The sequence below is a fragment of the Vulpes lagopus genome, chromosome 7 (genome assembly GCF_018345385.1).
Source record: "Vulpes lagopus strain Blue_001 chromosome 7, ASM1834538v1, whole genome shotgun sequence".
Lineage (NCBI taxonomy): Eukaryota > Metazoa > Chordata > Mammalia > Carnivora > Canidae > Vulpes > Vulpes lagopus.
Window position 1 is genome coordinate 130,746,977 of NC_054830.1, and position 288,358 is coordinate 131,035,334.

A 288,358-nucleotide genomic window follows, 5' to 3' on the forward strand; every position below is an offset into this window, starting at 1 on the left:
GCTGTAGCCACCGTGCCGGTCCTCGATGATGGGGTCAAAGAGCTCCTTGAATGCGTCCTAGGACTCTTGGTCGCCTGCTGCCATCTCACGGTCATGATACAGGGGTGGCCCGGGTTGTCCACGCGGGTCTGGATGACGTCCAGCGGGAAGCGCAGCTCCGCTAGAGCTCGGGGTCCGCACCCTGGCCCTGGGGTTGTGGAGGCCGCTGAGGTCGGGCATCCTTGTCGGCGGGACGTGGAGCCTCAGCGCGGTGTGGCTGTGGGAGGGGGGTGCGGCGGCGGCGGCGGCGGCGGCGGGGGTGGCCCGGCAGGGAAGGGGCAGTCGGTCCGGCGGCAGCTCCGGCCCGGCGCAGGCGAACAGCCCATGGAGAATGATCTTAATGTGCTGTTGGATCCTATTGGCGAGTATCTTGTTGAGAATTGTTGCATCTGTGTTCATCAGGGATATTGGTCTATAATTCTCCTTTTTGGTGGAGTCTTTGTCTGGTTTTGGAATAAAGGTGATGCTGGCCTCATAGAACGATTTGGAAGTACTCCATCTCTTTCTATCTTTCCCAACAGCTTAGTAGAATAGGTATGATTTCTTCTTTAAACATTTGATAGGATTCCCCTGGGAAGCCATCTAGCCCTGGACTTTTGTCTTGGGATGTTTCTGATGACTGCTTCAATTTCCTCCCTGGTTATTGGCCTGTTCAGGTTTTCTGTTTCTTCCTGTTCCAGTTTTGGTAATTTGTGGTTTTCCAGAAATGCATCCATTTCTTCTAGATTGCCTAATTCATTGGCATATAGCTGCTCATAATATGTTTTTTTAATTGTTTGTATTTCCTTCATATTGGTTGTGATCTCTCCTTTTTCATTCGTGATTTTATTAATTTGAGTCTTTTTTCTTTTTCATAGGGCTGGCTAATGGTTTATCTATCTTATTAATTCTTTCAAAGAACCAACTCCTGGTGGTGTTGATTTGTTCCACCGTTCGTCTGGTCTCTATTTCATTGATTTCTGCTTGGATCTTTATTATCTTTCTACTTCTGCTTGGTGTATGTTTTATTTGCTGTTATTTCCCCAATTCCTTTAGGTCCAAGGCTAGTTTGTGTATTTGAGTTTTTTCCAGTTTTTTGAAGGATGCTTGTATTGTGATGTATTTCCTTCTTAGGAATGCTTTTGCTTTCGCTGTATCTCAAAGATTTTGAACAGTTGTATCTTCATTTCCTTTTTTAAATTTTTTTTATTTGTGATAGTCACACACAGAGAGAGAGAGAGAGAGAGAGAGAGGCAAAGACATAGCAGAGGGAGAAGCAGGCTCCATGCACCGGGAACCTGACATGGGATTCAATCCCAGGTCTCCAGGATCGCGCCCTGGGCCAAAGGCAGGTGCCAAACCACTGCACCACCCAGGGATCCCTGTATCTTCATTTTCATTAGCTTCCATGAATACTTTTAATTTTTCTGTAATTTCCTGATTGATCCACTCATCTTTTAGTAAGATGCTCTTTAACCTCCACAGGTTTGAGTTTCTTCCAAATTTCTTCCTGTGATTGAGTTCTAGTTTCAAAGCATTGTGGCCTGAAAATACACAGAAGAGAATCCCAATCTTTTGGTATCAGATGAGACCTGATTTGTGACCCAGTATGTCGTTTATTCTGAACAAAGTTCCATGTGCACTTGAGAAGAATGTGTATTCAGTTGTGTTTGGATGCAAAGTTCTGTATTTTTATCTGTGAAATCCATCTGGTCCAGTGTATCATTTAAAGCCCTTGTTTCTTTGTTGATGTTGTGCTTAGAATATCTGTCATTTGCAGAAAGTGTCGTGTTGAAGTCTCCTACTATTAGTGTATTATTATCTAAGTATGTCTTTACTTTGCTTATTAATTGATTGTTATACTTGTCATCCCCCACATAAATATTCATGATTGTTACGTGTTCTTGTTGGATAGTTCCCTTAAGTATGATATAGTTTCCCTCTTCATCTCTTACTACAGTCTTGGGGATAAGCCTTAATTTATATGATATGAGGATTGCTACTCCAACTTTCCCTTGAGGACTGTTTGAAAGGTAAATGATTTTCCAACCTTTCATTTTGAGGCTGTAGGTGTCCTTCCGTCTAAAATGAGTCTCTTTTAGACAGCAAATAGATGGGTCTTGCTTTTTTATCCAGTCTGAAACACTCCGTCTTTTGATGGGATCATTTAGCCCATTCACGTTCAGAGTAATTATTGTAAGATACGAATTTAGTGTCATTGTAATATCTATTCAGTCCCTGTTTTTGTGGATTATTTCTTTGGGATTCCTCTTTCTTTTAAAGGGTCCCCCTCCCCTTTTTAATGTTTGCCCCAGTTTTATTGAGGTAATTGACATAGAACACTGTGTATGTTGAAGATAAACAGCATAATGATTTTACATTCCTACATTGTGACATGATTACCAGAAGAAGTTTGATTAATCACCATCATCTCTTATAGATACAAAAACAAAGTAAACAAAAAAGAAAGCAAATTATTTTCCTTGTGATGAGAACGCTCAAGATTTACTCTTTTGACACCTCTCAGATACACAATAAGGCAGTAGTAACAGTATTCACCATATTGTACTGTAAATCACTATTACTTCTTTCTCTTAAACTGAAAGTTTGTACCTTTACACTATTCCCTCAACCCCCATTCTGGTTACTTCAATCTGATCTCTTTCTTTGAATTAGTTTTATCTTCTTCGGTTCTGTTTTGTTTTGTTTTATTTGTTTTTTTTTTGTTTTTTTTTTAAATTTTTTTTATTTATTTATGATAGTCACAGAGAGAGAGAGAGGCAGAGACACAGGCAGAGGGAGAAGCAGGCTCCATGCACCGGGAGCCCGACGTGGGATTCGATCCCGGGTCTCCAGGATCGGGCCCCGGGCCAAAGGCAGGCGCCAAACCGCTGCACCACCCAGGGATCCCTTTATTTGTTTTTTTAAATTTCTTTTTATTGGAGTTCAATTTGCCAACATATAGTATAATACCCAGTTCATTCCATAAAGCCCTTTTTCATAGTGCCCATCATCCAGTTATCCCATCCCCTGACCCACCTCCCCTTTCACAACTCTGTGTTTGTTTCCAAGAACTAGGAGTCTCTCATGGTTTGTCTCCCTCTCTAATTTTTCCCACTCAGTTCCCCTCCTTTCCTTTATAATATATGGTATGAGAGAATCCATAAAATAGACTTTAAGATAAAGACTGTAAGAAGAAACAAAGAAGAACATTATATAATCATAAACAAAAGAATTCAACAAGGAGATATAACAATTATTAATATTTATGTACTTAACATGGCAGCATCCAAATACATAGAGGAGCTGGAAACAAACATAAAGGAAGTAATCAATAGTAATAAAATAATAGTAGGGACTTTAACACCCCATTTACATCAATAGACATATCATCAAAACATAATATCAACAAGGAAACCATGGCTTTGAATGACACATTGGAATGGATAATTTAACCAATATATTCAAAACATTCCATCTTAAAACATCACAATATACATTGTTTTCAAATGCACATGGAATATTCTCCAGAATAGATTACATGTTAGACCACAAATCAAACCTCCACAAATTTGAAAAGATTGAAATCATACCATGCACCTTTTTGGACCACATTGCTAAGAAACTAGAAATCAACAAGAAAAAATGTGGAGAGAGCACACATACAGAGAGGACAAATAACATGAAGTGGTCAGCTAAGAAATCAAAGATACATGAAGACAAATGAAAGTGAATACATAATGGTTTAAAGTCTTTGGAATGCAGCAAAAACAGTTCTAAGACTTAAATTTATATAAGAACCGGTCTACCTCAAGAAGGAAGAAAAATCTCAAAAAATGACACAAATGGAAAGATATTTCATGCTCATGCATTAGAAGAACAAGCACTAAAAAAAAAAAAAAAGAAGAACAAGCACTATTAAAAATGTTCACACAATGCATAATATTAATAAAATATCTATTAAAATAACAACATTTTTCACAAAGGGAACAAGCAATCAAAACTATGTATGGAGCCACAAAAGACCCCAGATAGACAAGCAATGCTAGAAAAACAAAGCTGGAGGTATCACAATTCCAGATTTCAAGTTATATTACAAAGGGTTAGTAATTAAAACTGTGGTCTTGGGGGCACCTAAATGGCTCAGTTGGTTAAGTGTCCCACTCTTGATTCAGGTACAGGTCATGATCTCATGGTTATTAGATTGAGCCCTGCATTGGACTCTGTGCTTAATGTGGAGCCTGCTTGAGATTCTCTCTCTCCCTCTCCCTCTGCCCCTCCCCTTACTCATGTGTGCACTATAAATAAATAAATAAAACCATATGGTACTGGCACAAAAATCTACAAAAGATCAATGTAACAGAATTGAAAGCCCAGAAATAAACCCATGCTTATATGATCCATTAGTGTACAACAAAGGAAGCAAGAATATGCAAAGGAATAAAAGCAGTTTATTCAACAAGTGTTTCTAGGAAAGCTGGACAGCTACATGTAAAAGAATGAATCTGGATCACTTTTTACAATATATATGAAAATAAACTCAAAATGAGTTTTAAAAACCTAAACATGAGACTTGAAAGCATAAAAATACTAAAAAGAATGCAGTAATCTCTTGGATATCTCCCTCAGCAACATACTTGTGAATATGTCTCTACAAGCAGAACCAACAAAAGCAAAAACTACTGTGACTACAACAAAATTAAAAGGTTTAGCATAAGAAAGGAAACTATAAATAAAATGTAAGGAAACCTAGTAAATGGGAGAATATATTTGCCAATAATATATTTGATAAGGGATTAATATAGACAATATATAAAGAACTTATGCGACTCAACACCAAAGAAAAAAATCTGATTTAAAAATTGGCAGAGGACCTGATTAGACATTACTCCTGTCCAAAAGCAACAACAAAACAAACCAAAAGCATACAAATGATTAGCAGGTATGAAAAGATGATCAACATCACTAATTATCAGGGAAATGCAAATCAAAACCACAGTGAGATATTTCACACCAGTCAGAATGGCTAGCATTAAAAAGATAAAAAAATAACAAGGTTTTGGTGAGGATGTGGAAGGAAGGAAACAATTGTGCAACCATTGTGGAGATTCCTCAAAAGATTAAGAATAGATAAACCATATAATCTAGTAATTCCACTACTCAGCATTTACCCAAAGAAAAAACATTAATTCAAAATGATATCTGTGCTTCTATGTTTATTGCAGCATTATTTACAACAGTCAAGATACGGAAGCAATGCAAGTGTGCATTGATAGATTAATAGATACAGAAGGTATGGTATATAAATATGTACAAAAGAATATTATTCAGCCATAAAAAAGCTTGTCATTTGTGACAATATGGATGGCTTAGGAGATATTATACAAAGTTGAATAAGAAAGAAAAAGCTAAAAAACTACATAATTGTACTTATATGCAGAATCTAAACAAACAACAATAAAACAGACTTAAATACAGAGAACAAACTGGTAGTTGCCAGAAGGGAGGTAAATGGGGGGAAAGACAAAATATATAAAGGAAGATTAAGAGGTACAGACTCCAGTTATAAAATAACTAAGTCATAAAGATGAATAGTACAAAATATGAGATGTAGTCAATAATATTGTAACAATGTTGGATGGTGACAGATGGTGACTGCACTTAACTGTGGAGAACTTTGAGTAATGTATAGAGTTGTTGAATCAATGTGTTGTGCACTCAAAACTAAGATAAAGTTTTATGTTGATTATTCTTCAATCAAAAACCCGTGTATAGGGGGATAAACTCCAGGCTGGAGGAGGGAGTTGCTATTTGCAGGGATCACAAGAATTTACTAGGCTGATGGTAACTCCCATTTCTTTTTTCTCTTTTCTTAAAATGATAGTTTTATTGAGCCATAGTTCACATAGATTTTATTTCTTGATCTACTTGTCAGTAAAATAGATGTTTGTTTGAAAATACGTTAGTAAAAATAATTTTAATGGGAGGAGTTTGGTGACGACTGGGTGGCTCAGCAGTTGAGTTTCTGCCTTCAGGTCAGGGTGTGATCCCGGAGTGCTGGGATCAAGTCCCACATCAGGATCCCTGCATGGAGCCTGCTTTTCCCTCTGCCTCTCTCTGTGTCTCTCACGAATAAATAAATAAAATCTTAAAGAAAATGGGAGGAGTTTTGTGTGTGCTTATCTAGAACAATTACCAAATAGCAAATGAAGAGCCCACGGTGCAGAACACTGTGTAGAAAATGCTGCCATTTTGTAAAAGGTGAAAATAGTTGTGCATCTTTGCTCATAGGTTCATTAAATAGACCTGCTAAGATGACATGATCCCTCTGGTACAGACACTTGAATGGTCATTGCATGTGAAGGGAATTATTATTGTATATGTATATAGCCCTTGAATTATAAACTATATAGAGGATTTCTATTCAACAAATAATAAAAGAAAAATTAAAGCCAAAATATCACTACAAATGATATAGGTCTACTCCTTATTCAGTTTCCACCCTGACTGGGTATACTTTTATTTCCTGCCCTGACCACCCAGAGTTAGCAAGGACTCCACAGGTTTCAGGGCTCAGTCCTTGAGAAGACTACCCTCACTTCAGTCACCAGCTGCACTTGGGGGAATTCCCAGGTCATCTGGACCCCAACTGTCTATGAATTAGAAGGGTCTTATAACCCCCTCAGGCTTGCTAATTGATTAGAATGATTCACATGAGTTGGGAGAATTTTATACTTACACATACAGTTTTATTTAAAAAGAAGACACAAAGGCTGACATATGGGAGGGAATACACAGCTTCCATGCCTCTCTTCATTGAGCCAGTATGTGCACCCTCCCAGAACATCAATGCAAACATCAACCAAGAATCCTGCTGACCCTTGGCGTTCAGAGTTTTAATGGGAGTTCCATTACATAGACATCATTAGCCACTTGATTGAACTCATTCCCCACTCTCCTTTGCCTTCCCAGAGGTCCAACTGGCCCAAAGTCCCACCGTCTGTTCACATGGTTGGTCTTTCTGGTGGCCAGCCACTAACCTGAAGCTACCTAGGATCCTGCCAGCAATCACTTCATTGTTATGTGGATAGATGTCTCTCTGTGATTTGTCCTGCATAACCAACCGGGACTTGCAAGCAAACTAAGAAATGTTGTTTGTGAAACTCATGCTATGTAAATAATCATGGGAACCTTGTTATTTAAAATAGATTATTTGTCCTCCAGGACAGAACTGACCATTCTGTTCTGGACACCAAGAGCTACAAATCTGGTCTTACATGCCCTCCTACTGCAGGCTGGCCAGGCCACGTGGAATGAAATCCAGGAGAGGAGATAAGCACACATACTCCAGGCTCCTTGAAAATATAGAAACATAGTCATCAGAGAGGGAGAAAAAAGCATTAGAGACTATTAACTATAGGAAACAAACTGAAGGTTGCTGGAGGGAAGGTAGGTAGGGGAATGGATTAATTGGGTGATGGGCATTAAGGAGGGCACATGATAGGATGAGCACTGGGTGTTATACACAACTGATAAATTATTGAACACTAAATCTGAAACTAATGATGTATTCCATGTTGGTTAATTCAATTTAAATAATAAAAAAGAAAGAAAATATAGGAACAAAATGACATGGAAATGCAGCTCCCTATAAACTGCACCTAGGCAAACAAATGTTTAATTTCAAACACTGTCATTTGCCCTATAAATATGGCCCTTATGGGGACAGTCAGTTGGAAGGCTCACCTGAGGGAGCACATTCTGCCAAGCCCCTCAATCAGAACTCTAACATGGCTGTTTCCCTGGGGCTTCCCCAGATGTATCCAATTTGATGTAACTTTGCCGCATTCCTATTTATTGCCTACTATTACCTCAATCTATGTGTAGATTCCTTTCCTCTTCTGTTTCTATTAGGTTTCTATAATAAAAGTAAAGTTTTCTTTTTTCTTTTTCAAAACCAAAATATAGTTGCTGTGAATCTTTTGTTCAAGAATAAGCATAACAAAGTAAACTTGGGAAATTCCCATATTTTCTGAAGCTCTGTGCCAGGAACCAGGGGAAAGACGAGATACACTCTTTATTCGACTTCACTCTCCATAGAATTTGGGCTGTTCAAGGTTAACAGGGGGGCCATGAGTGTCGTTTTTCCAAAACTCAGGTCTGTGTTCTCTGATTCTGGATTCAATTTCTGTCTGAAGCCTGGGGCCTGGTTGGAGTGTCCTTTTGGGGTCACTGAGAAGCCTCCTGCTGGGGTCCCTGTGTCCAACTCTTACTCATGATGCCCAAAGCATACAAAATAAATAGCCATGGTGTCTTTCAGTTTCACTTTCTGGCAATGGCTGTGTTTCTCAGAAAATAAGCCTACTGAACTTTTATTTCACTTTCTGTTCCTGGAAATGCAGGGCTCTACAATGTGCTGGCTGCCTCTTTACTATTGGCCAAATTCCTGTGGGGGTGGAGGAAAGGCCAGACATTATTTAAATCCTGCCAGCTCCTCACACACGATTTAGACATTTCAAGTCACAGTTGGCTTTTTAATCTGCAGAGGGACTATCGCACCACACAGGACCTGTTCCAGTGCGAGGCCAGTCTGTGCAGAGGAGTGTTTCTGCCCTGGGCTGCAGGGAGCACTTCATCCAGGCTCTGCATTTCCTGCCCTGCCAGGGGACACATTCAGAGCTCAACTCCTTTTTTTCAGGAGCTGGTAAGCAATAAACCACTTTGGATTGAGTATGGGTCTAAAAATAGAATTACAGATCTGTACGTCTAACGTTGGGAGAGCCTGGATGCTCCATTTTGGATGCTGTGGACTTAAAATCTGAGGCACAGAATGTCTGAGGAAATATTTTTAAAGGAAGAGAAGGTGGATGGTTTCAGCCAAGTAGAGCACTTAACTATTTGGGACATCTTCAGAGGGCAGTTAACAAATTTTATTCCTGTGAGCTGCAGAAGGATCATGTGAATGTCAGGGGTGTCAGTGCATAGGGGCTTTCCCTAAGAGCTTCTGCCATCCGACATCCCCCATCTCACACCAAAATACTTTTCCCTGGGGAGACAATGCATATTATCTGTTAAAAAATAAAATTCAAATCAATAAATTTTAAACAATGATTGGCTTTATTAAATGATTCACAAATTAGTCAGCATCTTATCTACCAAATACAAAGGATTCTACTGAGCTGTAAGAGAGGAAATATTTATAAAGGAAGAGAAGACAGGAAAAAGAAAAATTATTAGCAAAGAATCCATTGTTTTAGTCAGAATTGCTCTCCTAAGTTTAAGGGCAATGGTCTATTAGCAAATTCCCTAGTGTTAACCTGGAAATACCTATGTTCACTGGTTAACATATGCATTGCTGGGGGAGTGAAACTATAGTTAGGTCAAGTATTAGATTTTGGTTTATTAAGTCAAGGCCTTAAGTGGCTCCTATGGCCCTGTCACCCTGTGACCCTATGCTACTTCATTTTCACAGTTCCCCTATTTTGATCTGACTCTGCTTAACTTAGAGATGTGATCAAAATGTAAGGCATTGGTGCCACTTTCAGCTACTGTTTAGTGTTGCAGCTTTTATTGCTCCTTTGTGTGATATTCACATGTCATGATGTTTTTGCTTAATCTCTATAACATTCACAGATGATAACTTCAGGTTCACAATTTTGGTATCTGCTATCCTCTGCCTAATTTTTCTGGTGTTTCAATCTCAGGAAGATTACTTGTTTTGAAGTCTGATATTAGTGAACATGCATTAAAAAATTTTAAGAGCATACAGTATACCAGGCAAATTATTATTATTTTTATAAACAGGATAATTTTCAATGGTTGGAGTGCACATTGAAGCCATGGTACCCAAGACCCAAGCACTCAAAATCAAATAAGTCAAAGAAAGACCCCATTGAAGAAGTCATCTTTTTAAGCCAAGTGGCTTATCTTATGTAGTTGTGTTTCAACTTCCCCAGACGTATTAATCTGGATGCACCTGGAGGTGTTGGTCACAGTATAGACAACTCTTGCTAGGCTAAAAGATAATCAGGGGATATTTTATTGTCAAGAGAGTCTTTGGCCAGAGAGTCTAAGGATCTTTGTGGGGCAGCTCCTGCCTTAACAATGCATTCTGCAGTATCTTTAGGAATTAAGGGAAGTTTCTGGATCAAATTATTGTGTATATTTACTGTTAACTAGAGAAGCCTGGCTCCACCAAAGGAAACAAATCCTATGTCATGAATATCTCCTGATTGGCCTTTTTTAACTCAATGATATAAATCCAGGGGAGTCAACCAATGAGATGTCTTTATTTGCTTGAAAAAAAAAATTATGAACATAATTAAATTTTCTTTTAGCTTAAAGTAAAAGGTTGTTTTAAATTCTGGAGTTTACTCCCCCTTCTGAGCTGGGACATATAGCTAAGGGTATTATTTTTCTAGGACTCTGCCAGAGTAAAGGAGAGAAAAAGATGGAGAAAGAGTTTCACTTTTGTTAGTCTGAAGACTTGATCTATTGTCTTGGATGAAAGCAGTCAACCTCAATCAATGTCAGCTACTTATCTTCCTATTCAATTGATTTAGAGATTTCTAGTATCTGTACAACAGGTGTAAGATAAAGCCTTCCTTAGCAGTGAAATATGTACTCAAGATTCAACACCTTCTAGTATTCTAGGAATGTCAGTGGTTGGGAGCACTTGGTACAATTCCTTTCAATGGAGTTCAAAATGACAATTCCAGAATACCCAGTCACCATGCTCTAGACTATGGCCAACAGGACCCTTTGAATTGGGATCTGGGGAGACATCTTTAAGCTGCTGATAATAGGCTTAATGGTAAAACATGAGAGACTTTGCCATAGTTGGTCATACTAGCATGATACAAGGGATCAGCAGAAAGTTGTATACCAATAGACATTGGTTTGCCAGTGATTATGTTGTGTGAGGTGAGTTTACATATCTGAAGGGGGTACTGCAAACAGCAAGTCCAAAGGCAACACTTTAGGGCAAGGAAGTATAATTTAAAGTTTTTAAGTATAAGGATCCAGTTACTTCTTTTAATCTTGCCTGATAGATTGAGGGTGATAAGGCCAGTGATGATTCTCAGAAGTTTGCAAGGTTGTTAAAGCTGGCATGATTTGTCCAATGAAATGACTGCCTCAATCACTGAAGATTGTAGAAGCTAAATTGCAAGTGGGAAACACATTTTCTAACAGATTCTGTGTCACTGTGAGGTCATCAGCCTTCCAGCAGGAGAAATCTTCAACATATGTGAAAAACATACAGACAACATCAAGAATATATAAAAACAATCTTCAAGTGCTCAAGGTCCAGAGAGAATAGGTGTGAGGCCTCTGATGGCAAAGCATTTTTTTCTGATTCAGAAGCAGAGGGTTGCCATGTTACTTTAGCATCAGAATGGCAAACATCTCACAATGAAGAGACATTTTTGCAGCAGCAGAATGGATTTTGTCCACATGTGCCACAATCTTTATAAATTCTTTTGCTAGCTGCCTTTGCATGAAAGTCACCTGGGGCATTTCCTGATACTCTGGGGTAGTCCTTTTTTGTGGCCTCAGTTTTGATGATAGCAATTTCAGAAGGTAAAAGAATAATTACAAGTGGTAACATTAGACTAGGACATATTAAATTTCCAGTAATTTCACATGTGTTTTGTTTTCTAGGAGTATAACCTAAATAGTAAAGGAACTTTTACAATATTTTTTTAATATTTTATTTATTTATTCACAAGAAACACAGAGAAAGAGGCAGAGACACAGGCAGAGGGAGAAACAAGCTCCATGAAGGGAGTCCAACGTGGGATTCAACCCCAAGGACTCCAGGATCACGCCCTGGGCTGAAGGCAGGCACTAAATCCCTGAGCCACCAAGGGATCCCCGAAACTTTTACAATCTATTACCAAAACTAGATCAAATTTAAAAACAAAGACTTTGTCCTCTCAACAGATAGAAAACCAAATTCTAATTTTGCACCAGCTTACTTTTGTATTATAACATATTCTTTCCACAAATTGAACTCCAATAAAAAGAAATAAAAAAAGAACATATTCTTTCCAATGTGAGTCATTCCTGATTGTAAAAAAAAATCCTTTCCTAAGATTTCTTTTTTACAGTCTTTCTACAACTTGTTCTTCCTCTTTTTTTCTTTCCAAAAGCACATGTTCTATTCTTCTTCATTCAGGGATGTTTCCTTTTTGAATTTTTAGTTGCTTTAACCACAAACATTAACTAGAGTTCTTAACCCTTAGAAACTTTAATTTCTAGGGAAAGTAAGTAGTAAGCACTGGTTAATTGTGTGTTATACCAGTATTCTTTAGATTGCAAATTCATAAATACATTTCATCATTTCTGGTAACATGAGCTTTTTTATACTACAATCTTCTGATACACATGGCAAAAAAGTTATCAGTAGACCTACATTTATCTCTAATTTCCCTGTAATAGAGAACCCAAAATTAGAGAAACGAATGTTTAGTAATTAATGTTTTGTTATTTTATTTCACCTGGAAATGACCTAGATATTTAATGAATTTAACTTAAACTGTTACCTAATCTAACTCAGTGATTATCTTTTTGATAATCAAAAAGATTTGGGGAAAGGGGGGAAAAGGGAGAGAGAAACGAACCATAGAGACTCTTGGCTATAGAGAACAAACTGAGGGTTGAAAGAGGGAAATGAGTGGGGGGTGGGCTAAATGGGTGATGGATATGAAGAAGAGAACTTCAATTTTTTTATGTAGGCTTAATGCCCAGAATGGGGCCCAGTATGGGGCTTGAACTCATGACACTGTTGATCAAGACTTCAGATGGGGATCCCTGGGTGGCGCAGTGGTTTAGCGCCTGCCTTTGGCCCAGGGCTGATCCTGGAGACCCGGGATCGAATCCCACGTCGGGCTCCCGGTGCATGGAGCCTGCTTCTCCCTCTGCCTATGTCTCTGCCTCTCTCTCTCACTGTGTGCCTATCATAAATAAAAAAAAATAAAGTTGTTTTAAAGACCTGAGATGATATTAGGAGTCAGATGCTTAACCTACTGTGCCATCCTAGAGCTCCAAGGAGGGCACTTCTTATCATGATTAATGAGTGTTATATGTAAGAGATGAATCATCAGTTTCTACTCCTGTTTTTTAATTTGTCTCTCTCCTTTTTTTTCTTTTTTCCATTTGCTCATTTGTTTTACTTCTTATATTCCACATATGAATAAAATCATATGTTGTTATTGTTTTTTACTGATTGGCTTATATGACTTAGCATTATACTGTCTTGCCCCATCATGTCTTTGCAAAAGGGAATATCTCATTATGTTCATGGTTGAATAATATTCCATTGAGTAGATAGATATAGATATAAATGATATAGATTTAGATAGATATAGATACAGATATAGATACAGATATAGAATCTTTTTAATCCATCTCTAGATGGACACTTGGGCAGCTTCCATAATTTGGCTTTTGTAAGTAATGCTGCAATAAACACAGGGGTGCATGTATTCCTTTGAAATAGTATTTTTTTTATTTGTTGAGTAAATAGCCACTAGTGTAATAGTTGGATGGTAATACAGTTCTATTTTTAATTTTTTGGGAATCTTCCATACTGTTTTCTACAGTGGCTACACCAGTTTGCATTCCCACCAACAGTATACCAGGAGTCTTTTTCCTATACATCCTCCCCAACACTTTTTTCCTTGTGTTTTTAATTTTAGCCATTCTGAAATATCCATGAGGTGATATCTCATTGTGGTTTTAATTTACATTTCCTGATGATAAGTGATGATGAGGATTTTTTTATGTGTCTGTTGGTCATCTGGATGTTTTTAGAGAAATGACTGTTCATGTCTTCTGCCTATATTTTAGTTGGATTTTTTTGGGGGGGAGGGGTTCTGTTTTTTAAGATTTGTTTATTTATTTTGAGGGAAGGAGGGGCAGACAGAGAGAATCTTTTAAGCAGACTCCCCACTCAGCACAGAGCCTGACATGGGGCTCGATTTTACAACCCATGAAATCATGACCTGAGCAGAAACCAAGAGTTGGATATTTAACTGACTGAGTCACTCAGGTACCCTTGTTTTTAGTTTTAAGCTATATCGGTTACTTATGTATTTTGGATATGAGCTCTTTCTTACATATATCATTTGTATCTGATCTCATTCAGTAGTTTGTCTTTTAATTTTGTCGATAGTTTACTGTGCATAAGCTTTTCATTTTGATGTGCTTCCAAAAGTTTATTTTTGCTTTTGTTTCCCTTGCTTCAGGAGACCTATCTAGAAAAATGTTGTTATGACCAATGTCAGAGATATTACTGCCTGGATTCTCTTCTAGGATTTTTATGGTTTCAGGTTTCACATTTAGGTCTTTCATCCATTTTGAGTATATTTTTTGTGTATGGTGTAAGACAGTGGTCCAGTTTCATTTCTTGGCATGAAGTTGTCCAGTTTTCCCAACACCATTTGTTGAAGAGACTGTCTCTTGCCCATTGTATATTCTTTTCTTCTTTGTTGACTATTACTTGACCATATAATTGTGAGTTTATTTCTGGGTTTTTTTATACTGTTCCATTCATCTCTGTGTCTATTTTTATGCCAATACCATACATTTTTGATTACTACAGGTTTGTAATATAGCTTCAAGTCTGGGATTGTGATACCTCCAGTTGTTTTCCTTTCTCAAGAATGCTTTGGCAATTTTGTCTTTTGTGTTTCCATACAAATTTTATATTATTCATTCCCTTTCTGTGAAAAATGCTTTTCGCATGTTTATAAAGCTTGTATTGAATCTGTAGATTTCTTTGGGTAGTAGAGACATTTTAAACAATATTTGTTCTTCTAACCCATCAATATGCAGTGTCTTTCCATTTCTTTCCATTGCCTTGAATTTCTTTTATCAGTATTTTATGGTTTTCAGAGTACAGCTCTTTCACCTCTTTAGTTAAGTTTATCCCTAGATATTTTATTGTTTTTGCTGCAATTAATGTTTGTTTTCCTAATTTCCCTTTATGCTACTCATTAAAAGTGTAGTGTAATGCAACAGATTTCTGTACATTGGTTTTGTATTCTATAACTTTATTGAATTCATTTATCAGTTCTAAGATAACTGATCTTTTTGGTGGAATCTTTTGGGCTCTCAGTATATATTATCAGTTCATCTGTAAATAGTGTAATTTATACTTCTTTCTTACCAATTTGGATGCCTTTGATTTCTTTATGTTGTCTAATTGCTGTGGCTAGGACTTCCAGCACTATGTTGAATTAAAGTGATGAGAGTGAACATCCTTGTCTTGTTCCTGACCTTAGGGAAAATGCTCTCATTTTTTTTCTTCAAAGAGTATGTTCACCGAGGGCTTTTCATATATGGCTTTTTTTTGGGGGGGGGGGTGTTCCCTCTAGATCTCTTTTGTTGAGGTTTTTAAATCATAAATGGATATCATACTTTGTCAAATACTTTTTATGCATTTATTAAAATGATCACATGATTTTCATCTTTTCTTTATTGATGTGATATGTCACATTGATTGTTTTGTGACTATTGAACCAACTTTGCATCCTGGGAGTAAATCCCACTTGATCATTCTCCTAATCTATTTTTTAAAAACATTTTGTAACAGAGATAACATCAGCATATTTACCTGACTTCAGCTAAACACACGTAGAATAAAAATGTTACTTTTAATGCTTATAATTCTAAACATGTGTTTATTTTATTTAAAGGTTTTATTTATTTATTTGAGAGAGAGAAAGACATAGATGAGTGAGGGGCAGGGTCAGAGGGAGAGGGATAAAGCAGACTCCCCATTGAGCAGGGAGCTTGATATGGGGCTTGATCGCATGATCTGAGCTGAAGGAAGATGCTTAAACTACTGAGCCATGCAGATGCCCAACACATGTTTATTTTAATTAAATCAACAGCCTTAAATTAGTTTTAATACTGAATATTTTTCCAAATCACATGAACTTGAAAAATGTTGAGGTTAATTTCCTTCTTTCTGAGAGCTTTAAAATGCTCAATCGTTAGAAGTTCTTGCTTTCAACGCAACTAATTAGAGATCTTTTACAACAAAATTTTCCAGAGGTAGAAATATCACACACACAAAAAAAAATATATCACATATTTACAACATATATATGGACACACACACTAACACAGAAAGACCTTATGGTTACCAATATTTGTGGAGAAAGTTTTTAATCTTGAAATTAAACATAAGGACTCTGTGCCAGAGTTTAGGCACAACATGCATCATTTGGCAGTTTGTGTCATAAAGCACAGCTTTCTCTTTTTCCTTGCCTATGTTCCACTGATTGTATGTTTATATTTCAAAGACATGATAAGATGTATAGCTTTAGGGGGCAGAGAAAGAATGCAGCCTCCTTTATGAAAGATTTAGGTTTCTTAAGACCAATAATTCATAAACTCTTTGAGATGAACAGGGAAAGTTTTGGGGCTGGAAAAGGAATAGGTGAACTTTGACTTGCCTCTGGAGTTGACTTTTATGTTTTCTGTAAAGGCAGGTCAGACAAAGGATAACTTAGAATGAGTATTCATATAAAGGAGGATAGTGGAAAGCTGTAAAAATTACATCAGTTTTATAGTCTTTTGTATTGGGTACTTTTGTTGTACATTTATATTTCTCTCTCTTTTTTTTACCAGCTTTTTGCAATGACACATCCAATGGAGCTATTTTGGAATTTTGAAGCCTTTGCTTTTAAGTGTACTTCTTTTTAAAAATTTTTATTTTTTAATTTAAATTCAATTAATTAACATATACTGTATTATTGATTTCAGAGGTAGAGGTCAGTGATTCATCAGTCTTATATAATACTCAGTGCTCATTACATTACATGCCCTCCTTAATGCCCATCACCCAGTTACCCCATCCCCTCACCTACCTCCCCTCCAGCAACCCTCAATTGGTTTCCTATGATTAAGAGTCTCTTATGGTTTTCTCCCTCTCTGATTTCATTTTGTTTTATTTTTTCCTCACTTCCTCTATGATCCTATTTTGTTTATTAAACTCCACATATGAGATAATATAATTGTCTCTCTCTATTTGACTTATTTTACTTAGCATAATAGCCTCTAGCTCCATCAACATCATTGCAAATGGCAAGATTTCATTTTTTTGATGACTGAGTAGTATTCCATTGTATATATGTACCACATCTTCTTTATCTATTCATCTGTCAATGGACATCTGGGCTCTTTCCACAGTTTGACTATTGTGGACATTGCTGCTATAAACACTGGGGAGTAGGTGCCCCTTCAGATCACTACATTTGTATCTTTGAGGTAAATGCCCAGTAATCCAATTGCTGAGTCATAGGGTAGCTCTATTTTCAACTCTTTGCAGAATCTGAATACTGTTAAAGATAATTAAATAGCTAATTGGAATGTTCCTCATAATGGCCATTGTAATTCTAGGTTGTAATTCTCCTGAGTGCTGAAACAGTTTGGTAGGACCCTAGCCATAATTGGTATTTACACATATATCTCTGTCCAATCATGTCTAGTTACAAATAGGGGAGAATTCACGCATTTTTGTCTGACCTTATTTTGTGGCTCCCAACCTGAAAGTTATTAAGCCAGGTTATTTGGGAAACAAAATAGACTTGTAGCTTTTTACAGCTTTGAGAATCATATTTTATTTAAGCTTTTATTTAAATTCCAGTTAGTTAAAATACAGTATAATTTTAGTTTCAAGGGATGCCTGGGTGGCTCAGCGGTTTGGCGTCTGCCTTTGGCCCAGGGCATGATCCTGGAGACCCTGGATCGAGTCCCACGTCGGGCTCCCTGCATGGAGCCTGCTTCTCCCTCTGCCTCTCTCTCTCTCTCTCTCTCATGAATAAATAAATAAAATCTTAAAAAAAAATTAGTTTCAAGTATAGAATTTAGTGATTCAACACTTACATACAATGCCTGGTGTTCATCACAAGTGTCTCCCTTAATACCCATCACCTATTTAATTCATCCTCCTACCCACTTCCCCTCTGGTAATCATTAGTTTGTTCTCTATAGTTAAGGGTCTGTTTCTTAGTTTGCCTCTCATTTTTGATCCCTATGGTCATTTGTTTTATTTCTTAAAAAACACATATAAGTGAAATCCTATGGTAATTGTCTTTTTTGGATTGACTTATATTGTTTAGCATAATACTCTCTAGCTCCATCCATGCCATTGCAAATGGCAAGATTTCATTCTCTTCATGGCTAAGTAATATACTATTGTGTGTGTATGTGTATGTGTGTGTGTATCTCAATATCAATCACATATTCTTGGGCTCTTCCCATAACTTGGCTATTGTATATAAGGTTGCTATGAACATCAAGGTGCAGTATTTTTGTATACTTTGAGTAATTACCTATTAGTGCAATTGCTGGATCATAGGATAGTTCTATTTTTACCTTTTTGAGTACCCTTCATACTGGTTTCCAGAATGGCTGCCCCAGTCTGTATTCTCACCAAGAGGGTAAGAGGCATATTTTAGATATAAAATAAGCAATGTGCTAGGGGGTAGAGCACTTTACTCTGGATTTTAAGGATCTCATTTACTTATTTGTCTATTAATGTATCCATTTATTTATTTACTATTTTTCGTTTTCACCTTTACCTCATGTACATATTAACAGAAACCCACAGTAATGAGGTAATGGAACTGTGGACAGCAGCAGTTGCAAAAGAACTAGGGACTGGGGCAAAGATTGAACCAGCAGATCTTGAAGAATGGGGATGGCACCTGATTCCACACACATGGAGAACTGTCGCTGCCACCAACAGTTACCACCTTGGAATCTGAGTTCTGAATCAAGAGCTAGGTTTAGAAGTTACTTTGGACTGTTCAATAGAGTGCCCCCTACACATCACCACCAGTGTCCATCATGGACAAAACCAGCAGGTTTGATTAATGAAGACTGCAGACAGGAAATGGGGAAGAGCCTAAGACAGCAAAGAGCAGTAAATATAGACTGTGGACTGGGAACTGGGGAAAGAATTCCAATGTGGACTTGTGGATTGAGCCAAGGGCTAAGGACTGGTGCTCTGTCACAGCCTCTGTGTCAGTGACAGAGTGATCCATTAACCCTGGGTTGGAAAGACAATTCAATTAGGAACTCTAATACAAAAAAATAGCAGAACTCAAAGCAAGATTGACTTAAAATGGCCTTGGAAATGTTGAGAAAGATAGTGAACTCCATAGGATTCATAGGGCGCTATGTTTGTATTTTTTTGTCCACAAAAAGAGACAGAAGTTAGCATAGAACCTAGACATTGCCATGAAATCTATTAAAAAATAAAAGTCAACCAAGTGAATTCTTAAAGACCTAATTGACTTTATTAAATAATTTTTGAATTGTATAGTATCCCATCTAAGAAATGGGATAAAAAGGAGCTCCAGTGAGCTGTAGAAATGGAAAGGTTTTTAAGTGAAAAGAGAAAGCAAAAAAAACAATTAATAACAAAGAACCCATTGTTTTAGGCAAGGTTGAACTCCTAAGGAGAGAGAAGGGGAACTCGTAGTACAGTTTTAGTGCTGATCAGGAATATGACATGTTGACTGCTGAGAGATTACATAGCTGGGGGTTGAAACTGCTCTTAGATATTAAGTTTTGGTTTATTGACTTGGGGCTTTAACTTAAGTGGCTCCATTATAGCCATGTGGTTTTCTTTGTAACAAATCTTGCCAAAGAAATATAAATCCCATGTGTCTCACACTGACTTTATTTTGAGTCCTAGTTTCACCTCTGCCAACCAAATTCTGTGCCCTCCCTTTGTTTCCTGAGATAGAGCTGTGCCCTTGGATGAGGGCCCTCACCTTGAATCCTAGCTCTGACCTTTGCCAGTGGTAGAACCTCATTATCTGTTTCTCAGTCTCATCATTTATTTTATTCTTAATTCATGGTGGAAATGATTATAGAAGATGAGAATGTATGGAGAGATGCACATCTATGGTTTATTCACATGGATTTCTCACATTCCCTCCCTTTTCTACCCAATTGAAGAGGACACACTGCTAGAGATTAGAATACAAGCTCCCAAGGATAGCATTAAAAGTACTCTGCCACTGCTTCCCCTGCATTGCTGTTTCATTAGAAAATAAAACAGAACTTCACAGGCAACATCAGGTGAGGTATGGAACCTTAAAACTAGGGTATGGCTTTCTGTGTTAGAAATTTACTCAGCACACAGAATTTTGTTCTCCACATCTGCTTGCCATCTAACTTTGTCATTTGGTTCCCTCTTTGTTTGTTCCCTTCTTTAGGACCTATCTCTGGGACACCTGGGTGGCTCAGCGGTTGAGCATCTGCCTTTGGCTCAGGACATGATCCTGGAGTTCCAGGATCGAGTCCCACATCAGGCTCCCTGCATGGAGCCTACTTCTCCCACTGCCTGTGTCTCTGCCTCTCTCTGTGTGTCTCTCATAAATAAATAAAACCTTAAAAAAAAAGGGACCTGACTCAGTCAGAGATTTCCCCAGCCTCTTGTGTATTTTCCCACATCCTCCAAGAATGCACAGGCATGAGCCTACAACTGATAGGGATGAGATCTCCCCTTGTTGGCTCCTCCTTGACACCAGGCTGTATATGCCACTTGCACACTCAGGCTTGCGCATTCTGCTTTGTGTGCTGTCTGCTCCCCAAAGTGGTGGTAGGGTGGTTTGCTCTCCAAACAGCATGATGTTGTCCCTGCACATGCCAGATGCTCAGGATTTCCACTCTTCTGTATGGCAAAATTATTCCTTCTGGGTAGTCAGAAGTGCTGGCACCATGATTCTTAGTTGCTTAATAGTTGCCCTTTGTACATCTGATAAGCTAGATTCCCACACTTCTCTTTTCTAAGGAGAATGTTTGCTTGTCCCATTGATATGTGGGCCAGTCCAGACCTTGTACACTTGTTCTGAATATTTCCTTCCAAAATATTTTTTGCCATCCTCTCCTGAACTGCAGTCTGTGGATACCAGGAAGCCCCTGGAGGATGTGTCTTATCCCTCACTTTTAGTCTAAGGACACTTCTCCAGTCTGCATGCTGTCCAGACATCAGCGCTGACTTGAGGTAACTTGTCTCCTGGTCTGAAAACTCTGCACCCAATCTCTGCAGGGGATAGTGTACAAATATTTCATGTTACATTTAGTTATATGACTTTTTCTGGTGCCCCATCTCAACAAGTCTCCAGTGATCAGATTGGTTCAGGATTCCAGAACCAGCTCAGTCTGACTGACAGCAGAAAAGGTGACAGAGGGACCTCCTTTATCATAGCTGATTTCTTACATCCCTTTCAGGACCTGCTTCAGTCTTTACTAATACCATCTTTTACATCAATGACACTTATACATCAGCAAATCCTCCAGTGGATTATCTCCCTACCTGATTTCTGCTCTCTATTATACACATGAAACAGGTGATGGGTGGGGTCTCAGGACAGGTGGGGTGGCTCATAGTAAGTCCCACATGGATAGTCCAACACAGGTTTTTAGAACATGGGAATCGATGACACCTACTGTTTCTACTCCAGGAAAAAATTTAAAAGGCCTTTCAACACCTTGTTTCATGAGCCAGTACATTTTCTAGATAAAAGAAAGCACATTTGCAATTATTATAATTTTCTATCACCTAATGAAGATATAAGGCATCTTTTCTGAGAAAGAAAGAAGCCACTCATCCTTATTTAACTGCCTCATAAAGGAACCAAGATTTATGATACGATGATGTTAGAGGTTATCAGAAGTGCATATTCTGGAGGTTCTTAAATTACAGGCAGGAAGGGGTATGATGCTATCTTCTTAGATTTGCAAACATGAAGACATTATTTTCATAACGTTACAAATAAAAGAAAAACTAAGGCAAGATTAATAAAGAGTAATGTGGGAAGGAAAGTTTGAATAGAAGATTCAGGCTTTGAAATTAGTCTAGAAAAATGAAAAGGATCTTAAAGAAAAAGGACTTTCCAAGATTGGGGAAGAGCCTGAGCAAGGGCAAACCTTGCATCCATATCAGAAGTCCACACAATGCCTGGACAGAAAGAGAAGGGCTCCTGGATACAATGTTGTGGCCAGGACTGATATTATATCTGTCCCTAATGGCACAGTCAAAGCCATTAATTGTAGTACTAACTCTTTTTCCTTCCTTCCTTCTTCTCTCCTCCCCATAGTGCCTCCTACTGCTCCAGCCATGGGTCAGTCCTCTTCCACACCGTCTCATAAAACAGGTGGTGATTTGGCCTCCAGTTTTGGCAAGTTTTTTAAGGACTTTAAACTGGAAAGCAAAATCCTTTCTCAAGAGACCATCACTTCGATTGAAAAACACTTGAAGGAGGGGAACCTTCAGAAAGCAGTGTCTGATATTAATAAGGCACTGAAAGACATTGACAATGCCCCTCTGAGCATTGCTGTGACTGGGGAGTCTGGGGCAGGGAAGTCCAGTTTCATCAATGCCCTGCGGGGAGTAGGGCATGATGAAGAAGGGGCTGCCCCCACTGGGCCAGTGGAGACAACTTTTGACAGAACCGAATACAAACACAGGAAGTTTCCCAATGTGACATTATGGGACCTGCCAGGTGTAGGGACCACTACATTTCACCCACAAGAGTATTTGGAGAAAATGAAATTTTGTGAGTATGATTTCTTTATAATCATCTCTTCCACACGCTTCACAATCAATGATGCACAACTGGCTACAGCAATTAGAAAAATGAAGAAAAATTTCTACTTTGTCCGATCTAAAGTGGACAGTGATTTATATAATCTAAAAAGAATTAAACGCAGTGATTTCAATAAGGATGAAATCCTGCTAAAGATCCGCAATGACTGTATAACTCAGTTGCAGAATGTCAAAGTGTGTGACCCTCAGGTCTTCTTAGTCTCCAGCCTTGATTTGTCTAGCTATGATTTCCAAAGCCTAGAGACCACCCTTCTGAAGGAGCTCCCAGCCCACAAGCGCCACATCTTCATGCAATATCTACCGAATATTACTGAGTCTGCCATTGACCGGAAGAGGGATTCCCTGAAACAAAAGGTCTGGCTGGAGGCTGTAAAGGCTGGAGCAACGGCCACTATCCCTTTCATGGGCTTGATCAGTGATAACGAGGTGGAGAAGCTGGAGGAGACTTTATACCTCTACAGGTCTTACTTTGGGTTGGATGATGCATCCCTGGAAACCATAGCCAAGGACTTGAATGTGTCAGTGGAGAAACTCAAGGCAAACCTTAAGTGTCCCCATTTGCTATCAGTTGAGAAGGAGGATGAGTCGTTAGGGGAAAAACTACTGAGATATGTGGAAAAAATCTGTTCTGTTAGTGGAGGACTAATTGCCACTGGTGTTTACTTTAGGAAGATTTTCTACTTGCAAAATTATTTTCTTGAGGCTGTGGTGAGTGATGCAAAAGTTCTCCTTAACAAAGAAGAGATTTTTAAAGAACCTGTAGGGTCTGGGCAAACTTATCTGCTTCAGGATGTTGGGGTTGAAAATAGGAAAAGTGATGCAACCAGCTCCTGAATTATTCTCAGTGCTGGCACTGGTGCCTGGAAAGTTGATTTAGGGCTTCCCTGAAGCAATCCTGACCCACTGCCTTCAAGATGTATCACAAATATTTCTGTAATTCACTCTTGAACAAACCATGATCTAAATGACTGTTTTTTTGACAGTGAAAGTAATCAACTCTAATGAATCCTTTCACATGATCCTTCCTGGGAAAATGAAGGACAGGAATCTGGAGTTTTCTGACCAGTGGAGGGAATAACACTTTGTGTAATGGTTACTACACACCCATATTGACATAGAAGTAAAAAATGGCTGTTCATACAGTAGATACTCAAAACAGATTTTTAAATAAATGCATACATACATAGTCTGGTTTGCATTCCTGTCATTCTGTTATGAATGCATAAATTCTGATCATTAATAGATCATCAAGTAATGTTGAATTACCTCCTTGACCTTTCCGGGATTATCATCTACCAAAAAACATAAAAGATAGCTGAACACATGTCGCGGGAAATGAAAAAGAAACATTAGCTAAGGAAAAATTTTATTTGAAGTACACTGTGAGAAGGACAAGTGTATAAGATGGGAATATAATCCAAGGTTTGCACCTCCAGGTCTAGACACTCCTTGGTTGCAAGCAGCATATTTTGTGCCTGAACTTGAGAGGTTAGGGAATGAGAGATAAGAGGATTTTGATAAATCTAAGTGGAAATTTAAAAGGCTGGGAGGAAGAACAAAAATGCCAGAAAAAATTTTAAAAGATACATCCTTAAAATTATTAATTGCAGCACTTTTGAAATGGTAAAACTCAAAATTAAATATTCTTCAATAGGATGTTACAACCACAAAATAGATGACTTGACAACTATACAAAGGAGTGAGTAATATCCTACATATTGCTATGCTCTCAGCTCCAGGAGAGCTGTTTGTTGTTCAATCCAAAAAATAAGATGGAGAATTATGTATGTGCATAGTATGTTACTAATATAAAAAATGAATATATATTTGCATATATTCTTCAATTAAACATGAGACAACTTCTGTAATAAAATTCTATTATCTATAGTGGAAGGAATGGTACCACACAGAGAGGCAGTGTAATGGCTGAATTTTAATCAATGCAATTTATTTTACATTGGAACATGCAAATGTTTTACAAAGCTACATAAGTGTGTAATTAAGCAAAAAGACCCAACATTTATAGAAATACAAAACAAATCAAAACAAATGAATCTAAGCTTTGTTGATATGACAAAACCAGAAGTTATTTCAAGACTTTATTTACTTTTAATTTTTAATTCCAATATGATTAGCATGTAGTGCTATATTAGTTTCAGATGTACAATATAATGTTTTAACACTTCTAACCATTACTTGATGCTCATAATGATAAGTGTATTCTTTGATCCCCATCACTCATCTCCTCACCCACCTTACCCCTGATAACCATCAATTTGTTCTCTATAGTTCAGAGTTTATTCTTTTTTCCCTATGATCTGTTTTTGTTCCTTAAATTCCACTTAGGAGTGAAATCCTGTGGTGTTTCTCTTTCTGTGACTGACTTACGTCACTAAGTATTGTACTCTCTACCCCCATCCATGTCATTGCAAATGGTAAGGTTTTATTCTTTTTGTGGCTGAATAATATTCCATTTCGTCTGTCTACCACATATTCTTTATCCAATCATCTCTGGATGGATACCTGACTTGCTTCCATATCTTGGCTACTGTAAATAATGATGCAATAAATGTTAGTGTGCATTTTTCATTTTTAATCAGTGTTTTCATTTTCTTTGGGTAAATACCCATTAGTGGAGTTATAGGACTATATAGTAATTCTACGTATAATTTTTTGGGGGAACAACCATACTGTTTCTCACAGTGACTACAACAGTTTGCATTCCTACCAACAGTGTGCAAGGGTTCCTTTTCTCTAAATCCTCACCATACTTTTGCTTTTTGTGTTTTTTATTTTAGCTGTTCTGAAAGGTATGAGGTGACAACTCATTGTGGTTTTGATTTACATTTCTTGACAGTTCATGCTATTGAGCATCTTTTCACGTGTCTGTTGGCCATCTGGATGTCTTCCTTGAAGACATGACTGTTCATGTCTTCTGCTCATTTTTTAATCAGATTATTTGGGTTTATTTTCTGCTCAGTTGTATCACCTCATTATACATTTGGATATTAACCCCTCATTGGATATATCATTACCAAATATCTTCTATTTAGTAGACTTTTTGTTTTATTGATGATTTTCTTCACTTTAAAAATATTTTTATTTTGATGTGGTCCCAATAGGTTTTTGTTTTGTTGTTGCTGTTGTTTGTGTGTTTGTTTTTTGCTTTTGTTTCCTTTGCCTTAGGAGACATTTCTAGAAAAATGTTGCAATGGCTGATTTGAGAGACATTACTGTTTATGCTCTCTTTTAAGATTTTTATGATTTCAGGTCTCACATTTAGGTCTTTAAACCAATTTGACTTTACTTTTGTGCATGGTGTAAGAAAGTGGTCCAGTTTCATTCTTTTGCTTGTTGCTGTCCAGTTTTCCCAACACCATTTGTTGAAGATACTTTTTCCCTTTACCTAGATTAATTGAGCATATACTTACGAGGTTATTTCTGGGCTCTCTATTCTGTTCCACTGATCCTGTGTTTATTTTTGTGTCAGAACCAAATTGTTTTGATGACTACACTTTCTTGTATACCTTGAAATCTGGAATTGTGATTTCTCTAGCTTTTTCTTTGTTTTCTAGATTGCTTTTGTTATTCAAGGTCTTTCGTAGTTAGTTCCAATTTAGTTTTTAGGATTACTTTAGGATTCGTGGAGAGGAGGATTACTTATTGGCATTTTAATAGAACTTGTATTGAATCTGTAAATTTCTTTGAGTAGTATGGGTGTTTTAATTACATTAAATTCTCCAGTCCATGAGTGGATTATATCTTTTTTTTTTTAAGACTTTATTTAATCATGGGAGACCGAGAGAGAGAGAGAGAGAGAGAGAGAGAGAGAGAGGCAGAGACACAAGCAGAGGGCGAAGCAGGCTCCACCCAGGGAGCCCAATGAGGAACTCGATCTCAGGTCTTCAGGATCAGGCCCTGGGCCGAAGGCAGCGTTAAACCGCTGAGCCACCCCGGCTGCCCAAGTGGGTTATATCTTTTCATTTGTTTATGTCATCTTCAATTTCCCTCATCAGTGTTTTATAGTTTTTAGAATATAGGTCTTTTGCCTCCTTGGTTAAGTTTATTTCTAGTTATTTATTCTGTGTGGTGTACTTGCAAATGGTATTAGCTTGTTAATTTCACTTTGATGGTTCATTGTTAGTGCATAGAAATGGGACAGATTTCTGTATGTTAATTTTTTTAATTTTTAAAGATTTTATTTATTTATTCATGAGAGAAAAAAAAGAGAGAGAGAGGCAGAGACATAGAGGAAGAAGCAGACTCTCTGCAGGGAGCCTGATGCAGGATTCTATCTCCTGACAAGGATCACACCCTGAGCCAAAGGCAGACACTCAACTGCTGAGCAACCCAGGTGTTCCTGTATACTAATTTTGTATCGTGACTATGGAACTCATGATCAATTTTAGTAGTTTTTGATGGACTCTTCAGGGTTTATTTTAAAGATTTTATCCATTTATTCATGAGAGACACACAGAGAGAGGCAGAGACATAGGCAAAGGGAAAACCAGGCTCCTGGCCGGGAGCCTGATACAGGACTCAATCCCAGGACCCTGGGATCACCACCACAAAGCAAAGGCAGATGCTTAGCCACTGAATCACCCAGGTACCTGGAGGGCCTTTTACATAGAGTATCATGTCATCTGCACATAGAAAAAGTTTTACATATTCCTTACCAATTTGGATACCTTTTATTTCTTTTTTGGTCTTACTACCGTGGCTAGGACTTCCAGGACTATGTTGAATAAAAGTGATGAGAATGAGCATCTCTGTTTTGTTTCTGATCTTAGAGAGAAAGCTTTCCATTTTTCAGCATTCAGTATGATGTTTATTAGGGTTTTTCATAGATATCCTTTGTTATGTTGAGGTCTCTTCCCTCTAAACCTACTACACTGAGGGTTTTTATCCTGAATGGATATATCAATACTTTGTCAAATGCATTTTCTGCATCTATTGAAATGATCCTATGGCTTTTATCTTTTCTCTTGTACATGTGATGTATCATTGTGATTGATTTGCAAGTGTTGAACCATCTCTGCATCTCCAGAATAAATCCCACTTTGTTGTGGTAAATGATTTTTCAGTGTATTTTTGGATTGGGTTTGTTAATATTTTTTGAGGATTTTGCATCTATGTTTACCAGAGATGTTGGTCTGTAGTTTTCTCTTTTTTTAGTATTATTTTCTTTTTTCTTTTCTTTTCTTTTCTCTTTCTTTCTTTCTTTCTTTCTTTCTTTCTATTTTCTTTCTTTCTTTCTTTCTTTCTTTCTTTCTTTCTTTCTTTCTTTCTTTCTTTCTTTCTTTCTTCTTTTTTTTCTTCCAGTTCTGGATGCTTTATTTTTTTTAATTTTAATTTTAATTTTTTAAAAATTTTTTATTGGAGTTCAATTTGCCAACATATAGCATAACACCCAGTGCTCATCCTGCCAAATGCCCCCCTCAGTGCCCATCACCCAGTCACCCCAACCCCCCACCCACCTCCCCTTCCACTACCCCTTGTTCATTTCCCAGAGTTAGGTGTCTCTCATGTTTTGTCACCCTCACTGATATTTTCACTCATTTTCTCTCCTTTCCCTTTATTCCCTTTCACTAATTTTTATATTCCCCAAATAAATGAGACCATATAATGTTTGTCCTTTTCCGATTGACTTATTTCACTCAGCATAATACCCTCCAGATCCCTCCAGTCGAAGCAAATGGCGGGTATTTGTCGTTTCTAATGGCTGAGTAATATTCCATGTTTACATAGACCACATCTTCTGCCCTACGACCCAGCAATTGCACTGCTGGGGATTTACTCCAAAGATACAGAGGCAGTGAAATGCCGGGACACCTGCACCCCGATGTTTATAGCAGCAATGTCCACAATAGCCAAACTGTGGAAGGAGCCTCAGTGTCCATCAAAAGATGAATGGATAAAGAAGATGTAGTTTTTAGAATTATTTTCAACTGATTTTGATCTCAGGGTAATGCTGGCCTCTTAGAATAAATTTGGAAATTTTCTTTCCTCTTCTATTTTTTAATTGTTTCAGAAGAATAGGTTATTAACTCTTCTTTAGCTGTTTAATACAATTCACCTATGAAGCCATCTGGTCCTGCACTTTGTTGGGAATGTTTTGATTACTGATCCCATTTCGTTGTTAGGTATCAGTCTGTTCAAATTTTCTATTTCCTCTTGAATCAGTTTTGGAAGGTTATGGATGTCTAGGAATTTATCCACTTCTTCTAGGTTATCCAATTTGTTGGCCTGTAATTGTTCATAATATTCTCTTTAACCCTTTAAATTTCTGTGGTATCAGTTGTTATTTCTCTGCTCTCATTTCTGACTTTGATTAGTTGAGTCTTCTTGTCTCTCTCTCTGTCTCTGATGAGTCTGGCTAAACATTTGTCAATTTTGTTGAGCTTTTCAAAGAACTAGCTCCTGGTTTCATCTACCTTTCTATTATTTATTCATCTAGGTTTTTAGTTTCTTTTTTAAAAGATTTTATTTATTTATGTTAAGAGAGAGAGAAGACTCCCCATGGAGCAGGGAGCCCAATGTGGGGCTCAATCTCAGGACCCTGGGATCATGACCCAAGCCAAAGACAGATGCTTAACTGACTGAACCAGCCAGACACTCTTTTTTTTTTTTTTTTTTTTTTAGTTTCTATTTTGTTTATTTCCACTCTAACCTCTATCATTTCCTTCCTTGTACTAGTGTTGGGTTTTATTTGTTGTTTTCCTACCTCCTTTATTTGTAAATTTAGGCTGTTTTTTGAGGGTTTTTTGGCTCTTGACATAGTCCTATATTGCTGTATATTCCCTCTTAGAACAGCTCTTGCTTCATCCCAAAGATTTTTGGCCATTGTGTGTTTCTTTTCATTTCTCTCCATACGTTTTTTAATTTCCTCTTTGATTTCTTAGTTGACCCATCCATTGTTTATTAGCTTGTTATTTAACCTCCGTGTATTTATGTTCTTTCTATATTGTCCTCTCATAGTTGATTTCTAGTTTCACAATTTTTTGGTCAGAAGAGATGCATATTATGACCTCAATCTTTTTTAATGTATTGAGATTTATTCATGGCCTAACGTGTGATCTATGCAGGAGAATGCTCCCTATAAACTTGAAAAGAATGTGTATTTTGTTGTTTTAGGAAGCAACCTTCTGAATATATCCATTACATCCAACTGGTCCAATGGGACCAGTAGGTCATTCAAAGCCATGGTTTCCTTGTTGGTTGTCTATTTGGATAATCTACCCATTGATGTCAGCAAGGTGTTCAAGTCTTCTACTATTATTGTATCCCTTTGATTTCCTTTATGTCTGTTAATAGCTGGTTTACATACCTGGGTACTGCCATGTTGGGTGCATACAAATAGTGTGCAATTGTTATATCTTCTTGTTGGATTGTTTTCTTTATATTATGTATGTCCTTCTTTGTCTTTTGCTACAGTCTTATATTTAAAGTCATTTTGTCTGATATAAGTATTGCCACAGGGGTATTCTTCTCATTTCCATTTGCATGATAAATGTTTCTCCATCTCTTTTGCATTCAATCTTCATGAATTGTTAGGTCTGATGAAATGGGTCTCTTGTAGGTAGCATATAGATAGGCCTTGCTTTCTTATCCATTCAGTCACTTACGTCTTTTGTTTGGAGCATTTAGTCCTCTTACATTCAAAGTAGTTATTGGTAGGTATGTACTTATTATCATTTTCTTAATAGTTTTTGCTTGTTTTTCCAGTTTATTTCTCTCCTTTTTTTCTCTTGCTATCTTCCCTTGTAGCTTGATGGCTTTCTTTATTGATATGTGTGGATTTCTTTCCCCTTATTTTTTGCACACCTATTGCAGGTTTTTGATTTGTGGTTACCATTAGGGTTGCATAAAAATGTTCCGCATTTAGCAGCCTGTATTAAGTTGCTGGTCACTTAAGTTTCAACCCATTCATTACTCCTCTTGCCACTATGTTTTACGTATATATGGAGTCATACTTTAAATCCTTATATTGTGATTCCCTTGAATGATATTATAGATATAATTGATTTTACTTCTTCGTCCTTTAAACTCAAGATTGGGGGTAGCCCCGGTGGCGCAGTGGTTTAGCGCCGCCTGCAGCCTGGAGTGTGATCCTGGAGACCTGGGATCGAGTCCCACATCAGGCTCCCTGCATGGAGCCTGCTTCTCCCTCTGCCTGTGTCTATGCATCTCTCTCTCTCTCTCTGTCTGTCTCTCATGAATAAATAAATAAAATCTTAAAAAAAATAAAAATAAATAAACTCAAGATTGGTTTTATAAGGGATTAGTCCACTACATTTATTATGTTTGCATTTACCCGCGAAATTTCTTTTTTTACCAATTTTCTTAACCCTGATTATGGCCTTTTCTTTCCACTCAAAGATTTCCCTTTAGACATTTTTTTATAATGCTGGTTTGGTGCTGATGAACTCGTATAAGTTTATTTTGTCTTCAAAACTATCTCCTCTTCTATTCTGAATAATAGCCTTACTCAATAGAATATTCTTGGCTGCACATTCTTTTTCTTTCAGTACTTTGAAAATATTATGCCACTTTCTTCTGCTCTGCAAAGTTTCTGATTAAAAAATCAACTGATGTTCTATGGGGATTCCCTTGTATGCAACTACTTTCTTGTCTCCTATTGCTTTTAAAATTCACATTTTATCATTATTTTCTGCCATTTTAACTATTTAGGTATCTTGATATGGACCACCTTGGTTTGATTTTGTTGAGAGCTTGCTAGGTCTCCTAGACATAGATGTCTGTTTCCTTCCTCAGATATGAGAAGTTTTCAGCTATCTTAAAATAAATTTTCTACCCTCTTTTGTCTCTCTTCTCCCTCTAGGATTCCTAGGTGTGAATGTCATTACACTTGGTGATATCATTGAATTTCCATGACCTATTTTCATTTCTTCCTCTTCCTTTTATCCATCTTCTTTCCTCCTCTTCCTCTTCCTCCTCCTCTACCTTTTTCTCTTTCTTCTTCTTCTTCTTCTTCTTCTTCTTCTTCTTCTTCTTCTTCTTCTTCTTCTTCCTTTTTCTCCTCCTCTTCCTCCTCCTCTTTTTCCTTCTTTTTCCATTTATCTACTTATTTATTTATGTTTGTTCTTCATTACTCTGTCTTCTGAGTCACTGATCTGTTCTTTTGTTCCTTCTAGTCTACTATTTCTTCCCTCTAGTGAATTTTTAATTTAATACTGAGTTTTCATGTCTGGTTCTTTATGATATTTTCTACCTTTTTATTGAAGGCATCCCTGAGTGAAATCTACATTTTTCTCAAGTTCAGCACCTATATCTATGTCATTACTTTGAATTGTCTATCAGACATATTGCTTAACACTATTTCAGTTAGCTCTTTTGCTGTGATTGTGTCCTGTCTTTCATTTGGTACATATTTCTCCTTCTCCTTATTTCATTAAACTCTCTGTGATTCTTTCTATTGGGAAACTCAGCTAGGTCTCCTGACCTTGAAAGCAATGTCCTCATGAAGAATAGGCCCTGCCCTATAGTGCCTTATAGTGCAATATTCCCTACTCAAACAGAACCAGGTCCATCTGTGGTGTCTCATATGTGTTGTGTGTGCCCTACTTGTGATTAAAATGCATTTGCCTTCCTTCTGGTTAGCTGCAGTGGCCTCCTTTGCGTTTTGTATTATCCCTGTGCTGCTAAGGGGCCATTCTGGGACTTCCTGGCCGTGTATTTGTGTCAGAGCAGAAGTTTACTCACAACCCACTTATCAGGACTCCTGTCATACCAAACATCAGGGTATTCACCCTAGGTCATCCCCTGAGGCTTTAGTTGTTGTGCATAGCCAGCAGTCAGACCAGGTATCTAGTCTGTCTGTCCTAAAGTTGTAGTGTGCCCCCACCCCATACAAGGCTTTCCCTTTGTGCTATCACCACTGAGGTTTTTTGTTAATGGGCTGGAATAGAAGTCATATCAGATGTCTGTCCCAACCTACTGTTGTGTCTGTATTTGAACTTGTATGTATGATTATCCTCCCTTCTCTGCAGAAGAAAAGTCACTCTGGAGTGGAGTAATGCACTGTTGGGCCTGCTTGCAGAATGAGATTCATCAAGAACTGCTTTGGAGGAACTCCTGCTGGGTGGGGTGGATTGATAGAGGCAAGTCCATTGGAATACATGGAGGTGGAGTGCACGGTATTTGTAAGGTAGGTGCTGCTCCATGGTACCTACTGGGGGTAATGTAAAGGATGAGACCTAACTGGGGATACTTTGGAGACACTCCTGCATAAGTGAGGCGTTTTGGATAGGGCAAACACACTACAGAATGTAAGGATGGGTCATGTAGTGTTAGCAAGCTCTGTGGAAAGTGTTCATGCTAGTTCCCTAAAGTGTTCTGGTAACTAGGAGTGGGTGGGGAGAAAGATGGCACTCAGCAGATCATCTGTTCTTGGAGAAGTCTCCTAGAGATGCCTGTCCCTCCAGTGCACATTCTAATATTAGTAACAAATATCCCAGGGACATTTGAGACCCCTGCTTCTCTGCTGTTATCTCCAAAGGGTTGTTTATACTGTTTAAGGTTGGGTCAGTATCCTATTGCCCTCTGGCTCTTCCAAAGCTGAGCCAGTTGATTTCTAAAATATCTGATGTTAAACACCACTGATTGTAAAAACAGAAACAAAAACAAAAACCAACAACTCCTGAAGTTAAGCTCCACTAGTTTCAAAGCCAAATGTTATGGGGACTTGACCTTCCAGTGCAGATTTCCCCATGTCTGGATGGATGAGAAATGTGCTACACTTCAGTTTATCTGGAATATATAAAATGTTAACAGTGACCTGACCCACAATTAGCTTTCAATATACAATGGAATATTACTCAGCCATCAGAAAAGACAAGTACCCATTTGCTTCGACATGGATGGAACTACAGGGTATTATGCTGAGTGAAATACATCAATCGGAGAAGGACAATTATATGGTTTCATTCATATGTGGAATATAAGAAATAGTGAAAGGGATTATAAAGGAAAGGAGGGGAACTGAGTGGGAAAAATTAGAAAGGGAGACAAACCATGAGAGAGTCCTAACTCTGGGAAAAAAACAAAGGGTTGTGGAAGGGGAGGTGGGTGGGGGGAGGGGGTAACTGGGTGAGGCACTAAGGAGGGCACTTGATGGGATGAGCACTGGATGTTATACTATATGTTGGCAAATTGAATTTAAATAAATAAAAATTAAAAAAATAAAAGTAATCTGTCATTATCATTATGCATCCCAATAAAGATGATTAAATTTACTTTCTCCTTTCTTCATGATGACTCCCAGGAAATGAGTTCATTTGTCCCTTGTATGTAAATTTAGGACTGATGTGTTAGGAGAGAGGCCTAAGTGACTTGATAGCTGGAGTTTTCACATGACCATTCTAACAATGCCCTAGTTCTAAGAAGCAATATGTCATCTTGTAGCTCCTAAACAGGAGAGAACTTAGGACAATGGTTGTTTTTTTTTAAATATATATTTTATTTATTTATTCATGAGAGATCAGAAAGAGGGGCAGAGACATAAGCAGAGGGAAAAGCAGGCTCCCCACAGGAAGACTAATGCAGGACGTAATCTCAGGACACCTGGGTTATGCCCTGAGCTGAAAGCAGATGCTCAACCACTGAGCCACCCAGGCATCCCGGACAATGGCTGTTTTACCACTGACTCAGCTGGTAAGAAGACTATATGATGCTTTCAGACAGGAGCATTGAGGATTGGGGGTGAGGAGTTTCCACCTACAGCAACTCTCTGGTGATCCAAGCCACTATCCCCAAATTCAGGTCATTAAAAGGAGTTCTGTGTTCAAGAGGAAGTCTCATGGGAAATAGAATATTTCAGGCACAATGAGATGGTAGTGAAAATGCTGAATGACATGGACTCACTCCAGATGCCAAAAGTTATGGCCAACAATTACAACAGCTCTGAAGGAGCTTCAGAAGCCACCTCAGACAGAAACTGGTTGAGTCTTGGATGACGACCTGATAATGACACAAAATCACCCACAATCATTGGTCAGCTGGCCCTATAGGTCTTGGTCTATAGGTACCTCACAACTCTGTCTCCTCCCCTAGGACCATAACACTTCTCTACCCTTTTAACAAACCCCTCTTTCACATTATGCATGGCCAGGAGAATCTTTTAGATTTTTCATAAATCCCAGCCAGACACATAAATGCTCTTGTTCACTCTAGGATAAGAATGATAAAACCAAAGCATTAAAACTTATTCCCCTACTTTCACCTTCTTCTAAGTTCTTCCTTCTCAAATGGAAGATTCATTTGCCTGTCTCTTCTGGAAACAAGGGAACTTTAAAGAGAACCCCACCACTGTTAAGTATTTGATAACCTTGGTCTTATGATAAATGTTTTCCCAAAGGGACCTATACAAGACTCATTGGATTTTCCTTTTGCTGTTTTAATGAAAACCCATTGGATTGGGAGGGAAAGGCCTAGGGATCTTGAAAAGGTCATAATTTCTAGAGGAAAGGAAGGTTGTATGAGTCCCAGTGATGCCCACATCTGGTTGATGAGGTGAAAAAGGTGGATTTCCTCAGTCCTTACTCTTGTGAAGATAGATGATATCTGGTGGCAAGATGATAAGCAGCCCAGATCATGAGAATGTTAATCCTGCATCAGGATGCTTTGAATATCTAAGGCATGAACATTTTAAATGCAACGTGGCCACACAATAAGGTCAAGATCTCCCTCCCTTTGAATATTTCACACATTTGTTGTGCATGAGGCAGCACAAACAGTCTTTCATGTTCTTTCTGCCTTACTGATTCTCTTCTTTCCTCCTGCAGACCTTTCCTGAGCAGAGGGGCAGCACAGAGTGGTCAGGGAATTGTGGAACACTAGTGCCCTCCAACCTCTGGGGAGAGACTTCAAAGTAATTAGAGGTTTGAAAGACTGCATCCCCATGTACACCTTTTAAATGATAAAACATCCATTTTATACCAGAAATGGGCAAAGAAGAGGGAACAGTTTCAATCATAGTAACAGCAGGAATAAGAATCCTTCAGCTTTGAGACTGCTATTGCTGATGTTTACCAGCTCCTGTTTCACAGTTTTTTTGGAGTATTTGAGTAGAAGTAAAAAACATTATTCTTCCAGCTTACCAAATTCAATTCATCTTTGCTTTCAAATTCCTTCTGAATTTGCCTCCACTTTCATATCTCTTGTCTTTCATTGTGCACAGTTCACTGATCTCTCAGTCCTTTAATGTTGATAAATTTTTAAAAATATAAACTCTGACTTTGCTCCTTCCCTCTGTTCCTCAGTAGTATCAAACTTTGACATCCTGGTACATTTCCCTAATCCTCTTTCAATTTCCTCTTCCCTGCTGTAGTGTCCCGCTACACACTACATTTTTCACTTAGACATGTTCCCTGACTCATGCATTTCCCTTAGATTGGTGAAGAGGGTATTGATATGAGGTCTGAGGAAAATCGTTCATAAAAAAACCAGAGACAACAATCTCTTGGTTGTACCTAACGTTTATTATCTGAGTAAATCAAACAAATGTAAACTACCTCATAACAGAGATTAAGGAAAAATATGGGTGCAAATAGCTAAGGGAATCCACGAAGAGCCTATGGTGAAATCCCCTTTGCATAGCAATGGATTCTCTGTATGGAGCAATGGGTTTTCTCCAATGAAGACATTCTCTCCACTTTAGGGAAGATATGGCCTTGGTGGTAGGTAGATGACCACAGTTCTACTCATAGAACACAAGATCTGAGAAGCTTTTCTTATTTATTTATTTATTTATTTATTTATTTATTTATTTATTTATTTTTAGAGAATCAATTTTTTAAAGATTTTATTTATTTATTCATGAGAGACACACAGAGAGCCAGAGAGAGAGAGAGAGACAGAGAGAGAGAGAGGCAGAGAGACACAGGCAGAGGGAGAAGCAAGCCCCATGCAGGGAGCTCGAGATGGGACTGGATCCTGGGCCTCCAGGATCACGTCCTGGGCTGAATGTGGCACTAAATCGCTGAGCCCCTGGGGCTGCCCAGCTTTTTTGTTATTAGTTAGTCTCTGAACTATGTGTCTGGCATCTTCTGAGACTTATGCTCTCTGAAGTCTTATGCAAGAAAATTCTAGCATCATCAATCACTCTGTCCATGAATTTCAAATGTAGAATATAGATTTTCAAAAGCTGGAAAAGATTGGATGACAGGCTTCCATTCATAAAGCAATGGCCTTGAGTACACTTCATGGCCTTGGCAGCTATGCAGTTATTCTTCAGAAGTAACCAGAAATTTAAGGACTTGATAAAACTCTTAATCTCCTCCACAGACATTACCAGCTTTCTGACAATCCCTTTGACTTATTTCTCATCCAAACCAAAATAGTTCTCATAAACATTCAAACACTTCTCTTGTTGGGACTAATCAAAGTCACTGAAGCAGGCCATAAAGGGGATGGAAGTGAAAGCCAGAGATTTCAAGGAATCCAGCCAAATATTTTCCTTGAATAAAGTTCTCTCCATCTCAATGGAAGCCTCACACAAATTGGGCAACAGAATCACAAAGGTGTAGCACTTATGAACAGGGAGGTCCTTCAGCAGAGTCTCTTCCAGTATTGGGAAATCAAAGTCATCCAGGTCAAACTTGGAGACCAAGAAGTTGCCTGGCTCATGCACTCTGATGTTGCTGAGAGTAGTCAGGCAGCTGTCTCATATCTGCTGAAGCATTCTCTCCCTTTTCAAGGACCTGGCCTTGTTTTTCCCTTCATTATATAAATCATTATCCACCTTGGTTCTATCAAAGTGGAATTTCTTGCCTAGTTCCCTAACATTTTGGTTCAGCAAAACATCATTAAAGTTATACCATGAAGAAGAAACAATGATGAAAAAAAAAAAAAAAGAAACAATGATGAAGAAATCATAGTTAGCAAATCCCACCATTTTGAGATATGTATGCAGAAGGAAATTGGGGGTTCCAGTTCCAGGCAGGTCCCAGAAGGTCATACTGGGATCCTTTGGATGTTGATAGGGGGGTTTCTTCATGGTGGTCTTAAAAATCCCAACAGTTGCAGAATTCTCTTCATGAATATGACCTCAAAGGGCATTGATGAAACTGTACATCCTAGTTCTAGATTCCTCGAATACAGACATATACAGAGGAGTATTCTCTGCTTCCACAAGTAATTCCTGAGTTATATCAGCCACATCTTTTATATTAACCTCTTGATGACTTGCTTGAATTCTAGAAAGGTTTTCTGAAGAGTGGATCCCCCTGTCTTACTGAGTAATGTGATGAGATAGTCACAAGAGAATTTATATGAAGGAGGTAAGGTTAATCACAGAAAAGGAGATGAGATGTTGGAAGCAGAGTTTGGAACGAAAATCCAGAAATACAGAACATGTAAGAAAGGCCACTAACTAGGGAATTCAGGCACCTTCTAATACAAAGAGAAGACATAGAAATGGATTGTATCCTGGAACTTTTTGAAGGAACCAACCATATGGACACCTTGATTTTAGCACCTGTAAGATTCATTTTAGACAACTCACCTCTAGAACTATAAGCTAATAAACCTGTGTTGCTGTCTTAAGTCTTAAGCCAATAAGTGTGTATTAATTTGTTGCACAAAAATGGGAAACTAATGCAGTCTTAATTTTCCTGAAGCCTCAATACAGGAGCCCAATACCTTTCCATTCTATAGGAAAAATCATTCTATAAGAAAAATCAGGCCAGCACATTAGGGAGCACAGAAGAATTGTAGACATAGCTCACTTCCAATCCCCAACAGCAAATAGGGGCATGGATTTTCCTTTGGAGGAGCCTAGAGGCAGAGAAAAGCCCACCAGGATGTATGTTCCACAAGGGGATAGCTCAGCACATAGTCCTTGTGGTAATAATTTCCCTATGGCAGCTTAATATTGATTTACCTCAGCTAATGGGAGAATTTGGGTGGGATTTGGAACATGTGACAGGAAGGACTGAGAAGGTAAATAAGAGCGCTAATTCTCCTGATTCAATTCTGCACTTTGTGAAACATAGGTACCCGATTATATCATGGCAATTCAAGGATGCCATTAGATGTTATTTATGGGGCCTCTTATCAACTATGAGTGAGGAAACAGTGAATTAAAAATATTTGTAATAGGAAGGGGGGCAAAATTGTGGAGGAGTAGGGGTCCTCAACTCACCTGGCCCCACCAACTTACCTACATAACTTTCAAATCATCCTGAACACCTAAAAATTCCACCTGAGATTTAAAGAGAGAACAGCCCAAACACTACAGACAGAGGGTTTTTGTTTCTAGCAAGGTAGAAAGGTAGAAACAACCAATACCCACGATTTGCTTCAATGTGGGTAGAACTGGAGGGTATTATGCTGAGTGAAGTAAGTCAATCAGAGAAGGACAATCATCATATGGTTTCACTTCTATAGTGAATATAAAAAAATAGTGAAAGGGATCATAGGGGAAAGGAGAGAAAATGAGTGGGAAAAATCAGAGAGGGTGACAGAACATGAGAGACTCCTAACTCTGGGAAGTGACAAAGGGGTGGTGGAAGGGGAGGTGGGCGGGGCATGGGGTGACTGGGTGACAGGCAAGGAGGGGGGCACTTGACAGGATGAGCACTGAGTGTTATACTATATGTTAGCAAATAGAACTCCAATTTTAAAAATAGTAAAAAAAAAAAAAATCCAGAATGAAGCCTTGCCATTTGAAATGACATGGATGGAGCTAGAGTTATGTTAAGTGAAATAAGCCAGGTAGAGAAAGACAAATATCATGTAATTTCATTCATATGTGAAATTTAAGAAATAAAACAAATTAGCAGGGGGAAAAAGAGAAAGAGGCAAACCAAGAAACAGACAGGTAACTATAGAGAAATGATGGTCATCAGAAAGGAGGTGGCTAGGGGGATGAGTTAAGTTGGAGATGGCAATAAAGGAGTGCACTTATTGTGATGTTTATGGGATGTTGTATGGACATGCTGAATCACTATATTGTACATCTGAAACTAATATTTACACTGTATCTTCACTAACTCATTTAAATAAAACTTCCAAGAAAAAGAATTTGTGGATTCATAACAGAATGTCAGGAACACCAAAAATGCACTATGTATGCATTTTTTAAAAATTCATTTTTCAGGACCTACTATATGTATTTTCTACTAGTATTTCAGTTATAAAACCAGGGTTTTTTTTAATTTTTATTTATTTATGATAGTCACAGAGAGATAGAGAGAGAGGCAGAGACACAGGCAGAGGGAGAAGCAGGCTCCATGCACCGGGAGCCCGATGTGGGATTCGATCCCGGGTCTCCAGGATCGTGCCCTGGGCCAAAGGTAGGCGCCAAACCGCTGCGCCACCCAGGGATCCCAAAACCAGGGTTTTGTATGAAGTAACCATAACACTGAGTTATTCTCTCTGCTAACTAAAATATTCCAAATTACTGTCTTTCCTTTTCACAAGGAGGAAGGATTTTTTAGAGCTGTTTTTCACACTGTCAAATAAATCACTAAATTGATATTTGGTTCAAGAGTGAGTTATGGAAATGTCCCTGAGGACAGCGGGTCAGAATTGCTTTAAGGAAAGCCAAGTCAACTTTCCAGGCACCAGTGCCATGCCAGCACTGAGAATAATTCAGAAGCTAGCTGTCCCACTTTTCCATTTTCATTCTCAACATTCTGATGTAGCTAGGTTTGCCCAGAGCCCTCAGGGTCTTAAAAATCTCTTATTTTTTAAGAATTACTTTTGCATCACTCATCATGGCCTCAAGGAAATAACTTACCAAAGCAGGATGACAAATCACCACCCTTGTATCAAAGGGTGTGGAAGAGGACATGTATGGAGCAGTAAAAGGCACTAGAAGGAGGAGAGAGGAGGGAAGGAAAAAGAGTTCGTACAACGAAGGGTGACTTGAGGTATGCTATTATGAGCAGGGAGAACCTTAGTCCTGGCCACAATGTTGTATCCAGGAGCCTTCCTCTTTCTGTCCAGCCATTGTGTGGACTTCTGACATGGGTGTAAAGTTTGCCCTTGCTCAGGCTATTCCCTTATCTTGGAAAGCCCTTCTTTAAAATGTTCTTCATTCTTCCAGAGTAATTTCAAACCTTGATTATTCTATCCAAACTTTCCTGCCCAGATTATTATTTATCTTGCTTCAGTTTTCTTTATTTGTAATATTATGAAAATAATACTTCTCCATGGTGGCAAATATATGAAGACAGCACCAGCATTTACCCCCATACCCCTTCCCACCTGTGCTCTGAACCATCCAGAAATCTCACTTCTGATCCCCTTTGCCTATGTCTCTGCTTCTCTATGTGTCTCTAATTAATTAATTAATCAACTAATTAGTTAATTAATTAAAATCCCACTTCTTATAACTTCCAACCTCATGTCATAGACTGGTTCTCATATGGGGCAGCTAAATAAGGATGTGTGGCTCCTTTCCTCTCAGAAAGATACTGTATATCTTCATGAGGAGATAGAAACTTTTAATGGTTGCAAATGTGTTTTCTACTCTCTAGAAAGTATGCTGGCTCATGAAACAAAGTGTTGAAAGGACTCTTTCTGTTTTTGGAGGAGTAGAAACAGCAGGTGGCATGGATTCCCATGTTCTAAAAAGTAATGCTAGATTATCCACCTGGGACTTGCTATGAGCCACCCCAACTGTCCTGACATTACCCATCACCTGCTTCATGCCTGTGTGCAAAAGGGGACAGAAACCAGGTTGGACAAATAAGCCACTTGGAGGACTGACTGGTATATAAGGTGCCATTGATGGAAAAGATGGTGTGAGCTACTGAAGCAGTACCTGAATGGGATGTCATAAGAAGTAAGCCGTGAAAAGGAGGTCCCTCTGTCACCTTCCCTGATGTTAATCAAACTGAGCTTGTTCTGGAGTCATGGTCCTATCTTATCATGAAGAATTACAAAAACTTGAGATAGGACACCAGAAGATATTATTTAACCAAGACTAAAGGCAATGTAAAAGATCTGTATACTGTCCCCTACAAAGATTGGGAGCAGAATTTTTATACCAGGAAGCAAGTCACCTCTAGTCCCCACTGATGTCATGCCAGCATGTAGGCTGGAGAGGTATGCTTTGGCTAAAAGTGAGGGATCAGGGCGGGGCAAGATGGCGGAAGAGCATGGTCCCTAAGTCACCTGTCCCCACCAACTTACTTAGATAACTTTCAAATCATTCTGGAAGCCTATAATTTGGCGTGATATTTAAAGAGAGAACAGCTATAATGCTACAGAGAGAAGAGTTTGCACAAGGTAGGAAGACAGAAAAAAAATAAAAAAGAATCCAGTGGGGGAGGAGGCCCGCGAAGAGCCGGGCTAAGGCCAGTGGCCAGAGCCCCCAGGATAGGAAAGCCCAGTCCCAGAGAAGCAGGAACTTTAAAAATCTTCCCGAACAGACAGGTGCTCGCAGGGAACTCGGGCAGGATCCCAGGAGGGGCAGTGGAGGCCCCAGGTTCCCAGGGTCACCAACAGAGGAAGTGCGCCCTGGGGACAGCGCGCCACACCGTGGGTGGAGCGCAGACACAGCAGAGCTTCGAGGGAAGCTGAGGTAGTGGCTCTGGGTGGAGGGGGCTGTGTGGCCCCAAGAGCGTGATTCCAGCGGTGCAGGCCCCGGATCCCAGGGTGCCGGGGGACAGAGCCCAGGATCCTGCACTCCCCGCTGAGACAGGCAGAGGCAGGGAGGGCCCAGGACAGTGAAGGCTCTCCTGACACCAGGCGCCCCCAAGCTGTGCAGATCAACGCCCCCCACCCACAGTGCATCCAGGCCAGTGCAGACTGGGACACTGCAGTAGTTACTGCCGGAGCTGACTCCAGGGCTGGAGAGCTGGCCGCTGCCACGATTGCTGTTCCTCCTGGTGTCACCCTGTGCCTCAGAGGGTCAGGGGTGCTAGGAAATAGAGGCCCCTTGGGATAAACAGCTCCCAATGAGCTGTGCACCTGGCAGCAGGTGGGGCAGCTCCCCCAGGTGCACACACACAGCACAGCAGGCCCCTCCCCCAGAAGACCAGCTGGAAGACAGGGGAAGAGCAAATTCTTGACCCAGTAGTGCTAGAAAGCTCCAGGGGAACTCGAGGGATTTACAGTATACAGAACCGGAGAATAACCCTCCTTGTTTTTTGTTTGCTTGTTTGCTTGTTTTTCCCTTTCTTTCTTTTTTCTCTTCCTTTTTCCAGTATAACTTGTTTTTAGCCACTCTTCATTAAGCAAAATGACTAGAAAGAAGAATTCACCACAAAAGAAAGAATCAGAAATAGTACTCTGTCCCACAGAGTTACATAATTTGGATTACAATTTGATGTCAGAAAGCCAAACCAGAAGGACAACTATAAAGCTACTGGTGGCTCTGGAAATATGCATGAGGAATTCAGTAGAATTCATGACTGCAGAATTTAGATCTAATCAGGCTGAAATTAAAAATCAATTAACTGAGATGCGATCCAAACTGGAGATCCTAATGACAAGGGTTAATGAGGTAGAAGAACAAGTGAGCAACACAGAAACAAGTTGATGGCAAGGAAGGAAGCTGAGGAAAAAAGAGAAAAACAATGAAAGTATCATGAGGAAAGGTTAAGGGAAATAAATGACAGCCTCAGAAGGAAAAATCTAGTTTAATTGGGGTTCCAGAGGGTGCCGAAAGGGACAGAGGACGGGAAAGTGAATTTGAACAAATCATAGCTGAGAACTTCCCTAACCTGGGGAAGGAAACAGGCATTCAGATCCAAGAGATAGAGAGATCCCCCCCCTAAAATCAATAAAGACCATTCAACACCCTGACATTTCATAGTGAAACTTGCAAATTCCAAAGACAAAGAGAAAATCCTTAAAACAGCAGAAACAAGAGATCCCTAAATTACATGGAGAGAAGAATTAGATTAACAGCAGACCTCTCCACAGACACCTGGCAGACAGAAAGGGCTGGAAGAATATATTCAGGGCCCTAAATGAGAAGAATCTGCAGCCAAGAATACTATATTCAGCAAGGCTCTCATTCAGAATAGAAGGAGAGATAAAGAGCTTCCAAGATAGGCAGAAACTGAAAGACTATGTGACCACCAAACCAGCTCTGCAAGAAATATTAAGGGGAACTCTGTAACAGAAAGAGGAAGCCCAAAGAAATAATCCACAAAAACAGGGACTGAATAGGTATTATGATGACACTAAATTCATAATCTTTCAATAGTAACTCTGAATGTGAATGGGCTTAAGGACCCTATCAAAAGGTGCAGGGTTTCAGACTGGATAAAACAGTATGACCCATCTATTTGCTGTCTACAAGAGACTCCTTTTAGACCTAAGGACACCTACAGCCTGAAAAAAAAAGGTTGGAGAACCATTTACCATTCAAATGGTGCTCAAAAGAAAGGAGGGATAGCAATCCTCATATGAGATAAATTAGAGTTTATCCCAAAGACAGTTGTAAGAGATGAAGAGGGACAGTATATCATACTTAAAGGATCTATCCAAAAAGAAGACCTAAAAATCATGAATATGTATGCACCGAATGTGCAACTGCGGAAGGAGCCTCGGTGTCCATCGAAAGATGAATGGATAAAGAAGATGTGGTCTATGTATACAATGGAATATTACACAGCCCTTAGAAATGACAAACCCACCATTTGCTTCAACGTGGATGGAACTGGAGGGTATTATGCTGAGTGAAATAAATCAATGGGAGAAGGACAAACATTATATGGTCTCATTCATTTGGGGAATATAAATAATAGTGAAAGGAAATAGAAAGGAAGGGAGAAGAAATGGGTAGGAAATATCAGAAAGGGACACAGAACATGAAGACTCCTAACTCTGGGAAATGAACTAGGGGTGGTGGAAGGGGAGGTGGGCAGGGGGTGGGGGTGAATGGGTGATGGGCACTGAGGGGGGCACTTGAAGGGATGAGCACTGGGTGTTATTCTGTATGTTGGCATATTGAACACCAATGAAAAAATAAATTTATTATTTTAAAAAATGGAAAAAATAAAAATAAATAAAAACATATTATGAACAGCTATACACCAATAAACTAGGCAATGTAGAAGAAATGGACGCATTTCTGGAAAGCCAAAAACTACCAAAACTGGAACTGGAAGAAACAGAAAACATGAACAGGCCAATAACCAGGGAGGAAATTGAAGCAGTCATCAAAAACCTCCCAAACACAAAAGTCTAGGGCCATATGGCTTCCCTGGGGAATTCTATCAAACGTTTAAAGAAGAAACCATACCTATCCTATTAAAGCTGTTTGGAAAGATAGAAAGAGATGGAGTACTTCCAAACTCATTCCATGAGGCCAGCATCACCTTAATTCCAAAAGCAGACAAAGACCCCACCAAAAAGGAGAATTACAGACTAATATCCCTGATGAACATGGATGCAAAAATTCTCAACAAGATACTAGCCAATAGGATCCAATAGTACATTAAGAAAATTATTCACCAAGACCAAGTAGGACTTATCCCCGGGACACAAGGCTGGTTCAACACTCGTAAAACAATCAATGTGATTCATCATATCAGCAAGAGAAAAACCAAGAACCATATGATCCTCTCATTAGATGCAGAGAAAGCATTTGACAAAATACAGCATCCATTCCTGATCAAAACTCTTCAGAGCGTAGGGATAGAGGGAACATTCCTTGACAAATTAAAAGCCATCTACGCAAAGCCCACAGCAAATATCATTCTCAATGGGGAAGCACTGGGAGCCTTTCCCCTAAGATCAGGAATAAGACAGGGATGTCCACTCTCACCACTGCTATTCATCATAGTACTGGAAGTCCTAGCCTCAGCAATCAGACAACAAAAAGACATTAAAGGCATTCAAATTGGCAAAGAAGAAGTCAAACTCCCTCTTCGCCGATGACATGATACTACATAGAAAACCCAAAAGCCTCCACCCTAAGATTGCTAGAACTCATACAGCAATTTGGCAGCATGGCAGGATACAAAATCAATGCCCAGAAATCAATGGCATTTCTATACACTAACAATGAGACTGAAGAAAGAGAAAATAAGGAGTCAATCCCATTTACAATTGCACCCAAAAGCATAAGATACCTAGGAATGAACCTAACCAAAGAGGTAAAGGATCTATACCCTAAAAACTACAGAACACTTCTGAAAGAAATTAAGGAAGACACAAAGAGATGGAAAAATATTCCATGGTCATGGATTGGCCAAATTAATATTGTGAAACTCTCAATGTTACCCAGGGCAATTTACACGTTTAATGCAATCCCTATCAAAATACCATGGACTTTCTTCAGAGAGTTGGAACAAATTATTTTAAGATTTGTGTGGTATCAGAAAATATCCTGAATAGCCAGGGAATTTTTAAAAAAGAAAACCATAGCTGGGGCCTCACAATGCCAGATTTCAGGTTGTACTACAAAGCTGTGGTCATCAAGACAGTGTGGTACTGGCACAAAAACAGACACATAGATCAATGGAACAGAATAGAGAACCCAGAAGTGGACCCTCAACTTTATGGGTAACTAATATTCGATAAAAGAGGAAAGAGTATCCACTGGAAGAAAGACAGTCTCTTCAATAAATGGTGCTTGGAAAATTGGACATCCACATGCAGAAGAATGAAACTGGACCACTCTCTTTCACCATACACAAAGATAAACTCAAAATGGATGAAAGATCTAAATGTGAGACAAGAGTCCATCAAAATCTTAGAGGAGAACACAAGCAACACCCTTTTTGAACTCGGCCACAGTAACTTCTTGCAAGATACATCCATAAAGGCAAAAGAAACAAAAGCAAAAATGAACTATTGGGACTTCATCAAGATAAGAAGCTTTTGCACAGCAAAGGATACAGTCAACAAAACTCAAAGACAACCTACAGAATGGGAGAAGATATTTGCAAATGACATATCAGATAAAGGGCTACTTTCCAAAATCTATAAAGAACTTATTAAACTCAACACCAAAGAAACAAACAATCCAATCATGAAATGGGCAAAAGAAATGAAGAGAAATCTCACAGAGGAAGACATAGACACGGCCAACAAGCACATGAGAAAATGCTCTGCATCACTTGCCATCAGGGAAATACAAATCAAAACCACAATGAGATACCACCTCACACCAGTGAGAACGGGGAAAATTAACCAGGCAGGAAACAACAAATGTTGGAGAGGATGCGGAGAAAAGGGAACCCTCTTACACTGTTGGTGGGAATGTGAACTGGTGCAGCCACTCTGGAAAACTGTGTGGAGGTTCCTCAAAGAGTTAAAAATAGACCTGCCCTATGACCCAGCAATTGCACTGTTGGGGATTTACCCCCAGAGATACAGATGCAGTGAAACGCTGGGACACCTGCACCCCGATGTTTCTAGCATCAATGTCCACAATAGCCAAACTGTGGAAGGAGCCTTGGTGTCCACCGAAAGATGAATGGATAAAGAAGATGTGGTTTGTGTATACAATGGAATATTACTCAGCCATTAGAAACGACAAATACCCACCATTTGCTTCAACGTGGATGGAACTGGAGGGTATTATGCTGAGTGAAATGAGTCAATCGGAGAAGGACTAACATTATATGTTCTCATTCATTTGGGGAATATAAATAATAGTGAAAGGGAATATGAGGGAAGGGAGAAGAAATGTGTGGGAAATATCAGAAAGGGAGACAGAACATAAAGACTCCTAACTCTGGGAAACGAACTAGGGGTGGTGGAAGGGGAGGAGGGCGGGGGTGGGGGTGAATGTGTGACGGGCACTGAGGGGGACACTTGACGGGATGAGCACTGGGTGTTATTCTGTATGTTGGTAAATTGAACACCAATAAAAATTAATTTATTAAAACAAAAAAAAAGAAACGACAAATACCCACCATTTGCCTCGACGTGGATGGAACTGGAGGGTATTATGCTCAGTGAAGTAAGTCAATCGGAGAAGGACAAACAGTGTATGTCCTCATTCATTTGGGGAATATAATTAATAGTGAAAGGAAATGTAAGGGAAGGGAGAGGAAATGTGTGGGAAATATCAGAAAGGGAGACAGAACATAAAGACTCCTAACTCTGGGAAAGGAACTAGGGGTGGTGGAGGGGGAGGTGAGCGGGTGGTGGGGGTGAATGTGTGTCGGGCACTGAGGGGGACACTTGACAGGATGAGCACTGGGTGTTATTCTGTATGTTGGTAAATTGAACACCAATAAAAATTAATTTATTAAAAAAATAAAAATAAAAATAAAAATAGAAAACATTGTAAAAAATAAAAATAAAAAAATAAAAAATCACTGTATATTTATTTTTAATAAATATTTAAAATATTAAAATATATTAAAATATAAACTATTTTAAATAAATAATCACTGTATATTTATATTTATTTATTATTGATTGTATAATTAATCACTGTATTGCAGCTTACATCCCCACAACTTATTTATTTTATAAAGGTTGATTGTACCTTTTACTGCCTTAACCAATTTTGCCCCTCAGCCACCAATCTATCTTCTGTATCTAGGAGCTTGGTTTCTTGTTTTGTTTTGTTTTGTTTTGTTGTTTAGATTCCACATATAGTGAGATCGTTCAGTATTCTCTTTCTCTATATGACTCGTTTCACTTAAAGCCCTCAAAGTTCATGCACATTATTGCAAATAGCAAGATTTTATTCCTTTTTTTAAAACTGTATTTATTTCAAAGATGCAGAGAGAGAGAGGGTGTCTCAAGTACACACCCTGCCAAGTGCAGAGGCCAACATGGGGCTCAATCATACAATCCTGAGATCATGACCTGAGCCAAAAACCACGAGTCCAAGCTTCAACCAACTGAGCCACCCAGGTGCCCCTTCCATAAAGGAATAATATTCCAGTGTGTGTGTGTGTGTGTGTGTGTGTGTGTGTGTGTGTTGTACCACTATTACATCTTTACACACATTTATATGCCACAATTTTATATATCTGCATACCATAATATATATAATTTCCTTTAGCCATTTATCCATTCATGAATACTTAGGTTTTCATATCCTGGCTCTTGTAAATAATGATGCAATGTTTATGAGTTGCTTACATCTCATCAAATTAACACTTTTCATTATCTTTGGTTGAATACCCAGAAGGGGACTTCCTGGATCACATGGTAATTCTATTTTTAGTTTTTTGAGGAAACTCCATGTTTTCCACAGCATCTGCATCCTCACATTCCCAGCAACAGTGCACATGGGCTCCTTTTTCTCCACATCTATATCAATTCTTATTATTTTTAGCCTTTTGGATAATAGCCATAATAAGTGTGAGGAGTATTTCACTCTGATTTTGATTTGCATTTCCATAAAAAGTGATGATGCTGAGGATCTGTTTGTGTACCTGTTGGCCATCTGTATAAGCATTTTTCCTTTGGAGAAAATAATACCTATTCAGATCCTCTGCACATTTTTTAATCACATAGTTTAGTTATTGTTATTGTTGTTGTTATTGGTTCAGTTGTATAAGATTTTTAAAAGTAGTCTTGGATGTTAACTCCTTATCATATATGATTTACAAATATTTTATACCATACAGTAAGTTGCTTTTTAAAATTTTTTTATATTTTATTTTTTTATTCATGAAAGACACAGAGTGAGAGGCAGAGATACAGGAAGAGGCAGAAGAAGGCTCCCCACAGGGAGCCCAATGAGGGACTCCATTCCTGGACTCCTGGATCATGACCTGAGCCAAAGGCAGCTGCTCAACTGCTGAGCCACCCAGTCATCCCCAGTAAATTGCTTTTTATTTTGCCGATGATTTCCTTTGTTGTGCAGTTGCTTTTTAATTCTATGTGATCCTGCTTGTTTATTTTTGCTTGCGTTGCCTTGTTTCTAGAGTTAGAAAAAAATCATCGCCAGGATTGATGTCAGGGAGTTTTACTGCATATTTTTTCTTCTAGGAGTTTTATGGTTTCAAGTCATAAACTCGTCTTTGATCCATTTTGAGTTCGTTTTGGTTTGCCGTATAAGACTATAGTCTATGGGGGGATCCCTGGGTGGCGCCAAAAAATCATCGCCAGGATTGATGTCAGGGAGTTTTACTGCATATGTTTTCTTCTAGGAGTTTTATGGTTTCAAGTCATAAACTCGTCTTTGATCCATTTTGAGTTCGTTTTGGTTTGCCGTATAAGACTATAGTCTATGGGGGGATCCCTGGGTGGCGCAGCGGTTTGGCGCCTGCCTTTGGCTCAGGGCGCGATCCTGGAGACCCGGGATCGAATCCCACGTCGGGCTCCCGGTGCATGGGGCCTGCTTCTCCCTCCGCCTGTGTCTTTGCCTCTCTCTCTCTCTCTCTGTGACTTTCATAAATAAATTTAAAAAAAAAAATTAAAAAAAAAAAAAGACTATAGTCTATGGGGTCCCTGGGTGGCGCAGCGGTTTGGCGCCTGCCTTTGGCCCAGGGCGCGATCCTGGAGACCCGGGATCGAATCCCACATCGGGCTCCCGGTGCTTGGAGCCTGCTTCTCCCTCTGCCTGTGTCTCTGCCTCTCTCTCTCTCTGTGACTATCATAAATTAAAATAAATGAAAAAAAAGTTTTAAAAAAAAAAGACTATAGTCTAGTCTCATTCTTTTGCAAGTGGCTACCTATTTACCCAATATCACTTATAAAAGAGATTTTCCTTACACCATTGTACATTTTTCTGTCCTTTGTCATAAATAAATTGACCATATATTCTTGGGTTTATTCCTAATATGTTCCATATAACTATGTGTAAGTTGTTATGTCAATACCATACTATTTTGATTACTGTAACTTTGTGATATAGGTTAAAACCAGGAAACATGGCACCTCCAGTTTGTCCTTTGTTAAGATTGTTTTGACTGCTCAGCTTCTTTTGTAATTCCATACAAATCTTAGGATCATTTGTTCTGCTTCTGTGAAAAATGCAAGGATTGATTGAACCCATAGATTGCTTCATGTGGTATGGACATTTTAACAATATCATTCTTCCATTCATGTGCACAGAATATCATACATTTGTTTGTGTCTTCTTCATTATCTTACATCAGTGTCTTAGAGCTTTCAGTGCACCTGATTTACACATGTTCTTGGTTAAATTTATCCCTTGGTATTTTACTCACTTTCCCCCCTTTTCTGAAATAGAACCAAATATCTTTTGCTATTATAGCAGGAGCATATTTTTATTGAAATGTCATTAACATATTAGTTTCAGATATACAATATAATAAATCCACAGTCCTATACATTTTTCAGTACTCATCACTGTAAGTGTCCTTCTAATCTTCTTTATCTGTTTTACCAATCACTGAACTCACCTTCCTTCAGGCAACCAACAATTTGTGTTCTGGGTTTAAGGGTCTCTTTCTTTTTTAATCTCTTTTTTCTTTGTTTAAGTGTACGTATGAATGAAATCATATGGTATTTGTCTTCCTTGGTCTGACTTATTTCACTTAGCATTTTCCCTTTAGGTCCATCCATGGTGATTCGAATGGCAAGATCCCATTCTTTTTTATGGATAAGATTTCATTATGTATATTTGTAGTGTGTATATGTCTTCTGTATCCATTCATTTATCTAAGGATGGTATTTTACTTATTTTTTATGCAGTTATACCTGGGATTGTTTTCTTAATTTGCCTTCCAATGAATTCATTTTTAGTGTACTTAAATGGAACAGATGTTTGTATACTCCTTTTGTATCTTGAACCTTTACTAAATTTATTAGTTCTAACATTTATTGCTGGAATCCTTAGGGCTTACTTCTTCCTTTGTGATATGAATGCTTTGTATATTTTCTTGCCTGGTTGCCATGGCTAGAACTTCCAGTACTAGTTAGAATAGAATTGTTGGTAGGTATACTTGTCTTGTTCCTGATCTTAAAGCAAAAGATTTCTGTTTTTCTGTTGAGTATAATATTACCTATGGGCTTGTCCTTCATGGCTTTTATCATGTTGAGTTCCATTCCTTATATAGACAATTTATTGAGCATTTTTATCATGAAAAAGCAGTCAATTTTGTCAAATACTTTTTCTGCTTCAACCGAGATGACCATATTATTTTCATTCTTTGTTCTGTTTTGTGATGAATTATGCATGTTGATTTGCTCATGTGAAATTATGCTTGCATCACAGGGATAAATCCCACTTTATCCTGTTGTGTGATCTGTTATATTTGGTTTGCTAGCATATTGGTGGGGGAAAAATGCATCTATATTCCTTAAGGCTACTGGCCTATAATATTTTCTCTTCTAGTGTCTTCTCTGGCTTTAGTTCACAAGTAATTCTGGCCTTGTACAACGGAGTGTCAACATGTTTTTGGTGTCCAGTGTTTTTTGAAAAGTTAGAGAAAAATTAGTACCAGTTTTTATTTTTAGTATCAGTTTTTCTTTAAATATTTGGGAGAATTTCCCTTTTGATTTCCTGTTGGTCCATGGGTTGTTTAGAGCATATTATTTAATATGCACATACTTGTGAATTTTCTTTCAAAAACCTTCCTCCTTGGGATGCCTGGGGGGCTCAGTAGTTGAGCCTCTGCTCAGGGCATGATCCCAGAGTTCTGGGATCAAGTCCCATATCAGGCTCCCCGCAGGGAGCCTGCTTCTCCCTCTGCCTATGTCTCTGCCTCTTTCTCTGTGTCTCTCATGAATAAATAAATAAAATCTAAAAAAAAGTTCCTCCTCATTTCATTAATTACTTTGAGTGTAAATGGACTAATGTTCCAATCAATAGATATAGGTCAGTGGAATGAATAAAAATGAGAGTAATCTACTATACACTGCCTACAAGAGACTCACTTCATACCTAAATACATACGGAGATTCAAAGTGAGGGATGGAGAAGCATTTATCATGAATATGGGTTCAAATAGAAAGCTGGTGTAGCAATGCATTTATAGACAAAATAGATTTAGTAACAAAGACTAGAACAAGAAAAAAAATAAGAACACTACATAATCATAAACAAAATAATTCAACAAGGAAATAAAACAGTTGTAAATATTTACTCACTTAACATAGGAGCACTCAAATACAGAAAGTAGCTAAAAACAAACATAAAGGAAGTAATAGATAATAACAATAATAATGGGGACTTTAACACCCCACTTACATGAATGGACAGATCACCAAATCAGAATACCACCAAGGAAACCATGGCTTTGAATGACACATTGGACCAGATGGATTTCAATGATATATCCAGAGCATTCCATTTTAACATCAGAATACACATTCTTTTCAGGTGCATAGGGAACATATTCCAGAAGAGATCACAGTTTAGGCCACAAAACAAACCTCGACTAATTTTAAAAGATCGAAGTCATACCATGCACCTTTTTGGACCATAATGCTATGAAACTAGAAATTTACCACAAGAAAAAATCTGGAAGGAGTATGAGTACATGGAGGTTACATAATATGCTGCTACACAGTGATAGGATCAACCTAGATATCAAAGAGGAAAACAGAAAATACATGGTGATAAATGAAAATAAGTACACAGTGATCCAAAATCTTTGGGATGCAGCAAAACCAGTTCTAAGAACTTAAGTTTATACCGACACGTCTACATCAGGAAGCAAGAAAAATCTCAAATAAGCAACCTCACTATACATCGACAGGGGTTAGAAAAATAAGAGCAAACAATCCCCCCCCCAAAAAAAAGGAAAAAGAAGGAAATAATATAGATTACAGCAAAAATAAATGAAATAAAACTACAAAACTCAAAGAAAAGATTGATGAAACCAGGAGCAAGTGCTCTGGTCAACAAAATTGATAAGCCTCCAGCCAGACTCATAAAAAGAGGGCGTGAGGGAAAGAGAGGGAGAGATTTTGCCAAAAAGATCATAAATAAAAGAGGAGAAATAGCAGGTGACACCACAGAAATGCAAAGGATTGTAAGAGAATATTATGAAAATTACATACCAAGAAATTGGATAACAGAGAAAAAAAATGGATGAATTACTAGAAACATGTGATCTTCCAAAACTGCATCAAGAAAAAAAAATTAGAAAATCTGAATAGACCAATTCCCAGCAATGAAATTGAATTAGTAATCAAAAAAACTCCCAACAAACACAAAAGTCAGGGCCAGACAGCTTCAAATGTGAATTTTTGTAAGTATCTTGGGATTGATAGCATAGCAATATATAGTGTATTACTCACTCCTTTGTATAGCTGTCAAGTCATATGTTTTGTGGCTGTAATATTTCCTATTGAAGCACATTTGAATACTGTGTTTTACTATTTAAAATAGTGCTGTAATTAATAACTAAATATTTATGTTTTGGAATTTTTCCAGCTTTATAATTCCTCTCCCCCATCTTTAGGTAAAACTGACAAAATCATATATATTTAAAGTGTACAATGTAATGATTGTATATATATGTGATATATATATACATATAAACATACATATACATATAGAGGAATGATCACCGTAATCAAGTTAATTAATACATCTCTGTGTGTGTGTGTGTGTGTGTGCGTGTGGTGAGAATGCTTAGGATCTACCGTCTTAGCAAATTTGAAGTATTGTTGTTGTATATTATTATTACACAGTATTAACTATAGTCACCATGCTATACATTCACCTTATAACGGAAAGATGTGTTCTTTCAACAGCATTGCACATTTCCACCACTTTCCAACCCCTGCCAATACCAATCTACTCTCAATTTTTATTGCCTAGATTCTTCAAAGTGAGATCACCGGGGCAAAAAGTAAATGTGTATGTAATTTTCCTAGAGATGGCCTAATCTGCCACATTATAGGCTAGATCATTTTGTGTGAACAGCAACATTGTATGACAACACCTATTTTTCTACAATTTTACCTACATAATGTCAAACTTTGTAATTTCCCCCAATCTAATAGGAAATAAGTGATATCTTAGTGTACATTTCTAATTTGCCTTTCCCTTCTTAGAAGAGGGATTGGATATGTTTAAATTTAATTTCCACTTAGATTCATCACAAACCTCTTGTCTCTTATTCCCTAACCTCTCGAGTTCAGACACAAAGTACACTGAGAGCAGCCAAGGGCTGTCTAGACCTGCAACAGGCAAGCCCTTGGATTATATTCCGATCTTATATACTTACTTGTCCCTCTCATAGTGCACTCCAGATGAAGTTTCTCTTTTTTTTTTTTTGTATTTTTTATTGGAGTTTGATTTGCCAACATATAACACCCAGTGCTCATCCCATCAAGTAACACCTCAGTCTCCGTCACCCAGTCATTCCATCCCCCTGCCCACCTCCCCTTCCCCTACTTCTTGTTCGTTTCCCAGAGTTAGGAATCTCATGTCCTGTCACCCTCTCTGATATTTCCCACTCATTTTCTTAGCTAATGTTTCTCTTTCATTTCCTGTGACACATGGTCAACTATCTTTTATGTTTTTAAATAAAATGATAACCTTAGAAAGGACAAGGAGAATAATCACTCAACATTAATTGATGATCTATTAATGATCAGAATTTATGCATTCACAACAGTATGCAAGGAATGCAAAATCCAAACTATGTATGTATTTATTTAAAAGTCAGTTTCAAGGTTCTACTGTGTGAACAGCCATTTTTTACTATGTCAGTAGAAAGACCAGTGCTGGGTATGGGTATGTAGTAACCATGACACAAAGTATTAATCTCTCAACTGAGCAGATAATTCCAGATTCCTGTCCTTGTGTTACCAGGAAGGAATGTGTGAAAGAATTCTTCAGAGCCAATTGTTCTCACTATCAAATAATAGTCTACTAAGATTGTGGTTTGTTCAAGAGCGAATTATGGAAATGTCTGTGATACACCTGGAGGGAAATGGATCAGGATGTTTGAAGGAAGGCCTAAATCAACTTTCCAGGCACCAGTGCCATGCCAGCACCGAGAATAATTCAGGAGCTGGACGCCTCACTTTTCCCATTTTTCATTCCCGACATTCAGATGCAGATTGGTTTGCCCAGAGCCCTCAGGGTCCTTAAAAAATCTTTCTTTAAAAGAAGAACTTTCACATCATTTGCCACAATCTCAAGGAAATAATTTTGCAAATAGAAAATCTTCCTAAAGTAAAAACCAGTGGCAATGAGTCCTCCACTAACAGAGCAGAATTTTTCCACATATCTCAACAGTTTTTCCTCTAATGACTCATCCTCCTTCTCAATTGATAGCAAATGGGGAGACATAAGGTTTGCCTTGAGTGTTTCCACTGGCACATGAAAGTCCTTAAAAAAAAAAAAAAAAAAAGAAAGTCCTTGGCCATGTTTCCAGGAATGCATTATCCAACCCCAAGTAAAACCTGTAGAGGTGTAAAGTATCCCCCAGCTTCTCCACCTCGTTATCACTGATCAAGCAACACCCTCAAGGGATGGTGGTTGTTGCTCCAGCCTTCATGGCCTCCAACCAGATCCTCTGTCACAGGGAATCCCTCTTCCGGCCAATGGCAGACTTGGTAATATTGCATGAAGATGTGAGATTTGTGGGCTGGGACCTCCCTCAGAAGGGTGATCTCCAGGCTTTGGAAATCATAGTTAAACAACTCAAAGCTGAAGATGAAGATCTGAGCATCACTCATATTGGCCTCCATCAGATGTTTCACATAGTAATTGCAGATCATTTGCAGAATTTTACCCTTATTGAAGTTTTTGGGTTCGCTAATTTTTATATTATGTAAATCACCGTCCACCTTAGTTCAAGGAAGATATTCTTTTTCACTTTTCTAATTGTTGTAGCTAATTGTATATCACTGATTGTGAAGCATGTAGAAGAGATGGTAATAAAGAAATTATACTCCCAATATTTCATTTTCTTCAGATACTCATGTGGTAGAAAGGTAGTGGTCACCATGCCAGATAGGTTTCACAATATCACATTGGGAAAATATTTGTGTTTATATTTGGCTCTCTTCAAGGTTGTCTCCACCATCTTGGTGGCAGCCACTTCTACCTCTTGTCCCATGCCCCTCAGGCATTGATGAAGCTGGACTTCCCTGCCCCAGACTCTCCAGTAACAGCAAAGTTCAGAGAGGTATTTTCAATGTTTCTCAATGCATCACTAATCATAGAAACCACTTTCTGAAGGTCCCTCTCCTCTAGATGTGATTGAATCAAATTGATGGTTTCCTGAGGGATGATTTGGCTTCCCAGCTTGAATTCCCTAAAAAACTTGCCAACTCTGGAGTCCAAACCACCATACACCATGTGACAGAATGTGGTAGAGGAAGAGTGATCCATGGCAGGAACAGTAGAAGGCACTATGGGGAGGAGAAAGGAGGGAAGGAAAAAGAGTTAGTACAACAAGGGGTGGTTTGTGTTGTTAAGGACAGGTGTAACATCAGTCCTGGCCACAATATTTTATCCAGGAGCCCTTCTCTTCCTATACTGGCATTGTGTGGATGTCAGAATTGGATGTAAAGTTTGCCCTTGCTCAGTCTCTTCCCTTATCTTGTAAAGTCTTTTTTCTTTAGGATACTCTTCATTCTTCCAGACTAATTTCAAAGCCTGATGCTTCTATCCAAACTTTCCTGTCACAATTACTCTTTATTTATCTTGCTTTAGTTTTCCTTATCTATAATGTTATGAAAATAATACTTCCTTGTGATGTAAATCTAATAGGACAGCACCAGCATTTACCCCCAAGCCCCTTCCCACCTGTGATTTAAGAAGCTCCAGAAATTCCACTTATGATAACCTCCAACCTCATGTCATAGACTTTGGGTCTCATATGAGCAGCTAAATATGGATGAGTGGCTCTTTTCCTTCTCAGAAAAGATGTTGTATATCTTCATTAGGATATAAAAACTTTTAATGATTGTAAATGTGTTTTCTTTTATCTAGAAAATATGTTGGCTCATGAAACGAGGTGTTGAAAGGACTCTTTCGGTTTTTCCTGGAGCTAAAACAGCAGGCGGCATGGATGCCCATGTTCTAAGAAGTCATGTTAGTCTATCCATTTGCTATGAGCAACCTCAACTCTCCTGAGACCCCATCCATCCCCTGCTTCATACCTGTGTTTTAAAGGGGACAGAAATTAAGTTAGGGAGATAATTCACCTAGTGGACTGACTGCCATATAAATTGTCATTGATGTAAAAGATGATGTTAGCAAAAACTGAAGCAGGAGCTGAATGGGATGTAAGAAGTCAGCCATGATAAGGAGATCTCTCTGTCACCTTCTCTGATGTCAGTGAAACTGAGGTGGTTTTGGAATCCTGGACCTATTCAATCACTGGAGACTTATACTATGAGATGGGGCACCATAATAAATCATATATCCAGGTTATGTGAAAGACTTGCATACTGTCTTCTGTGGAGATTGAGAGCAGAGATTTATTTTTTCTTTTTTAAGATTTTATTTATTTATTAATGAGAGACACACAGAAAAAGAGAGAGGCAGAGACACAGGCAGAGGGAGAAGCAGACTCCATGCAGGGAGTCTGATGTGGGACTCGATCCCAGAACCCTGGGATCACGCCCTGAGCCAAAGGCAGACGCTCAACCGCTGAGCCACCCAGGCGTCCCAAGAGCAGAGACTTAGACCAGGAAACAAGTCACTTCAAGTCACCACTGATGTCTGTGCAGCATGCAGGTTGGAGAGGTATGCTTTGGCTAAAAGTGAGGGATCAGACATATCCTCCAGGTGTTTCCTGGTAGCAATAAGCTGCAGAGCAGGAGAGGATGGCAAAAGGTTTTTCGGGAAGACAATATTCAGACCAAGGGTACGTTGTCTGGACTGGTACACATATGAATATAGTGTGCAAACATTCTTAGGAAAGAGAAGTGTGGGAATTTAGTTTGTCAGGGGCAAAGAACACTAAAAACTGTCCTGATAAATACCCCACTTTTCCTTTAGAAGGACAACCTTAACCAAAACAATGGATTCTTTGCTAGAATTATCTTTCTGCTTTCTCTCCTCACTTAAACACCTTTCAATCTCTACATCTTAATGGAGATCCTTATTATTTGCTAGGTGGAACACCACTCAATTAAAAAATTATTTAATAAAGTCAATTAGGTTTTTAAAAATTCACTAGGCTGACTATAATTTTTATTTTTTGTATATATTTTTTATTTGAGTTTGATTTGCTAACATATAGCATAACACCCAATGCTCATCCCAACAAGTGATTTTTTATTTTAATTTTTAATTTATGTGCATGTAGGATAAATTATCCTTTTTTTATAGTTAAATCACCAATTTTTATTTTTTATTTTTTTATAATAAATTTATTTTTTATTGGTGTTCAATTTGACAACATACAGAATAACACCCAGTGCTCATCCCGTTAAGTGCCCCCCTCACTGCCCGTCACCCAGTCACCCACACCCCTGCCCCCTCCCCTTCCACCACCCCTAGTTCGTTTCCCAGAGTTAGGAGTCTTTATGTTCTGTCTCCCTTTCTGATATTTCCTACCCATTTATTCTCCCTTCCCTTCTATTCCCTTTCACTATTATTTATATTCCCCAAATGAATGAGAACATATAATGTTTGTCCTTCTCCAATTGACTTACTTCACTCAGCATAATACCCTCCAGTTCCATCCACGTTGAAGCAAATGGTGGGTATTTGTCATTTCTAATGGCTGAGGAATATTCCATTGTATACATAGACCACATCTTCTTTATCCATTCATCTTTCGATGGACACCGAGGCTCCTTCCACAGTTTGGCTATTGTGGATATTTGTGGATATTTGTGGATATATCGTGGATATTGTGGATCTTTGGATTTCTGTTCAGGACAGGAAAGGATGTTATAAAAACTTTGATTTTTTTCTTTTTATATTGGAGTTCAATTTGCCAAAATATAGCATAACACCCAGTACAGATCCCATCAAGTGTCCCCCTTCAGTGCCCATCACCCAGTCACTCCAACCACCCACTCACTTCCCTTTCCACCACCCCTTGTTTCTTTCCCAGAGTTAGGAGTCTCTCGTGTTCCGTCACCCTCTCTGATATTTACCGCTCATTTTCTTACCTTTCCTCTTTATTCCCTTTCTTTTTTTTTTTTAATATTTTTATTTTTTTAATTTTTATTTATTTATGATAGTCACAGAGAGAGAGAGAGAGAGAGAGAGAGAGAGAGAGAGAGAGGCAGAGACACAGGCAGAGGGAGAAGGCAGGCTCCATGCACCGGGAGCCTGATGTGGGATTCGATCCCGGGTCTCCAGGATCGCGCCCTGGGCCAAAGGCAGGCGCCAAACCGCTGTGCCACCCAGGGATCCCTCTTTATTCCCTTTCACTATTTTTTATATTTCACAAATGAATAAGACCATATAATGTTTGTCCTCCGATTGACTTACTTCGCTCAGCATAATACCCTCCAGTTCCATCCACCTTGAAGTAAATGGTGGGTATTTGTCACTTCTAATACTTGAGTAATATTCCATAGACATGGCCAACAAGCACATGAGAAAATGGTCCGCATCACTGGCCATCAGGGAAATACAAATCAAAACCACAATGAGATACCACCTCACACCAGTGAGAATGGGGAAAAGTAACAAGGCAGGAAGCCACAAATGTTGGAGAGGATGAGGAGAAAGGGGAACCCTCTTGCATTGTTGGTGGGAATGTGAACTGGGGCAGCCACTTTGAAAAACGGTGTGGAGGTTCCTCAAAGAGTTAAAAATAGACCTGCCCTATGACCCAGCAATTGCACTGCTGGGGATTTACCCCAAAGATACAGATGCAGTGAAACGCTGGGACACCTGCACCCCGGGTTGTAGGGTAGTTCTATTTTTAACTCTGTGAGGAACCTCCATACAGTTTTCCAGAGTGGCTGTGCAGGTTTACATGCCCAAAAACAGTGCAACAGAGTTCCCCTTTCTCCACATCCCTGCATAGCCCTTTATCTGATAGGTCATTTGCAAATATCTTCTCCCATTCTGTAGGTTGTCTTTTAGTTTTGATGACTGTATCTTTTGCCTTGCAGAGGCTTTTTATCTTGATGAACCCCAATAGTTCATTTTTCCTAGTTTCCCTTGCCTTCATAGATGTCTCTTGCAAGAAATTACTGTGGACAAGTTCAAACAGGGTGTTGCCTGTGTTCTCCTTTAGGATTTTGATGGAATCTTGTCGCACATTTAGATCTTTCATCCATTTTGAGTTGATCATTGTGTATGGTGTAAGAGAATGGTCTAGTTTCATTTTTTCTGCACATGGCTGTCCAATTTTCCCAAAACATTTATTGAAGAGACTGTCTTTTTTCCAGTGGATAGTCTTTCCTGCTTTGTCAAATATTAGTTGACCATAGAGCTGAGGGCCCATTTATAGGTTCTCCATTCTGATCCATTGATCTATGTGTCTGTTTTTATGCCAATACCACACTATCTTGATGATCACAGCTTTGTAGTACAACTTGAATTCCAGCATTGTGATGCTCCCGGCTTTGGTTTTCTTTTTCAATATTCCCTTGGCTATTCGGGGACTTTTCTGATTCCACACAGATCTTAAAATAATTTGTTCCAACTCTCTGAAGAAAGTCCATGGTATTTTGATAGGGATTGCATTAAACATGTAAATTGCCCTGGGTAACATTGACATTTTCACAATATTAATTCTGCCAATCCATGAGCATGGAATATTTTTCCATCTCTTTGTGTCTTCCTCAATTTCTTTCAGAAGTGTTCTATAGTTTTAAGGTTATGGATCATTTACCTCTTTGGTTAGGTTTATTCCTAGGTATCTTATGCTTTTGGGTGCAATTGTAAATGGGATTGACTCCTTCATTTCTCTTTCTTCAGTCTCATTGTTAGTGTATAGAAATGCCACTAACTTCTGGACATTGATTTTGTATCCTGCCACACTGCGGAATTGCTGTATGAGTTCTAGCAATCTTGGGGTGGAGTCTTTAGGGTTTTCTACCTACAGTATCATGTCATCTGCGAAGTGGGAGAGTTTGACTTCTTCTTTGCCAGTTTGAATGCCTTTAATGTCTTTTTGTTGTCTGATTGCTGAGGCTAGGACTTCTAGTACTATGTTGAACAGCAGTGGTGAGAGTGGACATCCCTGTCTTGTTCCTGATCTTAGGGGAAAGGCTCCCAGTGTTTCCCCATTGAGATTGATATTTGCTGTGGGCTCCTCGTAGATGGCTTTACAGACGCTGAGGAAAGTTCCCTCTATCCCTACACTCTGAAGAATTTTGATCAGGAATGGATGCTGTATTTTGTCAAATGCATCTCTGCATCTATTGAGAGGATTATATCGTTGTTTCTTCTCTTGTTGATATGATCTATCACGTTGATTGATTTACAAGTGTTGAATGAGCCTTGCATACCAGGGATAAATCCCACTTGGTCATGGTGAATAATCTTTTTTTTTAATATTAATTAATTAATTAATTTATTTATTTATTTATGAGAGAGAGAGAGAGGCAGAGACACAGGCTCCATGCCAGGAGCCCGACGCGGACTCGATCCCGGGACACCAGGACCACGCCCTGTGCCAAAGGAAGGCAGGCAATAAACTGCTGAGCCACCCAGGGATCCCCGGTGAATAATCTTCTTAATGTACTGTTGGATCCTACTGGCTGTTTTCTTGTTGAGAATTTTTGCATCTGTGTTCATCAGGGATATTGGTCTATAATTCTTTTTGGTAGGGTGTTTGCCTGGTTTTGGAATAAGGTAATGCTGGCCTCATAGATGACATTGGAAGTACTCCATCCCTTCCTATCTTTCGGAACAGCTTTAGTAGAATAGGTATGGTTTCTTATTTAAATGTTTGATAGAATTTCCCTGGGAAGCCATCTGGCCCTGGACTTTTGTGTCTTGGGAAGTTTTTGATGACTGCTTCAATTTCCTCCCTGGTTATCAGCCTGTTCAGGTTTTCTATTTCTTCCTGTTCCAATGTTGGTAGTTTGTGGTTTTCCGGAAATGCGTCCATTTCTTCTAGATTGCCTAATTTATTGGCATATAGCTGCTCATAAAATGTTTTTTAAATTGTAGTATTTCCCTGTTATTGGTGGTGATCTCTCTTTTTTCATTCATGATTTTATTAATTTGAGTCTTTTCTCTTTTGTTTTTAATAAGGCTGGCTAATGGTTTATCTATCTCATTAATTCTTCCAAAGAACAAACTCCTGGTTTTGTTGATCTGTTCTACATTTCTTCTGGTCTCTATTTCATTGAGTTCTGCTCGAACATTTATTTTCTCTGTTCTTCTGCTGGGTGTAGGTTTATTTTCTGTTCTCTTTCCAGTTCCTTTAGGTGCAACATTAGCTTTTGTATTTAAGGTTTTTCCAGTTTTTGGAGGGATGCTTCCATTGAGATGTAATTTCCTCTCAGGACTGCTTTGGGATACTTTGCTGTATCCCAAAGATTTTGAATGGTTTTATCTTCATTTTCATTAGTTTCCATGAATCTTTTTAATTCTTCTCTAATTTCCTGGTTGACCCATTCATCTTTTAGCAGGATGGTCTTTAACCCCCACGTGTTTGAATTTCTTCCAAAATTCTTCTTGTGATTGAGTTCAACTTTCAAAGCATTATGGTCTGAAAATATGCAGGGGATAATCCCAATGTTTTGGTATCAGTTGAGACCTGATTTGTGACCCAGTATGTGATCTATTCTGGAGAAAGTTCCATGTGCACTTGAGAAGAATGTATATTCAGTTGCATTTGGGTGCAAAGTTCTGTAAATATCTGTGAAATCTGTCTGGTCCAGTGTATCATTTACAGCTCTTCTTTCTTTGGAGATGTTGTGCTTAGAAGATCTGTCATTTACAGAAAACGCCATGTTGAAGTCCCCCAGTATAAATGTATTATTATCTAAGTATGTCTTAACTTTGGTTATTAATTGATTGATATACTTGGCAGGTCCCACATTAGGGGCATAAATATTCATGATTGTTAGGTCTTCTTTTTGGATATACTATACCTCTTCATCTCTTACTACTGTCTTTGGGATAAACTTTAAATCATCGGATATGAGGATTGCTACCTCTCCTTTCTTTTGAGGACCATTTGAATGGTAAATGGTCTCCAACCTTTTGTTTTCAGGCTGTAGGTGTCCTTAGGTCTAAAAGGAGTCTCTTGTAGACAGCAAATATATGTCTTGCTTTTTTATCCAGTCTGAAATCCTGTGCCTTTTGATGGGGTCATTAAGCCCATTCACATTCGGAGTTACTATTGAAAAATATGAATTTAGTGTCATCATAATACCTATTCAGTCCCTGTTTTTGTGGATTATTTCTTTGGGCTTCCTCTTTCTGTTACAGAGTCCCCCTTAATATTTCTTGCAGAGCTGGTTTGGTGGTCACATATTCTTTTAGTTCTTCCAAGTGCCTATCTTGGAAGCTCTTTCTCTCTCCTTCTATTCTGAATGAGAGCCTTGCTGGATAGAGCATTCTTAGCTGCATGTTCTTCTCATTTAGGACCCTGAATATATCCTGCCAGCCCTTTCTGCCTGCCAGGTCTCTGTGGAGAGGTCTGCTGTTAATCTAATATTTCTCCCCATATAATTTAGGGATCTCTTGTCTCTGCTGCTTTAAGGATTTTCTCTTTGTCTTTGGAATTTGCAAGTTTCACTATGAAATGTCAGGGTGTTGAATGGTTTTTGTTGATTTTAGGGGAGGATCTCTCTATCTCCTGGATCTGAATGCCTGTTTTCCTCCCCACGTTAGGGTAGTTCTCAGCTATGATTTGTTCAAATAAGTTTTCTGCTCCGCTGTCCCTTTCGGTACTCTCTGGAACCCCTATTAAACATAGATTTTTCCTTCTGAGGCTGTCTTTACTTCCCTTAACCTTTCCTCATGGTCTTTCAAATATTTTTCTCTTTTTTCCTCAGCTTCCTTCATTGCCATCAACTTGTCTTCTATGTCACTCACTCGTTCTTCTACTTCATTAACCCTCATCATTAGGACCTCCAGTTTGGATTGCATCTCAGTTGATTGATTTTTAATTTTGGCCTGATTAGATCTAAATTCTGCAGTCATGAAGTCTCTTGAATTCTTTATGCTTTTTTTCCAGAGCCACCAGTAGCTTTATAATTGTGCTTCTGAATTGACTTTCTGACATTGAATTGCAATCCAAATGTTGTAACTCTGTGGAAGAGAGTACTGTCTCTGATTCTTTCTAGTCATTTTGCTCAGTGCAGAGTGGCTAAAAATGAGTTGTACTCGAAAAAGAAAGGAAAAAAAGAAAAAACAAACAAAAACAAAAACAATGAGGGGTATCCTCTCGTTTTATATACTGTAAATCCCTTGACTTTTCCTGGAGCTTTCCAACACTGCTCAGCCAAGAACTTGCTCTTCCTCTGTCCTTCCAGCTGGTCTTCCAGGGGAGGAGCCTGCTGTGCTGGTTCTCAGGTGTGTGCACCTGGAAGAGCTGCCCCCCCCCCCCCGCTAGGTGCATGGCTCAGTCGGAGCTGTTTATCCTGTAAGGCCCCTGTTCCTTGGTGGCCCCGCTCCGTCCCAGGCTCATGGTGATCCAAGAGGAACAACAACTCTGGCGGCGGCCAGCTCTCCAGCTCTGGAGTCATCTCCCCCAGTAACTACTGCAGTCCTCCAGTCCACACTGGCCTGATGCTCCGGAGGCGGGGGTGGGGAGTGCTGATCTGCATATCTTAGGGGTGCCCAGCCGCAGGAGTGCCCGCACTGTCCTGGGGGGAGCGCGGGATCCTGGACTATGTCCCCCTGCGCCCTGGGATCTGGGGCCTGTGTTGCTGGAATCATGCTCCCGAGATCGCAGCTCCCGAAGGCAGTAGGGCACAGCCCCCTCCATCTGGAGTCGCTGCCTGAGCTTCTCCCAAAGCCCCTCCAGGCGCATGCTCAGCCCTTTACGGAATTCTGCCCACAGTCTGTGGCGTGCTCTTCAGCAGGGCGCACTTCCTCTGTCAGTGAGCCCAGGAACCTGGAAACTCCACTGCCCCTCTTGCAGTTCTTCCCTGTTTCCCTGCTAAGCCTCTTTCTGTCCAGGAAGAATCTGGTGCGGATTTTTAAAGTTCCTGCTTCTCCATGACTGGGCTTTCCTGTCCTGGAGGTTTTCGCCGCCCCCTGGCTTTAGCCTGGCTCTTCGCGGCTCCTACCTCCCCCACTTGATTCTTTTTTATTTTTATTTTTCCACCTTCCTACCTTATTATAAGGGCAAACTCCTCTCGTAGCGTTCCAGCTGTTCTCTCTTTAAATCTCAGGTCTACTTCATAGGTTTTCAGGATGATTTGAAAGTTATCTAGGTGAGTTGGTGGGGACTGGTGACTTGGGGACCCTACTCCTCTGCCATCTTGCCCCGCCCCCCAACTTTTATTTTTTAACAGATTTCGTGACAATGTCTAGATCCTATGGTAATTTCTGCCTCTTTTTGTGGACAAAAAAAATACAAATATACTGCCCTATGAGTCCTATGGAGTTCACTATCTTTCAACATTTCCAAGGCCGTTTTAAATCAATCTTGCTTTGAGTTCTGCTATTTTTTTTTGTTTTTTTTAATAAATTAATTTTTTTAATTTAGTTACCCTATTTATTTCTTATTTTTTTAAATAAATTAATTTTTATTGGTGTTCAATTTATCAACATACAGAATAACACCCAGTGCTCATCCCGTCAAGTGTCCCCCTCAGTGCCCATCACACATTCACCCCCACCCCCCGCCCTCCTCCCCTTCCACCACCCCTAGTTAATTTCCCAGAGGTAGGAGTCTTTATGTTCTGTCTCCCTTTCTGATATTTCCCACACATTTCTTCTCCCTTCCCTTATATTCCCTTTCACTATTATTTATATTCCCCAAATGAATGAGAACATACACTGTTTGTCCTTCTCTGATTGACTTACTTCACTCAGCATAATACCCTCCAGTTCCATCCACGTTGAAGCAAATGTTGAGTATTTGTCGTTTCTAATGGCTGAGGAATATTCCATTGTATACATAAACCACATCTTCTTTATCCATTCATCTTTCCATGGACACTGAGGCTCCTTCCACAGTTTGGCTATTGTGGACATTGCTGCTAGAAACATAGGGGTGCAGGTGTCCCGGCATTTCATTGCATCTGTGTCTTTGGGGTAAATCCCCAACAGTGCAATTGCTGGGTCATAGGGCAGGTCTATTTTTAACTCTTTGAGGAACCTCCACACAGTTTTCCAGAGTGGCTGCACCAGTTCACATTCCCACCAACAGTGTAAGAGGGTTCCCTTTTCTCCGCATCCTCTCCAACATTTTTGTTTCCTGCCTGGTTAATTTTCCCCATTCTCACTGGTGTGAGGTGGTATCTCATTGTGGTTTTGATTTGTATTTCCCTGATGGCAAGTGATGCAGAGCATTTTCTCATGTGAATGTTGGCCATGTCTATGTCTTCCTCTGTGAGATTTCTCTTCATGTCTTTTGCCCATTTCATGATTGGATTGTTTGTTTCTTTGGTGTTGAGTTTAATAAGTTCTTTATAGATTTTGGAAATCTGCTATTTTTTTGAATTAGATTTCCTAATTGAATTGTCTTTCCAACCCAGGGTTAATGGATCACAATGTGACTGACACAGAGGCTATGACAGAGCACCAGTCTTTAGCCCTTGGCTCAATCCACAAGTCCACATTGGTATCCTTTCCCCAGTTCCAGATCACAGTCTGTATTTACTACTCTTTGCTGTCTTAGGCTGTTCCCATTTCCTGTCTGCAGTCTTCATTAATCAAACCTGCTGGTTTTGTCCATGATGGACATTGGTGGTGATGTGTAGAGGGCACTCTATAAAACAGTCCAGAGTAACTTCTAAACCTAGCCCTTGGTTCACAACTCAGATTCCAAGGTGGGAATTATTGGTGGCAGCCACAGTTCTCTATGTGTGTGGAATTGTGCTGCAGTCCCCATTCTTGGAGGTAGGCTGATTCAATCCTTGCTCTAGGCCCTAGTTATTTGGTTACTGTTGGTGTCTGTAGTTCCTCTACCTCAGTAGTTTGGTTTCCCTTAATATGTACATGAGGGAAAGGCTTAGCTTAAAGAAAAATAATAAACAAATGAATAAATAAACAAGCAAAAAATAAATGGTATCCTTAAAAACCCAAATAGATAAGTGTTCTACCCTTTATACATTGTTTATTTTATACCTAAGAACTATGGTTCTGCCCCTTACCCTGTTGGTGGGAATGCAAAGTTGAGCAGCCACTCCAAAACACAGTGTGGAGTTTCCTTAAAAAGTTAAAAATAGAACTACCGCATGTTCCAGCAATTTCAGGACTAGGTATTTACCAAAAATGACATGAAATTACTCATCCAAAGGAGCACCATGGACCCTGAAGTTATAGCACCTTGATCTATAATAGCCAAATTATGGAAAGAGCTCAAATGTCTATCAACTGATAAATGGATAAAGAAAAGTGATATATATATATGTGTATATATATATATATACATATATTACACACACATATATATACACAAACACATATATATAGTCATCCATAAGAAATATTAGCCATTAGAAATAATGAAATTTTGCCATTTGCATAATCATATATGGAAGTAGAGAGTATCATACTAAGTAAAATAAGTCAGTGAGTGAATGAAAAATGCCATATGATTTCACTCATATATGGAATTTCAGAAACAAAATAAATGATCATAGGGGGCAAAAGAGAGAGGTAAACCAAAAAACAGACTCTTAACTATAGAGAGCAAACTGATGGTTACCAGAGGGGAGGCGCGAAAGGGGATGCATGAAATAGGTGATGGGTATTAAGGGGTGCATATTTTGTGATAACCACCAGGTGTTGTATGTAAGTGTTGAATCACTAAATAATACACTTGAAATTAATATTTCACTGTATATTTACTAACTGGAATGTAAACAAACACTTAAAAGGAAAAGAACTATGGTTCTGGAAGACATAAAAACCTACAAGCTTGTTTTATGTCCCAAATAACTTTACTTGGTAACTTTTTGTTTGGGAAGCACAAAATAAGGCCAGATGAAAAATGTGTCAGTTGCCTCCTATTTGCTATTAGATATAGCTGGACAGAAACGTGTGTTAAGGGTGCCTGGGTGGCTCAGTGATTTGGTGCCTGCCTTCCACTCAGGGCATGATCTTGGGGTCCCAGGATCCAGTCCCACATTGGGCAACCTGCATGGAGCCTGCTTCTCCCTCTACCTATGTCTCTGCCTCTCTTTCTGTGTCTCTCATTAAAAAAATAAATAAAATCTTAAAAAAAAAAAAAGAAATGTGTGTGAAACTTCCATTTATGGTTAAGGTTCTACCAAACTGCTGTCAGACCTCAGGGATATTTCAACTGAGAATTACAATGGCCATTATACATAACAGATAAAGGGCTAGTATCCAATATCTATAATGAACTTATGAAACTATGCACCCAAGAAACAAACAATCCAATCATGAAATGGACAAAAGACATGAACAGGAACTTGATGGGATGAGCGCTGAGTGTTATGCTACATGTTGGCAAATTGAACACCAATAAAAAATTAAAAAACTAAAAAAAGACATGAACAGAAATTTCACCAAAGAAGACATATACATGTTTTTTGTATTCCTCAAACGAATGAAAAATAGTGAAAAGGAATAAAGGGGAAAGGAGAAAAAATAAATGGGAAATATCAGAAAGGGAGACAGAACATGAGAGACTCCTAACTCTGGGAAATGAACTAAGGGTGGTGGAAGGGGAGGTGGGCGGGAGGTGGGGGTGACTGGGTGACGGGCACTCAGGGGGGCACTTGATGGGATGAGCACTGGGTGTTATTCTATATGTTGGCAAATTGAACACCAATAAAAATAAATTTATTAAAAAAAAAAGAAGACATACACATGGCCAACAAGCACATGAGAAAATGTTCTGCATCACTTGTCATCAGGGAAATACAAATCAAAACCACAATGAGATACCACCTCACACCAGTGAGAATGGGGAAAAATAACAAGAGAGGAAACAACAAATGGTGGAGAGGATGTGGAAAAAGGGGAACCCTTTTGGACTATTGGTGGGAATGTGAAGTGGTACAGCCACTCTGGAAAACTGTGTGGTGGTTCCTCAAAGAGTTAAAAATAGAACTACCCTATGACCTAGCAATTGTACTGCTGGGGATTTACCCCAAAGACACAGATGCAATGAAATGCCGGGACACCTGCACCCCAATGTTTCTAGCAGCAACGTCCACAACAGCCAAACTGTGGAAGGAGCCTCGGTGTCCATGGAAAGATGAATGGATAAAGAAGATGTGGTTTATGGATACAATGGAATATTACTCAGCCATTAGAAAAGACAAACACCCACCATTTGCTTCAACGTGGATGGAACTGGAGGGTATAATGCTGAGTGAAGTAAGTCAATCGGAGAAGGACAAACAGTGTATGTTCTCATTCATTTGGGGAATATAAATAATAGTGAAAGGGAATATAAGGGAAGGGAGAAGAAGTGGGTGGGAAATATCAGGAAGGGAGACAGAACATAAAGACTCCTAATTCTGGGAAACGAACTAGGGGTGGTGGAAGGGGAGGAGGGCAGGGGGTGGGGGTGAATGGGTGACAGGTACTGAGGGGGGCACTTGACGGGATGAGCACTGGGTGTTATTCTGTATGTTGGCAAATTGAACACCAATAAAAAATAAATGTATTATTAAAAAGAAAAAAGACATCAGGGCAATCCCACACCTCTAGTTTTCTGGGGTTCATGCAGGCCCCACAATGACACCCACTGTGGGGTTCATGCTGGCCCTGAATTCTCCCTGCCATCTACAACAGATGTGTGTCCAGTGCACCCCTTTTTTGAAAACTGGAATCATTTCCAGGAATAGAAACCAAGCCCTCCCTGAGCTCCCTCCTGCTGGGGCTGGGCCTTGCCATTTTCTTTAACCAGAAATGATGGAGCTCTGCCCAAGAGAGATGCTAGAGCAGTAAAACCTTCAAATTCCACTCTCCTTCCCAGCTTCACTTCCCTCCTTCTCTCTAGTCCTTTCCTCGGGCAACCCCAAGCCAACACAACTCCTTTCCTTCTTTCTAGAGCTACCTGGGGCTAGAACCAGTTTTGGACTATCCCAGAGGGCACTGAGGCTCAGCATTCAATGTGAAAAGGTTCACATTGCCTTGGGCAGAGCTTGCCTATAACCTCAGTGGGAAGGGTGAGTCCAGGCCTTAGGGCTGGTTCAGGCAGAGGAGTCTGGGGGTAAAATGAAGCAAGCAGGATCCATCCCAAAAGAAGTAGCTTGGCTGTCCTGAGAAGGAGAGCATGAAGCTTCATGATGAGGCCTACAGATGACTGTTAAATTTTACCACACAGGAAACAGTTGGATATGATGGCAGAACAGTGGCAGGTGGGTGTGAGGATGGGTCTCCAGCAGCATCATTGGGCCCCACAGGTTGGCTGAGCAGACAGCCCTTCATGGAACAGAAGGGCCTCGTGGGGCTCCCAGGGCAACTCCTCAGTCAAGGAGGCAGTCTTGTACTTTAAAAACTTGCATTCATGTATGTAGAAGTGGTAGATTTTTTTTTAAGACCTATTAGCTAGTAGGCACTCATAACTTGCGGGATTGTAAAAGCACACAAGGCAAAAGCATTGTGTGTAGCAAGCAGAAGAAACTATGAGGTAATCCCAGCCAATTCTCTTTTCTATTCCTGTCCTAAAAATGCTTGCAATCTCTCTGCAGAGTTCAGCCTACAAGAGAAACTTATACTCATGGAAGACCTTAAGTACTTATAACAACAGACACAATGACAAACAATCATGTGCAAACATGAGTGTCGCTTAAAATAGATGGGAAACTACTTGGGAATTTTGTTGTGACTTAGATGTTCAAGTTAAAAAGGCACAGGCTAAAAAAAAAAAAAAGGCACAGGCTTTCCTTAGGTATGCACTTTGTATTAAAAGATGTCAGACTGGGATGCCTAGGTAGCTCAATTGTTGAGTATCTGCCTTTGGCTCAGGGTGTGATCCTGGAGTCCCGGGATCCAGTCCCACATTGGACTCCCTGCATGGAGCCTGCTTCTCCCTCTGCCTATGTCTCTGCCTCTCTCTGTGTGTGTCACTGATGAATAAATAAATGAAATCTTTAAAAAAAAAAAGATGCCAGACTTTTATGAAGAAATGTCTCAAGAGGAAAGAAAATGCACTTTTCAATATTAATCAAAATAGTTTATTCTTGACTCTAAAGACAAATGTAATGAGAACATATAGATCCTAAGCACTGAAGGATGTGGACAGCTGGCACAAAATCATCACTGCCCTGCAGGTATCCACCATGTTGTTCTGCTAAATCAGTTTGGGTGGAGGAAGAACCTGCATCTTCTTGAGTCCTGACTGAGTGACCCTCATGATGTTTTGCTGCTTAAATTCTCTCGTCTGTAAACTGCTTTGGCACTGACCCTGGCATCACAGCTACAGAGTATTCCTCAATGGTCTCCTTCCTTACATGTGTGCATATTCCTGAATGAGGGTTTTACTCACTCTGTACTCAAAATATCTTTGTTAGCAGCATAGGTGTGGATCTGATGGCGTGAACTTGATGCTGAGGCTGATATTCTTGTTTCTCTGTTCACCCATGCTTCTAACTCCTCTGTTCTTCTTTCTTCAGGTTACTCCACTGGTCAGCAGTGTAATGTAGCCAGTCCTATCCCTTCACACCACATTACCCACATCCTTCACCTCTGCTCTGCCATGCCAGAGGGTGTTATATGCAGCAGGTGCCATGACCATTGAAAAGGCCTTGGGAGAAGGCACACTGCTGAGGGTGGTTTCTGTGGTCAGGGGAACCCTGTAGACAGCATCCAGTACCCCAGTGAGCATTGCACTGAGTGGGGACTGTGGCAGCTGCCATGTCTCCTTCATCAATCCATTGCAAGGAATTGGGTAGGAGGAGGAGGACTCAGCTCCCACTGGGGTGGTGAGGACCACTGACACACTTGCCACTATTCTCATTTCACCAGTGTGGTACTGTGGGATGTGGCAGTCATGCAAAACCTGTATAACTGTGAAGGAGATGCAGGTTAGCTGATACGACTTCACCATTAGCCTGCATCCAAGAGTTCCGCGTGAATCTCAAGAAGTTTGCCAAAATCATATGTAACCTGGAGAAGTGGTTCCATATCATCAGAGCAAGCTGAACAAGGATCTCAGCACAAGTGCATTCTGGGAGGAATGACTCCTGCAGAATATCTGGGAGATTATCCTTGAAACTCCCCCAGAAGAAGTGGGTGTGTGAACCCATCATATCCTAGGTCTCTAGTCTTGACCCTTGATTGCCTGACTTCTAAGAACTTAGGAACACCTTGAACAAGGGTCTCTCTGACATCAGGAAACATGTTCCACTAAAAAACCTGTCTACATCAGTGAGAAGATCCTCAATGACAAGGCAATCTCTTTGCAGATGGGAATCACCAGACAGTGTTTGCAGGACACCCTTGGTGTTCAAAATGAAGATGATTTGGAGTAGTGTCTGAATACCTGCTGTTGTTTCTTTGGAATGGGTGATGAATCTCTCTAGAGTGTGGCACAGAGTGGGGGATGCCCATGAAGGAGTACAGCACCATCATGAAATCCTTAGATCTGTACCCTCTCTATAAAATGAACTGGGGACTGACTTCATGACTTCTTCACTAGTGAAGTATTCCTTAGCCTTCTTAGGTACATCCACTTCTTGGGTGACCATGGCATTCTCTGCTTTAGCTGACTGAAGAAATGATGCACCCTTGAATTAGATGCCAAGGAAATGAAGAACATCCTGAGGAAATCCTTTCTTCCAGAGCTAACCACCTGGACATAGTCCAATAGGTTCATTCTCAAGTGGAAGTCAGGTTGCCTTCAGATCCTCTTCCAGGAGGATACAGTTTTTTCTCCACTAGAAAGGAATGGATTTAACCTAACACTTTCTTTTATCTCTAAGAGTTTCTTGAAAGCAATTTTTAAAATGATCTGTCTTCCTAAACCCAATCCTAATGCACTGTTCCCTTGAAAAATAACTATTTGTTAAGTCATTAAATAAGTTCTCTGGGTTTAGAATATAGAAATTTTAAGTTGCAAATTGTCATGTATGTCTGGAGCAATCTTTTTAATCTCAGAGCCTATGGCAACAGCAAGCACATCAAAACTACTCAGCACTAGTTTCGTGAAGTGCACTCCCCACATGCCACAGAAGATGTCCACCTCCCTAAAGCTAGTTAGAGTTGAGGATCGGACAGGAGGATGGAGAAACTCTACCAGCATCACCCCAGGGTGGGGGAAAGACATGGAATTTCAGGGTAAAGGGGCATGGAGACCTACACAATTGAAGCCAGTGATGTATAACAGTGGGAGATAATACATTTTTGTTTGTTTGTTTATTATTAAAATAATAATAATAATAAAATAAATGATAATAAAATAAAATAATTTTTTATAAATTTATTTTTTATTGGTGTTCAATTTGCCAACATATAGAATAATACCCAGTGCTCATCCCGTCAAGTGTCCACCTCATTCCCCTTCACCCAGTCACCCCCACCCCCCACCCACCTCCCCTTCCACCACCCCTAGTTCGTTTCCCAGAGTTAGGAGTCTTTACGTTCTGTCTCCCTTTGTAATATTTCCCACTCATTTTTTCTCCTTTCCCCTTTATTCCCTTTTACTATTTTTTATATTCCCCAAATGAATGAGACCATATAATGTTTGTCCTTCTCCGATTGACTTACTTCACTCAGCATAATACCCTCCAGCTCCATCCACGTCGAGGCAAATGGTGGGTATTTGTCGTTTCTAATGGCTGAGTAATATTCCACTGTATACATAGACCACATCTTCTTTATCCATTCATCTTTTGATGGAAAGAGAAAATCTTAAGCAGGCTCTATACTCAGCACAGAGCCCAATGCAGAAAAAAAATGCTGCAATTCTACAAAGAGAAAAGCAACCACTTTTTCTAAGGAAGGAGGTACAGAGACTTGAATCTGGGTGATATATTTGAGGATATGGTGAGGGGAGAGATTGGCTTAAGGAAGGTTTAATACCATAAAGTATAAGCATCAGAATGCAAAATTAGAACTTTTAGAAGTCTACTACAGTGAGGGACGTCCGTGGCTTAAAGGTGCTCAGGTGATGAACTGGGGCAGAATCCCAAGTGGACAGCATGGTCTCAGGATCCCCAGGGTCACAAGAAGAAGGGGGTGTCTGAGTGTAGCAGAGCTCCTAGGCACTGGACTGGGGTAGCTGGCTGAAAACAGCAGATCTAGGCACCGCGTTTCTGCGTGGTGTTACCATAAACTGCAAACAGCTGTGCGGTCTCGGACTGCTTTCCTGGGAGGGGCCCAGCAAAAGGCAGAATCATGGTGAGACCCCCCCTTTCCTTCCCGAGGAGGAACTATGCAAGTCTATGCCTCAGGAGTCTGTAAAATTTGGAGACTTGAAACTCAGGTGCCTGAGATAAAAAAAAAAAAAAAAAAAAAAAAAAAGCTCAGTCACAGGGCGTGTGAACAGAGTAGGGATATGACCTCTCACTCACTGGACAGTGGGGATACGACCTTTCAGATACAGGGCTATAGACCCTGGTGCCTCCGTATTCCTCCCCTCATCCGTGCTGAAAATCTTCAGGGAGCAAAACAGTGCCACACTGTGGATTACATTGAGCCTGGCCTCCTGGCAAGGGAGGTGCATTTCCACAAGTACAGAGGGATTTGAGAATCAGTGCAACAGGCCCCTCCCCCAGAAGACCAGCAGGAACAACTGCTTAGTACCAAGTTTGCCAATCATAGAGAATTGAAAACATCAGCTCTTGGGGAAAACAGTGTATAGTATTTGTGGGTTTTTTCCTTCTTCCTTTAATCTTTCAGTTTTCTTTTTTTCCCCCAGCTATTTTCTTATTTTTTTTCAATTTTTTTTATTCTTTGTGTTTTTATTTATTGTATTTTATTTTATTTTGGTTTTGTATATATATATATGCTGTTCTTTCTTTCCTATTTTAGTTCCTAATTTCTTTAAATAAGCAGACCAAAATAAAACCAAGATCTAGTATTTTGTTTTGTTCTGTTTTGTATCTGCTTTGAGTTTTCCTATTTGGTTTTGTTTTTGTCTTCTTCTAGTTTGGTTATTTTTTTTCTGATGTTGGTAGTGGTGGTATTGCTTTCTTTTCTTTCTCTTCTTTTTGTACATAATGATCAGACAGAAATTCAACAGAAAGGAAAGAACAGGTGGTAATACAGTCAGGAATTTAATCAATACAGATATAAGTAAGATGTTGGAACTAGAATTCCAATGATTATAAAGTAGCTAGCTGTAGGAAGGAGTCCAAAATGGCAGAGGAGTAAGAGACCTTAGTTTTGTCTGGTCCCAGGAATTCAGCTATTGAATCATTCTGAACACCTGCAAACTCAAGCAGAGATCTAAGAAAAGAATTGCTCCAATTCTACAAATAGAAAACTGACCACTTTCTACAAGGTAGAAGTACAGAGAAGTGAATCCGAGGTGATATATGGGAAGAAAAACTTGGGGGGGAATGGAGCCTCTATAAGCAGACTACCAGGAAGTGACATAGCACTAGAGCACAAAAGCAGAACTTTTAGAAGTCTGCTCCAGTGAGGGATGTTCCTACCTGAAAGGTGCTGAGGTGCTGAAAGGGGGCAAAATCTTAGGTGGGACAGTGGTCTCAGGATCCCTGGGATCACAGAAAGAACAGTGGTGCCTGAGTGTGGCAGAATTCCCAGGAATGGGAGCAAGGAGCCTGTCTGTAATCAGTAAGCCCAGGAGTGGGCATTCAGCTAGGTGTTGCCATAAACAAGGAACAGGAGCAGGGTCCAGTGACCGCCCTCCCAGCAGGGGCCCAGCAAGCCTCAAAAATTCTGAGAGACTGCTCACACTCCCCCCCACTCCCAGGAGGAGTGGCAGGGATGTGTAATGCAGGAGTCTGCAGGGTTTCCAGAGTTGAGCTAAGTCACATTCCTGAGAAAGAAATGCTCGGTCACAGGCTGTGTGAGCATGGAGTGCTGACCGAGACCAGGGAGATGGGAATGATTGACTGCTTTTCCCTGAGGGTGCTGAGGAGTCTGGGGACGGGGCGGGGGGGGGGGGGTGAGCTTTTGGCTCCAGGGCTGGAGATTGGGAGGCCACTGTCTTTTTTTTTTTTTAATAAATTAATTTTATTGGTGTTCAATTTACCAACATACAGAAAAACACCCAGTGCTCATCCCGTCAAGTGCCCCCCTCAGTGCCCATCACCCATTCATCCCACCCCCCCCCCCGCCCTCCTCCCCTTCCACCACCCCTAGTTCGTTTCCCAGAGGTAGGAGTCTTTATGTTCTGTCTCCCTTTCTGATATTTCCCACACATTTCTTCTCCCTTCCCTTATATTCCCTTTCACTATTATTTATATTCCCCAAATGAGTGAGAACATACACTGTTTGTCCTTCTCCGATTGACTTATTTCACTCAGCATAATACCCTCCAGTTCCATCCACGTTGAAGCAAATGGTGGGTATTTGTCGTTTCTAATGGCTGAGTAATATTCCATTGTATACATAAACCACATCTTCTTTATCCATTCATCTTTCAATGGACACTGAGGCTCCTTCCACAGTTTGGCTATTGTGGACATTGCTGATAGAAACATCGGGGTGCAGGTGTCCCGGCGTTTCATTGCATCTGAATCTTTGGGGTAAATCCCACCATCTTTATTCTCATCCTCTAAAGTGGCACAGAAAGCCTTCAGGGAAGAAAGACACGTAGAGCAATTGGGAGCAGATTACCTACCCTGGCCCCCTGGCAAGGGAGGTGCAATTCTGCTTGGGCCAAGACCCCTGAGAATCAGTACAACAGGCTCCTCCCCCAGAAGATCAACAAGACCACCTGGCTAAAACCAAGTTTACTGATTACACAGAACTACAGAACTTCAGCTCTAGGGGTAAATAGTATATAGAATTCATGGGTTTTTTCCCAACTCTTTCCATTTTAATTTTTTTTCTCTTGCCTTGTCAACCAACTTCTTATATTATCAACTCTTAAGTCTTTTTTAACTTTCATTTTCCAGTTACATGCTATCCTTTCATTGTATTTAATCTTATTTTTGTACATGTATAAATTTTTCTTTCTTCAGAATCTTGGGATTCAGTTACTTCTAACAAACAGACCAAAATACACATAGAATCTAGTGTAGTATTCTGTTCTCTTTACCAGTCTTATTATATTCTCATTTCTTTTTAAAGTCTTTTTTGGGATGCTAGGGTGACTCAGTGGTTGAGTGTCTGCCTTTGGCTCAGGGCATGATCGTGGGATCCAGGATAGAATCCCACATCAGGCTCCCTGAGCAAGCCTGCTTCTCTCTCAGCCTATGTCTCTTCCTCTCTCTCTCTCTCTCTCTCTCTCACGAACAAATAAATAAATCTTTTAAAAAATAATAAAATTAAAAAGGCTTTTTTAATTTTCATCTTTACAGTTACAATCCTTTCAATGCATTTATTTTTATTTTTAGTTTAGTTTTTCTTTCTTTACAATTTTGGAATGTACTTTCTTCTAACAAACAGACCAAAGTAAGCTCAATATTTAGTGTATTGTTCCATTCTGATAGCCTGTTTATATTCTTTCTTTTATCTCTTTAAATTTTCATTTTTACACTTATATACTATTATATACTATTGTATTGTCTTATGTTCTACTTAGACTCCAAAAGAATATGAATGCCAAATCCTACTGTCCTTTTCCAAACCTGGTCCCATTAGAAGATCACCAGAGTCCCTTCTGCCATGGGAGGTGACAGGAGGAAATGTTCACCTTGGATATGAGCTCTCAGTAAATACCTAAATCTATACATGCCTTTAACTGGTTCTTCCTAACTTCCAGAAGTATGAAATATAAATTTCTGTTCATAAGCCTTGAGTCTGTGGAATTTGTTAGGGCCTGAACAGATGAAAAAAGTGTCCAACCAAGGATTGTTTTGCATTGCTATCATTATGAAAACTCACAGAGTTTTAAAATAACTCTATGGTATGAATGGCTAATTTCCATGATAACATGGCTTAGTTTCCAATTGTAGTCATCTAGTACACATTCTGCTTACTTCAAATTTTCTTACAACATTCACATTTTAAAAATGAAGAAGAAAAAAGACATCTTCAGACAATTGTACTCTCTTCTCCACAGAGGTTGGCATGAGCAGCTGGATGAAATCTCTGCTCTCCACTTGCCAGCTTTACTGCTCAGTTCTCCAAGTTCAAAGCCAGTATCTCATCATTGCACATGCATAGTTTCTTCACTCACCAGCTCCAAAGAAAAAAATAGGTTTCTGATGTCAGAGGTCACACATATTTCCACTAACACAACAGAAAATGCTGAATCTCATGAAGTATCCTCAGAGCCTCTGACACAGAAACATTGCACAGACCTGTCCTCCCTGAAATGCAGGCCCTGAATGCTCCTGAGCTCACCACACAGACAAGGGGTTGGAGAGCTTAAGTCCTGCCTGGGTAGAGCGTGAAAATAACAGGAAGAATGATAGCTTTTGACTTGGGCCCCTCCCTCTGGAAGAGTTAGGTGATAGTTGTAGGCCCATATTTATAGGATGTGAAAGAGAAACTGTTGTTTCTCAACAGAACAAGCAGTTCCAGGAAAAGAAACATGAAGATCTTGTGACTTCAGTGGCTCAGGGAGCAGGGGAGGGCAAGAGAGACACTGGAGCCATGAGAAGCAAGTCTCTGATGACCCTGTGTGGTCATCTAGCCAAGACTCCCATGGGAGCCCTGGGGATAGACAAGAAAGCTGTGAGCAAGTTTCCAAAGCTTCCAGTGAATGAGAGAATTACTTCCCAACAGGAAGAAGAAGGACTTACTTTTCTGTGTCTTTCTGTTTCTTTCATTTTTAGGGGCCCTGTTGCTGGCTGCCACCTCACCAGACTTGGGCATAGATTTCCCTGGTAGGTTATGGGAACAACTCATGAACAAAATACCAGGAGAGGCTCTGTGGAAACTTGGTAATATACCAAGGAAGGGGACACAAGCAGGGAGAAGGGTGCCTAGATTCTAAGATTTATGTGGAGGATCAAAAGGAACATACCAAAATTTCTTTAGAAGGACATAGGAGGAATTGCTGTATCAGACAAGATTTATTTCCATGCTATATAGTATCTAAGACAGTTGGGTGCTAGCACAGGAGTAGACCATCTGACCCACAGAAAGGGACACAGAGCCCTGTATAGGATTCAGACATGTGGGGGAGTTCTGAGACATGGGAGAAGCACATGGAATGTCAAGGATATGGAAGGCACCATCTAGTAAATGGAGTGGACTAACCGGTTCTCCATATGGACAGAGGTTACTGAATCTCTGCTTACATCATTTATGATAATCAACTCCATATGGATTTAAGATCTAAATTTCAAGTGGAAACTGTAGAAAGAAATATAGGTGCTCTTATAGAAAGATTATTTAAATGAGATGATACCTGTATAAAGATAGAAAGATGACAGCTGTATAAAACAGACTAACCAATGTGATACCTTTGACTCTATAAAAATGAAAAGTTTCTCTTCATGGAATCAAATGTAAAAAAAGTCTAAAAATATTCACAAATCTGGAGAAGCTATTTGCACAAATGTAGTCATCTAAGGATCAATGGAAGGAAGGATTTTAAGATTCCAAAAATCACTAGGGAAAAGGGAAAAAATTCAGCTTGGAAGTTGGCAAAAGATGAACAGAACTTTCTCAAAAAAAAAAAAAAAGAAATATATTTGGGCCATAAAAATAGAGAAAATACTGCACATTACTACTAAGACAAATGCATCTCTCTTCACTGTGAGATGATATTATTATTAGTTCTATTGCAAAATTTTAAAAGGTAGACAAAATCAGGTATTGGTGAGAATGTAGATTGATAGAAATCTGAAACACGGCTGCTGGGAATGTAAATCAGTACAATCACTTCGAAAAAACCATACAGCTGAATCTTATAAAATGGTACATTCATGCACCTCAGGACTCAGCATTTCCATTAGTAACACTATACCTAGGAATCACTTTGCAAAAATGTGCAGGAGACACGTAGATGTGTGTGCCTAGAAGCAGTCTTCATGACTGTAAAAAAGGAGAGGATAGGCATTTATAGAGAACAGATAAATAAGTTGAGCTACACAGTATTGAAAAGCATGAGCCATACATTCTTTTAGTATAGTGTTGAGATTAAATATTAAGAACCCATAGAATACCCCTAAAATAAAGTTTCAAGAAAACTAAGCAATATATTATATAAACATGCATATGTAAGTGATAACATCACAAATAAAAGAAAGGAATCATAAACATGTACAGCATGAAATTGTTACCCAGGGGCTGTGGACAGAACTGGAGTGAATAGGAACACAGAGGGAGGCATATGTTGTTAGAGATGTTCTATTTCTGGGATGATTGTTCAGTGTGTAAGTGGTCATTGTATTACACAAGTAAGTAAAAGATTTAAACTAGAGAAACATCTCAGAGATAAATAAAGAGAAAAATCTCTTTCAGATTATCGTTGCATTATTCTTCTGTGTGGAGTTGGTCCTGAATCTCTCCCTCATGCCATATTTTGGAGACATCAGAGAAATAGTCTGTCTGACATACAGAGACAATCACTGCTATGATGGGAGAAAGACTGAGAAATCATTCAGAGAGGAAGCAGAGGACAAGAGCCTGAAATTCCAGGTAGAAACAAGGCAAAGATGCAAGCTCACGCATGAACTTGACACCTAGCTGTGGATGCAGAGGAGCACACACACATACACACACACACACACACACACAATTACAGCTCTCAGTAATAAGGTAGGAAATACCTCTGAGACTCAGGTACCCTGGAAGTGATGGGGCCTTTGTAGTGGGTGACAGAAAGCTCCCACTCGGGGTCTCTCCAGGGTTGGGCTGCTCCCCAGCGGTGTGTAAGAATCACTCTGTGTCTGGTGCTGTTTGGTTGGCTCTGGTCTGCAGTGTCCTCAGAACCCAGTGGGCTGGAGCCTCAGGGTCCAGAGTCAGACTTGCTGCTCCTAAGTCAACACTAGGAAATCAGAAAATATGATTTATAAGAATATTGTTATGTTTTCTCTGTTTAGAGAAAAGGGAGATCAATTCTTCTTGGGTATGAATGGCTTAGGAAATCCCTTGTCTCCTAGTCCCACTCAGATAAGTACAAATGCAGTCAGTGTAACATACAACCTCCAGACACTTGTACAATGGAAATCTCCCCTGCCCTGGTGCAGCCTCTCTTCCAACTGAGTGAGACACCTGCAGTAGGGACAGGAAAAAAGTAGATGTCTCTCCTCTTTCTTCCTCCTACTGCCTCCATTACATGGAGGAGCATGGCGTAGGGGAACTACAAGAATAGGAAAGGACTCACTCAGGACATTTGCAATCCAGCTGAATGTCCCTCAGGTAGGAGTGTCCAATGAAGGCTCATGCTGATGTCTCCATTGGGGTGATGGAGCAGGCATAGTCCAGACCTTCTAGGCTTCTACATCCTCTGTGATGTCAGAAATATAAGGGCAGCTCCACCTCTTTCTCTTCACCCTACCCAGGAAGACCATGTGCAGCCCTCATTGTTGGGCATGTCCCTTGAAACAGACTCACTAAAATAATCCTTGCCTTCCCTCTCCTCAACCTGTCAGCTGTGCTTTCCTGACCCAGGATGGGAATCCAGGATGGCAATGATGTATTAACAATTTCTTAGCCAAGAAGAGACATTGTTATGAGAAGAGACATTGTTAACTTGTTATGGACATTTACAATCTTGGCAGAAACTTTGTAAAACAGATCTTCTTTTTCACCCTGTCACAGTCACATAGTCCCCTCCCTTGGGCCCCTCTCCTGAACACAGACACCCTGGGGAGCTATCACTGCTGCTCCCACATGAGAATGAGGACAACATAATCACTGAGAGTTTAAGCAGCTGTTAGAGTCACCAAGTCAGTAGGGAGCTGTGTTGAGTTCAGACCCTCACCTGGTTGGGGCAGGTGCATTAACTCCAGGGAAGGTCACAGCTGGGGTCAGGAAGAGAACTCTACCATGAATGTAACTTCTTCAGTCTGATCTCTGTGGGCAGAAGTGAGTTAGCCCTTGAACTGGGCACTTGGGCAACCCAAGGAGCAGCTTTGCAGGCAATGTCTGCACCCATCTGAGGGGCCAGCCTCAAGGGGGCTGAATGTGGACTCCTCACTGGTCAGGGCACTGGCCTCCAAGTAAGATTATCAGGTGTGAGGCGGCTGGTCTCAGAGCATTCCCACCCTCCCCTGGGCCTCTGGGCTGAAGGTACTCAAATAGCCCTGCATAAGTCACAGGCAAATACTGCAGCACCCCACTCACTAGAATGAAGAAACTGAAACCGGTTCAGGCCTATTTTGAGAACTGGAGTCTTTTCCAGGAATAGAAACTGAAAGTAGCCCTCTCTGTGGTCCTTCGTGCTGGGGCTGGGATCCTGCCACTGGCTTTATTCAGAAATTGCACAGTTCTGAGCAGGAAGGGACTAAAGCAGAAAACACTGTAAGATTGCCTTCTCCTTCCCAGTTCCTCTTCTCCCTCCTGTCTAGGCTCTTCCTAGGCCAACCCCACGCAGCACAACTCCCTTCCTTCCTTCTGGAACAATCTGGGCCTGGAACCAGTTTTGGAGAATCTCAGAGGGAACTGTCTCTGACTGAAGGCTGGACTCTTCCCCAGGGAGGGGAAACTTGCCAGGAGGACCACTGACATCTGCCTGATCACGGTCACCCTGTGCTTCCTGGAGCAGGTAAGTGAGAGAGCTCCTATAACCCAACCTGGCTAATAACTCTGCTGCAGTGAAGACATGAAGGATGGAGCCTGAAACCAGGGCAGGGGAGCTCGGGGACTGGCTTACCCAATTTAGTGGTATTCACAGCAGGGCCCCTCTCTGACATTCTTCAGGGACAAAATTCAGCACCCCTACTCTTTGTTTGCTCCAAACCAATTCTACCTTCCGGTGTGGAAGCAATGGGCCTTTCATCTCCTTGTTCATGGCAGTGGGGGTCTTTGATGGGACCAGGTTTGGAAAAGGAGAGTAGGATTTGCCATTCATATCCTCTTGGAGTCTAAGTAGAACATAGGACAATGGCAAATTCTGTGCTAATCTGGGATTGGGAGAGTCTATCTGGAGCACCACCTGGACCTCCCTGTAGATTAGGGACTAGGGGTGGATTTTCAGGGACAAAGTACCTAACAGACCTTAGGCAATGTGTAACAATACACATGTATATCTGCATTGGAGAAACTGTCCCTGTTGCTGGACACAAGCTCCATTCTTCACAGATGAAGTCAGTGAAGTGGACTCTTGAATACTCTCTTCCCAGACCAGGTCCTTCTATACTTCATGCCCATTGGTGATGCAGATGTCTATTATACTTTCCTAGAATAAATCAGTATGTAGATTTTTTTTTTCCTCATCCTTTCCCTATGATGATAAACTGGGAGTGGGGGGTGAAATATGGGGTTTCACATTGGGTTCAAACTCACAAAAATTCCTGATATCTCAGACTTCTAGTCTGGGCCATGGCTGATCCCCACTTCATGGCTCAACATAATTGGGCATGGCATGAACTATCATAGGACCCTGTGTGGGAATTCCACTAATGAGTGCTTTTCATTCTGCTTCTTAAATCATGAAATCCATTTGCTGCATTATAATAAGAGTTCAAAAAAGTGATCCATTTGGAATAGATACAGTAGATCAAAATGGAGTGTAGGCAAATTGTTGGTAAAATATTTCTTCATGTGTATGCATGTGTACTAAGTTGATACTTAGTTCCTATGTGAAATGCATCTCTCACTGCTGGTCTCATTCGGAAGAGTTTGAAATATCTGCTCACAGGATCTGGTTCTCCTTGCAAGCACAACTGTCTTTTCTTGTTGAACCTGCTCCCTGGGTTCCCTCCATAAAGGCCTATGTTCCTTTATTCAGAGACCTTCAAACTCTGTTCAGAGAGGGGAGATCAGAGGTATAACATGAGTATGATCTGCAAAAAAGTGAGCCTGTGAGCCACTTACATCCCAGGCTGATTTCTGATGGTCTCTCCTCAACTTCTGGGTTATCCTCAATGCCCTAGAGGCTCTCGCACACCCCAACACTTGCACACTGACCATTCCTGGAAGACCTGCATGGTCTCATGGAGTTACCCTTGTCCTCGCCTGGGCATAGTACTGCCTAAAAGGATCCTGACAGGGTCCCACGTTCAGGGTTGTCTAGCATGAGGTGCAGGGCATGAACCAGATGAGCAAGTAGTGGGGGGACAGGGAGCTGTGGCTAGTGCTGTGGGGCCTCAGTCACCCCTACAATAGAGTCCAGCACAGGTGCTCAGGTGAGCAGACATGTGAAAGTCCATGGTTGGGTCGGATATGGTCACAGAAATGGTCTGGAAAAGTGTAGGTTTATGCTCATTTCCCATGCCTACTTTGGGGTGAGGGGGGTCATACTCTTCCCCAGACCCTGCTTGTTTTCCAAAGGGATGTGGCAGAGCTGGGTACAACATTTCAGATGACAGCTTTAGGAAACAAAGTTAATTCATCCATCAGCCAGTAAGTGGGAGATATGCAATGGTACATTGTGCTTCATTCATCTAACAGAAATGTGTCCCATATCTGTTGGCCACTAAGGGCACCAGGCAGAGCCTAGGGAATAATTTACTGTAAGTGCCAAGACCTATATGTATATTTTTAAGATACCAAGCATCTAACATGGGATAACAAAATACTTTCTGGGACTTTAACCTTTTGAAAAGACAGGGTTTTTTTTCAATCAATCTAATACACAAGAAGTCAAGGTGAAATGGATACATGTGGAGGTTGAGATGGGATTTAAACAAACCAGGGAAAGGATTGAAGGGCTCTAGCCCAGTTCCTATGTTCTGGATCTCCTAGGCCTCACTGGCCTGCCAATTAGTACATCCAGCTTTCTCTATCCTATACTAGGGGCAAACTTACAGGCAACCAGAATCCAAAGTATGCTCAGGGGCAGAAGAAAGCCCTTCACACAATCAACTCAGTGAGCCTGGGATTCATCCAGAAGATTGTCTCCCTGGAGCCATGATGGCAGTTGAGGCCTCCTGGAACCTCTATGTACTCCATAAACTTGGGCTATTGTTGGGAAAGGTCAAGAGAGGTCTTAAAGTAGGCTTTGAGCATAAGGGCAAGGGAGGGCTACTCTTAGGTATTCTTATTCCAGAATGTTCCTCCAGCCTGTCCCAGGCCAAGGCCCTATCTTTCTAGCTTTTAGCCAGCTTTGTCCATGCATGTTCTGCCCCCACCACCATGTTGTTCACTCCCTCAGCCAGGTCAGGGTGCCTCCACTCCTGCAGGAGTAGACATCACCCTCACCAACCTATTGCATTTCAAGTTTGTCCAGGGGCCGCTGGGGAGCCTTGAAGACTTTATGGGCACAGACCTCAAGGGATTCTGGTCTCCAAGCAGATGAGAAGGTGATCACATCATAATCCATCAGCTTTCCTCCCTCTGAACTCCCAGCATCTCCTTATCATTTCATTAGGGATCTGTCTCCCAAGGAGGGGGCGGGGTTCAAGTTCCTTGCAGCAGTTTCTGAAAATTGGGGACATTTTGTAGGACTTTTCCTCATACTTGTGAGGCAGTAAGTTTCCCTTAACGTGTAGTGAGGATGGGAGGTGACAGAGGACTGTGATTTTCATTCTCTTCCCAAATTAGGAAGGGTGTATTGAGGTAGGGGTAAATGGCAGTTGATAGCAGTTGATAGCAATAAGTGGACACACATCCCCAGGAGAAGCACTCAGCATCCAGCCAACCCTCAGCCCAAGGCTGGAGATTCAACATTAACTAGGACCATCCTGCCCTATACATAATGTATTATTAATTACAGGGATAGGATTTTGTAATTCACCACTTGCATATAATACCCAGTGCTCATCCAAACAAGTGCCCTCCTTAATGCCCATCAAAGATTTAGCCCATCCCTCCACTCCCCTCCCTCCAGCAACCTTTAGTTTGTTCCCTATAGTTAATACTCTTATGGTTTGCCTCCCTCTCTTTTTTATCTTATTTACTCTATTTTATTCAAATTCAATTAATTAACATATAGTGTATTATTAGTTTCAGAGGTAGAGTTCAGTGATTTATCAGTCTTTTAATAACACCTAGTGCTCATTACATGCCCCTCTTAATGCTCATCACCCAGTAACTCCATCCCCTTACCCCTCTTCCCTCCAGCAACCCTTAGTTTGTTTTTTATGGCTAAAAGTCTTGGTGGGTCTCCCTCTCTGATTACATCTTGTTTTATTTTTTCCCTCCCTTCTTCTATGATCCTTTCTTTTGTTTCTTAAATTCCACATATGAGTGAGATCATAGGACAATTGTATTTCTCTGATTGACTTATTTTACTCAGCATAATACACTCTAGTTCCATCCACGTCATTGCAAATGGCAAGATTTCATTTTTTGATGACTGAATAGTAGTCCACTGTGTGTGTGTGTGTGTGTGTGTGTGTGTGTGCATATCATCTTCTTTATCCATTCATCTGTCCATGGACATCTGTGCTCTTTCCATATTTTGGCAATTGTGGGCATTGCTGCTATAAACATTGTGGTGCAAGATACATCTGTATCTTTCAGATAAGTAACCAGTAATGCAATGGCTGGGTTTTAGGGTAGCTCTATTTTTAACTTTTTGAGGAATCGCCATACTGTTATCCATCGAGGGTGTACCAGCTTGCATTCCCACCAACAATACAAGAGGGTCCCCCTTTAGGCACATCCTCACCATTTGTTGTTTCCTGTTTTGTTCATTTTAGCTATTCTGACAAATGTGAGGCGGTATCTCATTGTGGTTTTAATTTATAATTCCCTGATACTCAGTGATGCTGAGCATTTTTTTCTGTCTGTTGGCATTGGTATGTCTTCTTTGGAGAAATGTCTGTTCATGTCGTCTGCCCATTTGTCAACTGGATTACTTGTTCTTTCACTGTTGAGTTTGCCAAGTTCTTTTTTTTCCTTATAAATTTATTTTTATTGGTGTTCAATATACCAACATACAGAACAACACCCAGTGCTCACCAGGTCAAGTGCCCCCCTCACTGCCTGCCGCCCACTCACCCCCACCCCCCGCCCTCCTCCCATCCACCACCCCCAGTTTGCTTCCCAGAGTTAGGAGTCTTTATGTTCTGCCTCCCTTTCTGATATTTCCCACACATTTCTTCTCCCTTCCCTTCTATTCATATTCCCCAAATGAATGAGAACATATGTTTGTCCTTCTCTGATTGACTTATTTCACTCAGCAAAATACCCTCCAGTTCCATCCACGTTGAAGCAAATGTTGAGTATTTGTCATTTCTAATGGCTGAGTAATATTCCATTGTATACATAGACCACATCTTCTTTATCCATTCATCTTTCGATGGACACCGAGGCTCCTTCCACAGTTTGGCTATTGTGGACATTGCTGCTAGAAACATCGGGGTGCAGCAGTCCCAGCGTTTCGCTGCATCTGTATCTTTGGGGTAAATCCCCAGCAGTGCAATTGCTGGGTCGTAGGGCAGGTCTATTTTTAACTCTTTGAGGAACCTCCACACAGTTTTCCAGAGTGGCTGCACCAGTTCACATTCCCACCAACAGTGTAAGAGGGTTCCCTTTTCTCCGCATCCTCTCCAACATTTGTTGTTTCCTGCCTGGTTAATTTTCCCCATTCTCACTGGTGTGAGGTGGTATCTCATTGTGGTTTTGATTTGTATTTCCCTGATGACAAGTGATGCAGAGCATTTTCTCATGTGCATGTTGTCCATGTCTATGTCTTCCTCTGTGAGATTTCTCTTCATGTCTTATACGTCATTTGCAAATATCTTCTCCCATTCTGTAGGTTGTCTTTGAGTTTTGTTGACTGTATCCTTTGCTGTGCAAAAGCTTCTTATCTTGATGAAGTCCCAATAGTTCATTTTTGCTTTTGTTTCTTTTGCCTTCGTGGATGTATCTTGCAAGAAGTTACTGTGGCCAAGTTCAAAAAGGGTGTTGCCTGTGTTCTCCTCTAGGATTTTGATGGAATCTTGTGAGTTTATCTTTGTGTATGGTGAAAGAGAGTGGTCCAGTTTCATTCTTCTGCATGTGGATGTCCAATTTTCCCAGCACCATTTATTAAAGAGACTTTCTTCCAATGGATGGTCTTTCCTCCTATATCGAATATTAGTTGACCATAAAGTTGAGGGTCCACTTCTGGGTTCTCTATTCTGTTCCGTTGATCTATGTGTCTGTTTTTGTGCCAATACCACACTGTCTTGATGACCACAGCTTTGTAGTACAACCTGAAATCTGGCATTGTGATGCCCCCAGATATGGTTTTCTTTTTTAAAGTTCCTCTGGCTAGTCGGGGTCTTTTCTGATTCCACACAAATCTTAAAATAATTTGTTCCAATTCTGTGAAGAAAGTCCATGGTATTTTGATAGGGATTGCATTAAACGTGTAAATTGCCCTGGGTAACATTGACATTTTTACAATATTAATTCTGCCAATCCATGAGCATGGAATATTTTTCCATCTCTTTGTGTCTTCCTCAATTTCTTTCAGAAGTGTTCTATAGTTTTTAGGGTATAGATCCTTTACCTCTTTGGTTAGGTTCATTCCTAGGTATCTTATGCTTCTGAGTGCAATTGTAAATGGGATTGACTCCTTAATTTCTCTTTCTTCAGTCTCATTGTTAGTGTATAGAAATGCCACTGATTTCTGGGCATTCATTTTGTATCGTGCCACGCTGCCAAATTGCTGTCTGAGTTCTAGCAATCTTGGGGTGGAGGCTTTTGTGTTTTTTTCGTAGAGTATCATGTCATCGGCGAAGAGGGAGAGTTTGACTTCTTCTTTGCCAATTTGAATGCCTTTAATGTCTTTTTGTTGTCTGATTGCTGAGGCGAGGACTTCCAGTACTATGTTGAATAGCAGTGGCGAGAGTGGACATCCCTGTCTTGTTCCTGATCTTAGGGGAAAGGCTCCCAGTGCTTCCCCATTGAGAATGATATTTGCTGTGGGCTTTTCGTAGATGGCTTTTAAGATGTTGAGGAATGTTCCCTCTATCCCTACACTCTGAAGAGTTTTGATCAGGAATGGATGCTGTATTTTGTCAAATGCTTTCTCTGCATCTAATGAAAAGATCATATGGTTCTTGGTTTTTTTCTTGTTGATATGATTTGTCACTTGATTGCTTTATGAGTGTTGAACCAGCCTTGCATCCTGGGGATAAATCCTACTTGCTCATGGTGAATAGTCTTGTAAAAATACTGTTGGATCCTATTGGCTAGTATCTTGTTGAGAATTTTTGCATCCATGTTCATCAGGGATATTGGTCTGTAATTCTCCTTTTTGGTGGGGTCTTTGTCTGGTTTTGGAATTAAGGTGATGCTGGCCTCATAGAACGAATTTGGAAGTACTCCATCTCTTTCTATCTTTCCAAACAGTTTTAGTAGAATAGGTATGGTTTCTTCTTTAAACGTTTGATAGAATTCCCCTGGGAAGGCATCTGGCCCTGGACTTTTGTGTCTTGGGAGGTTTTTGATGACGGCTTCAATTTCCTCCCCGGTTATTGGCCTGTTCAGGTTTTCTATTTCTTCCTGCTCCAGTTTTGTTAGTTTGTGGCTTTCCAGATATACATCCATTTCTTCTAGATTGCCTAATTTATTGGCGTATAGCTGTTCATAATATGTTTTTAAAATCATTTGTATTTCCTTGGTGTTGGTAGTGATCTCTCCTTTCTCATTCATGATTTTATTAATTTGAGTCTTCTCTCTCTTCTTTTTCATAAGGCTGGCTAATGGTTTATCTATCTTATTAATTCTTTCAAAGATCGAACTCCTGGTTTTGTTGATCTGTTCCACAGTTCTTCTGGTCTCGATTTCGTTGAGTTCTGCTAGAATCTTTATTAACTCTCTTCTTCTGCTGGGTGTAGGATCTATCTGTTGTTTTTTCTCTAGCTCCTTTATGTGTAAGGTTAACTTTTGTATTTGAGTTCTTTCCAGTTTTTGAAGGGATGCTTGTATTGCAATGTATTTACCCCTCAGGACTGCTTTTGCTGCATCCCAAAGATTTTGAACGGTTGTATCTTCATTCTCATTAGTTTCCATGAATCTTTTAAATTCTTCTCTAATTTCCTGGTTGACCCTTTCATCTTTTAGCAGGATGGTCCTTAACCTCCACATGTTTGAGGTCCTTCCAAACTTCTTGTTGTGATTTAGTTCTAATTTCAAGGCATTATGGTCTGAGAATATGTAGGGGACAATCCCAATCTTTTAGTATCGGTTCAGACCCAATTTGTGACCCAGTATGTGGTCTATTCTGGAGAAAGTTCCATGTGCACTTGAGAAGAATGTGTATTCAGTTGAGTTTGGATGTAAAGTTCTGTAGATATCTGTGAAATCCATCTGGTCCAGTGTATCATTTAAAGCTCTCGTTTCTTTGGAGATGTTGTGTTTAGAAGACCTATCGAGTGTAGAAAGTGGTAGATTGAAGTCACCAAGTAAAAGTGTATTATTATCTAAGTATATCTTAGTTTTAGTTATTAATTGATTGATATATTTGGCAGCTCCCACATTCAGGGCATATATATTGAGGATTGTTAAGTCCTCTTGTTGGATAGATCCTTTAAGTATGATATAGTGTCCCTCTTCATCTCTCAGTACAGTCTTTGGGGTAAATTTTAGTTTATCTGATATAAGGATGGCTACCCCTGCTTTCTTTTGAGGAAACCTTTTTTTTAAGGCTGTAGGTGTCCTTCTGTCTAAAATGAGTCTCTTGTAGACAGCAAATAGATGAGTTATAGCCAAGTTCTTTATAGATCTTGGTTACTAGTTCTTTATCTGATATGTCATTTGCAAATATTTTCTCCCATTTTGTAGGTTGTTGCCTGTTAGTTTTGTTAACTGTTCCCTTTGCTGTGTAGAAGCATTTTATCTTGATTAAGTCTCAATCGTTCATTTTTGCTCTGGTTTCTCTTGCCTTTGGAGATGTGGTTAGCCAGAAGTTGCTGTGACTGAGTTGAAAGAGGTTACTGCCTGTGTTCTCCTCTAGGATTTTGATGCATTCTTGTCTCACATTTAGATCTTTCATCCATTTTGAGTTGATCTTTGTGTATGGTGTAAGAGAATAGTCTAGTTTCATTCTTCTGCACATGGCTGTCCAATTTTCCCAACACCATTTATTGAAGAAACTGTCTTTTTTCCAATGGATATACTTTCCTATTCTGTCCAAGATTAGTTGACCATAGAGTTGAGGGTCAGTTTCAGGGTTTGGTATTCTTTTTTTAAAAGTTATTTATTTAGATTCCTTAACAAAGATGGCAACGAAGGCGAAGAAGGAAGCCCCTGCCCCTCCCAAAGCTGAAGCCAAAGCAAAGGCTTTGAAAGCTAAGAAAGCGGTGCTGAAAGGTGTGCACAGTCACAAAAAAAAAGAAGATCCGCACGTCACCTACATTCCGAAGACCCAAGACCCTGCATCTCCGAAGACAGACCAAATATCCTCGAAAGAGTGCCCCCAGGAGAAATATGCTTGATCACTATGCCATCATCAAGTTCCCCCTAACTACTGAGTCAGCCATGAAGAAAATAGAAGACAGCAACACACTTGTGTTCATTGTGGATGTCTAGGCCAACAAGCACCAGATCAAACAGGCTGTGAAGAAGCTCTATGACATTGATGTGGCCAAGGGCAACACCTTGATCAGGCCTGATGGAGAGAAGAAAGCATATGTTCTACTGGCTCCTGACTATGATGCTTTGGATGTTGCCAACAAAATTGGGATCATCTAAACTGAGTCCAGCCAGCTATAAATCTAAATATAAATTTTTTCACCATAAAAAAGTTATTTATTTATTCATTCATTCATTCATTCATTCATTCATGAGAGACACAGGAGAGAGGCAGAGGGAGAAGCAGGCTCCCCACGGGGAGCCCAGTGCAGGACTTGATCTCCAGTCCGGGGGGGTCAAGTCCTGAGCCAAAGACAGATGTTCACCCAGGCATCTTGAGAGGAAAGAAGATGTACTTTTCACTGTTACCAAAAGTAATTAAATTCTCCTTGACTCTGAAGACATATGCAATGAGGATGTGTGGGTCCCCAGGATTGAAGGATATTTAGTATTGTCACAAGCTTACTTAATGCCCTGCTGACTCCCCAGTGGGACATCCTACTCATTCAGTTGGAGCAGAGGAGTACTTGCACCTGCCTGACTCCTGACACAGAGACCCTCATAATGCTCTTCTGTGCAAGGCCACTCACATCTGTAACCTGCTTTGGTGCTACCTACTGGCACCACAGCTGCATGGCATTCCTCTTCTGAGTCGCTAACATGTACGAATCTCCTAATATGGGGATATAATTTACACATTCTTCAATTTGGGCCTTTAAAGTTTTTCATAGCTTTCAATATATTCACAAACTTATAATGCCATCATAATCAAATTCAGAAGTTTTCATTATCCAAAATATATCCTGCATTTCTTGACTGCTGCCTCTCAAATCAATGTCCTATGTATCTAGGAAATCCCCAATATATTTTCTATGTCTATGGATTTGCCTTTTCTAGACATTTCACATTAATAGAATCATATAATACATGATGCAATGGGCTGTCTGTTTTCACTGAGCTTATAATGTTTCTGGGTTCATCCATGTTGTGGCAGGTATCACTACTTCATCTTTCTTTCGTTTTTCTTTTTCCAAATGCTGTTCTCTTGTATGGATAGACCACTTTTGTTGATCCATTGAACAGTGGGTGGACAGCTGTGCTATTTCCACCTGAGGGCTATTATGAATAATATTGCTATGAATATTTGCATGCAGGTTTTTCATAGATGTATGTTGTCACTGCTCTTGAGTATATATCTAGCAGTGGAATTGCTGCATCATTTGGTGACTCTATTTAAACTATTTTATCAGTTCTATGGGAATATTATTGACATACATCTCTCTGTAAGTTTAAGGCATACATCATGTTGATTTTATTTACATATATTGTGAAATGATTACTACAGCAGGTTCACCTAACATCTATCATCTCATAAAAATACAAAAAAAAAAAAAAAGAAAGAAAGAAAAAAAGAGAAGAAGTTTTCCTTGTAATGAGAACTCTTAGGGTTTATTCCCTTAACAACCTTCCTATAAATTATCCTGTGGTGTTATCTGTAGTCATCAGGTGGTAAATTACATCCCTGGTACTTACTTTTCTTAAAACTGAAATCTTGTACCTTTTGGACACTTCCTCCTATCTCCCCTTCTCTCACTCACTTCCTCCACCTCTCCCCAAGTCTGATCTCTTTTTCTATGAATTTATTTTATTTTATTTTATTTTACTTTTAGATTCCACACATCAGTTAGATCATTCAGCATATATCTCTGTCTGATTTATTTTACTTAGTATGATGCTTTCAAAGACCATGTTGTCACAAATGATAGGATTTGTTTTCTATGGCTGAATAATATGTTTAGATTTTTGAGACACTATCAAACACTTTTGCAGAGCCTTGCTGTTTCTCATCTGAAGGTCTTTACAATGAGTTAAATATGGAACTGTTACCGTCCATTTGGGATACAAAATCTGATGATTCCTCTCTCACCCTATATGCCTAGCCCTCCTAACTCCCCTGTTTTTCCTATTTCTGCAGGTTACTGCACTCATCAGATACATGGCACAGCCCACCCAGTCCCTTCACACTCCATCACCTACATCCTTCACTTCTACTGTGCCATACCATAAGGGTGGGAGCATCTTATCTGAATCGGGTGCCATGAATATAGAAAAAGCCTTGGGAGAAGGGAAGTTGCTGGACATGGTCTCTGTGGTCAGGGAGACCCTGGAGACAGCATCCAGTGTCCCAGTAAGCATTGCAGTGACTGGGGACTCTGGCAATGGCATGTCCACATTCATCAATGCATTGCGGAAAATTGGGCACAATGAAGAGGACTCAGCTCCCACAGGGGTGGTGAGAACCACACAGATTCCCACTTGCTACTCTTTCTCTGACATCCCCAATGTGGAGCTGTGGGACCTGCCTGGCACAGGTGCTGCCACCCAAAGCCTAGAGACCTATCTGGAGGAAATGCAGTTTAGCAAGTATGACCTCTTCATCATCATTGCATCCGAACAGTTCAGCATGAATCTCGTGAAGCTTGTCAAAATCATCCAGGGACAAGGAAAGAGGTTTTACATCGTCTGGACCAAGTTGGACAGAGACCTCAGTACACGTGTCCTTTCAGAAGAACAACTCCTGCAGAATATCCGGGAGAATATCAGGGAAACTCTCCACAAGGAGGGAGTGTGTGAACCCATCATATTCCTGGTCTCCAGCTTCAACCCCTTCTTGCATGACTTCCCAGAGCTCAGGAAAAGCTTGCACAGAGACATATCTAACATTGGGTACCGTGATCACCTAGAGAACCTAACTCACACCTGTGAAAAGGTCATTAATGGCAAAGTGACCACTTTGCAAGGGCAAATAGGCTCAGAGTCTTTCCAGGAGATCCTTGGCATACAGAATGCAAATGATCTTGGGGAGTTTTTGAATGCCTACCACAGGCTTTTTGGTGTGGATGATGACTCTCTCCAGGAGGTGGCCCAAAGTATGGGAAAACCCAGGGAGGAGTACAAGGCCATCATGAAGTCTCAGGATCTGCACACTGCCCTAGCCTGGGACTGGGCATTATCATGGATGAATTGTAATGCAGCCTCTTACTTATATTCAGTTCTGAGCTACATCCCAATCTTAGGTACCACTGGTATCCACTACCTTAAATGGTGGAGTCAGGGACACCTCCTTGAAATAGTTGCCGAGGACACCAAGACCATACTGAAGAAAATTCTGGCAGATGCCATCATCTAAACAGTGAGGTCTCAGAAGATCCTTCTTGGAGAAAGTCAGGACATCTGAGGTCCTCTCCTCACACTGTACCCTTTCTGAATTCTCAGTCAAGCTCAGTTACTTCCACTTTTATCAGTTCTTAGTTCTTTAATGTAAATGAGCTGACTAGATCATTTTGAACCCATATCTCAACAAACTTTCAAATAGCCCTACTTCTTATCATTTATTAAATGAGCTGGGATCCAAAGGTGGAAACAAATTGCACAGTGTGACATACAGTCTCATTCTGACATCCCCATAGCACTTAATGTTAGGATCATTTTTCCCAGGCCTCTTGGTTTGCCCCTGTTCCTTCACTTCTCACCTCTCGGTCCATGGACTTATAGAGGCACACCTAGAGGCAGAGGACAGAACATCCTTTGGGATATTCCCTTTAGGGAAACATGATGGAGAGTATCTGTTTAGCTGTTCTCTGAAAAGTATTGTGTAATGGTGCCAGGATCCAAGGCCAGTCTGGTATTCTCTAAAGCTCTGCCCTTATACCTCCCCTCAGTAGATGCCCATATCACTTTATCCAAAAAAGGATACAGGAGATAGACTGAAGGGTCGCTATTACTGGCATGGTAAAATTGTTGAGTGGAAAAGTAAACCTGACTATTGTAAATACCAAACACTGACCCTCACACCTCTGAGAGGTCTCATGCTCTTCACTTACACATGCTGATAGTAGGCTTGTCATAGGAAGTAGTACCTGTTAAATTATGTTTGCTAAGGAGAAATGCTTTTTCACTTAAGGTTATCTGTTATGTTGTGTTATTTGCCAAAGTTACCCCCAATGTTGTCAAAGGAAACTAAATCTGACCATCAGTTTTGAGGGAACTAACCCATGGTCTATGATCTCACTATTTATACAGTTAACCGAAACTATATAGACTCTATGAAAATTCTCCTAATTGGAAACCATTCCAGACCCTAGATCTAGATTTTTCTCCTTGCTGGGCATATAAGTAATAAAAATGGCTTTTTATAACATTTTTTTCAGATAAAATTTGAAACCTCATTCTCCACCTCCTGGTGGAGAAGTATCATAACTGGGTTCTCACCACTGTGGGAATTATTCAGTCCTCACAAGAGCAACTGTCCTTCCCTGCATCATTCCCCATCACCACCATCACCTTACTCTATTTACCTGGGAATATTTCCCCTAGTGTGGAGTCCAATCTGGATTTGGTAGACATCTGAACTAGCCCAATGTGTAAAATTTTGGACAATCTTCAGACTTCTGCTCAAAAAAGAGTGTTTATCAGAAGTTATCATAAATATTCACTGGGATGGAGAGTGAAATTAGCATTGAATGGAAGTGAACTGAAAGAGGCATAATGGAGTGGTTAAGAATCCTATGGTCAAATCCTGGCTCCAGCATGCCCTTGCTGTGTGACCTTAGGCAAGTCAGCTGACATTTCATTGTCTTAGTTTCCCAATAGTTAATATGGTGATAATATATCCATCCACATCCAGGCAATGTGAAGATTTAATGAGTTAAAGCATAAAGGACTTAGAATGGTGCTAAGCACGTAATTCTATATATGTTTGGTATTATCATTCCTTCTTTTCATGGATAAGAAGGGATAACACTGAAAGACAGCTTCACCAGAAAGTGAGTGTCCTCAGATTGTCCATCCAGTGGAAAAGGAAGAGTCTGCTGGGAGAAACCTGCAATCACATGAAAGCCTTGAAGGCATAGTTGCATCTTTCTTTTTCAATTCACCTTGTTCAGTTTTCCTTTAGAAAATTCAGGAAACAGATTACAGTCCTATACACAGCATTATCCTGCATCCTGAGATCACCAGAGAATGAGGTAAGAGGGAGAGAATTGTAGATGAGTGGTCAAAGGATTTTAGAGGTCACAGTGGTTATAGGTGCAGAGTTCTTAGAGTAAACCCAACCCTAACCTGCTTCTCCTGGATGATCATGATGAGAGGGGGTAAAGAAGAACTCAAACCCACTGGAGCCTCCCATAGCTGAGCCAAGAAGAAAACCAGGTCAACACCAAACACCGGAAAGCCTGAGGTCTACTGGGGAATTTGAGACCATGTATTTTACCACATAAGAAGCTAACATAGAAAAGCAGTCAAAGACAAATTAGGAGAGATAATCAAGAAGACAAAGTGATCAGAACCTTTGCTGAAAGCTTCCTCCTCAGTGTCACAGGGAATCTCAGCAGGGGTGGGATCAAATAGAAATGGAAAACACAACCTAGACCTGCCCTTAGGTCAGTGATAGGCAGTTTTAGATGGCCTCCAACATTATCTCCTATTTTCATGGCTTTGTTTAATCCTTCCCTGGAGTGACTAATGGAATATGGCAGCAAGAATGGAATGTCCAAGAATTCCAAAATTTTGTTATGAGAAGTCTCCAGCTCCTGTCTTATAAATACTCTCTGTTCACACACTCACTTTCTTTTACCCCTGTTACTACTCTCTATCCCCCAATCTCACCCTTTCTTTCTCCCTCTTCCTCTCCCTCTCTCTCTCTGTCCAGTAACCATAGAAAGTTTAATCACTTGCCATCAGGGAAATACAAATCAAAACCACAATGAGATACCACCTCACACCAGTGAGAATGGGGAAAATTAACCAGGCAGGAAACCACAAATGTTGGAGAGGGTGCGGAGAAAAGGGAACCCTCTTGCACTGTTGGTGGGAATGTGAACTGGTGCAGCCACTCTGGAAAACTGTGTGGAGGTTCCTCAAAGAGTTAAAAACAGAACTGCCCTACCACCCAGCAATTACACTCCTGGGGATTTACCCCAAAGATACAGATGCAGTGAAACGCCGGGACACCTGCACCCCAATGTTTCTAGCAGCAATGTCCATAATAGCCAAACTGTGGAAGGAGCCTCGGTGTCCATCGAAAGATGAATGGATAAAGAAGATGTGGTTTATGTATACAATGGAATATTACTCAGCCATTAGAAATGACAAATACCCACCATTTGCTTCAACGTGGATGGAACTGGAGGGTATTATGCTGAGTGAAGTAAGTCAATCGGAGAAGGACAAACAGTGTATGTTCTCATTCATTTGGGGAATATAAATAATAGTGAAAGGGAATATAAGGGAAGGGAGAAGAAATGTGTGGGAAATATCAGAAAGGGAGACAGAACATAAAGACTCCTAACTCGGGGAAACGAACTAGGGGTGATGGAAGGGGAGGAGGGCGGGGGGTGGGGGTGAATGTGTGATGGGCACTGAGGAGGACACTTGACGGGATGAGCACTGGGTGTTATTCTGTATGTTGGCAAATTGAACACCAATAAAAAATAAATTTATTATAAAAAAAAGAAAGTTTAAACTAATCCCCTAGAGAGGCCCTAAAGAATAGAGACTATGTGGAGGAGAACAGAGGCAGCCTGCATTAACAGCTACCCATGTAAGTCATCTTGAGAGTAAATCATCCAGCCCCAGCCCAGCTAATAGTTTGACTACCAACATCTCAGGAGAGACCCTTATCCAGAGCCACACAACTAAAACCGCTCCTAGATTTCTGACCCCTAGAAACAGTCAGCAAATAAACACTTGCTTTAAGCCACTAAGTTTGAGGGTATTTGTTCCACAACAGATAACAGATAATACCAACAAGAAGCTCCTTACAGAACTGGCAGTTGTGAGTAACATCTTCCCTCTGTGATACTTACTCCTGCATGGACTCAGCATGAAGGAGGACTTCAATCACAGCCCTTCCCTCCTTGACCCCTGGATATATCCTTCCCTGCTTTCTACTGAAGGAGCAGCCACTGCCAACATTCACAGGTCATTTCATCAAGCTTCAGGCCACACAGAGTTATCTAGTTTGAAGCTCTATATTTAAGAATAAAAAGCAGGGAAAAAAGGAAAGTGATGCTTTGTAGTGGGAGGGAGAGTAAATGACAGTAGAATCTGAGCACTTCCTTGAGGAAGAGCAGGCTGGGGTTCTTGCTGAAGTTGCTCTGTGTAACGCATCCAATGCCCATTCTCACTTGGACTAGTTGCTCTCCCAGCCTGAAGCACAAGCCTCACTCATATCTGTTCATTACTTTGGTGGGGCTGGTGCTTCTTGGATTCTCTGTTCATTTACATTGCATCCATTCTCAAAGTGAGAAAAAAGTTCTCTGTGTTGTAAACTTTCTGAGTCTTCATATTTCCAATTAATGTCTTTATTTTGTGATCACTTTATCAATAAATAGTTTAACTGACTATAGGATTCTGGATACAACATTATTTTCTCTCAGAACTCTGAAGATCTATCTCTTTCCAGCATGCCCAATGCCAATTCCATACTCATTCCTTGGATGGTCACCTAAGGGTTCAGAAGTGTCACCAGGGACTAGTGACCTGAAGGACTTCCACTTACCATTAAGCATTCAGAAGGCTCCTTAAATGACAGCTGATGTGAAAAGACATGGAGGAAACTGAAATGCATATTACCAAGTGAGCGAAACCAATCTGGAAAGGCTATATACTGCATGATTCTAACTGTATAACATTCTGAAAAAGCCAATAGAGCTTTTATTAGATAGAGTCAATAAAAATACCAATGGTTCCCAAGGGTTCAAGAGAGGGAGGGATAAATTGGGGAAGCACGGAGGCCATTTGGAGCAGTGAAACCACTTTGTGTGACATGATAGTGGTGGATCAGTGGTGGATAAATTATACTTTTGTCAAATCCCATTGAATATACAACACCAAGAGGGAACTCAATGTAAACTATGGGCATAGAGAAATAAAGATGGGTCAGTTTTGATTCATGAATGGTACAATGGTGTGAGTTGTTGACAGTGGGGAGATTGTACTTCTGTGAGGGCGAGGGGTACATAACCTTCTGCTTGATTTTGCTGTTTACCTAAAACTGCTCTAAAATATAGTCTGTTGAAAAAGATAATGTCTGCTGACAATGTTCTTCACCCTTGGCATTGTCTTTTATTACATTTTCTAAGTGTATATGGATTCAGCAGCTAGCTACAGTAGGATATATATTACTCCCATACATACACACAGAATAAAGCAAGATATAAATACCTGTGAACTCAACTCCCAAATTAGGAAGTAGAGGTTTCTTATATCACTGAATATTCCCACAAGCTTCACCTCATATCCTGTCTCTCTACATCTATTCTCGGAAGTACAAATTCTTCAAATTCCTATGTTGAAGCCCTAACTCCCATTGTGACTGTATTTATAGGAGGTTCTTTAAGGAGATAATGAAAGTTAACTGACCTCAGATGGATGGGACCCTATTCAATAGGACTGGCATCCTTAGAAAAGGGAGAGACACCAGGGATGCACACATAGAAAGGCCATGTGAGGACACAGCAGAAGGTGGCCATCTACAAGCCAAGGAGAGAGGCTTCAGGAGAGGCGAAAGCTAGTGGTGGGTGACTGGGTGATGGGCACTGAGGGGGGCACTTGGCGGGATGAGCACTGGGTGTTACGATATATGTTGGCAAATTGAACTCCAATTAAAAAAAAAAAGGAGTAAGAAAAAAAAAAAAAGCTAGTGGAACCTTGATCTTAAACTTCCAGCCTCCCTAAGAGTGAGAAAATCCACTTCTGCTGTGTAAGCCCCCCCAGTCCATGGTATTTAGTTGTGGCAGCCCTGGCAAACAAACCTCCTGAAATTAGGAACAGTTTCCAGAATACAGTCTGACTCCCAGTAGGTTTTTATTCCATTTCAGTACCTCCCTTCCCCATTTCATTGGATGTGTGTTTTTACTCAAGTTTGAGGAGGGATCCAAAGAGCTAACTCCCTATTCCTTTGTCATCGAAGCCTTGAAAACTCTCCTTCTCTGCCTGCTAGCACCATGGCCAGTCTTGGGGAGCTGCACCCTTGGGTGTATGGGTTCAAGAGGCACCTGGCTTGCCTCTACCCAACTTCCCACAGAGGCTCTACCATCATTCCTTCACCATCACCATCCAACACTGGTTGGGCTCCTATGTGTGACAGAGCCAGAGTGGCCCACTGAGACCCTGAGTGTGTTCTGAGTGCTGAGGCCACAGGGCTGAGTTTATGGCTCTGGGCCATCTCTGGAAGCATGGTGAATGCAAAATACCCTGACAATGGCAGCTATCATTTGATTTGACCAAATAGTTTGTGATTCATGTACCATAAAAGACATTTTATGTCTTTTGCCTCCTGCCAATTTGAGAGAATCCAAAAGTTGACTACCCAAAAGACATGACATCACCTCATATTGAGTACCATTTTCAAATTTAAATATAGTTAAGTCCCATGAAGTCAGCGATAGGAAAACGAGTGTGTGATCTGAGAAGGAATCTAAATGACTCAAGAAGCCCACAGAAGCAAATGTTGGTAGTCTAATTGCAAGATAGGTATGGAGTGGAAATGTTTCCTATCCTTCCTAAGGTCTGAATAGAACTTTATTTCAGACCACCACATTTGCCTTCATTTCATAAACCAGCATGTAACTGTGATCCTCAGCACCTCTGTATAAGGGAAGATGGTGACAATGGAAATGTTTCCTGCCCTCAGTATTCTCAGAGGCCAGTGGGAAGAAGTAGACAATATAAATGTACACAAAACATTCAGAATGAGGTTACCCAAAGCAAACTCTGCTGTTCAGGGGAGGAACATATCTCTCAGGTTAAAATTGTCTCAGGACTAATAGTAGTTGCACTGTATGGAAAATGGTCAATGAGATTGTAGTAGTGGTGTATGGTGTCATCTTGTAGCTACACTAATAATAAGCACAGCAGAATATATAGAGTTGCCAACTCATTATGTTGTACACCTGAAACTAGTGTAACATTATGCATCAACTATATCAATTATGGAAAAAGTGTATTGCAGCAATTTAATTAAAAAGCAAAATGAGGGAAGACCTGGCTTTGGGGATATGTGAAGTCCAGATGAAGCCTATCTCCTTCCCTGCTCTCTACAGTGATCAATCCTCCAATAATATAGGACCTAGAGGTCTCCTGGCTACCCCCAAAAGCAGCTGCCTCTTACTCTCTTTCCTCTAACACCAGATTCTGGCTCAGGTCCTTCACTGACCAGGCCGGTCATAACACCACCCCAGATTTCATTACTTATGCATAAAATAAGGAATTGGAGGATTAAGCTATTTGAGAATTCCTCCTACATCAAAGATTTTTTGTTCTGTGACTCCTGAGACCATAAGAAGACAGTTTCCCTGTACACCTGGGTATAGATTCACATATCTATTGACAGCAGGCTGGACTCAGTCAAGGGCTTCAGCTGCCCTTAAGGGCCTGACACTTTACAGCTGGAACATACAAATACCTACGGACTGACTTGATATTTTCTTTCAAGTCTGTGGATCCAGAGGCCTGCTTCAAACAGAGCAGCCTCCCTCCTAAGGTCAACTATAAGGGCACAGGGAGTGATGACAACCGCTCCCTTCTGTACAAGCAGCAGTAAGACCACCCCCAATTCTTTTCCTCCTTCCTCATTTGGCTCCAAAAATCCTGTGTCCTTGTATAGACATGGTTTAGCTAGTTTCACTCTTACAAGTGGGTTCACCTCAGCCTGATTACCAGACATCAGCACTAGTCCTTTCATCAGTATTATTCCTGTTGCAAGAGCTTTGTCTGCTCAGACTGCCATAACAAAATCTCACAGTTTGGGTAGCTTAAACAACAGAAGTTTATTTTCTCACAGTTCTGGGGCTAGAAGTCCTAGATCAAGGTGTTTTCAGGGTTGGATTCTTTGAGGCCTCTTTGATTTGCAGAGGGCAACCTTATCCCTCTGTTCACATGGTCTTTCCCCTGTGTACCTGCTTGTCTGTGTCCAATTTTCCTCTGATTGTAAGGAATCATACTGGATTTGGGACCATCCTAAAGATCTCATTTTAACTTCGTTGCCTCTTTGAAGACCTTATCTCAAATTTTGTTACACTGTTTTGTTTTAAAATATTTTGTTTTTTCAAAGATTTTATTTATTTATTCATGAGAGACAGAGAGACAGAGAGAGGGAGAGGCAGAGGGAGAAGCAGTCTCCGTGCAGGGAGCCTGATGTTGGACTCGATCCCAGGTCTCCAGGATCAGGCTCTGGGCTGAAGGCGGTGCTAAACCGCTGAGCCACCTGAGCTGCCCTAAAATGTTTTATTTATTTGGTCATGAGAGACACCGAGAGAGAGGCAGAGACACAGGCAGAGGGAGAAGCAGGCTCCCTGCAGGGGAACCCCAGGAACCCCAGGATCACGTCCTGGGTTGAAGGCAGGTACTGGACCACTGAGCCACGCAGGCATCCCAAAATATAGTTACATTGTAATGTATTGAGGGTTAGGATTTCATCACAGGAGTTGGGTTGGGAGCAGGGACACAATTCAGCCAAGAATGGCCTTCAAGTAACTCCAACGGACTAAAGCACAGAGGAACAAATGGGGCTACCTCATTGTCATGTTAGGGTTTTGCTTTCTTAGACTAACTAAATCCCTTACCACTCACTCATCTGTTTCCCAGCTTCCCTCATTGTCTTTTTGCTGTCTTCTCCCCTGGATAGTGTGTGTCTGTGTGTGTATGTGTGTGTGTGCGCGTGCACGTGCACATGCATGTCCATGCATCACTATTTATTTGGAATGGCTTTGTCTGTATATATAGGAAAGGGAAGTCAAGGATCACAGCCTCTGATTAAAGCCCCTAACAGTGATGGCAGCAACACAGACTGCAAGGCTGTTGCAACTCAAGAGGTATCAGAGGTAAATGAGGGAGCAAGAGGAAAACAAACCTCTCATTAGTGTCAGAGAGATAAGAAATTACTACACTATCCCCACACTGAAGTCATTGTCTGGCACATAGTAGCCATTCAGTAAATACTAGCTGGTTAAAAATTATATCCACAAAAATCAGAGGCCATACATAAGGAACATTCTGAGAACAAGAAAAAAACCCTTGAAAATACAAAAAGGAGAATCAGAAGGAAAGAAACTGTACAAGGCTTGGAAAATCAGGGAATCCTCCTGAAGGTAAACATAAAGTTCAAAAACAATGGCATTTTCCAGGCCTGCCAAGTCCAGGTTGAGCCTTCAGAGCATTCTTTTGATAACTAATGTTGCATTGATGGGACAACTATGCCTCATACCTCTGGCCCATGAAGTGGGATTTCCATGCATTCTTCTGAGTGCTCATCCACTCCTTCCTCCTTCCAACAAAGGTGTTTGGAGAGAAACAGTCATTGGTTCTTTATCTAATGAAAGATCTTTTATTCAAAGGCCTTGGGTTCATGGAACTAAGGGTCTCTTTTCCTTCTCTTTCACCAGGACTGGCAAGAGGCAGGACTTTATCTCAAGAGGACTCTTCCAGTTACACATTGGGAGGCAATGGATAGCAGGTTCTCTTTAATTCTCACATGAACTTACCATCTATAGCCTATTCAGTATCTACAATTACTTAAATGATCTATTTCTACAGAACTAACTACCCCAAAACTTGGTGGCTTAAAACTAGGAACAGGTCATTACATCTTATAATTTTGGGATCAGTAACTCAAACAGGGATGAGCTGCTCCATGCAGCATCAATGGCAGTCACCAGGTGTTCAGCTGCAAACATCTGGTATAGAGAGTCCAAGATATCTGCACTCATGTGTCTGGCTCCTTGGCTGGCATGACCAGAAAGCTTTACTCAGCCAGCACTGTTACAGAGGCATCTACATGTGCCCTCTCCAAAACACCCCACATGGCAGAGCAGGCTCCTAGAGAGACTATGCAAGAGATCCAGGTGGAAATATTTCATGCTCCAACCCCAGAATTCCCAGAACATCACAAACATCACAAATCACTAAGGTGAGACCAGATTCAAGGTGGTGAGAAACAAATAACTTGTTGGCATGTTAGTTGAACCAAAATTTGCTTCGCTTGGAGATCCCAATGAGATAGATGAAAGCTAATGCAACTAATGATCTATCCTATTTTGGTGAATTGAAAGATATATTCCACCATCATGCAAAGCAGATGTCAAGACACATCTGATTATAGTATAGAAGAAAAGGATTTACATTCTGTGTTTCTAAATTAATATGCTATAAACATATCTCTGATTTTTAATTTTACAGCTAGAAGTTTTGAGGCTAAGATTTAAGGAATTTCCTGATTACATACTTGATGTAGCCATGATTACATTAAGTTCAGATCACCCAGCGGTCTTGTCACAAAGCTTGGGAGAAAATGTGATTTTTTTTGTCATGCATCAATTATTACATTAAATATAATAGTAAAAATCATCCAAAACTAGAATTAGTGCAGAAACATGATTACATGTCCTTTCAATATCTGCTAGAGTCATCTGACTTGGGAAAGTAACTTACACAGTTAATAAAGGCTCAGATATTTTATGATTAAATTGATGAGGAACAATAAAAAGTAATAATAGATTCATTTGCTTTACACTCAAGAAAACACAACTCCAGATTTAAAGTTACATATCAAAGCTGTAGTGATCAAAATAGGATGGTACTGGCACAAAAATAGATACACTGATCACTGAAACAGAATAGAAAACCCAGAAATGAACCTACAAGTATATGGTCAACTAATCTTCAACAAAGTAGGAAAAACTACCCAATGGGAAAATGATAGTCCCTTCAATAAATGGTGTTGGGGGGAAGCCCCGGTGGCACAGCGGTTTAGAGCTGCCGGCAGCCTGGGGTGTGATCCTGGAGACCCAGAATTGAGTCCCATATCGGGCTTCCTGCATGGAGCCTGCTTCTCTCTCTGCCTGTGTCTCTGCCTATAAATAAATAAATAAATAAATAAATAAATAAATAAATAAATAAATCTTTAATAAATGGTGTTGGGAAAATTGGTCAGCAACATGAGAAAAATCAAACAGGATCACTTTCTTACACCATACACAAAAATAAATTCAAAATGGTTTAGAGACCTAAATGTGAGACCTGAAAAAACCTAGAAGAGAACATAGGGAGTAACCTCTTTGACATTGGCCTTAGCAACTTCTTACTAGATACCCTCCTGAGGCAAGGAAAACAAAAGCAGAAATAAACTATTGAGACTTTGTGAAGATAAAAGGTTTCTGCACAGTGACAGAAATATAATTAACTACTTCAAAAGACAGCCTATGGAATGAAAGAATAGATTTACAAATGACATAGCTGATAAAGGGTTAGTATCCAAAATATGTAAAGAACATATAAAATTCAAACAATCTGAAGAAAACAAATAATCTGATTAAAAATTGGACACAAGACATGAACAGACATTTTTCCGAAGTAGACGACCACATGGCTAATAAACAGATGCTCATTATCACTTATCATCAGGGAAATACAAATCAAAACTACAATGAGTTATCACTTCACATTCGTCAGAATTGCTAAAATCAACAACACAATAAACAACAGGTGTTGGCAAGGATGTGGAGACAAGGGAACCCTCTTGCACTGTTAGTGAAAAGTCAAACTGGTACAGCCACTATGGAAAACAGTACAGAGATTCTTCAAAAGTTAAAAACTATCTCTATGGTTAGGAACATGAGAGGGATGTCCACTATCACCTCTGCTATTCAATATAGTACTAGAAGTTCTAGCCTCAATAATCAGACAATAAAAATAAATAAAAGGCATCCAAATTGGCAAAGAAGTCAAACTACCACTCTTTGCAGCTGAAATGATACAATATATGGAAAACCCAAAGACTCAACCCCAGAAATGCTAGAACTTATAAAGCAACATAGCAAAACATAAAATCAATGCACAGTAATCAGCTGCATTTCTATACACTAGTAATGAGACAGAAGAAAAAGAAATTAAGGAATCAATCCTATTTACAATTGCACCAAAAACTATAAGATACCTAGGAATAAACCTAACCAAACAGGTAAAAGATTTGTACTCAGAAAACTATAGAATACTCAAGAAAGAAATTGAGTAAGGCACAAAGAAATGGAAAAATGTTCCATACTCATGGATTAGAAGAACAAATATTGTTAAAATGCCATGCTACCCACAGCAATCTATACATTCAGTGCAATCTTTTTTTTCCTAAAGATTTCATTTATTTATTCATGAGAGACACAGAGAAAGAGAGGGAGAGGCAGAGACACAGGCAGAGAGAGAAACAGGCTCCATGTAAGAAGCCTGATATGGGACTCCATCCCAGTACTCTGGTACCATGCCCCGAGCCAAAAGCAGACGCTCAACCACTGAGTCACCCAGGCATCCCTCAATGCAATCTTTATCAAAATACCATCACTTATTTCACAGAGTTTGAAAAAATAATCCTAAAATTTGTGTGGAACCAGAAGAGACCCCGAATAGCCAAAGAATAATTGAAAAAGAAAACCAAAAAACTCACAATGCCTGACTTCAAGCTATATTACAAAGCTGTAATCATCAAGACAATATAGTACTGGCACAAAAACAGACACATAGATCCACGGAACAGATAGAGAACCCAGAAATGACCTCAACTCTCTTTAAAAAAGCAGAAAAGAATATCCAACGGAAAACAGTATTCAACAAATGGTGTTGGGAACATTGGACAGCCACATACAGAATGAAACTGGACCATTTTCTTACACCATACACTAAAATAAATGCAAAATGGATGAAAGACCTAAGTATGGGACAGGAATCCATCAAAATCATAGAGCAGAGGGGAGGGGGCAAGATGGTGGAAGAGCAGGGTCCCCAAGTCACCTGTTCCCACCAAGTTACCTAGATAACCTTCAAATCATCCTGAAAATCTACGAAATCGGCCTGAGATTTAAAGAGAGACCAGCTGGAATGCTACAGTGAGAAGAGTTCGCGCTTCTATCAAGGTAGGAAGACGGGAAAAAAGAAAAAAGACACAAAAGGCCTCCAAGGGGGAGGGGCCCCGCGAGGAGCCGGGCTGAGGCCAGGGCAAGTGTCCCCAGGACAGGAGAGCCCCGTCCCGGAGGAGCAGGAGCTGCACCAACCTTCCCGGGCGGAAAGGGGCCCGCAGGGAGTTGGAGCAGGACCCAGGAGGGCGGGGATGCCCTCGGGCTCCCGGGGACACTAACCGACACCTGCGCCCCGGGAGAGTGCGCCGAGCTCCCTAAGGGCTGCGGCGCTCGGCGGGACCCGGAGCAGCTCGGAGGGGCTCGGGCGGCGGCTCCGCGGAGGGGGCTGCGGGGCGGGAGCGCGAATCCAACAGCGCAGGCCCCGGAGCACAGGGCGCCGGGACACAGCCCAGGATCCAGCCTCCCCCGGGACAGGCAGAGGCCGGGAGGGCCCAGGACAGCGAGGACGCTCCTGCCACCGGGAGGCCCCAAGCTGTGCAGATCAGCGGCCCCCGCCCCCCGAGCATCCAGGCCCCTGCGGACTGAGAGCTGCGGTAGTTACTGTGGGAGCTGACTCCAGGACTGGAGAGCTGGCCCCGGCCACTGTTGTTCCTCCTGGGGCCTCACGGGGTAAATAACCCCCAGTGAGCTTCACAGTGGCCTCACAGGATAAACAGGATAAACAACGTACACTGAGCAGGGCACCAGGCAGGGGCTGAGCAGCTCCCCCAAGTGCTCACACCTGAGAATCACCACAGGAGGCCCCTCCCCCAGAAGACCAGCTAGACGGACAGGGGAAAAGCAAGTTATTGACCAAGCAACACTGGAAAGTTCCAGTGGAAGTCGAGGGATTTACAGTATATAGAATCAGAGGATACTTCCCCCTCTTTTTTGTTTTCTGTTTGCTTCCCTCCACCCTTTTTTTTCTTTTCTTCTCTCTCTCTTTTTTTAATTTCTTCCTGTTTTTTCTTTTTTTCTTTTTCTTTTTCTTTTCCTCTTTCTCTTCTCTCTTTTTCTCCTTTTCCCAATACAACTTGTTTTTGGCCACTCTGCACTGAGCAAAATGACTAGAAGGAAAACCTCACCTCAAAAGAAAGAATCAGAAACAGTCCTCTCTCCCCCAGAGTTACAAAATCTGGATTACAATTCAATGTCAGAAAGCCAATTCAGAAGCACTATTATAAAGCTACAGTGGCTCTAGAAAAAAGCATAAAGGACTCAAGGCACTTCAACACTGCAGAATTTAGATATAATGAGGCAGAAATTAAAAATCAATTAAATAAGATGCAATCCAAACTCCAAGTCCTAACAACAAAGGTTAATGAGGTGGAAGAACGAGTGAGTGACATAGAAGACAAGTTGATGGCAAAGAGGGAAACTGAGGAAAAAAGAGAAAAACAAAAGATCCTGAGGATAGATTAAGGGAAATAAATGACAGCCTGAGGAAGAAAAATCTACATTTAACTGGGGTTCCCGAGGGCGCAAAAGGGACAGAGGGCCAGAATATGTATTTTAACAAATTATAGCTGAAAACTTTCCTAATCTGGGAAGGGAAACAGGCATTCAGATCCAGGAAATAGATCCCCCCAAAAATCAATAAAAACTGCTCAACACCTCGACATTAAATAGTGAAGCTTGCAAATTCCAAAGATAAAGAGATGATCCTTAAAGCAGCAAGAGACAAAAAGTCCCTGACTTTTATGGGGAGGAGTATTAGGGTAACACAAGACCTCTCCACAGAGACCTGGCAGGCCAGAAAGGGCTGGCAGGATATATTCAGGGTCCTAAATGAGAAGAACATGCAACCAAGAATACTTTATGCAGCAAGGCTCTCATTCAAAATGGAAGGAGAGATAAAGAGCTTCCAAGACAGGCAGGAACTGAAAGAATATGTGACCACCAAGCCAGCTCTCCAAGAAATACTATGGGGGATTCGGTAATAGAGGAAGTCCAAGGGAACAATCCGCAAAAACAGGGACTGAACAGGTATCATGATGACATAAACTCATATCTGTCAATAGTAACTCTGAACGTGAATGGGCTTAATGACCCCATCAAAAGGCGCAGGGTTTCAGACTGGATAAAAAAGCAAGACCCATCTATTTGCTGTCTACAAGAGATTCATTTTAGACATAAGGACACCTACAGCCTGAAAATTAAAGGTTGGAGAACCATGTATCATTCAAATGGTCCTCGAAACAAAGCAGGGGTAGCCATCCTTAAACCAGATAAAGTTTATCCCGAAGACTGTAGTGAGACATGAAGAGGGACACTATATCATACTTAAAGGATCCACTCAACAAGAGGACTTAACAATCATCAATATGTATACCCCAAATGTGGGAGCTGCCAAGTATATAAATCAATTAATAACCAAAGTTAAGACAAACTTAGATAATAATACACTTATATTTAGTGACTTGAAAGTAGCACTTTCTAAAAGGGACAGATCTTCTAAGTACAACATCTCCAAAGAAACAAGAGCTTTAAATGATACACTGGACCAGATGGATTTCACAGATATTTACAGAACATTCCATCCTAAGGCAACTGAATACATATTCTTCTCAAGTGCACATGGAACTTTCTCCAGAATAGACCACATACTGGGTCACAAATCAGGTCTTAACTGATACCAAAAGATTGGGATCGTCCCCTGCATATTTTCAGACCACAATGCTTTGAAATTAGAACCAAAACACAAGAAGTTTGCAAGGATTTCAAACACATGGAGGTTAAGGACCATCCTGCTAAAAAATGAAAGGGTCAACCACGAAATTACAGAAGAATTTAAAAGATTCATGGAAACTAATGAGAATGAAGATACAACCATTCAAAATCTTTGGGATACAGCACAAGCAGTTCTGAGGGGGAAATACATCGCAATACAAGCCTCCATCCAAAGACTGAAAAGAACTCAAATACAAAAGCTAACCTTGCACCTAAAAGAGCTGGAGAAAAAAAAACAGCAAATAGATCTTACACCCAGCAGAAGAAGAGAGTTAATAAAGATTTGAACAGAACTCAGTGAACTAGAGACCAGAAGAACTGTGGAACAGATCAACAAAACCAGGAGTTGGTTCTTTGAAAGAATTAATAAGATAGATAAACCATTAGCCAGCCTTATGAAAAAGAAGAGAGAGAAGACTCAAATTAATAAAATCATGAATGAGAAAGGAGAGATCACTACCAACACCAGGAAATACAAACTATTTTAAAAACACATTATGAACAGCATACGCCAATAATTAGGCAATCGAGAAGAAATAGACACATTTCTGGAAAGCCACAAACTACCAAAACTGGAACAGGAAGAAATACGAAACCTGAACAGGCCAATAACCAGGGAGGATATTGAAGCCGTCATCAAAAACCTCCCAAGACACAAACGTCCAAGGCCAGATGGCTTCCCAGGGGAATTCTATCAAACGTTTGAAGAAGAAACCATACCTACTCTACTAAAGCTGTTTGGAAAGATAGAAAGAGATGGAATACCTCCAAACTCGTTCTACGAGGCCAGCATCACCTTAATTCCAAAACCAGACAAAGATGCCACCAAAAAGGAGAATTATAGACCAATATCCCTGATGAACACAGATGTAAAAATTCTCAACAAGATACTAGCCAATAAGATCCAACAGTATTTTTACAAGACTATTCACCATGAGCAAGTAGGATTTATCCCCAGGATGCAAGGCTGGTTCAACACTCATAAAGCAATCAAGTGACAAATCATATCAACAAGAAAAAAACCAAGAACCATATGATCTTTTCATTAGATGCAGAGAAAGCATTTGACAAAATACAGCATCCATTCCTGATCAAAACTCTTCAGAGTGTAGGGATAGAGGGAACATTCCTCAACATCTTAAAAGCCATCTACGAGGAGCCCACAGCAAATATCATTCTCAATGGGGAAGCACTGGGAGCCTTTCCCCTAAGATCAGGAACACGACAGGGATGTCCACTCTCACCACTGCTATTCAACATAGTACTGGAAGTCCTCGCCTCAGCAATCAGACAACAAAAAGACATTAAAGGCATTCAAATTGGCAAAGAAGAAGTCAAACTCCCCCTCTTCGCCGATGACATGATACTCTACATAGAAAACCCAAAAGCCTCCACCCCAAGATTGCTAGAACTCATACAGCAATTTGGCAGTGTGGCAGGATACAAAATCAATGCCCAGAAATCAGTGGAATTTCTATACACTAACAATGAGACTGAAGAAAGAGAAATTAAGGAATCAATCCCATTTACAATTGCACCCAAAAGCATTAGACACCTAGGAATAAACCTAACCAAAGAGGTAAAGGATCTATACTCTAAAAACTACAGAACACTAAAAACTACAGAAGATGTGGAGAAAGGGGAACCCTCTTGCACTTTGATGGGAATGCAAACTGGTGCAGCCACTCTGGAAAACAGTGTGGAGGTTCCTTAAGTAGTTAAATATAGAGCTACCCTATGACCCAGCAATTGCACTACTGGGGATTTACCTCAGAGATACTGATGTAGTGAATCGCGAGGACACTTGCACCCCAATGCTCATAGCAGCAATGTTCACAATAGCCAAACTGTGGAAGGAACCACAATGTCTTTTGACAGAAGAATGGATAAAGATGCGGTAGGTATATACAAAGGAATGTTACTCAGCCATCAGAAAGGATGAATTCCTACAATTTACATTGACATGGATGGAACTGGAGGGTATTATGCTAAGTGAGATAAGTTGTTCTGAGAAAGATAATTATCATGTGGCTTGTCTCATATGCAGAATGTAAGAAATAGTGCAGGGGACCATAAGGGAAAGGAAGGAAAACTGAATGAGAAGAAATCAGAGAGGGAGACAAACCATGAGAGAGTTTTAACTCTGAGAAGCAAACTGAGGGTTGCTGAAGGGGAGGTGGGTAGGCGGAATCGAGTAACTGGGTGTTGGTCATTCAGGAGGGCTTGTGACATGATCACTGGGTGTTATATGCACTGATGAATTATTGAAAACTATAATGTAATAATGTAATGATGTATTATATGTTGGCTAATTGAATATAAATAAAAATTTTTGAAAATAAAATAAATAAAAACTATATATGAATGTATAGTTATCTCAAAGTAATGTTTTATAAAATAAGATAGATATATTTTAATCCATAAACCAAAAACCCAGAAACCACCCAGGTGAAAACTATTATCCAGAATATGAGCGTCTCTGGTGAGCATTCAGGGGGTCTGTGAACCTGGACAGGAAAAATAACCTTTATTTTCACTAACCTTTAGCAGAAATTTAGCCATTCTTCCCCTAAGGAATGGAAGTAGCAAAACTCAGCAGTATTAGCAAGATTTGTGTTTTTGTCCCCAGTGGAAACCTCAGGTATTTTTCAGTCACATGATAGTTATTGCAGACACCTGCCTAAGTTTGCAAATAACAGTAACCTTAGATCCATCTCTGGGTGTCATTTCATTAGAAAGTGAAACATCATAAAAGCTATATTTGACAATTACCAACAAGTCTGCTTTTCATATATATAAATATATAAAATAGTATATAAATATATAATATATATCTTATTTAATATATTATTATTCATATTATATATTATTATTTATATTATGTATATTAGTTTTATATTATTAATCTATATATAATGTATATAGGTATATATAGTTTCTCTCTTTTTTTTGGAGAGGGGAGCGGTGTTCTACTTCGGGCCCAGCAAAGGGGACCGTTGAGGAGCTGTGCGGTGGGGGTGGGGGAGCGGGAACCCAGAGGGAGCCTGAGTCGGGCGGGGCTGGGCCGCCAGCGGGGCCTGGTCGGCTGAGGTCGCTGGTACGCCACCTGCGTAACACCGAGCGCTGCCTCGGGGGCTGGCGCGGAGCCCACCCCCACCCCCACCCCCACCCCCACCCCCGGGGGGCTGAGGACCCACTCCGCCGAGACCTACGTCCCGGGCTGAGCGCAGGCCGGCTGAGCCTGGACGCCGCTGCGGGCCAGGCTGCTGCTGCTGAGGCTGCTCCATCAGTGCCGGAGCGCGCAGCAGGTGACAGGGCAGAAACCAAGGAGTCGCCCACCAGAGCGCTGGTGGGGCCAGGGGAGGCCAGGAGCGGTCGGAAGCCACCGGGTTTGGGGAACCGGGATGGCGAGTTGGAGAGCCGACCCAAGACCGCAGGAGGTGCTGAGCCCTAGCTGAGAGCCCCCATCCCACTGTGCACCCGGATCCGGCTTAGTCCTGCGGGAAGCCGGCGGTGACCCCAGCCTGGATGCAGCCGACGCCGTAGCTTCTCGGGAGTCCTCGGGCGCCGCTCAGTTCCTTGGTAGGGGTCTTCCAGGCAAGCCCTGGGGAAGTTCTGTGGGGCAGGAATCTAGGGAGCGGGCAGGTCTCCTGGCATCTGGCTCGGGCAAGCGCCCGCTCTTCACGGCGGGTGTCCCTGGAGCCTTGGCCAGGGTCTCTCGGGTTCCCAGAGCTTCCCCTGGCGTAGTTGCTGGGCGAGGAGGTGCAACGAGGAGGGCTCTAACCTGGCTCGGAATTTCCATTCTTTCCCGTTTTAAATTCGTTGGGCATTGTAGCTGGTCCTGACCTCATGGGGATTCCCCCACCCCTGCCATGGGGCCCCGCCCCTTCCGGACCCACAGATGCAATAACATTTATTAGCACAGACAGGGAAGTGTCCACCATCACCTAGTAACAATTGCTGGTCACTCTCACGCCACTCTCTGTTGTAAGTGCTTCACATACAAGAAGCCAATTCAACTCAGAACAATCCTCAATTTACCATTTATAAATTTAAAATAGGGCCCTGAGAGGACGCTTCGTGGCAGGATCTAAAGTCGAAGTTCTTAACCTTTTCTATGCCTTGGACCCGGTCTCAGAATATTTTTTATTTTATTTTATTTTATTTTATTTTATTTTATTTTATTTTATTTATTTTATTTTATTTTATTTTATTTTTATTATTATTTTATTTAGAGCAAGCACAAGCAGGGCGGAGCTGCAGAGGGAGAGAAAGAAGCAGGTTCCCCAAGGATCAGGGAGCCTGTTGCTGGGTTCCATCCCTGGACCCTGGGATCATACATGAGCTGAACCAAGGCAGACCCTTTACTGACTGAGCCACCCAGGCGCCCTCAGAATGTTTTTAATACATAAGATGAAATACACAGGGGGGTGTCTGGGTGGCTCAATCGGTAAGCTTCAGACTCTTGATTTCAACTCAGGTCATGATCATAGGGTCCTGAGATGGAGCCCCTTAAGAGTCTCACTTTCAGAGACTGGGTGGCTCAGTGGTTTATGCCTTGAGATTCATATTTCCCTCAGCTGGTTAAGCATATGCCTTCAGCTCAAGTCATGATCCCAGGGTCCTGGGATTGGTCCACTTCAGCCTGGAGAGTCTGCTTCCCTCTGCCTTTTTTTTTTTTAAAGATTGTATTTATTTATTTGAGAGAGAGAGATAACAAGCAGGGGGAGCTGCAGAGGGAGAGGGAGAGGGAGAAGCGGGATCCCCACTGACCAGGGAATCTAATGCAGGTCTCCATTCCAGGACTCTGGGATCATGACGTGAGCTGAAGGCAGACACTTAACTGACTGAGCCACTCAGGTACCCTCCCCCTCTGCTTTTTCTCTCTGCCTGTGCTCTGTCTCAAATAAATAAATAAAATCTTAAAAAAAAAAAAAAAGATTCTCACTCTCCCTCTCTCTCTGCCCCTCTCCCACTAGTGTGCTCTCTAAATAAACAAACATAAATAAATAGAAATACATAAGATTAGAAAGAAATATAATTATGTTTCTATAAAGCTATTAAAAATATTTAACTAGAAATATGAATGTGTGAGATGTACTATGTATGCTTTTAAGGTAATATTAGATAATGCACTAAATAGCAACAATTCCCAGAATTTGGAAGTAGTAAAGTGTATTTCCAAGTGTCTGCAACAACTGTCATGCGATTCAAAAGCACCTGTGGCTTCTGTTCAAATCCAAAGCACAGGTCCTGCTAATTCTGCTGAGCTTTGTTGCTTCATTCATTGTAAAAGAAAAGCTAAATTTCAGCCAGAGATTAGTGAAAGTAAAGAGGTTCTTTTTTCCCCCTAAGCTGATGCTCCTGAAGTCAACAGGATGGACCTACAGGAGGATTCAGCCCTCAGCTCCCCATGGAAAACACTTGAAGGAGAATCACCTTGGATGTCTAGAAAGATTAGAGGGGGGTTGGTTCTTGGAACAGGACCCAGGGGCATGAGCCACTGTATCTCTGGGCCAAGACTGTATTGGTTTTCAAGTTCATACAGCCGCCTCCCCCCCAACCCTTCCTGGGTGTAATATTGGGGCTTATAGGTGATTCTGATTCTGTGTGACAGGGATACTTATGGATGTTTGCACATATACCCTATAGTCTTGTGGAGAGAATGGCCAGGGTTGACCTAGGGAGTCACGACCCCAAGCCAAGAAGGAGGGAAGGAGTGGAGAGATAACCCCAGAGCGTACCAAACTATAGAAGAGAGATGGCACATGGAAAGGAGGTAGCCAGGGGTTTGGGGCAGGCACCATCACAACACTCTTGGATGCCAGGCTTTCCCTTCAGAAGCTAGGGAATGAGGAAGTGGCTTTCATGGGGCAGTTTGAAGTGGCTCAAACTTCAGAATCACCTAGATGGCTTTTTGAACTACAAAAAGCTGGACCCCACCCCCAGAGCTTCATATTCAATAGGGCTAGTTTTGGTCCTGTGAATTTGCATTTCTAGCAAGTTCCCAGGTGATGCTGATGCAGCTGGTCCTGGAACCACACTAATTTCACTAGCCTAGAATGTGCTTTCTTCCTTACCCACCCCACTGCCTCCTAACTCACAGCTGGTGAGGTCCCTTCCAGGTTTCAGGCCTATAAGGCCCCTGACCCCAACACCTTCTCACCCCAGGGTGTTCCTGGTACCTGGTACTTCCTGCACCACAACATTCATAAACCTTGCTCACCTTATTGGACCTATTTATTTATTTGTTCAATTATGTCCTCCCTATCAGACCTGAGCTTTTTCAGCCCATGACTGTCTTGGTTTCTCTGTCCCCACATACGCCCCCACCTAGCTCAGTGCCTGGCTTGTAGTAGGTGCTCAACAGATGTTTGCCAAATAATATTGCAAGGGCCGGCACAGCTGAGCAAGTGGACAGAGCTGGGCAGGACCAGCAGAACCAAGTGGGCTTGGACCCTCCACCTGGCAGCACATGAGCATTAGCGGGGAGGTTTCAGTGCCTGCTTGTGTCCTCTCCTCTTCCCTCCAAACCAACTAAATCCATGTCAATAGCAGAATAGTCACGGCTGCCAGGAGGTGCTGGAGCAGCTGGATGGAAAACTCTGACAGAGGTAGGGGCAAACCAGCCCTGGCTTCCCTCTTAAATGAAAACAGTCAGGGCCTACCTCACAGGAATGCAATAAAAAGCCATGAATGGATATTTCTAAAGCTCTGGCACCAAGACCCAGAACTCAGCCCTGTTGGTTTTACACCCACATGCTAAAGAAGTTTCCAGTCATTCTTGAGACGCTCCCTGGTAGTCTAGTGGTTAGGATTCAGCGCTCTCCAGTCATTCTTGAGACAAGGCTCCCATGTCCCTCTTCCCTTCCAACACACCTCTCCTTGTCATTTCATACCATCTGTCCAAGCAGAGATGAGGATGTGTAGGATATTTATGCCTTGAGATTCACATTGCCCTCCTCCATTTCCCCCTTACAGGGAGTCCTTGGGGACTGCCTGAGGTAGCCAATGGCTCAGCTTCCTTAGTGAAGGTGGTGATGGCAGAACTAGCCAACCTGAAGCTAGAAGACAAGCCATGACCTGGAGGTAAGGCACTGCCTATCTTCTGAAAAGGGGGTAAGATGGCAGAGGCCAGGAGCCCCCAGCATACAAGAGGGTACCTCAGTCTGGGAATCTGGTAGACTGTCTTTGCTCAGGTGGGGGACAGAGAGGCCAGACCCTCAGTGGGGTGCCCTGGGGGGCTTTACTCAAGTATCTTTCCCCACCCTCACCCCCCCCACACACACACACACACTCCAATTCTCTTTTTCCCATGCCCACCTCTCCCTTCCAGATAGGAAAGGACTAAAGCTATGCAAATCACATCTGCTGCACCCTTCCTCCATGCCTATACCTTCTTTATTTTTATTACCTCACTGAATCCTCCAGTGCTGTGGAGCAGGTCAAGTAATTGCCCTCTCTTACTGGTGAAGAAATCAAAGCCTGGAACTGTGGAATAAGTCCACACAGCTAGAAAGTGACAATGCCACATGGATTGTAGGGAGGTAGATCACAAAAAGGTCTTCTGCACAGGGGTGGGGGGTAGACAGGAAAGGGGCGGGGCACCTCACTTCCCCACCACAGTCAAAGAGAGAAGCTGTGCATAAGAGGGCAGGACTACCCCTTTTTGAGGGGCTGGTGATGTGGCTCAGTGACCAGGATGCAGCAGTGAGGAAGGAAAGGGTGGCTGAGGCAGGGCCTGAGACAGCAATGGACATGTGGCTACTTAAGCCATGTCACAACAGGAGCAGATTCCTCTGGACACCTGCCATGTGACCCCCATCTCCCCCTGCTGTGGTCTCACAGTGCCTGGCACTGATCCCAGCCTGGCAGTGGTGTTACCTCCAAAACTACAGAGGTAACCTGATGATGGCTCAGCTGCTTTTACCTCACTCTGGGCTGGAGCACAAGGCATGAGGATCTCTTTTGGATCTAATTAGCAGGTAGGAATCTAGTCTCAGTTCACAGCTAATGCTCATGTGCTGCCAGGTGGAGAGCCCGGCCTCCTGGAGCAAAAAGACAGGTGTGGGCAGCATATGAGTCCCTACAGAGAGCAAGCTGAGCTCCCAGGATCATCCAGTAGGTAGAGTAGACAGCAGTAGGATTTTCAGGGAAGAAGGAATGGTGGCCCCCTCACTGGCTATGTGGGAGGCAGTACCTGGAAGCCAGCTGAACGAGGGGCCACAGTCATCAACCTGTCTTTAAATAGTTTCTAACTCCCAGGATGGGCACCAGATGCCAGGGTATAGACCATGGGTGAAACAATCCAAGGCAGAGCAGATGCCTGAAACCAGAGCCCCCATGGTAGGGCGGGGGTAGGCCAGAGACTGCATCCAGGCCATCCAGATACCATCTGGACAAGTCTAGGAAGGATTTGGGATTTAACCCTTTCTCTCACCCCTACTGATACCATCTACAGCTACTGAGTCATACTACCATTTTATTTTTCTCCTACATTATTGCAAAAGCCTCAGAACACCAGAAGAATACTACTGCCTCAGGACCCTTCCACTGGCTTTCCCTTCTGCAGACCTAGAATGCTCTTTCCTAGACCTTTACATGGATGGCTCCTTCAGATCTTTAGTCAAGAGCTTCCTTGGGGAGGGGGTCTTCCCTGCCAATTCTTTTTTAAATGTTTTTTTTTTTTAATTTATTTTATCTTATTTATGATAGTCACAGAGAGAGAGAGAGAGGGGGGCAGAGACACAGGCAGAGGGAGAAGCAGGCTCCATGCACCGGGAGCCCGACGTGGGATTCGATCCCGGGTCTCCAGGATCACGCCCTGGGCCAAAGGCAGGCGCCAAACCACTGCGCCACCCAGGGATCCCTTCCCTGCCAATTCTATCTAAAATTTTAAACTCCACCCCTAACATTTTGTATGTCTCTGCTTTATTTTCTTTCCACTCAGAACTTAGCACTGTCCAGTGCATCATACGTTTTATTCATTTACCTTGCTTATCCTATGTTCATATAAACTTCCTAAGAGCAGGCACTTGGAGCTGTTCTGCCTTCCCAGCGTCCCAAGAACCTCCAAGAGGGCCAGACAAACAGCAGGGGCTCAGAAAGTCCTTGCTGAGTGGAGCAACAGGGAGGGCCCCACCTGGCCATCTGGGTGAGGGTGGGCAGAGCTGAGCTCATTTAAGCCATGTCCAGGGTGGTCTGTGGAGGTCAGAGAGTAGGGAGATGCCATGGGGAGAGGGCTGCTCATGTGTCCCCAGCCAGCCACACAGTGTCAGCCTTTTGTGGCCTCTCATGCCACTTTGGTCACCATGCCAAAGGGCAGGTACAGGCCAAGGGACATCTTGAGAATCTGGGTGTGCACTCTGGCCCTTTTCACTACTGGTGTGAGCTTGGCAGGTGACTCTCCCCTTTTGGGGCTCAGCTTCCCCAACTTGCATAGATTAGCACAATAGTACCTGCCTGATAAAATTGTTGTGAGAGTTACCTGAGCTAAAATTTTGTAAAGTGCTTGAGACAGGGCCTGGCACCTAAGTGCTTTAGAACTATTTTGTAACTTTACAAAAAAACACATTGATAGACTTCCCTTCCTTTTTAACCAAAAGTAACTGGCCATTAAAGCAGCTAACATTAATAGTGATATTTCCTAGCAAGCAAACTGTGTACCTGTCCCAACAGAACAACCAGATGTGTGTGTTCCCTTTCCTGCAGGCCCAAACTTGGATTACTTGCTCTCTCCCACCTTCCCACACCAAAGGAAGAGCATCTCAGCACCTTCGTGGCCTCTTTGCTTGGGCAGTGGGAATACCAGGGTCCTTGCACCCTTACTCTGCAGCCCTCAGGCCTCAGGCCTCCCTCTTGGTGGCAGCTTGAAGACTGACACAGCTTTCCGAGGACATTGTCCTTCCCAGGCTGTGCATCCTCCTGTCTCAGGATGGCAGGACCTCCAGAACCCATGGGTTAGAACTACCCACCAAACTCAAAAGACACAACAATCTCATATGATGTATATTTGTTTTCAATACCTGCTGTAACAAGAGGATCACAACTTGGTAGCTTAATGATAACATACATTTATTCTCTTATGGTTCTGGAGTTCAGAAGTCCAAAATGGGCTTCTCTGGGCAGAAACTAAGGTACTGCAGGGCAGCTCCCTACAAAGGCTCTCGGGAAGAACCCATTTCCTTGCCTTTTCCAGCTTCTAGAGCTGCATTCCTTGGCTCATGGCACCTTCCTGCCTTTTTCTCTGCCATGTTACATCTTCACATCATCTTCTCTGATAGTCATGGAATGTCCCTCTGTTCCCTTTCATAACAACAGATTTAGGGCCTGCCTAAACAATCCAGGATAATCTCCCCATCTCAAGATCTTTAATTTAATCACATCTCCAAAACCCCTATTACCATATAAGATAACATTCATAGGTTCCAGGGATATCTTGAGGGCGGGGGGGACAGAATTCAGCCTACCACACTGTGCTCCCTTAGCTGTGGAGGAGACAGGATAGAAAGTACAACATCCATGGCTTCCCCACCACCCAGGAGGCAACTACCCAAGGACACAGGCCCTTTCCCACCCCCACACCCAGGACAGATAGCTGCCACAGATCAGAGCCAAGGAGCAGGTGGGTCACTTTAGCACAGAGAAGCCACAGCCTCTGTTCCTTTCAAGGCCTTCATGCCTGTTCACAGCTCCCAGTCCAGGAGCACCCCCACTAATCTTAACTCTGGTTTACAAGGAAACAGCACCCTGAGCGTCAGTCATTTCCCAGAACACCTATATCAGGTCTGATATCAGCCCTTTAGTCAAACACTTTCAATGTTGACCCCTCTTGCCTCACAGAAGGTTTCATCAGTGCAAGAAGAGAGCTCCTTGTCCTTTTCCTAAGCTTAGAAAAAACAGGCTTTGGGGAGAGAATCCAGGCTCCTTTCTTTCTAGTGTATGACTTTGGATGCTTTACTCGTCCTCCCTTGGGCCTCAGTTCCTTCATCTGTGAAATGGGGCCAATTACACACCAACTTCATAGGATCATCTGAGATAGTGAATGAAAAGCACTTAGTACAAGGCACATAATGGTTACTCTGCAAACATGACAGCTGCAATCATCACCATTGCCTTTCATGCTCTTGGGGTTTTTTGTCCAACTTGATAAATGCAGTCAGTGTCCTCTGTGTGCCAAGCATGATGTTCTTCCCAAGACCCATGGAAACAGTGGTGACAGGTGTATTGCCTGCCCTCACTCAGTCCACAGTTTCCCAGGGAGCACAGAGATTGTTCTGAGGGATATCAGGGTGGAATCAGGAGAGCGCCCTGAAGGAAGGGACACCTGAGCTGCAACCTGAGGGATAAGACAAATTGGTTGAGAGAAGAGGGAGCAGCCTGAGGCAGAAGGAACTGCAGGTACAAAGGGCCTAGGCAGAGTTTGCTGTGGTTACAATGGAGCTTAAACTGAGCTATGAGTGTGGAAATGCATTTGACTCCTCCTTTCACACTTGAATACTCAAATGTTGAGCACCTATTGTGTTCCAGAAGCTGTTCTAGGCTGGGAAGGCACAAGGATCCTTAGAGAAATCTCTGCCCTTAGGGAACTGACATTACAGGAGAGAGACAGAGAAAAACTGGGGAGTGCTGGGGGTGTAAATATTTAATAGAGTGGCCAAGGAAGGCTTCACTGAGAAAAGAGCATTTGAGAAAAACCTTTTTTAAAAAGATTTATTTAGGAGGGGCGGGGCAAGATGGCAGAGTAGGGTCCCCAAGTCACCTGTTCCCACCAACTTACCTAGATAACTTTCAAATCATCCTGAAAACCTATAAATTTGACCTGAGATTTAAAGAGAGAACAGCTGGAATGCTACAGTGAGAAGAGTTCAGCCTTCTATCAAGGTAGGAAGACGGAAAAAAAAATTAAAAAGAAGCAGTGGGGGAGGGGCCGGGCTAAGGCCAAGCAGCAAAGGCCTCCCGGGACAGGAAAGCACAGAGAAGCAGGAACTTTAAAAATCCGCACCGGGTTCTTCCCCGACAGAAAGGCGCTCAGCAGGGAAATCGGGCAAAATCGCAGGAGGGGCAGCGGAGCCTCCAGTCTCCCAGAGTCACTAACAGGAGGCGGGGCAAGATAGCGGAAGAGTAGGGTCCCCAAGTCACCTGTCCCCACCAAATTACCTAGATTACCTTCAAATCATCCAGAAAACCTACAAATTCAGCCTGAGATTTAAAGAGAGAACAGCTGGAATGCTACAGTGAGAAGAGTTCAGCCTTCTATCAAGGTAGGAAGACGGAGGGCAGCCCCGGTGGCGCAGTGGTTTAGCGTTGCGTTATGGGGTGTGATCCTGAAGACCGGGGATCGAGTCCCACATCGGGCTCCCTGCATGGAGCCTGCTTCTCCCTCTGCCTGTGTCTCTGCCTCTCTCTCTCTCTCTGTGTCTCTCATGAATAAATAAATAAAATCTTTAAAAAAAAAAAAAAAGTAGGAAGACGGAAAAAAAAAAAAATTAAAAAGCATCCAAGGGGGAGGGGCCCCGCGAGGAGCCGGGCTAAGGCCGGGCAGCGACTTCCCCCAGGACAGGAAAGCCCAGTCCCGGAGAAGCAGGAACTTTACCAATCTTCCCGGTCGGAAAAGTGCTCACAGGGAACTCGGGCAGGATCCCAGGAGTGGCAGAGATGCCCTCAGGCTCCCAGGGGCACTACCAGAGGAACTGCAATCCGGGGGAGAGCCCGCCACACACCACAGGCCGAGCTCCCCAAAGGGCTGCAGCGCGCTCCCCGTGGGGCCGGGAGCAGCTCCAGGGCGGCTCAGGTGGCGGCTACGCTGGGAGGGGGGCTGCGCGGCCCGGAGTGCAATTCCAGCAGTGCAGGCTCCGGAGCCCAGAGCGCTGGGGGATACAACCCAAGATCCGGTGCTCCCCGGGGACTGGCGGAGGCCGGGAGGACACAGGGCAGCAAGGATGCTCCTGCCGCCGGGGGGGCCCGAGCTGTGCAGATCGGTGCCCCACCCCCACCCCCGCCCCCGGAGCATCCAGGCTCCTGCGGACTGGGAGCTGCAGTAGTTACTGCGGGAGCTGACTCCAAAGCTGGAGAGCTGGCCGCCGCCACTGTTGTTGCTCCCCCTGGTGTCACCTTGTACCTGGGTCTGAGCAGGGCCGCCAGGGAGCAGGGGCCTCACAGGATAAATAGCTCCCCCTGAGCCGTGCACCTGGCAGGGGGCTGGGCAGCTCCGCCAGGTACACACACCGGAGAATCAGCGCAGCAGGCCCCACCTCCAGAAGACCAGCTGGAAGGACAGGGGAAGAGCAAGTTCTTGACCAAGCAGCGCTGGAAAGTCTCAGGGGAAGTCGAGGGATCTACAGTATATAAAATCAGAGGATATTCCCCCTTGTTTTTTGTTTTCTGTTTGTTCCCCTCCCCCCCCCCCCCCCCCCCCCGCTTTTTTTCCCTCTATCTCTTTTTCTCCTTTTTCCAGTACAACTTGTTTTTGGCCACTCTGCACTGAGCAAAATGACTAGAAGGAAAAACCACAAAAGAAAGAATCAGGAATGGTAATCTCTCCCACAAAGTTACAAAATTTGGATTACAATTCAATGTCAGAAAGCCAATTCAGAAGCACAATTATAAAGCTACTGGTGGCTCTAGAAAAAAGCATAAAGGATTCAAGAGACTTCATGACTGCAGAATTTAGATCTAATCAGGCCGAAATTAAAAATCAATTAACTGGGATCCCTGGGTGGCACAGCAGTTTGGCACCTGCCTTTGGCCCAGGGCGCGATCCTGGAGACCCGGGATCGAATCCCACGTTGGGCTCCCGGTGCATGGAGCCTGCTTCTCCCTCTGCCTGTGTCTCTGCCTCTCTCTCTCTCTCTCTCTCTGTGTGTGTGTGACTATCATAAAAATAAATTTAAAAAATATATCAATTAACTGAGATGCAGTCCAAATTAACGACAAGAGTTAATGAGGTAGAAGAAAGAGTGAGTGACATAGAAGACAAGTTGATGGCAAAGAAGGAAGCTGAAGAAAAAAGAGAAAAACCATTAAAATACCATGAGGATAGGTTAAGGGAAATAAATGACAGCCTCAGAAGGAAAAATCTATGTTTAATTGGGGTTCCAGAGGCCGCCAAGAGGGACAGAAGACAAGAGAGCATATTTGACAAACCATAGCTGAGAACTTCCCTAACTTGGGGAGGGAAACAGGCATTCAGATCCAGGAGATAGAGAGGTTCCCCCCCAAAATCAATAAAAATCATTCAACACCTCGACATTTAATAGTGAAACTTGCAAATTCCAAAGATACAGAGAAGATCCTTAAAGCAGCAAGAGACAAGAGATCCCTAACCTTTATGGGGAGAAGTATTAGTTAACAACAGACCTCTACACAGAGACCTGGCAGGCCAGAAAGGGCTAGCAGGATATAGTCAGGGTCCTAAATGAGAAGAACCTGCAGCCAAGAATACTTTATGAAGGCTCTCATTCAGAATAGGAGAGATAAAAAGCTTCCAAGATAGGCAGAAACTGAAAGAATATGTAACCACCAAAACAGCTCTCCAAGAAATATTAAGGGGGACCCTGTAACAGAAAGAGGTAGCCCAAAGAAATAATCCACAAAAACAGGGACTGAATAGGTATTATGATGACACTAAATTCATATCTTTCAATAGTAACTCTGAAGGTGAATGGGCTTAATGATCCCATCAAAAGATGCAGGGTTTCAGACTGGATAAAAAAGCAAGACCCATATATGTGCTGTCTACAAGAGACACATTTTAGACATAAAGACACCTTCAGATTGAAAATGAGGGGGTGGAGAACCATTTAACATACAAATGGACCTCAAAAGAAGGCTGGGGTAGCAATCCTCATATCAGATAAATTAGATTTTATACCAAAGACTGTAGTAAGAGTTGAAGAGGGATACAATATTATACTTAATCAGTCTATCCAACAAAAGGACCTAATAATTATGAATATTTATGCCTCTAATGTGGGAGCAGCCATTATATCAACCAATTGATAACCAAAGTAAAGAAACACAACTATTAATGTAGTAGGAGACTTCACTCCAGTCTCAGAAAAGAACAGATCTTCTAAGCAGAATATCAACAAAGAAACAAGGGCTTGCTTTGAATGATACAGTGGACCAGATGGATTTCACAGATATATACAGAACATTCCATCCTAATGCAACTGAATACACATTCTTCTCAGAAGTATATGGAACTTTCTCCTGAACAGACCACATACTGGGTCACAAATCAGGTCTCAACTGATACCAAAAGACTGGGATTATTCCTGCATATTTTCAGACCACAATGAGTTAAAACTAGAACTCAATCACAAGAAGAAATGTGAACAGAACTCAAATGCTTGAAGATTAAAGAGCATCCTCCTAAAAAAATGAAAGGGTTAACCAGGATATTAGAGAAGAATTAAAAAGACTAATAGAAACTAACAAAAATGAAATCACAACTGTTCAAAACATTTGGGATACAGCAAAGGCAGTCCTAAGGGGGAAGTACATAGCAATACAAGCCTCTCTCAAAAATTAGAAAAATCTCAAATATACAAGCTAAACTCGCACCTAAAGGAGCTGGAGAAAGAACAGCAAATAAAGCCTAAACCAAACAGGAGAAGAGAAATAATAAAGATTAGAGCAGAACTCAACAAAATAGGGCAATTTACACGGTCAATGCAATCCCTATCAAAATACCATCAACTTTCTTCACAGAGTTGGAACAAATAATCCTAAGATTTGTATGGAACCAGAAAAGACCCCGAATAGCCAGAGGAATGTTGAAAAAAATAACCAAAGCTTGAGGCATCACAATGCTTGACTTCAAGCTATATTACAAAGCTGTGATCATCAAGACAGCATGGAACTGGCACAAAAACCAACACACAGATTAATGGAAAGGAATAGAAAACCCAGAAATGGATCCTCAACTCTATGGTCATCTAGTATTTGACCAAGCAAGAAAGAATATCCAATGGAAAAAAGATAGCCTCTTCAATAAATGGTGTTGGGGAAATTGAACAGCCACATGCAGAAGAATGAAACTAGACCACTCTCTTATACTATACACAAAGATAAACTCAAAATGGATGAAAGATCAAAATGTGAGACAAGAACCCGTCAAAATCCACAGTCAACACCTTTTTTGAATCTGGCCACAGCAACTTCTTGCAAGACACATCTCCAAGGCAAGGGAAACAAAGGCAAAAATGGACTATTAGCACTCCATCAAGATAAAACACTTCTACACAGCAAAAGAAACAGTGAACAAAACTAAAAGGCAATCTATGAATTGGGATAAGATATTTGCAATAACATATCAGATAAAGGGCTAGTATCCAAGATCTATAAAGAACTTAGCAAATCAACAACCAAAAAACAAACAATTCAGTCAAGAAATGAGCAGAACAGACATTTCTGCATAGAAGACATACACATGGCCAACAGACACATGAAAAAATGCGCCACATCACTTGTCATCAGGAAAATACAAATCAACCACCATGAGATACCACTTTACACCAATGAGAATGGCTAAAATGAACAAGAGAGGAAACAAATGTTGGCAAACAAACAAATGTTATACTCTTAAACACTGTTGATGGGAATGCAAGCTGTTGCAGCCACTCAGGAAACAGTGTGGAGGCTCCTCAAGAAGTTAAAAATAGAACTACCCTACGACCCAGTAATTGCACTATTAGGTATTTACCCCACGGATACAGATGTAGTGAAACGCCGGGACACCTGCACCCCAATGTTTGGAGGAGCACTGTCCACAATAGCCAAACTGGCAGGAGACACATTGTCCTTTGACAGATGAATAAATACAGAAGATATAGTATATGTATACAATGGAATATTAGCCATCAGAAAGGATGAATATATACCATTTACATTGGCATGGATGGAAGTGGAGGGTATTATAGTGAGTGAAATAAGTCAGTTGGAGAAAACAATTATCATATGGTTTCACTCATATGTGGAATATAAGAAATAGTGAAAGGACCATAAGAGAAGGAGGGGAAACTGAGTGGTGAAAAATCAGGAAGGAAGACAAACCATGAGAAACTCCTAACTCTGGGAAACAAAATTGTGGAAGGGTGGGGAATGGGGTAACTGGGTGATGGGCAGTAAAGACGGCATGTGAAGCAATGAGCACTGGGTGTTATACTAATGTTTGCAAATGTAATTAAATTTTAAAAAAAAGAGAGAGAGAGTATGTCTGGGGATGGTCCAGGTGCCTCACCTCTGAAGTTTCAGTGATTCAGAAACCCCATGTCTCCTTTGTGAACAAGAATCTCCTAGGCACACAGATTATCGTTTATTGAGAAAGCAGTTCCAGTCTCATGGCCACCTGATGTGCTAGGAGAGAAGACTCCAGAACCACAGCAGCAGGGCCACTCCACTCTCAAAAAGGACCCAAGGCTGGAGCCTCTTTTGGGACTTCTAAAGCCTACATGTCTGCATCCCTCTAATGCCGCAAGCCCAAGAATATGAAAGATTTGTGATACTAAGAAATAGTTAAACCTGCCCTGGTGGCCTGAATGGCCTCAGCAGTAATCTAACTATATGATTGTACTCAAAATGTGTATTAAATGTCTGTCTGCCAGGCTTCATGAGGCCATGATAATCCATGCATACAAAGCAGCGTTCTTAACACTTTACATGTACTAAGCTTTCAATCATCATGGCACTCCTGTACAGAATAATCCTCTACTATAGGAGAGGAAATTGAAGCCAAAGGTCCTATGGCTGGTTCATGCCAGAGCCAGGACATGAGGTCAGGAAGTCTGGCTACCGTCTGGGCTGGGCACCTCATCATTGCACCGAAACAGTGTCATTCTGTAAATGGGCATGTAAGTAAAGGTCTGCAATCCCTTTTTTCAGTTCTGAAATCCAAAACTCAAAACCAGAAGTTTCTTCCTAATTCTGGAATCAAAACCCAACCAGTGTGCCTTTTCACAATTTTCCACGTAAGTCTTTGATTATGGAGTGTCACCCCAGACAACTTCTGGAGATGTTATGTAATGTTCAGCATCTGCACCTTGGCACTTTCTAAAGCCCAAACAATTCTATATTCTTAAATGTGTCTGGCCTCAAGGGTTTCAGGTAAAGGCTGTGGACCTGTATTAAGGTTTTGTGGCAATAAAGGTTTTATTTTTACAGTTGTCTTACAGTACAGTGTAAAAGTTGGAGCACAAAGTGGGTCTGGCCCTCACCAATGGAAGGGCATGAGTGCCTGTAATGGTCCCCAAAGATGTACTTAGGGCCTCCTGAGCAAAGGTCAAAACTTCCCTGAGGCAGGGTGAAGGCCTAGTCTATTTGTGGAGAAGCAGATGGTGGAGAGGCTGTTCTCCCCTTTCCTGAGTCCTGTTTTGTCCTTCCTCTGCTAGAACAGTTCACACCCCTGGCAGAATCTGGTCTTCCTGCTGCCAAAGGGAGGGATCTTCAGGGAGTATCTGCTCTGTAACTGGATTATGAGATCTTGGAAACTGAGCATCCCAAGGCTTTATCTTGTTTCATATTTCTCTTACAGGCTACTTCAGTGTTTTGCCCATGGAACCATAGAATATATTTTAGACCTTAAGGTCGAGATGTAAAGCATCTCTACAAACCCCTGCTAATTTGATACTCTCAGTCCCCTACAACCCCCACCATCATACTGCCTCCCTCTGCCTCTCACATTAGAGTTCCTCCTGTCCAGGATATCTATTCTCTCCACTGCACCTCTCTCCCTCTCACCCTCACCTTCCACCCATACCCCAAGCATAAATTTGTTCAACTGTGGCACCTGCAAAAGCTGAAGCAAAGGAACATCCTTCAATCAGCACTCCATACCCCACAGCTAGATCAGAAGTGAACTTGAGAATCCTGAGTCTAATTTCACAGAGAGATGAACAGGCCCAGAAAGTATGGCAGTCTGCTCTAACCCAGGCCTTGCTCCTATCCTGAGCAATGGCTGGTCAGTGGTCTCAACCAAAGACAGGGTCCCTTGGCCCAGCTGGACCAGCCCAGATGCCTGCCTGCCTCCCTGGTTCTTTCCTCAGCACTCCTGCCAGGAGAGAAGCTTATCACAGGACAGAAGGCAAACACAGAGGGAGTTTGTTTTAGCCTTGAGTATTCCTGGAAGCCCCCAGATAGCTGCCACAGTCTCTTAGCAGTGGACAGAGGCAGGAAGGAAAGTGAGGAGGGCTCTGGGCACCCTTGGAAGCAGTAAAGGGGCTTACAAACCTGGCAGGGGCAGGATGACAGCTTTGCAAAAAATTGCAGACCTGCAGGAAAAGCATCCTTCTCACCCAGCAGGACATCACTTCCACTAGCTGCTCCTGAGAACTGCTTCCCTCTCTCAGCCCACACTGGGCTGGCCTTGGCTCATAACGATGGGATCTCCACCTGCAGACCATCCCCTTGCTCACAGGGACCAGGATGTCTCCCCTGTGGGAGGAATGATACATCAGACTTCTAGTCCTCAGGATTCCCTGACATACCCCTACAATGAGACAAACCCTACATGCTAACCCTCTGAAGTCTGGTCCCAGACCACAACGTTTTTTAGGCCACCATATTTAGGACAGAATTTATTGTACCCTAGCTGGAACCATGCTTTGTGATGATATGTCAAAGGAATGAATGCATTGATTAATAAATAATTAATATTCAGTGAATGATATTAGATTCTATGCCCACCAAACACAAGGCTTTCTCTTTTCTTTTTTTAAAGGTTATGTATTTGAGAGAGAGAGAGAGAGAGAGAGAGCACATGAGCAGGAGGGGGAGAGAGAGGGAAAATTTGAAACAGACTCCACACTGAGCACAGAGCCCAATGCAGGGCTCAATCCCACAACCCCGAGATCACAACCTCAACAGAATCCAAGAACTAGATGCTTAACCAACTGCACCACCTAGGTGTCCCCAAATATAAGGCTTTCTTACAAGCCATCTCCAATGCAGCCTTAGTCTCCTCAAGTAACTGCACTGCTCCAAACCCAAAATGCTATGCCCATGCCCCTACAGCCTCCAGGAACTCTCTGAAACTTGTGCTCAAGCCACCCTCCTAGAAATCCCTGCTCTGAGGTCCCACAATGCCCACAGCATATGTCTCTGGGGTATCTCCAGAGCATGTCCAGGCAGTCAGGGTCTGGCCAGCAACAAAGGTCAGCAGGAAGGGTTAGTCTTTTTTTTTTCTTCTAACTTCCTGAAGAAGCTCACAGACCAATGTAAATATTGAAGACACGGGCTGTTTCACTGGTGTCTTTTTAGCCTCGTCCCTATATTGCCACACAACTGAATAGAAAGTTCCAGAATGGAATCACACAGCGTCACCTCAAGGCAAACAGCGGGAGAGAAGGGAATCAATCAGCCTACCAGCTCCCTATGTCAAATGGCTGACCATCAGCCAGGCTTCTCCAGGCCTGCTTGCGGGCTGTGTTGACAAAGCCACATACTAGAGCAAGTCCAGGACAGGAAGAGACTCAGAGAGTCAAAGCATTGCTGTGGGGATGGAAGAGAAGTTGGTCCTGAGTTAAGGAAGAGGAAGGCTGTACAAAAATCCACTTTCTGCTCACAGCACCAACTCAGAGAGAAGGCAGAATAGATCCTTGCAACCACGTCCTGAGGCATTTGCCTGGGCAGAAACAGAGAAGACAGACAGCGGGAGGGAGCTGGGGAGTGTCTGGGAATATTGGTGGGGCAAGAATCCTGCAGGCTCCCAGGTGAGTCTTACCCAGGTTAGGCCCCTGCCTGACCATGTATCAGATGGGGCTGGGTCGGGGGCCAGGGAGGTTCTTCTCAGGAGCTCTCCAGCAGATTCTGACACACAGCCTCCCTGCTTTTCTCTGCCTGAGCACCAGGGAAGAAGGCACAGGGTGAACTGTCCTGAATCACCTGTCCTCCATCCAGCCTTTATCCCCATCAGGAGATGAGGTGCCTGGAACTCATCATCTTCAATTGTGAAGGCTAGCTAGGCAGAAAGTGAGGAGAAGAGAAGGCCCTTGAGAGAAATGAGTTGGCGGACGGGCTAAATTTGAGGTCTCCCCTAAAGTTTCTGATGATGAGAACATGCTGCTCCTGAGATCCTTGAGTCTGCGTGCTGCCTGAGGTATGGTGTCTCATGCCAGCTGGCCTGGTCTACTCTGGGGAAATGTCCAGCAAAGAGAGGCCTGGGGTAGCACTCCAGTGGCCTAGTTATAGCCTCTCACTCAGCCTCAGTGTCCCACTCTTGTCCAGCACAACCCATCCCAGTGAAATAACCAAAGTGCAGGGAGCTCTTAATTCCAAAGTTTAAATAATAGTTAAGTCAGATGTACTAAAAACATATGTATCTCTTTGACTCACTAACTCCACTCCTAAATCTTATGCCCAGGAGAAGAAAATGCAAACTTATGTTCACCCAGTGACAAATTCAAGTGTTCAAAGCACTGTTCATCATAGCCCCAAAATGAAATGCCCATCAGTGAAGAACAGACATACAAATCCGCTCTACTTACACAATGGAATGTTTGTAGCAAATTGGAATGAAGAATTTATTACAATGGCATGGATGAATCTCCTGGACATTAAGTAAAATGAAAGAAGCCAAGCATAAAAGCATATACTGTATGTTCCATTTCTGTGAAGTTCACAAAAAAGTCAAAACTAATCTGTGGCTAAAGAAGTGAGGATAGTGCTTGCCTGCTGTGGAGAATGAGTGGAAGTGGACATGGGATTTCTAGGGGTGCTCCATTTCTTGCTCTGGATGTACACTTTGAATTTTTTGAGGACTATAAATTTATGATTTATGCATTTCTGTATCGATGTTACATTTCAAGTGGAGCAGAGAGAAAGAACCAGCAGTTATTTCTGGAGTGTATAACGGGAAAACCACCCACAACTAGACTCAAGACCCAATCCACTGGTTACATTCATCCTGTCCAGCCAGTAATTTTGGAATCTGACTCAAGAGGGGAGTGCTGAGAGTAGAGGAAAACCCTGACTCTTGAACCCAGGTGGAAGAAACAAGCCAGAATCCCAACATCAAAAGGCACTCTGGAGGTCCTCTATTCCATGCCTCCTAGCCCAGACATCAGCAAATTCTTTCTGTAAAGTATGAGATAGTAAATATTTTATATTTTTCTGGCCAGTTACAGTCTCCATTCACATATTCGTCTTAGTTTTTTACAAATCCTTTAAAATTTAAAACCATTTTTAACTTCTTAGGACTTACAAAAAGAAACTGAGGGCCAGATTTGCCAACCCCTACACAACTTAGCCAATGCTAAACTGCCTATTACCTCTGACAGATGGTCCCCAGTGTCTGTGAGGCAAGGGCTTTGCCTCATCACCATAAACTAGAATTTAATTATCTGCAGCTGAACTCATGTGCGCACTTCTCCAGCCTAAAAAAAGCTGATGTGAAGGGTGTCTGGCTGGCTTGGTGAGAAGAGTATACAACTCTTGATCTTGGCGTTGTGAGTTCAAGCCCCACCTTGGGTGTAGAGATTACTTAAAGATAAAATCTTAAAAAAAAAAAAAAAAAAAAAAGCTGATGTGAGTTTCCACGGATAAATTTTCTGAAAGTCCTGTGAAAAATACACAGGCAGCTACCAATATTGCTAAGTTCCAGCTCCTGAGCACCCCCACTGCTGCCATTTCCCCAGTAGCCCAAAGCCCATGGCCTGATGCCCTGGGTGTGCCAGGTGATCTGCTCTGACAACCTACAGCTCCAACTTGGATTCAGGAGATGGCTAGCAGTCCTCCTACAAATAGGAGCATGCTTTGTTGCAGCAATGCTTGGTTCCAAGAGGTCTTAAAACCAAGGCTCTCTTCTATCCTGGAAAAGATCAGATAAGCTTTACAACAACCTGAGGGAATATGAAGAAAGCCCCTTCCAGCTTGTACTTGGATTTGAGGAAGGATCATCTAGAAGAGAAAGAAAGGTAAAAGAAATAGGTATTAAAGGTTCTCTTATACACCTATTCTTCAGAATGGGTGTCCACTATATGCTCCTTTTCAGTCTTACCAGTTCCTCCAAGACACCTCCTCCAGCCTTCTCTCAGCATCCTCTCCCTGTACATGTTCCCCCTTGCTCTTTTCCTCTTTCAGCTCTCCTTCTTCCTGCATAGGTTCAGCCTCCCCCACCCCCAACCCTCACCCCCAGGGCAGGCAAGAATTTGCTCCTGAGCAGCGCCCTCTTTTCTTGTTCTGCTCCCCAGCTGCTTCCTCTATGGTTCCATGTGTAGGGTAGAACCTGCATTCAGAAATGGGAAAGTATTCCAGCCCTGAAACATAGTTCCAGTTCTTGTTGCTCAGACTTCCCCTCATGGCTCCTCAGACTCAGTCAGGACCTCTAGGAAGGCTCCCAGATTGTATACTGGGAACTTACTTGTTAGTTTCCTAACAAACTCTCCCAATAGGTATCCCCCTGTAGTCAGGTCAGGCCTGGGTTTCAACTTCCTCCCTCTCCAAGAAGGCTCTCAGAACCACTAAACGACAGATACTACTTTTCACCACAGGGTCCTAATCTAGTGATGCTAACAAGAGATGGGGTAAGTTTATTCTATGGTTCATCTACTACAGGAAAGGAATATTATGGTAGGTGATAGGAATAAAAAGAAAACCCCACTGGGTACTGTTCTAATTACTTTACAGATGTCAACTATTCCAGCGTCACAGCAATCCTAACGTGTGTGCTACCGTCTTTATTTTGCAGATGGAGATGTGGCAGCACAGTTATTAGAAAACTAATCCATGGTCACAGAAAAGTGACACAGTTGGGGTGCTAACACAGCCTGGGCCCAGCCCAGATTATGCCTGGGCAGAGACCTGAACGATAAGTAAATCTGAATGAAGAAGTGAGACAAAACCTTTCCAGGTGGGAGAATATGCCCAAAGGTATAGAGGCAACAGCCTGGCACAAGTGTATCAAACTTCCATTTCAGGCAGATGGTTCTGGTGGCTGCAGGATGGACTGAAATGAGTGCAAATTACCCTTTAGGAAACTTTGTGTCCAGTTGAAAGCTGAAGGGGTCAGATCTGGGATGGCAGGAACAGAGATAGAGAAGGTTGCCTAGATTTAGAGATAAAAATCAGCAGGGAACAGCCCCGGTGGCTAGCGGTTTGGCGCCGCCTTCCGCCCGGAGCGTGACCTGGAGACCCAGGACTGAGCCCCCCGTCAGGCTCCCTGCATGGAGACTGGTTCTCCCTCTGCCTGTGTCTCTGCACCACCACCACCCCTCTCTCTCTCTGTATCTAATAAATAAATAAAATCTTTAAAAAAAAAATCAGCAGGACTTGATGGCTGCAATTTGTTGGGTTTGTTCATTCGCTATCTACTCAGCAGAGATGTAAGTAGGTGCTGTATTCAGCACCATGATAAAAGAGCTGCTTGCACAACGCCGACAGCACACTTACCATCCTTCCTCTGCGGGATCTATGGTTCAAGTTCAGGACCAGAGAGGGAGGGAAGGGGTTCCACGGTGCCTTGAAGATCCCATTAGGGCAGGCGGTGTTCCTCAAACCAAACAATGACCAGCTAATGACGGGTTAATGAGGGCTGCGATCACACCAGCAGATCTTGAACAGCATTTTACTGAAGCAAAATAGAAGAGAACATATCGGGGTGCCTTGAACGCCATAAGGGAAAGAACAATTTCCAGAAATTCATCAACATGTGCAAAGCATTTCTGTGAGGGCCAAGTACAAACAGGAAAACGAACCTTGTAAAAAGCCCGAGTTAATGATACTACACGCTTATGGCTCTTAACTCCTCACCGGGACGGAGCACGCCTTATTCACGGTTTTGCTCCTGTGAACTGGACGAGTAAATGGACGGGTTGTGCGTGTACATGACGGGTGGGTGACTAGGATGAATGCCGGGATAAGGGAGTGGACAGCGAATGGACGTTATTTCGATGAAGGCAACGAGATCTACAGACTAAGTCCGTGTAGGGCGCGCTGAGCCTGAGGTATCCGAGGGGTCCCCGGACAGTGCAGATGCACAAAGAAGTAGAAGTCGCGGCGGATGCAGGCTGGGAAGTTAGGGCCGTCCGCTGGGGCCGTCCACGCAGCAACAGGGGGCTGGCGGGGCCGAGCTCAGGAGGTAGGTGGGGAGACGCAGGCGCCCCCACGCCAGATCCCTCACCTCACGGCCGCGGCGCCCCCGAGCGCGGTCGCGGAGGGCCCGGGTTCTCGCGGCCACAGAGGTCTCCGGCTGGAGGGGCCGGAAGTGCGCGGGGGCGCCCGCGCGGCCGCCGTGGGCCTCGTCCGGGTCGGTTCCCGGCTCCTGGCTCGGCTGAGGGACCCCGGACCTTCTGTGTCGGGCTGGCTGGAGCGGCGTAAGCGCCGCTCGGTGGCTTAAGTCGACTCCCTTTCCACGTCTGCGTCCTCTCCGGCCGGCTGCCCTGTCCTGAGGCGTCGTAGGGAACGAGGCCGTGCGTCAGCTCAGCCTTCCCTTTCCCGACAGTGGTTGCGGCGCCTGCGTCATCCTCTTTGCCTCAGGCTGGGTGGGAGGTGCCGACCCCAGAGGACGCCGCTGGGTCGGGCAAACCCGGAGGGGGGCGAGAAACGAGTCTGGATCCGAGTTTGCAAGCTGAGCCTCAAAGGAAAACAGAGGCTGCAGCGCGGTCCTGCCCTCACCGCCCTTGGAGGGCGGCTGAGTCGGGACCGAGGGCTTCCGCGCCCTGAGCTGGAGAAGCCTGTGGAGGAGAGGAGCAAAGCATCTCCGCGGGCCCGGGGGAAGGAGCGCGGCTGGGAACGGCCTGGGGTCACACGCGTCGCGGGGAGGCCGGCCGGCCAGCGGGCCCCAGCTCCTCGGCTCCGGGCTGACGCGCCCACGTCCTCAGGCTGTGCCACTGCTCCCAACGCCACAAAGACGCTTCAGGAGGCGGCGGCGTGCGCCATCTGCCTCGATTACTTCACGGACCGTGTCCATCGGCTGCGGGCACAACTTCTGCCGAGTGCGTGTAACCCAGCTGTGGGGCAAGGAGGACGACGATGTGGAGGGGGCCATCGGCGGATGGGACAACTCTATTCGAGAGGTTTTGTGCCAGCGTAATGGTGATGAGGCAGCGTTCCAGGACCAAGAAGATGATGAACTATGGGTTGGTGACGGTGGGGTCAGGAATCGGGACAATATGGACTATGTGTGGGACCCGGAGGAAGAAGAGGAAGACCGGCACTATTACCTGGGAGGCTTGAGACATGACCTGAGAATTGACGTCTACTCAGAAGAGACATTGGAAGAATACAACGAAGACGACCAAGAGCTGTATCCTGACACCCATCTGCCTCCTCCCACCCGTCCACGTCAGTTCACCTGCCCCCAGTGCCGAAAGAGCTTTACCCGTCGCAGCTTGCAGCTGGCCAACATGGTGCAGATAATTCGCCAAATATGCCCCACTCCTTATCAAGGAGGCCGGGGGAATGAACAGGGCATCTGCTCTAAACACCAGGAAGCCCTGAAGCTCTTCTGCGAGGTAGATAAAGAGGCCATCTGTGTGGTGTGCCGAGAATCCAGGAGCCACAAACAGCACAGCGTGGTGCCATTGGAGGAGGTGGTGCAGGAGTACAAGGTGAGAGGCAGGAGGAAAAGGCGCTGAGGGGTTGAAGGGAGTGGAGAGAAAACAAGGGGAGCTGGGAGAGATAGGTACTCACTAGTTGAAACTTTTTTTTTTTTCTTTGTGAGATGAGTGCACAGTAGTGGAGAGACATGGGTATGTGTCCACCAAGGAGACAAATTGCTCGAGGCTGTTCAGCTTCCCCAGGAGAAACTGAGCAAAAACACAACTGTCACTAGAAGCTGACTACTTTTGTTATTCCCTTTCAATCTGACTGTATGTAACATATCCCTAGTACTTGATTTCCCTCTGTTGAGTCCTGAGTCTGTACCTAACACCAAGACTCCAGGACCCTTAACACATAGGAATGGAAAGCCATAGTACTTGAAGATAATATGACATTTGGAACCTCAGAGCACAGTGTCAAAACATGACTGGGGAAGAAACACACACACACCAAAAAACAGATGACTGTATTGGTAGGGTGAAATGCTAGGTGTGAGTCCTGTACTGACAAGTGCAACTGGCCTCACCCCCTTCCCAAAGTCTGAGGTTGCTTCCTCATGTTCAGTATGGTTAGTTTTCCCTATAGAGGGAGACAGGCAAAAATTCATCTTTTTGATGGATCAGAATAAACCTCATGTCCTGATCACTCTCCTTTCCTGTATTTTATTACAGTGAAAGGAGTGAGGGATTTAGGTCAGATGACCTAGCTCTGCCACTTACTGTCTAATCTTGGGGAGGTCCCTACCTCTTGGCTTTACTTTTCTCCCAGGTTTAAGATTAAGAGATCATGTATGTGAAAGTATTTTATAAGCCATAAAGCACTAAACAGATATCTGCTTTTTTTTTTTTTTTTAACTTGATTTTCCTCTAACTCGTCTTTTTTTCTTTGAGTTCTGATTTGGTAAATACAGTGCTTTCCTGATCTGAGTATTACCAAGTTGTCTCAGTGACAGCCTGAATATGGTCTTCCTTACCAAAAGCCTAGGTGAAAGTGAGTCCTAGCAGTAGCCAAAGAAGGGAGAGGATGTCTCAGGCCCATAAGTCTTATCCTGGATAGTCGTTAGCAGCTGCTCACATCTCAGGGTGCTTTATAGTTTACAAAATCTATTTCCTCATGTTCTCCTATAGCAGTGGTTTTTAAATTGTGGGTGTTGACCAATTAGTGGGTCTTAAAATAAATGGGTCATGCCCAGCATTATTTTAAAATTAAACAAAACATCAGAGTGCATGGAACAAAACCAAGGTAAACACTGTCTTAGGAAATTTTCAAACTATATGTGCATGTATGTGTACCTGGTCTGAGAGTAAAATGTATTGCTTACTCTGGGTTTCAGTCAAAACATAAACAGAACATTGTCCTAAAGCATCGTAAGTTAGCTATTATCATCATCCTACAAGTAAGATGCAAATCTTAACTACAAATTACTGCTAATTTCATATGAACCTGACTTTAAGGACACACTCTAGCACCATGCTTTCCCCAGGATAACAAAGTTTGCCTCCAGGAGAAACTGTGTCCTATACTTCTGGGGTTTAGTATACTGAAGTTGAAGTAAGAAGGTAACCTTTCATTCCTCTGTTAGAACTTTCTGTTAAGGATTCTGAAACTGAAACTTTAATTGAAAGCCAACTTAGCCAGGAGATTGTTTTTTCTTTTCTTTTCTTTTGTATATTTTTTATTGGAGTTCAGTTTGCCAACATATAGTGTTGGCACACACCCAGTGCTCATCCCATCAAGTGCCCCCCTCAGTGCCCATCACCCAGTCATCCCGTCTACCCGCCCACGTCCCTTTCCACTACCCCTTGTTCGTTTCCCAGAGTTAGGGGTCTCTCATGTTCTGTCTCCCTCACTGATATTTCCCATTCATATTCTCTCCTTCCCCTTTATTCCCTTTCACTATTTTTTATATTCCTCAAATGAATGAGACCATAAGGAGATTTTTTTTTCAACTGGGGAAGCCAGATGACACTCATCTGAAACTTGAGAAGTTACTTAATAAAGCACCCCAGTAAATATAAACACCAAAACCAAGTAGAACAAATTGGAGATAATCCCTTTCAAAATATAGAATATTTAAAAAGAAATAAAACTTTTATTTTTAAACATACACCAGAATTTAGGTAGATGGTATTGCCAAACATAGGAATTACACTGCAGAGGTAAAAACTTTTACGTATGTATAAACTTAGTAATTCATGACATAGTTTTGTTACTGCCTTTCATTGGTCAACAGATACATTACAGTAGCATAACTTAGAATTTTACTGAATAAAACTCATAATAATAGTTAAAATTATAAGGAACCAATTTTGTATAATGATTTATTTAATGTTAAGCATTAGCCATCACACGGTTCTGGTTACAAAGAATTCTCGTCAGCTACCAATTCAACACTTTTTAAATCTATTTTGGAGGTGAGCAGGCTTTTTAATTTTAGGGACTGAGTAGGGGGTTGTTACTCAAATTCTTAAGGAGTAGTCCGTGATTTTCAGGAATAGGAGAAAAGGCATTTTCTCCCTCCACAAATTATATTAGCATTGCAGATATGGGAATTTATAGTTTATAAAATTATATTTAGTGTTATAATGTTAAAAATAAAAAGTATTTCCTAAGAAATAAAGTTGTTAAGAACTCTTTGGCTGGTGGGAATACAAAGATAGAACAAGAAGCATTCAGAGTAAGGCCTATAATTAATGAGGTATGACAGGCTGAGTAGCCATAGATGTTTAACCGTGGGTATAGTGCTATTTATAGTGCTATTTTTATAATATATCCAAGACGATTAATGTTGTTTTGAGGTTAATATTCTTTTAAAGTTTAATTTTGTATAAAAAGAGGCTTTTTAGCTCTGAAAAACTTATTTACATCTTCCATTTTGTCCATCCCATGAGAGTTCATCTTGACTCTGAAATTCAAGCTAGAATCAGAGGATTATGAAAGTAAGATCATTTAGATTTGACCAAGAACACCATTAAATGGTGTCAGGTTTTAGGCAGCAAATGGGTGTATAAAAAAGAAATGAACAACGATTTCACTTCTTGGGGCACAGGCATAACTGGATGCCTGTACTTCTCTGCCACCAATAAAATCATTCATCGTTTGGCAAGAAGGACCAGATGTTTCCATAATCAATACTCCTCCTTTTTCTGTTTTCTCCTTTGAGGTAGCTAGAGATGGCAACCAAAAAAAATTGTTAAGGCTTTTATCAAATATATATTCACATTATGATGCAGAAGATAGGGTCAACTTCTTCAGTTGAGTTACCTGAAAATGTTGGGCAGTGACACCATGCCAAACACTGTTAAATTTATGACATAAAAACAGTGGCATATTCTGCAAAGCACAATTCTCTGCAGCTTTAAGACTGGACAGTATTGGAATACTAACAGCAATCTTCAAAGGCTATGAAAGCATAATATTAAATAGCCCTTCTAACTGCAAGGGAGAAAAAAATGGAGAAACTTGCGAAGTGTTGCATTCCAAGTGCCGCCACAACGTTGAGAGCAAATTGAGGAATTCCAGACTTTGTTCATCTACTTCTATAGTCTTTTTTTTTTTTTTTTAAAGAATTTTATTTTATTTTATTTATGATAGTCACAGAGAGAGAGAGAGGCAGAGACACAGGCAGAGGGAGAAGCAGGCTCCATGCACCGGGAGCCCGACGTGGGATTCGATCCCGGGTCTCCAGGATCGCGCCCTGGGCCAAAGGCAGGCGCCAAACCGCTGCGCCACCCAGGGATCCCCTACTTCTATAGTCTTAACTCTGAATTAATGACTGAGTATATGAAAACTCAGGTTTTAAAAACATTAGCTCATCCTTCTTTGCTTAGTTGAGAAGAATATCCTGATAAAAATGTGCTTTGCTTATGTTTGAAATAGGCTTTAAAAACTGAGTGTGCTGGTTTCATAAGCCTAATACTTGTTCACTAAAGACAGTATTTTTGAAGCTATAGCAAATGAACTGATGGAGGGAAAAAGGTATATACATTGGTAGTGCTACAGCAGTGGAATGCTTTCGACCTTGGTTTTTGGCAAAGAAACTGAAGAAAACTGTATTTAAGTTGTACTGTAGCCATCACCACCAAGCATCAACTTCCATCAATAGGCCAGTAATCTACTGGAAATCCTCACCTTGCTGTCAGCATAACCCTGGTTTGATCCCAGTTTGCCTTGATTTTTGAAGATCAGTTTAGAATGCCTTTGAGAGTATTTTCTCCTACAAACTGAGGTTCCTTGGTTGTCAAAGAACTGTATTCAGCTGAATTTATGGACAGAACTGATTTTGGAACGCCAATGACAAAATAACCCTCTGATTTTGGAACATCATCTAAAGAAAATCTATACTTTAAAATTTCAAAAATTAAAACTCAGCAGAATTTAATGCATTGAAGCTTAAGATACCATGACCATGAAATGTCAAAAAGCAGGCACCAACATCACTGTTTGTTATGAAAAACTTTAAGCAAGATTTGCCAGAAATCCAGCTACCATAGCAAACTCATACTAAATATGTCTAATTTGCTTGGCCAATCTTTCAAGGACTAGATTGACTAGATCATAAATGTTATTGCAAAAAAAGAAAAAAAAAAAACTTAAATAGCCAGAGCTATTTTGGGTTACTGTTCTTAAAACCTACTTGTGGTGTTTTAAGAAAGAATGTTTTCACTGATATTTTGTTCTCACTTAAAGAATTTCAAGAGGAGTATGCGGAACTCAAAGTCTGATTGTTTTGACTAGAAACTTCCATATAAGTACTCTATAGAGAAACTGGGATGTAAAATGTCTAAACGGATGAGAAGAGTTTATTCCATTTTCTCTTTACATCTTAAAAGCTCTTATGGGGGGGTATATATCTAGCTGCGGGGAGAAAACAATACAAGATTATTGTTAAAGCCGCTTGTGTTTTGTTACATCTTATATATCACCAAGGAAAGAAAAGTTAAAGCTTAACAGTAACATGGTTATCACATCTTCTGAATAAATTTTGCCTTCCAAAATTATCATTGCTTTGATACTTAATTGTGAAATTTTAAATAACACTGAAGGTGACAGAATATGAAATTTTTTAGGTGTATGAAAAGTAGAGGTATGCGTTACAGAAACATTGAGAAAAACTGGTATATCCACATTCACCAGATTCTAATGTTTATTGAATGTTTTTCCTACTAGGTTCAGCTGTTGACAGCTGTATTACAAGTCAGAGTGTTTAAACTTGCCACTCGCTGTTCCTGTGGGTGTACCTGGGAGCTCATCTTTACACAGACTTGCTACACATCTGAAATCCTCACCTCCAATTGCACTATGACCTTAGCTCTTAGCCTTCTAGTGTAGTCAAACACACTCCAATTATACCTGCCCTTCAGTTTTATGGAGGCCACAGTTCCACTGATTGCTAATTTTCTTCCTTCTCAATCTAACAGACATTTGCTGGCCCTAATTATTATCTCACTGAGCCTGGACCTTATGAGTACTCTTGGCTTTAAGAACTTCCATGCTGTAGTCTAGACCAGTGTTTTTCAGCCTCAGCACTACTGACATTTTGAGTAAGGTAATCCTTTGCAGGGGGTGGGGGGGCATCCTGTGCATTGCAGGATGGCTCACAGCATCCTTGGATAGAGTAAGATGGAAGTCAGATTTAAGTAGCACCTCTCCACCAGCTGTGAAAACCACAAACGTCTCCCAACATTTCCAGATGTCTTGTGGAGAGGGTTGAGAGGAGCAAAATCACCCATGTTTGAGAATCATTAGTCTAGACTCAGGGTTAGTGGTCAAATCCACAGATGTGCCATTACCAGCTTTATTTATGCCCTATAGCCAGTGACTGAGACCTAGGTGTTTAAAAGTGTTCAATGGAAGAATAGCTCCACCTAGCTAGAACCTTATTAAATGCAGTCTTAGTAAATGGATTAATTGATAGAGGACTCCTACTTCTCTGAGCTCTTGGCAGGCAGGTATCAGAGTCAGCAAACCTTTTTTTAAACCAGAGCTGCCTGTCACTGCCATTTGGGGGAAAAGGACTATGACAGATAAAGCAGTATATGAAATGAAGATCTAGAAATGAATGATGAGTAAGAAAAGGAAATCAGCAAACATCAGTTCCAGCAGGGTCATAGAGCAGTTATTTTTTTTGCTTTGGTTTTTAAGCATTAGGCAAAACTTATAAAACCAGAGCCTGTCTGCTCCTGTTAGAGTGGGGTAGTCCTGGGTTAATACATATAACATCAGCCCCTAAAGCACTTCCTTGAAACCTAAGTCTCCTCTGCCACTGGCCTCTATGCCATGCCTCCAGAAACCTTTACAGGACCTACAGATTCTATGCTATTTCCCAATCCCTGACCCACTCTGAAAGTTACCCTGTAACAGTGAAGTTATTACAAACATTTATTGACTGATAAAATAGGATAACAAAAAGGGGGACACAAGACAGCCTGCCATACCAGGTCTAAAAGGACTTTGCAACAACGGAAGTGTTCTAAATCTGCTGTTTGATATAGTAGGTACCACTAGCTACATATGGCTTGAGCTCTTGAAATATGCCTAATGCAATATGGAACTGAATTTTTCATCGTATTTAATTTTAATTAATTTGAAATAGCCATATATGACTGGTGGCTGTCAAATCACATTTAATTGTACAGTTCCATAGAAACAAGGCAGGTTGAATTCTGATCCTTTCTAGGATTCCCAGGAGTAGAACAAAGTCTGAAGGGGAAAATGAAAAAGCAATGAGACAACTCTCTTTTCCCAATCAAGAGAGGTAGGCTCTGGGATCCCTGGGTGACTCTGCAGTTTAGTGCCTGCCTTCAGTCCAGGGCGTGATCCTGGAGTTCCAGGGTCCAGTCCCATGTCGGGCTCCCTGCATGGGGCCTGCTTCTCCCTCTGCCTGTGTCTCTGCCTCTCTCTCTCTCCTCTCTCTCTGTCTCTCATGAATAAATAAAATCTTTAAAAAAAAAGAGAGAGAGAGGTAAGCTCAAAGGTGGTATTTTTAGGCATAGAAGAAAATATTTAAAAGGCCTTCTTGTATTTTTTTTTAAAATCTGACTAAAACAGTCTTGAACTAGCTCTACTTGTGATTCATGTGGATCACATGTGGGAAATATGATAGGGGAGAATTCTAATAGGAAAAAGCTAAAAAACAAGCTGCATTACCCTCTTCCCAGAAAAAGAGCCAGGCTGGGGCCTCAAAATAGGAGGAATATAAGTATAAATAATTAGTTATTTGGTTCCTGACTTTTTGACAATGGGATATGGGGGAAAATCTAGCATTAAAGTAGGTTAGTCGGTTCTTCCCTTTCTCCTCTCACACCTAAATCCTGACAGAGGGTGGTAGTAGAGAGATCATGGAGTCCTAGAAAGGAAAGCAGTTTGCTAGCAGTGATAATGAGAAAAGAGAAAGTGAGAGGTTGTAGGAATAACAGGACTGAAAAGGAGGAGACTGTGAGAGCTAAAAGTGGTGACAAACTTAACTTTTAATGATACAGTCTTTGCCCACAAACCAGAGTCCTCAGAAGTACAGAACGAGAACCCTGGGTATGGGGAAACAGCTCATCTAAGCATATGAGTTGTAGGAAGAGATGTGACAGTAGACAAGCAAAGGAAGAAAATGGCTCTCTTGGCTCTCTAAGTTACTACTCTTCTCCCACCTCTATCCCTCCCAAAGGAGGAAGAAAATGGCCTTAAATAGATTTGAACTAGAAATAGCCTTAACAAACAGGGAGGGGCTTATTCTTCCATAGCTACTGAAGTTCATGCTTAGGCCTTCATAATCTTTTACTTCATCCTAAAGGACTCAGATGCAGAGTTGGTCAGAGACTTCTGATTGACAATTCCACTTGGTACCCAGCAGGGCCCCACAAAGATGAAGGACCAAGGTCACCTGGAAGAGGATCCCTAGAGGTCACACCCCCTTTTAATCTGCCATTTCCTAAGTACATAGAATCCTCTCCTCCTCTACCAAAGGACGGAATTTCTCAACAAGCTCTGGCTATTTAACCTGAGTATGAGCAGGAAGGATTATTTCCTCTTCAGCCCTCTTATCTTGTGGTAAGTTGGCCAACCTCATAGTTCCGTTTCAACATATTAGAATATGTTCTATCAATAGAACATATATCAAATTCTCTTCCAGGTAAAAAGTTGAAAAAAGGCACCTTGTGTCACCTCTTGTTTCTCCCTACCACCTAATGCTGTTTTAAATCTTTTAACGAGCCAGAGGCTTGCATTCTCCTAGCATATCTTATAATTCTACCTGGACTACGGTCCATACCTGCCTGGATCATGCCCACCTCCACAATCTTCGACTGCTTATCTGCTGAAGCACTGAAGGCCCGGGGGAATCCTACAATCCATCTCCCAGGGAAAACCCAACAGAGTTCCTTAGCAGTTTTCCAGGGGACTGTTAGAAAATCTGACTGCAGATTCCTGCCTAAGATGGACACTAAATATTTACTAAGAAACGTAAACGATATGTGATTTCTTTGTAACATCTGTTTCTGGCATTGATTTAATATCATATCCCACCTCACCAGGATAATGGAACAGGACCTACAAGAAGAACAGAACTTTCTGTTTCCTTCCAACCTTTTTGAGCTTAATTCTCTCTGGCATCTCAGGCATGCCATCCCTGCCCCTAGCTATACCCAAAGTGTCCCCAGAGTCAGGGTCAGGCCTCCTCAATTCATGAATACCCCTCAGTGGTTTTGTGGCTTGCCAGAATCTTCTCCAAGAGAGGAGACCAGGTAGTGGTGACTGGAGAAAAACTCCGAGGTGGAAAAGCCCAAATCCTACAGTCTGGTCATCTGGGAAGTCCACTATATTCCATTTCTCCCTCTCCTCTGCTGACATTGCCAGATGGGTATTGGTGGGCTCCAGGGGAAAACCCGAAATCCCCCCCTTGGCCCCACAGGAGGGGGCACTGCCAGGGGCCAGTACAGGGAGACGCCCATGGAATTGCGGGAGGCCAAAGACACCTACAGAAATCTTGGTTTCTGTGGCCAGAGGACTCCGGGAAAGGGCTGCGCAGAGGTGAGCCTGGGGAGGAAGAGGCTAGCGGAGGAACGGCCCCCTTCTGGAAAGGGGCCTGGTGGTGACGAAAGGTCGTGTCCTTGAGCATGCGTGAGAGACCTGGGAGGCTTGTTTTAAACCTGTCCTCCGGGCCCTCTTTCAGAGATGTTGATTCCACAGGGGCTCCTTAGCAAAATTCAAGAATACAGAGAGCCAAATGAGATTTCTCGAGAGGAGTAAATATAATATGATTAACCAAGGATCTCTTGGGTGAAGGCAGGAGATGAAGGAACGTGTATTCTTGAACTGAGAGGAAATCCTCTGCATGTACAGGCCAACACAGGGGAGTGTTTGCTCTGTGCATTTCCGCAGCGTGGAAATCTCTCACCTCTCCATTTGTCCCAACCGCCCAGGGCACTGGGACGACCCGAGCTATGAACAGTGAACTGGATACTGGTGTGGGTGAAAGTAAGGGTCTCCCATGACCAAAACAGGTCAGGGTTGGGGTCGACTTCGAGTTTAGTGTTAGAAGAAAAAGACAGCTAATTGGGGGTGCTACGGAGGCATTTAAATGACCTTCGCAACTGGAGCCCCTGAAGCCTAGTCAGAACAGCAACCACCCTGAGGAGCCATGTTCTTTCCCCCAGCCTGCTGGCCCTCTGTCAGGTGCCCCTCACGTCTATCTCACTGTTCGGTTTTCAGCACTTCCAACACCTCCAGGACATTTTGCACTGAGCATCCCTGCCCCCAGAACCTTATCGTCCCATGTATCCACAGGGCTGTCTCCTTCTTCCTATCTTTGCTCCAATTTCCTTCCCCCTCACTCCATCAAATGTAAACTCCAAAAAAAACCTGGTCCTCACCCCCCTCTTGCTCACAGCTGTATCCCTCAAGACCTAAAACAGGGCCTGGTACCCAAGAGGTGCTAAGTTTGCCTGCATTTATTCTGCCAAGCATTGTTCTGGGCCCTTTACCTATCATAACTCATTTACTCTTTTCAACACCATTTTGGGTGGGTACTATTATTTCCAACCTCATTTCACAGATATGAAACTAAAATTAATACATGTTACAAACAGAAAATAAATACAATACTTATTATGTATTGTATTCAGAATTTTACTGCCTTTATAAAAAACAAAACAAAACAAAACAAAAAGCAAAAAAACCCCACCAGCATCCAAGGTTGTATTTAAGATCCCCTCCCCCGCCCAACTGATACTTTGAAAAAGTATAAATAAAATAAACAAAAATTGAAAAAAAAATCCCCTCCCCCTTATTTTGCTTAGATGATAGCGAATGGTACCACCCTGGTCTGACTCTCTCCCTTCAAAAAATGTGTGACAGGAGCGCTGCCTGCCAGCACCGTCTCTCAGGTATCAAGGAGGCACTACAAATTCACGTACCATGCGGCTAAATAGGAGGCCGGTAGGCAACCTGGGAACCCTGATCCACGGTGTCCCAGGCAGGGGGAACCTCCTTAGGGGCACGCCTGGGCTCCCCAGACCCGCAGACCTGCCTGAGAGGCGGTGAGGCTCAGAGCCCGCTTTCACTCGAGAGCCTTAAGTCAGAACCCGGAGGCCTTTGCCCTCGGGGTCTCTCCGTCTCGGCGTCGGCTCTCAGCGCTCCTGCCCAGGTGGGAGCCGGGGACGGACATGCAGCCCACGGGCCGATTGTTCGTTCCTCCCCGGTTTTCCGCTCCGTAACCTGTTCCTGTGTTTACTTCTGCCTGGACTAGGTCCTTCCGGACAGGGAGTGCCTCAGCCAATTCCCTCGAAGCAAAAACCTCTCCAGGGAGGAGTTGCCCTCCGCGAAGGGAATCAGTCAGAGTTTACTAGCTCACCTAAGTACGGTGTATCCCAAAAACTGAATACCATGTTTTTCATATTCCTTACCGTTACTCGCAGTTCTCACCTCGAAATTGAGCTCCCTCAGCCTGGCCCTCCAGACCAAGCGGAAAAGGCGGGGCTCGCGCTGTGCCACCTGGGGGCAGGGAAGGCGCCGGACGGTCCTTCCGGAAACATGCTGTCTGTGCCCGCCCCCTCTTCGTGTTATACATCACGCCTCAGGGGAGTTTTAGGGGCCTTTTTAAACACCTGGTGGAGTTGGTTGCAGAACGACTTGGCATGGCACTGCCAAATTATGTTGCATGGCGGAGGTGACCGTGAAGTTTTGCCATTTCATCTTTTGACTTACGTGGCGCCGCCATCTTAAACAGGAGTCAATAACGGGGGCCGCCATTTTTGCTCGAACGGGAGGGTATTTCCGGTTCCGGCGGGGACCTTTTCCTTCTTTTCCTCTGGAGGGCCTTGTCGGGAGCGGCTGTGCTGCTAGTCTTTCTGAACTATCCATCTCCATCCTTGTCGCCGCGGCGACACTCGCTCTCGCCGCCGCTATGACTGAGCAGATGACACTTCGTGGCACCCTCAAGGGCCATAATGGCTGGGTGACTCAGATCGCCACCACTCCCCAATTCCCAGACATGATACTGTCTGCTTCTCGAGGTACGGGCTAAGGTGCGGGGCAAAGGATTGAGGGATAAGTGGGTTGCGCGTGTCGCTTGGCGCCTTGGAATACTCCGTCCGGGTGTGAGTTGGGGCATGCGGACCCGGGCCTCGGCCTCAGCTTGGATAAACCCGCGAACCATCCCCGCTTGGCAGAGACGGAGACTTAGCTCAGCTCGTGGTCGCCAGGAGGATTGCAGGGTTGGGGTTTTATTTCTTGCCCATCTTCTCGCAGATGTGTGTAGCTGAGTGTGCTCAGGAGATACGGGGTCGGGCGGAGCGGTGATGATGCCAACATGCCATCTGAGTGCCTGTGCTGAGAACCAGAGGCTGTTTCTGAGCTTACGCCCGGCCCGTGCTTAGTGGGTAGTGGATAGACTGCAAGAACTCCCCTCGTTTCTTTTCATTCACTGAACCTGGCAGCATTCGGAGGCTTCTTGTGCCTTTTGCTGGCCCCCACACTATTAAAAAATAGTCTGAGGCTAGGATCATGTTTGGAGAGTAATTGGAAAGCTTGTTGTTACTAACACGTTTCAGTGAAAGCATCCAGTCGGGTAGGATGTAAAGCAATTTTTCCGAATCCAGCCATTAATTATTGTAGGAATCCCACAGCCAAGCAGCAGTATTTATGCTTTTTCACCTCAGATCAGACTCCAAGATGTTGAATTGATCTGTCAGAAAGGGGCGTCCATAATATGCTAAAGTTCTGCACACCAGAGTTTAATTTTCGTGGCATTGCTTAGTTCTACTTGAATCTTTTTTGAATAGCCAATCACCTTGGCCTTGACTAGTAACAGCCCTCACCCTGTAGTTCTTCCCCCTTGAGAGTCCTTAATTTGTTACTTTTAAGTCCACCGGTGACACTGAGGGATCCTGGATTATCCAGTAGGTCAGCAAGTGGGCTGTTAACTCACTGGGTTTTCTTTTTTACCTCTCCTTAGATAAGACGATCATCATGTGGAAGCTGACTAGGGATGAGACTAACTATGGCATCCCACAGCGTGCTCTTCGGGGTCATTCCCACTTTGTTAGTGACGTGGTCATCTCCTCAGATGGCCAGTTTGCCCTCTCAGGCTCCTGGGATGGAACCCTTCGTCTCTGGGATCTCACAACGCAAGTAGCTGCTCATTTAACTCTGGGACACTGGGCAAAGGCTAGGCAAAAATGAGGTAGATGCTGTTGGGCGGTGGTTTCCAAGGGAGATTGAGGTTCATTGTGGGTACTTAAGGCAAGAAAGTACCTAGAAAAGATAGTTGGGATTGTTTGGCTTCTGTCCTTGCTGGTTTAATTAGTTATGCAGAATTGTTAGAGGAGTGGGCTGGTTGAGTTTTACCACATATTGTGGTTGGGAGTAGGCAAGTGTTGAACATGTTTTATCTTGGGAGCTCAGTACTTGGATGGCTGGGCATAATGAGCATCCCAGTGATGACAGATGACATTGTCAGCCAATCCCTACGTGGGAGTGAGGACATGTCCTGCAATTCTGAAGGGATACTCTCACATATGCTCAACCATGGGCCTGTTGTGATCAGACCCATGTCCAGGGTCATGTGAGTAATGGCAGCTCCAGTGAGACAGGAACAGACCAGGGAAACATTCTGATGTGGAAGAGTGTTTGAGGCATCTAGAGACTGACCACGTCCTCCTCCTCAGGGGTACCACCACACGCAGATTTGTAGGGCATACCAAGGATGTGCTGAGTGTGGCCTTCTCCTCCGACAACCGGCAAATTGTTTCTGGGTCGCGAGATAAAACTATCAAGCTGTGGAATACCCTGGGTGTATGCAAGTACACCGTACAGGTAACTGAAGGCACATGTAGAAACTTCTCTCCCACCCTTCTTAACCTTGGCCTTAAGGTGATTTTAAGCCTGGCCTGGACTCTATAAAGGGAGCTCTTGATATTAATGGTTTGGGTTCTAGGGTTGTGAACACTTCCATGTAACTGAGGGAAGGTGAGGTTCTGGTTTCATGGAGACAGGATACTTTCTCTAATTTCTTTTCCATCCTCTGCAGGACGAGAGCCATTCAGAGTGGGTGTCTTGTGTCCGATTTTCACCTAATAGCAGCAATCCCATCATTGTCTCCTGTGGTTGGGACAAGTTGGTCAAGGTGAGCTTGGAGCCAGGGTATAGGGCCTACACCAGCCAAAATGTTCTCCCACTGCCTCTCAGGTGGTCATAGGATCTAAGTTTGAAAGCTTTGTCCCTCGGTTCACTTTTCCTGTTGCACTCTTCTAAGTACAGGCCAGTGGTTTTTGATATTTGGTCTGAAGAAGCTCATGAAGCCCAGTGTCCCTCATAAAGCAACACATAGAACATTTGTTACCTTTTTTAATCTTGATTGTCCCTTAGGTGACCAAGACAAATTCTTTTTTAACATTTTTGTTACTGAGAGAATGAAAAATGGTCACCCTGTCCTGGAATGCTTTTAAATTAAGTAAATCGTGCCCTTTTTGTCCTGAGCAGTCCTGACCCCAGTTGGTTCAGAGCCAGATTCTTCACCTTTTACCCCCCACCCTACCAAACCTAGGTATGGAACCTGGCAAACTGCAAGCTGAAGACCAATCACATCGGCCACACAGGCTACTTGAACACCGTGACCGTCTCTCCAGATGGATCTCTCTGTGCTTCTGGAGGGAAGGTATTCAGAAACTGGAAGTTTACTACTCAGTGAGGGACTGTTTTAAAAAGAATACTTAAGATATTGAGGTAGCAACCAAGAATAAATATCTCTTAAGATTGCTTCCTGGAAATGACAGAGATAAGGCATACTGTTTTAAAGAAAAAGATTGTTTTCAGTAAAGCTGGTTTCTTGAAACTGTTCTTTTCAGAACTGATTTAGAAGTTGTCAGAGACATCGTAGGGTTGGTGAGGTGCCCTGCATTAAAGGAAAGGCATTCAGAGATAAATATTGGTATTTGAATCATTCATTAGCTTTTGGGAAGTTTGCAGGGGAAGGGGGACTGTTAAGTAATAAAAGAATTTTTGAGGCAGTTGAGATTAACAACTGCAATGGGTTTCATATTGCCCTGACTCACCTTTCCTGTCTTCCCAGGATGGCCAAGCCATGCTGTGGGATCTCAATGAAGGCAAGCACCTTTATACACTTGATGGTGGAGACATCATCAATGCCCTATGCTTCAGTCCTAACCGATACTGGCTATGTGCTGCCACGGGCCCCAGCATCAAGATCTGGGTGAGTGCGGGCTACAGTTAAGGCTGAACACCTGGCTGTACTGAGTCCTGGTAATGTTGTGATTTCCTGATCCGTCACTGCCGGGATTTGAGCTTTCTGAATACCTGCTAACCATGCGGCTAGCAGTGGAGATCCAGGAAGAGCAAGGTAACAGCTTTCCAAGACTGGGATCTGCAGTGGTGGCAGACACTTGTCTACTAAGGGGGATGACAACTTACTCAATTTAAGCACAAGTTGATCTAGACTGTTCTGGGGGCAGGGGGAGGCATTCCTGTATTTTAGGCTGTTCAGTAACATACTCAGCCTCTACTCCCAACTGGATGCCTGTAGCAGAGTCCCTCCTTATCCTGATTTTGCCCATTCCCCAGGACTTGGAAGGCAAGATCATTGTAGATGAACTAAAGCAAGAAGTTATCAGTACCAGCAGCAAGGCAGAGCCACCCCAGTGTACCTCTCTGGCCTGGTCTGCTGATGGCCAGGTAAGTGAGTCTCTGAAGTGACTTGGCTTCTACCTTTTCTCTCTTCCTTTATTCTTGGTGTGTCTTTGCCATAAAGTAAAATGATAAAATTAGCCAGGTTGATTTGGGAGGACCAGATTAACTGTCAGTGAACAGAGTACATGTCCTGGCATTGGAAGGAAAATTGATTGATCTAGCAGTGATTAGTTCCCTTCTCTTGGAATACATACCACCTACAACCTGATGGTTCAAGGATTGGTGATCTTAAAAGGCCATCTTTATTACTAGAAATGCAGAGTTCTATGACTCTGACATGACCTGTCGCTGTCCTTTCTCCCTTGCAGACTCTGTTTGCTGGCTACACCGACAACCTGGTGCGTGTGTGGCAGGTGACCATCGGCACCCGCTAGAAATAATGGCAGAACTTTAGGAATAAAACATTGGTTTTCTGACTTGTTTGTTTTTCTCTGATAAGCTACCTTCTAATGCTGTATTGCATCACAATGACTTGTGTCTCAGGTATAAATCCTCTAAGTTTGCAGAAAATGTTCTTTAGGAATAGTAAAACCTCAGTTCTAGCTTTATGACATAAATAATTGAACAGATAATTCCTCAAAGCAGTATTATAAAACACAGTATTTTGAACTCTTAATCACACCTGGCTTTTGCTCAAGTGGTGGCTAGCTAAGTAATATACTCTTGAAATAGCCTATAGAGATCTTCCATTTCCTTTTCCTTCAATTTTATCATGGTATTTCAGCAAGATACAATCTCAGAATTGGGAAATGTCGAGTCTTGGGAAAACTGTAGTCCTAAAGCCTCAGAGCATTAATATACACAAAACAGCAATGATCAGCAGATGATCTTTAACTGTATCCTGAAGAGGGAGGGTGCCAATTAAAAAACTGGGTCACTCAGAGGGGTGTGTGTGTGAATATCACAATATGGAAATAAGATTGCACTAGGTTAAAAAAAAAAAAAGGACTTCCCAAATGTGACCAGTGCAAAAGGCAGTTATCACTGAAATGCATCATTTATTAGGCCTGGCTTATGGAAGAAATTGTTCATTCTTTTTTGCTCATCTAAAAGAAAGGACTCCACAAAAGAAGCAAATAAACTTTTTTATTTCCACAACACAATCCCTCTTCCCTTTTCCCCAGGAACATAAATTGACCTCTACCATCAAAGTAGAGGACAAAAGCTGACAAGTGACAGAAGGCAAAGGGTTACTAGAAAAATATATTATACCCAAGGCTCTTCTGGGGATCCAAACCCCTGTCCCCAGGCTCCTGGTCAGGGCTCACCAAATGGAGAGAACTAAAGACATGAGGCTGAAAACTGACACAAGGAACTCCACTGAACAAAGGGGAAAGGAGCCTGGCAGTGAAAAAGACCTAAAGGAGTTGGGTGGGGTGAGCTTTATTCCTAGTTTGAGTGCTGGAAAAAAAGGAAGGGGGAGAAAATAATTTATTGGGTGATACAATGGTATCTAGTTTCAATCATGTCAACCAATCTATATCTCAAGCTAAAATGTGGCCAGTCTATGGAGGTAGAATTTGGGGATGGAAGGAGTTTTGAATCCCTCCTACTTCCCCTAGAGTAGACATTTATTACCCAGCTCTACCCTTTTGCCCAACCTGCCTCCCCCAAAAAAGCTTCCAAATCCCTCAGCTGAAATTTGCATCAGAAAACGGAATTGGAATAGGGGCAGACCTGAATCTTGCCCAAGTACCCCATTCTGGGCACTAAGGTTGAAGAGCAGGGAAAGGGAAGTTAAGTAATGGAGTTAAATCTCCCTTCATCCCCTACTCAAAACTCAGACCCCTGGGTGGACAGAGGGAAGGAAAACCAAGCAGCTGTTCTCATCAGGGACCCATGCAGACCTGTTGGACAGACATTGCAGGTGAGAGAAGGCCGAGCTGCAGGCCAGGAGGGTTCTTTAGGCTCCTAGAGGGAGAAGCGGGCCTGGGTCAAAGGAGCAGGAAGCAACAAACATTGGAAGGAGCCTTTGAGCCCCCAAACTTATGGGCCACCCTCCACCACCACCCGCCCCCCAAGTGCTAACCAGAGGGGCCCTTGCGGGTGGCAGGCTAATCAAGGGCAGAGCTTGATACGGGTGCCCTTGGAGAGCACCCGAAAGAAAGGGAAGACACGCTCGCCCAGGAAAGCAGCTGAGAAGGTATGCACATGGGCTAAAGTCTCCGCATTGTAGAAGCCCAGGCGCCCAGCCTCATAGTCCAGGTATACACCAAAGCGCCGTGGTTTCTCACTTGGGCTCAGCAGTGTCTGCTCCGTTGAGCTCTGTGCCTGGTAGCGTTTGCCGTTGGTGCCCACACACCACACTTCCCTCTGGAGCAGGGGCTGTTGGGGTAGGTGGAGGCGGCGGCGGCGATGGTGATGGCGCGAGGAGCTGGCATCCCCACTGCCCACAGAGGACCCCCCAGAGCCCACCTTCTCCTTATGATGGGTCGATTCACGGGCAGCGCCCACCGCCCAACCCCGCCGCCCGCCCACCTCTACCTCCCAGTAGTGCCGGCCAGAACGGAAGCCTTGGGCCCCTAATACACAGCAGTCGGCTGAGAAGCGTTTGGAATGGTCAGCAACCTCCTGCCGCCGCTCTGCCAGACGAACCCCCCGGCGGTCAGGGGACAGCATCAGGGCTGGGTGAGCCGTGTCAGGGTCCAGCGTCAGGTCCACTTGAGAAGGGGGGAGGACAAATATGCCAGGGCTGGAACAACTTGTTCCCCAATCAATATAAACTCTTTAAGATTCGGCCTTTCCTGTTGTCCTCCCCTCTGCCTTCCTGCCTCCTTCCTGCCTTCCCCCTCACTTTTTCTCTCCCCCTTCTAGCTGACCTCACCCCACCCCATCCTAAGAGGCCAGAATTGAGTTCCTATGGACAGGTCCTCCCTCTGGCCCTGGCTCTTCTTGCTACCCCTCCCCCTCTTCCCCCACCACTACCTACCTGGACTAGGACAAAAGCTACTCGTGGCTTAAAGCCCCATATGGCCTGCCTGTACCCTGCTCCACCTCAGCCCAAGCTTCCGTCAGGATCCAACTTCCCCCCTCAGAACCTAGTCTCAGGTGTGTGAAGTGAAAGGCAAAGGAAGGTCGTACAGGTGACCTCCCTACCTCGGGCAGCCTGACAGAACATCCGGCTCATTTTCCTCACGATGGCATCTGTCAAGAAGTCATGGCTATGGGGTTGACACGGGTCAGGGGACCAGACCTCTGGGGGCTGCAGCTGTACCTCTTCACACCTGGAGGAAGGGGGACGGGGCAGGGGGTGGGACCATGATATTCCCAGAGGGAAGAGCAGAAGCTGAGGGGAAGGAGAGGAGGGTCCAGGAGGCAGAAACTCGGGTCCTGGGGAAGGAAAGGAGCGGGATATCCAACAGAAGTAGGGATGGGGAACCAGATGCCACTGGGTCACAGAGGATAAAGGGTGGCAACACACCTATTGAAAGTCTCCTTGATGTCCTGGGAATAACAAAAAGAGGGAGAGGGAAAAAAGAGACAAAGAGAGAGTCAGCTGCACAGAGACAGCTCCTTTCTCCCAATCTGATTCCAGCCAGAGAAACGACTGAACTTGAACAGGGAGTAAGAAAAAGCACCCTAAGGCCCTCAGTAAGCATATATCTCAATCATCCTTATGCCTCAACACAGCTGATTCATTCAGCAACTCTTGCTCCAAAACCAATGGCATAATTTTCAACCCCAGTAAAACAATGTTCACAAAGTGACTTGGTCATCTTTTTCAGGATATCTGTCAAAAATTCTTCTTAACTCTCCTTTAAAACCCTCATCTACAATTGAAACATCTTTCTTTTCTCCTGCCACATACTTGGCATTAACTCTGTCCCCAGCCTCAAAAAAACCTTTTGGTCATTGTGGGTTCCTCCCAATGAGAAGAAAGGCAGTTCTGGACAGATGTTTAGTAAGCACTGCCTGACAGAGTAACTACAGGGTTTGGTGGGAGGGGGAGAGAGGGAAGGGAGCACTGCTCACCTGGAGCAGCCGTAGACCCCCCTGCTGGCTCCGCTCCTGGGCCTCCGCCAGCAGGCGGCTCAGCTGGGCAGCCTGTTCTGCCAGGCGGCTGGCCGCTGCTCCTGCACGCCCTAGCTGGGCTTCATGCATCTCCCGGAGGCGCCGCTCCAACCCTGCCTGTTCTTCAGCCAGAAACCGTGTCAGCCGTCCAAACTCCGAGGCCACAGCTGCCAGCTCTGACTTCATCTGGCTCTGGGATGATGCAAAGGGGATGGTGGATACCACCTCAACACACAGAAACATAAACTTCCAATTTTGCAACTGCTGCCCCTCAATCCAAGGTATCGGAGCCCTACATCCCAAATGGAAAGTAGCCCCTAAACCCTTCCCCACCCTCCAGCCTTACCAGGCACCACTCCCACACCCCCAGCACACTAGTCTCAAACTCAACAGAACTCCTGCTTCCAACTTATCTCCACACTGGCTAATTAACTTGATTTGTTCCTCTGGTCTAAGCTTAAAAATATTCCCTGAGGGAAGTCTTCCCTTCCCTCCATATCTAAATTAGGGCCATGCCCATAAATATCATTGCATATCATGGCATTAATCTTAATTTGAAATGTTATATTTAGCATCCTTTTCCACCACTGCATAATCTCTATCTCTATTTGTCACAGGGTCCTCAGACCTGGAAGAGTGCCAACCACAGAGTAGGTACTTAGAATAAGTCACCTAATCCTTCTAGATGAGGAGTCTGGCAACTTTTCTTGTAAATGGCCAAATAACATTTTATACTTTTAAGAGCCAAGAGACAAAATCATGGGTATCATTGTAGGTACTTCTATTTGTAAGGAAAGAAAACTTCTGCCCACTCACACCCTATCTGCCTGGACTGGGCAATCCCAGATAGTGGACACACATTCCACCCAGATATCATCAGCTAAAGACATTCTTGGGACAAAGAGTGACAGGCCAGAGAGGGGAAGGAAGTCAGTTTCACCCTCAGTGACACTCAGATCCTGACAGCTCTCTGTAATTCAGGACCCCAGGAGTCTCAATCTGAGCATCTGGCTAGAGGCAAGAAGACTCCTTGACTCCTAATCTCAGATGCCACCACTCAGTGCCTGGCAGTTGCCAGCAACAGAGTTCCTAACATGTAGGTGACAAAGATAAGCACAAGACCTAGGAAGTGGCAAGACCCCCCTCCTACCTCCCCCACTCCCTCCCCTGCACTGGCCAGGGTGGTAGGCATGGGAGTAATGAGGAAAGAGGTCAGATAAGAAGGACATCCTGCCTTGGTCTCCAAAACTCAGTGCCAGGCCATTCTCAGTGCCTGCTGACCTTACAAAAACAGGTACAAAGTTGGGGGTGGGGGGTGATGTTTGGGGAAAAAATATCTAAAAATACTCCTTGGGGAGGAGTAATCAATGATGAAAAACAGCTGAGAAACACTGGACCAGAAAAGACTAGGTCTCTGCAATGCTAACATTCACAAATTTCTATCCTCCATGAAACACCCTGGCCCCCCTTCTTCTGCTCAGGGCTGCTCTGCCATCTATTCTGGGACCTGGGACTTCTCTGACAGCTGTTATGTGGATTTTCCTTGTCCATTTCTGTCCTCTGTGCTATCTGGTGTGGTGGGCACTAGGCCTGGAGTGAGGTGTCTGGGTGGTAAGCCTGCTTTGCAGCCTTGGGCCAGGGCCCCAACCTCTCTGTACCAGATCTAAATTAGGCATTTTGGAACCTAGGAACAAACACGCCCCCTACTTCTAAAGCCCCTCTCTCTTCAGGATTCTGAGAAGGTGTCTACTTCTCTCCTAGACTTTGGTTGCCCGTTTCAGGGAATCTAGTCACTACTTTTGAGAGTAGGTAGCCCAACTTCCCTGCCCACAGAGCCAATCAGCCCTATCAAGGACATCCACCCACCTTCAGCTCTGTCACCCGCCTCTCCTCCTTGGCCTTCATCTTCTGCACAGCCTCTAGGTGCTTCCTCAGTGGTTCCACATGCCCCTGCAGTTTGGCCTGAGGGAATGGGAAAAGGAGATTAGAGGCCTGGGAGGGGATGGCACCTGCTTTCAGAGCCCACCTCCCCTACCCCCCACCTGCAGTGCACTGGGGCCCAAACCCTGATCCCCAGCATGGGCATCAAATGAGCATCATACTCCCTTCCTCTCCTTGCTTCTCTTTAGATGATAATGAAGGCGTCCAACACTCTGCCTGCACTTGTGTGCAGAAGCCCCAGGTGTGTTCTCTAAAGGTAGGATCCCATACTCAGGGTGGACCTGGCTTGAGCCCCTCACCACACAAAGTCCTTCCAAATGAAGGTTCCTACCTATGGTTTCCTCCCGCTCATAAGCAATCTTCCTTGTGACTTTCATCTCTAAATACTTCTCTGATGATTTTGTGCCTGTGCTAAAGATCCTTCATTGGTTCTCACTACCTCTAGCCTCTTCTCCTATATTTACCCTTTCTAACACAAACTCTTGGTTTTAACCACATAAAACTACCTGCCTTTTCCCCAAGTGTAATTCCATATTTTTACCCATGCTGTTCCCTCTGCCTGGGATTGCCTTTCTCCACTTGGCCCAAGGCCAAGGCATTCTTCCTTTCCTTTTTTCCTTTCCTTCCTTTCCTTTTTTTTTTATTTATTTATGTATTATAGTCACAGAGAGAGAGAGAAAGAGAGAGAGGCAGAGACACAGGCAGAGGGAGAAGCAGGCTCCATGCCCCGGGAGCCCGACGTGGGATTCGATCCCGGGTCTCCAGGATCGCGCCCTGGGCCAAAGGCAGGCGCTAAACCGCTGCGCCACCCAGGGATCCCCGGCATTCTTTTTTTTTTTTTTAAATAACAGATTTTTTATTTTATTTATGATAGTCACAGAGAGAAAGAGAGGCAGAGACATAGGCAGAGGGAGAATCAGAGCCCGACGTGGGATTCGATCCCGGGTCTCCAGGATCGCGCCCTGGGCCAAAGGCAGGCGCCAAACCGCTGCGCCACCCAGGGATCCCCCGGCATTCTTCCTTTAAAACCCAGCTACCTGACCACGGTCCAGATCCTCCCTGCCCCCAACTTCTTGTCATCCCAAGGAACATGAATACAGCCTTTATAAGACTTCCTAGGCACTGTAATGATTTTCCAGTATGACTCCCCACAACACACGTTCCCCCTGCCCCCAGGAACCCCACTTAATTTCTATGCCTGTTCATCTGCTTTCTCTCCCAATTACTTACTAAATGGAAACCCAAACCCCTGTCTTCCTAAGGTTTTAACCTTCACAGCCAATATGCACCTCACCTCTTGTTCTAATCACTTGTAACAGAATCTTTTTCTTTAAAAGGCTGTTAGAGACCAGAGATGGGCTCAACCTGTTTTCTTTCCTTTTTTTATGTCTCCTACTACTTCTGCCTTTCTCTTTCCTTTTCCTTGAGGGGCAATACAGGGCAGGAGAGCTCAAGCCTAGACTTCAATCTAAACCTGACTGTAGCCAGGTGACCTAAGGAAAGCCACACTTCCAATTTTCATCTTACATGGGAATTGGAAATAACAGAATCTAGCTTATGGACAGTATGCTTCACACAGTGTCTGGCATGTAGCAAGGATCAATAAATGTTACCTAGTATTCTCTACCTCTGTCTAAGCTGCCCATGACAACCTTATAATGACCCCTGAACCACAAGGTTACTGACCCAGGGTACAAAAGGCTGTTGTTACACAGGATAAGTGGTTGTAGAAAAAATTATATTAAAAATATTACAATCAATCCCTAATGTTAAAATAACATAAACTACAAAAAACTTTGTCTTTTAATATTACTCTCTACTCCAACTCTATTCAGAATTTATGATGCTTAAATTTCTCACTTTTTCTTCCTAAATAACTGACAAAAAAATTAATGAGCTCAAATCCAATAGAGTACTATTTAAAAGAAATTTTCAAGGACTCTCAACTTTTTAGGAACTTTATTTATACCTCATTTGTATTATTATCTGTTCAATAAAGAAATATTTCTACATAACAACAGTGTTCTAAGCTAGTGCTAGTTAGTGTACATACTTGAAGGGAATAAACTACCTGCCTATAAAATAGCCCATAAGTTAGAAAAGGAATCACTCAAATTAATTCTATATAATGAAACTTATGTATTTATATTTGCTGATCACCTAATAGATTATTTGCATCTATGTGGCCTCCTCAAACTGCAGAGCTCTTCTGGGCTGGCATACAACAGATGTGGCTAACACAAATTAAAATCCAGTTTCAGGAACCTCTACACAAGAGTCCTGTAGGAGGAGGGTGAAGAAGTAGTGGAATGCCCATGAATACTCCACACCAACATTCAATTAACAAATTGCCCATTGATGGGTACAGTTAACTAAGAGCCAAAAAGAGATGAAAAAAAATGGACAAAAGGAGATCACAACCTCCCCAAACAACTCAGGGCCTACAAAGCAGGTGATATTACCAATGCAGTGATTCCCATGCTAGGCTGGACTTCCTTAAAGATACTCTGATATCCTCCCTGTCTCTGACTCAGAATCTCAAGTGGTAGGGCCCACTGTACTTTTGAAAACTCCCTTAGTAATGGGGACAATCACTGTGTGGATGAAATAGTTACTTGTCATTAGAAGACCTTACATCTGTCTTAGCTGTACTCTAGCTCTAGACTCTGTACTCTAAAACGGGGGTAACGATAAGATTCCCTAAATGACGTTACTGTGTGAGAAGGTGTGGAAATACAGATCATAAAACAAAAAAGTTCTGCACAGGCCACATAGGAGCTACCCCTTCTTCCTCCCGGTCCCACTGTTGCAAACCTGTCCCAGCCTTCCCTAAGTAGTGCTAACTGTGCTGTCTTAGAGGCAAATCTTTACCCATATCCCAAAAGAGTAAGGGCCAGAAGTAGGGTGCAAAGTATTAACCAAACTAGAATCACATATCAGGAAAGTCAAACTAACAGATATCTAAATGGTGGTGACATTGTTAACAGTGTGCAGGGATGCAGGGGAAGGGGTCATAACCAAGCCCATCTGTGTGGCCCTGTGTATATTACTTAAATCTGTTTCCTAATCTATAAGATGGGGATAGAAACCACATCAAACTTAACAGGATTGTTTTGAGTTTTAAATGAGACAGTTCCTGAAAAGTGCTTGGTACAGTGCCTGGTGTACATAGCAAGTGTTCAGTAAATATTAACTTTTAATCCTTGAGATATTAAAGTTCCAAGACTTTTAAAGATGCCTGAGTGAATAAGTGTAGAGCCAGCCCAGTCTTCTGACTTAGAAGCCTCTCCCTTGGGGATCCCTGGGTGGCTCAGCGGTTTGGCGCTTGCCTTTGGCCCAGGGCATGATCCTGGGGTCCCGGGATCAAGTCCCACATTGGGCTCCCTTCATGGAGCCTGCTTCTCCCTCTGCCTGTGTCTCTGTCTCTCTCATGAATAAATAAATAAATAAAACGTTAAAAAAAAAAAAAGAAAGAAGCCTCTCCCTTTTTCCTGCATTCTCAGGAAAGGTTAAGTTCTAGTCAGTACATTATGCTGATGCAGATGCAACAAAAGTCTTTGATAAGAGAACCAAGCCAAACCATGGGGTAGATGAAAAATCCATTAAAAGGCAAGTGGCAGAGCACCTGAATCTGACACTAGTCATTCCTTAAGGCCCTTTCCTGTTCTTTGAGGCCCCAAGTCCTTCCCATCTCCAGGCATCTGAGTCAAGGACAGGCTGAAGGAAAGGAAAATGAGACTGGTGGTAAAGCCAGAGGGGCCTGCCACCTGCACGCCTACACTTAGGGGCAACGGAAGTGTGAAACAGCAGTGGCTTTGCCCAAGAGATGCAGCCCAGTGATGTGACATCACCTGGGCTTTGCCCAATTTCTCTAGAGGAAACCAATCTTCCTGCTCTTCTTCACTGGTCTGCTTCGTCTGTGTACAGGATCCTCCTTAATCTAACCCACCTTGATGCCAATAAGTGCTTAGAGAAGAAGAATAAGCTCATCAGTGCAGGAGGTTCTGGGGGTAGGAGGGGACAGGTTTCCTTTCCCAGCTCCTCTTACTTCCTCTCCACCCCCACTAAACTCCCATCTTCTACTCCTCTCACCTTGTACTCCTGCACCACCTCCTCCAATGGCACCACGCTGTGCTGTTTGTGGCTCCTGGATTCTCGGCACACCACACAGATGGCCTCTTCATCCACCTCGCAGAAGAGCTTCAGGGCTTCCTGGTGTTTTGGACAAATGCCCTGCTCGCCCCCACGGCTCCCTCGGCCAGGAGTTGGGTGCATCTGCCGAATCACCTGGACCATGTTGGCCAGCTGCAGGTTGGGGCGGAAGCTCCGCCTGGGAAAGCTCTTTCGGCACTGGGGGCAGGTGAAGCACCTCCGAGGGGCTGGAGGCGGGGGCAGTGGGGTGACGGGGTCTAGCTCCTCTTCCTCGTCCTCCTCCAGTACTTCCTCCTCGTCCTCCTCATCCTCCCCTCTCAGGTCCTCCTCCATGTCCCCCAAGTAGTAGTCCAAATCTTCCTCCTCGTCCTCCTCCTCCCACACGTAGTCCATGTTGTCCCAGTTGGACCCGCCCATGCCACTGGTCCAAAACACACCCTCCTCTTCCTCCTCGACCTCCTCCTCCATGTCGCCCTCATAGTCTTCATCCCGCATGGGGGTGTCCCACCCCCCACCGGCCCCCACTGCCTCCACTTCCTCCTCCTCTCCGTCCTCCTCATCCTCCTCCCGGTCTAACTCGTCCCTGTCCTCCTCATCCTCCCCTCCCCACAGCTGGGTTACACACACTCGGCAGAAGTTGTGCCCGCAGCCGATGGACACGGGGTCCGTGAAGTAATCGAGGCAGATGGCGCACACCGCCTCCTCCTGAAGGGTCTGCACAGGGTTGGGTGCCATGGCAACGGCAGCCATCTTAGTGTCCAGTCAGCCAGTGTAGATGGGCGGAGGGGGGCGGGGGGGCGGGGGTCTTCCCTCTCAGACTCCCTGACGACCCGGCCCCACCCCCACCCCGCCTCTCCACACCTTGTCTCTAGCGCAGACAGAGGAAGGTCCTCCGACAACCCACCCTTCTACACAGAGTTTCCTACTCCTAGACGACAACCGTGTCTCTGCGAGGGGAGGGGACAGAGCGGAGCGCTACAGCCAAGTCCCTCAGGTGGCCCTGAGTGCAAATCTGTCCCAACGCTCCCTTGGCCTCCTCATAAGCCCCCGCCCCTCCTCACTTCCTGGCTCCTCCCCCTCACTTCCGGCCTCCCTGCCAACACTTCCGGTGTCTGAGCGTCGCCCAAGCTCGCAAGTTCCCTCCGTGGTAGCGCTACGCCCCCTTCTTTCCTCCCGGGCCTCTGGGCGACAGGAAACGACGAGGAGACGCTCTAGCAGGCACACGGGAACAGGGCAGGAGAGCTAGAACGATGGAGGCCCACATCTCTGTAATAGGAAGGAGCAGGGAACGCGGACGACCCGGAAGAACCGGCCTCCCCCATCCCTCGCCACTAGGGATAAACTTTGGGGGAGGATGGAAGCGCTTAGCGGCCGTCCGTCCTCGGTACTATGACCGCGTCGGCCTGGCGCCATCCTACTAACCGAACACGGAGGACTGCACCGGGGACTCCCCACAGCCGATGCCGGAAGCGGAGGGGCGGGCTCCGCTGAGCGCCCTCAAGTACTTCCGGCCCTTCTAGGCCGAGGACTTTGTTGTTTGGCCCCTCGGAGTTCCTCCGAGACGGATGGGGGCCGGGGCAGGAGACCTTCTCCATCCTCCTCACTGCGGCGGGCATTTCCATACGCAGTCTAGCGCTGTCGTCTGGTCACTGTCGCGTCCTTTGGATGAGCCTCTCTAGCTGCCCTTCAGCAAAGGAATAGTAAAATTACACGAACCTCCACACAGTGGAATACTCGTAGCTGTAAAATGGGGGTCCTCTCCAAGATGTTGTGGGCTGAGAAAAGCAAGATGCTGGGAAGTGTGAGCTACACTACCATCTGCAAAAAGAGGAGGAGGTGGTGTGTACTGGATGACCTTATGGCCCTGTATTTACTCATTAAAATAGGGGTTACCCGATCCGAGGTTTTTGTGAAAGGAGGGCTAGTAAAATCTCAGGGCGCTCAGTGTGCTTGCTGCCTGGCACGCGGTGGGCTCATTCACATCCTCCGAGCTGCGCGCCACGCTTGCTCCGCGCCCAAACTGCCTGGAGGCCCGGTCAGGGCAGGGGCTCAAACTGGGTTTGTCTTACTGGTTTTACTTGAGAGAATCCCTGTAGAACTAACTCTGTTACCGAAGGTTCCGCTTTGGTAGACGGAGACGCAGAGCATCTCTGCCAAAGAGATTATTTGGGCAACAGAAATAATACCTGAGACTTAAAAAAAACATCTTTAATGAAAAAAAGGAAAACCTGCAGGGGCAGCTCGGGTACGTAATTCAGGTACAGAACTCCCGGGGTGTGCGGCCTCTGCGGGTTGGCTGCGCTGCGGGCGCGGAACTCACCCTGCTCTGGAGGAACTCTCCTGCCTCGCGGGGAGCCTCGCGGGGAGCCCCGCTGGACGCCGGCTTCCTCGGAAGGGTGCCGACCCGCAGGCACCGCCAGCCCCCGTGGGGGAGCAGCCACGTGAGGCCAGGCCGCGCGAAGAGTGGCCGCTGGCGCCGGGAGCGCCCGCCCCTGGGAGCTCCGGGCTCGTTCTGCCTCGTGGCCTGGCCCAGTGCGGCCTCAAGCTGGTATTCGCCGCACGCCGCGCTGTCGGTTTCCGTAGTGTAGTGGTTATCACGTTCGCCTCACACGCGAAAGGTCCCCGGTTCGAAACCGGGCGGAAACACCTTTTGGCCTAGGTCACCTCATCCCGCCCCTTCGGCCCTCGGAGAGCTCTGGCTGCAGTCGCGCAGAGAGCAGTGCGTTGTGTGTCTGTTTCCATTTCTTGGGGACCGCAGCAGGACAGCTCACCAGCGCGCTCTCCTTGAAGGTTCAGTGTAAATCCAGGTTTCGCAGCTCAGTTCAGCTGTTGTTCTTCGCCGGTAGGAGCCTCCAGAGCCACCTCTCCCGTGTTGGGGGGTCGTGGGGCTTCGATCCTCCAGCTCCAGTCATCAGGACACTCAGACACACAGCGGGTGCTCCATGTTTGCGCAATTCTATTTCAAAGTGTTCCTTCATCCCTACATATGGATTTCAGTCTTCTAAGATAGAATAGGCCGAGCTTGCTGTGTGCCCGGCTAGCTCAGTCGGTAGAGCATGAGACTCTTAATCTCAGGGTCGTGGGTTCGAGCCCCACGTTGGGCGCAGCTCCCTTTTGGGGACGGGGGAAGAATTTTTGAGAGGAATGTAAAAATATCCTTTATTTTGGACCCTCCCAACATGAACATCCTCAGTTTACTGGTCTTGTCAGGAAGTTCTTCCATCACTTCAATTTAAATTCGTTCCTTAATATCAGAAACGGAGACAGAACATGAGAGACTCCTAACTCTCATGGTGGAAAGGCAGGCGGGCAGGGGGTGGGGGTGACTGGGTGACGGGCACTGAGGGGGACACTTGATGGGATGAGCACTGGGTGTTATGCTCTATGTTGGCAAATTGAACTCCAATAAAAAAAAAAAAAAAAGAAAAGAAATTCGTTCCTTTATGTGAACTGCTTTTTTAGTTCTGCAAAATCAGCCCGTTTTCTGTTTTCCGAATGTAGTCTCCCTCCTGTACATGGCAGACCACAGGATAAGTCTACTGGTCATGTAAAGCTGGTTTATTCAACTTGCTAAGCAAAGGACTGAATCACCTTGTCTCAGAAGTGTGTGGAAGGCGAATTAGGGAGAGTCTAGTATGACACCCTGTAAGGGCAGTCTGGACAGGAATTGGACAGTTTATAAAATAGGCGGATTTGCTGGTACAATCCTAGCATCCAAGCTCACTCAGGCCTCGCTGGACAGTTACTGCTACTATGGCTCTTATATGGTCTTATCTTAAAATTAATGGGTCTAAATAAGCTTATGTGCCAGGAGTTTCAACTTTGACATTTTCTCTTGCACAAATACTGTGGATTCGTTTGCAAATTACGGTTTCATTTGCAAATTGTGGTTTCAGGGTATTTATTTATTTTACCACCTTCACTGGAAATGGAAAACATTCCTAAAAGATCCTGTGGCATTTCATTAAGGGGAAGCCAAAGAGAACAGGCTTCTTGTTGCCATCTCCCAACAAGCTTAGGGTCATCCCGGCTGGAGCTTTTTGCTACAATTCCTGTTTCTCTTTCATCTTCCACAATTGCCCCTCCAGCCAGGCCCAGTTTGGAATCCTCTCTGGTAAGTGATCCACTGCACTTAGCACAAAGGAGTGGAGCATTGATCAGTTCAGACATTCACAAGGGAACACAAGGAAACAAACACAAGGGAAGCTAGTAGGATCCCTCTTTGGTGATGGAGGCTGTGGAGGGAGAAGGACTCTGATTTATATTTCAGGAGGATTCCTTCAGGAACGATGAGCAAGACATATGATGGGAGTGAGACTGAATCAAAGAGAGGAACTGGAGGTACACAATCAGTCTAGACAGGAAGTGGCTAGCACTGCAGTGGGGAGGCAGCAGCCAGATGGGAGAAGTGGGTGAAGGAGCTAGGTGCACGTTTTATAACTGGGCAAGAGAGGGGGCTCCCGGGTCTCTGGTTTAGATGGTTTAGTAACAAATAAAAGATAGTGTAGGAGTATGGACAAACTTGACCCTCCCTTTGGTCCTCCATCCTCTTCAACCTGGAGAAATGACCTCTCTCCCAATAGGTGTTCCAGGCCTGTGAAGGTTAATGCATGCCGTGACATGGAATGTAGGAAGACTTGTTCTGATCTTTCCTAAATTGGCACCACTTTAGGTAACTAGGAGAGATCCTTTGGCTCACACATGGCACCACTTTAGGTAACTACCCTATGCCTCACCACCAAACCCCTCATTGCATAACACCTAGGGATTAAGGTCTGGACTGGGCACAGAATAGCTGTGGAGAATGGCCCAGCACCACTTGGATGGTCTGTCCACACCCATACTCCCTGTCACTAAGTTACCCTGAATAAAACCCTGTGTGAGCAATATGGAGAGTCTTGCTTCCTTTTCCCCCTTTTAACGTGCCTTCTCAGTCTAAAGAATACTTTACTGACTCTCTTCCACCTTCTAACTGAGGAGTGGGATGAAAAGTGAGAGAGAAGTAATGAGTTCAATCTTGAACAGGTTGGGAGATGTCTAAAAAGACATGTCCAAGACACATGGATCTGAAGCTCAGGGACAGCGGTGATTGCTGGAGCCACAGGTAGGGAAGGGGGTAAAGGTTGGGTCAAGCCGTCAGTCTCAATGTGACTCTCCAGGGAGATAGCCTTGGATAGAAAGAAGGAAGAGTTAGAATGGGAGTAATGCCAGCAGCGAAGCTTCCATCCACTCCTAGGGAGTTAAGATGTGCAAAAAAAGAGGGACAGATCAGTCAAATTCTGTATATGGTCTAATAAAGGAGGATAGTAAGGAATCTATGGATTGGGCCACCTGTGGGCCCCTGGTGACCTTGATCAGAGAACTAGACTTGGACAAGAGGACCTCCTGCCCTGTGTTCTGGTGGAGAGGGGCTTACAAGTTGCAGATCACATCAAGGATCCCTCATCAGCAGTACTCAACCTCCTCCTCAGGTCTTCCAGAATCAATCAGCATAGGCCACTGAAAAGAACTTTTTTTTTTTGCAATATTAAATCATAGATACTAATTTTACATCTGTAAATATAAAGGTCTACATATAACCATGCATTAAGCCTCATCCCAATTCTGGACGTTCAGTGCAAGAATTGATTAGTTTTATGTTTAGAAGATACTTAAAAGATTTGATTACATTTCAAAATTTCACTTTTCACCTCAATTTAAATGACATTGACTTAAAATTTAATATAAATTTCCATTCCCCTTTTATTTTTAGTAGATAATTTCACATAACTTAGAAGAAACACAATTATTTTTGAAAGCATATGTAAAACTAATTTTATTTTTGGCTTCTTTACATCTACATTTTGACAAAATATATTCAAATCTTGTATTCTTTGAATGTATTTAACATTTCTTTAATCCTTTAGATCTTTAGTATCAGTCCAGCACAAAATTGGTGAAAATTTAAACCTTCCAGCTGTTTAAAAGAGATAAAATGTCGAGAATTATCTGGTCTCAAACCTCCAAAGCCACATTTGCCTTCCTTGCTGGGAGCCCCGTTGTTTTCCTTCACTGTTTTGCTTTGATTGCTGAATGTGACTGGTTTCACGACCTATGTAGAGATTACGCTCGGCAGTTAGACAACACCATTACCCAAGGCCAACGTGGAAGGGTTCCCAGGGCTCTGCCTCGCAGGTCGAGCGCAGGAGCCCGGGCAGAGCCCATGACTGCACATCTTATAAGGATCAGGGAAGAGGGCCTAGCCAGCGTGTTTCCGTAGTGTAGTGGTTATCACGTTCGCCTAACACGCGAAAGGTCCCCGGTTCGAAACCGGGCGGAAACAGCAGTGGCTGCTGCTCTTTTTAATTCAATCTACTTAAGTTAATTCGTCTGCTTCAGCCGTCCGCCTTTGGAATGTATGTACATATATGTATGAATACTATTTACAGTTTTCCAGTACTCTTGTCTTGTCCCATGAGGGTTAAAAGGCAACAAAAAGCAGGAATGCCCCGCATCCATACACGAAATGTTAAAAAGTGCAATTAGGAGTAAGCTGGATAGGAGTAAGCTGGAAATACGTGGTCGAAGTCAGGTCCTGTCGAGGTATTGGCAGCGAGAGACGGGGGTAATGCAGGGGCCGCCCCGCGAACTAAGCATGTGTCTGCGGCGTCCGCCTCCGAGTTAGGGGTCTGCCTGCGCGGCACCGAACGGTCCTGGGATGCACCTAATACACGGCCGTTCCCAGCTTCCAGACGATGCCGCTGACGCGCAGAAACATCACAGGTGAGGAAACAGAGGTCGCAGATAAAGGATGGAAAAGAGGGAAAGACGCAGGCCACCGAGGGTAAGCACAGCGGGAACGCGGCTTGGTTCCGCCCGCGCGACGATGGCACCTCCGCAGCCCCCACACCAGCGCGGGCGAGTCTGCAGGTTTGCGCCCTGACTGGTCTCACTCCGGTGAAACCTGACTCGGGGCCTCCCCCTCCGCCCCAGGGGGGCCACCTCCGCTCCTCGCGGCGGCTCCTGCTGTCGCTCCCGCGCTCCCGCGCTCCCGCGCTCCCGCAGAGGCAGACCCACCCGAGTCTTCCCGGCCTTCCTCCCCTTGCCCGGGCCTCCCGCGGCTGGCTCAGTCCCGGGACCGGTCTCTCCAGGTGAGGGGGCAGCCGCCTCTTCCCGGATTCCCACGCGCAGCCTGTTGCTCTGGAGCCTGGAGGATCCCGCAGGTGAGCTGGGAAGTAGGGTCTAGAGTTCAAGGCGAACAGGCAGTGAAGGCTTCAGAGAAGCAGCCCAGGGACGCTCGGTGGGGAGCCCCAAATCACGGTTTAATAGATGCTGGTAGAGACGCACATCTGTGGACCTCAGTAGGGCAGCTTGCTTTCACGCCTGGAAAATAGGGCTCAGGTTTTCGCACCTGCTGGGGCTCACTTACACATTTGACAAGCACCTTCTGTCAGAGCGGGAAGCCAAAGAAAACATCAGCGTTGTAAATCAAATTGTCTTTAAACTTTCACACATCTTAAATGCAGACAGAGCATAACCAAAAATAGCATAAGGTACTAAAAAAATTAATATGTCCATGTATCATTGGTCTTTCATACGCATTTGTTTACTTTCCCAGAATTTACAGATGTAACTCACCCAACCAGGAAGGCTTAGGGATTAGCTTGGAATTTAGAGACCCAGAGGAGTGAAGAGTGAATTCTGGACCTCACCTGAAAATTCTCTCTCTCCTGCTGACCCAATTGTGTGTGCGTGTGTGTGCGTGTGTGCGTGTGTGTGTGTGTGTGTGTGTGTGTTTCTTTTCTTTTCTTCATGTTTTACTGAGTTGAAGTGACTCAGTCAGTACATGCCTCTCACCCCAGGCTCCATACTGCTTAGAGTATCCCTTGCACCCCCTCCAAACTGACTTTCTTGGTGGCCCTAGAACTCTGGGAGGTCAGCACTATCAGTCAGTCAATCTTGCCAGGTGGATTTTGGTTTGTGCCTCAGCTAACCTAAGAGTTTTCATCCCAGCTCCTTGTGGAGACAGTAAACAAATCCAAAGCAATATAATTAACACCAAAAAACCAGCTGGGCTGGGCAAAAAGCCCAGCTGTCTGATTTGAGTCATATTTCTTTTAGGTTATACTTAATGCTAACTTGTTATTCTGGTTTTAAAGCTTTCCAGACCTCATCTTGTTTCAGGTACTGCTATTATTCTTTTTTTTTTATTTTAATTTTAAATATATATACAATTAATTAACATATAATGTGTTTACTGGTTTTGGAGGTAGAGGTCAGTGTATTATTTATTCTCTTTTTGATGCTTAAATTGTAGCTGCTTGTCAGTGGGTGCCCCTTCACATTGGCCCTTTTATCTTTTCAGCATAGTCCTGACAATTTTTTTTAAATTTCATTTTATTTTTATTTATTTATTTTTTTAGCGTCCTGACAATTTGAAAGTATCTTTGTTTCTTGGCAGGTATTTCTCCTGCCTTAGGACAAAGGAGAATGTACAGGTATCTTCATTTTTTTTTTTTTTTTGGAGTGAAGAGTAAATAAAAAAGCCAATGTAAGTGCCAGGCCAGTGCATGGAGTCCAAGGTCTCTGGCTGCCCCACTTCCTAGTAATAGTTTAAAGGATGTGAGTTAACACTAAGGGTTTATTTAATTGTAGCTTTGCTAGATCTTTACATTTTTCAAATGAGGCTCAACATTATTACTCCATACAAAATTATCTACCGAATTTTTAAATCTGTCACTCATAAGTAATTATATACCCTTATGCTTTATTTTTTTAAAGCTTTTTATTAGTTAATTTAAAGTTGAGCTAATGTTATTATGAAAAACCAAGTACCTATTTCCCAGTTTCATCAATTTTCTCTCTTACACAATTCCAGTTTTATCTCTAACTCCATCACTTTCCACCCTACTGGCTCTGTCTCAGAGGGTAACAAGGACTATTTAACAAGGACTATGAGAAAATTAACGAGGGAGCTCTGGTAGAGTGGCAAGCAAACAGGACAGATGGGCTAAGATGTATCAGAAGAAGAGAATGAACTAAGTCAGGAAGATCAGAAGAAGCCAGCCTTTCAAAGATCCTGGGGAAAAGCCTTTGGGAGAGGGTTCAGACTCTGAAGTACGAGGGTGCTTGGTGGGTTCAAGGAGGAAGGGAAGAGCAGGGACTTGGGGGATAAGGAGCCACAGCGATACCTCCTTGGCTCTGCATTCTGCTTACTCCATCCCCACCAGTTGCTGTTTTTGTTTACAAGTGTATAGAAAAAATTATGGAGGACACCGGATCTGTGTCTGAGAGGACTCTCAATAACAGTGTAATGAGAAATACAGCAGTACCTCAATGTGGAGTTTTAAAGGACAGATGAATGAACACATAGGTTCATTCAGAAGATTGCAAATAAAAACGCACCTGGTGTTTCTAACTGCTTGAATTGCTGCTTAAAGCAGAGAGACTACAGCAGGAACCAAGGTTCAGGTACTGGCTCTGCACTCCAGCTGTGACCTAATCAGTGCCTCCCTCTCCTCCACACTCAATGAAGGTCCAGACAGATAAGTCTGTAATTGTCACCTGGAATGTCTAAGAGAAAATATCACCAGTGGCTTGGATGTTCAGAGTGACAACTTTTGATAACCATAGTTCATGAAGAAAGTAGTGAAAGGAACTAGTGATTGTTCCGGTCTAAAAATCACTAACTTTATAAGAAAAACAATATTTGTAATTTGAACCTAAAACCTTGAGAAAAACTAGGTTTTCACCTTTACAACTGTAATAAATTGAATATTAATCACAAAACAAGTTTGTATTCTTTTCCATATTCAAAAGCCTCTCTTGTCTTTAGACATTAAACATCTCAAATGGTAGCAGAGAAGGTTTCCCAAAATATCTAGTGGTTTCAATCCAGTTGGTCCTGACAAAGAATGGAGGAGCACGTCATTCTCGGTCATCTATTTGGCCACTCTTCCTTTGGCACACAGTCCTCCAGAATTAGGTTGCTCTGGTCAATATTTTATCTTTCTACTTACCCCAAATTTACATTTCCCAGGACACCAGCATGTAACGGACACCAGCCTTTAATTGGGGGGCCTTTGTATCCTTAAACAAATGTGATCTAAAATAAACAGCAATGAAATAACCAGGTAGCATTTGATGGTGGTTGAGCCATTTCACCTGATGTTACATGGACCCTTAAAGAATGACTTTTTCAAGTCTAGTAAAGGGAAACCACCAACTGTTAAAGAAAGAGCTGAAAGTGGATTATTTTTAGACTAGTTACAAAATAGCCACAAATATCTTAAACCTGGAGATAATTTTCTGTTTCAACTGAGGTTTTATTTTTTTAAAGATTTTATTTATTTACTCTTGAGAGACACACAGAGAGAGGCAGAGACATAGAAGGAGAAGTAGGCTCCCTGCAAGGAGCCCAATGTGGGACTTGATTCCGGATCCCAGGATCATGCCCTGGGCCAAAGGCAGATGCTCAACCACTGAGCCACCCAAGCATCCCTAAAGTGATGTTTTAAATGAAAATATTCAAGTGCATGGTTGATTAATAAATTTATATGTAAATTATATATAATTATTATCATACATGCATGATTTAATAATTTATATATGCCCCATATGACACCAAGATCAAAGAGAAAATCACATACAAATTTAATTTCTTGTATTTCGTCGAATTCTTCCTAAGTAAGCTCCTGTGAGAGACAAAACGAGGGTCCCTCTTCCTGTCAGACAGTGCCCCATAAGCCCTGCAATGGGCATCACCTTGTCTTGTGGCACAGGCAGCAGGGGACTATGGCGATTTTAAGGGGGATAGAGTCATATTAGATTTGTTGAAGTGGCCCATTGCCACCAAAGCAGTGAGGAAACAGGCAATCTGATTCATGGCTGGTCGGAAGGAATAATCAGCCTGTAAGGTCAACAGTGATCTGTCTGTTTCTCTAAAGTTATACTCCGTATACACCTTGACCCAGCAATCTCACTTCTAGGAATTTGCTCCACAGATATGAGTGCGAAAGTGCAAAATAACAACACTACATACTTCTTAACTGCAGAATTGATCATAATAACAGGAGTTTGGAACCACTATAAATATTCATCAGTAGGTGATCTGTTAAATAAACTGTGATTTATCTATAGGGGAATATTATTCAGCTGTAAAAAAGAAGATTTAGAAAATGTCCTGCATCTTGAGATGGAAAGATCTTCAAATTAAAGAATTGTAATTATCTTTTTGTATAAAATAAAGGAAAATAGAAATATATTTGCATCAAAAATATATATAATTGTGCAAGAATATGTATGCAGGTATAAAAGTTGTTACCTAAGGAGGGAAGGTGACAGATGGTTTTCACTGAATATTTTTATATATGGTTCAGTTTTTGAACAGTACAGTGTATAACCTACCCAAAAGATGTTTTAAAAGCTCATTTTGTGAAACTATGGAAAATGGTATGGTGGTTCTTCAAAAAATTAGACATAGAAATACTATGTTATGCTGGAATTAAAATTAGAAAGAAAAATAAGAAAAAAATAAATATAATGTTCTGCAATTCCACTTCTAGGTATATATTCTCAACAGAATTGAAAGCAGGAACTCGAACAGATACTTGCACATCCATGCTAATGTCACATTATTCACAATAGCCAAAAGGTGGAAGGAACCCAACCAAGTGGTTATAGACAGATGAACTATTAAAAAGAAAGTACAGTATATATATATATATATATACTGTATATATATATATGTAAAAGGACTGTAATATTTATTAAAATTAACATAGATTAATTATATATTATAATAATATATGATAATTAATATTGTAGTATTTGTTGCAATATTTATATGCATATATAATATATAATATTTATTAATATATATATATATATATATATATATAAAATGGAGACTAGTCATAAAGATAGTAGAATGGTGGTTGCCAGGGGCTGGAGGAAGGACAGAATGGGGAGTTAGAAATTTCTTGGGTAGAATTGCAGTAGGGAAAGATGAAATAGTTCTGAGATGGATGGTGGTGATGGTTGCACAACTGTGTGAATGTGTGAAAAGCTACAGAACTGTACATGTAAAAATTATTGAAATAGTATATAGCACATATTTTAACAATTTTTAAAACTAAAAATTTACATATACCTAGATAAAATTCATTTTGTTAGCAGTAATTCATAAATTAATTGATGAACAAATGTAAAGCCACAAAAACATACCCAACTGAATAACACACACACAATAAAACTCCAGAATGGGATCTTTTCATTTGTAAATCCCAGAGTGAGTCAAGTACTGAACCAGTTGTTATTGAAGAAGAAAAACAAACCTTCCGCCCAACGTGGGGCTCGAACCCACGACCCTGAGATTAAGAGTCTCATGCTCTACCGACTGAGCTAGCCGGGCGCCTGAGTTTTCCCCTCCAACAATTCTTACTTCAAGGTAGGATTCAGGCTATGTGTAGCTTCAGATTTAAAGGTTGACTCATTTGCAACATAGACCCGGCCGCTAAACAGCCCGGAAATTCAAACTTCGCAGATCCTACCTGACCGCCCCGCCCACCTAGGTCTGTTTAGTGCTTGCTCTGCCCTGCCATCCAGCTAACATTTTTCCATTCCCGGAAAGCGCAGGACGCGAGGGAAGGAAAACAAGAGCCACCTAACGCCACTAGCAGGATCACTTTGTGAAACTTTAATCAGGAGTTTAGATGTAGGGTCTGGGGATTGGAGTGGGTGGGTCCCGCCGCCTCCCCTTCCCATCTGGGAAAACTCAAAGATACGGGATTTCCGGGCTCTGCAAACATTTGGTGTTTGAAAACTTAGGAAGAGGAAAGTAAAAGCAACGCACACCCGCGCTGGAGATGCCGGGGATCGAACCCGGGGCCTCATACATGCAAAGCATGCGCTCTACCACTGAGCTACATCCCCACGCCGCTGGGAGGCTTCTCAGTCTGTTCCCTTGGCTGTTTATTAGCGTAGATCGCTGCAGATACCCTGGCAAGACCATCCAGCTACTGCGAAGCCGGTCTGGCAAAGCCTGTTCGGCAGCGCCAGGAGCCGTGTTTGGGTCTCTACTGACTGCAGGCCAGCGGATTTCCACTCGCCGGGACAAGCGAGCTGGAATAAACATCTGGAGGCAGCAGTGGAAAGTGTAGGAGAAATCATCAGGCACCATGCCCAAAATGAATTCAGTGGAAGAAGGCAAGTAAGGAAGACTGTGCAGCCTGCTACCGTTTGTTAAACAAGAAAAAGGAGAGTGCACCAAACTATACAATATCTGTATAAAATGATTCAGAATTGCAAAGTTGTTCTCTTGGGATGGAGAGGAGACTGGAACGCAGACGATGGGCACACTTTTCGCTGTGAACCTCTTTGTATATCTGAATTTTGAACAACGTTTAAATCAGTTCAATCCAAGAAAAGTTTACCAGTCTCTTACTATGTAACAAGAACCGCTTTAGAAGTCTGAGGGGTCCAACTCGTAACAAAACCAACTCAGTCATCCCCTTAACATCTCAAATTCCAGAGGAGGTAGAGTGTTATAAAACAGAGCTAGGTTGAAGGACAATGTGTTAAGATGCAATTTTAAACAATGTGGTTAGGGCAGGTTCTGCTGAGAGGATGACATTTGAAACAGGACTTGAAGGAGGTGGGAAGTAAGCCAAGCAAGTATGGGAAAAGAGAAGTGCAAGTACAAGTAAAAGCCAGTTCAAAGGTCCTGAAGTAGGAGCTTGTTGGCATGTTACAGGAATAGCAAGGAGGTCCCTGTGGCAAGAGAGGAGTGGATCAACAAGGAAGAGTGACAGGAAATGTAGGTAGAGTCTGGGTGCAGGGGATGGGGTCAAAGAATGGGTAGGGCTTTAGGAGGATTACAAAGACTTCAACTTTTACTTTGAGCAGTGGGAGCCAATGAAGGGTCTGAGCAGAGGGGAACCTAACATTGCTCTGACTTAACATTTCAACAGGACTGTTCTCACAGCTCGATGGAGAAGACAGGGTAGGGCAGTGTGACAGAAGGGGATAGAACTGTTGTGATCATCAGATCATGGAAGGTGGTACACTGGAGGGTGTGAGAGAGTGAGGACACACAGGGGACTGAAGGTGGAGTGTGTGCAAAGTGTTCCTCTTGGGAGTCACAGAGGACTCCCTGGTTTGGCCTGAACACCTGAAGGTATAGAGTTGCTGTTAACTGGGGTTGGGTGGGGAAGGCTCTGGAAAGAACAGGTGGAGGGCAGATTTGAAGTATGGTTTTGTTTATGGTGAGTGTGTGATATTCCACAGAACATGCTGCTGGGACTTGGATGTGGAAGCCAGACACAGTAGGAGATACTGGGTGGGGATGTGTATTGTGGCTTCAGCAAGAATAGGGTCTTTCAGGCCAAGAAAATGGAAGAGATCAGTAGTATAGGACTGAGCAAGTGGAGGAAGAGGAGGAAGAAACCACAAGAGTGGCCAAGAAAAAGGTAGGAGGCCACAGGTGCAGTTGGAGAGCCAGGCACTATGGCATCCTGGAAGGTGCCAGGGAAGTGTCAGCAAGGAGGAAGCATTGGAGGAAAGGGCAAATGAAGTGAGGCCTGAGAAAGAGCCTTTGCCTTTGAGTTAGGATCTCTGAGGTCACTGGTGACCTTGACAAGACCGGTTTCTGAGGAGGGTGGGGTCTAAAGCCTGCCCTGAGTGACCTCAGTGAGGAAAGAAGCGGAAGCCAATATTCCTGGCAGTTCTGGAGGGACCGTAAAGGGCTGGGTTATTTTGGTGGAGATTACAGTAGGGAAATGTATTGTAAATGTTTTATTTGTTCAAAGCCAAAAATTGAATAAACAAGGAGGGGAGAACCACAGTAGGAAAAGTAGCCACAGACGTGGTTACAAGCCAGGATTGGGGGTGGGGGCAAGAGCCACCTTCCAGACACTAAATTTAGCTCGCCCCCGGGTCCAGGACAAACCTGGACTGCGGGAACCTGACACTGCGGCCAGGGCGCTGGGCCCCTGGACATCCCGGCAACCGGGAGTGGCGCCCAGCTGGGTGTGTGCGCCCACCTGTCCAGGCCCGTTTCCCACGTCCGACCGATCCAGGCAGGGGGTGGACAAGGAGAGGTTCGCGGGGGGCTGGGCAAGGGGGCGCCGGGAGGAGCTGCCGGGAGACGGGGAGCCGCAGACCGCAGCCGGGGTTCGGGCGGCCCAGGGCGGGGGCGCGCGGCGCTGGCCTGTCCTCCGCCCGCCTGCAAACTCGCTCCCGCGCTCCCGTGGCCCAGCCCGGCCAGCTCGGGCCGAGTCTCCGCCAGCTTGACTTCAGCCCCGCCCTTCCTCGCCCGGGGGGTGCTCGGAGGCCTCATCGGGCCTCTGCACCCTCGCGCCTCGGCTTCCCCGGTACCGCCCGATCCATGGCGGCGGTGGGGCTGCGGACGGACCCCGGGGCCGGGGCCGAGGCGCTGGCCCTGGCGGCAGAACTGCAGGGCGAGACCACCTGCTCCATCTGCCTGGAGCTCTTCCGCGAACCCGTGTCGGTCGAGTGCGGTCACAGTTTCTGCCGCTCCTGCATAGCGCGCTGCTGGGAGCGCCCCGGCCCCGGCCCCGGCCCCGGGCTGCCCTGCCCGCTGCCCTGCCCCCAGTGCCGGGAGCCAGTGCGGCCCAGCCAGCTGCGGCCCAACCGGCAGCTGGCCTCGGTGGCCACGCTGCTGCGGCGCTTCAGCCTACCTGGGGCCGCGCCCGGCGAGCGCGGACTCGCGGAGGCGGCCGGGGCGGGCTGCGCCCAGCACGGCGAGCCGCTCAAGCTCTACTGCCAGGACGACGGCCGCGCCATCTGCGTGGTGTGCGACCGCGCCCGCGAACACCGTGCGCACGCGGTGCTGCCCCTGGACGAGGCTGTGCAGGAGGCTCAGGTAGGCGCCCGCGCCCGCGCCCGCGCCCGCACCGGCGCCCGCGCCTCGCGCGCACGTCCCCGGGGCCCCAGCTCGGGGTCCGCCTCCCGGCGTAGGCAGGGCCGAGGGCTCGCAGGCAGGCCTGCGGGGGGCCCAGGTGAGACCTGCCTCTCCTTTCCTCCGCCCTGGGACCCAGTGCAGCGCTCTCCGTGTCACCGCTACATCGTTAATACCATCCTACCCGCCACCTCGAGTTTCCCTCTGGGCTCCTTCCTGGACCACCTTCGCGATACCTCTGCAGACTTGGCGATTTTCATCCTGCTTGTCAGCCCCTGGCTTCTAGCAGCGCTGCCATCACACCCGCACTTCCCCTGTCCACCCTCTCGGCCCTTTCCCTGGGCGTGGCTCTGTGCTGCGTCCTGGGCCGAGTGGGGCGACTTTTCCAGGAGACTGGGGTAAGGCAGCGGCTGCCTGCTGCCTGGTTTGAGTGGAGCAGCAAAAGCTGTCGGTGCGCCGTGTCAAACATGTGGATCTTGGGCACTCTCTTTCCTGCCTCCTTACTGCCCCAGCACACAGCCCCCAGTCCTTTACTCTTTATTCCACTTCAGCCCTCCCACCCAGATGGCTTTCTGGCTCTGGGAGGGGTTTAGAGTTTTTCAAAATTTAAATTCAATTAGCCAACATATAAGTACATAATTTGTTTCCGATGTGGCATTCAATAATTTATCAGTTGCCTATAACACATGGTGCTCATCACATCCCATGCCCTCCTTAATGCCCACCCCCAATTACCCCATCTCCCACCACCCTCCCTTCTAGTAACCCTGTTTGTTTCCAATAAGTAAGAGTCTCTCGTGGTTTGTCTCCCTCCCAGACAGCTTTCTGATGGTGAGGAGGAAAACAGAGGGGAAAACTAGGTAGGCTGGGCTGCTACAGGGCCTGCCTGCATCTTGGCTTGGATTGTGCACAGATGGTCTGGAGAAGTGAGACCTTGGAGCCTTAGGAGTCACCCTTCAGTTGCCCGGTACACCTATGTACTTCTGTGCAGGCGATAGCCATCTGGATGTCCAGATATGGCTTCAGCCCTGACTCCTACTCTTCAATGAAGAGGATCTTCTCTTTCTCCTAGATGGCTCCAGAAAGGCACATGTAGGGGTTTCCAGAGGCCTCTTCCCATAATGTCTCCTTTCTCACCCTTTTGCAGGAACTCCTGGAGTCCAGGCTGAAGGTCTTGAAGAAGGATCTGGAGGACTATGAAGCATTTCGTTCCACTGAAGAGAAGGAGAGCAAGGAGCTTCTGGTGAGTGGGCATCCTTCAGGTGGATCCTCTTTGGGTGACAACAGAGGACCACCCACCATCCTGGGCCTGTGTGTGCACTCTTTAAAAAGAAGTGAAGAGTGAAAGTCGGAGGAGTAACAAATGTTAAAGGACAACATTTAGCTGAGTAAAATTTGCAGGTATTATTGGCTTTATTCAGCAATTCATGAATTGAGCAGCATTCCATCTGGCAGATAGAAAAGAACTCTGAAAAGCTATACAAAGCAAAAGATTTTGTAGGCAGACATGAGCAGGAACAAGGAATTTATACTAGGCCAAAAAGCAGATTGGTTATTGCAGTTACTTTCCCTGTTGGGGAGGGTAGAAGTTTATCAGGCAGTTACTTAACCAATACTGATCAGGTAACTCCTGATTGGCTGATGTGAGATTCTCTTTCTGAGAAAACTGAAACTGTGATTAAGTCTCTGTTTCCTAATGTGGGACTTAGCATCAGTGACTCCATTTTGGGCCTCTTGTGTAGTTTCTAACTCAAAATAAATGTGTTTGGGGGTGGAGAGGAAGTGACCTCAGTTTAATCTTTACAGTGGCTCTGGGAGACATTAAGTAATGTCCTAAATATTCCTCCTACTTTTCAAGTGAGACAGCTGCATCCCTGGGTGGTTCTGGGGCAAATCTGAAGTTGCCCTAGGTAGGTGGGAGAGCACATTTGTGACAGGGAACTCGAGAGCATTTGTTGAAACTGCTGTGTTAGGATATCTAAACTAGAGGATGTGTGTGGTGGGTATGTGTAGGTGAGCCTCTGACCCCTGAACAGTGAGGTGAGTGGAATTCTGTCCTGTGGAATGGCTCAGAGGCTACTGTCCAAATGCTACATCTTGACATCCCATTGCCTATCCCAATTCTCCCCTCCTGAGACAGAAGCAGATGGCAGCTGAGCGAGAGAAGGCGGGCGCGGAGTTCCAGGCACTGAGGGCCTTCCTGGTAGAGCAGGAAGGCCGGCTCTTGGGCCGCCTGGAGGAGCTGTCCCGGGAGGTGACACAGAAGCGGAATGAGAACATAGCTCAGCTTGAGGGTGAGATCACCCAGCTCTCCAAGCTCAGCAGCCAAATCCAGGAGACATCTCAAAAGCCTGACCTTGAATTTCTCCAGGTGAGTCTGGATTGGCCAAGAAGTATGAATCATTTATCCCCAGGCATCACAAATGGCAAGTGAGAACAGAGTCAGGTTCTGTGAATTTAGTAGAATCACATACTCAAGCAGAAGGGGACTGCAGAAAAGTGCCCTTCTTCTTCTGGGTTTAAAGGTCTAAAAAGATGTGGTAAAACTGTCTTGACCTTGAGCCGCAATAAAGATCTTATTGGCTTTACTCAACAATTCATGAATTGGGCTGAATCCAATCTAGCAGACAGAAAGGAGTTCCAAAGAGCTATATACAAGGTGTACGTCATATTCCAGTATATAAACCTTGTGACAAAAATCTCAGAAAATAATACTTTAGTACATGTAATGCATTTTTTGACATTTTCTATTTTATTTCCTTTTAAAATAGTCACAGGGACGCCTGAGTGGCTCAGTGGTTGAGCTTCTGCCTTTCGCTCACGGCGTGATTCTGGGATCTGGGATTGAGTCCCACATCGGGCTCCCTGCAGGAGCCTGCTTCTCCCTCTGCCTGTGCTTCTGCCTCTCCCTCGTGTTTCTCATGAATAAATAAATAAAATAAATAGTCACAATCCACAAATAAACTTCACAAGGCACAAATGGGTCAAGCATACTCATTTAGAAGATACTGGTCTGAGTGGCCAGTCATTGCAGAAGGGCTATGACTTCCCTGGAGTGGTGTCGGGAGCAGAGACAACACTGGATACCAGCACATGGCTCCAGTGATGATTCAGTAATGAAGGGAGCATTTGCAAAGCCCTGGGAAGGGAGGTAATGAGACACCCAGCAATCAGGCACAGCAGGAAGCCACTGCCCTCTGGGCCACATGCAGGTGGTTGGGGGTGGTACACTTTATTGCTTACTCTCTAGAAGTAGGGCAAGAGGCCAGTTTTATTTTCTCAGAGGTGACTGGTGGTTACGTGATGCTGAGTTGGTTTTCTTTCATCTTTCTCACCAGGAATTCAAAAACACCTTAAGCAGGTGAGTGGACCTAGGAGTGCCTTAGGCCTCTACAAGCTGGCTCTTCTTTTCCACTGAGGTCTCTCTCTCTTCAATTCCTCACTGCTGACCTCTCACCTCCCAACTCCCACACCTCCTTACCTATGTAACTTCTAAGGCAAATGTCCACCTGCCTGGCTGTGGATATTCTGTTGTAAGACCAGCCTCTTCTTTCTTTGCCTCTCCCCACCAAAGAGGACCTTGCCATCCTCAGTCCGGTGGGAGTAGGACAGTATTTGTGGGCTTCCTCTGGGTCTTTGTCCTGCAGGTGCAGCAATGTGCCTGGCCCCAAGCCAACCACAGTCTCTTCTGAGATGAAAAATAAAGTCTGGAATGTTTCCCTCAAGACCTTTGTCTTAAAGGGGCTGCTCAAGAAGTTCAAAGGTAGGGGCCTGTGCTTGGGGCTGGGCCACTCAGTGCTGGAGGCCATGGTGTGTTTTGGTATTTTGGGGTCCCAAGGATGTGCCTTTCCAAAAACTGTGTGAGAAAATTGGAGCTAGGGTGTGTCAAGGCCAGATTGGTGCACAGAGATGAGGGTGGCAAATCCATTCAGCAACAATCCCCCTCAATCCACCCCCCTAACCTCCTCAACACAAAGATACCCCCAGGGACAGTTGGGGTAGTGGGGTATTAGGGGCAAAAAGAGGGATGAGGAGGAAGAGTTCAGGTCAGACTAGCTCAGGCTAAAGAGAGGGGACATGGGAGAGGTAGAGTTAGGATACTGCCCCTTCCCTATCCCCTACACTTGACCCAGTGCCTGCACATCAACTCTCAGCCTCTGGGCTATCTGGGGAGTGAGTGAGCGAGTGGGGCTGTAAATGTCAGAGGAGGTGGTATCACCGTCATTGCCAGAGAGATAATCTCCTAAGCCATTGACGCATACCCCGCTTTGTTTCTCCTCAGAGGATCTTCGAGAAGAACTGGAGAAAGAGGAGAAAGGTATGATGGTTGCTCTGATAGTGAGTTCCCAGGATTTGTCCATGTAGGGAATCCATTCCCTGCCCATGGCTGTTTCTCTGGGCTTTGCGCATGGTTGGTTCCTTCTGCTGGTATACGGCCTACGTCTGCCTTCTGTTGTCTGCTTCCTTTTCTCCCTCATCCCTGCCTCCCAGTTCTGGCTCCCTCAGGCTGCAGGGGGACCTACAGGCCTACAAACTGTGGGTCAGTCTCCCCTCCGGGACAGGCTCTCTCCCCTATTCCTGCTCCCAGACAGAGACCTCTTCTGGGGACAGTGGTTGTGTGCAGGGGTCAGGGGAAAGCAGAGGGAGGAGGCTGAAGACAGGAAGGGAGGTGGTTCTTACTATTGCAGAGCTCTGGGGTGAGTGAGATCCAACCCCACAGGAAGGCAGGGGAAGGGAGGGGGAGTCTCATATTCCTGATGCTCTTGACTGAACAAGCTAAGTCAGAATTTACCTTGGAAATTGGAAATCTAAACCAAGTCAGATCATGCCACTCCTCTGCTCAGGACCCTGGGACAGCCCTTTCACTCAATATAGTCCTCACTGAGGTCTTCCAGGCTTAGGGATCTGGCCTCACTGCACACACACTCTTCCCCTGGTTTACTCTGTGCAGCCACAACAAGCCCTCCTTGGCTGCTCTTGAAATGCACCAAGCACACACTCACCTCAGGGCATTTGCACTGAGCTGGCTGGGCCTCAGCCTGGTATATGTGTCCTCCAGACAGCTGAATATCTGGCTTCCTCATTTCCTTTATGTGTTTGCTGAATTACATAATGAGACCTTTTTGCCTTCCCTGGCCACTCTAGATGAAATTGCAGCCTTCTTTCCTGATTCCTCATATTATCTATGTCCTTTATTGTCTCTCCTTCCCTTTGTCCCAGAAAGGAAGCTGATGGAGGACAGGGATACTGAACTGTGGGATTCCTGGGGTCTGTGACAGTCCTGGAAGATAGTACTTAGGACAAGTGTGCATATTTTAAGTTTTTATTATGAAAATTTTTAGCATACACAAAAGTAGATCATAATGAATAATTACATCATCATACAGCTTCAGCTAATATTTTTCATAAACACTCGTGCCCACTTCTTCCCACTGGAAGCAAATCACGAATAAGTTATTTCCGTAAATATCAGCACGTAGTCTCTAAAGATAGACTTTTAAAACCCCCACAAAACCATAGTCACAATTAGAAAAATTAATGGTTCCTTCCAATATTTAGTGTTCAATATTTTGCAATCGTCTTTTAAATTGGACTTGCCAATCTGTTTGAATTGGGATTCAAACTGGGTTCATTCTTCCTCCGGCCTGACCTCGCCGTGTGCTCGTGGGGGATCGGTGGAGGGGAAGGAGCCGACAGAGCTGTGCCAGGGGCTTGCGTGGGACGCCTCTCTCTGTCTCTGCCTTCAGTGGAGCTGACCTTGGACCCGGACACCGCCAACCCCCGCCTCATCCTCTCCCTGGATCTTAAGAGCGTGCGCCTCGGGCAGCGGGCGCAGGACCTGCCCTGCCACCCTTGCCGCTTCGACACCAACACGCGGGTGCTGGCGTCCTGCGGCTTCTCGTCCGGCAGGCACCACTGGGAGGTGGAGGTGGGCTCCAAGGACGGCTGGGCCTTCGGTGTGGCGCGGGAGAGCGTGCGCCGCAAGGGCCTCACGCCCTTCACCCCGGAGGAGGGCGTGTGGGCGCTGCAGCTCCACGGCGGCAAGTACTGGGCGGTGACCAGCCCCGAACGGACGCCCCTCGGCTGTGGCCACCTGTCCCGAGTGCGCGTGGCCCTGGATCTGGAAGTGGGGGCCGTGTCCTTCTACGCCGCGGAGGACATGCGCCACCTCTACACCTTCCGCGTCAACTTCCACGAGCGCGTGTTTCCCCTTTTCTCTGTCTGCTCCACCGGCACCTACTTGCGAATTTGGCCTTGAGGGGAGGCGTCCGCTTCCCAGGGAGGGTGAGTCACTCACAGGCGCCTTCTTGCAAGTTCAGGCCGCCCAGGGGAAGCTCTGTTGCGCTCGGTCGGAGCCCCCAGTTCCTTTGGGCCTGCCCTCCAGACATGGCCCGGGAGGCCCTAGAAGGGGTCCCGCAGCAGACCACAACCTTGGAGTGTGTAGAGTGGGCGCTCTGCCCTCAACCCAGCAGGGCAAGAGATGCCTTGGACCCTGGGGGCCTGTCCTCTACCCGTTGTCTGCATGTGTATCTGGCATGAGCTGTGAGGCAGTGGAGGCTGGTGAGGACCTGAGCCCAGCTCCTGACAGAGGTACTTCCCATCACCGGGGCTTCCTGTCTGGTCTTAGCAGGTCTCCCGTTCTGTGGAGCAACACCAAGCCCAGTGCTGTCCTCAGGGCATGCAGAAGCTTGCGGCCCAGACAGCCAAGTTCATGATCACTTCTGCTTTCCCTTCTTGTCAACTGTCAGCTCTGCCTCCAGACACCTGGATCCATCTGGCCTGTGGTCTCTACTCAGGAAGGAGCATTGTACTCCCAGCTGAAACAGCCTGAGCCAGAACTGGAAGGAGATTCTTGTCTTGACCTGTACGTAAGAGGAAAGCCCAGGACATTGGCGTTTGGCGGGGCTACCTTCCAATACCCTTAACCCAATGATACAGAATGATATGTTCATTCTTGGCCACAGTGACACATTCTTGGCCTTGTGTTCTCACAGATGCCTAAACCCCTTTCAAATACAAAGTATAGTCTCCCCTGAGTAAGGAGACCAAAAGTTAGGGAATTTTGAAACACAGAACAGCACTTAAATTTTTACAAATGTGACTAATATGATCATGGGAATTCACAGAGCACAAATAGGCCTCTCACATACCCTTTCTGGAACTTGCTAAATGTATGCCAACAGCAGAGGACCCTGCTGTCAAGGTCTGCTCAGCCTATGCCCTGCTTGGGGGCGTTACTCCCTTGGCTAATTGTTCCCTAGCTTTTGTTTGGGTGGGCTTCTGGGAGCAGATGTCGGGTTGTCCCCTGCTTGGTGCTTCCCGGGGAAGTGGGATGAGGAGATGGAAATATAGACTGAGCTCATTTCTAGGGTGGCTTAGCTCATTCTTGACTCCCACAGTCTGAGTGCAAGAGCACAGTAGGAGCAAAGGTTTCTGCTAGACTGGGTGAGCAGACGTGTTTAAGTGTGTGAAGAATGTGTGCATGTGTGTTTGTATCTCAGATTGAAGGGGCAGGGGTGTGTGCGGATTTTGGAGAGGGCATTTATCAGCATGTGCCTAGGGTTTAGGAAAATAGACCCAGATGATTTTGGTAATATCCTATTTTTCATTTGTTGTTAAATATTGACCAACCCATATTTAGGTGAGGGCCATAGTTTCCTCCCCCACTACCTGGCTACTTGGCTAGATGAAAGCCAGTCTCAGACCTATTCTGTCCTGCACAGGTTGTTTAGACAAATGTGTCGGCATGTAGGGACAGTGACAATTGAATGATCTGGTCTGCAAGTGTCATGGAGTTTTTGTACTCTATCCCTGAGATGCTTCAAGCTTCCATACAAGGGTCTTATAGGGTAGGCATAACACTGTGCTAGAGGCAGACCCAGTGGACATAGCATGGTAATCAGAATCCAGTGTCCTATGGGTTGGGGACAGGATCATACAAGAGTCCAGCCTACAGGGGTGGCTCAGTCAGTCAAGCAACTGGCTCTTGATTTTGGCTTGGGTCTGCACTGGGCATGGAACCTGCTTAAGATTCTCTCTCTCCCTCTCCCTCTGCACAACTTCCCTCACCCCAGCTCATACTGTCCCTCTCTCCAATAAATAAATCAATCTTTAAAAAATGAGTCCAACCTACAATATCATTGTATCATTCCAGAGGGTGAATCCTATATTGTGTTCATACACAGAGAGTAGGGTTGGAACACTGTAGCAGGTGTTTGCATATCACTAATTTCCACAAGGAAAGCCCATTTTTAACATTCACTTGCTATTTAAATTGGCTAGTGTTATCATCAAGCCCTAATGTTATCTGGGCTTGTATGGCTTTTGAATTGAGTATCACAGTTAAAGTCACACAACAACTGTGTCGAAATACTGCAATGCATATTACAGGTCACAGAAAGTGGATGTCTGGTGGAGAAGCTTGTAGGGCCAGGTCTGGGGACTGCTGGGGTGTCTGTCTGTGTGTATATTTTCAGCTTTTGTGTTTGTGTTTGTGAATGTGATTGTGTGTCTACCAGACTGTGTTTTGCAGAATAACTACATAGATACCTATATATCTGAAGAAATATAACAACAGTTACAGTAATAATCACACACTGAGGGTAAGAGATGTTCTCTTTTTGCCACTAGGGCAGTGCAGTGACTTCAGATGACACAGTGCTGGTGTGAGGACATGTGTGATTGTGTGCATTTTTCCCTACCAACCTTTGGGCATCCTAAGATCTGTGAAATGTTTGGATCTCTGAAAGCAATGACTGACTTAACTTGGGTCTTCCTGATCCCACCTATTAGTCCCAGATCCTTGTGATCTGCATGAGGAACCAACAGTTTGCTGACAACAGACCCTCACATGGCTCCTCAGCTTGCAGACTGAGGGGGCACCCCCAGACCCAAGTCACCTGGCTTTGCAGGGACCATAGGGCAGGTCGGGCCACCAGGTCAAGGCCCACCACTTACAGCCACCACTTTCTTTTTTTTAAGTTTTTATTTTAATTCCAGCTAGTTAGCATACATTGTCTTATTAGCTTCAAGTGTACAATATAGTGATTCAACACTTCCACACATCACCCTGTGCTCATCATGACAGGTGTACTCTAATCCCCATCACCTATTTAACCTATTTCCCCACCCCCTTCCCCTCTGATAACCATCAATTTTTTCTTTAGAGTTAAGAGTCTCTTTTATTTTTTCTCTTTGCTCATTTGTTTTGTTTTTTAAATTCCACACATGAGTGATATCATATAGTATTTGTCTTTCTCTGACTTACATCCTTTAGTATTATACTTTCCAGCTCCATCCACATTGTTGCAAATGGCAAGATTTCATTCTTTTTTTTTATGGCTGAAGAGCACTGCACTATATATATATATATATATATATATATATATATATATATATATATATATATATATATATATGACTTCTTTATCCATTCATCAGTGATGGACACTTGGGCTGCTTTCCTAGCTTGTACAGCCGCCACTTCCTGACCCTTGCAGGGCAAAGGTTTCTCCTGTCCCTCACCGGGGCTCTCACCCTCCCCATGCCTTGCATCCCTGTGCCTTCAGGGATTCTTAGGGAACCAGCTCCACAAGAGTCAAGGCGGGCCCCAAGGGTTGCCTTTTCCTAACTTGCTGAAAGGTGCAGCAAGGGCTAGGGACCCACAGCCCTGACCCAGTCCTTCTCTGCCCAGCTTCTCCTCACCACGGACCTTCTGAGTTCTCCGACACGCTCTCGCAGCCTCTCCCTCTCGGTCCCTCGGCGCCCACGGACAGCCCACCTTAGCAGCTGTACCTGGATTCCTTCAGGACAGGCTTATTGATACCCTTCCCCTAACTCCTCCCTTGGAGCCCTGACCTCGCACCCTCATTCTCATGCACTGCAAGACGGTGACCTCTCTGGCCAGCGGGTCTTCACCCCTGACCCTAAGCCCCGAGAACCCCGGGTCCCCTAAGGCTCCGCCCCTGGAGGCCCCGCCCCTGCCGCGTAGCGTTGTGCCCGCCCCATCCCCCCGCCGGGCCGCGCGGCGTCCGCCGTCTCTCGGCGGGGTTTCCTCCTAGGATTCGCGGTTCGGTCTGCGGCAGGGACACTGATCGACGTTGCTGGCGAGGCGGCGGCGGCATTAGGCTTCTTCGGCCAGAAGGCGCCGGCCCCCTTCTCTGCTTGGCTCATCCTCGCGGTTGTTTGCGGCTGCGCGGCGGACGGCAGCGCTGTCAACTGCTCTTGCGCGGAGCGGGAGGCTGTGGCCGGCTCCATAGCTCAGGGGTTAGAGCACTGGTCTTGTAAACCAGGGGTCGCGAGTTCAAATCTCGCTGGGGCCTGCCTTTGTTTTTCCGCCCCCCCTGAGGGACGGAAACGTGGAAGACGGGCGAGGCAACACGAATTTCCGTTCTTTCTGCGAGGTCGGGCCCCGGTCCGTGGCCCCCGGGTTCCCGCCGACGAGAAGCGGCGGTATTTGGGAAGAGCTGGGCTCCCGGTGGCGGCGGCCTTGCGGCCTCAGGCTCCGCCGGCTCCCGGCGACTTCCGCACAGCGGCCCCTCGCTCCTTCGCGGGCTCCCGGAAGGTCCGTGGCAGATCCCTCCTCTCGCCACGCGCGGGCCAGACGCGAGTCTCCGTCGCTTTGCTTCTTCGGCTTAGTGGGGAACACCTGTCCCCGCCCACCTCCGCACACGGCGCCCCGGGAATCTTCGGTCGGGAGGGGGCTGGGTTCAAGCCCCGCTGGGTTCGCCGTTGGTCCCCACACGGAGCGTCAGCAGTGAGGGGGCCGCGCAGTGGGGCAGGCGCGGAGGAGCCCGGGAGCCCGGGACGCGCAGGTGTGTGGGCGTGCGGTGCGCTCCTGGCTCATCCCGGCTCGCGTGTTCGGGTCTGCTCGCATGCAGCGTGGCCCTTCGGCCGCGAGCGGCTCCCATCTGACACGCTCCCACCTCTGCCGAGCCAGGCCGCCGGCAGGTCGTGCGGGCGCAGGCGGGGGCTGGAGAGGCCTGCAGGCCGCGGGCGAGCCTGGCCCTTACGGGGCAGCGCCCCCACTGCTCTCTGGGGATTTAATTTCATTTCGCACACTTGACTTCTTTTGACGGCATAAATGAATCAAAGCCAGAAGGTCACCATATATCAGTTGTGTTTTTAGTGTCTAAGAGAAAAACTACGTGGTTAGAAGAAGAAGAAGAAAAGAAGAAGAAGAAGAAGAAGAAGAAGAAGAAGAAGAAGAAGAAGAAGAAGAAGAAGAAGAAGAAGAAGAAGAAGAAGAAGAAGAAGAAGAAGAAGAAGAAGAAGAAGAAGAAGAAGAAGAAGAAGAAGAAGAAGAAGAAGAAAGAAGAAGAAAGAAGAAGAAGAAAAGAGCAGAAGCAAATATGGCAGTTCTAGCCTTTTGGGCAGGTGTTACCAGTTGTGGACTGGTGGACTGGTGGACCAGTTCGCACTTTTCTTATACGATTCCATAGAGAAGAGAAGCAGACGCTCACAACACAGAGGGGTAGTAACCCGCCCGAGGATACTCGGGGGCCTAGGACAGAGCCTGTGCAACACGGTGTGCGCGACAGCAGGCGAGGACAATGCTCGGTGAGGAAGAGGCTGGTGAGCATCGTCTTCTCCAGGGAAAGAGCTTGGAAGGGAGCAGCGAGTGAAGCAGGGGGCTGAGCGAGGTCGTGGGGTGGCAGTGGAAAGATCGCCACTTTCTTCCCTGGAAGTGGGTTAGCCACCATTCGTCTCCACGCTGCTTTTGAAGTCATCCGTGTAGGGAATTTTTCTGCTGGCGGCACAAAGATGAACCTACGAACCAGCTCTGAGTGGATATTCGTGAATTTTACATCAGGGAATAAGAATCGCTGTTTTGGGGTTTTTTTTCTGTTTGGTTGGTTGGGTTTGAGTTTGGGTTTTTGTTTTTTCGTTTTATTTTACTACTGCATAACTCAGTACAATTAAAGCCCTTTTAGGGAAAGTAGGTCCAAGACGAGGGAGGAGGCCGCCCTCAAGTCCGGGACCCCGGTTCACAGGAGCGGGGGCGACCCCCAGCAACCCCAGGAGCCCCCAGTGCGCGCAGCGAGTGCGCGCGGGCTCAGGTGCGGGCCCTCGCGCTGCGCACCGGCCGCCGCAGCCCGTCGTCGCGTTTCTGCCCTACACTCCCCCGAAGCGTTTTCTGAAGCTTTTGCGAGTACGAACGTGTTGCTTGTCGTGCTTCCATTAGGAAAATAAAGCCCTCGTCCTTGTGCCAGGAGCCCCACCGAAGGGGCCCCTCGGGCTTTGTTTGCGGCTCAGGATCCAGGCTCCAAACCCCGCTTGCGCTTCTCCCGGGAGCTGCACCCGGACCCTGGGCCTCCAGACTCCGGCCTTCCACGGGCTGCCTCGCAGGGCAGGCGCTCCCCGTTTTGCTGCCCGCTGCCGGAGGCGGACACGTCCCTTCGGATTCCAGGTCGCAGAGCCGGGCCGAGGGATGCGAGCTGCGGACGGGGGAGGTTAACGGCGGACGCGAAGCCCGCGGAGCAGGGACTAACTGGGCACGGACACGGAGCTCCAGGGGAGGATCTCAACGCGCCCGAAGCGAGAGCTCCCGTCAGTGACCACGCCCCCAGGCAGACGCAGATTACAGGCTGAACCAGGCACAGAGGCACCGCGGGGCTCGTTGGTCTAGGGGTATGATTCTCGCTTTGGGTGCGAGAGGTCCCGGGTTCAAATCCCGGACGAGCCCGCCTTTTCCCCCGTTTTTTTTTCTTCGCACTTTCTACCTACATTTTTTAGATGGACGGTTCGCGTCTTGGACGAGCAGATGGCGTACGCGAGGGCTCCGAGTGGCTGGAGCTCCGGAAGACGAGCAAGCAGAAGTGTGAGTCTCCTCGGAACCGAGGGTCGCCGATGAAAGACGACGCAGAGCCGCTGGCGGTTGCTTTTTTGCCAGTCTGAGGGATGAGGCCGTTCTAGCCGTGGAGCTCTGTATCCGCGGTCCCCAGGGGAGGCTTGGTTAACAGCCAAGGCCATTAGAGGGCGGGCAGCGCGCGCGGGTTTCCGTAGTGTAGTGGTTATCACGTTCGCCTAACACGCGAAAGGTCCCCGGTTCGAAACCGGGCGGAAACACCGAGACTTGGCTCCTGTTTTTCTTTTTCCCGGGTATTTAAAAATTGGAGACTATGAGCCAGTGTGGTCCTGTTTAGAACATCACCCGCCAACTAGTATTTGAAGTTTATTACATTGGGGTACATTTGGAGACTCTGGAACAAACCTGGCTCCTGTCCAGGACATCCACCCACCGTCCTCTCTGCCTGGATACAGACGTGGGCGGTCTTCCAGGACGGAGAAAGAGGTGGAACACCGCCAGTTTCCACCTCAGCCACCGACCCTGTAAATACTTGATCCCAACCCACTTGCTGCCTAGGAGGTAAAACTCAAAAGTTAGCGGAGGTGGAACTCGAACCCACGCCCTCAAAGAGACCAGGGGTTTAAGCCAGCACCTTAGACTGCCCGGTCACATCACGCTGCTTCAGTAGGGTTTGGGATGCCTTCCTTCACGGCTGATAACTTTCCAAGGGTCTTCAGGAAAAGAAAGTGTTGGGAGGAATCTATAGGTTAGAGAACTACATCCCAGCCAACAGGATTAGTTTGACCGGAGCCACTGGGCTCCATGAGCACGCAGAGGGAAAGATTCGTGCAGTGCACACCTCATGCCTTGGTTTTAGTAGGGATTCTCAAGTCATTCCCACCTTTCACTTTGGAGAATGCACGTGAATGCAGAGGAAGTCTTCTATAATTTCAACTTTTTTGTTGTTTTAAAATTTTTTTTCAAATTAAACCGTGAATGTGTATTATTTTTAGAAATTAAATAAAGGAGAGGGAAACCTTCCACCCTCCTCTCAATTTTTTAAAAAAACCCATAGCTTCCCCCCCCCCCCCCCCTGCAAATAGCACCAGCACTTTCAGAAGTGGCTGTGATCTCAGAGGCTTCCACCAGTGCAATTCTGCTGCCTGAGTTTTCCATCCTTTTAAACAAGTGTTCTAACTGGAGATAACAAATCTTGACAAAACACACTTGACTGAATATCATATAGAGAATCCTCCCTTCCCTTCCCATTATAAAAATCCACTTTGAAGAAGAGGAGAAGGAGGAAGAGGAGGAGGAGGAAGAGGAGGAGGAGGAGAAAGAAAACAACATATCCAGGAAAAAAATAGAAAAAAAATTGATGGAAAACCCACAACTTAGAGATAACTACCAATATGTGGTAAATTAACCTCGTTTGTTTTTCTGTTAACTTTCCCCTGCTGTAGTATATCCATCTGTTATAGATACAGATTTGAAACGTGCTTTTTAAACTTAGATTATAAATTATTAAGTCTTCCCAAACCTCATTTAAATGGCTGGCTCTAAATTCTAAAAGATGAAAGTAGCTTGAATTCCATCCCTGGGGCCTGACTTACCTGGGGCATGATTTGAAGACCGGTGGGTAGCCAGCCAGTGCTAGAGAGTACAGGATTACTGCAGCATCCCAGTAGATTTATTTTCTCTTGCTTAGTTTCTTAATATGAAGATTGCTGGTGATTCTTATAACTGTATATAGCTATGTGTTTTCAAGCCAAAGTGTGTATCTTTCAGCCCTCATGGGCATTTAGAGATGGTTTCAGCTGAGTATCTCCTGTTTTAGTAACAGGACCTCCTGCTTAATGAAGATCATCTCTTTCCCATATAGGAAATACCATATCCTCAGTGTAGATTAGAAAATGTGCCCCCCCCCCAAAAAATGTGCCCGCAAAACCACAGGGAATTGTAAATTGACCACAGCCCCTGCTATTAGCAGGTCTCTGATGGTCTATACATCTCCCCAGCTTAGAGTATCAAGTTCTTAGAAGAGAATGCCAATCAGTTTGGAAATCTGGGATCTTCAAGACAAAAAACAACCCTCCCTCCCATCAAAATTTTGGAATATAGATTTCACATAGAATTGCAAAAAAAAAAAAAATGTGCAGGGAAGTCTCATGCCACCCTCACCTGTCCTCCCAATGATGACATCTTTCTTGCATTCTATAGTACAGTAAGAAAACTGGAAATTGACTTTGGTACAGCCCACCAGTCTGAGTTTATTCAGATTTCTCCAGTTCTCCATATGGCAATTTTGTCACATGTATAGCTTCCTGTGACTGTCACCACAGTCAAAATACAGAAGAGTTCCATCACTATAAGCCTCCCTTGGGGTATCCTTTTCATAGCCACACACAACCTCTTCTAATCTCCCCAGGCCTAGTGCCTGGCCACCACTAATCTGTTTTATGTTTCTATAATTTTGTTAGGACAAGAATTCCATATGAACAAAATGAGTATGTAGTCGCTAGGGATTGGTTTCTTTACTCAGCATCATTCCTTTGGGATTCATTCCATGTGTCAATAGTTCATTTCTTTTTATTGTTCAGTAGTACTCCTTGGTATAAATGTACCAAAGTTTGTTCAACCATTCAACTGTTTTCCTTTTATTCCTAGTTTGTCAAGTATTTTTATCATGAAAGGGTATTGAATTTTGTCAAATGATTTTTCTGCATCAGTTGAGATAATCATGTGGGTTTTTCCCCTCTCTATTCTGCTAACATGGAGGATTTTTTTCAATGTTGAGTTTTGATAGTTCTTTGTATACTTCACCTTTGTCTTTTGTTATACGTATGTAGTTTGCAAATAATTTCTCCCCAACTAATTTTTGACAAAGGTGCAAAAAAGCAATTCAATTCCTCTTAGAAAGAATAGCCTTTTCAATAAATGTTGCTAAAACATCCTATGGATGGACAAAGAATATATGTCCCTAAGCAAAAGAATGAATCTCAGCCAAAACTTCCCAGTTTATATAAAAATTAATTCAAAAGAGGGATCCCTGGGTGGCGCAGCGGTTTGGCGCCTTGCCTTTGGCCCAGGGCGCGATCCTGGAGACCCAGGATCGAATCCCACGTCGGGCTCCCAGTGCATGGAGCCTGCTTCTGCCTCTCTCTCTCTCTCTCTCTGTGTGTGTGACTATCATAAAAAATTAATTCAAAAGAGATCACAGTCTTAAATGTAAAACTATATAATTTTTAGAAAAAAAAAAAAAACTTCATCTTAGAGCTGGGTGTAGAGTTCCTAAATTTGATACCAAAAAGGAAAAATTTATAAATTGGACCTCATCACAATTAAAAATTTTTCCCCTGTGAAAAATTATGGTAATAGGATTTAAAATTTTTGAAGAAAAACAAAAGGCCTACATAATCATACTGTTTTGCAAAAACAGCAATCTTCAACCTGTCCTTCCAGATGCCTGAAAGAACCACCTTTCTATTTATGAGTCAGAACTCAGAATTTACCAAATGAGGGTACCTCAAAATACCTCTCTCCCCCACCATTTCCACCTTTTACACTTGTAGGGTTTTTAAAATATTCATTTATTTGAGAGAGAGAGAGAGAGAGAGAGTACACGAGTCTGGGGACAGGTTAGCAAGGTCCTCTCCTCATGTTTTGCCAGGTGAAATCATGTTGTTGACACTGCTGCCATATTCTCCAAGACTTAGGATTCTCTCCCCTCTCCCAACCTTACTAGCTGTTGGCCGAATCCAGTTCCTTGTGATTGTAAAACTGAAATTTCCATTGCTTTGCTGGCTCTGAGTTAGATGCTGCTCTCAGAGTCTCAGAGCCCCCTGCTGACTCACGGGCCCTGGAATAACAGTTTACTTCTCCCTTGAGGCCACAGGGCAACCTCTTTCCAGTACTTAACCTTTGCCTGAAGGATTCACCTGGTTAAGTAAGGCCCACTCAGCCTAATTTGCCTTTTGACCAGTGAAAAAAAGCCAACTGACTAGTGACCTTAATGACATCTGCAAAATTGCTTCTTCCATAAAACGTAGCATGATCATAGGCATGATATCCTTTCATACTCAAAGGAAGGGGAGTATACAGGGCATGTACACCGGGGAGGGGGGTGCTTTTAGGGGCCCATCTTTGAATTCTGCCTGCCACAGTTACGGACACAAGAACCAGATGTGGGAGCAACTTCCAGCAGAAGAGACTTTCCAACTTCCTTCAGTCTTTTTGTTTTAGTAACTTGTTAAAAACATAAGTGAGAGGGATTTCTGGATTTCCCTCCTTCCTGTGTGTCAACTCTAACTTTCTGTTTTCACTTGGCCACATGACATTAAGTGGGCTTGCTGTTACATTGCACCAGAGTGGCAGAAACAGAGGCACCCTTGGCCAGGATGCACAGTGGGGCTCTCCCTGCTGCAAGTGTCATGTGGGTGGTCAACTTCCTCCAGTTCCTTAGGACTTCCCATTTGTGGGGTTTTTTTTTTAACGTATTTTTTAAAGATATTATTTATTCATTTGACACAGAGAGAGAGCACAAGTAGGCAGATGGAGTGGCCTGGAGTGACAGGCAGATGGAGAGAGATAGGGAGAAAGCAGGCTCTCCACTGAGCAAGGAGCCCGATGCTGGGCTCAGTCCCATGACCCTGGGATCATGATCGAGCTGAAGGCAGAGGCTTAACTGACTGAGCCACGCAGGTACCCCCCACATTTGTATTTTTAGACACTTAAAAATTATTCCATTAATATACGCACACTATAGAAAAGATAAGCAGGCATAAGAATAATAATTAGTATGAAGAAGCATAAAGAAAATGAAAATCACCCTCAACCATGCCACCCAATTGTTAATATTTTGCTTTAGAGCTTTTCAGATTGTCCGCATATTTTAACATATGCACCATTTTAACAAAAATACTTTGCATTGTTTCATAACTTGCTTTGTAAAAATACTCAAGAAGTGTAATTATTGTAAATTCATGCCATAAATTCTTCTACATCATTTCCCCCCACTTTTATGAAATTTTAAACAAGAGCAATAGACCAAGGAGGTGGGGCAGGAGTAGCCCTTAAGAACTAAAGCAAGAACATTGGAGTGATGCAGTCCGGTAAGCATCCAGCTCCTGGTTTCAGCTCAGGTCCTGATCTCAAGGTAGTGGTATTGAACCGCAACCCCCCAGGCCCCCAGTTGGGCTTTGTGCTCAGCATAGAGTCTGCCTGAGACTCTCTTTTCTTCTCCCTCTCCCTCTTCCTTATTGTGTGCACTCTCCCTTCCGTCCTCTTTCTCTCTCAAATAAATAAACTAAAAAAAAAAAAAAAAGAAAAAAAAAAAAGAACTAAACCAAAGAAGCTCATTTAAAAATGTTTTTTGGTAAGTTAGACAGAGAAAGACAAATATTATATGATTTCACTCATTTGTGGAGTTTAAGAAACAAAATATAAGCAATAGGGAAAAAAAGAGAGAGAGGCAAACCAAGAAACAGAGAGCACTAACTATAGAGAGCACACTGATGGTCACCAGCATGGAAGGGAAGGGGGTGGGGAGCGACGAGGGAAACAGGTAACAGGGATTAAGGAGGGCACCTGTGCGAGCACTGGGTGATGAATGGAAGTGTTGCATCAGTATATTATATACCTGAAACTAATATTATACTCTATGTTAATTAACTGGCATTCATTCATTCATTCATTCATTCTCCAGAGAGAGAGAGAGAGAGGCAGAGACATAGGCAGAGGGAGAAGCAGGCTCCCTCCAGGGAGCCCGATGTGGGAATAGATCCCAGGGTCCTGGATCATGACCTGAGCTGAAGGCAAACACTCAACCGCTGACTCACCCAGGAGTCCCAACTAACTGGAATTTAAATAAAAACTTAAAAAACAAACAAACATGCTTTTGGTACTTGTTCACAGCTCCTTATAAGAAACTTCAGATGGTTTTAAAAAAGCCTTTTCCCTTTTACCCAGAGGCTAGTCTAAGGAATTACTGCAAAAGAGTCAGGAAATAGCTCCAACACTCACTTGCTGAGATTGCTGAGATTTCCTGGCGCATGAACATGGCAGAGACCAATCAACTGATTTTCTCAAATAAAGGCACATGTAGGATTTATAAGAGGAAGAGAAAGGAGAGAAACATCACAGCCAGTCTTGAGACTGAATCTTTTTTTTTTTTAATTTAAAATTCAATTTGCCAACATATAGGATAACACCCAGTGCTCATCCCATCACATGCCCTTCTCAGTGCCTGTCCTCCAGTTATCCCCCCACCTCCCCTTCCCCAACTCTTTGTTTGTTTCTCAGAGTTAGGAGTCTCTCGTGGTTTGTCTCCCTTTCTAATTTTTCTACAGTCAGTTTCACTCTTTTCCCTTATAATTCCTTTCACTATTTCTTATATTCCACGTATTTTTGAGACCATATGATGATTGTCTTTCTCTGATTGGAGAGTGGGTCTTTTTTCTCACAGGTTACCTGCTTAGTGGGAGGCTATCCCAAGCAGGGTTCTAGATTGAGGGCCTGCCCCCAGAAGGGGCTGGTTTAGCTCCTGGGAAAATGATTCACTTATTTCCAGTTTCTCCAAAAATCAAAACCAAACCAAACCAAACCTTGAGCACTCAGCTGAGAGGCATGCTGTAACTCTGTAATGCCTGCAAAATTCAGGTTGTGTCTGCACCATTTTCTTCATTATAATTCTTCAGAAACTATGGCATAACTTTTTGTTTTTTCAATTATGTCTAAAATCAGCACAACAGAATTCAGCAGTTTCTTTTATTTTTATTTTATTTTATTTATTTTATTTATTTTTTATTTTTTTTTCTTTTTGTTTCTTTTATTTTTAAAAGACAGTTTCCCATCATTCATAGCTAGTATATAGAAATACAATTTATTTTAGCATATTGATCTGCTATCTTGCAACCATGCTAAACACATATAGTTCATATAGTTCTAGTATTTTGGGGCGTGGTGTGGGTTGAGAAGAGTCTGTTGGATTTTCCCCACAGATATTATGTCATTGTGATGAATGAAAATTTTACCTCTTCCTTTCCAATCCAGATGCCTTTAATTACTTCTCTCACCTTGTTGCACTGGCTAGAATGTCTAAAACAATACTGAATAGAAGTAGTGAGAGTAGAAATCTTTGCTTTTCATTTTTTGGGGAAAACTCTCAGTCTGTCAACATTGAGTATGTTAGCCTTTTCTAGGGTTAGAGTCAACTCTACTCCTAGTTTGCTGAGAGTTTTATAAAAAAATGGATATTAGACACAAGAAAAAAAAAAACCAAAAAGATTTGTTACTAAGTTGGTAACAGATTTTGACTTATTGTGGTAATCATTTTGCAATACAGGTTTTCCTGCTTTCCAAAAATAGAATGTTCCTATGAAAACTTTGGCAAACCAAAATGGCATAAAGTGAAGAGTTTGGAAAATTGCCCATTTTCCAAAAGTTCAAGTCACAGAACTTTGCTTTTACAAAAGACCTTTGGTGTCATGGTCACGGCTTTTTCCTTAAAATAAAAATCTTCCAATTTCTTTTGGTTAGTGAAAACAGGTACAAACATAGCATATACCACATTATCAAATATACAAATACCAAATCATTATGTTGTGCACCTGAAACTACTATGACATTATATGTCAATTATACCTCAATAAAAAAGTTAGAATCCAGAAAATGTTTTGCATAATCTTTACATCTTGCTGTTTAACCATAACATTATGTAAGTTTTTATTGCAGAATAAGTAAAGCCTTTAAATGTGCCTAAAAAAAAAAAAAGGATATTAGATTTTATCAAATGCTTCTGCATTTACTAGGATAATCAGATGGTTTTTCTTTTTTTTTTAGTTTGTTAATATGGTGAATTATATTGGTTGATTTTTCAAATGGTGACTCAGGCCTTGATCATTCTGGCTCTCCCCTGTATATAAGTGCCTGAATCCCTGGACCCAACAGAGAGAGCTGTTCTGTAACCTAGCTGGAACCCCAGCTTTATCAAGGCAGGATTGACAACTAAAAATTGTACATATTTAAGGTATATAATGTAATGTTTGATATACAAATACATTGTGAAATAATCATCACAATCAAGGTAATTAGCACATTTATTGCCTCACATAATTAACTTTTGTGTGAACACATAAGATCTACTCTCAGCAAGCTTTAGGTATACAATGTATTATTATTAATTATAGCCATTATGCTGTACATTAGGTTTCAAGAATTTATTCATCTCATAACTGAAAGTTTGTACCCTTTGACCAAGAATTCCCGTTTCCCCACCTCCAGCACTTGGTAATCACCATTATACTGTCTGTTTCTTTGAGTTTGACTTTTTTAGGTTCCACATATAGGGGAGATCATGCAGTACTTGTTTTTTGGTGTCTAGCTTATTTCACTTACCACAATATCCTCCAGGTTCATCCATGTTGTCACAAGTGGCAGGATTTCCTTATATTTTAAGGCTGAAAAATATTCCACTATAAATATATCATATTTTCTTTATTCATTCATCCATCAATGGGCACTTAGGTTGTTTATACATCTTAGCTATTGTGAATAATGCTATGATGAACTCGGGTATGCATATATCTCTTGAAATAATGATTATATTTCCTTTGAATATACATCTAGATGTGGGATTGCTGGATTGTCTTGTAGCCAGGTAGGTAGAAACAGGCAGCATATCTGTTGGATGATGAGTGAATCACCCAACGCAGCTTTCACAGCAGTTGCCAGTGACCTTCATGCAGTAAAAGCCATGAACACTATACAGTCATCATGTTTTTCAGTTCTCTGAATCATCAACACACTGATGTTGGGATTCTGCAGGGCATGTGCCTAGTCCTCTGCTCTTCCCATGCCCACTGCCATGGTTGCCAGTAGGATCAACACCTCTTGATTTTTAACTGTTGCCCAGATCTGTCACTTGGCTTCCTCTTTCATTTCTACTCCAAGTCTCTCCTGGCCCCCAAGCTCCAGATCCACACCAGAACAAATGCATGCCTTTTCCATTGTCCAAACAGCTACTCCTGCACATTACCTCTCTCTGGAAATGGTGCCAGCTCCTGGCTATTCAAATCACATGCCCACCAAGCAGCTCCAGACAACTCCACTGCCACCATCAGCTCTCTACAGGATCATTGGCACACCCTTTAGCCAGGACTCTCACACGCCCTACCACAGGAACATTGGAAAGAGGTCATTTCTTCTGTGTTCATTGCATTAACCAAGCTCAAAGGGATGTGTAAACAAAGCCCAGAATTTGCAGTGAGAAATAAAACAATAGACACTCATGATGAGTGTTAGGAAATAATGAGAAACCAGAGGTAGTAAGTAAGCAAAGACTAGGCACTGCTTACCCTCTTGCCGGGACACAGCAAGGAGCTGGTATGTGGACAGACTTAATTCCTCCCAACCTTGCGAATAATTTCCTATCTCAATGCACGTATTTCGCAAAATACGACCAATTTTCTAGAGAAAAAATTCTTTGTTATACTCATAATGACAATCCTAGTCATGTAAGCTCTTTAATCGTAGCTTGCAGGCTCTAATTTTGCAGGTTTTAAAAAACTTTTATTTATTTATTTTTATATTTTATTTAAATTCAATTTGCAACATATAGTATAACACCCGGTGCTCATCTCATCATGTGCCTTCCTTAATGCCCACCGTCCAGTAACCCCCTCCCCCTCCATCCTCCTGCTCCTCTGCAACCTTTGTTTCCCAGAATTAGGAGTCTCTCATGGTTTATCTCCCTCTCTAACTTTCCCCCCTCAGGTTCTCCCCTTTCCCTTAGGGTCCCTTTCAGTATTTCTAATATTTCCCGTATGAGTGAAACCTTATGATGATTGTCCTCCGATTGACTTATTTCACTCAGCATAATACCCTCCAGTTCCATCCATGTGGAAGTCAGTGGTAGATATTCAGGTCTTCCGGATTCTATTTCCCCACAGGCCATGGGCGCGCCTTGCTGCTGGCGCCCTCCACTGTGGAAAGGCGGTAGTTGCAACTTTGGAGGGGAAGGACTAACTGACCGGTAGAGAGGTTCTTCCTGTGGGGGTGGTGGATGCAGTCACGGGGTCAGATGACCTGACCTGGATGGGAAAAAAATAGCAGCACTTGTATTTTTCCTAACCACTAACTGGAACTGAGCCTTTCCTTTTATTATGAATGCAGGCTACAGACCCCAGTAAGATTAACAGGACCTGTAACTTCATTGCCAGTAGAAATCTCAGCCATTTTCACATCACGCCATTGTTGATACAGATATCCTGAATTACCATTTATGCTCCTTAGTATTTAGAAAATTACAGTAGTTGTTAAATAAGCTTCTATATATTATTTTGATGTGTGTCGATGAAACTGCATTTCTTTCTTTCTTTTTAAAGATTTTATTTATTTATTTGAGAGAGAGAGAGAACAGAAGAGAGTGAGCAGAGGAAGAGGAACAGAGGGGGAGGAGTAAAGGGGAAGGGAGAGTGATGAGCAGATTCCCCCCTGAGCTGGGAGCCTGACATGATGCTCCATTCGAGGACCCCATGATCAGGACCTGAGTCAAACCAAGAATTGGATGCTCAACTGACTGAGCCACCCCAGTGCCCTGCAGCACATTTATTTCTATCTTGCAAATTGATTCTTAAAAATATTTTTGATAACTTTTCAATAGAAATGAGTTCCTTTGTAATTTTATGTATTTTGTACATATAAAAACATTTTGAAAAGATGCTCATAACTTTCACCAGACTTCACAAGGGGTCCATTGTTGAAAAAATGGACCTCAGGAGTATGTGACCTGCTCCTTTCTCTGGTATGTTCTGGGCTAAATCCTTAGGGTATGAAGAGTCCTTCATTCAGGAAACCAACTCATGGATTCCTGGGAAGGACAGATTTTCAGATTGAAAGACAGGGATGCCTGGGTGACAGTGGTTGAGCATCTGCCTTTGGCTCAGGGTGTGGTCCTGGGGTCTCTGGGTCGAGTCCCACATCAGGCTTCCTGCAGGGAGCCTGCGTCCCCCTCTGCCTGTGTTTCTGCTTCTCTCTCTTTTGTCTTTCATGATTAAATAAATGAAATATTTAAAAAGCAAAAAAGATTGAGAGACAAATGAATGTGCATGTTAGGTTTTTCAGTAACTAAATGGAAATGAGACCGCCAAGGCAAGCGAGGGTCCAAGAACAGATTTTATTGCAGGCACCCTCGGGCGAGGTTCCACGACTCACGGAGGGAAAGAGTGAGTGGGGAAGTCGCGCCAAGACAAGGTGGCAGGGGGTTTACATAACGTTGTAAGGCAGAACGGTTTCCTATTGGTTGGCTCATATGCAAAGGAAGGATTGCAATTCGGTCAGTCAAAGGTGACTTCCTCCTCTGGGGTTTGAAGGGCATTGGGTCCGGTTGGGGAAGTCCAAAGGAGAGGTCTAAGGGTCTGCGTCAAGCTGTCAGCAGGTCATTGGTCCATTGACGTCCCAAGTGGAGATGGTGACAGGAACCTCAGCCATTTTGGGGTCTCCGCCATCTTGAGGAGTTTCTCTTCCCGCCTGGCCCCAACAGTGCCCTAAGTAGAGAATGGAGAGGCAGGCAGCTACAAAGGGAGAAGGACAAGTTCTCAGGGACACAGGAAGGTCAGAGTGTAGCATCAAGGCAGCCTGCCAGACCCCAGGCCCCAGTGCCCTGGATTGTATAGAGAAGGCAGATTAAAGATAAAGCTGTAGCTGGCAAAGAAGGAACAGTCACTTATTTTGGTTGGGAGGGGGTGTTTGGTCTTTTATGAGTGGCACAGGGACCTTGTTTTTGTCTTTGCTTGTAGACATAATTAAAAATGCCCTTGCTTTGTTTCATTTTATCATGGTCTCAGAATAATCTTGTCTAAGGTTAGTATTCTGTAGACTTGTTTATGCCTGATAGGAGAGCAACAATGTCTAGCTTTGAGTGCTTGGCCAGCTCCTGAATGTCACGGCTTTTGCTGTGTGTGTGTGTGTGTGTGTGTGTGTGTGTGTGTGTGTGTGTGGAATTTCTCAGAAGTTGTCATGGTCCCTTTTTACTCTCTGTGTCCAGTGTCTTAGATTTCCTGATATAGCCTCAATGTGAAATATTTTCCTCTTTGTTCCATAGGTCAGAATGAATGTGCTGGCGTTGTAACTGAACCAATGTGAGTTTGCTCCTTGGTGAGTCAGAAACGGCACCAGGTTCCTTTGTGTTGTGCCCAAGATCGGGAATCCGAGAAACCACCAAGGAGCCGACACCGATGCAAACACACGAGGGTTTATTTACAAGCTCGAGCTTGGGTCCAAGTTCACCCGACACAGCGGAGCAGGGACTTGGACCCCGAGGTGGGTTTTAGCTTCGTTTTAAGGGCTGGTCTAGGGGACCTCCAGAAGGGCTGGAGCAATTCCTCAAGTTCTGTTTACATTCTGATATGGGGCCTTCAAGGGCATTGAGCTCTGTTCTTATTCTAATAGGGGCTTCCTGCCCTTGGCTTGGGGTCTGTTCATACTCTAATATGGAGCTTTCTAGGACATTAAGCTGTAAGCTGTTTTCTTCCTGTAACTGAAGTAAGGTAAAGTTCAGCTCTTATTCACAGGGGCCTGGGATGGCTGTACTTGTACTAGCGCTTAACTTAAAGTGGAATGGCCTTAATTTTCTTGGCCTCCACACTTTGTAGTACAAAGCAAAATTTATTTGCAGCAAATGAGATCACAGGGAATACCTTCCAAAACCAGGACTGCCTGAGCAAAAGTGGATGGGTTTCTTTTGTTAGGGTTGGATGAATATTTAGATAGTGAAACCTTGTCATTGTATGTAGATAAAGTTACCCGGGAGCCTTAAGCAAACATGCCTATACATAAATTATGTTATATAAATGAGGCTTGAGCTCCTCCTTGGCTGATTTTAGTATTATAATGAGGTAAAGGTAGTTCTTGGTCATTATAGAGGGCACTCCGTGGTCCATTTTCACACACATGAGTCCGGGGTTAAGCTCAAACTGGTCTAGATGGTCTGGGTCAAGGCAGTCACTAAAGCTCGAGGGGCAGTCTCTCTGTTGGCCTGAGCTAAGAGGTAAACTAGAAAAAAGAGCTTAAGGAAAAATGTGGAACAAAGGCCAGTGAGTATAAGCAGGTGGGCAGCAAAGATCAAGTCTGGGGGTCTTCCTGGTGACAATATTTGGATTTAAAAATGTTTATCCAAGAGAAAATTCCTGGTGCTTTTTTTTTTTTTTTTTTTTAATTTTATTTATTCATGAGAGACACACAGAGAGAGATAGAGGCAGAGACACAGGCAGAGGGAGAAGCAGGCTCTGTGCATGGGACTCCATCCTGAGTCTCTAGGATCACGCCCTGGGCTGAAGGTGGCGCTAGACCACCGAGCCACCCGGGCTGCCCAATTCCTGATGCTTTTTAACCCCAGCTGCTGTTTATTTAAGTTCCTGCTACATGCTGGACATTCACAATAAATATTTAAACTCTAATCTTAATTAAAAGCCCATGGAGTAGGGATAGTTTTCTTATCATATGCTTGATAGAGGGATTAAGTAACTTGCTGTGGTCATACAGCTAAAAAGTGACGTAAGTAGGGTCCCGGTTTAGTGCTGCCTGCAGCCCAGGGCGTGATCCTGGAAACCAGGGATCGAGTCCCACATCAGGCTCCCTGCATGGAGCCTGCTTCTCCCTCTGCCTGTGTCTCTGCCATTCTCTCTCTCTCTCTCTCTCTCTCTCTCTCTCGCTCTCGCTCTCACTCTGTATTTCTCTTGAGTAAATAAAATAAAATCGTAAGAAAAAATAAAGTGACATAAGTAGATTAGGTCTAGGCCCTAGTGTTCTTGATGTGGGAAACAAAGGCAGAATGGAAATTTAGATAAAATTAAATCTCCTCATAACCGGTAGCCCATTGACAAATACTTGAGATAGGCAGATTATAACATTCCTCCAGGATCCTGTGAGTCTTTAGCATATGAAAGCCCTTTTGGAACTTCCTTTATCTTTACTTCTCCCAATCCCGAGGTCTATGATCATTTGCTCTTCACAGTCCTGGCTGGGGCAGCAGAGAGCAGCAGGTAAGCAGGTGCAGCAGCTCTTCCACGGGTCCTGTCCCTGCGCTTTAATAAAACCACCTTTTTGCACCAGAGATGTTTCAAGAATTTTTTCTTTGTTATTGGTTCCAGACCCACCAACACAAGAACATTCCAAAACTACATCATTCTGACTTCAAAACTTACGAAGTTTTCACCATTAGCTCTTCTGAGAGTTTGAGCCCCAAAGACATGGTTGTATGCTGACCTATTTCTCAACTGCCAAATTGGGTCCCATCAACTCCTATCATCCCTCTAGTAGATCTAGGCTGGATAGAATACTAGGTGCATCCAGTGCCTATCCAGATACTGTCTGACTTAAGTGAGTGGTCTGCACTTCTGAGGCCCTCCCAATCCTGGGACACACCTTTACCCTTGTTAACAAGACAACAGGCCCCAAGTGGAGTCACTTATGCTAAGCCTTGCGTCACTGAACTGAGACTAAATTATGTAGTTTTGGCTCTCCCAGAAATGGAATCTTAAACCAGCCAACCGGAATGGCCTGATCAGCACTAGTTAAGTAATCTGACTGATAGACCCTCTACCATCTCCTAAGGAAAAGTGACCTTGTCATAATGAATTCACTTTTTTGCTTAGTGTAACTTCCTTGTTCCCTCTCTCCTTTGCTTACCAATATTTTTCCTTTTGGGATGCCTGGGTGACTCACTGGTTGAGTGTCTGCCTTCGGCTCAGGGTGTGGTCCTGGGGTCCCAGAATTGAGTCCTTCATTGGGCCTCCCTCAAGGAGTCTGCTTCTCCCTCTGCCTATGTCTCTACCTCTCTCTGTATGTCTCTCATGAATGAATAAATAAAATCTTTAAAAATATTTTTTTCATTTTATATTGCTCCTCAGAGTGCGTTTCTATCCACTAGATTGAATGCTACCCAGTTCATGAATCTTTGAATAAAGCCAATGAGATCTTTAAGATTCATTCAGTTGAATGGTGTTTTGTTTTAAAATTTTTAAAGATTTTATTAATTTATTTGACAGAGCTAAGAGTACAAGCCAGGGAAGCAGTAGAGGGAGAAAGGGAGAAGGAGGCTCCCCTCTAAGCAGGGAACCCGATATGGGGATAGACATGGGGATCAGTTCCAGGACCCTGGGATAGTGACCTGAGCTGAAGGCATTTAACCGGCTGAACCACCCATGCACCCCTGAATTGTTTTTTTTTTTTTTTTTTTTTTATCATCCTTGGTAAAGGCTATCCTTTACCAAGCACTCAATATCTCATGTTTTCCTCTCACCCATTGACTTGGATCAACCTGAGGCAAGAAAATTGAAGGACCCCATAAAAAAAAAAAAAAAGAAAAAAAAAAGCTGGTTTTTCCCTTTGCTCCTTTTCTAGCTTTTCTTCTTACCAGGACCTGCACCCTCACCCCACTCTACACATTTTGTATTTGTAGTGCAAATAGCACATGTCCTCCTAATACTGGAGGGAGGTTAATGATGTCTTTGGGATCTTCTAGAGCAATAGATAACACCTAAGGAGTGAGAGGGCAAGGTCATCATAAATATTCTCTAAGACCACTGACTCCAAGCACCTTGACACTGAGACCCCTGGCTTCAGGGAATGAGTGACTTTTGGCGGACACCTGGATTCTGTCCTTGTTTTGACTAGTTCCCAGATGCCTTAAAAGGATACATGTACCAGATCCCAATCGACAATAGAAATCCCAGACCCCAAGCAAAGATGAGATTGATGCTCTTTTCCTTTTTGAGTCTCCTGTATGTTCTGTCTGCATCTCTCTCTCTATATCTTCAGTCTGCTTTCACCTCCTACTGGCTCACATTTGATTTCCATCCTATATGAAGACAAGGACCCTCTTGGCTGGTCATGTGAGACTTTGCCTCTCTGGGTCCTTGAACCTGGCCCGATGGCAACAAACTCACTTAACTATTGTCACAGCCCTAGAAAGTAAGTTCTATTATTAGCCCTAGTTTATAGATAAGGAACCTGGGCCAGGAAGAGGTTAAAGTCATGTGGGAAGTGCTGAGAGGATCTGACCAGCAGATACTGGGCACCAGAGCCCTTCAACAGCACACAGCAGGGTTAACTGTTCAACAGCATCCATATTACTGGTTATCAGGGATCATTACTGCAATCATCAGTCATTATCTGGGGGGTTCTATTCTGTTTTACTGTGAAGATGCTCAGGCTCAGAGCAGGTATGTGATTCTGCAGGGTGGTGACTCAAGCCCTGACCTCAGGCTGAGGCCCAAATGCCACACCTGGGGTATACCCATGAAAACTCAACTCACACTTGTGGAGGCTGAGAAAAATCAAGGCCATTCCACCTCAAGTTAAGCATTAGCACAAGTACAGCCATCTTAGGCCCCTGTGAATAAGAGCTGAACTTTACGGGAAAAACTGCAGAATGTCCTCAATGTCTTCGGCAGAGAATCCCACATCAGAAAGACAACAGAGCCCATACCTGTGGTAGAAAGTCCCATCTTAGAATGAGAACAGAGCTCAATGCCCTTGAAAGCCCCATATCAAAATGTAAACAGAACTTGAGAAATTCTTCCATCCCTTCTGAAAATCCCCTAGACCAGCCTATAAAAAATCCAGCTGTACAACAAACTTGACTCCTAAATTGCATCCCATGCAAACAGGTCATGAAGCAAAGATTTGCATGCAGGAGGATTGTTGGTTTGTGCTCCTGGGATTAACCCCTCTAAGGGCAGCAGACAGGCAGAAAAGGCAGAGGAAGAAGCTGAGCTGCAAGGCAGTTAGGTCTCCCTATCAGGAATTCACTGACCATCTTGTAAAGACCCACACCAGAGTCTCCGTGCAGAGGACCCAGGCTCCAGCTGTGGCTACCGCATAGTTTTATACAAGAAAAATAAAAGTGAATTAAAGCTTGTTTGAGGCCTCAGCTGTTCCACATGGAGCTGTGGGACTGGGAGGAACCTGTAGAAATGTCCCAGTTGAGGTAAGGCTGAGGTGGGTGGGCCAGGCATCAATCAGTCTTTGGATTCTGGGTAACCGTGAATCTTCCTTCCCCCAGGCAAATCCTACCAAGAGCCTCAGCTGCAGACCATGGCTGACCACAAAGAAAAACATGTTCTGTTCAGCTAGATTACTCCACCCTCTCACCTTGCTCACCCACAGGCAGTTCTTTAGAGCTTTCATCATCAAAAAGTCCCTTTTGCCTTACCTTTGAGACACTTAAAAATCTGACAGGTCTGAGCCTTCCCTCTCCTGTAATAGATCCTTCCCTTATTACAATGGTCTTTTTGAAGAAGGCCTCTCCTTACCTAAATCAAGATGTTTTCTATTTGGCAGCAAATTTGTACAGGGCAGTATTGATGAAGGATAATTGGAAGAATGGCAGGCACGGATAAGGGGGCCCCACCCTAAGAGGAAACCACCCTAAAAAGGATCTTACATTACCCTGGAAGGAGCCCTCCACCCTTTCCCATGTGACAAATAGGTGGGAAAAATCTGATTGGATGACAGGCACAGAGAAGGTAAATCAGATTAAACAGCCCACTAACAAGCCCATAAAAACCCCTAGACTTAGAAACTCTGGGGGGCAACCCTCTTGGGTACCCTCCCTTTTTGGGAGTTTTGTACTCTTATTATTCAGTAGTGCTCAATAAACCTTGCTTTTCTGCTCACTACTTTGCCTGGTCTACCTCTTTATTCTTTGAAGCAGAATGACAGAAAACTATGGGCACTGAAGGAGAAAAAATCCTGTAACATTATGATATAACATTGACGGTAAAAACCTACTACAAATGGCACCCAGCGGTGTGGATGGATCTCACAGGCTTTATGTCAGCCACCCGAAAATGCCACATACTACATGAGTCCATTCACCTAGAGCTCAGACAGGTGAAACTCATCATTGGTCTGGAAATTCAGGCTGAGGTTACATTTGGGGATAGCCTAGGGTTGGGTTGTACATGAAGGATCTTCTGTGATGTTGGTAATATGTTCTTCATATGAGTTTTTGGCTACATAGTCTGTTCCCTTTGTGAAAATTTAGTAAGCTGTACACTAGGACTTGTGTGCTTTTCTGTATGTGTCAGGCTTCAATAAAAAGTTTACAAACAATAAACAAAAGACAAATGACCTAATCCACTGTGTATGTTGGACACAGATAGTCAGGCCTTGACTTTGCCTCTCAGAACTGCTGGGGGAGAGAGAGCCGTTCTGTGTAACTGTCATGAGGGAGCACGTGTGAGCATCACTTCCTCCACTTGAGGAGGAAGTAGCATTAGGCCAGGACTAGGGGAAGTGCCTTTCATCTGAGAGTGTGTAGGAGGTGGGAGGGTGAAGAGGCTCCTACAGAAGAGGCTGGATTTGTACCTAATCACTGCATGGTTCTGAATCCCTTGGTATTTGTCCTTTGCCTTAGGAAGGAAGGAATAAAAGTTGGTGACCTGGGTGCTCAGTGGAACTGAGCCATCAACTGAGGTGAGACCAAGGAGGGCTGGGTAGTAGGAAGCATTTCTGAATAGAAAGTAGGGGAAAGCAGGACAGGTGGCCCAGGGAGATAAAGAAACCATCCTCGAGTATGTTTTGGATTGAGGAGAGGCCTCCTTAGTGTGGCAGGCCTGGATGGTGGCAGAGGGCCCAAAAAGAGACGGTCTTTAGTATTTCTGACACTGAACTTTACCTGATGGAGGGTTCCTGGAAAACAGCATCAGTTAAGAAATCCTCCTACCCACCTGTGTTCTAGGAAGTAGCTCATTGCAAGGAATCAGCCTTCTCCATGTGACTTGAGATGACCTTCTGATGTGTATGTGAATAAGGCCCACCCAGACTCAGAAAGACTAGCTGAACTGACAAATCTGGACAAAATGCCTGTTAACTTGAGTTGACTAAACTTGTCAGCTTTCCCTCTCCCTTCAGGCCCTCAGACCTTGAATAACCTTGAGCAAACATTGAAATGGCCCTTCCCCAGAACCAGCATCCCCTGATGAAGGGTTCTATTGTGTCAACTCATCCCACTCCCATACCCAGCACTTCTTCAGTGCTCATCCCCCATCCCCCACCCCATTCCCAGTTATATCTAGTCTTGTCTATTTCTGTCTATGAAAGAAGAACTCTGGGGGTGCCTGGGTGGCTCAGTCTGTTAAGTGTGTAGGGCTCTTATCTCTACCCGGTCTCCATCTGAGGGTCATGAGTTCAAACCCCACTCTGGGCCGCATCATGGGTGTGCAGCTTATAGAAAGGAAGGAAGGAAGGAAGGAAGGCAGGCAGGCAGGAAGGCCTCTCAACAAAGTAGAAATGGAAGGGAACTTCCTCAGTCTGATGAAGTGCTTTGCATGTACAAAAGACTACAGCAAACTTTATGCTTATGGTGAAAGACTGAATGTTTTCTTCTGAGTCTTCAACATTTCTTTTCAATATAATACTGGAGGTGAGAGAAAAGGCTGAAGGCATCAGACTAGAAATGAAGAAGTAAAACAGTCTTTTTTAAAGACAGTTTTTATTTATATTTCAGTTAACATACAGTGTAATATTAGTTTCAGGTGTACAATTTAATGAGTCAACACTTCTATACATCATCACAGGTGAACTCTTTAATCCCTATCACCTATATAACCCATCCCTTGACCGACATCTCCTCCTGTAACCATCAGTTTGTTCTCTAGAGTTGAGTCTATTTCTTCATTTGCCTCTCTCTCTTTTTACACCCTTTGCTCATTTATTTTGCTTCTTAAATTTCACATATGAGTGAAATCATATGATATTTGGATTTCTCTGACTTATTTTACTTGGCATAATACTCTCCATCTCCAACTGTCTTTGCAAATGGTAAGATTTCATTCTTTTTTTTTATGGTTGAGTAATATTCATATATATATATATATTTACCAGTGTGGAGGCTGAGAAAAATTAAGGCCATCCCACCTAAAGTTTAGCATTACCACAAGTACAGCCATCTTAGGTCCCTGTGAATAAGAGCTGAACTTTACGGGAAAAACTGCAGAATGTCCTCAATGTCTTCCGCAGAGAATCCCATATCAGAAAGACAACAGAGCCCACACCTGTGGTAGAAAGTCCCATCTTAGAATGAGAACAGAGCTCAATGCCCTTGAAAGCCCCATATCAGAATGTAAACAGAACTTAAGAAATTCTTCCACTCCTTCTGAAAATCCCCTAGACCAGCCTCTAAAAAACCCAGCTGGGGATCCCTGGGTGGCGCAGCGGTTTGGCGCCTGCCTTTGGCCCAGGGCGCGATCCTGGAGTCCCGGGATCCAATCCCACGTCGGGCTCCCTCCCGGTGCATGGAGCCTGCTTCTCCCTCTGCCTGTGTCTCTGCCTCTCTCTCTCTCTGTGACTATCATTAAAAAAAAAAAAAAAAAAAAAAAAAGTCTCTCAGATTAAAAAAAAAAAAAAACCCAACTGTAACCCACTTCGGGGTCCAAGCCCCTGCTCTGTTGCGTGTAGTATACTTGGACCCAAGCTCGAGCTTATAAATAAACCCTCGTGAGCTTGCATCGGTGTCCGCTCCTTGGTGGTTTCTCCGATTCGCAATCTTGGGCACAACAAATGGACATTTGGGCTGTTTCCATAATTTGGCGATTCTTGATAACGTTACTGTAAACTACCCTACGATCCAGCAATTGGACTATTAGGTATTTACCCAAGGAATACAAAAATACTAATTCAAAGGAATACATACACTCCAATGTTTATAAAATAGTCTTTTTTTTTTCTTTTTTTTTTTTAATTAACTTTTATTGGTGTTCAATTTACCAACATACAGAAAAACACCCAGTGCTCATCCCGTCAAGTGTCCACCTCAGTGCCCGTCACCCATTCCCCTCCAACACCCGCCCTCCTCCCCTTCCACCACCCCTAGTTCGTTTCCCCGAGTTAGGAGTCTTTATGTTCTGTCTCCCTTCCTGATATTTCCCAACATTTCTTTTCCCTTCCTTTATATTTCCTTTCACTATTATTCATATTCCCCAAATGAATGAGAACATACACTGTTTGTCCTTCTCCGATTGACTTATTTCACTCAGCATAATACCCTCCAGTTCCATCCACGTTGAAGCAAATGGTGGGTATTTGTCGTTTCTAATTGCTGAGTAATATTCCATTGTATACATAAACCACATCTTCTTTATCCATTCATCTTTCGATGGACACCGAGGCTCCTTCCACAGTTTGGCTATTGTGGCCATTGCTGATAGAAACATCGGGGTGCAGGTGTCCCGACGTTTTATTGCATCTGAATCTTTGGGGTAAATCCCCAACAGTGCAATTGCTGGGTCGTAGGGCAGGTCTATTTTTAACTCTTTGAGGAACCTCCACACAGTTTTCCAGAGTGGCTGCACCAGTTCACATTCCCACCAACAGTGTAAGAGGGTTCCCTTTTCTCCGCATCCTCTCCAACATTTGTTGTTTCCTGCCTTGTTAATTTTCCCCATTCTCACTGGTGTGAGGTGGTATCTCATTGTGGTTTTGATTTGTATTTCCCTGATGGCAAGTGAGGCAGAGCATTTTCTCATGTGCATGTTGGCCATGTCCATGTCTTCCTCTGTGAGATTTCTCTTCATGTCTTTTGCCCATTTCATGATTGGATTGTTTGTTTCTTTGGTGTTGAGTTTAATAAGTTCTTTATAGATTTTGGAAACTAGCCCTTTATCTGATATGTCATTTGCAAATATCTTCTCCCATTCTGTAGGTTGTCTTTTAGTTTTGTTGACTGTATCCTTTGCTGTGCAAAAGCTTCTTATCTTGATGAAGTCCCAATAGTTCATTTTTGCTTTTGTTTCTTTTGCCTTCGTGGATGTATCTTGCAAGAAGTTACTGTGGCCAAGTTCAAAAAGGGTGTTGCCTGTGTTCTCCTCTAGGATTTTGATGGAATCTTGTCTCACATTTAGATCTCTGATCCATTTTGAGTTTATCTTTGTGTATGGTGAAAGAGAGTGGTCCAGTTTCATTCTTCTGCATGTGGATGTCCAATTTTCCCAGCACCATTTATTGAAGAGACTGTCTTTCTTCCAATGGATAGTCTTTCCTCCTTTATCGAATATTAGATGGCCGTACATTTCAGGGTCCACTTCTGGGTTCTCTATTCTGTTCCATTGATCTATGTGTCTGTTTTTGTGCCAGTACCACACTGTCTTGATGACCACAGCTTTGTAATACAACCTGAAATCTGGCATTGTGATGCCCCCAGCTAAGGTTTTCTTTTTTAAAATTCCCCTGGCTATTCGGGGTCTTTTCTGATTCCACACAAATCTTAAAATAATTTGTTCTAACTCTCTGAAGAAAGTCCATGGTATTTTGATAGGGATTGCATTAAACGTATAAATTGCCCTGGGTAACATTGACATTTTTACAATATTAATTCTGCCAATCCATGAGCATGGAATATTTTTCCATCTCTTTGTGTCTTCCTCAATTTCTTTCAGAAGTGTTCTATAGTTTTTAGGGTATAGATCTTTTACCTCTTTGGTTAGGTTTATTCCTAGGTATCTTATGCTTTTGGGTGCAATTGTAAATGGGATTGACTCCTTAATTTCTCTTTCTTCAGTCTCATTGTTAGTGTATAGAAATGCCATTGATTTCTGGGCATTGATTTTGTATCCTGCCACGCTACCAAATTGCTGTATGAGTTCTAGCAATCTTGGGGTGGAGGCTTTTGGGTTTTCTATGTAGAGTATCATGTCATCGGCGAAGAGGGAGAGTTTGACTTCTTCTTTGCCAATTTGAATGCCTTTAATGTCTTTTTGTTGTCTGATTGCTGAGGCGAGGACTTCCAGAACTATGTTGAACAGCAGTGGTGAGAGTGGACATCCCTGTCTTGTTCCTGATCTTAGGGGAAAGGCTCCCAGTGCTTCCCCATTGAGAATGATATTTGCTGTGGGCTTTTCGTAGATGGCTTTTAAGATGTCGAGGAAAGTTCCCTCTATCCCAACACTCTGAAGGGTTTTGATCAGGAATGGATGCTGTATTTTGTCAAATGCTTTCTCTGCATCTAATGAGAGTATCATATGGTTCTTGGTTTTTCTCTTGCTGATATGATGAATCACATTGATGGTTTTACGAGTGTTGAACCAGCCTTGTGTCCCAGGGATAAATCCTACTTGGTCATGGTGAATAATTTTCTTAATGTGTTGTTGGATCCTATTGGCTAGTATCTTGTTGAGAATTTTTGCATCCATGTTCATCAGGGATATTGGTCTGTAATTCTCCTTTTTGGTGGGGTCTTTGTCTGGTTTCGGAATTAAGGTGATGCTGGCCTCATAGAACGAATTTGGAAGTACTCCATCTCTTTCTATCTTTCCAAACAGCTTTAGTAGAATAGGTATGATTTCTTCTTTAAACGTTTGATAGAATTCCCCTGGGAAGCCATCTGGCCCTGGACTCTTGTGTCTTGGGAGGTTTTTGATGACTGCTTCAATTTCCTCCCTGGTTATTGGCCTGTTCAGGTTTTCTATTTCTTCCTGCTCCAGTTTTGGTAGTTTGTGGCTTTCCAGGAATGCGTCCATTTCTTCTAGATTTCCTAATTTATTGGCGTACAGCTGTTCATAATATGTTTTTAAAATCGTTTGTATTTCCTTGGTGTTGGTAGTGATCTCTCCTTTCTCATTCATGATTTTATTAATTTGAGTCTTCTCTCTCTTCTTTTTAATAAGGTTGGCTAATGGTTTATCTATCTTATTAATTCTTTCAAAGAACCAACTCCTGGTTCTGTTGATCTGTTCCACAGTTCTTTTGGTCTCGATATCATTGAGTTCTGCTCGAATTTTAATTAACTCTCTTCTTCTGCTGGGGGTGGGGTCTATTTGTTGCTTTTTCTCTAGTTCCTTTATGTGTAAGGTGAGCTTTTGAATTTGAGATCTTTCCAGTTTTTGAATGGATGCTTGTATTGCGATGTATTTCCCCCTCAGGACTGCTTTTGCTGCATCCCAAAGATTTTGAACGGTTGTATCTTCATTTTCATTAGTTTCCATGAATCTTTTTAATTCTTCCTTAATTTCCTGGTTGACCTTTTCATCTTTTAGCAGGATGGTCCTTAACCTCCACGTGTTTGTGGTCCTTCCATATTTCTTGTTGTGATTAAGTTCTAATTTCAAGGCATTATGGTCTGAGAATATACAGGGGACTATCCCGATCTTTTGGTATCGGTTCAGACCCGATTTGTGACCCAGTATATGGTCTATTCTGGAGAAAGTTCCATGTGCACTTGAGAAGAATGTGTATTCAGTTGAGTTTGGATGTAAAGTTCTGTAGATATCTGTGAAATCCATCTGGTCCAGTGTATCATTTAAAGCTCTCGTTTCTTTGGAGATGTTGTGCTTAGAAGACCTATCCAGGGTAGAAAGAGCTAGATTGAAGTCACCAAGTATAAGTGTATTATTATCAAGGTATTTCTTGAGTTTGGTTATTAATTGGTTTAAATATTTGGCAGCTCCCACATTCGGGGCATATATATTGAGTAGTGTTAAGTCCTCTTGTTGGATAGATCCTTTGAGTATGAGATAGTGTCCCTCTTCATCTCTCACTATAGTCTTCGGGGTAAATTTTAATTTATCTGATATAAGGATGGCAACCCCTGCTTTCTTTTGAGGACCATTTGAATGGTAAATGGTTCTCCAACCTTTTATTTTCAGGTTGTAGGTGTCCTTCTGTCTAAAATGAGTCTCTTGTAGACAGCAAATAGATGGGTCCTGCTTTTTTATCCAGTCTGAAACCCTGCGCCTTTTGATGGGGTCATTAAGCCCGTTCACATTCAGAGTTACTATTGATAGATATGAGTTTAGTGTCATCATATCTATTCAGTCCTTGTTTTTGTGGATTGTTCCACTGAACTTCTTCTTAAAGGGGAATTTTAAGAGTCCCCCTTAAAATTTCTTGCAGAGCTGGTTTGGAGGTTACATATTCTTTCAGTTCCTGCCTGTCTTGGAAGCTCTTTATCTCTCCTTCCATTTTGAATGAAAGCCTTGCTGGGTAAAGTATTCTTGGTTGCATGTTCTTTTCATTTAGGACCCTGAATATATCCTGCCAGCCCTTTCTGGCCTGCCAGGTCTCTGTGGAGAGGTCTGCTGTTACCCTAATATTCCTCCCCATAAAAGTCAGGGACTTTTTTTCTCTTGCTGCTTTAAGGATCTTCTCCTTATCTTTGGAATTTGCAAGCTTCACTATTAAATTTCGAGGTGTTGAACGGTTTTTGTTGATTTTAGGGGGGGATCTCTCTATTTCCTGGATCTGAATGCCTGTTTCCCTTCCCAGATTCGGAAAGTTTTCAGCTAGGATTTGTTCAAATACATATTCTGGCCCTCTGTCCCTTTCCGCGCCCTCAGGAACCCCAATTAAACGTAGGTTTTTCTTCCTCAGGCTATCATTTATTTCCCTTAATCTATCCTCATGGTCTTTTAATTGCCTGTCTCTTTTTTCCTCAGTTTCCCTCTTTGCCATCAACTTGTCTTCTATGTCACTCACTCGTTCTTCCACCTCGTCAAGCCTCGTCGTTAGGACTTCTAGCTTGGATTGCATCTCATTTAATTGATTTTTAATTTCTGCCTGATTAGATCTAAATTCTGCAGTCATGAAGTCTCTTGAGTCCTTTATGGTTTTTTCTAGAGCCACCAGTAGCTGTAAAATAGTGCTTCTGAATTGGCTTTCTGACATTGAATTGTAATCCATATTTTGTAACTCTGTGGGAGAGTGGGCTGTTTCTGATTCTTTTTTTTGAGGGGTTTTCCTTCTAGTCATTTTGCTCAGTGCAGAGTGGCCAAAAACAAGTTGTATTGGGAAAAGGAGAAAAAGAGAGAGAAGGAAAGAAAAGAGAAAAAGAAAAAAGAGAAAGAAGAAAAAAAATAGGGGAAAAAGAGAAGAAAAAGAAAGAAAAAGAAAGAAAGGAGAAAAAAGAAAAAAGGGGGTGTGGGGGAAGCAATCAGAAATCAAGAAGAAAGAGAGAAAAAAAAAGCACAAAACAAAACAAAACAAAACAAAACAAAAACAAAAACAAAAAAACAAAAAACAAAAAAAACCACGGGGAGTATCTTCCGATTCTGTGTAGTTTAAGTCCCTTGACTTCCCTTGGAACTGGTCCGTGTCGCTGGTCTTCTGGGGGAGGGGCCTGCTGTGCTGATTCTCAGGTGTTGGCACTTGGGGGAGCTGCTCTGCCCCTGCCTGGTGCAGGGCTCGGTGGGGGTTGTTGACCCCGTGAGGCCCCGGGAGGAAGCCACAGTGGCGGGGGCAGCTCTGGGACCCTGGAGTCAGCCCCCGCAGTAGCTCCGGGGCTCTCCTTCTGCAGGGCCTGGGGGCTCCGGGGCGGGGCCGCTGATCTGCTCAGTTCCAGGCAGGAGCGTCCTTGCTGTCCTGGGCCCTCCCGGCCTCTGCCTGTCCCGGGGGAGGCCGGATCCTGGGCTGTGTCCCGGCGCCCTGTGCTCCGGGGCCTGCGCTGTTGGATTCGCGCTCCCGGCGGTGCAGCCCCCTCCGCGGAGCCGCCGCCCGAGCCTCTCCGAGCTGTTCCCGGAGCCGCGCAGCCCCCTCCGCGCGGAGCTTCTTCCTCTGCGCGAGCCGCCGCCGCTGAGCTGTTCCCGGAGCCGCGCAGCCCCCTCCGCGGAGCCGCCGCCCGAGCCCCTCCGAGCTGTTCCCGGAGCCGCGCAGCCCCCTCCGCGCGGAGCTTCTTCCTCCGCCCGAGCCGCCGCCCGCCGCCGCTGAGCTGTTCCCGGAGCCCCGCAGCCCCCTCCGCGGAGCCGCCGCCCGAGCCCCTCCGAGCTGCTCCGGGTCCCGCCGAGCGCTGCAGCCCTTAGGGAGCTCGGCGCACTCTCCGGGGCGCAGTTCCTCTGTTACTGTCCCAGGGAGCCCGAGGGCATCCCCGCCTTTCTGGGGATCCTGCTCCAATTCCCGGGGAGCCCCTTTCCGTGGGGAAGGTCGGTGCAGCTCCTGCTCCTGCGGGCCGGGGCTCTCCTGTCCTGGGGACACTCGCCCCGGCCTCAGCCCGGCTCCTCGCGGGGCCCCTCCCCCTTGGAGGCCTTTTGTTTCTTTATTTCTTTTTCCCCGTCTTCCTACCTTGATAGAAGCGCGAACTCTTCTCACTGTAGCGTTCCAGCTGGTCTCTCTTTAAATCTCAGGCCGAATTCGTAGGTTTTCAGGATGATTGGATGGTTTTCTAGGTAATTTGCTGAGGACAGGTGACCTGGAGACCCTACTCCTCCGCCATCTTGCCCCTCCCCCCCTAAAATAGTCTTGATTAGCAGACAATATGTCCTTGCATTTATAAAGTCCTAAGGGATCTTTTAAAAAACACGTACACACAAACCTGTATGAGAACTAATAAATGAGGGGTGCCTGGGTGGATCAATTGGTTAAGCGCCTGCCTTCAGCTCAGCTCATGGTCTCAGGGTTCTGGGGGCAAACCCCTACATTGGGCTCCCTGCTCAGTGGGGAGCCTGCTTCTCTCGCCCTCCCCCTGCTTGTACACTGTCTCTGTCAAATAAATAATCTTTAAAAAAGCAGAAAACTAATAAATAAGTTTGGCAAGATTGTAGAATATAAGATCAATTGTATTTATACTAGCAATAAATAATTCAAGAGTGATATTGGGGAATCAACCGAATTCAGAATAACATCAAAAAGAAAAAAATGCTTAAGAATAAATATGAACAATAACAAAAATGTAAACAAAGAAGTGCAAGCCTGTGCTCTGAAAACTACAAAACATTATTGAGATAAAGGTCTAAAATATGAAGAGACAGTCCACATTCATAGAATGGAAGAGTCTAGTTTTTACGGATTCAGTTCTGCCCAAACTGTTCTAGAGATTCATCACAACTGCTAATAAAATCCCAGCTGACTCTCCTGTAGAAATTGATCAGCCTTCGAAAAATGATATAGAAATGCAATAGACCTTAGATTACCCAGAACAATTTTGAAAAAGAACAAAGAGTACTACTTGATTTCAGTATTTTTCATAAAACTATAGTAATCAAGATGGATAGTATTGGCATAAAGACAGACATATCATAGAAAGTGCAGAAACAGACCATATGGTTAGGGTCAATTGATTTTTTTCTCTTGATATTTTAATATACTTTTTAATTCATGTAATTACCACCCAGCTCAACAAATAGAACACTACCAGTAGCCCAGAGGCTCCCCCTTGTGTTCCCTCCCAGTCAATATGCCCACTATTCCTCAAATATCACAGTCCTGATTTCTAGCACCTAGAATAGATTCTGAGCTTTACATATGTACAATCACCAACTATGTATTCTTTGGTGTCTGAATTACTTACCTTATTACCGTTATCATTATTATTTTAAAGATTATTTATTCATCAGAGACTCAGAAAGAGAAAGAGAGAGAGAGGCAGAGACATAGGCAGAGGGAGAAGCAGGCTCCATGCAAGGACCCCAGTGTGGGACTCCATCCTGCATCCCAGGATCATGCCCTGACCCAAAGGCAGCCTCTCAACCACTGAGCCACCTAGGCATCCCTTAATATTATATTTTTGAGATTTATTTATGTTGTTACATCTAATAGTATGTTTTCTTTGCATTTTTAAATTGAGATAAAATTTGTAGATCATAAAATTCACCTTTTAAAAGTGTACAATTCAGTTGTTTTTTAGTATATTTTATATATAGTATATATTTAGTATATCCATAACATTGTGCAAACATCACCGCTATTAAATTCCAGAACATTTTCATCACTTCAAAAAGATACCCTGTCACCCTCCCCATTAGCTGTCATTCCCCACTTCCTCCACTCTCTACCACCTCCCCACCTGCACCCCCAGTCCCTGGCAACCATTAGTCTACTTTCTGTTTCTATGGATTTGCCTCTTCTGGATATTTTATATAAGTAGAATCATACAATTCTTTGTGTCTGGCTTGTTTCACTTGGCATAATGTTTTTAAGGATTATTCATATTATACTATATATCAGTTCAGTCCTTTTCATGGCTGAATAATATTTCATTCTATGGATATACCACATTTTGTTTATCCATTTGCTTTTTTACTATTATGAATAACATTACTATGAACATTTGTGTACAGGTTTTTAGGTGAACACATGTTTTCTATTTTGGGGGGAGGTATATACCTGGGAGTGGAATTGCTAGCTATAGTATAATATAAACTCTATGTTTGACGATTTGGTATAGCAAAGTTAAGCTTATGACCTAGCAATTCCACTCTTACTATTTATTTACATGAAATTTCCAGAAAAGGCAAATCCATGGAGACAACAGCTAAGTAGTGTCTGAGCCTGAGGAAGAAAGCCAGGATTGACTGCTAATGGGTATGCAGGGAATGTTTATTTATGATAATGGAACTGTTCTAAAAGTGGATTTAAATGATGCAGGACTTTTTTTTTTTTTAAGATTTTATTTATTCATGCCAGACACAGAGAGAGGCAGAGACATAGGCAGAGGGAGAAGCAGGGTCCCCGTAAGGAGGTTGATGCAGGAATGATCCCAGGACCCCAGGATCATGACCTGAGCCGAAGGCAGATACTAAACCACTAAGCCACCCAGGTGTCCCTGGTTGCAGAACTCTGAATGTTGATTAAAAAATTATTGAACTGTACACTTAATAACAAATGAAATTTATTGCATATAAATTATACCTCAATAAAACTGATATGAAACACTAAAACAAAACAAAACAGGAAAGTCAAAACACAGGGCACCTGGGTGGCTGGCTCAGTGGTTGAGCATCCTTTGGCTCGGGTCATGAACTCAGGGTTCTGGGGTCAAGTTCCACATCAGGCTCCCCATAGGGATGCATAAAATAATTGACAAATTTATTGTGAAAATAAGTATGTCCACCCCATGCTGTGTCTGTATGAGGTATGGAGGTAGAGTGGGTGGGGAGGGCTTTCCCCTTTTACTTCATGTATCTGTCTTTTTATTTATTTTTTATTTTTTAAAAGATTTTATTTATTTACTTGAGAGAGAAAAGCAAGAGAGAAAGAGCATGAGCTGGGGGCGTGGGTAGAATGAAGGAGAGGGGCAGAAGGAGAGGGAAAAGTAGGCTCTCCATTAAGCAGAGGGCTGGATACAGGGCTCAGGGCTAGCTCCCATGACCCTGAGATCATGTCCCAAGTTGAAGGCAGACGCTTAACCTACTGAGCCACTTAGGCTTCCTGTATCTGTCTTTTTAAATTAGAAAAAAAAGGTTTTGCGTATGAACACTCAGGGTTGCAGAACATTTGTGGTGTTGAAAGTATGTGGTTTCTCACTGTCCTGGGCTCCTCATCTGTAGAAAGGATGATAGTACCTTCCTTTTCTTCTTTCTTTCTTTCTTTCTTTCTTTCTTTCTTTCTTTCTTTCTTTCTTTCTTTTTTTAAAGGTTTTATTTATTTATTTGAGAGAGAGATATAACAAGATAGAAGCAGGAAAGGGGGCAGAGGGAGAAGCAGGCACCCGCCTGAGTAGGGAGACCAATGTGGGGCTCTGGGCCTGGCAGGGCTCAATCCCAGAACCCTGAGATCATGACCTGAGTGGCAGACGCTTAATTGACTGAGCCACCCAGATGCCCTGATAGTACTTTCCTTATAGGGTGGTGCAGAGGGTTACAGGAATAGTATGTGCAAAGCACAAGTCAGGGCTGAGAAATACTTACTGAATCAGCAGATGTGTCAGGGAAGGAGGCCCTGTTCTAGGTCTAGGGGATATAGCAGAGAGCAAAGGAGACAGGAGGACCCTGCTCTCCTGTGTTTACATGCAAGGAGGAGGAACAATGGAACACAGTATGCATCCCCAAAACAATGAAGAGTGCTCAGTGATAAAGCAGAGGTGGGAGGGGGAACATCTGAGGTCTGACCAGATCAGAGGGGTAGTAGAAGACAAAAGGTAGAGAGACCAGGAATGCTGGGTTGAGGTTATTGTGATTATCAATAACAATAATGACAAAACATGAGAGACACCTAACTCTGGGAAATGAACAAGGGATAGTGGAAGGGGAAGTGGCGGGGGGCTGGGGTGACTGGGTGATGGGCAATGAGGGGGGCACTTGGTGGGATGAGCACTGGGTGTTATGCTATATGTTGGCAAATTGAACTCCAATAAAAGAATTTTTTAAAAAAGAGAGAAAGAAATGTTTAATAAAAAAATAACAATAATGATACTAAGAAAAAATAAAAGTGTTGGGAGTTGACTCATTTCTTGCAGCCTAGATTTGTGTTTTTCTCTTAACTGATAGAGCATATGTAAAGCAAGTAGCCAGAGCCTGGCACTCTTGAAGCTCTTTTAGGAGTTTCCCAGGTGTGATATGATGCCCAGGAGGGTAAATGTTACCCTGGGTTCCCTCTGAAACTTGTTCCTCAGGCTTCAGCTCCTGCCTTCCCCCACCCCTTGCCCCAGCCCTTTCTGCACCCTGCCTCCCACCAGGGCTTGTTAATGCCAACGTTTCTAACAAATGCGCTGCCAGGGAGGCAAGGATCCCTCAGGAAATATAACAAGGCCCTTGGTTGTGCCAAGAAACTTATTGTGCCTGCAAGTCCACTGGAGCTCTTTGGCTGCTCCCAGTGGAAGAGGTCTCTGAGCCTCCAGCTGGCTTGAAGATAGATGTCCTTGACAACAGCTCCAGGGAGACCTGCCAGGACTCCAGGGCACAGTGTAGTGATACTGTTCCCACTGCAGGAGCAGAAACTGCACTTTTCTGTTGGACCCCTCCTCTGCTGGCCTGAAAGATCCTCTCGCATTCCTTCCTTGGCTCATATCCCACAGCCCTTACTTTTCTCCTGGATGGGCTGTTAAGTGAGGGTATGTACGACCCAGCAATTGCACTGCTGGGGATTTACCTCAAGATACAGATGCAATGAAACCCCGGGACAGCTGCACCCCAATGTTTCTAGCAGCAATTTCCACAATAGCCAAACTGTGGAAGGAGGCTCGGTGTCCATCGAAAGATGAATGGATAAAGAAGATATGGTCTATGTATACACTGGAATATTCCTCAGCCATTAGAAACGACAAATACCCACCATTTGCTTCCACGTGGATGGAACTGGAGGGTATTATGCTGAGTGAAATAAGTCAATCGGAGAAGGACAAACATTATATGGTCTCATTCATTTGGGGAATATAAAAAATAGTGAAAGGGAATAAAGGGGAAAGGAGAAAAAATAAGTGGGAAATATCAGAAAGGGAGACAGAACATGGAAGACTCCTAACTCTGGGAAACGAACTAGGGGTGGTGGAAGTGGAGGAGGGCGGGGGGTGGGGGTGACTGGGTGGCGGACACCGAGGTGGGCACTTGACGGGATGAGCACTGGGTGTTATTCTGTATGTTGGCAAATTGAACACCAATAAAAAATAAATTTATTATTAAAAATAAATAAATAAATAAATAAATAAATAAATAAACAGAATCTTAAAAAAAAAAAAGAAAAAGAAAAAATAAATGAGGGTATGACCTTGGTCATCCACTCTCAGGGTTGATCTAGGGATGGAAGGGAGCTTGGTGTGTTCATTGGTTCCCAAAACTTAATTGAATGTAAGTACTGGGTATTCGGTAGGATAGAATGAAGCAGTTGCCAAAAAAGGGACAGAAAAGATGCTGAAAGAGTGGAGCGAGTGACATCTTCCACCTGGGGACTGCAGGCAGCTTTCCGGAGAAAGTTTCAGACCAGCTCCCCCTGTACCCACTTCATCTGACCTGGAGGTGGGTTCTGGGTTCAGGTCCCTCAAGGTTTCTCTTGGGCCTTGGGCTACTCTAGGAATGGGCCTGAGTGTGTTAAGATCTCTTGAGGAAGTGACTTTTGTTCACCAGTGCTCTAGCTCAGCACAGAAGCAGAGCACAGACTTGGAGAGGCCCATCACAAATCGATTGTCCAGGGGGAAGCCAGATCAGCTTGGTCATATGGAATTTCCATATGATCACATGGAAATCCATGAGAATTCAGTTCCAGGGCTGCATGGTTCTGAGAGATCATAGGCAGACCTCTGAACAGAGGGAGGACCTGCTCTGTGACATGGGCCAGTCATACCCATCTGAGCCTATTTTTCACATCTTAAAACGAGAAGGTAGAATAGGGTGACCCCCAAAAGGTCTCTTCTGATTCTGAAATCAGAATGGCACTTAGATTTGTCCTGTTTCCATCATCTTTGCTGAATATTCTGCCTATCATCAGGGTGAGTTAAGGCCAAGATAAAAAGTGTATTTTCCAGACTGCCTTTAGTACAGTTGGGAGAAGATGGCCCATGTGACATGCGAGGAGTCACCCAAGTGCCCCTTCCTGCCATTGTTCTTCCTACCTCTTTGATCTCTGAAACCCTTGGCCTGGATGTGGGACATTACAGGAGTTCAGAGAAGGAGCTGTTTGTCATCAGAGCTCTTTTAACCACTAGCTCCCTTGCCCTGGATTGGGACAAAGCTGGCAATTATCTCAGAAGGACCCATAAGGTCATCCTTGAAGACAGGGAAAACATGAAGAGACTGGGCCTCTACCTACTCCAATTATGACAGTTGGAGTGAGTTTGCCAGAAAAGTCCTTCTCATCAGCCAATTCAAAAAGGCAGGAATGCAAGGAAGCAAAATGAATGGTGTGAAGTACCATGGTAAACAGGATGGGACTCTAGAGGTTCCTTTTTCAAATGCCTACAGCATACCCTGGTTCCAGTTTTCACAAGTGAGGAGACAGGAGTAGAATGAACTCTAGGCTGATCATGGACTACGTCTCTTCTCTAGTCTCTGTGAGGATGAAGTGGTGGTAATGTTCCTAATCTGGGTCATAACGGATTTATTTCCTTCTTGATCACCTGCCTCCATGCCCTGATTTAAGTACACTAGTTTGGGACTTCATGCCCAGAGCTGATCAGACTCCACAGTTCATTTCTGTTCATGGTCAGTCTGTGCAAGTCCCTTTTCTAGTATTTAAATTTATTCATTTCATCAGATTCAATTGTTTATTCTCTGTTATGCCCACGGTCTACTCACTTCCCTCTCGACATTTCTGACATGTTAGCAGATTTGTATGCTGGACTGGAGTGCCTGGATTTGTAACATGTGCAAATGGCATGTGCCTTCAATCTTTTCCTATTTCTCCCCTTTATCTTGTCTGCATCTTTCAGAAAGAAAGATCTTTCTGCATCCACACAGAAAGAAACAAACAGGATGGACTTTTCTGCATGACCTTGGAGGTGGGGCCTGCTGAGAGTGAATATACCTGCTCCACAAAGAGCCCCAGAATTGTCCTGCCAGACTGCTCTAGGGGTAGATCTCCAGCCCTGAGACAGCTACTATGGAAGATCTTTAGGAGGTACATGGACATGTTGCAGTCCCAGGAAACTCAGAAATAGTGGTGACTGTTGGGTGGAGAGAGGAGATCCTTATCCCATTAGGAACTCTCAGCAGCATTCAACAGTACTCCATTCCAGCCCCTTCCTCACTAGCTTACCCTGGCTAGACTCCTTGGTTTCGCTTTCAAGATTCCAGTAATCATGACACATCCTCTCTGCCTGCATGTTTCCTATTATCCTCCAAAGTGCCCATTCCACCAAGTCTCATCACACTTACCTTTATGTGTATGTCTTTGCTAAGATTAATAACAATAGGCAAGGACTAACATCTAGTCTTGCTACAAACCAGGCCCTATGCCTACCTTCATAGACTTCACTCATTTTACTGCTACAGCAACCTTCTGAAGTAGGTTTGTAGATCACAATACTGATTCACAGAGAAGTTAGGAAGCTTGTCAAGTTCAGAAGATAGGAAGGATGGAATTCTAGACTCCCCTTTCCTCTTTGTTTCACCAAACAGTAGATTTACTTTTCCAGGCCCAGCTCAAATTGCCATGAAATCTTCCCTATCCAGTTCAAATTAATATGATAACACAAGGTTGCATTTTAATGGCTTTTTGATCTTTTTTTACATTAAAGACTTTTTTTGGTATATTTTTTATTGGAGTTTGATTTGCCAACATATAGTATAACACCCAGTGCTCATCCCATCAAAGGCCCTCCCCATTCCCCCACCCACCTCCCCTTCTGCCACGCTTTGTTTGTTTCCCAGAGTTAGGAGTCTCTCATGGTTTGTCTCCCTCTCTGATTTTTCCCACTCAGTTCCCTTCCTTTCCCTTATAATCTCTTTCACTATTTCTTATATTCCACATATGAGCCTGGACCCCAATGTCCATAGCAGCAATGTCCACGACAGCCAAACTGTGGAAGGAGCCAGATGCAGGTTTTTGAGGGGTCAGACAATGTGATAGAGTGTGAACATGACAGATTCTATCCCTGCTTTTTAGTAAACTACTTTAATAAACTAAAACACACAGTCTCTGCAACTGCATATGTAAATCAAATTTTATATTCTTTAAGGAACCCAACCAGGCCAGACATTAAAGGGTAGGTGCTGGTTTGTGTTTTTTTTTTTCTCTTGACCTGTCTGAATACTATGGAGATTGGGTATTGTGCTGTACTTGTGCACAAAAGTCCCCCAGTGAGCTGAAGGAAACTTGATGAGAAAGGAGTTCATAAAGTAAAACCCACTGGCCTATGGGAATTTTAAACTGTTTATTAAGAAAATTTCAAGCATACACAAAGGTCGATATCTTAGACTTCCATGTTTTTCCTAAGCCAGATTCTTGTTTCCTCTATTCTCCTACCCATGAAATGTATTCTCTCTCTCATTTCCTTATTTTAGCACATTTCTAAGTTTGGAGTTGGGCACAGCGAGACTAGTTATGAGATTATCACAACTCATTTTATAAGAAGTATCAATTAGTTAATTGAATTATGTGTCTGGGCATTAGAGCACCCCTGTGTGAATCTTTTGTAACCTCGACTTACCACAGGGTCCTAAATGTTCAGTAGGCATTTGTCAATGGAAAAATCTAGTCCTTGTGCAAGGAAATGAATTAAAGAAACTAGTCCATTCCAAGAAATGAAAGTAAAATGAAATAGGAATCTCCTATCACCAGCAAAGGCAAAAACTGTAAAACATGTGTTTGGGTGATAGTAGTGCAAATTCCTGCCTCCCTGGATTTGGCTAAGTTAAATGTTCTCAGAATTTTCTTCCAGTCTAGAATTCCATGATTATAGATAAACAGTCTTGTTTGCACACTGATGATGCAGGAGCGCAAAATCCTAGAGAGATATGAGTTGGCATGGGCTTAGTCAGGGAATGCTTCCTGGAAGAGAAGACTTTGGACCAAATTGAAATTTGGACAAGGCTCAAAAAGGGGATAAAAATGAAGACTATCATCAGAAAGACACTTAATATTAAGGAGCTTAAAATTAATTTGGTAATTGGGAACTACATAAATAACTGTAAGTAGAGGGGTAGTAAAATAAATTATGGCTCATCCACATGGTGAAAAACATCAACTCTTGAAAAGAACGAGAGGAATTTGTAATAGTGGTTGCTTTGGGAGGTGAACTAGGCAGCAGGAGGAGGAAGTGAAAAGGAAATACACTTTTCAGGATGTATCCTTTCCTGTTTTGGATTTATTACATTTTAAAAATGCATACAATAATTTATGCTTAATAATTAATTTGGAGAAATGCTGGCAAAAAGAATGGAAGGTTTCATAGACAAAGCCAAAACTCTTCTTTCACTATAATTACTCCCTAAGTGATTGTAAAGTGATATACTTGATAGTTAAAGGAATGATTTTATTCAGGCTATTGTAATAGGGAGAACATTTAGTGATAAGGGAAGTCTTAAAGAAGAAGAGGGAAACTTGGGGGTTTATAAAATTAGGGAATTCATTGAGGAAGGGTAGAGGTAAGTCTTATCTTAGACTATGTGTGAGCAACATGGTCTTTTGTGGTTAGCCCTTTAGTTGTTTCTGGGAACACAAAAAGGTGATGGGATTTCTTAACCATTTCTGTTTTTAGGCAACACATGGCTCATGAAGTATCTCATCCAGTCTCATAGCTTTATATATCATCTGTATTCTGAGTTAAGAAAAATTACTCCAAATTTGGAAATAATGTGGATGAATGCATATTCTTTTAATGTCATTGTTTTACAGGCTCACCCTCAAATTATAAATACTCTAGGAGATTATGCCCATGTTTGTCTTTGCTACTTACTGTTTGATCAGAGCCCAAGCACTGTGAGGTTGCATCATTAACTTGTAAATTTCCATCTGATGAAAAAATAATCTCAATGATTTAATTAATTACTCTGAGTACATTAACCAGTTTTGTGTCTAACCTAGCAGTTAGATAGAATGAACTATCATTTCTTTATTGAACTGTCTATAAACCCCAACACTTCAAGTGCTCTTTGAACCAACTTTATCATCTTATTTGTTAATTCATTAATGGATATCAATTGAATAAAATCTTTGACACATATTTATTTTATATTTGTATGAGAGTCAGGTTTTTACCTTTATTAAAAAATAATTGTTACTTGTGTGAACTCACTTGAGAGAACAAATATACTTTGCTGAAGAAGTGTACCTCACAGAGTACCTAAACTCAAGCACGTGTTATGCAGGCACCCAAAACGATTCCCAAAGTGTTGAGAACTTTATTTTATTGAGGCTCTCTTTTTCTTCTTTGGTGTTGTGTGTTTGTGCCCTTATGTTTGTTTCTGATTATTGGTCAAGTTTGGTTTAGGCTCTGTGCAGACGCAGTAGATATTTATTCCCATTGGTGGAAAATTGAAATTATTTTTGAGAATCTGGTTTCATGGTCTGTTTGGTGATGATGTCTGTCAGATGTATGCTGAGGAAAAAAGTAGTCTTTTTTATGATTGAATCTGCAATTTTTACCTGGTTTGAGCCCAAACATGGAGAAGTTCCATGTTATGTGGATTTATGTCTAGTAGAAAACACAATTGCAGAGTTTTATGGCCTGATAGGACATTAAACACTTTTATATCTTGGAAATCTTACTTGAACATGATTTTGTTTTTATTTAATTTTATTTTAATTATGCTATACTTAACATGCAATGTTATCTTAGTTTCTTGGTGCAATACAATGATTCACTACTTGCATCTAATACCTGGTGAATGAATTTTTATTGTTGGATTCTGTTTGCTAATGTTTTCTTGAAATTTTTGCATCTAAGAAAGAGATGGAGTACTTCCAAACTCGTTCTATGAGGCCAGCATCACCTTAATTCCAAAACCAGACAAAGACCCCACCAAAAAGGAGAATTATAGACCAATATCCCTGATGATCATGGATGCTAAAATTCTCAACAAGATACTAGCCAAGAGGATACAACAATACTTTAAGAAGATTACTCACCATGACCAAGTAGGATTTATCCCCGGGGCGCAAGGCTGGTTCAACACTCATAAGACAATCAATGTGATTAATCATATCAGCAAGAGAAAAAACAAGAACCATATGATCCTCTCAATAGATGTAGAGAAAGCATTTGACAAAATAACAGCATCCATTCCTGATCAAAACTCTTCAGAGTGTAGGGATAGAGGGAACATTCCTCAGCATCTTAAAAGCCATCTACAAAGAGCCCACAGCAAATATCATTCTCTCTTTTTATTTATTTATTTTTTTAATAAATTAATTTTTTATTGGTGTTCAATTTACCAACATACAGAATAACACCCAGTGCTCATCCCATCAAGTGCCCCCCTCAGTGCCCGTCACCCATTCACCCCCAACCCCCGCCCTCCTCCCCTTCCACCACCCCTAGTTCGCTTCCCAGAGTTAGGAGTCTTTATGTTCTGTCTCCCTTTCTGATATTTCCCACTCATTTTTTTCTCCTTTCCCCTTTATTCCCTTTCACTATTTTTATATTCCCCAAATGAATGCACCATTTGCTTTGACGTGGATGGAACTAGAAGGTACTATGCTGAATGAAGTAAGTCTATTGGAGAAGGACAATCATCATATGGTTTCCCTCATATGGGGAATATAAGAAATAGTGAAAGGGATTATAGGGGAAAAGAAGGAAAATGAGTGGGAAAAATCAGAGAGGGTGTCAGAACATGAGAGACTCCTAACTCTGGGAGACGAACAACGGGTAGTGGAAGAGGAGGTGGTTGGGGGATGGGGTTACTGGGTGATGGGCACGGAGGAGGTTACTTGATGGGATGAGCACTGGTTGTTATTCTGTATGTTGGCAAATTGAACACCAATAAAAAATACATTTATTATTGAAAGAAAAGAATAGAGAATCCAGAAGTGGACCCTGAACTTTATGGTCAACTAATATTCGACAAAGGAGGAAAGACTATCCACTGGAAGAAAGACAGTCTCTTCAATAAATGGTGCTGGGAAAATTGGACACCCACATACAGAAGGATGAAACTAGACCACTCTCTTTCACCATACACAAAGATAAACTCAAAATGGATGAAAGATCTAAATGTGAGACAAAATTCCATCAAAATCCTAGAGAACACAAGCAACACCCTTTTTGTTTTTTTTTTAATTTTTTATTATTTATGATAGTCACAGAGAGAGAGAGAGAGAGGCAGAGACACAGGCAGAGGGAGAAGCAGGCTCCATGCACCAGGAGCCCAACGTGGGATTCGATCCTGAGTCTCCAGGATTGTGCCCTGGGCCAAAGGCAGGCGCCAAACCGCTGCGCCACCCAGGGATCCCCACACCCTTTTTGAACTCAGCCACAGTAACTTCTTGCAAGATACATCCAAGAAGGCAAAAGAAACAAAAGCAAAAATGAACCATTGGGACTTCATCAAGATAAGAAGCTTTTGCACAGCAAAGGATACAGTCAACAAAACTAAAAGACAACCTACAGAATGGGAGAAGATATTTGCAAATGATGTATCAGATAAAGGGCTGGTTTCCAAGATCTACAAAGAACTTATTAAACTCAACACCAAAGAAACAAACAATCCAGTCATGAAATGGGCAAAAGACATGAAGAGAAATCTCACAGAGGAAGACATGGACATGGCCAACATGCACATGAGAAAATGCTCTGCATCACTTGCCATCAGGAAATACAAATCAAAACCATAATGAGATATCACCTCACACCAGTGAGAATGGGGGAAATTAACAAGACAGGAAACCACAAATGTTGGAGCGGATGTGGAGAAAGGGGAACCCTCTTGCACTGTTGGTGGGAATGTGAACTGGTGCAGCCACTCTGGAAAACTGTGTGGAGGTTCCTCAAAGAGTTAAAAATAGATCTGCCCTATGACCCAGCAATTGCACTGCTGGGGATTTACCCCAGAGATACAGATGCAGTGAAACGCCAGGACACCTACACCCCGATGTTTCTAGCAGCAATGTCCACAATAGCCAAACTGTGGAAGGAGCCTCGGTGTCCATCGAAAGATGAATGGATAAAGAAGACGCGGTCTATGTATACAATGGAATATTACTCAGCCATTAGAATCGACAAATACCCACCATTTGCTTCGACGTGGATGGAACTGGAGGGTATTATGCTGAGTGAAAGAAGTCAATAGGAGAAGGCCAAACATTAGATGGTTTCATTCATTTGGAGTCATGAAAAATAGTGAAAAGGAATAAAGGGGAAAGGAGAAAAAATGAGTGGGAAATATCAGAAAGGTAGACAGAAAATGAGAGACGCAAAACTTTGGGAAACGAACTACAGGTGGTTGAAGGGAAGATGGGTGGGGGGTGAGGGTGACTGGGTGATGGGCAGTGATGTGGGCACTTGATGGGATGAGCACTGGGTGTTATTCTATATGTTGGTAAATTGAACACCAATAAAAAATACATTTATTTAAAAAAATAAAAAAAATCAAAACAAAACAAAACAAAACACGGGGGAGTATCTTCTGACTCTGTATACTTTAAGTTCCTTGACTTCCCTGGAACTTGTCCGTCCAGCTGGTCTTCTGGGGGAGGGGCCTGTTGTGCTGATTTTCAGGTGTTAGCACTTGGGGGAGCTGCTCTGCCCCTGCCTGGTGCAGGGCTCAGTGGGGCTTGTTTACCCCGTGAGGCCCCAGGATGAACAGCCACAGTGGCGGGGCCAGCTCTGGAGCCCTGGAGTCAGCTCCCGCAGTAACTCCGGGGCTCTCCGTCTGCAGGGCCTGGGGGCTCCGGGGCGGGGCCGCTGATCTGCTCAGCTCCGGGCAGGAGCATCCTCGCTGTCCTGGGCCCTCCCGGCCTCTGCCTGTCCCGGGGGAGGCCGGATCCTGGGCTGTGTCCCGGCGCCCTGTGCTCCGGGTCCTGGGCTGTTGGATCCGCGCTCCCGCCCCGCAGCCCCCTCCGCGGAGCCGCCGCCCGAGCCCCTCCGAGCTGCTCCGGGTCCCGCCGTGCACGCTGCGGCCCTTAGGGAGCTCGGCGCACTCTCCCGGGGCGCAGGTGCCTGTTAGTGTCCCAGGGAGCCCGAGGGCATCCCCGCCCTCCTGGGTCCTGCTCTACCTCCCTGCGGGCGCCTTTCCACCCGGGAAGGTTGGTGCAGCTCCTGCTCCTCCAGGACGGGGCTCTCCTGTCCTGGGGACACTCGCCCCGGCCTCAGCCGGGCTCCTCGCGGGGGCCTTTTGTTTCTTTATTTCTTTTTTCCCGTCTTCCTACCTTGATAGAAGCGCGAACTCTTCTCACTGTAGCATTCCAGCTGTTCTCTCTTTAAATCTCAGGCCGAATTTGTAGATTTTCAGGATCATTTGAAGGTTATCTAGGTAATTTGGTGGGGACAGGTGATTTGGGGACCCTACTCTTCCTCTGTCTTGCCCCTCCTCCGGATCATATGGTTCTTGCCCTTTCTTTTCTTAATGTGACATTTCACATTGATTGATTTGCAGCCCAGGAATCAATCCCAATTGGTCGTGGTGAATAATCCTTTTAATATATTGTTGGATGCTATTGGCTAGTATCTTGCTGAGAAATTTGGCATCCATGTTTAACAGGGATATTGGGTATACTTCTCCTTTTTGGTGGGATCTATATCTTGTTGGGGATCAAGGTAATGGTGGCCTCATAGAACAAGTTGGAAAGTTTCCCTGCCATTTCTATTTTTTGAAACTGCTTCAGAACAATAGTATTAAAAATTTTAAAAATGTGTTATAGAATCCCCCTGAAGTCTTGATTTTTTGGGGGGGTTAGTTTTTTGATTACCGCTCCAGTTTCCCTAATGCTTATGGGTCTGTTCTGTTCAGATTTTCTATTTCTTCCTGTTTCAGTTTTGGTAGTTTTTATGTTTCCATGAATGCATCTATTTATTCCAGGGTGCCTGATTTGTTGGCATATAGTTGCTCATAATGTATTCTTAAAATTGTTTGTAATTCTTTCCTGTGGTTTTGATCTCTCCTCTTTTATTCACGATTTTATTCCTTTGGGTCCTTTCTCTTTTCTTTTTGATAAGTCTGGCTAGGGGTTTATCAATCTTATTAATTCTTTCAAAGAAGCAGCTCTTAGTTTCATGTGTTCTACTCTTCTTTTGGTTTCTCTAACATTGATTTCCCTTCTAATCTTTATTAATTCTGTTCTCCTACTTGGTTCATATTTTATTTGTTGTTTTTTTCCCTCAGCTCCTCTAGGTGTCAGGTTAGCTTGTGTGTTTGAGACTTTTCTAGTTTCCTGAGAAAGGCTGTATTGTTATGTACTTCCCTCTTAGGGCCACCTTTGTTGTATCCCAAAGGCTTTGAACAATTGTGATTTCATACTCATTTGTTTTCATGAATTTTTAAAATTCTTCTTTAATTTCCTGTCTGTCCCATTCATTCTTTAGTAGGATGTTCTTTAACGTCCAAGTGTTTGAGTTCCTTCCAAATTTCCTCTTGTGATTGATTTCAAGTTTCAAAGCCTTGTGGTCTGAAAATATGCAGGGACTAATCTCAATCTTTTGGTATCATTTGAGTCCTGATTTGTCACCCAGTATGGGATCTGTTCTGGAGAAAGTCCTTGTGAATTTGAGAAGAATATGTATTCTGTTGTTTTAGGGTGGAATTCTCTGTATATATCTGTGAAGTCCATCTGGTCCAGTGTGTCATTAAAGCCCTTGTTTCCTTGTTGATCTTCTGCTTAGATGATCTGTCCATTGTTGTGAGTGGGATGTTAAAGTCCCCTACTGGTATTGTATTATTGTCAATGTGTTTCTTTAATTTTGTCATTAATTTATTTATATAATTGGCTACTCCTAAGTTAGGATCATAAATATTTCCAATTGTTAGATCTTGTTGGACAGACCCTTTATCTTCATCCTTACTACAGTTTTTGTTTTCATATCTAATTTGTCTAATATATGGATGTCTGCTCTAGCTTTCTTTTGGTGTTCATTAGCATGATGAATATTTCTCCACTACTTCATTTTCAATTTGGAGGTGTCTTTGGTTCAAAAATAAGTCTCCTGTCAGCAGTATATTGATAGGTCTTATGAGTCTTGTTTTTTTTTTAAATCCAATTTGATACCCTGTGTCTTTTGATTGGAGCATTTAGCCCATTTACATTCAGAGCAAGTATTTAAAGATATTAATTTAGTGTCTTTTTAGTACTTGTAAAGTCATTGTTTCTGTATATTGTCTGTCTTTCTTTCTGGTGTGTGTTACTTCTGGGCTCTCTCTTCACTTGAAAGATCCTCTGTAGTATTTCTTTCAGGGATACTTTAGTGATCACAAATTCTTTTAGTTTCCCTTTGTCCTGAAGCTCTTCATCTATTCTTCCATTCTGAATGACAGTCTTGCTGGATAATGTATTTTTGCCTGCATATTTTTCTCATTTAGCATCCTGAATATATCATGCCAGTCCTTTCTGGCCTGCCAGGTCTCTGTGGACAGGTGTGCTGCTAGCCGTGTGTTTCTACCCTTGTTGGTAGTCACTAAGGAGCTCTTGCCTCAAGTTACTTTCAAGATTTCCTCTTTATACCTGAAATTTGCAAGCTTAACGATTATATGTCAAGGTGTTGGTCTATTTGTATTGATTTTGAGGGGAGTTTTTCTGTGCCTCCTGGATGAATGCCTATTTTCTTCCTCAGAGTAGGGAAATTCTCAGCTATATTTTGTTCATATAAACTTCCTGCACCCTCTCTCTTTCCCATTTCCTTGGGACCCCCCCAATTATTTTAGTATTGTTTCACTTTATGGTAGTGCTGATTTTTTGAAGTCTCCCCTCATGATCTTTCTTTTTCCTAGCTTCCTTATTGTCTACCATTTTGTCTTCTATATGACTGTATCTCTCTTTTGCTTTTTTATTATAGCAGTTAAAGCCTCCATTTTTATCATATTTTAGTAAGTCTTTTTGATTTTGACCTGATTAGATTTTAGTAGTTTTATTTCTCCAGTAAGGGATTCTCTAGTGTCTTCTATCCTTTATCAAGCCTAGTTAGTGTCTTTATAATCATTGTTTTGAATTATAATTTCAACATCTTATATCCATATTGATTAAATTCCTGGCAATGAGTACTGTCTCTTATTCTCTTTTTTGGTTTGAGTTCTTAATCTTGTCATTATGTCCAGAAAAGAGTAGATGAAAGAAAGAGAAAATACAAAAACAGTGACAATGACACCAGGAAAATATACACTACACAAATCAGAAGAGAGCAGAAACCAAAGGCAGAAGAAAAGGAAAAAATGAGAATAAAGTCAAAGAAGAAGTTGAATAGAACAGACTATTAAACTAGATACTTGGTATATTTTGTTACATTTGTTAGAAGGAACTAGATTCCAAAATAGGAAAGAAAAACTTATATACCTACAAAAATTAAGTTGAATACAATGAAATGAAGCCAAAAATGAAATATATACATATAAAATATAAGTATAAAAATGAAAATTAAAACAGACTTTTAAAAAGCATTGATACATAAGAAAGTAGCTGAAATGGAAAATAAAATATAAAACTGACTAAACAATAATAATAAAAACCATGAATGCTATATGCTTCTTTCTCCAAGAGCTGGAGTTCTGAAGTTCTGGTATTAGCCTTCTAGTTCTTGCTAGTCTTCTGGGGGAGGGGCCTGTTTCACTGATTCTCAGGTGTCTTTGCACAAGCACAATTGCATCCCCTTTGCCAGGGGCTAGGTTCACTGTAAGTGGCTCTGGAGCCAATGTGGGGGATGAAAATGGTGGTGATATCTAGCCTTGAAGCTGAAATTGTGATCTACCACCTGCAATCTTCAGTGAGCCCTCACAGAAAAGCAATAACTCTTATCTTTCTGGTTTCCATTGGAACTCTGTTCACCTAACCTATGACTGAGCATTTTTATCTCAGGCAATAGATCACTTTTCAAGTCTACAAACTTTAGAGACTCTTGTGGCACCCCCCTGTGTCCCTCTTCCCTGGGGAGGTAGGTGAGTTTTGCTGTAGTTCTGTCTCTTGCTGAGCCCCTGCTCAAAGAGTGGTTACCTGACTGTGCCGTGGTTCCTGGTTTATTGGCAATACCAAGCAGACAGCTAGTGCCTGGGATCGCTGTTTGCAACCAGATTCCTCATTCTGATATTTGGGAACACTGCCCCACTCAGGCATACCAGTTCCTTTTGTGACCCTACGGATCCTGAGACCATACTGTCCCACCTGGGATTCTGCCCCACTTCTCCTCCTGAGCACCTTTCACGCAAGGATGTCTCCCACCAGAATAGACTTCTAAAAGTTCTGATTTTGTGCTCTGCTGCTTATAACACTTTCCAGTTCCTGGTTTACAGAGGCTTCCTGCCCCCACAGTTTATCTTCTATGTCTCTATACCTCCTACCTTGCAAAGTAGTCACTTTTCTATTTGCGGAGTTGCAACAATTCTTTTCTCAGATTAATGGTTGATTTCACGAGTATCCAGAATGATTGGACAAATATATAGCTGAATTCCAGGGACTAGAAGAAAATAGGGTCCCTTTCTCCCCCATTATCTTATTTTTTTTCACTATCATAACAGAATCTAAAAGTTTCCCTCCTCAAGTACACCCCTAGAAGTAAAATTGGCACTTCAAATCCTGCATGGAAGTTCATTAACTTAACTATAGATACTTACGGCCCCAATTCCACAAAGTCAAGGCAGGTGAGAGGCCTCTAGGGAGAGCCTGGCTTATGTTTTCCAGGGAGACTATGGACATAAGCAAATATAGAACTGGTGCTTTAAGAATTGTAGATTGTGAGACAAGCTGGAGTAGCTCATGTTGACAAGGGAAGAACAAAGTGCAGCAAAAGTGGAGGACCAAGATGACTAGATCACATATTTGTAAAGTAGATGCGTTGTGAGATCACTATTTCAAAGCTTCTTGAAAACTCTGAGAATGATCAGGGTGAAGGGCTAAAACCAAAATTCAAGGATGAAATGGGAGGGGGTCACAATAAGTCAACTGGAGAGTGTTCACTCATGTCAGAGAACTATTACTGAAGAGTTCTCAGAAAGTCGGGAGAGCATTCAACATCTATCAACATGAAGAGATCATAGATTATAGATTAGATATAGATAGATGATACATGATAGATAGATAGATAGATAGATAGATAGATAGATAGATAGATAATGATAGAAGACATATAGATAGATTGATCATACATTAGGCATTGGATATCTCAATACAGAAAATACTTTAAATCCTCAACAGATTACCCCCATTGGGCCACATCTATGATCCTTCTTCTAACCCCAGCAAACCAAGGAAGGAAGAGGGAAACATAAGTATCAAAATGAAAGAAGCATGAGGAATAATGAAAGGAAAGATTCTTGCCTCTTCCCATAGTGGGTCACCAAGCCCTGTCACGTCTGAGCTAGGCAGATGTGATCAGATAGATTTTGAATTAGATGGGAGATTCAAATTGTGACTTGGATGAGGGCTGGATCACAGACTACTGAAAGCCAGTCTTGATTAGCTAAGTGGGATGAGACTTACACCTGAAGTTGACCAGACAGCTCTGCAATCAGCCTGATATCCATTAAGAGGTGGACAAGAAGATTCCAGGTATGAAGGTGGTCCTAGCTTAAAGTAAAGCTATTTTTCTTTTTCACCCAATAACTATGTGGGTTAGATATGGCAATATAACATATTTCATGTGACAGAACAGGTATAATTGCAAACTATATAGACAATAGTCCAAAGGGGCTTACGGAGGCTGAAATGGTGTGGATTGAATCTGTGGAAGGTGAGAATAGTAACAATGAGCTTTAGATGAGTCTTTACAGAATGAAGTTTCAATAGGAAATGCAAAGCTGACAAACTAAGTTCCGATGGGACAATAACTTGAACAAGAATGTAGAGTAGGAATTCTTCAGTTAACTATTGAAACCAGAGAGATCAGTGGGTAGTAGATAATAAGTAGAAAAGGAATCTGGAAAAGAAGAGGGTGAGATGACTATAGATAGTTTATTCAAAAGACAATTTGAATGTGCCTAGAATGTTTGGCAGCAGGTCTATTTTTTCTAAGTGCCTCTATCTGCACCTCTTGGTGTCTTCTAACATCTCCCATCAATCCCCTTTCTACTAGCCCCCTATTCAATCTCTCTTCTCTGTGCATCAGATTCCAAAGCCTCAAGAGCTTTGTATGGCAGATAAAACATTTTTTTTTGCTATTGTGAAAATAAATTAAAAGCAGTCAAATAAAACTAAACACTCAAGAGATAAATTAGTCATTTAGCCAATTAGTTTCCAACGAATTGGCCATTTGGAAAATTGACTTGCTTTTATGGTAATAAGGCCAAAAACAGTGTGAGTGTAAAATTATCATCCAACCTGGGATACTCTTCAGATGGTAAGAGAGTGTTGTCCATGATTACACTGGGAAGACAGGCATAGTATCTGTAGACCACAGGGCTATCCACAGCAAACTATGAAGGGCACTGACTTTAGGAAAACATCTGACAGTTTGGGGATGACAACCAGCTCCCTGCCACCATCTTACTCTCCTGAATGTGGGTACTCTTCTTTCCTTTACACTGGGGTATAATGTCCATAAGGCCAGATTATGTTAAGTCCCCATTCAAGTATAATATCTCACCTATCATTATGTGTATCATGGGCTTCAATAGATATAGGCTGACCTCATAGGACAGGTAAAGAACAGGTGTGGATTGCGTGGCACAGGTACAGCCACAGATGGAGACCTGTGAGGGCCCTCAGAGTCACTAAGGAAGTATAGGTCTGCAGTTGGAGATAGAGCACCAAAAGAAGCTTCCCTCCCCTGACCAAATTTCCTCACACTATCGCAGCTGGCCCTTATCTAGTCTTGTTCCCAAGCTCCCCATTTGGTTTTTTTTTTAATTGTGAGCTTGGGAACTGTTCCAGAGCTGGCTTGTGAGTTCCCCTGGGAGTGATCAGCTTCACCCTCCTTGTTCAGGTTCAGTGTTAAGTGCCTGCATGGGCAGTAGGAGACAGCTGCAATCTGGGCTAGAGGCAGCTTGTGGAAGGTGGATGGGTGTCTGTGGGTGGGCTGGATGCACAGGTGCTGGTTCTGTGGCCACATGCCCACGACCATCTCCTTGACTAACTCTCCTTTCTTTCTTTTACCTTTTGCTGAGAAGAAGCTGTTGTCTATCTGAGCCTTACTGTCTGAGATAGAGAGCCTCAGGAGGGCTAATGGTGACAAGAACTTTGGTAGCCTGTTTGAAAGGTGATTGGGGGGCTGGGGAAGTGAGCTTGAGGGCTCCTCCTTCTCTCTTCTGACCCCGTAAGTACAAACCCAAGGAAGGACAATGAAGTTATTTTGCTGTTAGAAATTCCTCCACAGGATATCTGCTGGGTTTTTTTCTTCCAGAGATCCCACTCAAAGGTGAGTGAGGGTTTCTCTATCACATCCTTACTCTTCCTTGCAGTTTCTATTACTGATTGCAGGTAATTTCTCTATTTCTATCTGTTTATCAGCATTTCATCTTCCTCCTATTGTCTGTCTCCTTCAGGTTTTCTTTTTGGGAGGGGGAATGAAGGGCTTGAGTATATTCTTTCTAGTATTGTTCCTCTTTCTGATCTTTTTTCTATTCCCCTTCTTTTGATCTATTTCTTTATCCCTCTGTCTGGATTAGGGGACTCAGTGATAGGTTCCTTGGTTAGATAATGATCTAAAGCAGAAAGGCAAAGAATAAGTGGAAAGAAGTGCTAGCAAAAGAGAGGCAGAAGGAGTTGTTTGCATATTATAGTTAATCATTCAACAACATTTACTGAGAGTAAAATATGTGCATGTATACGTTATAGGTTCTAGCTGGGAAAGTAGAAAACAAATCCATGTGAATTAAATGTGGCATGCCTGATGGTGTTAAGTGTTCTGAGAAGCACAAGGGCAGGAAAGAAAGATTTCAACTCCAAATAGGTGTTGAGTAAGACCTGGTTGAGTAGGTGAGAAGAAGGTGAGGGAACGATGTTGACCATATCTGGGAAGAGCCTCGCATGAGGAAGTTAGGGCATGTACCAACTCGTCCTGAAATGCAGGGAGGCCAGTGACACCAGAGTAGAGGAAATTCCAGGGAAAGCAAAAGAAAAGAAGGTCTGGGCGATGATGGAGGGCTATCTAGATGAGTCTTCCTTTATTCTTAAACCATTTCATCTTTTATTTTACAGAAACAACTTCACTCTAGTACTATGTACATAGACTAGGGTGGGAACAAGGACAGAGGGAGAGGCAAATACAATTAAGGGCCATTGCTATCATCTAGGGAAGCAGCAATGACAGCATAGTCAGCTGGGATCTGCAGGAATGAGATGTGGACAGAAGTGATTACATTCTTCAGGAAGAGCCAGCAGGGGTTCTGATAGGATGTGTGTGAGAAGAGAGGATTCAAGGACACCTCATGTTTTGCATCCTGGGCAACTGACAGAGATACCATAAGTTGAGCTGGGAAGAGAGGAAACAGATATTTCTGCAGGGGAGACCAAGGGTTCTGTGGTCAGTTTAGGTAGGAAAAGCTCATTGGACATCCAATGGAGGTGTTGAAAATAAGCAGATACAAGAATCAGAGTTCAGAGGAGCTGTTGAGGAAGGGCGAAAAATGTCATTAATCACCTAGGTAGTATTGTATTATAAAACTTGGGAGGAAGGAAAGGTATGGAGTGAATCTCTTTGAAGATGCATGTGGCTGAATGCCTCTGCACACAGTTGGTAAGGTTGGTTGTCCTCAGCACAGGAGGAAGAACTTCTGATGTGTGGTCTGGTGGACTTGGTTTGTTCAGTTTATTGGTTCAGTCTGGAGCTAATATATCCCAAATGGTATTTGAAGGCTATGGGAACAGTGGTTTACTCTTGTAGAACAGCCCTCCCCAACATCACACCTGGATGTTAGTCGTGGCAAGGATACTTGGGCACATCTTGATGGGTACAAGCCAGACCATAGTCCATTATGTAGGTACAGCTCATGGAAGCCTGCCTTCCTGGTGGTGAATCTATGTAGGCCCCATCTAGTTTAGGAAATTACCAAGTCTTTACACAGAGAGCATGTCCTATGGGGTTGTCTCATTTCCTCTTTGTAGGGAGGTAAGGTAGATATTAATACACCCCACATAAACAACTGCTAGATGCTGCTACCATGCATTTATGGAAAAATCTTTATCTTTTAAAAATACCTGAGATATTTCTTACTAGATCACTCACCCTTAGAGGAAGGATCTCCATAGTGAACTAGTACATTCAGGTCAAGAACAGTGCTCTTGCAATTAAAAGAGGAGTCTTTCTGAAGACTGAAAATGAAAATTTCAGTCTTATATCACTTCATCATGTATTATTCAGTCACCACATATGTATTGAGGTTATACTATGACCTGGGAAACCATTCTAGAATCTGCCAATTTCACTATGAATAATAAATGGTGCCTATGTTCCAGTGGGATGAGACAGACGATAAAAGTAGAGAAATGTAAGCAATGTGTGTTAAATGGTGTAAGTGCTATGGGAAAAAACAAGAGCAAGGAAAGGCTTGTGAGTGCAAGACAGTTTTTTTTTCAAGATAGTTTTAGTCTTAATATGACCTTCACAGAAGTCATCTCTATGGAGGTAGACATTTGAGTAAATATCTGAAGCAGGTGAGAGAAGTCTGGGGAGAGAATATTCCAAAGAGAAGTAAACAACAAAATCCCAAAGGTGGGAGTGTATCCAGTTTGTCCAAGAAAATTCAAGGAAGCACAGAGAGCAAACGGGGGCATGGTAGGAGATGAGGTTGGAGGTACTGGTGTGTGTGTGTGTGTGTGTGTGATATACATAGAGCCTTGCCACTTCAAGGAATCATTTTTATTTGGAGTAATTTTAGTAGACATGGACATACTATCAGCAAGAGAGTTATATCATGTGACATGTTTTTAAAGGTTCATTTAAATTGCTACAAGAATAGACTCAAAAGATTTAAGGACAGAAGCCAGAAAACTGGGAAAGAGCCTATAATAATCCACCTGAGACAGGATAGTGGCTTGGACCAGGGCACTTGCAATGGGGATGATGGGAATCAATTGGATTCTGAGTATTCTGAATGTAGAACCAAAAGGCTTTTCTGATGGTCTAGATCTAGGGAACTAAAGACATAGAAAAATTTTAAATGATTCCAAGATGTTAGGCCTGAGCAAAATAAGAACATCTCAAGTCTCTGTTAATTTCCCTTATTGTTAACACATGTAAATTATCTCTTGGACATGAAATAGCCCCACTCCTATTGGAGATAGTTTCTTGAGTCTGGATAATCCCAGCTAAAAAGAATCATGCCATATAAGGAAAACCAATATTTTCCTGCTAAAGGAGGATTGCCCAATCCTATGACACATAAGATAATTCAGTTCCTATTATTTTTTATATGAACATATGCAAATATAGATATGTAGCCCAATTCTATGATCTAGCAAATAGCCTATAATCCACGTCACAGGAACATGAAAGAGCACTCTCTTTTATGTACCAAAGCACATGTTGTTCAGCTGTGATGAATTACAAAAGATACAACTGACTGAAGAAGAAGTCAGAGATAAATAAAGACATGCCACTCAATCTCAGAATTTCTCTATTCATGTTCTCAGGTGACGGTGAACAACTGGGCCATGGAGATATGGTTGAACCGAACATCTATAGATGGCTTCATCCTCTTGGGCATCTTTTCACATAGCCAGACTGATTTTGTCCTATTCTCTGTGGTTATGGCGGTCTTCACAGTGGCCCTCTGTGGGAATGTTCTCCTCCTCTTCCTCATCTACATAGATCCTCGGCTTCACACACCCATGTATTTCTTCCTCAGTCAGCTCTCTCTCATGGACCTCATGTTGGTCTGTGCAAATGTGCCAAAGATGGCGGTCAACTTCCTGTCTGGCAGGAAGTCCATCTCCTTTGTGGGTTGTGGCATACAAATTGGATTTTTTGTCTCTCTTGTAGGATCTGAAGGGCTCTTGCTGGGGCTCATGGCTTATGATCGCTATGTGGCCATTAGCCACCCACTTCACTATCCTATCCTCATGAGTCAGAAGGTCTGTCTCAGGTTTGCTGGGAGTTCCTGGGCCTTTGGGATACTAGATGGAATTATCCAGATGGTGGCAGCTATGAGCTTACCTTACTGTGGCTCAAGGATTGTGGATCATTTCTTCTGTGAGGTGCCAGCTTTATTAAAACTGGCCTGTACAGACACATCCCTTTTTGACACTCTTCTCTTTGCTTGCTGTGTCTTTATGCTGCTTCTTCCCTTCTCCATTATTGTGGCCTCCTATGCCCATATCCTGAGGGCTGTGCTCCACATGTGCTCTGCTCAGGCCCGTAAAAAGGCCCTGGCCACCTGTTCCTCCCACCTGACAACTGTCTCCCTCTTCTATGGGGCAGCCATGTTCATCTACCTGAGGCCTCGGCGCTACCGGGCCCCTAGTCATGACAAGGCGGTCTCTGTCTTCTACACAGTCCTTACTCCTATGCTCAACCCCCTCATTTATAGCTTAAGAAACCAAGAAGTGATGGGGGCCCTGAGGAAGGGGTTGGACCATTGCAGGATTGGCAGCCAGCACTGAGCACAATGGCACCTGGTGCTTGGTGTTGCCATTACTTGGTTGCATTACATTGGTAAGTCACTCACTCTGTTTGTTTCCTCAATAAAACAGAATCATGGGCAGCCTGGGTGGCTCAGCAGTTTGGCACCGCCTTTGGCCCAGGTTGTGATCCTGGAGGCCTGGGGTCAAGTCCAACATCGGGCTTCCTGCATGGAGTCTGCTTCTTCCTCTGCCTCTCTCTCTCACTCTGTGTCTCTCATGAATGAATAAATAAAATCTTAAAAAAAAGAGAGAATCATGACACCTGCACTACCTCATAGGGATCACGACATGTAAATCTAAAGTCTCACGAAGAAGCAAGGCATAGATATTACTGTCATTATTAATAATTTTGAAAGTTTTAAATTAAATTTACCTATTTCTTAAATCTTTTTGGTTATATTGCCGGGCACTGTAATTGAATATTTAGCCTAACAAATATGGACAATTTAAGTGGAAACTTCCTAGAGGGCAGAAATTGAGTTTTTATAATTCTTCATGGTTAGTTCCTAGTGTTCTCCCATGTTACATTAAAGGATTGATAAAGCTTTCTTTAGGAAATGTAAAAGTATCCCTACAGTTTAGAAATTACTTGCATATTTCTATTAAGAAACAAAACAGATGAACAGAGGGGAAGGGAAGGAAAGATAAATTAGATAAAAACAGAGAAAGAGGCAAATATAAGAGAATCTTAACCTTAGGAAGCAAACAGGTGGCTGGAGGGGAGGGAAGGAGATGCAATAATTGGGTGATGGGCATTAAGGAGGGCACTTGATGTAATGAGCACTGGGTGTTATATGCAAGTGATTGATCACTTAATTCTACCCCTGAAACTAATAATATACATGCATTAATTAAATTGAATTAAAAAAATTTTAATTGGTGACATGCACTGAGGGGGGCACTTGATGGGATGAGCACTGGGTGTTACACTATATATTGGCAAATTGAACTCCAATAAAAATATATATATACAGTGTGAGACAAGAATCCAAAAAGTCCTAGAGGAGAAAACAGGCAACACCCTTTTTGAACTTGGCCGCAGCAACTTCTTGCAAGATACATCCATGAAGGCAAGAGAAACAAAGCAGAATGAATTATTGGGACTTCCTTTATTTTATTTTATTTTTTATTTTAAGTTAATATTTTATTGGTGTTCAATTCTCCAACATATAAAATAACACCCAGTACTCATCCCGTCAAGTGCCCACCTCAGTCTTCCTCAAGATAAGAAGCTTCTGCACAGCAAAAGAAACAGTCAGCAAGGAGAAAACATAAGTGGGAAATATCAGAAAGGGAGACAGAACATGAAAGACTCCTAACTCTGGGAAACGAACTAGGGGTGGTGGAAGGGGACGTGGGCGGGGGGTGAGGGTGACTGGGTGGCGGGCACTGAGGTGGACACTTACGGGATGAGCACTGGGTGTTATTCTGTATGTTGACAAATTGAACACCAATAAAAAATAAATTTATTTTAAAAAAGAGAAACAGTCAAGAAAACTAAAATACAACCTACAGAATGGAGGAATATATTTGCGAATGACCTATCAGATAAAGGGCTAGTATCCAAGATCTATAAAGAACTTATTAAACTCAACAGCAAAGAAACAAACAATCCAATCATGAAATGGGCAAAAGACATGAACAGAAATTTCACAGAGGAAGACATAGACATGGCCAACATGCACATGAGAAAATGCTCTTGCATCACTGACCATCAGGGAAATACAAATCAAAACCACAATGACATACCACCTCACACCAGTGAGAATGGGGAAAATTAACAAGACGGGAAACAACAAATATTGGAGAGGATGTGGAGAAAGGGGAACCCTCTTGCACTGTTGGTGGGAATGTTAACTGGTAGTACAGCCACTCTGGAAAACTGTGGAGGTTCCTCAAAGAGGTAAAATCAGAACTACCCCCAGACCACCAATTTCACTGGTTTTCTTTTTCAGTATTCCCCTGGCTATTCAGTCTTTTCTGATTGCACACAAATCTTTCTTTTTATTTTATAAATTTATTTTTTATTGGTGTTCAATTTGCCAACATATAGAATAACACCCAGTGCTCATCCCATCAAGTGCCCCCCTCAGTGTCCGTCACCCAGTCACCCCCACCCCCCGCCCACCTCCCCTTCCACCACCCCTAGTTCATTTCCCAGAGTTAGGAGTCTCTCATGTTCTGTCTCCCTTTCTGATATTTCCCACTCATTTTTTCTCCTTTCCCCTTTATTCCCTTTCACTATTTTTATATTCCCCAAATGAATGAGACAGTAAAATGTTTGTCCTTCTCCTATTGACTTATTTCACTCAGCATAATACCTTCCAGTTCCATTCACAAATCTTAAGATATTTGTTTCAACTCTCTGAAGAAAGCCCATGGTACTTTGAGAGGGGTTGTATTGAACGTGTAAATTGCGCTGGGTGGCATAGACGTTTTCACAATATTATTTCTGCCAATCCATGAGTACGGAATATTTTTCCATCTCTTTGTGTCTTCCTCAATTTCTTTCAGAAGTGTTCTGTAGTTTTTAGGGTGTAGACCCTTTACCTCTCTTGTTAGGTATATTCCTAGATATCTTCTGCTTTGGGTGCAATTGTAAATAGGATTGACTCCTTAGTTTCTCTTTCTTCAGTCTTATTGTTAGTGTATAGAAATGCCACTGATTTCTGGCATTGATTTTGAATTCTGCCACGCTGCCAAATCGCTGCATGAGTTCTAGCAATCTTGGGGTGGAATCTTTTGGGTTTTCTACGTATAGTATCATGTCATCTGCAAAGAGAGAGAGTTTAACTTCTTCTTTGTCAATTTGAATGCCTTTTATTTCTTTTTGTTGCCTGATTGCTGAGGCTAGGACTTCTAGTACTATGTTGAATAGCAGTGGTGAGAGTGAACATCCCTGTGTTGTGTGTTATTGATCTTAGGGGAAAGGTTTTTTACTTTTCCCCATTGAGAATGATATTTGCTGGGGGCTTTTCATAAATGGCTTTTAAGATGCTGAGGAATGTTCCCTCTATCCCTACACTTTAAAGAATTTTGATCGGGAATGGATGCTGTATTTTGTTAAATGCTTTCTCTTCATTTATTGAGAGCATCATTTGGTTCTTGTTTCTTTCTCTTGTTGATATGATGTATCACATTGATTGTTTTATGAGTGTTGAACCAATCTTGCATCCTGGCGATAAATCCTACTTGGTCATGGTGAATAATCTTCTGAACGTACTGTTGGATCCCACTGGCTAGTATCTTGTTGAGAATTTTTGCATCTGTGCTCATCAGGGGTATTGGTCTATAATTCTCCTTTTAGGTGTAGGTATTTGGTTTTCGAATTAGGTGATGCTGGCCTCATAGAACGAGTTTGGAAATATTCCATTCCTTTCTATCTTTCGGAACAGCTTCGGTAGAATAGGTAATTGTTTCTTCTTTAAACGTTTGATTGAGTTCCTGCTAGGAAGCCATGTGGCCCTGGATTTTGTGTCTTGGGATGTTTCTGATGACTGTTTCAATTTCCTCCCTGGTTATTGGCCTGTTCAGGTTTTCTATTTCTTCCAGTTCCAGTTTTGGTAGTTTGTGGTATTCCAGAATTGCCTCCATTTCTTCTCGATTGCTTCATTTATTGGTGTATAGCTGGTCATATTATGTTTTTAAAATCTTTTGTATTTCCTTGGTATTGTTTGTGATCTCTCCTTTTTCATTTATGATTTTATTAATTAGAGTCTTTTTTGTTTTTAATAAGGCTGGCTAATGCTTTATCTCTCTTATTAATTCCAACTGCTGGTTTTGTTGATCTGTTCCACAGTTCTTCTGGTCTCTATTTCATTGAGTTCTGCTAGAATCTTTATTCACTCTCTTCTTCTGGGTGTAGGATCTATTTGCTCTTTTTTTCTCCAGATCCTTTAGGTGCAAGGTTAGCTTTTGTATTTGAGTTTTTTCCAGTTTTTGGATGGATGCTTGTATTGTGATGTATTTCCCCCTCAGGACTGCTTTTGCTGTATCTCAAAGATATTGAATGGTTGTATCTTCATTCTCATTCGTTTCTATGAATCTTTTAATTCTTCTCAAATTCCTGGTTGATCCTTTAATCCTTTAGCAGGATGGTCCTTAACCTCCATGTGTTTGAAATCCTTCCATACTTCTTTTTGTGATTTAGTTCTAGTTTCAAAGCATTATGGTCTGAAAATATGCATGGGATGATCCCAGTCTTTTGGTATCAGTTAAGACCTGATGTAACCCAGTATGTGGTCTAGTCTGGAGAAAGTTCCATGTGCACTTGAGAAGAAGGTGTATTCAGTTTAATTTCAATGTAAAGTTCTGTAAATATCTGTGAAGTCCATCTGGTCCACTGTATCATTTAAAGCTCTTGATCTTTGGAGATGTTGTGCTTAGAAGATCTGTCAATTACAGAAAGCACCATGTTCAAGCCCCCCAGTATAACTGTGTTATTATCTAAGTATGTTTATTATCTAAGTATGTCTTAACTTTGGTTATTAATTGATTGATATACTTGGTAGCTCCCATATTCGGGTTATCTATATTCATGATTGTTAGATCCTCTTGTTCGTTAGATCCTTTTATTGTGATATAGTGTCCCTCTTCATCTCTTACTACTGTTTTTGGGATAAACTTTAATTTTTCTGCAATGAGGAATGCTGCCCCTGCTTTCTTTTGAGGACTATTTGAATAGTAATGGTTCTCCAACTTTTCATTTTAAGGCTGGAGTTGTCCTTAGGTCTAAAATGGGTCTCTTGTAGACAGCAAATTGATGGGTCTTGTTTTTTTATCCAGTTGAAACCATGCACTTTTTTATGCGGTCATTAAGCCCATTCACATTCAGAGTTACTATTGAATGATATGAATTTAATGCCATCCTAATACCTATTAAGTCCCCGTGTTTGTGGATTATTTCCTTGGGCATCCTCTTTCTTTAACAGAGTCCCCCTTAATATTTCTTGCAGAGCTGGTTTGGTGGTTACATATTCTTTCAGTTTCTGCCTATCTTGGAAGCTCTTTATCTCTCCTTCTATCTTGAATGAGAGCTTGCAGGATAGAGTATTCTTGGCTGCATGTTCTTCTCATTAGGACCCTGAATATATCCTGCCAGCCCTTTCTGGCCTCCCAGGTCTCTGTGGAGAGGTCTGCTGTTACCCTAATTCTCCTCCCCATAAAAGTCAGGGATTTCTTGTCTCTTGCTGCTTTAAGGATTTTCTCTTTATCCTTGGAATTTGCAGTTTCACTATTAAATGTCGAGGTGTTGAACGGTTTTTATTGATTTGGGGGTGGATCTCTCTATCTCCTGGATCTGAATGCCTGTTTCCTTTCCCAAGGTAGGGAAGTTCTCAGTTATTATTTGTTCAAATACACTTTCTGGTCCTCTGTCCCTCTTGGCACCCTCTGGAACACCAATTAAATGTAGATTTTTCCTTCTGATGCTTTCATTTATTTCCCTTAACCTTTCCTCATGGTCTTTCAATTGTTTTTTTCCTTTTTCTTCAGCTTCTTTCCTTGCCTTCAACTTGTCTTCTATGTTCCTCACTCTTTCTTCCACCTCATTACCCTCGTCGTTAGGACATCCAGTTTGAATTGCATCTCTTTTAATTGATTTTTAATTCCAGCCTGATTAGACCTAAATTTTGCAGACGTGTGGTCTCTTGAATCCTTTATGCTTTTTTCCACAGCCACCAGTAGCTTTATAATTGTGCTTCTGAATTGGCTTTCTGACATAGAATTGTAATCCAAATTCTGTAACTCTGTGGGAGAGAGTACTGTTTCTTATTCTTTTGTGGTGAGTTCTTTCTAGTCATTTTGCTCAGTGCAAAGTGGCTTAAATGAGTGGTACTGGAAAAAGGAAGGGAAAAAAATAAAAAGAAAAAAAAGGAGGGTTATCTTCTTGTTCTATATACTGTAAATCTGTTGATTTCCCCTGGAGCTTTCCAGCGCTGCTCGGTCAGGAACTTGCTCTTCCCCTGTCCTTCCAGCTGGTGTTCTGTGGGAGGGGACTGCTGTGCTGATTCTCAGGTGTGTGCACCTAGGGGAGATGCCCTGCTCCCTGCCAGGTGCACGACTCAGTGGGAGCTCTTTACCCCGTGAGGCCCCTTTTCCCTGGCGGCTCTGCTACATCCCAGGCACAGGTGACACAAGGAGGAACAACCACACTGGTGGTGGCCAGCGCTCCAGCTCTGGGGTCAGCTCCGGCAGTAACTACTGCAGGCTCCCAGTCCGCACTGGCCTGGATGCTCCGGGGGCGGGGGTTGCTGATCTGCTCGGCTTGGGGGTTCCCAGCGGCAGGAGAGTCCTCACTGTCCTGTGCCCTCCCCACCTCCTCCTGTCCTGGGGGGAGCACAGGATCCTGGGCTGTGTCCCCTGGCGCCCTGGGACCTGGGACCTGTGCTGCTGGAATCGTGCTCTCTGGGCCACGGTCCTGAAGGCAGCTGGGCACAGCCCTCTCCGCCTGGAGCCACCACCTGAGCTTCTGCGAGGCCTTGCCTTGTGCTCCAGCCCTTTATGGAGCTTGGCCCACAGTATGTGGCATGCTTTCCCCCAGGGTGCACTTCCTCTGTTAGTTACTCCGGGAGACTGGAGGCTGTACTGCCCCTCCTGCGATCCTGCCCAAGTTCCCTGCTAAGTGCCTTTCCATCCCAGAAGAATCCAGTGTGGATTTTTAAAGTTCCTGCTTCTCCGGGACTGGGCTTTTCTGTTCTGGAGGCTCTCCCCACCCGGCCTTAGCCCAGCTCCTCCAGGGGGCTCCTCCTCCACTTGATTCTTTCTTTTTTTCCCCCACCTTCCTACCTTGTTAGAAGTGCAAACTCTTCTCTCTGTAGCTTTCCAGCTGTTCTCTCTTTAATGTCAGCTCAAATTTGTAGGTTTTTCAGGATGATTTGAAAGTTATCTAGGTAAGTTGGTGGGGACACGTGACTTGGGGACCCTACTCCTCCACCATCTTGCCCCGCCCTTCCTCTCTTTTCTTGTTGATAATTTGGCTAGGGGTTTATCAATCCTATTAATTCTTTCAAAGAAGCAGCTCTTAGTTTCATTGATCTATTCTACTCTTCCTTTGGTTTCTATGACATTGATTTCCCTTCTAATCTTTATTTTCTGTTCTCCTACTTGGTTCATACTTTATTTGTTGTTTTTTTTTCCCCCCAGCTCCTTTAGGTGTCAGGTTAGCTTGTGTGTTTGAGACTTTTCTAGTTTCCTGAGAAAGGCTGTATTGTTATGTACTTCCCTCTTAGGGCCACCTTTGTTGTATCCCAAAGGCTTTGAACAATTGTGATTTCATACTCATTTGTTTTCATGAATTTTTAAAATTCTTCTTTAATTTCCTGTCTGTCCCATTCATTCTTTAGTAGGATGTTCTTTAACGTCCAAGTGTTTGAGTTCCTTCCAAATTTCCTCTTGTGATTGATTTCAAGTTTCAAAGCCTTGTGGTCTGAAAATATGCAGGGACTAATCTCAATCTTTTGGTATCATTTGAGTCCTGATTTGTCACCCAGTATGGGATCTGTTCTGGAGAAAGTCCTTGTGAATTTGAGAAGAATATGTATTCTGTTGTTTTAGGGTGGAATTCTCTGTATATATCTGTGAAGTCCATCTGGTCCAGTGTGTCATTAAAGCCCTTGTTTCCTTGTTGATCTTCTGCTTAGATGATCTGTCCATTGTTGTGAGTGGGATGTTAAAGTCCCCTACTGGTATTGTATTATTGTCAATGTGTTTCTTTAATTTTGTCATTAATTTATTTATATAATTGGCTACTCCTAAGTTAGGATCATAAATATTTCCAATTGTTAGATCTTCTTGTTGGACAGAGCCTTTAAGCATGATATTGTGTCCCTTCTCATTCGTTACTACATTCTTTTGTTTCATATCTAATTTGTCTGATATAGGGATGTCTATTCCAGCTTTCTTTTGGTGTCCATTAGCATGATAAATATTTCTGCACTACCTCACTTTCAATTTAGAGGGTCTTCGGTTTAAAATGAGTCTCTTTTAGACAGCACATGGATGGGTCTTGTTTTTTTTTTTTTTTTTTTTTTTTTTTTTTTTTTTTTTTGGCCAATGTGATATCTTGTTGTTGTTGTTGTTAGAGCATTTAACCTATTCACGTCCAGAGTAACTATTGAATGATATGAATTTAGCTCCATTGTACTACTTGTAAAGTCATGGTTTCTGTATATTGTCTTTATTCCTTTCTGTTCTGTATTAGTTTTGGGCTCTCTTTGCTTAGAGGATCCCTTTTAATATTTCTTGCAGGGGTGTTTTTGTAATCACAAATTCTTTTAGTTTCTGTTTGTCCTGGAATTTTTTCATCTCCTTCCATTCTGAGTGACAGCTTTGCTGGATAAAGTATTCTTGGCTGCATGTTTTTCTCATTTAGCACCTTGAGTATAATTATGCTGGTACTTCCTGGCCTGCCAGGTCTCTGTGGAGAGGTGTGCTGCTAGCCTTATGTTTCTACCTCTGTAGGTTAAGGACCTATCATGGACTGATTTCAGAAGTTTCTCTTTGTCTTTGAAATTTGCAAGTTTCACCATTAATATGTCAAAATATTTGTTGGGAGCCGCGTGCCAGGAAGGGGTTAATGGATCGAGCAATGGCTCTCTGTTGACTCTTCCAACCGCGGCCCACCTGTCTCACCTTTGTTGTTGAAGGCTTGTGGCTAAAGATCGCATACTATAGCTATCTATTCAAGGGTGCATACTGTTGCTGTCTACTGTGAAAGGACGTGTCTGGAGAACTAAGCTTAAAATATCCTGCTTGTTAAACAACCCTGCTTTATAAAAGAGTGAATAATACAAATAAAGTTGGCATTGTGGCTGAATCCGGCCATATGTCCCTTCTGCTCCCACTCTGTTTATGTCTCTTTTCTTTTCCTCACTCCCTTACCCTCATCCCTGGATGGTTGTCGCCCCCAGCGCATGCGACAAATATTGATCTATTTTATTGTTTTTTGAAGGGAGTTCTCCATGCTTCTTGCACTTGAATGCCTATTTCCTTTCATAGGTTAGGAAAGTTCTCAGCTATAATTTGCTCAAATATAGCTTCTGTCCCTCTCTCTTTCTTTCCTCTTTCTCTGGGAGCCCTATTATTCTAATATTGTTTCACCCCAGTCCTGCCTTTTGTTGGGTCCCTGCTCAGGGAGTTGTTGCCCAACTGCCCAAACCAATTCATGGTTTATGACATCATCAAGCTGAAAGCCCACTTCTGGGCTCACTAATTTCAGCCAGCCTCCCTCCTGCAATGCTTGATTACTCTGCTGCCCTCAGGCACCCCTGTTCTTTCTGTGACCCTGGGGATCCTGAGACTACACCGTCACACCCTAGGATTTTGCCCCTCTTTACCACCTGAGGACCTTTCAGCCAGGAAATTCCCTCACTGGAGCAGACTTCTAAAAGTTCTGATTTTGTGCTCCTCTGCTATGCCACTTTCTGGTAGCCAACTTATGGAGGCTTCCTCCTCCTATGGTTTATCTTCCAACATATCTCCTTAGATTTGCTTCTGCATACCTCCACCTTGAAAAAAAGTGGTCACTTTTCTATTTGTAGATAGCAGCCATTCTTTTCTATGAATGCAGGTTGAGTTCACAGTTGTTCAGAATTATTTGATAGCTATCTAGCTGAATTCAAGGGACCCAGTGAATGTAGGGTCCCCTACTCCTCCATCATCTTCCTTCCTATCTATCACCTTATGTCTTTTAATTGTTTAGTGCATTTACATTCATAGTAATTATTAACAAATATGTATGTAGTGCCATTTTATAATTTGATTTTTATTGTTTCTGGAGATTTTCTCTGATCCTTTCTTTGTCACTTTTGGTCTCTCCACACACAAAAAGAGTACACTTTAATATTTCTCTCAGGGATGGTTTACTGTCAAAAACTCTTAGTTTAGTTTTTTTCAGCTAATCTGAATGATAGCTTTTCTCATTACAGTATTCTTGGTTGCATCTTTTTCCCATTCTGCACTTGAAATATATCATGGCACTCCTGTCTGGTTTGCAAAGTTTCTGTTGAGAAACTTGTTTTGTGGGTTTTTCTTTGTGCACTTAGGGACTTCTTTTATATTGCCACTTTTAATGATGAAGTTCATTATATTTTACAAATTTAAATACAGTATGTCTTGGTTTTGATAGGAGTTGTCTGTTCCTCTGGGATCTGGATGTCGGTCTCCTTGCCTAGATTATGGAAGTTTTCAGCTATTTATTCAAGTAAATTTTCTCCACCCTTTTATCTTCTCTTCTGAGACTCCTGTAATATGAATGTTATTTTGTTTCATGGAGTCACTGGAGTCCCTAAGTCTATTCTCACATTGCATAATACTTTCTCTCTTTTGTTCAGCTTCATTATTATCCAATAATTTATCTTCTCGGTCACTAATTTGTTTCTCTGCTTCTTTCAATCTGCTATTCATTGCATCAAGCCTGTTTCCAATCAGGTTTATTGCACTCTTTGTGTCTGATTGATTCTTTTTTTATAAATCTATTCTATCTTTGTAAGGGTCTCACTGATGCTTTCTATTTTTTTTCAATCCCAGTGAATATCCTTACGATTGTTGTTTTAAATTCTCCATCAGGTATGTTACCTATCTATATCTGTTTAGCATAGATATCTGTCTATAGACACTTCTTGTTCTTTCATTTGGCATAAATGATTCTGTCTTGGTATTTTGTATAAGCCTCTGCTTTCCTACTGGGTTAGAAAAGCCAGGCATGTCTTCTGCTCCTTAAAGTAATGGCCTTATGAAGAAGAGGTCATGTAGTTCCCAGGGCCTCGCACTCCAGGGGTTGCCTGTGGCATATGCTGCATGCAACATGCTGTTGTGTTCTGGCTGTTCTATCTTTCTTGCCAGTCATCTGGAGAGGCTCTCCTTGCCTGTGTGGGCAATGTTGGGGGCTTGGCCTGAATGTGGTGGGTTTTAACTAGGTGTTCTCTGGTCCGCTTCTTAAATGAACCTGATACTACTTCCACTGGAACCTAAGCCCTGTAGGACTGACTCTCTGGTTTGGGAAATATGGTGTGGGCAGGAGTTTCTTCTGGTTTTCTGGGGGAGGGGTCTGCTCTGTGGGGACTGAGGCAAGTATGACTGGGAAGGACATTCTCACCAAAGGACAGGGGTGTAGAGCTTGGTGTAAGCAAGTTATGCAGCCATCATGGTGCTGTGCTGCTTTCCATAGGTGGTTCTGTTTTTGGTGAGGGATAAGGGAAGGAAATGGTGACAACCAGTTCCTTTGTTCCTAGGGAGTCATCCCTGTGAACACTGCTTCCTCAGAGACAGCTTCCAAAAAGAGAAACACTCCTACATGTGTACTCCAGGCATTCTTCAGATTGCTATTTTCATGTCACCTGCCTCTGGGTTGTTTTCCTGCCTTCTCTCCAGGTGTAGGGCAGTACCCTCAGGGATCTATCCTGGCCATGTATGCCAACCTTTACAATTCCAGTCATGAAGCTGCTCTGGTTTTAAGTCATGAGATTCAGCTCCTCTCATTTTCTAAACTAATGGCTTTGGGGAAATGTTTTTCTTGTGCATTCCCCTGTGTGCTCCTTGATCTTGCCTTTCTCTGTGATCATTACTTCCTTCTCTCTGCAGCACCCATGATCCATTTCTCACTTAAGCCTTGTCTCTGTACTTCCTACCTCCTTTACTGTGACCTCTTCTCTCCATTTACTCTTAGAGTCTGTTATATCAGCCTTCAGGTTGGTTTTTGGGATATTTAGAATAATTTGTTAGTCATCTAGTTGTATTTGTGAGATGAGGCAAACCTAGGGTCCTCCTATTCCAGCACCATCTTCCTATTCACATATCCAGACTCCCCTCCTTTAGCTCTTATTTATTTTTATGCTTTGTAATTTACATAGAAAACTGGACATTTATGGGAGCACCTGGGCTCAGTCAGTTAAGCATCTGACCATTGAATTCAGAACCTAACAGTCATGAAACTAAGCCCCATGTTCAGCTCTGTGCTCAGTGCTGAGTTTGCTTTAGAGTCTCTCTTTCCCTCTGCCCTCCCTCAAAAAAATTTTTTTAAAAGCTTAAAACAAGGAAAACTGGACATTTAGAATACTTTAATGTGGTAACTCTACAAATCAGATCAATTTCCCAGCCTCAGCATTTGTTTCATTGCTTGCTATAGGCTTCAGTTATTTTTTAGTGAGTCTGACTATTTTTATAAAGTGTGTATTTTTGTCTCTGCTTTCTAGCTTTAGAGAGGTGGGAGAGCAGTGACACTAGTAACTAGAATTTTTAGAACTTGTGACAGGGAGAACACTTTTGCTATTTTATTCCATTTAATTCTCACAACAGGGATCCCTGGGTGGCGCAGCGGTTTGGCGCCTGCCTTTGGCCCAGGGCGCGATCCTGGAGACCCGGGATCGAATCCCACGTCGGGCTCCCCGTGCATGGAGCCTGCTTCTCCCTCTGCCTGTGTCTCTGCCTCTCTCTCTCTCTCCGTATGACTATCATAAGTAAATAATAATAAAAAAAAATTCTCACAACAAATATTTGTAGTGAACATAATCATTCTCATTTTACACATGAGGAAATGGATTCAGATGAGTCCCTTGCCCAAGGTCAAATTTACATGAGATTCCCACCAGTTCTGTCTGACTTTGAGGTCAAGTATCTGTGCTATGTTTCCTTTGCTTGTGTGAATTTCTTAATGTGAAAGAAAGTCAAGTGTGTGGGAGCTGACAGGAGAGTGGGAGGAGGTGGTCAGTGCCAGGGACAGATGAACTGTTGGTCATAATAATGTTTGTTGAATCCTTGGCTTCTTAGAGACTGCTTTGAATTTCAGTAGAACTGAGCTCTGAGCTCAGAAAGGTCAGTGTGATCTTGGATGGTTGCCTCCTTATTAGGCTGAGGTTCTGGAGGAAGCAGAAAGATGCAGAAGGGTGATGATCTAGAAGTCACTGGAAGATGCCCTTTGCTTACAATATGGTATTTAGTGGACATTCTGAAGATGAGCCACAACACTGAACAAAAACCAATGTTTCCTATTCCATTTTGGAATAGAGGGAGAGCCAGTTCCTCCCAGATTGATGAGAGCCAGTTCCTCCCAGATTGACCCGTAGCAATCCTCCTAAATTTTCTTCTCCTCCTTCTCCTGAGAGAGAATTTGTTTGTTGATATAGCTGAGATGAGCAGAGAACTTTGCAGGAGGCTCCTTTCCCTGGGAATTTAATTGCCAGAGACTGGGGACAGAGATGTGACAGAGGAGGGATCTCTAAGGATTTGTGAAAATAGAAGCAACTTTCCCTAGTCACAGAGGGGGAGGAGAACAATAGGTAGTAGTGGGGAGTGAGGGAATAAAACCTCACACTCAGGTGTTGGTCCTGGCCCAGTGAGGGGTTTCAACCATAGGTAAGAGGTTCTTTTCTGAGTCCCTGCAAGATTCTCTCTTCTCCTGGCCCAGTCCACTGCCAACTTGCCTTCTATTTGGATAAAAGCTATATTATCTCTCTGTGCTACAATGATTGTTTCTGGAAGACTATTTCTTAATGCCTAAAGATTCCACCAAGGTTTTTGCATGCAGCTAAGACTTCTAGGTGTGTGTTTCCTCCTTTCAGAACCTGTTTTCTTCTCATTTTAACCAATTTTAATGCATTTGTTCAAAACCTTTCCATAACCCTCATGGGAGGCATCTGGTATTTCCTGTCTGTAAAAAGGGAGTGCCTCAAGCCCCACAGTCAATTCCCATTTTCACAATGTAGGAGAGATTATGAAGGAGCTCGGACTACACAAGTCTTTTTTTTTTTTTTTAATTTTGGAAACATGGCTCCTCTAAGAGAATGTCCTTCCTTTTTCCATTTCAGTTCCATTTCCTTCTAAGGAGATGAAGGCTCACTGGCTTCCCTGCACTGAAAGAGACTCATTGCAGATCCAACTGACTGATTAGAGCATCCTGCCCTTGGTGGTGAAGTTTATTTTCCAAGGGCATAGGGCTCCAGACTCCTGATCTGCCCTTTCACTCTACAGCACTTCCCGGTATCATTGATTACATGATTTTAGGTAAGGTTCTTCCTTCTATGTGTCTTGCATTTCTTCTCTCTGTTATCAAATGCTTAAAATGTTTGTTCATCCAATAACTACCTTTGCCATTCTATTGCTTACTATTTCTCTTGACGTACAGGCCTCTTGTGTGGTTAGATTTTGTTTCTGGAATGTCATTTTGCCTCCTAATTATTCTGTGAGTAGAACTAGAGATGACCTCAGGGTTATTTCATCTAACCTGTCATGTTGCTCTTTGGAGACTGAGACCCAGGGGAGGAAGTGAACTCCTCAGGGTCTCACCAGAGGTTTTAGGAAGGATGGACACTCTTTTATCTTTTCAAGTCTAGGGAGGATGTGACAATGGCTGGACCTTCTGAAACTGGCCCCCTGAGTGACTGGGAAAGCTATCTGTTCCTGATGACATCTGGCTGTTGAATTTTTTTAGAGGTGTATTTATTTATTACTGAGAGACACAGAGACACAGGCAGAGGGAGAAGCAGGGTCCTTGCAAGGAGCCCAGTGTGGGACTCAATCCTGGATCCTGGGATCACGCCCTGAGCCAAAGGCAAACGCTCAACCACTGAACCACCCAGGTGTCCCTGGTTGTTGGATTTTGAATGCTCCTTCTTTTGAAGGAGAGTTAAGGCCCTGCTGTTATTTTGAAAAGCATACTTTGGTGCCTTTGCTCCTTTCTCTTCCTATTCTAGTTGTGTTTCTCTTTGAGAAAGTTGCCACCAATTGACTTTTCCCCTTTCTCTCTCTCTCTCTCTCTCTCTCTCTCTCTCTCTCTCTCTCTCTCTCTTTTTTTTTTGGATCTACAAGAGACTCACTTTATAGTTTTTTAATTTTTAAAAATAATAAATTTATTTATTTTTTTAATAATAAATTTATTTTTTTGGTGTTCAATTTGCCAACATACAGGATAACACCCAGTGCTCATCCCGTCAAGTGTCCCCCTCAGTGCCCACCACCCAGTCACCCCCACACCCCGCCCTCCTCCCCTTCCACCACCCCTAGTTCGTTTCCCAGAGTTAGGAGTCTTCCATGTTCTCTCTCCCTTTCTGATATTTCCTACCCATTTCTTCTCCCTTCCCCTCTATTCCCTGTCACTATTATTTATATTCCCCAAATGAATGAGACCATATAATGTTTGTCCTTCTCCGATTGACTTATTTCACTCAGCATAATACCCTCCAGATCCATCCATGTTGAAGCAAATGGTGGGTATCTGTCATTTCTAATGGCTGAGTAATATTCCATTGTATACATAAACCACATTTTCTTTATCCATTCATCTTTCTTTTTTTTGTGGATTGATATTTTATTTTTATTTATTTATTTTTTAAATAAATTAATTTTTATTGGTGTTCAATTTACCAACATACAGAATAACACCCAGTGCTCATCCCGTCAAGTGTCCCCCTCAGTGCCCGTCACCCATTCACCCCACCCCCCGCCCCCGTCCTCCTCCTCTTTGACTACCCCTAGTTCGTTTCCCAGAGTTAGGAGACTATGTTCTGTCTCCCTTCCTGATATTTCCCACACATTTTTTCTGCCTTCCTTTATACTCCCTTTCACTATTATTTATATTCCCCAAATGAATGAGGACATACACTGTTTGTCCTTCTCCGATTGACTTACTGCACTCAGCATAATACCCTCCAGTTCCATCCACGTTGAAGCAAATGGTGGGTATTTGTCGTTTCTAATGGCTGAGGAATATTCCATTGTATACATAAACCACATCTTCTTTATCCATCATCTTTTGATGGACACCGAGGCTCCTTCCACAGTTTGGCTATTGTGAACATTGCTGCTAGAAACATCGGGGTGTAGGTGTCCTGGCGTTTCATTGCATCTGTATATTTGCTTTTCCCCTTTCTCTTGAAGGGATCCTTGACAAAATTCTCAAGGAAAGCTCTGCAAGAATCTCCGCTGCATAGCTTAGGGCCCTGGCAAGACTGATCTGAGAGGTATAGAAAGACCTTCCTGCCCTAATATCTCCCACTGTTGCCCAACAGAAACTAGGTGTGTTGTAGTCACCTGGTAAGGCTTTTTCATGAGGAATTTGCATCTGAATTGGTAGCAAGGTCTGGATTACAAGGATTGGTGAAAGATATGAGTTTAGTGTCATCATGATATCTATTCAGTCCCTGTTTTTGTGCATTGTTCCATTGGACTTCTTCTTAAAGGGGGATTTTGAGAGTCCCTCTTAAAATTTCTTGCAGAGCTGGTTTGGAGGTCACATATTCTTTCAGGTGAAAAGGGAACCCTCTTACACTTTTGGTGGGAATGTGAACTGGTGCAGCCACTCTGGAAAACGGTGTGGAGGTTCCTCAAAGAGTTAAAAATAGACCTGCCCTATGACCCAGCAATTGCACTGCTGGGGATTTACCCCAAAGATGCAAATGCAATGAAACGCCGGGACACCTGCACCCCAATGTTTCTAGCAGCAATGTCCATAATAGCCAAACTGTGGAAGGGGCCTCGGTGTCCATTGAAAGATGAATGGATAAAGAAGATGTGGTTTATGTATACAATGGAATATTACTCAGCCATTAGAAATGACAAATACCCACCATTTGCTTCAACGTGGATGGAACTGGAGGGTATTATGCTGAGTGAAATAAGTCAATCAGAGAAGGACAAACAGTATATGGTCTCATTCATTGGGGAATATAAATAATAGAGAAAGGGAATAGAAGGGAAGGGAGAAGAAATGGGTAGGAAATATCAGAAAGGGAGACAGAACATGAAGACTCCTAACTCTGGGAAATGAACTAGGGGTGGTGGAAGGGGAGGAGGGCGGGGGGTGCGGGTGAATGGGTGATGGGCACTGAGGGGGGCACTTGACGGGATGAGCACTGGGTGTTATTCTGTATGTTGGCAAATTGAACACCAATAAAAAATAAATTTATTATTAAAAAAAAGGATTGGTGACTTTTTTCCATTTGCAAAGATTAGTTTATCTGATAAACTGAAAATCAATAGATGCCTCTGATAGGAGTCAGAGTAAACAATATCCAAATTCCCTTTCAACTTGAAATTTCTGATTCCCAATTGAAAGAGCATTTAAAAAAAAAACTTCCCTCCTCCCTTATATTCTTACCCCATTTGTACAAAACATAAGTGTTGGGGATCGTAGATTTCATAATAGCTGTCACTTTGTATTGGATACTTACTATGTGCCAGGTATTAAAGTAGGGGTTTTTACATGCATAATCATATTTTATCCTCATAACCATTATAGATGATGAAACTGGGTTTCAGAATGTTTAAAGACCCTACCCAAAATCAGACTGCTGTTTGTCCATTGCCTGTTTGGGCCATCACAACTGCTTTTCAGTACTTTTCTCCTTGTCAGGTACCTACACCTGTCCACTGTTCTGTGAACAGCTGTAGATCTGCTCTTTCACTCAGCAGCAACAATGACCAACATGTGTTGAGATTTTTAAGAGTGAACCATGTAAATGCCTGGGTTTTTAAAAAATTTTATTTATTATTATTTTTTTTTATTGGAGTTCAATTTGTCAACATAACATAATGTCAACATAACACCCAGTGCTCATCCCGACATGTGCCCCCCACAGTGCACATCACCCAGTCAGCCCAACTCCCCCGCCCACCTCCCTTTCTACTACCCCTTGTTCATTTCCCAGGTTAGGTGTCTCTCATGCTTTGTCACCTTCACGGATACTTTCACTCATTTTCTCTCCTTTCCCCTTTATTCCCTTCACTAATTTTTATATTCCCCAAATGAATGTGACCATATAATGTCTGTCCTTCTCTGACTTATTTCACTCAGCATAATACCCTCCAGTTCCATCCACATTGAGGCAAATTGTGGGTATTTGTTGTTTCTAATGGCTGAGTTATATTACATTGTATACATAAACCACATCTTCTTTATCCATTCATCATTTGATGGACACTGAGGCTCCCTTCACAGTTTGGATATTGTGGACATTGCTGCTAGAAACATCGGGGTGCAGGTGTTTTGGTGTTTCACTGCATCTGTGCCTTTGGGATAAATTCCCAGCAGTGTGATTGCTGGGTCATAGGGCAGTTCTATTTTTAATTTTTTTTGTGTGTGTGTGTATCCTCTTGAATTAGTGTTTTGTATTTTTGGATAAATACCAGTAGTGTGATTAGTAGATCATAGGATACTTCACTTTTAACATTTTAAGGAAACTCCATACTGCTATCCAGCCTGACTGCACCAGTTTTCAGTGTCAACAGTGCTCAAGGTTTCCTTTCTTTCCACGTGCTCACCAACACTTGCTGTTTCTTTTGTTTTTGACTTTAGCCATTCTGATAGGTTTGAGGTGATATCTCATTTTATTTTTGATTTCCATTTCCCTGATGATAAGTGATGCTGAGCATCTTTTCATGTGTCTGTGGGCCATCTGTATGTATTCTTTGGAGAAATGTCTGTTCATATCTTCTGCCCATTTCTTAATTGGGTTATATGTTTTTTGAGTGTTGAGTTCTATCAAGTAATTATGTATTTTGGACAGTAACCCTTTAGCAGATATGTCATATGCAAATAACTTCTCCCATTCTGTAGGTTGCATTCTATTTTTTTAAATAATAAATATATTTTTTATTGGTGTTCAATATGCCAACATATAGAATAACACCCACTGATCATCCCATCAAGTGCCCCCTTCAGTGCCCGTCACACAGTCACCCCCACGCCCCGCCGACCTCCCCTTCCACCTCCCCTAGTTCGTATCCCAGAGTTAGAGTCTTTCATGTTCTGTCTCCCTTTCTGATATTTCCCCCTCATTCTTTCTCCTTTCCCCTTTATTCCATTTCACTATTTTTATATTCCCCAAATGAATGAGACCATATAATGTTTATCCTTCTCTAACTTATTTCACTCAGCATAATACCCTCCAGTTCCTTCAACATTGAAGCAAATGGTGGGTATTTGTCAATTCTAATGGTTGAGTAATATTCCATTGTATACATAAACCACATCTTCTTTATCCATTCATCTTTCAATGAACACCGAGGGTCCTTTAACAGTTTGGCTATTGTGGACATTGCTGCTATAAACATCGGGGTGCAGGTGTCCCGGCGTTTCATTGCATCTGTATCTTTGGTGTAAAACCCCAACAGTGCAATAGCTGGGTCGTAGGGAAGGTCTATTTTTAACTCTTTGAGGAACCTCCACACAGTTTTCCAGAGTGGCTGCAATTTCACATTCCCATCAACAGTGTAAGAGGCTTCCTTTTCTCCGCATCCTCTCCAACATTTGTTGTTTCCTGCCCTGTTAATTTTCCCCATTCTCACTGGTGTGAGTTGGTATCTCATTGTGGTTTTGATTTGTATTTCCCTGATGGCAAGTGATGGAGAGCATTTTCTCATGTGCATGTTGTCCATGTCTATGTATTCCTCTGTGAGATTTGTCTTCATGTCTTTTGCCCATTTCATGATTGGATTGTTTGTTTTTTTGGTGTTGAGTTTAATAAGTTCTTTATAGATCTTGGATACTAGCCCTTTAACTGATACGTCATTTGCAAATATCTTCTCCCATTCTGTAGGTTGTCTTTTAGTTTTGTTGACTGTATCCTTTGCCGTGCAAAAGCTTCTTATCTTGATGAAGTCCCAATAGTTCATTTTTGCTTTTGTTTCTTTTGCCTTCGTGGATGTATCTTGCAAGAAGTTACTGTGGCCGAGTTCAAAAAGGGTGTTGCCTGTGTTCTCCTCTAGGATTTTGATGGAATCTTGTCTCACATTTAGATCTTTCATACATTTTGAGTTTATCTTTGTGTATGGTGAAAGAGAGTGGTCTAGTTTCATTCTTCTGTATATGGATGTCCAATTTTCCCAGCACCATTTATTGAAGAGAGTGTCTTTCTTCCAGTGGATAGTCTTTCCTCCTTTATTGAATATTAGTTGACCATAAAGTTGAGGGTCCACTTCTGGATTCTATCCTGTTGCATTGATCTATGTGTCTGTTTTTTTCTGCCAGTACCACAGTGTTTTGATGACCACAGCTTTGTAGTACAACCTGAAATCTGGCATTGTGATGCCCCCAGCTATGGTTTTCTTTTTTAAATTCCCCTGGCTATGATTTAGGGTATTTTCTGATTCCACACAAATCTTAAAATAATTTGTTCCAATTCTGTGAAGAAATTCCATGGTATTTTGATAGGGATTGCATTAAACGTGTAAATTGCCCTGGGTAACATTGACATTTTCACAATATTAATTCTGCCAATCCATGAGCATGGAATATTTTTCCATCTCTTTGTGTCTTCCTCAATTTCTTTCAGAAGTGTTCCATAGTTTTTATAGTTTTATAGTCCTTTACCTCTTTGGTTAGGTTTATTCCTAGGTGTCTTCTTTTTTGGGTGCAATTGTAAATGGGATTGACTCCTTAATTTCTCTTTCTTCAGTCTCATTGTTAGTGTAGAGAAATGCCACTGACTTCTGGGCATTGGTTCTGTTCCTGCCACGCTGCCAAATTGCTGTATGAGTTCTAGCAATCTTGGGGTGGAGTCTTGGGTTTCCTATGTACAGTATAATGTCATCGGTGAAGAGGGAAAGTTTGATGTCTTCTTTGCCTATTTGAAAACCTTTTTTTTTTTATTTATTTATGATAGTCACAGAGAGAGAGAGAGAGGCAGAGACACAGGCAGAGGGAGAAGCAGGCTCCATGCAGGGAGCCCGACGTGGGATTCGATCTCGGGTCTCCAGGATCACGCCCTGGGCCAAAGGCAGGCGCCAAACCGCTGCGCCACCCAGGGATCCCATTGAAAACCTTTTATTTCATTTTGTTGTCTGATTGCTGAAGCTAGGACTTCCAGTACTATGTTGAATAGCAGTGGTGAGAGTGGACATCCCTGTCTTGTTCCCTATCTTACGGGAAAGGCTCCCAGTGCTTCCCCATTGAGAATGATATTTGCTGTGGGCTTTGCGTAGATGGCTTTTAAGATGCTGAGGAATATTCCCTCTATCCCTACACTCTGAAGAGTTTTGGTCAGGAATGGATGCTGTATTTTGTCAAATGCTTTCTTTGAATCTATTGAGAGGATCATATGGTTCTTGTTTTTTCTCTTGCTGATGTGCTGAATCACATTGATTGTTTTACAAGAGTTGAACTAGCCTTGTGTCCCGGGGATAAATCCTACTTGGTCATGGTGAATAATTTTCTTAATGTATTGTTGTATCTTATTGACCAGTACCTTGTTGAGAATTTTAGCATCCTTGTTTATCAGGGATATTGGTCTATAATTTTCCTTTTTGTTGGGGTCTTTGTCTGGTTTTGGAATTAAGGTGATGCTGGCCTCATAGATTGAGTTTGGTAGTACTCCATCTCTTTCTATCTTTCCAAACAGCTTTAGTAGAATAGGTATGGTTTCTTCTTTAAACGTTTGATAGAATTGCCCAGGGAAGCCATCTGGCCTTGGACTTTTGTGTTTTGAGGTTTTTGATGACTGTTTCAATTTCCTCCCTGGTTATCAGCCTGTTCAGGTTTTCTATTTCTTCCAGCTCCAGTTTTGGTAGTTTGTGGCTTTCCAGATATGCGTGTATTTTCTAGAGTGACTAATTTATTGGCATATAGCTGTTCATAATGTGTTTTTAAAATCGTTTTTTTTCCTTGGTGTTGGTAGTGATCTCTCCTTTCTCATTCACGATTTTATTAATTTGAGTCTTTTCTCTTTTGTTTTTAATAAGGCTGGCTGATGTTTATCTATCTTACTAATTCTTTCAAAGAACCAACTCCTGGTTTTGTTCATCTGTTCCACAGTTCTTCTCGTCTCTATTTTATTGAGTTCTGCTCGAATCTTTAACTCTCTTTTACTGCTCGTTGTATGATCTATTTGCTGCTTTTTCTCTAGCTCCTTTGGGTGTAAGGTTTGCTTTTGTAATTGAGTTCTTTCCAGTTTTTGGATAGTTGCTTGTGTTGCGATGTATTTCCCCCTCAGGACTGCTTTTTTGTATCCCAAAGATTTTGAATGGTTTTATCTTCATTCTCATTAGTTTCCATGAATCTTTTTAATTCTTCCTTAATTTCCTGGTTGACCCTTTCATCTTTTAGCAGGAAGGTCCTTAATCTCCACGTATTTGAAGTCCTTCCAAACTTCTTCTTGTGTTTGCTTCTAATTTCAAAGTATTATGGTCTGAAAATATACTGGGACGATCCCAATCATTTGGTATCGGTTAAGACTTGATTAGTACCCCAGTGTGTGGTCTGTTCTGGAGAAAGTTCCATGTGCACTTGAGAAGAATGTGTATTCAGTGTCGTTTGGATGTAAATTTCTGTAAATATCTGTGAAATCCATCTTTTCCAGTGTATCATTTAAAGCTCTTGTTTCTTTGGAGATGTTGTGCGTAGATCTGTCGATTATAGAAAGTGCTGCGTTCAAGTCAGCCAGTATAAGTGTATTATTGTCTACATATATCTTAATTTTGGTTATTAATTGATTGATATACTTGGCAGCTCCCACATAGGGGCATATATATTGATGATTGTTAAGTCCTCTTCTTGGATAGATCCTTTAAGAATGATATAGTGTCCCTCTTCATCTCTTAGTACAGTCTTTGGGACAAACTTTAATTTATCTGATATAAGGATGGCTACCCCTGCTTTCTTTTGAGGACCATTTTAATGGTAAATGGTTCTCCAACCTTTCATTTTCAGGCCGTAGGTGTCCTTATGTCTAAAATGAGTCTCTTTTAGACAACAAATAGATGGGTCTTGCTTTTTTATCCAGCCTGAAACCCTGTGTCTTTTGATGGGGTCATTAAGCCCGTTCCCTTTCAGAGTTACCATTGAAAGATATAAATTTAGTGTCATCATGATACTTATTCAATCCCTGTTTTTGTGGTTTGTTTCCTTTTTCTTTTACAGCGTCCTCCTTAATATTTCTTGCAGAGCTGGCTTGTTGGTCACATATTCTTTCATTTCCTGCCTATCTTGGAAGCTCTTTATCTCTCCTTCTATGCTGAATGAAAGCCTTGCTGGATAAAGTATTCTTGGCTGCATGTTCTTCTCATTTAGGACCCTTAATATATCTTCCCAGCTCTTTCTGGCCTGCCAGGTCTCTGTGGAGAAGTCTGCTGTTATCCTAATACTTCTCCATATAAAGGTTAGGGATTTCTTGTCTCTTGCTGCCTTAATGATTGTCTCTTTATCTTTGGAATTTGCAAGTTCCACTATTAAATGTTGAGGTGTTGAGAGGTTTACAGTGATTTTAGGGGTGGGGGATCTATCTCCTCGATCTGAATGCCTGTTTCCCTTCCCAAGTTAGGGGAGTTCTCTCATATGGTTTGTTCAAATACACTTTCTGGACCTCTGTCCCTTTTGGCATCCTTGGGAACCCCAATTTAACATGTATTTTTCCTTCTGAGGCTGTCATTCATTTCCCTTAAGCTATCCTCATGATCTTTTAATTGTTTTTCACTTTTTTCCTCAGTTTCTCTCCTTGCCGTGAACTTGTCTTCTATGTCACTTACTCTTTCTTCTCCCTCATTAACATTCGCCGTTAGGACCTCCAGTTTGGATTGCATCTCATTTAATTGATTTTTAATTTTAGCCTGATTTGATCCAAATTCTGCAGTCATGAAGTCACTTGAATCCTTTATGCTTTTTTCTAGAGCCGCCAGTAGCTTTATAATAGTGATTCTGAATTGGCTTTCTGACATTGAATTGTAATCCAAATTTTGTGCCTCTGTGGGAGAGAGGACTGTTTCTGATTATTTCTTTTGAGGTGAGTTTTTCCTTCTTGTCATTTTGCTCAGGGCAGAGTGGTCAAAAACAAGTTGTACTGGAAAAGGGAGAAAAAGAGAGAAAAAAATTTGGAGGGGGGGCAAACAGAAAACAAAAAAGCAGTGGGAGTATGCTCTGATTCTATATACTGTGAATCTCTCGACCTCCCCTGGAACTTTCCAGTGCTGCTTGGTCAATAACTTGCTTTTCCCCTGTTCTTCTAGCTGGTCTTCTGGGAGAGGGACCTGATGTGCTGCTTCTCAGGTGTGAGTACCTGGGGGAGCTGCGCAGCCCTCTGCCAGGTAGTTGCCCGGCTCAGTGGGAGCTGTTCATCCTGTGAGGCCCCTGCTCAGTCCCAGGTACAAGGTGCCACCAGGAGGAACAACAACAGTGGTGGCAGCCAGCTTTCCAACTCCGGAGTCAGCTCCCACAGCAAACACCGCAGCTCCCAGTCTGCAGGGGCCTGGATGCTCCGGGGGGCAGGGGGAAGGATCTGTACAGCTCGGGGTTGCCTGGTGGCAGGAGCATCCTTGCTGTCCTGTTTCCTCCCAGGCAGCGCCGGATCTTGGGCTGTGTCCCCCAGTGCCCTGGGCTCCGGGGCCTGCATCGCTGGTATAGTGCTCCCGGGGCCTCGCAGCCTCCTCCGCGCCAAGCTGCCACTTGTGCCACCGCCCTAGCTGCTCCCTGGGCCACACAGCCCCCTCCACGTGGAGCTGCCGCCTGAGCCGCTACCGGAGCTGCTCCCTGGCCGCCGGGTGCGCTCCAGCCCTTTAGGGAGCTCGGCCTGCAGTGTGTGACTCATTCTCCCCTGGGGCTCAGTTCCTCTGTTAGTGCCCCTGGGAGCCTGAGGGCATCCCTGCCCCTCCTGGGATCCTGTCTGAGCTCCCTACGAGTGCCTTTCTATCCGGGAAGATTAGTAAAGCTCCTGCTCTTCAGGGACTGGGCTTTCCTGTTCTGGGGGCACTTGCCGGGTGGCCTTAGCCTGGCTCCTCACGGGGGGCCCCACCCCCTTGGATGCTTTTTTATTTCGTTTTGTTTTTCCATCTTCATACCTTGATAGAAGCACAAAATCTTCTTACTGTAGCGTTCTAGCTGTTATCTCTTTAAATCTCAGGCCAAAATCGTAGGTTTTCAGGATGATTTGAAAGTTATCTAGCTAAGTTGGTAGGGATAGGTGACTTGGGGACCCTACTCTTCTGCCTTCTTGCCCCGCCTCTCCTGTTTTATGATTTTTGCATTAGGGTTCTTTTCTATATACTTTAGAGTTTTTGTTGCAATTGTGAAGATGATGTATAGTTTTTCTACTACTTTTAGCAGTAATGGTATTGTATGAGAAAGTTGCTGTTTTTTGAGAATTGATCCTATATATATTATAACCTCACTTCAAAAAATTAAATTACCTTTCTACATTCTTTATAGAAAATGTGTATAATACAACAAAATTGGGGAAAGTAACTCTTAATCCCACTCAGAAGGAGCCACACTGATAATATCTGACATATGTTCTGAGTCTTTAGAAATACTTTAAAATACTGACCAGCTACATTTTTTTCTCAGTATCTTTTAAAATGTCATGTGCTTAAAACAGTATTTGCTGGGGATCCCTGGGTGGCTTGGTGGTTTAGTGCCTGCCTTTGGCCCAGGGCACGATCCTGGAGTCCCGGGATCCAATCCCACATCAGGCTCCCAGCATGGAGCCTGCTTCTCCCTCATCCTATGTCTCTGCCTCTCTCTCTCTCTCTGTGTCTATCATAAGTAAATAAAACATTTTTTTTACTTAAATACAACATTTAAAAACAGTATTTGCTTAGGTTTATCTTTGTGTTGGACATTTGAGTTGCCAAGAGTTTCTCATTTACAAAGCTTCTTAGGAAACACTTCAAGCTTTTATATTTGAAAAAACTGTGAGTTTCCCCATTTGTGAAATGAGAATAATGATGAGTCTTTCAGGGTAGTTAATGAGGATTAAATGTGAGGAAATGGTTTGCTCATTGTAATGCCTGGCACATAAGAAAAGCTCAAGTATTTTCAGCTTTTGTCACTTATAAATTTCTGTATGTTACTTATATATCTTCTGTAATCTTTACTATCACCCTCTATGATGATATTGTCATCTCCATTTAAGATAAGAAAACTGAGGTTCAAAAATTTTGCATAAATGACCAGTTTGCAAAATTGGCACATGTCTTGGTTGCCTTTGTACTTTTTCCTGAAAAAGCAACTCTTTGAGTGAGGCTTACCTTTGTAGGAGAAGCAACTATGAGGGCTAGAAAATACCCCAATTCCTAGAAGAGGCAGAAGCAGTGATCTCTTAAGCAATAAATAGTTCAAAATTTGCTTCTCAACTATGTGAAGAAAGTCCTAGGAGTTAAAAAACGTCAGTAGCATCAGCCTGCAACTTTATTTTATTTGAAAGGTTTCCCTGTTTTTAAAAAACTGTATTTAATTCCAGTGTAGTTAGCGTACTAGTGAGACATTAGGTTCAGGTGTACTGTATAGTGATTCCAACACAAATCAGTACTCATCACAACAAGTGCACTCCATTAACCCTATCATCTATTTCACCCATCCCCCACTCACTTCCCCTCTGGTAACCATCAGTTTGTTCTCTATAATTAAGAGTCTGTTTATTAATTTGCCTTTTTTTCTTTGTTCATTTGTTTTCTTAATTTCCATATACAAATGAAATCATATGGTATTTGTCTTTCTTTGACTTATTTTTTTCGCCATTATACTCTTTAGCTCCATTCATTTCATTGCAATGGCAAGATTTCATTCTTTTATATGGCTGAGTAATATTCCATTTTGTGTGTGTGTGTGTGTGTGTGTGTGTGTGTGTACCCTCTAGATCTACCCATCTTTGCAAATGGAAAGGTGTTATTCTTTTTGCTCTCTGATTAATATTGCTATATATATATATATATATATATATACACACACACACACACACAATGTATACACAATATACATAGAACACATCTTGTTTATCCATTCATCAACCAATACTGTTTTCCAGAGTGGCTCTACCAGTTTGCATTCCCACTAAAGTATAAGAGTGCTCCTCTTTCTCCAAATCCTCTTTAAGAAAAAGAATCCCTAAAAAAGATAAAGGATGTTCACTGTGGAAAAGAAAGTGGAGCTTCTTCAAAAAGTTAAAAAGAGAGCTACCCTATGATATAGAAATTGCATTATTGGGTATTTATCCAATAAATACAAAAACCCTAATTCAAAGCGATATTCGCGCCCCTGTGTTTATAGCATTATTAGTTACAATAGCCGAATTATGGAAGCTGAATGAATATATATACATTCATATACCCAAACATTCCTACATATATATATATATATATATACACATATATATGACAGATGAATATATATACATTCATACCCATACAGATGAATATATATACATTCATATACCCGAACATTCCTACATATGTGACCCACATACTGGGTCACAAATCAGGTCTCAACCAATAGCAAAAATATTGTCCCCTGCATATTTTTAGACCGTAATGCTTTGAAACTTGAACACAATAACAAGAAGAAATTTGAAAGAAACTCAAACACGTGGAAGTTAGAGAGCATCCTGCTAAAAGAATAATGAATCAACCAGGAAATTAGAGAAGAATTAAGGTTCATGGAAACTAAAGACAATGAAGATACAACCGTTCAAAATCTTTGGAATATAGCAAAGGGAGTCCTGAGAAGGAAATACATCGCAATACAAGCATCCCACAAATATGGAGAAACCTTAAATACACCAGCTAAACTCACACCAAAAGGAACTGGAGAAATAAGAGCAAGTAAAACCTACACCAGGCAGAAGAAGAGAGTTAATAAGCATTCGAGCAGAACTCAATGAAATAGAGACAAAAAGAACTGTAGAACAGATGAACAAAACCAGGAGCTGGTTCTTTGAAAGAATTAATAAGATAGATAACCTATTCACCAGCATTATAAAAACAAACACAGAAAAGACTCAAAACAATAAAATCACGAATAAAAGCGGAGGGTTTCCAACAAATACCAAGGAAATATAAAAGATTTTGAAAACGTATTATGAGCAGCTATACACCAGCAAATTAGGCAATCGAGAGAAATGGGTGCATTTCTGGAATACCATGAACTACCAAAACTGTAACAGTAAGAAATAGAAAACATGAAAGCCAATAACCGGGGAGGAAATTGAGGCAGTCATCAAAAAAACATCCCAGGACACAAAAGTCTAGCGCCAGATGGCTTCCCAGGAGAATTCTATCAAACATTTAAAGAAGAAACAATACCTATTCTACTAAAGCTGTTCTGAAAGATAGAAAGGGACAGAAAACTTCCAAACTCATTCTGTGAGGCCAGCATCACCTTAATTCCAAAACCAAAGACTCCACCGAAAAGGAGAATTATAGACCAATATCCCTGATGAACACACATGAAAAAATTCTCAACAAGATACTAGCCAATGGGATCCAACAGTACACTAAGCAGATTATTCACCGTGACCAACTGGGATTTATCCCCAGGATGCAAGACTGGTTCAACACTCATAAAGCAATCAACGTGATAGATCATACCAACAAGAGTAAAAACAAGAACCATATGATACTCTCAATAGATGCAGAGAAAGCATTTGACAAAGACAGCATCCATTCCTGATCAAAACTCTTCAGGGTGTATGGATAAAGGAAACATTCCTCAGCATCTTAAAAGCCATCTACGAAAAGCCCACAGCAAATATTCTCAGTGGGGAAACACTGGGAGCCTTTCCCCTAAGGTCAGGAGTATGACAGGGATGTCCACTCTCACCACTGCTATTCAAAATAATACTAGAAGTCCTTGACTCAGCAATCAGACAAAAAAGGAATTAAAGTCATTCAAACTGGCAAAGAATAAGTCAAACTCTCCCTCTTTGCAGATGACATGATAATGTACGTAGAAAACCCAAAAGACTCCACCCCAGATTGCCAAAACTCATAGAGCAATTCATCAATATGTCAGGATACAAAATCAAATGCCCATAAATCACTGGCATTTCTATACACTAACAATGAGACTGAAGAAAGAGAAATTAAGGAGTCGATCCCATTTACAATTGCACCCCAGAGCATAAGATACCTAGGAATAAACCTAACCAAAGAGGTAAAGGATCTATACCCTAAACACTGCAGAACACTTCTGAAAGAAATTAAGGAAGGCACAAGAGATGGAAAATATTCCATACTCATGGACTGGAAGAATCAATATTGTGAAACTGTTAATATTATCCAGGGAAATTTACATGTTTAATGCAATCCCTATCAAAATACCATGGACATTCTTAAGACAGTTGGAACAAATCATCTTAAGGTTTTTGTGGAATCAGAAAAGACCCTGAATAGCCAAGGGAATACTGAAAAAGGAAACCAGAGCTGGGGGCATCATAATGCCAGATTTCAAGTTGTACTACAAAGCTATGATCAAGACAGCATGGTACTAGCACAAAAACAGACATATAGATCAATGGAAAAGGATAGAGAATCCAGAAATGGGCACTCAACTCTATGGTCAACTAATATTCGATATAGGAAGAAAGACTATCCACTGGAAAAAGGACAGTGTCTTCAATAAATGGTGCTGGGAAAATTGGACATCCACATGCAGAAGAATGAAACTAGACCACTCTCTTGCACCAGACACAAAGATAAACTCAAAATGGATGAAAGATCTAAATGTGATACAAGAATCCATCAAAGTCTCAGAGGAGAACACAGGCAACACCCTTTTGGAACTTAGCCACAGTAACTTCTTGCAAGATACATCTATGAAGGCAAGAGAAACAAAAGCAAAAAAGAACTATTGGGATTTAATCAAGATAAAAAGCTTCTGCACAGCAAAAGAAACTGTCAACAAAACGAAAAGATAACCTACAGAATGGGAAGATATTTGCAAATGATATATCATTTAAAGGGCTACTATCCAAGATCTATAAAGTACTTATTAAACTCAACACCCAAGAAACAAACAATCCAATTGAAAAGGTCAAAAGACACGAACAGAAATTTCACCAAAGAAGCCATATGCATTCCAACAAGCACATGAGGAAATGCTCCGCATCACTTGTCGTCATGGAAATACAAATCAAAACCACAATGAGATACCACCTCACACCAGTGAGAATGGGGAAAATTAACAAGGCAGGAAACCACAAATGTTGGAGAGGATGTGGAGAAAGGGAAACCCTCTTGCACTGTTGGTGGGAATGTGAACTGGTACAGACCCTCTGGAAAATTGTGTGGAGATTCCTCAAAGAGTTTAAAAAGAACTGTTTTATGACCCAGCAATTGCACTGCTGGGGATTTACCCCAAAGTTACAGATGCACTGAAATGGCAGGACACCTGTACCCCAATGTTTATAGCAGCAATGTTCACAATAGTCAAACTGTGGAAGGAGCCTTGATTTCCTTCGACAGACGAATTCATAAAGAAGATGTGGTATAAAGAATGGAATATTATTCAGGATTAGAAACGACAAATACCCACCATTTGCTTCAACGTGTATTGGACTGGAGGGTATTATGGTGAGTGAAGTAAGTCAAATGGAGAAGGACAAACATTATATGGTCTCATTCATTTGGGATCAATAAAAAATAGTGAAAGAAAATCTAGGGGAAAGGAGAGAAAATGAGTGGGAAATATCAATCAGGGTGACAGAACATGAGAGACTCCTAACTCTGGTAAACAAACAAGGGGAGGTGGGCAGGGAGTTGGGGTGACTGGTGACAGGCACTGAGGGGGGGCACTTGACAGTATGAGCACTGGGTGTTATGCTATATATTGGCAAATCAAACCCAATAAAAATATACAAAAAAAGACAATCTGCAAACCACATATCTGATAAAGGGTTAGTATCCAAGATTTATTAAGAACTTATTAAACTCAACCTCAAAGAAATAAAAAAAATCTAATCATGAAATGGGCAAAATCATGAATAGAACTTTCACCAAAGAAGACATAGACATGGCCACCAAACACATGAGAAAATGCTCTGCATCACTTGCCATCAGGGAAATACAAATCAAAACCACAATGAGATACCACCTCACACCAGTGAGAATGCAGAAAATTAACAAGGCAGGAAACCACAAATGTTGGAGAGGATGCGTAGAAAGGGGAACACTCCTGCACTGTTGGTGGGAATGTGAACTGGTGCAGCCACTCTGGAAAACTGTGTGGAGGTTCCTCAAAGAGTTAAAAATAGACCTGCCCTACGACCCAGCAATTGCACTGCTGGGGATTTACCCCAAAGATACAGATGCAATGAAATGCTGGGACACCTGCACCCCGATGTTTATAGCAGCAATGTCCACAATAGCCAAACTGTGGGAGGGGCCTCGGTGTCCATCAAAAGATGAATGGATAAAGAAGATGTGGTTTATGTATACAATGGAATATTACTCAGCCATTAGAAATGACAAATACCCACCATTTGCTTCGACATTGTTGGTACTGAGGGTATTTTGCTGAGTGAAGTAAGTCAATCGGAGAAAGACAAACATTATATGGTTTCATTCATTCGGGGAATATAAAAAATAATGAATGGGATTATAGGGGAAAGGAGAGAAAATGAGTTCAGATATCAGAGAGTGTGACAAAACATGAGAGGCTCCTAACTCTGATAAATGAACAAGGGTAGTGGAAGGAGAGGTGAGCAGGAGGATGGGATGACTAGGTGATTGGTACTGAGGTGCCTGCTTAATGAGATGAGCACTGGGTGTTATGCTCTTTGTTGGCAAATCAACTCCAATAAAAAAATATACAAAAAAAATTTTTTAAACCCCAGTCTTGGCTGATGCTCAGTCAGAGGAACACATGACTCTTGATCTTAGGAGCCATGAGTCTGAGTCCCATGTTGGGGGGCAGACATTGATAAAATAAATTAATTAATTAAAACTATTTATTTATTTATTAATAAATTTATTTTTTATTGGTGTTTAATTTACCAACATACAGAATAACACCCAGTGCTCATCCCGTCAAGTGCCCCCCTCAGTGCCCATCACCCATTCACCCCCACCCCCTGCCCTCCTCCCCTTCCACCATCCCTAGTTCGTTTCCCAGAGTTAGGATTCTTAATTGGAGAAGGACAAACATTATATGGTCTCATTCATTTGGGGAATATAAAAAACAGTGAAAGGGCATATAGGGGAAAGTAGAGAAAATGAGTGAAAATATCAGTGAGGATGACAGAACCTGAGAGACTCCTATCTCTGGAAAATGAACAAGGGATAGTGGAAAGGGAGGTGGGCGGGGGGGTTGGGGTGACTGGGTGATGGGCACTGAGGGGGGCACTTGATGGGCTGAGCACTGGGTGTTATGCTATATGTTATCAAATTGAATTCCAATAAAAAAAGACAAAAAAATAAAACTCCTCAATAGCTTCTTATCCCTGAGGTTTTCTCATCTCACAGCTCTGTGGGAAAAAAAAAACTTAAAAAAATGTCCTTGGGGGTATTTTGCTGAGTGAAGTAGGTCAATCGGAGAAGGACAAACATTATATGGTTTCATTCATTTGGGGAATATAAAAAATAGTGAACGGGAATAAAGAAAAAGGAGACAAAATGAGTGAAAATATTAGTGAGAATGACAGAACATGAGAGACTCCTAACTTGGAGAAACAAAAAAGGGGTAGTGCAAGGGGAGGTGAGTGGGGGGGATGGTGTGACTGGGTGTTGGGCACTGAGGGGGGCACTTGACAGGATGAGCACTGGGCGTTATACTCTATGTTGGCAAATCAAACTCCAATTAAAATAAAAGAAGAAAAAGGATCCCCACAGTGAACCTGCTTCTCCCTTTGCCTGTATCTCTGCCTTTATCTCTGTGTGTCTCCTATGAAGAAATAAATAAAATCTTCAAGAAAATGAGGGCAGTTTATATAATGAGCAGTGGGTATTGTTGCAACTGATGAATTACTACTCTCTACCTCTGAAACAAAAAGTGAGAGAGAGTGAGAGAGAAACTTGAAGAGTTTAATCTAAACCAAGTAATATTTAAAGAGGTCAACACATTGGGCACAGTTTTGATGCCCTCAGTATTGTGCCACTAAACATATGCCTCCTGCTTCCAGATTCCAACCCTTTGTCTGGCACATTTCTCTGCAGGAGCAATGGTCTGGGCGGGAAACCAGACTCTCATCTCCCAGTTCATCCTCCTGGGCCTTTTCACCCACTCCCCACTGCACCTCCTCCTTTTTTCCATCATCATAATAATGTTCCTGGTGGCCCTCTCTGGCAATGGACTCATGATCCTCCTCATCAATGTTGACTCCCGCCTGCACAGCCCCATGTACTTCTTCCTCAGCTGGCTGTCACTCATGGACCTTATGCTCATCTCCACCATTGTGCCACGGATGGCCACCAATTTCCTCCTGGGCCATGGATCCATCTCCTTCACAGGCTGTGGGCTCCAGATCCTCTTCTTTCTCACTCTCCTGGGGGATGAATGCTTCCTGCTGGCCTTCATGGCCTATGACCGCTATGTGGCCATCAGCAACCCACTGAGGTACTCAGTGGTCATGAGCCGCCGTGTCTGCTGGCTTATGGTGGCAGGGTCCTGGCTCTTTGGCCTGGTGGATGGACTGATCCAGGCCATTTTTACCCTGCGTTTCCCTTACTGTGGCTCACAGGAGATCGACCACTTCTTCTGTGAGGTCCCTGCCATACTGAAGTTGGCCTGTGCTGACACCTCCCTCTATGAGACCATGATCTATGTCTGTTGTATCCTAATGCTGCTCCTGCCCTTCTCTGTCATCTCGGCTTCCTACCTGCGGATCCTGGTAGCAGTGCTCCACATGCGTTCTGCTGAAGGTCGACAGAAGGCCTTTGCTACCTGCTCCTCTCATATGGCAGTGGTCTCTCTCTTTTATGGGGCTGCCATGATCACCTACATGCGGCCTCAGGCATACCACTCCTCCAAGCAGGACAAGGTGGTCTCGGCTTTCTATACAATGGTCACCCCTATGCTCAACCCACTTATCTACAGCTTGAGGAACAAGGAAGTGGCTGAGGCTCTCAGGAAACTCCTGGGGAGGTGTCCCTGTCGTGGGGGGCAGGGGTAGTTGACATTAGCACCTGTGGATATGGGTTCTGGGGCCTGGAACTTGGAATTAGCCTCTGTTGTTGACTGGAAAGAAAACAGATATGCTGTACTGAAAATAAAAGTCATTCCCTATATAAATAATAGTGAAAGGGAATATAAGGGAAGGGAGAAGAAATGTGTGGGAAATATCAGAAAGGGAGACAGAACATAAAGACTCCTAACTCTGGGAAAAGAACTAGGGATGGTGGAAGGGGAGGAGGGCGGGGGGTGGGGGTGAATGGGTGATGGGCACTGAGGGGGACACTTGACAGGATGAGCACTGGATATTATTCTGTATGTTGGTAAATTGAACACTAATAAAAAATTAATTTATTAAAAAAAGTCATTCCCTAACCAGAGTTAATCAGATTAATACATCAATGTAACCATGCATGTCTATGCTGAGTATGGATTGCATGGAAGGAGGGTTGTGCCAATGGGTTTACAAAGAATAGGATTCATGGGGGAGTTGAGGAGATGGCGGAGGAGTAGGGATCCTTAACTCATATGGCCCCACCATCTTACCTAGATTACTTTCAAACCATCCTGAAAACCTATAAATTCGACATGAGATTTGAAGAGAGAACAGCTGGAATGCTACAGAGAGAAGGGTTTTCACTTCTAACAAGGTAAGAAGGCGGAAAAAAATAAAAAAGAATCAAGTGGGGGAGGGGCCCCATGAGGAATCAGGCTAAAACCAGGCAGCAAAAGCTCCGAGACAGGAAAACCCAGCCCCAGAGAAGCAGGAACTTTAAAAAGTCCGCATAGGATTCTTCCTGGATGGAAAGGCACCTGGCAGGGAAATCGAGCAGAATCGCAGGGGAAGGCAGTGGAGCCTCCAGTTTCCCGGAGTCACTAACAGAGGAAGTGCACCCCAGGGGAGAGCAAGCCACACACCCGGGCCCAACAGGGAACCCGGGAGAAGCCTGTTGGTCAGGCGGGGGATCTAGGTGGAGGTGTCTGTCCCCTGGTGCCTTTGGGAACCACGCCCCCGGAGCGCAATTCCAGCAGTGCAGACCCTGGATCCCAGGGTGCCAGTGGACACAGTCCATGATCCTGCACTCTCCCCGGGACAGGTGGAGGCGGGGAGGGCACAGGATAACGAGGACTTTCCTGCCACAGGGCACCCCCAAGCTGTGCAGATCAGTGCCCCCCGCCCCCGGAGCACCTAGGCCAGTGCGAACTGGGGGACTGTGGTAGTTACTGCGGGGAGCTTACTCCAGAGCTGGAGACCTGGCCACCCTCAGTGTTGTTGTTCCTCCTTGTTTCACCTTGTGCCTGGCGGGTGGGGGGCAGGGCTGTCAGGGAACAGGGGCCTCACGGGGTAAACAGCCCCCACTGAGCCCGGCACCCAGGAGGGGGCGGGGCAGCTCTCCCAGGTGCACACACCTGAGAATCAGCAAAGCAGGCCCTTCCCCCCAGAAGACCAGCTGGGAGGACAGGGGAAGAGCAAGATCTTGACCAAGAAGGGCTGGAAACTTCCAGGGGAAGTTGAGGGATTTACAGTATATGGAACCAGAGGGTACCCCTCCCATTTTTTCTTCCTTTTTCCATCATAACTCGTTTTTATATCAGACTGTAAATTTCAAATTTTTTTCTCTTTTCCCACCTTAACTACAATATTTTACCACCTGTTCATTTTCAAGATTCTCCCTTTTTGACTCTCATATTTCTACAATTACAGGTTCTAGATATATGTTCCACTTCTAGATTCCCTTCAACACACTCAACTTAATTTTGGGAGATATACAAGATATGTTTTTTGTTTTGTTTTGTTTTGTTCTTGTTTTGTTTTCTCTGCTTCATTTTGTTCTACAGTGGCGAAAGTTAATACATTCTAAAACATGACCAGTATGTACCCGGAACCAAGTGGTATACCATGCTGGTTTATTCTGTGACATTGCTCAATCCCATTCTGCCCCCACTTTTATCTCATTTATGTTTTGGTGGTCAATGTTGGGGCCTTCTACAAGTATTTCTGGTTTATGTAAATATTGGACTGAGCATCTTCTAACATATAGAACTTAATATACGCAGAACCATACTCACCCTCTAGAACCACTCAGGTAGGCTACATTCTCCCTCCACTATGCTTTGTCACCACCACCATCTCCCAGTCCTCCCCTTTTATTTCTTCTCCTTTTTTTCTCTCTTCTTCTTTGGGATTCTTGGCCTTTTATTTTTTACTACTTGGTTTTAAATTTTGTTTTTCACTTTAGTGGTCCTTTTGTTTTTTGTTCTAATCTTTGTTTTAATTTTATAGTCTTTGAACTCATCAGAATCCTCTAGGGCGAAATTCACATAGATCATGGTTGATATTCTTGACTCTTCCCACTCATACAGCCACTCTGCACTGAACAAAATGACTAGAAGGAAGAACTCACCACAAAAGATTCAGTAGTCTCTGCCACAGAATTACAGAATTTGGATTACAATTCAATGTTAAAAAGCCAATTCAGAAGCACAATTATAAAGCTACTGGTGGCTCTGGAAAAAAGCATAAAGGACTCAAGAGACTTCATGACTGCAGAATTTAGATCTAATCAGGCTAAAATTAAAAATCAATTAAATGAGATGCAATCCAAACTGGAGGTCCTAACGGCGAATGTTAATGAGGGAGAAGAAAGAGTAAGTGACATAGAAGACAAGTTGATGGCAAGGAAGGAAGCTGAGGAAAAAAGAGAAAAACAGCTAAAAAACCATGAGGAAAGGTTAGGGGAAATAAATGACAGCCTCAGAAGGAAAAATTTACATTTAATTGAGGTTCCCAAGGATGCCAAGAGGGACAGAGGACGAGAAAACATATTTGAAGAAATCATAGCTGAGAACTTCCCTAATTTGGGGAGGGAAACAGGCATTCAGATCCAGGAGATAGAGAGATCCCTCCCTAAAATCATTAAAAACCATTCAACACCCTGACATTTAATAGTGAAATGTGCAAATTCCAATGATAAAGAGAAAATTCTTAAAGCAGCAAGAGACAAGAAATCCCAAACTTATATGGGGAGAAACATTAGATTAATAGCAGACCTCTCCACAGAGACCTGGCAGGCCAGAAAGGGCTGGCAGGATATATTCAGGGTCCTAAATGAGAAGAACATGCAACCCAAAATACTTTATCCAGCAAGGATCTTATTCAGAATAGGAAAGATAAAAAGCTTCCAAGACAGGCATAAAGTTAAAGAATATGTGATCACCAAACTAGCTCTGAAGGAAATATAAAGGGGACCATGTTAAAAAAAAGAGGAAGCCCAAAGAAATAATACACAAAAACGGGGACTGAATAGATATTAGGATGACACTGAATTCATATCTTTCTATTGTAACTCTGAAGGTGACTGGGCTAAATGATCGGTTCAAAATATGCAGGGTTTCAGACTAGATAAAAAAGCAAGACCCATCTATTTGCTGTCTACAAGAGATTCATTTTAGACTTAAGGACACCTCCAGCCTGAAAATGAAAGGTTGTAGAACATTTACCATTCAAATGGTCCTCAAAAGAAAGGAGGGGTAGCAATCCTCATATCAGATAAAGGTTATCCCAAAAACTGTAGTAAGAGATGAAGAGGGACAGTATATCATACTTAAAGGGTCTATCCAACAAGAGGACCTAACCAATCATGAATATATATGCCCGTACTGTGGAAGCAGCCAAGTATACCAATCAATTAATAACCAAAATAAAGACATAGTTAGATAATAGTACCCTAATAGTAGGAGACTTCAACATGGTGCTTTCTGCAAATGACAGAACTTCTAAGCACAAAATCAAAGAAACAAGAGCTTTAAATGATTCCCTGGACCAGATGGATTTCACAGATATAGACAGAACTTAGCATCTGAACCCATCTACACATTCTTCTCAAGTGCACATGGAACCTTCTCCAGAACCACATTTGTGACCACATACTGGGTCACAAATCAGGTCTCAACCAATACCAAAAGACTGGTATTGTCCCTTGCATATTTTCAGACCATAATGCTTTGAAACTTGAACTCAGTCACAAGAAGAAATTTGGAAGAAACTCAAACATGTGGAGGTTAAAGAGCATTCTGATAAAAGATGAATGCGTCAACCAAGAAATTAGAGAAGAATTAAAAAGATTCATATAAACTAATGAAAATGAATACACAACCGTTTGAAATCTTTGGGATAGAGCAAAAGCAGTCCTAAGAGGGCAGTACAACACAATACAGGCCTCCCTCAAAAAATTGGAAAAAACTTAAATACACAAGCTAACCTCGCACCTACGGAACAAAGAAGGAACAGCAAATAAAACCTACACCAAGCAGAAGAAGAGAGTTGATAAAGATTTGAGCAGAACTCAATGAAAGAGAAACCATAAGAACTGTAGAACAGATGAAAAAAACCCAGGAGTTGCTTCTTTGAAAGAATTAGTAAGATAGATAAACCATTCACCAGCATTATTAAAAAGAAAAGAGCAAAGACTCAAATCAATAAAATCACGAATGAAAGAGAGATCATGAATACCAAGGAAATACAAATGATTTAAAAAAACATTATGAGCAGCTATACACCAATAAATTGGGCAATCTAGAAGAAATGGACACATTTCTGGAATACCATGAATGACCAAAACTGGAACAGGAAGAAACAGAAAACATGAACAGGCCAATAGCGAGGGAGGAAATTGATGCAGTCATCAAAAACCTCCAAGACACAAAAGTTCAGGGCCAGATGGCTTCCCAGGAAATTCCAGCAAACGTTTAAAGAAGAAATAATATCTATTCTACTAAAGCTGTTCCAAAAGATAGAAAGGGACAGAAAACTTCCAAAGTCATTCTGTGAGGCCAGCATCACCTTTATTCCAAAACCAGACAAAGACTCCACCAAAAAGGAGAATTATAGACCAATATCCCTGATTAACACAGATGCAAAAATTCTCAACAAGATACTAGCCAATGGGATCCAACAATACACTAAGCAGATTATTCACCATGACCAAGTAGGATTTATCCCCGGGATGCAAGGCTGGTTCAACACTCATAAAGCAATCAAGTGACAAATCATATCAACAAGAGTAAAAACAAGAACCATATGATCCTCTCAATAGATTCAGAGAAAGCTTTGACAAAATTCAGCATCCATTCCTGATCAAAACTCTTCAGAGTGTAGGGATAGAGGGAACATTCTTCAGCATCTTAAAAGCCATCTACGAAAAGCCCACAGCAAATATCATTCTCAGTGGGAAACACTGGGAGCCTTTCCCCTAAGATCAGGAACAAGACAGGGATGTCCACTCTCACCACTGCTGTTCAGCATAGTACTAGATGTTCTAGCTCTGGAATCAGACAACAAAAAGAAATAAAAGGCATTCAAATTGTCAAAGAGGAAGTCAAGCTCTCCCCTTCGCAGATGACATGATAAGCCCCTACTGTGGTTCTCTGGAAATGGATCACTTCTTCTGTTAGGTCCCTGCTCTGCTGAGTCTCTCCTGCGCTGACACCTTGCTCTTTGACGATCTCATGTATGCTTGCTGTGTAGTCATGCTGCTGCTGCCCCTTGAGGTCCTTGTGGTTTCCTATGCCTGAGTCCTCACAGTTGTCATTAGGTTGCCTTCCACAGATGGTAAACAGAAGGCTCTGACCACTTGCTCTTCCCCTGTGGCTGTGGGGGGCCTGTACTATGGAGTAGCCATGTTTAGCTACATACAGAGGACCTCCAGTAGGACACCAGTGAGCGACTGAGCCACCTCCATCTTCTACACAATCCTCACTCCAATTCTCAACCCACTCATTTACAGTCTGAGGAACAGGGAGGTAACAAGTACCCTCAGGAAGGTGCTGGGGAGATAGGGAGTATAGGCATGCCTATACTTCTGAGGATTCCTGTCTTGATCTTCCCCTTCCTCTGCAAGCTCAGGCTCTTCTGTGGTTCATCCTCTTCCTGTGTACTCATTGGGCATCTCTGACAGGTTGGGGCAAGGATGTGAGTTGAGTAATCAGAAAATTATTTGGATGGAAAATGCCAGGGTAATAGATGGTACATGACCAGTTGCATGATGAATCTTTCCCCTCAATTCCACAGTTTCCATGGAATGAAGGCCGACAGATGCATTAGTTATACTCTCCCTAGGGTTGATAAGGACAGTCTTTATTTTGAGTTGTATGTTGAAAATGAGTGAGGAGGAGGAACCAATTCAGAACTCATTTGTGCACTGAAATGTGTACATGATGGCAGAGTCTGGCATACAGGAAATGTATCTACCTTGGGCAATCTACCCAATCTACCTTGGGCAAGATTTTTTCTCTCTCTGGAGTTCGCTTTATTATCTGTACCCTCAGAGCTACCAGTAAAGTAAGTTCAACATTTCTGGCACTAATTACTCACTGGAACACAAGCTCCATTTCTGTGTATCTTATGTTATTAAGAACATAAGACTTTTTTGCCTTCTTGCCATTGTACTTTGCATACAAGTATCAAAGTGTAAAATCTCAAAGAAAAATTGCCAGAACATTATGCTGACAGCATCACACTGCAGAAAGTACAGAGGATACAAACTTGTCACTCTATGTAATGAAGGAATTTTGGGATGAGATTGATTCTTGATCATTGAGACTAAAGATGAAATGGGAGTAAGGTGTGAGAAGACCTTGGCAGGAGCTGGCTTCTATAGTTTCTATCACAGGAGTTCTGGAGGGGTTTGTGAAATAATCTCTTGAAATATGTCTTCTACGAAGATCTTTTTTAACACACTGGACCTAAAATCTCCCCTCCATCCCTCTATCACTCATTCACACTGCTCCCAAGAGACCTACATTCATTTCCTGAGAGTCCCCAGAAATATCAAGCACTATATGGGGATGCACACAGAATTGGTGAGGGAAAGGGCATCATCCAGCCCTGTGGGATTCTGGCCACAGATATAAAGTGTTTTGGGCAGAGGGGACAGTATTCTTGGGAAGAGAGAGCCAAGGATAAAGCTAGAGAGAGCTTGCCAGAGGGAATGGGGCCCACACTGCCTAGGGCCCAGTAGGTCAGTGTAAGATGGTCAGACTTTGAGCAGAGGGGAGATATAATCCACCCTAAGGTTTCATAGAACCACTGTGGCTGTTTTGTAAGGTTCATAGTGATGCTGACATAGTAAGTCAGATGAGAAATAATGGCACTTGGACCAGGGTAGAATTCAAGGAGGTGGCAGAGGGTGACAGTTTTCAGATACATTTTGAAGGTGAAGCCCATAGAATTTTTTTTTAAACATTAATTAATTTTATTTATTTGACAAAAGGCAAAATTATATGTACAATTTTCAATTATAGAATATGTGTTATACACTATCCTTCTGTAACATTCATATCTTTTTGAATCATTTAATATTTCTTTTTTTTAATATTTCTAAATTATCATACTAAAAGTTTGTCTTTATGTCACATAGCTTTTAGTTTTAAAATTCTTGTGAAGCTTCTTATTAAGCAGTGTGATAATATATTTATAATCCTTTCATCATGCCACTATACACCCATATTCAGGGGCTATGTGTATCAGTTGCCATATTATTATTTTTTTAAATTAATTTTTATTGGTGTTATATTTACCAACATACAGAAAAACACCCAGTGCTCATCCCGTCAAGTGTCCACCTCAGTGCCCGTCACCCATTCCCCTCCAACACCCGCCCTCCTCCCCCCTTCCACCACCCTTAGTTCATTTCCCCGAGTTAGGAGTCTTTATGTTCTGTCTCCCTTCCTGATATTTCCCACACATTTCTTCTCCCTTCCTTTATATTCCCTTTCACTATTATTTATATTCCCCAAATGAATGAGAACATACACTGCTTGTCCTTCTCCGATTGACTTATTTCACTCAGCATAATACCCTCCAGTTCCATCCACGTTGAAGCAAATGGTGGGTATTTGTCGTTTCTAATTGCTGAGTAATATTCCATTGTATACATAAACCACATCTTCTTTATCCATTCATCTTTCAATGGACACCGAGGCCCCTTCCACAGTTTGGCTATTATGGACATTGCTGCTAGAAACATTGGGGTGCAGGTGTCCCGGCGTTTCATTGCATCTGCATCTTTGGGGTAAATCCCCAACAGTGCAATTGCTGGGTCGTAGGGCAGGTCTATTTTTAACTCTTTGAGGAACCTCCACACAGTTTTCCAGAGTGGCTGCACCAGTTCACATTCCCACCAACAGTGTAAGATGGTTCCCTTTTCTCCGCATCCTCTCCAACATTTGTGGTTTCCTGCCTTGTTAATTTTCCCCATTCTCACTGGTGTGAGGTGGTATGTCATTGTGGTTTTGATTTGTATTTCCCTGATGGCAAGTGATGCAGAGCATTTTCTCATGTGCATGTTGGCCATGTCCATGTCTTCCTCTGTGAGATTTCTCTTCATGTCTTTTGCCCATTTCATGATTGGATTGTTTGTTTCTTTGGTGTTGAGTTTAATAAGTTCTTTATAGATTTTGGAAACTAGCCCTTTATCTGATATGTCGTTTGCAAATACCTTCTCCCATTCTGTAGGTTGTCTTTTAGTTTTGTTGACTGTGTCCTTTGCTGTGCAAAAGCTTCTTATCTTTATGAAGTCCCAATAGTTCATTTTTGCTTTTGTTTCTTTTGCCTTTGTGGATGTATCTTGCAAGAAGTTACTGTGGCCGAGTTCAAAAAGGGTGTTGCCTGTGTTCTCTTCTATGATTTTGATGGACTCTTGTCTCACATTTAGATCTTTCATCCATTTTGAGTTTATCTTTGTGTATGGTGAAAGAGAGTGGTCCAGTTTCATTCTTCTGCATGTGGATGTCCAATTTTCCCAACACCATTTATTGAAGAGACTGTCTTTCTTCCAGTGGATAGTCTTTCCTCCTTTATCGAATATTAGATGACCATACATTTCAGGGTCCACTTCTGGGTTCTCGATTCTGTTCCATTGATCTATGTGTCTGTTTTTGTGCAAGTACCACACTGTCTTGATGACCACAGCTTTGTAGTACAACCTGAAATTTGGCATTGTGATGCCCCCAGCTATGGTTTTCTTTTTTAAAATTCCCCTGGCTATTCGGGGTCTTTTCTGATTCCACATAAATCTTAAAATAATTTGTTCTAACTCTCTGAAGATAGTCCATGGTATTTTGATAGGGATTGCATTAAACGTGTAAATTGCCCTGGGTAACATTGACATTTTCACAATATTAATTCTGCCAATCCATGAGCATGGAATATTTTTCCATCTCTTTGTGTCTTCCTCAATTTCTTTCAGAAGTGTTCCATAGTTTTTATAGTTTTATAGTCCTTTACCTCTTTGGTTAGGTTTATTCCTAGGTGTCTTCTTTTTTGGGTGCAATTGTAAATGGGATTGACTCCTTAATTTCTCTTTCTTCAGTCTCATTGTTAGTGTAGAGAAATGCCACTGACTTCTGGGCATTGGTTCTGTTCCTGCCACGCTGCCAAATTGCTGTATGAGTTCTAACAATCTTGGGGTGGAGGCTTTTGGGTTTTCTATGTAGAGTATCATGTCATCGGCGAAGAGGGAGAGTTTGACTTCTTCTTTGCCAATTTGAATGCCTTTAATGTCTTTTTGTTGTCTGATTGCTGAGGCGAGGACTTCCAGAACTATGTTGAACAGCAGTGGTGAGAGTGGACATCCCTGTCTTGTTCCCTATCTTACGGGAAAGGCTCCCAGTGCTTCCCCATTGAGAATGATATTTGCTGTGGGCTTTTCGTAAATGGCTTTTAAGATGTCGAGGAAAGTTCCCTCTATCCCAACACTCTGAAGGGTTTTGATCAGGAATGGATGCTGTATTTTGTCAAATGCTTTCTCTGCATCTAATGAGAGGATCATATGGTTCTTGGTTTTTCCCTTGCTGATATGATGAATCATATTGATGGTTTTACGAGTGTTGAACCAGCCTTGTGTCCCGGGGATAAATCCTACTTGGTCATGGGATAATTTTCTTAATGTGTTGTTGGATCCTATTGGCTAGTATCTTGTTGAGAATTTTTGCATCCATGTACATCAGGGATATTGGTCTGTAATTCTCCTTTTTGGTGGGGTCTTTGTCTGGTTTCGGAATTAAGGTGATGCTGGCCTCATAGAACGAGTTTGGAAGTACTCCATCTCTTTCTATCTTTCCAAACAGCTTTAGTAGAATAGGTATGATTTCTTCTTTAAACGTTTGATAGAATTCCCCTGGGAAGCCATCTGGCCCTGGACTCTTGTGTCTTGGGAGGTTTTTGATGACTGCTTCACTATCCTCCCTGGTTATTGGCCTGTTCAGGTTTTCTATTTCTTCCAGCTCCAGTTTTGGTAGTTTGTGGCTTTCCAGGAATGCGTCCATTTTTTCTAGATTGCCTAATTTATTGGTGTAGAGCTGTTCATAATATGTTTTTAAAATCGTTTGTATTTCCATGGTGTTGGTAGTGATCTCTCCTTTCTCATTCATGATTTTATTAATTTGAGTTTTCTCTATCTTCTTTTTAATAAG

At 42.8% G+C, this 288,358-nt stretch overlaps 8 protein-coding genes, 1 long non-coding RNA gene, 10 other non-coding genes and 2 pseudogenes across 27 annotated transcripts in view; 16 read left to right on the forward strand and 5 right to left on the reverse strand.

Moving 5' to 3' along the window:
• The window catches only part of LOC121494558, a 1,201-nt pseudogene extending 836 nt beyond the window's left edge, over positions 1 to 365 (reverse strand).
• The window catches only part of LOC121496231 (T-cell-specific guanine nucleotide triphosphate-binding protein 2-like), a 91,354-nt gene extending 66,231 nt beyond the window's left edge, over positions 1 to 25,123 (forward strand). The window contains exons 3-4 of the mRNA XM_041764607.1: positions 8,564 to 8,722; positions 22,149 to 25,123. Of these exons, the coding sequence (XP_041620541.1) occupies positions 22,169 to 23,491 (1,323 nt within the window). The 5' untranslated portion in view covers positions 8,564 to 8,722; positions 22,149 to 22,168 and the 3' untranslated portion in view covers positions 23,492 to 25,123. The remainder of the gene's footprint in view (positions 1 to 8,563; positions 8,723 to 22,148) is intronic.
• A 27,466-nt stretch (positions 25,124 to 52,589) lies between these two features.
• LOC121494814 lies at positions 52,590 to 148,385 on the reverse strand (annotated as a pseudogene).
• Positions 82,535 to 97,895, forward strand: LOC121494812 (immunity-related GTPase family M protein-like). Its single transcript, XM_041761767.1, has 2 exons — positions 82,535 to 83,217; positions 94,099 to 97,895. Exon 2 carries the CDS (start codon positions 94,120 to 94,122, stop codon positions 95,311 to 95,313), a length of 1,194 nt encoding a protein of 397 aa, XP_041617701.1. The 5' UTR covers positions 82,535 to 83,217; positions 94,099 to 94,119; the 3' UTR covers positions 95,314 to 97,895.
• Positions 115,603 to 135,178, forward strand: LOC121494815. Its single transcript, XR_005988875.1, has 3 exons — positions 115,603 to 115,657; positions 117,779 to 117,886; positions 134,484 to 135,178. It is a non-coding gene; the product is annotated as an uncharacterized LOC121494815 (long non-coding RNA).
• On the forward strand, positions 135,795 to 146,440 carry LOC121495265. The gene is given in 5 exon segments (XM_041762499.1): positions 135,795 to 136,121; positions 136,236 to 136,693; positions 136,695 to 137,361; positions 137,363 to 137,417; positions 146,238 to 146,440. Coding segments are annotated over 5 exon segments (1,710 nt in total).
• Positions 148,386 to 148,611: 226 nt separating the features above from the next.
• RACK1 (receptor for activated C kinase 1) lies at positions 148,612 to 152,946 on the forward strand. The gene is made up of 8 exons (XM_041761769.1): positions 148,612 to 148,839; positions 149,781 to 149,952; positions 150,493 to 150,640; positions 150,855 to 150,950; positions 151,371 to 151,481; positions 151,896 to 152,036; positions 152,405 to 152,515; positions 152,839 to 152,946. The coding sequence occupies exons 1-8, from the start codon at positions 148,731 to 148,733 to the stop codon at positions 152,902 to 152,904; spliced, it is 954 nt and encodes a 317-aa protein (XP_041617703.1). The 5' UTR covers positions 148,612 to 148,730; the 3' UTR covers positions 152,905 to 152,946.
• Positions 149,116 to 149,183, forward strand: LOC121496368. The gene has a single exon (XR_005989190.1). It is a non-coding gene; the product is annotated as a small nucleolar RNA SNORD95 (small nucleolar RNA).
• LOC121496363 lies at positions 150,255 to 150,333 on the forward strand. The gene has a single exon (XR_005989187.1). It is a non-coding gene; the product is annotated as a small nucleolar RNA SNORD96 family (small nucleolar RNA).
• A 656-nt stretch (positions 152,947 to 153,602) lies between the features above and the next one.
• Positions 153,603 to 165,772, reverse strand: TRIM41 (tripartite motif containing 41). Of its 8 annotated transcripts, none has more exons than XM_041761759.1 (8): positions 164,955 to 165,772; positions 164,057 to 164,313; positions 162,575 to 163,876; positions 158,408 to 158,503; positions 156,503 to 156,766; positions 155,952 to 155,974; positions 155,627 to 155,754; positions 153,603 to 155,190 (listed from the first exon to the last, which is right to left on the reverse strand). In XM_041761759.1, the coding sequence occupies exons 3-8, from the start codon at positions 163,382 to 163,384 to the stop codon at positions 154,589 to 154,591; spliced, it is 1,923 nt and encodes a 640-aa protein (XP_041617693.1). In that variant the 5' UTR covers positions 163,385 to 163,876; positions 164,057 to 164,313; positions 164,955 to 165,772; the 3' UTR covers positions 153,603 to 154,588. The 8 variants fall into 8 exon arrangements, with proteins under 8 accessions (XP_041617693.1, XP_041617691.1, XP_041617696.1 ...); XM_041761757.1 differs by having other exon boundaries at positions 164,057 to 164,318; XM_041761762.1 differs by lacking the exon at positions 164,955 to 165,772 and having other exon boundaries at positions 153,603 to 154,441; positions 154,765 to 155,190; positions 162,575 to 164,092.
• On the forward strand, positions 165,208 to 165,280 carry TRNAV-CAC. Its single transcript has one exon. It is a non-coding gene; the product is annotated as a tRNA-Val (tRNA).
• On the forward strand, positions 165,666 to 165,738 carry TRNAK-CUU. The gene has a single exon. It is a non-coding gene; the product is annotated as a tRNA-Lys (tRNA).
• A 3,111-nt stretch (positions 165,773 to 168,883) lies between the features above and the next one.
• Positions 168,884 to 168,956, forward strand: TRNAV-AAC. Its single transcript has one exon. It is a non-coding gene; the product is annotated as a tRNA-Val (tRNA).
• Positions 168,957 to 174,952: 5,996 nt separating this feature from the next.
• TRNAK-CUU lies at positions 174,953 to 175,025 on the reverse strand. Its single transcript has one exon. It is a non-coding gene; the product is annotated as a tRNA-Lys (tRNA).
• Positions 175,026 to 175,474: 449 nt separating this feature from the next.
• Positions 175,475 to 175,546, reverse strand: TRNAA-UGC. The gene has a single exon. It is a non-coding gene; the product is annotated as a tRNA-Ala (tRNA).
• Positions 175,547 to 177,590: 2,044 nt separating this feature from the next.
• Positions 177,591 to 186,613, forward strand: TRIM7 (tripartite motif containing 7). 2 transcript variants are annotated; one of them, XM_041761765.1, is made up of 8 exons: positions 177,592 to 178,496; positions 179,680 to 179,775; positions 180,673 to 180,903; positions 181,871 to 181,893; positions 182,180 to 182,295; positions 182,815 to 182,850; positions 184,280 to 184,817; positions 185,282 to 186,613. In XM_041761765.1, the coding sequence occupies exons 1-7, from the start codon at positions 177,999 to 178,001 to the stop codon at positions 184,789 to 184,791; spliced, it is 1,512 nt and encodes a 503-aa protein (XP_041617699.1). In that variant the 5' UTR covers positions 177,592 to 177,998; the 3' UTR covers positions 184,792 to 184,817; positions 185,282 to 186,613. The 2 variants fall into 2 exon arrangements, with proteins under 2 accessions (XP_041617700.1, XP_041617699.1); XM_041761766.1 differs by having other exon boundaries at positions 177,591 to 178,496; positions 184,280 to 186,613.
• A 2,168-nt stretch (positions 186,614 to 188,781) lies between these two features.
• On the forward strand, positions 188,782 to 188,854 carry TRNAT-UGU. The gene has a single exon. It is a non-coding gene; the product is annotated as a tRNA-Thr (tRNA).
• A 2,291-nt stretch (positions 188,855 to 191,145) lies between these two features.
• TRNAP-UGG lies at positions 191,146 to 191,217 on the forward strand. Its single transcript has one exon. It is a non-coding gene; the product is annotated as a tRNA-Pro (tRNA).
• A 310-nt stretch (positions 191,218 to 191,527) lies between these two features.
• TRNAV-AAC lies at positions 191,528 to 191,600 on the forward strand. Its single transcript has one exon. It is a non-coding gene; the product is annotated as a tRNA-Val (tRNA).
• Positions 191,601 to 243,120: 51,520 nt separating this feature from the next.
• LOC121496221 (olfactory receptor 56) lies at positions 243,121 to 244,068 on the forward strand. The gene has a single exon (XM_041764586.1). It carries the CDS (start codon positions 243,121 to 243,123, stop codon positions 244,066 to 244,068), a length of 948 nt encoding a protein of 315 aa, XP_041620520.1.
• Positions 244,069 to 276,935: 32,867 nt separating this feature from the next.
• LOC121495266 (olfactory receptor 56-like) lies at positions 276,936 to 277,886 on the forward strand. The gene has a single exon (XM_041762500.1). The coding sequence runs from the start codon at positions 276,936 to 276,938 to the stop codon at positions 277,884 to 277,886; it is 951 nt and encodes a 316-aa protein (XP_041618434.1).
• Positions 277,887 to 288,358: the final 10,472 nt, after the last annotated feature.

Coding starts and splice junctions, on each gene's coding strand:
- LOC121494812 (XM_041761767.1), top strand. CDS start 94,120: ATGGCACAGCCCACCCAGTCCCTTCACACTCCATCACCTACATCCTTC.
- RACK1 (XM_041761769.1), top strand. CDS start 148,731: ATGACTGAGCAGATGACACTTCGTGGCACCCTCAAGGGCCATAATGGC. Junction 150,641..150,854: donor TATGCAAGTACACCGTACAG/GTAACTGAAGGC, acceptor CATCCTCTGCAG/GACGAGAGCCATTCAGAGTG. Junction 152,037..152,404: donor GCCCCAGCATCAAGATCTGG/GTGAGTGCGGGC, acceptor CCCATTCCCCAG/GACTTGGAAGGCAAGATCAT.
- TRIM41 (XM_041761759.1), bottom strand. CDS start 163,384: ATGGCTGCCGTTGCCATGGCACCCAACCCTGTGCAGACCCTTCAGGAG. Junction 158,504..162,574: donor AGGTGGTGCAGGAGTACAAG/GTGAGAGGAGTA, acceptor CCATTCCCTCAG/GCCAAACTGCAGGGGCATGT. Junction 155,975..156,502: donor GGGGTCTACGGCTGCTCCAG/GTGAGCAGTGCT, acceptor TGTTATTCCCAG/GACATCAAGGAGACTTTCAA.
- TRIM7 (XM_041761766.1), top strand. CDS start 177,999: ATGGCGGCGGTGGGGCTGCGGACGGACCCCGGGGCCGGGGCCGAGGCG. Junction 179,776..180,672: donor AGGAGAGCAAGGAGCTTCTG/GTGAGTGGGCAT, acceptor CTCCTGAGACAG/AAGCAGATGGCAGCTGAGCG. Junction 182,851..184,279: donor ACTGGAGAAAGAGGAGAAAG/GTATGATGGTTG, acceptor CTCTGCCTTCAG/TGGAGCTGACCTTGGACCCG.
- LOC121496221 (XM_041764586.1), top strand. CDS start 243,121: ATGGAGATATGGTTGAACCGAACATCTATAGATGGCTTCATCCTCTTG.
- LOC121495266 (XM_041762500.1), top strand. CDS start 276,936: ATGGTCTGGGCGGGAAACCAGACTCTCATCTCCCAGTTCATCCTCCTG.